Raw genomic sequence first — 210389 nt, 5'->3', positions numbered from 1 at the left:
GGTGCTTTTCCACTAGTACCTACTCAACCCGACTCAACTCGCCTGGGTTTGGTTCTTTTCCACCATACTTGCAGTTGGTGCTTGCGTTTATGTCTGTTCGACTGCACTACCAACCACAACGTCGCTCGTGTACTACGCGAGGAGAGCGCGTTGTACCGGCGGTAACCGATAGGGGGCAGTAAGAGGAGAACCAGTTGGAAAAGTGATTACCGTAGATGACCAAATAGTCGCCCGCGCGCAAATACGCGTCTGTGCTCTAATAGCCGCCGGGGTACGAGCCCATTTGGCATAATAAACGCCGGTTCAATTAAACGCCCGGGCGACTACCGGTAATAACCTGGTAATAACACTGTATTTGCATTGTATTGTGTACAGTATCGTTCATACTGCTCTGATCAGCTCTGATCAGCTCCAGTTCATCAGTTATGGGGATTCTTTATTATTTATAATTTTATTTTTTTATATATTAAAATCCCAAAATATCTGTGCACTGCGAATCATTTTTAGACACAACAAAGAACGCGTACCGCAAAAGTCGTGTCTCGGTGGAGGAACCCGGCGTCCCAGCAAAATGAGAAGAGAAAAAAGAGGTTTTCTGAAGAGCAGACAGCGCACACACTGAAGGCTGATTTATGGTTCTGCGTTACACCAACGCAGAGCCTACGGCGCAGGGTACGCCGTAAGGCTGATTTATGGTTCCGCGTTACACCAACGCAGAGCCTACGGCGTAGGGTACGCGGCGACCCGCACCGTACGTGGAAATGCGCTCTTTTTTTTGCTATTAAAACATGATTTGTAATGTGAATTTGCAACACTTAAACTACAAATAATAGTTTTTGACGTAACATCAGAGATTGCGCATGCTCTCTGTGAAAGGATGAGGCTAATCGGGTCGCAGCTGCTTCAACTGTGATTCCTTCACGAGGAGAGACCAGGATTTCAAACACGCTTGATTTTCTTGCGACCTCACGATTTGTGATCGGGAGCTCGTCGTGAGGTGTTGTGTTGTGTACAGTGTGTACAATTTTAGTTCCAGTGGTACTATGGTGATCTCATATGTTCTTTGTAAGTAATGGTCTGGTGCTGCTCATTGCAAAAATAAATTGTAGCCTGGTGCAAATACCAGCCTGGTTCTTATAAACGCCTGGGGTCCAAGTGGATTTAGCATATTAAACGCCCGGGCTACTAAATGGTCATCTACGGTAAATATTTAGTAGTAGCAGTAGCAGATTAGAACAACAAACAAGTTTACATGACACCATTGGATGAAGAGGAGATTATAACATTGCTTTGGTTGCGATCTCGGCAAAGGAAACGGCACCAACGACCATCACTAGCTGGTATCAGACCGGGAACAGCTGATTGGGGGATGAAAGAGCTGGCAGAGGAGATGAAATTGTCCTCTGCCAGATGCTGCTGGCCTTTAGCCAAATACACCAGTCCTCTCAGTGCCAACCCCTGGGCCAGATTTTGGTCAGAGGCTAACAAATCTGAAGAGACCTGGAGAGCTTGATCAATCTGCCCTTTGCTATGTCAGTTTGAGGTGTTTACGGTTGTATTTCATTCATTCCTGTGCTCCCAATAGTTATTAATGGGGCGCGCTTTTTGGCATCTAGCGTTGCCACGGTAACGCTTTTGGCTGAGAATAGTAATGCACATCGAGGCAAGATGGAGACGCATCTAACGATGTATGCCATGCATGGGTGCATGTTCCGGTTCAGGCTACGTTAACGGATAGGTTTTTTTTTCACCGTGGTAAAAAATCCCATCCGAATGAATGGGGCCATTTGGCATGGATTTTGACATAAAATTTCCTTAAATCCCAGCTTCATGAAATTTGAGTATGTTGAAGTCCACAGCGTGCCGAGTCGGGATACATTTGTACGATGTCTGTACGATAACCTGTTGCCTAGCAACAAGCGTCCAAATTCAAACAGAAATGTAAAAAAAAATGAAAGGTCAATATCGCAAAGACTGTAATAATTAGCATAATGAGGTTGTATGATCCGTTAGTTCCAATCGGGCCGAGTGTTTGAAAGTTTCAACGATGTCTCTACGATAAAGTTCGGCCGAGCAATAAGCGTCCGAATTTTTTTTTTTTTTTTTTTTTTTTTTTTTTTTTATTGATCTTTTTATAAGAAACAACATACACTTAACACATGGAAACGTGTAGTCGAACAGACGCATTATACATTGTCTCCTTTTTTTTTTTTTTTTTTTTTTTTTTTTTTAAACACACAAAACCTAACAAAGGAACAGAGTCTCTGTAGCGTTAAAAATTAAATAAACAGATGAGCAAGAAAAGAAACTGGAAATAAATAAAACATAAAAAAAAACAAATTAAGGAGATGAAAAGAAAATTAAGGGAGGGGGGGGGGTCAGTCGGTGGGTAGAGTCTTCAACGCGGTAAAGTGGTCTATGAACGATTGCCATTTGTGAATGAATTTAGCTGAGTTGCCTTTTACAGAGTATCTCACCTTCTCCAATTTAAGAAAAAACATAACATCACTAAGCCAAATAGAAATAGACGGGGACCTGGGGGATTTCCATAAAAGTAAGATACGACGTCTTGCTAAAAGGGATGTGAAAGCCAATACTTCTGACTGTGTGTGGCTGATATGTGAGGAGTCGACAGTGAGTCCGAATATTGCTAAGAGAGGGGCCATAACAACTTTTTTACCCAGAACTTTAGACATGATCACAGAATAATCACTCCAAAATTTCTGTAACCTAGGACAGGAGAAAAACATATGACTTAAATTGCAGGGAGAACCCTGGCATCTGTCGCATAAGTCTGCAACATTCGGATATATTTCCGATAATCGGGATTTTGATAGGTGGGCTCTATGCAGCACCTTAAATTGAATAAGTTCTAGTCTAGCGCAAGGCGTGCTAGATCGTATGCTACGGATAGCTTTATCCCACAGCTCCCCTGTGAAGTCAAGGCCCAACTCTCGTCCCCAACCCTCCCGAGCTTTATCTACAGAATGATCATCAAATGTCATACACAGTGCATATATCTTAGATATCAGAGACTTTTGACTGAGTTTCATAGTTAGAAGATCATCCCACGGTTGGTTCGCAGGAAGGGAAGGGAAGCATGGAAACAAAGCAGAGGCGTGGTGTCGAAGCTGGAAGTAGCGAAACAAATGGGAGGCAGGCAAATTGAACTTTGACCTCAGATCTGAGAATGTGGAAAAGATACCATCCTTATATAGATCCCTGAAGTGCTTAATGCCCCGGTTGTACCAAATCATAAAAGTGGTGTCTATTAGTGATGGAGGGAACAGATGATTCTTAGTAACAGGTGTATAGATGGATGGAGAAGCAAATTTAAAGTGGCGCCTAAACTGTGACCAAATCTTAAGGGAGGAAAGCACCACAGGGCTATTTGTAAACTTAGAGGGATTCAATGGTAAAGAGGAGGAGAGTAGGGCCGTTACAGAGGATGAAGAGAGTGACTGAGCCTCCAATCTGCACCATAATAACTCAGGAGACTGAAGCCAATAAATTAGTTTGTGAATATGCGCTGACCAATAGTAAAGCATAAAGTTTGGTAGTGCTAGACCCCCATTAAATTTAAATTTTTGGAGAAGCGAATACCTCACTCTGGGTGTCTTACCGGCCCATAAAAAGTTGGAAACAATTTGGTCAAGTGATTTAAAAAAAGATTTTGGTAGAAATAAAGGAGTGCATTGGAACAAAAAAAGAAATTTAGGCAATACAGTCATTTTCACTGTGTTAATTCTTCCTATCAGCGACAGTGGTAGGGAGGTCCACCTCTGTAAGTCCGCCTTCACTTGAGTTACCAGTGAGGAAAAATTAGCGGTGAAAAGAGAGGGCAGAGTGCGGGTCACATTAATCCCTAACTATCTAAAGCCCGACGGGCTGAGTTTAAAGGGGATATCAGATTGTTTGAGTTGTAAAGCAGAGGAGTTTATGGGGAAGCATTCACACTTGTTAAGATTGACCTTATAGCCGGAGAAGGATCCATAATTCTTCAACAGAGATAATATTGGTGCAATGCTGGTTAAAGGGTCAGATACATATAAAAGGAGGTCGTCTGCATAAAGTGACAATTTGAGTTCCACATTGGACCTAGAGACTCCGCGAAATAGAGGAAGAGTTCTTAGAGCAATTGAAAGTGGTTCGACGGATAGAGCGAATAGCAAAGGGGAGAGAGGGCAGCCCTGTCTCGTGCCACGTGATAATGTAAAATAAGTGGAGTAGTTGTCATTGGTGTGAATGCTGGCCTGAGGGGAAGTGTAAAGAAGTCTAATCCACGATATAAGCCTGTGTCCAAATCCGAATTTATGAAGTGTTGCAAAAAGATAGTTAAATTCGACACGATCAAACGCTTTTTCAGCATCAATTGCGATAACAACTTCAGGGAGTGGAGAAGAATCTTTAGAGAGAATCACATTAAGAAGTGTACGAACATTATAAAAGAGCTGGCGTCCCTTGATGAAACCATTCTGCTCCTCAGATATGATGCTAGGAAGGATCTTATCAAGACGAATTGCTAGTGCTTTGGCTAAAATTTTGACATCCACATTCAGTAAAGACAAGGGCCTGTAAGAAGTGCATGATTCAGGGTCCTTGTCCTTCTTCAAAAGGAGGGCAATGGACGCCTGCATTAAAGAGGGAGGCAATGAGCCCTGATCAAGGGACTCATTGTACATTGAAAGTAAAAGGGGGGCTAATTTGTCTTTGAATTTTTTGAAAAACTCAGCTCCGAACCCATCGGGACCAGGGGCCTTGTTGCTTTGCGTAGCTTCAATGGCGGCAGCAATTTCTTGCAAGCTGAAAGGAGCATCGAGGCCATTAGCCACATCCAAATTAATAGTAGGGACAGTGATATTATCAAGAAAGGAGGTCATTTCTGCTGTGTCAAGTGGAGATTCTGACTCATAGAGAGAGGAGTAGTATGACTTAAAAATTGTGTTGATGGCGATTGGATCGGTGGTAAGTGTGCCATTAGAATCTCTAATGCTGGGAATCAGTCTCGACGTTGCTTGCCTTTTTAATTGGTGAGCCAATAACCTGCTTGGTTTATCGCCGTGTTCATAATAGTTGGCATGAGCGCGTAATAGGAGCCGTTCAGAATCGGCTGTCGCTATAAGATCGAATTTTGACTGCAAATCAAGCCGTTGTTTCAGTAAACTCGGACTTGGGTTAACTGAGTTTAGTCTGTCTGTGTCCTGAATTTTAGATGTGAGCTCCTGTAATTTAGCCCTGCGGATTTTACTGGCGTATGCTGAATAAGAGATAATCTGTCCTCGCAAATATGCTTTGAGTGATTCCCATACTAGCGAAAAACTGGTAGAGTCTGTTTTGTTTAATGCAATGAAATCATCTATTGAAGCAGATATAGAAACATTAAATGCATCGTCGGATAAAAGCAATGGATTAAACCTCCAGGGAGAAGAAAAACGGGGGCGCTCAGACCATGTTATATTCAAAGTTAGAGGGGCGTGATCCGAAATAACAATTGGGTGGTATACGACAGAAGTAACTTTGGGGAGAAGAGAGCCATCAACAAAAAAATAGTCAATACGTGAATATGACTGATGTACTTGAGAAAAAAAAGAGAATTCCTTATCTCCAGGATGTGAGAACCTCCACGGATCAACAAGCCCGTTCTTGACTGTAAAATCGGTAATAGATTTTGACATAGAGGATTGAGTCAAAGTACGAGGATTCGAACGGTCCAAAGAAGGATTAATAACACAATTCAGATCACCGCCCAGTATTGTAATATGCGTATTTAAGAAAGGGAGGTTGCCAAACAGCCTATCCGTAAAATTGGGGTCATCAAAATTAGGGGCATATATATTCACCAACAATACAGGGTTACAGTATAGAGTGCCCGCAACAATAAGATATCTACCATTCTTATCAGATATTGTCCTGGAGACGGAGAAATTGACTCTTTTGTTGATCAAAATTGCTACTCCTCTAGACCTAGAATCAAAATTTGAATGAAAAATATCACCCACCCAAGCTCGTTTGAGTCTGAAATGATCTTTATTTCGCAAATGAGTTTCCTGAAGGAAAGCTATGTCAGTGTCTAAGCGTTTCAAATGTGAAAAAATCTTTGATCGCTTAATTGGATTATTCACACCTTTAACATTCCAGCTAGTGAATGTAATGTTTGATCCAGTATCAGGCTTGCGCAGATTACGATCGCTCATAGGCATTCTCTGAGAGAAAATAAGACCGACTCACCCACCACCAGAGGAGATATAAGGAAAAAAGGTAAAAGGGAAAACCAAAACAAACAAAACTCAGGAGTATATACATACCTACAGAGACAAAAAGCCAACATCCCATAACCCCCGCCCACCCACCCAACGCACATTAGATGATCCCATCCCCAAACGATGGAAACAGCCGTGCTGGCTTCAAAGGAAGCCATTCTCGAAAGGAGATGCTTTCGACTGTAAAGCTAGATACAAAAACGAAAACAAAATTAGCTCCTGCAGAGTTAAAACCTTAAAAAAAAAAAAAAAATATGAGGCATATGAAACCAACAATCTGAGCCATTCTGACGATCGCTGTCTTGTCAGGGTAACAACAAACGTTAATTAAAATTAAGGAGAACTTTGGCCTATAGAACAATGATATATACATATATGTACTCGCACACCCACACAGACACGCACACACATGCACACAATTTAAGCAAAGACAGGGGTGCGTGCATATTTTCTAATCAAGGCATCATACCAGAGAAATGATTAGGCCTTCAATTTTAAACGGTGTTGTTCCCATTGATAGTTAGAAGAGAAGAAAAAAAAAAAAATAACTATTGATAAAAAAAAAAAAAAAAAAATATATATTAAAAAAAAAAAAAAAAAAAAAAAAAGAATTACGACATAAAGTCCCATTTTCTGAATTGACTCAGTCACTCACCCCGGGCCAGAGTCCCGCATGGAGGCATACGAAACCAACAATCTGAGCAATTCTGACGATCGCTGTCTTGTCAGGGTAACAACAAACGTTAATTAAAATTAAGGAGATCTTTGGCCTATAGAACAATGATATATACATATATGCACTCGCACAACCACACAGACAAGCACACACATGCACACAATTTAAGCAAAGACAGGGGTGTGTGCATATTTTCTAATCAAGGCATCATACCAGAGAAATGATTAGGCCTTCAATTTTAAACGGTGTTGTTCCCATTGATAGTTAGAAGAGAAGAAAAAAAAAAAATAACTATTGATAAATAAAAAAAAAAAAAAAAAAAAAAAAAAAAATATATATTAAAAAAAAAAAAAAAAAAAAAAAAAGAATTACGACATAAAGTCCCATTTTCTGAATTGACTCAGTCACTCACCCCGGGCCAGAGTCCCGCATGGACAGCAAGCTGGATAAATCGTCCCAGAAAATTAGCTGGTAGTCACTTTTTTTATTTTCCTGATGAATGCCAGGGCTTCATCTGGCGACGTGAAGTCACGCTGCTGGCCATCATGGGTTACACGCAGCCGGGCGGGGTACAGCAATCCATACCGGACTCCTTCAATCTCCCGCAGCTGACGGCGCACGTCATTAAAGGCAGCGCGCGCCCGCGCTGTCTTGGCTGTGTGATCCGGGAACACGGAGATGCTCATACCCCGGACTTTTATCCGCTGCCGCTCTCTCGCCTTTCTCAGGATGTCAGCGCAGTCGGTGTAGTAATGGAGCCTTGCCACTATTGCGCGGGGCCGCTCCCCGGTCTTCGGTCTCGGCATGAGGGTGCGGTGGGCTCTATCCACCACCGGCTCTGCGTCGAGGGAGAAGGCTTCCGCCAGGAGCCTGGAAACACCTGCTGCAGATGAAGAGTCAGGATCCTCCTCCGGGACGCCAATAATCCGCAGGTTCTGCCGACGGGACCTTGACTCCAAATCCTCGCATCTGTCCTCCAGCCTCACATATTCTTTCGACAAGTGATCAACTTTTTTCTGGAGAGCAACGATGTCATCTGAGCAGCTTGAGAGCGAGAGCTCGATCCCAGCGACCGTGGCTGCGAGACCCGCGACGTCCGCCTTCATGGAGGAAATACTGCCAGAAAGATCAGCTTTAAGGGAAAGCAGCTCGGACTTAATGGACGTTAAATTCTCGTTCAGTGCTTGCTGAAGCTCTGACCTAAATACAGCCGCAACATCATTGCGAAGAGCGGATAAGCGTCCGAATTTTTGCCTTTTTTTTTGCTTTTTGGCGTCTAGCGTTGCCACGGTAACACTTTTTACTGAGAAAAGTAATGCCCATCGAGGAACGATGGAGACGCATCCAACGATGTATGCAATGCATGGGTGCATGTTCCGGTTCAGGCTACGTTAACGGATAGGTTTTTTTTTCACCATGGTAAAAAACTCCATCTGAATGAATGGGGCCATTTGGCATGGATTTTGACATAAAATTTCCTTAAATCCCAGCTTCATGAAATTTGAGTATGTTGAAGTCCACAGCGTGCCGAGTCGGGAAACATTTGTACGATGTCTCTACGATAACCTGTTGCCTAGCAACAAGCGTCCAAAGTCAAACGGGAAAAAAAAAAATGAAAGGTCAATATCACAAAAACTGTAATAATTGGAAGAATGAGGTTGTACGTTCCTTTAGTGCCAATCGGGCCGAGTGTTTGAAAGTTTGAACGATGTCTCTACGATAAAGTTCGGCCGAGCAATAAGCGTCCAAATTTTCGCCTTTTTTTTTGCTTTCTGGCAACTAGCGTTGCCATGGTAACCCCTATTACTGAGAAAAGTAATGCCCATCGAGGCACGATGGAGACGCATCCAACGATGTATGGCATGCATGGGTGCACGTTGCAGTTCGGGCCGCATTAACGGACGAAAAAAAAGTGCGGAATAATAATAAGAAAAGGGAAACCTTTTCTGTATACTAATATATCGCCTTCATGTTCATGTTTTTCCTCATTTTTTCGGGCGTGTTTTATTTTTTGGGGATTTTTTTTTTCCACATCCGAGCGGGGTCATGCTGTACACCCGCTGGTGTGACGTGGGACTTTTGTGACTTTAGCTTGTTAGCAAAATGCTAGCAACATTGCCCTTTGGGCCATTCTGGACGATTGCAATATGGTCATGCCATTACTTGGCATGCCCATAATAATAATAACAATTAAAGCTGCCAGCAGCGATGAACGGGCCCTCGCACTCATGGCCACCGTCCCCCATAAGCATATCAGAAATGACACTCACGACTTCCTACGTCAAACCATTCAAAAGTTATAGCAGAAAATAGGGACAACCAATCAGAAGAAGGGGCGGGAATAACAACGAGGGAACGCGGGTGGTGTGGGCCCCTCTCCCGCCTCTGGTGTTGAGTGCATGTGGCTAATGCAATAAAAACAGGGAGGGGGAGGTCAGGGTATCATATTGACAATGACCCCCCTCCCCCTCCAAGACGCTAAGTATTCTTGTTAAGTGTATCTACTAATGTTGAGTGTGCGGTGTCTAAGATGTTATTAAAATCGTGGGGCGGGGAGTACCGGGGCACACGGGACAATGTCCCCCACACCCCGGACCCCCCGCCCCCTCAGACCTATGTGTGTGTGAGTCGTGTAGGGGGGGCAGGAGGGGGAGCGGAGGCCGAAGCCAGGAGGCAGGGCCAGTTGTACTGGCCCTGGTAGGCGCCCACGCTCCCCCGCCAGCCATCCAGGTCGACGGGGGCCAGCCCACCGAGCCGGGCCAGGGCCCCACCGCACATCCATGAGCGCCCCTGGCGCCGCTGGAGCCCCCAGGTGGAGGGGGAAATGGCCCAACACCTGAGACCTGAGAATGACCCCCCCCGCCGCGCCCGCCTGCGCACCCCCTGCGCACCGACCCCGGCCAGGGGGAGGCCCACCCCCTGCATCTGCTGCGGTGATGACAGCATGGAACGATCTCCCCCTGAAGTTCTCACGTTCTCCCTCAGGCCACAAGGTCATGTGATCAAGCCCGCGTGCGTGCGTGCGTGCGTGCGTGCGTGCGTGCGTGCGTGCGTGCGTGCGTGCGTGCGTGCGTGCGTGCGTGCGTGCGTGCGTGCGTGCGTGCGTGCGTGCGTGCGTGCGTGCGTGCGTGCGTGCGTCTGCAGCTTCTACACTACCAGGTCCACATCTGCGTCACCAGTGTTTGATGATTCACACTAGTTTATTTGTTACAAACATCACAGAGACACTTTTATGCTCTTAAGGAGACCTGACGTCTCTTTATTGTTGCTCACAAACAAACATCAACTGGGACCCTTTAGGGATTATTCTTCATGGTATCATCAATCCATTTACGCATTTTTGGATCACAGACGGTGTGTCCAAATTCAAAGCGGGTGCCTGCATTGTTTCCAGATCCTTTTTCAACTATACACAGAGCGTTATTGTAAATATATCCTGCACCAGAATCCCCCTAGAAAGAGAGAAGGAGGGAGGGATGGAGGAAAGAGAGATGGAGGGAGAAAACATTCTGTCAGATCAACAACAGTTATTTAAAATGACTGAACAACAATTGATCTTCACTAAATATCTATTCCCGGTTAAATCACCATCATTTATTAACAGTTATAATCATCATTACCCAGCCGTCTTCTACTTACCCCACAGAACTGACAGCTGCTAGGAGTCCCGTAGAGACACATATCAGGTGACTGACTCGCAGAAACACATCCCTGCACCGCGATGTCTGCACACATGACTGTATCTGGACCCGCTGTGTGGATAAAAACCATTATCATCTCAGAGTTTACATGTTTACCACAAGTCAGACTTTTACACTCACTACTGAAATGTTCAAGATAATTCAAATATAGATAGATATTCAAATACATTTGGACAAAGTAAAACAAAAGTCTCCCACAACCAGAAGTTACTGCACTAAACTTACTTCAAATGAGGATTACCAACATGTTTTCTTTTCTTTTTTACTCAAGACTTTCAACCACGAAATATCTGAAGTCAGAACTGAACTTAAACCAATTTTGAGATTTTTTTTTAACTATAACTGTGTTTCTGCAGGTTTTCATTTCTAGACTTTCGTGTCTCATTCTTATCATTTACTTACAATAAACTTTATATCCAACAGCAACCCAAGACCAAAAACTAAATAAACAGTCCTCACCTTTGGTGTCCCGACCAACAACCAGCATCGTCACAGATTTCTGGGCCAGTAATTGGCTTGTGATGAAGAGGCAGTCGGCATCAGAGACGAAGGGGATGGGAGTCAATTTGGTGTTCACTTTGATCAGCATGACATCAGCAGTCGGGTGCTTATGGATGTTGTTCGTGGTTTCTGTCCCTAAGTTGATGTCCTTAATGATGAACTGTCTGAAGATTCTGCCAATCCTAAAGAACGAACACAAACACTCAGCAGGAACACAATTCAATTTTACCTTCAATTTACCAGACTGGATCTATATTAATTATAACTGGGGGAAGATTTTTCTTTTCATTATGCACTTCGAGAAAAAAATTGAAATGTTGAGATTAATGTTGAAGTACAATCTCGAGAAAAAAGTCGAAATTTCGAGAAAAAAGTCGAAATTTCGAGAAAAAAGTTGAAATGTCGAGATTAAAAAGGAAAAAGGAAAAAAAGAAGAAAAAAAAGAAAAAAGGAAAAAAAGGAGAAAAAAAGAGAAAAAAAGGAAGAAAAAAAAGAGAAAAAATGAAAATAAAGAAAAAAGAAGAGAAAAAGAAGAAAAAAAGGTCAAACATTTTTGAAAAAGCCCCAGGAGCCACTAGGGGGCGCTAAAGAGCCACATGCAGCTCTAGAGCCGCAGGTTTTCTCTGCTTTAACACACCTGATTCTAATTAATCATCGTCATCAGCTTGTCATTGAGGTCTGCACAATTCTCTTAACGACACAGTCACTTGTATCACGGTGCAATGAAGCAGCGAAACATGTAAAACATGCAGGACACCGGCCCTCGAGGACCAGGATTGGTGACCCCTGATCTAACCCTCGCCCCGCCCACCCAACCTGCAGGACATTTACACCCAGCAATGCAGGTCAAGGTGAGGATCCTGAAGCCGCGTAGTCATCCTGGAAACTCTTTCTTCTCCTGCTGCCTAAAGTCTGCCACTAAGAGGATAAGGAAGAGTCTCTTCCCTCAGGTCTGCTAAACTCTGGACTCTGAACTTTAAACCGTTTTTTTTTCTACACTCAGGCATCCTTCTGTCTTGTCTTTCTATCCATCTCGTCCTTTCATGTTCCACATCTAGGATTTTAGTCTCTGTCAGAATCAGGAACTCAAATGTTAATAAAATATGTGAGATCAGACTGCCAAAGAGGATTGGTCAAGGACACGGAGACTCGCACACACCTTAAGAAAGATTAAACTGCTTATATGTCACTGAAAAAGGTTTCACCACATCAAGCTGCTAGCCATTCATATAAATGCAGGCAGTCGTTAGGAAAGAAAACAAAAAAGTTCATAAATGTCCAAAAATGTTCATTTCAAACTACAGTTTGGGAAACTTACCTTCCAAATGCATCGCAGTGTTTTGCAGTGAGAATCCAGTGTCCATTCCCAACGACGGATCCAGAACAGATGAAAGTTCTGCCAGATACTGAGTTTTTTATCTCCAAGAAAACAAAATGTTTGGACTCAGCCTTGGTGCACGCCCTGCCACCAGTGATTCTCTTCTGGATGTCTCCAAGAGACACACCTGTGGATCAACACACACACACAGGTCAGGAACATTGATGTTTCCAGCTGAGAACGTCTCAAAGGACGGCAGCAGGTGATGATGAGACATGAACTCACCAGCCATCAGAAAGAGAGCGAGGACCACACAAGTCTTCATCACGCTGCCGAGCCGGTCTTCCCACAAGTTTTATTCTTGCTAGAATGGATTCAGTCGGAACAAAGCCTTGTAATGAGGAACTCCTCAGAGCAGAGAAGACAGACATCTTTTATACAGGGTTTGGTTTGGTCATCTCATGCTGCTGCTGCCAGATGTTCAGTTACACCTCTGCAAGTCAACATGGAAACAGGAAGTCTGTTGCAAGTGAAACACAAGTCACTCCTGCTTATTGATCCAGATGAGATAAAGAAACAAGAAGATTACAGTTGGGACATTTTTGCACAATGCCACTTCTCCTTTTGAATCCTGCACACAAAGATAAGATTAAGAAGAAGATTAACACCAGCTGAATCGTACCATATTACGAAAACAATCTTCTGCAACACACTTGTCTCATGGCTCCAGACGGTGGATGACACCACGGATGCTGCTGGACTCCACAGTTGTATGGAGTTGAGATAAATGACCGAATGAAGACAGAAGGACTCCGTGTCTCAGACAGTCTCTGACACCAACAGTTTGCATAAAATCAACGTTTAACTTGAGCAGAATAGTCCAGTTCAGTCTCAGGTGTGAGGAGTTGTACAGTCACATCAACCAAAGTTCATACGTAGATTCAGCGTCTATTTTACAGAGTTCAGATTAATTTCTTCCTTATTCTCGTCCCAAACACATCTGGAATTCTGTCCTACGTCTTTCCAGAAGGTCAGGAGCTTGTTCCATCCAGGACTGATGTGAGAGGATCAGGTTCCAGATGTTCCTGTAAATAACAAATCCAACTTTCCATCAGTAACAGACAGAAGAGACTCCCGGAGATGTCCAGAACCAGACTAAAGTAGCTCCAACATAAAGATCATCTTTGCTGCAAGTGACTTTTAGTGTCCAGTCAGAGAAGAACATGTCAGTGTGAGCTGGTGGAAAAGAGAGAGTCTTTTTAGATGTTTGGAGATTTCATCTTTGTTTCCAAACGTTAATGTGAAAAAACAGATCTACTTCACATGCACTTATTGATTTAATAGAAGAAATAACAATAATATATATATAATAAATAAAGGGAGGTTCACCATTGGAGTTTTTATTGATTTGAAAAATGCTTATGACACCATAGATCATGATATTTTGTTAAAAAAGATGGAGAGATATGGCACTAGGGGGACTGGAACTGGCTGAGAAGCTATCTAGGTAAGGAAACAGTCTGTCCAAATCGGCAATCATATTTCCTCTGAAAGCAATATCACTTGTGGTGTGCCTCAAGGGTCAATATTGGGGCCATTACTCTTTATTTTATATATCAATGACATCTGTAAAGTATCAAAAATGATTAAATTTGTACTTTTCGCCGATGATACCAACATGATTTGTTTTGGTGAGGGCTTGCAGCAGCTTTTACAAGAAATCACGCAGGAAATGAATACATTGAAAAACTGGTTTGATTATAACAAATTGTCACTTAATCTGGAAAAAACAAAACTCATTTTATTTGGCAGATGTAAAGTTGATATTCCAGTGCAAATAATAATAGATAATGTAAGTATTGAAAGAGTGGATCATATCACATTTCTTGGCGTGATAATTGATAAAAAAAATCTGCTGGAAAACTCACATTGGCTATGTATGTTCCAAGATTGCAAAGAGTGTGGGTGTTATGAGGCGATCTAGGTTCATACTTAACCAACAGTCTCTACTTATTTTATATTATTCTTTTGTTTTGCCATATTTGAGTTACTGTGTGGAAGTCTGGGGTAATGCGTATAAAACCAACCTGTTGCCTCTATACATATTACAAAAAAGAGCCATACGAACCGTTTTCAATGTCAGGTTCAATGATCACACTAATTTACTTTTTCTTAAGGCCTCTGCGTTAAAATTTTTTGACTTGGCAAAATTGAAAACTGCAGTAATCATGTATAAAGCGAAAAACTATCTTCTTCCAAGTATAATTAAAAAATTATGTCATGACAGGGAAGGTTGTAAAAGGTATGACTTAAGAAGAAAACTTAAATTGCAACAACAAAGTGTAAGATCAACTCTTAAAAGTAAGTGTGTTTCTGTTGGAGGGGTTATTCTGTGGAACAGCTTAGAAGATGGAATTAAACTTAGTCAAAGTGTCAGTCAATTAAAAGTAAGTACAGAAAAGCAGTCTTTGAAATGTATAAAAGGGAAGAGGAGATAAACTGATGTAAAGAAATGAAATGATTGAGGGGAAGAGGGGTCTAAGGGAGTAACTTTGCGTTATGGTTGTCTTTGTTATAAGTGTGTTGGCGGGGGATGGAAATTAATAAGCTGCTTCTGCCATCCCCTTTTCAAACAGTGTTTGTTTGTTTTGTTATAGTGTCTGTTGTTGGTATTGTTGTTTGTTCTGTTCAATGGTGTCCTGTAACTTTATGTTCTTGTTTTGTAGAACGAGAGTTGTGGTTTTGTTGGTTTGAAATAAAATTATTGAATTGAATTGAATTGAATTTCCACTAACAAACATGTTCCTAAAATGTTCTCTAATCGTTAACAGACACGGATCAATGGGATCAATACTGAAGTGTGAGTCATCTCTGGAACATTTGACTCATTTTTAATCCGCAGTTGGTCGACATCACGAAGAGAAGAAACACTCACTAATGTCCAGGAAGGTTTGAACTGATCAGCAGAGTTTGGATATGATCAATGAGAAGATTTCTGTGTCAACAGGTAACTTTACATCTGAGCACACAAGAATCACATGTGGAGTTCCCCAAGGTTCCATCCTGGGACCTCTTCTGTTTAACTTCTACATGCTCCCACTGGCACAGATTATAAAGAACAACATATTAAACTACTACAGCTATGCAAAGATTTGATTTTTGATTTTGAGTTTTTATTTCTGTCCATTTGGATACAACATAATACAACATAAAAAAGGTCCAATATTTTAAGTGGCACCGAAAAGGTATAGTCTGAAGCCAAGGCTTATTATGCCTACCTTTTTATGAACCTCAACTCCGGAGGTTTTATACTAAACAAAACTAGTAATTTGGGTTCAAACATTGAAAAAGAATGGATATCGTAGGAGCCATGTTTATGTTTATGCACTTCCTAGCCACAAGGCGGAAGTATTTCCTTTTTTGATTCCTAATTTAGCTTACCTGACCGTAAGGGGCGTTGTCATGCGGGAATATAGGTGGTTGTAATCACTGTGACAGGTGTTTTCTGATGAGCCGGAGGAGCAACAGTTTTCAACTGAGCGTCCTTCGTTTGTTCGTTTTATTATATGAACAGTGGTACGCAGTACTCGAGTTGTAAAAAATAATCAGGGGGGATGGTGGATTTTATCATATGGGGACAGATAATTTGTGCTGATTACAAATAATATAATATATTACAAATAATAGCAGTGACCAAAACACCTGCAGAAATACTGCAGGAATGACATAGCAGCAGTTAAATGCAGCCTTCTGTAAGCTTTAAATATCCACTGGGCTTACATCAAATACATCAAAACACAACAATAAAAAACACTTTTCTGAACTTATCAATATGACTCTGTCCTTCACAGGAAAAGTAACATGGATCAATGCAAAAACTCACAATCTTAACAAGAATATTTGTCTTATTTCTAGTTAAAATGTGTCATTTTAGTAAAAAAAATCTCATTACACTTAAAACAAGACTCATCACTGGAAAAAACAACAATTTTCACCTGTTTCAAGTAGATTTTCACTTGAAATAAGTAGAAAAATTTGCCAGTGGAACAAGATTTTTTTGCTTGTAATGAGAAGATAAATCTTGTCCCACTGGCAGATTTTTGTACTTATTTCAAGTGAAAATTTACTTGAAACAGGTGAAAATGGTCAAATAAGTTATTTTTCTGGTGTTATTTTTCTGGTGATGACTCTAAATGTTGAAATAGCAGTAAAACCACATTCATTGATGAAATGGCATAAGGGATGGAAAGGGGGGATGGCAGTTTTACAGGGGGGATGATTTGGACCGTTTTTATTTCAGGGGGGATGCCATCCACCCTCATCCCCCCTCAACTCGAGTACTGGTGGTACATGACACTATTAAAATCATTATTATGGTTTAAACCGCAAACAGAAGTTTGCCGTGGATCATTACTCTCCGTGCAAGTTTAAAACAAGGCCATCAGCAACCCGTGGTGACAAATAGGGACTGTCACTACAGATATATTGGACAAGTAACAGGTATCTAGACAAGAAGCAAAGACAAAAAAACAAAGACAAAAACAAAACAAAAAACATACTATAAATTGCAAGGAGTGATAAATTAAGTGGTTTTTGGCTAGAGACTGTACAGCGCGGAGAGCGGAGAGGTTAAGAGTAGTAACATACCAAGTGGCTTACACCTGGTATGATGTGGTGCTACTTCACCAACTCCTCGGCTAAACGGAGAGCGGTCATGCAAACACTTGCTTCAAATTGCTACTATCATGGTATTATTATAATATTATCATATCAACGTTTTATATTTATTTAATATTTTATTTTTGAATTTGGTTACAGTAGTGCATATTTTTAGTTCATTTCCTAATTTATTCCATAGCTGGACCCCGTTTATTGATATACAGTTGCTCTTCGTATTGGTCCGTACACCCACTTTCTTAAAAATACCTGACCCCCTAAGTGGATATTTGGACTCCCTAACTTCCACTGGGCTGCATCCTAGAAGCAAATCTCTCCAGTGAAAAAATGACTGCTAGGGTAGTCAAAAAAAGTCAACCAACGAACCCGATTCTTGTAAAGGATCGCCCCTCTAGTTGGTAGAGACACACTGAAGATTTTGGCAAGGGCACTCATTCAACCTCACTTTGATTATGGAGTTCATGTCTGGTACCGTGACGCCTCTAAGGCTCTGAAAACCAAGCTCCAGACAGCTCAAAACAAACTGATAAGGCTTCTGCTCAATCTTCCATCTCGGGCTCACCTAACAGCAAACCATATGCTCAGCGTGGGATGGCTCCTGGTAGCCCACAGAGTACAGTTTCTTGCATTGATTTTGGTGTACAAGATACATTACACCTCCAAAATACCCTTGTACTTGTCTAAATACTTTCAAAATGTAAAAGATGTTCACCACCATAACACTAGAGGCAGCTCCACAAATCACTTTCAGCCCAGGGTTAACTCCAAGAAAGGTTCAAATTCGTTTGCATCCTATTCTACCAACATGTGGAATTCCTTACCGACAGCCATAAAAGAGAGAAATCCCTAATCTCCTTCAAGTCTGCCCTAAAAAGCCCCTACAGGAGGTAAGGTAAGGCTGCTACTCGTAACTGGGAATAATCAAAGCCTCTACTGCACATCCCGCTGTTCCTTCTGATTATTGTTTCTAGTTTTTGTTTTTTGTCTTGTTTTCTGCTTTTGTTTTGTATTACCTAGCTTATTCTATTTGTCTCATCACCTTTTTAGTCTCTCTCGGTACAAAATAACAGTAATTCCCCCTTTTTCTTTTTTTTTTACAATCTTCCCTACAAAGTACTGCTTCTTACCTGTATGTCATTCAATGTTATATGAGTTAAAAAAAGGTCTCCAATGTAAACAAGTGTAATGCTTTCTTGGAATAATGCCTTTAAGTTGACTTTGTATCAGCGAATCTGTACTGTCATGAAACTGTACCTGATCCTATGCAATTCTTCTAATAAATTCTTCAATCAATCAATCAATCAATCAAACAGCTCCTGCATGCAGGGTGGGAGTATATTATTGTGTGCCTTATACATGATTAAAACTGTATTAATGTCCACTAGGTCCTCCAGTTTTAGGGTGTTTGTTTTAATAAAGAGTATGGTTGGTTGGAGCAAGGTAGTCTAGTAGCAGGGTTTATAGTTCGTATTGCTTTCTTTTGCAGCATGTACAGTGGTTTGATGTTTGTTTTGTAGGTGTTCCCCCATAATTCCACACAATAAGTTAAGGATGGAAGTGTGAGGGAGCAGTACAGTATGTAGAGTGTGTTGCTGTTCAGTATGTGTTTCATTTTGTATCATATAGCAACTGATTTAGAGATTTTTGTTTTTGTGTTATTGATGTGTAGTTTCCAGCTCAGTCTACTGTCTATGGTAATTCCCAGAAATGTATGTTCGTTTAATAATTCAATCTCTACATCATTTATTGATAATTTGGGATGTGTATTCATTTTTCTGTAGGAAAAGATGATGTATTTGGTTTTGGTGAGGTTCAGTGACAGTCTGTTTACATCAAACCACAGTTTGAGAATGTTGACTTCCCTTTCCACTGCATGCAGGAGCTGTTCCAGGTCTTTTCCGGCGCTGTACAGCCCTGTGTCGTCAGCAAACAGGACACATTTAAGAAGAGGCAGTGCGTTACATATATTGATGTGTATAAGATGGTTTCCTAACGCAGAAACTTAAATCTCTCATCCCTTCACAGCTGTCCAATGATGTCTGCTCTAACCTCCCTTCCCTCTCAGACTTTTCCACACTGTCTGTTAATGAGTCTACAGAAACACTCTGGTGCTCACTCACCTCCTCTCTGGATGAACTCTGTCCTCTGGTGTCCAAGCCAGCTGGACAGAAACCTCCCCGTCCACGGCTCAGAGGTTCTGAGGGACCAGGGCTGGAAGGCAAGGCAGCAGAAAGAAAGTGGCACAAATACAAAGAGCCCAATGGCTTTTCTGAGTACCGACAAAAACCTTCATTTTTCACATCCAGATTAACCCTTGTGCTGTCTTCAGGTCAAGGAAGGAGGAAGAGAAGAAGGGAGGAAGGAAGGAAGGAAGGAAGGGAGAAAAGAAGGAAGGAAGTAAGGAAGGAAGGAAGGAAGGAAGGAAGGAAGGAAGGAAGGAAGGAAGGAAGGAAGGAAGGAAGGAAGGAAGGGAGGGAGGAAGGAAAGAAGGAAGGAAGGAAGGAAAGAAGGAAGGAAGGAAGGAAAGGAGAAAAGAAGAAAGGAAGGAAGGAAGGAAGGAAGGAAGGAAGGATGGAAGGAAGGATGGAAGGAAGGGAGAAAACAAGGAAGGAAGGAAGGAAGGAAGGAAGGAAGGAAGGAAGGAAGGAAGGAAGGAAGGAAGGAAGGAAGGAAGGAGAGAGCAGGAGGAAAGAAGGAAGGAAGGGAAAAAAGAAGGAAGGAAAGAAGAAAGGAAGGAAGGGAAGAAGGAAGGAGAGAGCAGGAGGAAGGAAGGAAGGAAGGAGAGAGCAGGAGGAAGGAAGGAAGGAGAGAGCAGGAGGAAGGAAGGAAGGAAGGAAGGAAGGAAGGAAGGAAGGAAGGAAGGAAGGAAGGAAGGAAGGAAGGAAGGAAACAAGGAAGGGAGGTGTTGGAGAAATTCATGTATAATCACTTTAAACAGACTAAATGCTGACCCTTAAAGTCTGAAGTCAAGTGAAAAATTTACCGTGTCTCATGTCTGTTGTGAAATCAGTTTTATATCCTGTTCTTCTGATTTACCCGCGTTTGACCTAAAGCTTGGAAGCTATTTTAGCTAAAAGGAAGTGTATGACCTTTTATGTAAGTTTCTGTCTTGTCTGGAATAACAAGCGAATTAACAAGCTCAGCACTTTTGCCTAACTCCTATGTAAAAATGTACTCATGATGTGTAAAAAGTATACGCCCATGTACTGAATAAATTCAAGCTGAAGGGGGAAGCTGATTCGGAGTTGAGCGGAGACACCTTAGTGCTCTGAGCTCTCTCCCCTTTTGCAAAAGCTGAAAACTTTGAATTGTGTCTGGTTCTCATTTCTTTGTAGGGTAACACGAAATAACCCAACATCTTGGTGCCTTGTGACCCGCTTCCCACATACCCACGGCTGACGGAGAGAGGACGACGCGCCGAAAACCGTGCACGGTCAGGGTCTGAGACCTGACAGAAAGACCCGGGTGGTAACTTCCTCAGCGGGCCGGCGTCATAGGTCTACTCTCTTCGTCAGCCCTGGATTGACGGGATCCGACACATCGAGAACCGGCACAATTGAGAAGTAAGTGGAATTTCCTTTGCCAGGGGCAGGAAACAGGGTTAACCAGAGAATTTCCTTTGCCTGGGGCAGGAAAGAAAATACGTATAAGAAAACTGCCTGGGGCAGGAAAGAAAACTGCCTGGGGCAGGAAGGATCAGGCTAGCCAACAATAGTTATCAGGGATAGACTATTGTGAAGTGTGAATGACGAGTGAATGCCAATAGTAAATGACTGAAGCAGCAGCATTGTTGTCAATGGTCTGTTGAAGTAAGTCATTTCACGTTGGATTTGTAATTTTTTTTTAATACAATAACACAACGCAGACTGCCACATAGGCGACATGGGCACGTGCATGAGTAAGACCCCCGACGGGGGGCGCTTAGAAGGAGATGCAAAGTTTATGTTCCAGAAAAAAATCCAGAGAACGTGAAATGGTTACTTAAATGGAGGAAGAAATATAAGGTTGAAGGCAGGTTACGTGTAGATGCCTGGAGAGAAGTGGTTGTCCGGTTGGAAGGTAGTGTAGCCTCCAAGTCTGGAAGTCCAAAAAGGGAGGGAATTGCAGTGTGCAAGACGATGGTTATGCGAGGCAGAAAATAGGACAGTGCAAGTGCAAAGGTCAAAAGAAAATAGGAAATCAGGTAAAGCAGGGGCTATGTTTGTGCGTCCTTAAGACGATGAGACCCAAGGGGGACAACAGAGCAGGGCAGGACAGGCGGCGACCGGAGGCGGTGCGGCGGCTGCAGCGCCGGCCCCTCCCGCTCCCGCACCAAAGGTGAAAGAGGAACTATATCCCCAGAGTATGCTGAAAGCCGCAGGGGATATGATAGGCGGATATGAGCTTAGAGATCGAAATGAAATACAACCGCCTCCCCGGTATAGCGATTGCAGCCCTTGCAGCCCATCAAACCAACCAAAACGTACCCCGACCAGGAGCCGTAATCCGTTCAAATTAAACCTTTTCCCAGACGCTCCAAACGCCGACACATACGCCCTAGACACCTTTCCACAAATTCAGGTGGCTAATCCAAATCCAGGGGATGATCCGGCCAATGCCAACCCCTTCATGTATGTGTTTCGCCCATGGACCCTAGAGGAAGCGAAAGGTGCGGTAGCAGGAATACCCCCCGCTGCCGAGGACACTGAAGAATGGGTAGAAGGAATGCTAGGGGTCATTCATTCTTATAGGCTGAATGGCCGTGAGGTAGGCGAAGCCTTACAGTGTTCTCTGGGGAGACATTGGAGCCGCGTGAGAGGAGACTTCACTGGCAGAGCCCAAAATGGAGAAGTGTTCAAATATCCCGCTGACGGGCAATTACTCGGACAATTTAAAGCTCAGCTGGATGGTGTCTTAGCACAAGTAAGGCAAGAATTTAGAAAAAGGGCAAATTACAGCCATCTGGCTGGTGTCCGCCAAAAGGCAGACGAGGAAATAGATGACTTCCGCGTACGCTACGAAAAAGAGTTTAGAACTCACAGCGGCATCGAGTATAATAATCAAGATGACGGCGTATACCAGCAACAACTCAAAAACGGTCTGCTTCGAAACATGTCCCGGCAAATTGCTGAGTGGGTGACAAAACATAATGTTGAGCATGACACAGCCAGCGTAGCGCAGATTATGCAATGGGCAAGACACGCAACCGCCGTGTTGAACAAAAAGGGGAACTCGTCAGACGTTTTCTGGGCAGATCACTCACAGCACCGTGGGGGCCGTAGAGGGCATGGCAGAAGCCACGGTCGAGGTCGCGGACGTGGACAGGGACAGGGACAATCCCCTGGCCACAAAACCCAGTCTGATCTTTGCTTTAAATGCAAGAAGCCCGGCCATTGGGCCCGGGATTGCCCAGACAGTGACGCAAAAGGGGGTTTTCAGTGGTGAAGTGAGGTGACGCTCTCCTCTTAAAAAAAAAAAATAAAATAAATATAGACACCCGTTGTGCAATCCCTTTAGAAAAAGAGGAACTCTGAGCGCACACCAGCCTGTTCACACTAAAAAAAAAAAAAAAAAGAAAATGTACATTTGTGATCAGTGCTGCTATCATTTAGTTTGGGAGTTAATTTGAAATGCACCAATTGAGTTTGGTTAGTGTAGTTTGAGGATAAATAATTTACACATATGCACTGACACACAAACCCACATATAGATGATCTGAAGTTTGTGTTTAATGTTTAGTGAGTTTTTGTTTATGTGTAGTTTACGCATCGGAATTTATCCCAAAATTTGTTTCATTTCTTTTAAGACTTTTGTAAATACATTCTGATTAATTTGAATGAGAAAGAGGAGTAAACAGGAATAGGAAAAAGAAGGCTAAGAAAATAAATAAATAAATAAATAGATGAAAGGGTAAAAGCTGCTGATGGTCTTGCAGATCCATTTCGGGATACCAACCAGTTCGCAATTGGCTTGGTAGATTTGGAGTTAAAATTAAATAATCCCATTATTGTGTCTCTGTAGAGGAGCATACACTTGAATTGCAGCATGCAAACAGAAGATTAAGAATCTCCTGAAGACTATATGATTAATCTGGAGACAATTTTCTGACAATTTTCTGGCATCCCTTTTGGACGTGCTACAATAGAGCTCAACAACAAGTTGATGAGGCATTATCTGATGGAATGCTTCCTTCAGTCCGACGTTTTGTGACTGTGAATTATTGTTTATATATATATAAGTTCACTGAAGACTGTTGTTTTACGTTGCAGGAGAGTTGCTGCACGGACAGTTTTTGTCTGTGAGGCACCCGAGCATGAACAGCCAGGACTGTTCATTGGACCGTTATGTTATTAACTCGTGTGTTGTTACTTTAATAAAACCATTACCCACTTGGGTTGAAATAAGGACATTTTGAAATAAGGAAATTCTGTAGTCTTTGACTAAGGTAGAAGACGGAATTTAACAGGTTTTGCCCCTTCTAATCAGGTGATGGGAGGGGGGATCTGAGCGATCTGAGGGACATAGAAAACTGACCCTAGAGGATCATTAAGTCAGACCTGTGACTTGCCAGGATGCAGAGGTCAACAATGAGTGGGAGGACGGACAGCGAGACCCCTACCCCTGTTGACATGCGAGACAATGCTCTGCAAAGAGAGACAGACATTTGGCTAAATGAGGGTGCTACTGTAACTTCAGAAGGCCTCTGTGTGGTGCGAAGCACACCGGTGCTTCCGAGGAATCTGTTCCCCCTGGTGGCTAAGTTGAGCCATAGGGAATTTTCTATGGCTCAAACAGGAGGGAGTAAGGGTATGTACATATGATACATCACGAGGATTAAATACTAAATACTCTTTAAAAATTTTTGTAGGAGCTGTTCTTGGAGTGAACTAATGGCCTGTTAAGTTAAGGCTCAGGAAAGCCATGGCCTGAATGACGGCCATTAGTCGAACTGTACATGAGAATGTTCAAAGTTTTTGTGGGCTGCTGTTTCTCCCTCTCCCAAGTAGGAACTGCTGAAAATGGGTGACCAGATCCTGAGTTCAGTGGTGAAAGGTCATCACTCCGTCAGGACGGGCCCTTTTGCTTTCCAGATCAGGACACCGACAGCACCGGCAGCAGTAAAAGGTTGCTGAATGATCTACTGCGTTCCCCAGTTGCAGCGAAGATAGCCGAGCGACCCAGCTGGATCCACCTCAGCCACTGCAAACTACAGCGAGTGCCTGAGCCAGACGTTTAGGAGGGACCACCCAGCAGGACCACCTTTGAGTAGGTTGGAAGTCGGACGGTATCAAAACCTTTGTCCGCCGAAGAACTCACCTGAAACCTACTCACCAGCCACAAGGTAAGGTCAACTGTGGACCCAGGACGCTGGTCTCTCAACCACAGGGCAGAATAATCCCTGAGACCAGCTCCCGTGAGAGGTAGTCTACCCTCCACGTGGCAACTATGAGAATACTCATCCTGATGGGCCTCCTAGGCCTGTCCCAGCTCGCTACGATGGCACCACTGCCCGCTCGGCGAAAACGAGGAAGTCATGACATCGACCACCATGACCACAAGGACATTTCGTGGTGGTTAGCAGCACTCTGGATATCCACCAGATATGTAAAATCTAGCTGTTATGTTTTGGGGAAACATGTTGTACCTGGATCCCAGACGGAAGCTCTAATATGACAGCTATACAGCAGCACCTTGATGACCTTCTGCGTCGACAACATGCTGAGAACTCAGGGGGGTCCACTTGGGATCCCCTATCATGGTTAACCAGTGGCCCCTGGTGGCACCTTTTGCTGAAAATTAGTGCACCGATACTGTGTGTACTAATACTATTCTGCTTATTCACCACCTGTGTTCTGCCTGTGTGAAATCCATGATAAAAAAAAAAAACTATGGCAAATACTTTTGTCCAGTACCAACTGCTCCAACATGAATATCAAGCGTTGAAACCAACCGAAGATAAATATGAGGATGTTAGAGAGGAATATGATGATGTTGTTTAAGCCATACTTTGATTATGATGTGATCATCGAAACTGTCCTAACATGTGATGATGTACTGATGTGTACAAGGATTTAGTATGTTAAAATGATAAACAGGAGGGAGATGTTGGAGAAATTCATGTATAATCACTTTAAACAGACTAAATGCTGACCCTTAAAGTCTGAAGTCAAGTGAAAAATTTACCGTGTCTCATGTCTGTTGTGAAATCAGTTTTATATCCTGTTCTTCTGATTTACCCGCGTTTGACCTAAAGCTTGGAAGCTATTTTAGCTAAAAGGAAGTGTATGACCTTTTATGTAAGTTTCTGTCTTGTCTGGAATAACAAGCGAATTAACAAGCTCAGCACTTTTGCCTAACTCCTATGTAAAAATGTACTCATGATGTGTAAAAAGTATACGCCCATGTACTGAATAAATTCAAGCTGAAGGGGGAAGCTGATTCGGAGTTGAGCGGAGACACCTTAGTGCTCTGAGCTCTCTCCCCTTTTGCAAAAGCTGAAAACTTTGAATTGTGTCTGGTTCTCATTTCTTTGTAGGGTAACACGAAATAACCCAACAGGAGGGAGAAAAGAGGAAGGGAGAAGGAAGGAGGATTAGGTCATTTTGACCCGAAGACAGTACAAGCGTTAAAGGCTGCCAAGGTTTCTTTTTACCAGAACAAAATCCTAAATGCTCCCAACTCCTGACAACTGTTCTTGGCGTTTAACTGTTCCCTCTCCACCACCTGCTCAACCACCCACTAGGTTGTCTGCAGAAAAGTTTGCTTCATACTTTACTGAAAAGGTTGCAACTATCAGTAACCGATTCTCTGAACCTGACCATCTCAGCCCACTCCACCCTGCTACCGGTGCCTCTCTCTGCTCCTTTTGGTCTCTAATGGCGCTTTTCCAGTAGTACCTACTGGGCTCTACTCATCTCATCTCAGCCCAACTCGGCCTGGTTTCTTTTCTATAACAATTCAAAACCTGGAGCAGGGTTGGAACGAAGCTTATGCCACTGTCCCGACCTCCATATCCCAGCTAGGCTGGATGGATGGATGGATGGATGGACGGACGGACGGACGGATGCTCCCTAGGGAGGAGGGACATGTCTGGAACTCCTCCCTAGGGAGGAGGGACATGCCTGGAACTCCTCCCTAGGGAGGAGGGACATGCCTGGAACTCCTCCCTAGGGAGGAGGGACATGCCTGGAACTCCTCCCTAGGGAGGAGGGACATGCCTGGAACACCTCCCTAGGGAGGAGGGACATGCCTGGAACTCCTCCCTAGGGAGGAGGGACATGCCTGGAACACCTCCCTAGGGAGGAGGGACATGCCTGGAACTCCTCCCTAGGGAGGAGGGACATGCCTGGAACTCCTCCCTAGGGAGGAGGGACATGCCTGGAACTCCTCCCTAGGGAGGAGGGACATGCCTGGAACACCTCCCTAGGGAGGAGGGACATGCCTGGATCTCCTCCCTAGGGAGGAGGGACATGCCTGGAACACCTCCCTAGGGAGGAGGGACATGCCTGGAACTCCTCCCTAGGGAGGAGGGACATGCCTGGAACACCTCGCTAGGGAGGAGGGACATGCCTGGAACTCCTCCCTAGGGAGGAGGGACATGCCTGGAACTCCTCCCTAGGGAGGAGGGACATGCCTAGAACACCTCCCTAGGGAGGAGGGACATGCCTGGAACACCTCGCTAGGGAGGAGGGACATGCCTGGAACTCCTCCCTAGGGAGGAGGGACATGCCTGGAACACCTCCCTAGGGAGGCGTCCAGGAGGATCCGGTACAGATGTCCAAGCTACCTCAGCTGACTCCTCTCAATGTGAAGGAGCAGCGGCTCGACTCCGAGCTCCTCCCGGGTGACCGAACTCCTCACCCTATCTCTAAAGCTGGGCATACACTGTGCGATATTTTAAATCGTTTGAGACTGCCCCATCTCACACTGCACGACTAGATTGCGGAGTTCAAAAGTTCACAGCCCACGATTTATGGTCTCACACTGTACGAGCCGATGCTCGGATGCCACCCGTCTGCTCACACTATACGATCATCCTCCCGTCGGACCTCTCTGTGCTGGAACTCGAGACCGGTTTTGAGGCAGGGGTGCGCTGTGTCCACCCAAATGTGCGTCCTGCCCACCCGATCAAAGGTTATGGGGATCCTTTATTTTTTATATATATATATATATATATATATATATATATATATATATATATATATATATATATATATATATATATATATATATATATATATATATATTAAAAAAATCCCAAAATATCTGTACCGTTTCTGATTGGGCGGGCACTGCGCGTCATTTTTAGACACAACAAAGAACGCATACAGCAAAAGTTGTGTCTCTGCGGAGGGACCCGGCGTCCCAGCAAAATGAGAACAGAAAAAAGAGGTTTTCCGAACAGCAGACAGTGCACACACTGAAGGCTGATTTATGGTTCCGCGTTACACCAACGCAGAGCCTACGGCGTAGGGTACGCGGCGACCCGCACCGTACGTGGAAATGCAGTCTTTTTTTTGCTATTAAAACATGATTTGTAATGTGAATTTGCAACACTTAAACTACAAATAATAGTTTTTTGACGTGACATCAGATATTGCGCATGCTCTCTGTGAATGGATGAGGAAAATAGGGTCGCAGCTGCTTCAACTGTGCGACTCCTTCACGAGGAGAGACCAGGATTTCAAACACGCTTGATTTTCTTCCGACCTCACGATTTGTGATCGGGAGCTCGTCGTGAGGTGTTAATCTCTCGTCATTACTCCACGTATACTGCACGAGGCACGACCAACGGTTGGGTCAAAATCGGGCCCGATCAAAAAAAAGTCGCACGACTGGAAAATCGGCTCAAAACGAGCCGATAATCGCACAGTGTCTGCCCGGTAAGGGAGCGATATCTTAAAAACTAAAGCAGCACAACCGAAATGTCTTTCTGCACAAACGATTGAGAATATTTTCACTGAGTTTTGCGTGGGGTGGCGGGCAGTGTTTGAACGCGTTCAAATGAACGCGTTCAAATGAACGCGTTCATTGAACACGTTCATTTCTGTGAGAACGTTGAACTGAACGCAACATATTTACACATAAAGAACTTGAACGTGAACTTGTTCATTCTGCAGATCATGAACTGGAATTTGATCTGTTCAGATTATGTGAGTTGCAGCTTCACTGTTTAGGTCCAATTATTACGGAATAATCCTTCTTATTTCACCAGCGGGCGGCGCACACATTTAAAATGCTCGACGAGCCCGGTGCAGTCTTTATGAATGTAGGCTGATTTATGGTTCCGCGTTCCACCAACGCGGAACCTACGGCGTAGGATACGCGGCGTGCGGACCGTATGGTTCGCGTCGCTGCATGCCTTACGCCGTAGTCTTCGCCGTCGATTTAACGCGGAACCATAAATCAGCCTTGACGGGTGAAGAGAGACGTTGCAGTTGCAGCGTCAGCGAGCCGTCAGATGATGATCCTTATCATTATCTGTGGGAATTTTACACATCGTCTCCCAAAGAGTCTGACGGTAGGAAACTAACCTTTCTGTGCAAATTATGTCCACCTGCACTGAGAAAACAAGTCCGAGCGTCTGCCTCGTTAACTTCAAATTTGAAACGTCATGTGGAGTTAAAGCATCCGTCCAGTGGGAGGAAATATCTGCAAGTCCTTGACAATCAAAAAAGTTCCCAGAAAGACCAAGAGATCTGATTTCCCAGTAACAGGTAGACAAATTGATAATGCACTACAATGTTGGAGATTTACAGCCTCTAAATAAAGTTGAAACACCACTAGGACAATACATGATTGTATTCAGCAGGGGTCTCCAACCCTGTCCTGCATGTTTTACATGTTTCCTGCATCATCACACGTGATTCTAATTAATGGCCGTCATCAGCTTGTCATCCAGGTCTGCACAAGTCTGTTAATGACAGTCATTTATATCAGGGTTCTGAGGGGAAACATCTAAAACATGCAGGACAGGAGATCCTGGGGACCAGGGCTGAAGACCACTGGTATACGGTGAACACTTTTAGGATGGGGGGGGGGCATTTCATTCGTACTTCTCACCTAGAAATATTGAAATGAACTGAATTTGAACTAGTTCAAAATGAAAATGGTGAACTATGAACGTGAACTGTTCATTTTTAAACTATGTGAACTGAACTTTGAACTAGTTCATGAGAAGTATGAACTTGCACAACACTGGTGGCGGGGCAGCTTCACGCAGGTCTTGCTGGCGACCATAACTTGCTTGTCAGAAAGACGTGGTTGGTGCAGACACTTGTCACTCAAACATGCCTGACCCTGGTCTGACCAATGGGGAAGCTCCGCCCACTGCGGGATGTTTGTGTCAAAATGATTCAATAAAAAAAAAAAAAAACGTGGCCACGAGATAATCAATGCGTGGCCATGCATTATTTTGTTTTTTTCAAATGTCAAATGTTATTACTACACTCGCCATGACAATACTCTTGCTCTTTAATATAGACTATAATTACCGTTATTAATGATGAATAACCATCCCACCAAGGAAGTTGCATCCACGAAGTCCAGACAGTAGGTTATAATGCCATCCACGAGTAAAATAATGCGTGGGCATGAGATACATAATGCGTGGCTACGCATTGATTATCTCGTGGCCACGCATTATTTTATTTTTTTCAAATGTCACCAGAGGGGCTCCGTATCTTTTGCATCCAAACACTTTTTTTCTTTGATTGAAATCATTTTTATTGATTATTGAGTGAATTTTTTTTTTAAATTGAAAATATATTTTGATTGAAGCAATCTTTTTTTTGATTGAATAATTAAGACACAAATCTACCTCCATAGACTCACCCGCTCACAAAAAGCACACAATTTGAGTTTTAGTCCTCTTTTTTTTTTTTTACTGAATTCATTGCCAAAATATATCTGATCGGGAAAAACTATCAGAATTGTATCGGGATCGGCAGATACTCAAACTCAAGTGATCGGGATCGGATTGGGAGTTTAAAAATCCTGAACGGGACAACCCTAGCTGGTACAAGTGTGTTTATTGAAAGCAGCTAAAGGCTGAATTATGGTTCTGCGTTAAATCAACGCAGAGTCTAAAAAAATGTAACTACGCGTCGAGGCTACGCAGACCCAACGCAGACCGAGAGGGCTGTGATTGGTTCGCTTGGTAGCAACGCATTTCCGGTACCGGTTCTGAAGCCATCGTGAACTTTCAGCACTCTTTTCTTCGTGTATGTGTGATTTTTTGTTTGTTTTGTTTCTTTGCACAATAGTTGTCCTTATCTCTTTGATTCACTGTGACCGGAAAAGGCAGAAGCTAAACAAAGTATCAACTAGTGCTCTGGGGGGGGTATTGCACTCCGGAGAAATGGAGTGACGGAGAAGTCCGAAGGTTCATGACGCCGTCACGGCAACGACGTAGGTTCTGCGTTGGTTAAACACAGAACTTTAAATCAGGCTTTATTATCAGCAGGTCTGTTTGGTTGGGACCTGAAGATCCTCCCGTCGTCATTACCCAGTCGGTAATGACTCTATTCATTAGATCACCTGCAGAACCAGAGACCCCCATCTGTGCTGAATTTAACCGTGTGAGGTACAACAATAATAAAACTCATATAAGGTTTCAAATTTTATGTTTATTGAAATTTAAGAAAAAACAAAAAACTAAACAAAAACGCTGCACAAACGATGTGATTAGTGTTGTGTAGACGAGGACCATCATGATGCTGCTGCTATGGTGACGGCCTCCGTCTTGCCGTTGGTCTGATCCACACAGGAAACATGAAGCGACCCGTCCCTGGAACAGAGAAACAGAGATGGAACACAGATGTCTTTCTGTCTACATTCATGGACACATTCTGAGGGGACAAATACCTTTTCATGGTCACCACAGCGTCAATGTTGTGGTTCTCCTCTTTGGGCTCCAGGTCTCTGAGGATAATCTAGACGTTGGACAAACAGACAGTACAGTCATTAGCCCTTTCTTCTTCTCTTGCTTTTTATACCTCAGAACAGAAATGTGCAGCTAAACCAGCCCCACAATTGTGCCAGCTAGAGTTTCCACTTGGTTTAAGTCAGGGGTCGGCAAATCAACATGTTTTAGAGCCATATTGGACCAAAAACACAAAAAACAAATATGTCTGGAGCAGCAAAAAATGAAAAGTCTTGTATCAGCCTTAGAATGAAGGCATATGGCGAAAGGTGAAATGTTGAGAAGAAAGTCGAAATGTCGAGGAAAAAGTCGAAATGTCGAGAAAAAAAGTCGAAATGTCGAGAGAAAAAAGTCGAAATGTCGAGAGAAAAAAGTCGAAATGTCGAGAAAAAAGTTGAAATGTCGAGATTAAAAAGGAAATGAGAAAAAAAGATTAAAAAAAAGGAAAAAAAAGAAAAAAAGAGAAAAGAGAAAGAAAGAGAAAAAAGGAAAAAAAAGGTCAAACATTTTTGAAAAAGCTCCAGGAGCCACTAGGGCGGCGCTAAAGAGCCGCGGGTTGCCGACCCCTTTTTTAAGTGAACCCATGACATTCAGGAGCTACAACAGCTGGGGGTCAAATGTAAATACACTCAGTGCAGTGATTTTCAGATCTTATAAACCTATATTCAGAGTGCGAAATACGGGGGGGTTCGGGACCCCCCGATTAACCCTTGAGCCCCCCTGAAGGACTCAAAAGCCAAATTTAGGGGGGGTCTCAATGTTGTTGTTAAAAAAATAAATAAATTAGGCTATATAATATAATATGATAATTTGATTGTCACTAATGGTCAATTAAATGTTTAAGAGATCGCCATATCAAGTATTCACAATTCAAAACTTTTCCTCCTGCACCTTTATGTATGCAAATTAGCCATGTGCGCCAGCACAGCGCAACGAGGCTTTTCCGCAGTTATTAACACGGACAGCCAGGCGCGCAACGCAAGAGCGAAGAAAGCCTGTCGGCACTCCTGTTTTTGACCTCAACGGACCTCCTCTGGACAAATTCGACCCGGTTCCATTTGTCAGAAGCTGGATCAAAGCAGGACATCGTATGGGGGTATTATTGTTCCAATATTATTTGTGTGTGCGTATCTCAATCTGTGTGTGCGTAAAAAGATTTGTGTGTCCGTATTCACATTTGTGTGTGCGCAAAAAATCAGCCGGGAGCTCTCGATTGGCTGTCTTTGTACACATGGATTTTGACACACTTCTGCCGCGGCAAATCTGTAAATGGATCCGTGTGTAAAACGCTTCGCATGTCCGTAACTTTCCTTTGCCCTGAGCTCGGACTCACAGGCTCACGCCAGGCTACAGTAGCAATGCAGCCTTCACACCACTAGTCGGCACTAGTAGCTCTCAGTCAGTACGTTTACCTGCAGCAGTTCAATCGGGCTTCTGATCATATAAGACATCGTTCGGACTTTTAAACTTCATGCAAACACCTGAACCCCATCTACTTCGGACCTATGTCGGATATTTAGTAATCGGGTTGCATATGGAGTAAGATAACTTCCAAAAAGATGTGTCCATGTTATAACTATTCGTATTCGTAATGATAAACATTTGTATGTAAATAAAAAAGTTGTACCCCAAATTCTGCTGTTACACACATGAGTCTGATCAATTATTAGGGTCCAAACGGAGTAGGAATTAAGTAACCATTTTTCCAGTCCTACCCCTGAATCTACATACATTCAACAGACATAACCAAACACCCCTACTTTAATAACTGTTCTATACAGTGATATAATACTCAATTATATGTATATACAAATATAGTGAAAATCAAAACAAAGCAAACAAAAGAAAACAAAACGCCCAGCATTTAGTTGTGCTACTATGTATGAATGTAATAATAGAAGTAATTATAATGCATAGTATTACATTATCATTACTTTTACTTGTGTATGTATTTATGTCTTAGATGTTATCATTTATGTAATATTTTATGTACTTTATGGACCCCAGAAAGATCAGTGGTTGCCAAGGCGACAGCTAATGGGGATCCATCCAATAAACAATAAAACACATTAGTGTTAGCTGGATTATTGGACCGTGTGACACCTGCATGGACTGAGAGCAGGTCTGCCCATGTGCTGCATCACTAAAGCTCAGACTATTGCGTCTCTCTCCGTGTAAACCTCCAGCACACCAATGCTTGTAAGTGATGGCTGACACCCGCGTGTTGCAGTGAAGTCTTGCTCTTTACCTGCGATATCTTCTCCGGTTGTTCCGTGACTAACTTCTGGTAGATCTCCAGGCGAAGGGAGGACAGTTGTCCTCCGCCACTCAGGACGTGGTGTCTGCGGGCGGGAAGAGGAGCCCCTGCTGGGAGGAGGACGGTGAACGCCTCGGCCCCGGATCCATCCACCTCCTGGAAACCACACAGACCAGCGAGCCAGAGAGAACAGGTCAACTTACGGCTGAAAACATGAAAACCACCTGGGCAACGTTCAGCCCTCCTGCATGTCGCCCCTCGACACAGCCGCACAGCCGCTGTGAAGTCGCATCTGTGACGTCATGCGCATTCCCTTTATACAAGGCTTCAAATTGCAGAGATCAGCCCCGCCCAACCGCGACCCGAGTAATTGGATTTGAGCGGGAGAAAATGGACAAATGATTATGAAAAAAAAAAATACAATTAATACAGTAGGACAGATTGTGACTGGTGTGTATTTCACTGCTCTTCTGATGCTGCTGCATCCTGACTCGCTCTGTAGCGTCTTTTTCTCCTAAAGCCGCGGTGCAGGAGTGTTTTTTCCAGAGAAGAAAATAGTTATGGGTCGTTGTTGTTGCTCTTTTTTCTTCTGGGCAAAAAGATTGTTCTAAACCGACACCATGGGTTATATCTGAGACTGTAATGAACGATTCATCAAAGGTCCCGTTCTTGAGCTGCTGCTGAAGCTCATTGGTCGTTCTCAGCTTGTTGCTAAGCAACCAACGTTATTGACACAGGAAGTGAAGAAGCGGGGAGACTGTTTAGCCAATCAGAATGCAGAACACATATGCACAATGTAAATCCGTGAAGCAGGGAGACGTGAAAGGTGAACCGCGTTACAGCCAGGGATTACTGCATGTTGCTCTGGAGGAGCATCAGCATCAGTCAGTTATTCACTCGTCTAAAGTCCAGGGGCCTCATTTATAAAGCTTGCTTGTAGGGCTGCACGATTAATCGTTAAAAAAAAAATCGCGATCTAGATTCATGCTTGAACGCAATCTCATTTCCAAATGACGACGATTTTATAATTTTTTTTTTTTTTTTTTTTTTTTTAAAGATGGCTGCATAAAAAAAGGACTAGGCCTATGTTCTAGGTTGTTGTAGTCTTGTGATGGTCAACTATCATGTTGTCATGTTCAAATATTGCCCATAAATATTGTTAAAATTGTTATTGTTAAAATTATTAAAAGACAAGAGAGATGTTTATTGTTTTTATGTTCAATGTCAGCTGTTACAGCAAAAAGCAGCCAGAGGAATAATTTGTTGCCTCAGAACTACAGGATCTGTTACAAGTCCCCTTTCTGAAAGGGTGTTCAACTCAGGGAGGAACAAATATTGTTCAAAATTGTTATTATTGTTTAAATTATTCAAAAGGTTTGTGTAAAGAAGACAAGAGATGTTTATTGTTATTATATTTTTGTTCAGCTGTTGCAAAGTTAAAGTAATAAGTGCAATAAATTTTATATTGGAAAGAAATCGTGAGAGAATCGTGATCTCAATTCTAAGCAAAAAAATCGTGATTCTCATTTTGTCCAGAATCGTGCAGCCCTACTTGCTTGTGCACAAAACCGGACTTGAAAGATGCGCAAGCCACCTTCTACGCAAAGGTTGGGATTTAAAAAGAAAAAACTAACCGAAAAATGTGTGTATCTCTACGGCAACCCTGACCCTCCCGTAGGAACAGTCTGCAGATATGGGGAACTGGCGATGCAGGCGGTGAGGTGGTGAAATGAAGCCAGATTCATGTCATACTTTAACGTCATCACATATCAGACTTATAATAAAATAGCGCTGATCGTGTCCCTCTGTGTTTGAAGCTCAGCGTCAGTCAGGACTCTGGTGCTGCTGCCGCGGTGCAGGACACGCCGGGAACCTCCTCGTCACCCACCGTGACAACTGGAGAGTGACTGAGGACAGAACAAATGAGTGCCGGGCCACTCTATGGAGCCCCTAAAGGGACTACGATTTTTTTTATATATAATGAGTTTTTTATAATGGTTCCGCGTTAAAACGACGCAGAGCCTACGCCGTAGGGTACGCGGCGACGTGCACCTGCGCCGTAGGCTCTGCGTTGGTGTAACGCAGAACCATAAAATCAGCCTTAAAGGTTTCACGCGCGCACGTAAAAATCTGTGTCCCTTAGGGGCTCCGTACCTCTTGGCCTCCACCTTCAAATCACACTACTTCTTTTTTTCTGCACCATCTGTCCGTGGCACTCACGGCGTTTAGCGCAACAACGCCGAGCTGCCACTCACTCGCTTTATTTTATACTATTTATATACTTCTTCTACTTTACTGTGACCACCAAATAATGTGGTTTTCCTGTCCTCCACCTCATCCACAACATCTCCATCTCAGTCTCCGTGAAATTTAGTGGCACATTGGCTCGACACGTCTCATTCATCCTGACGTGCAGCAGAAACAGACTGCAGGTGGCACTGCACATGCTCAGCAGGCTCATTCATATGACAATACAGTTGGAATAGTTTGCATTGCCCATTTATGGTATAATGAGGGCGGGGTATGAGGCGAATTCACCTGCACAACCTTCCGGCTGGACTGTGATTTATAAAGCGAACATTGCGTGCAAGTGTGCGTGCACACGGTTTTATAAAAATCAGGATTTTTTTGTGCGCACGCCATTTTGGGCTTACGTGCACTTTTAGTATGAATCCTACACACTCTTTTATAAATGAGGCCCCAGGTCATGCAGGCAGATTTTGAGAGCGTACCTTCAGTAGGATGTCGGCGGCAGAAACGTCCACGGTGACGGACTCCTCGTCGGAGAGAAGGCCGTCTCTGCCCACCAGCAGGCCGGCCTCCATGGCCGCCCCCACGGCGATCACCTCGTCGGGGGGGAACGAGCTGAGCAGCTCCACGTCAGGAAACATCTCCCGGATCAGCTGCTGCAGGCGAGGGATCCTGGCTGAGCCGCCACACAGGGCCACCTGCCGGAGAGGAGACGCCGTCACATCAGACCCAGCCCCCGCCAGCCCCCCCAAGAGCCGCTGTTCTGTCCATTTCTGCTGCTTCGTCGAAGAATGCTACCGCTGCATAAACCAATAGCGTCTGTCGATTTTTGCTACCCTATCAAAGAATGCTACCTAATGGTTTTCTACCTTTATAAAGCTACAGGACTGTCTCAGAAAATTAGAATATTGTGATAAAGTTCTTTATTTTCTGTAATGCAATTAAAAAAACAAAAATGTCATACATTCTGGATTCATTACAAATCAATTGAAATATTACAAACCTTTTATTATTTTAATATTGCTGATTATGGTTTACAGCTTAAGATTAAGATTCCCAGAATATTCTAATTTTTTGAGATAGGATATTTGAGTTTTCTTAAGCTGTAAACCATGATCAGCAATATTAAAATAATAAAAGGCTTGCAATATTTCAGTTGATTTGTAATGAATCCAGAATGTATGACATTTTTGTTTTTGTAATTGCATTACAGAAAATCACAATATTCTAATTTTCTGAGACAGTCCTGTACAATTTTACTGTGTTTTACTCCCTAAACCACTTCCTTTTCCCCCAAGTGGTCCTTGTCTCTTGCCAGGCCGTCATTGTAAATAAGAATGTTATTAATGACCTGCCTGGTTAAATAAAGGAGAATGACTGAATGAATATCAAATAAAGCGATAGAATTGTTTTTTTTTTCTCTTTATCGTATAATGTTCACAAAGTGTAATGCAATTCATGTCATGGGTCGTGTATTTTGAAGGATCAAATACTCAACATCCCATATTATCCATTTTAAATCAATATTTCAGGGGTAGCGTAATTTGATGGTCCAGTAACGTAAGACTACTAATCACGGGAAGCATCTAAAATGATCTCTGCTGGCCTGATACTGCGCTGCAAAATATCTACAATTATCTCTGCTGGCGTGTGTATATGTAAATATATATCTTCTTAGGGATTTTGAGGATGTTACTCACCGTTAACCACAGCATGGACTGAAGGGATGCATAAAATGATGGCCGTGGCAAATCAAACTTTAAAAATGGACTGTGCGCAGAACCACAAAGTAGCAGATCTGGACGGGTAGCATGGATGGACAGAACACCACCACCCCCCCGGTTGAATGGGCCCCTCAGTCGTACCTTGGTGACGTCTCTGGCGGAGAGTCCCGCCTCCTCCAGGAGGGCCCTGATGGGCTGGGTGCTCTTGTTGAAGAGCGAGGAGCAGAGCGACTCAAAGCGGGCTCTGGGGGGGAGAGAAGAATTTGCACGGCCATGTAAACACCAATAACCCCTTTGAATAACCCGAATTTGCTCATATTCCGGTTTTTAAAAACCCCAAAATGACCCCTGGGTTACTCCTTTTAAAACCTGAATATTGGGTCATGTAAACACCAAACAGAATATCCCCATCAAACGGAACAGGAATGTGTTTTCTGCTCATGCTCTGTTCACAAGGAATCCTGGTCTTTTGAGTCCAGGAAGTTCTTATAAACACGGAGAAACCAAGACCAGGAGGAGACTAATCACTTCATAAATGTAATGAAGGATATGAACATTTCTGCATTTGTAGACGGTAGAAAGTACCGGGATAGAAGATTTACAAGAAGGTGAGAGAAAAGTTGCGCGAAGCAGCATTTGTTTTGAATTTGGATACAGGAAGAAGAAGCAGAAATGACGGTAATTGCATCATGATGTTCTCCGTGCGTCGCTGGTTTGATCCAGATATCCTGAATGATTAATCACCATGTAAACGGAATATTCAGAATGTTTCAGTAACCGGAATATTAGCAATAACCTGAATTTTGACTGCATGTAAACGTAGTCAATGATTATCAGATTTTTTTAATCTAGTCACGACAAAGACGATGTGTTTAAGATGAAAACGTACCAACTGTTGAATCAGCTACTCGGCTCACCTGGAAACGTTGCATTCAAAGTCGATGCCGTCGTGCAGGGAGTCGACGAAGCAGTTGGCTGATCCGAGGGAGGACAGGGAGTGTTTGGTCATGTCTGCGCTGTTCATCAGCTTCAGCATGGCCCGGGCGTTGCTGTTCACGTCGTGTTTGAAGGACCTGCAGGACAAACGCCGGCTGGACCGTTAGGTTAGAGGAGAGCAGGCTGCAGGGCCGGCGGGAGCACGGCACACACTTTTAAAAGCACACAAGCAGTGTAACGTAGAGAGAGGCACTTTGCTTCATTGTGTGTTTATGTCAATTTTTTTTAATTTTCATTTTGCAAAAAAGAGCCATAAGAATAATCAGTAGAAAACGATATAAAGATCCAACAAATCCATTATTCCTTCAGTTACAATTGTTGAAATTTCATGAACTAGTAGACTATAGTTTTCTGCAAATTATGTTTAAAGCTCATGAAAAAACTTTACCAATCAACATTCAGAAAAGATTTGAAAAAAAGAGAAAGCAAGTATAACTTAAAAGGAACAGATATTTAAAAAAAAACAAGATTCAGAACTAAATTGATTGAACGTTGTGTTTCTGTGAAAGGAATCAGTTTATGGAACAATCTGTATAAAGAAAACAAAGAATCCAAATCAAACATTACATTCAAAAGAACAATTAAAGCCTGTATGTTAAGTAAATATAATGAAATATGTTAGTTAAGTTTGATTAACATACCCATAGACGGCAGTAATTTTATTTTAGTTTTTTATTTACTTAGTTGTTGTTTTTTTTTTAATTTTTAATTTATGTTATTTGTGAATTTATTTCTTGGAAAAAGGGGCAGATTAGATAAGATTCTTCTTCTTTCTGCTCCCTTTTCATTCACAATTTATGAACATTTGTGTTTGTATTGAATTGTTTGTTTTATTTTTTGAATGAAATAAAGAATAAAATGAAATGTATATAATAGGAGGTAAATATATGAACCGATGTATATATAGCATATCTACTCTTATATAGTTATTCAAGTATATTATTATACCATTGCTGTCTGATGGGCGTTTGTTTTGTTTTCTTTTGTTTGCCTTGATTTGTTTGATTTTAACTATATTTATATATACATATAATTGAGTATTATATCACTGTATAGAACAGTAAAGTAGGTATGGGTGTTTTATAAGTAAGCTAATTGAAACTCGTCTTATCATATGTAAGAATGTATGTATGATTCAGGGGTAGGACTGGATAAGTGGATACTTCAATCCGTTTTCTACACTTTTTGCATGTTCGAAATAAAATCTTAAAAATTATGTATATGGGAATGTAAGAAACTCCAGGAATTTTGGAAAAGATACCCTTTGCCTGATTTCAAGATTAACAGAGTGTACAATTCCTGTTGAACCTAGATTATGTCTATTACATATAAACCCTGAAGACTTTGGTGCAAATGCAAAGAAAAGAAAGCTCATAGAGTCCTAATTCCACTCTGGTTAAAAGAGACGTCTTCACACCTAGTATTAGGAAAAATTAACATACATTCTAAGAGGTAAAGTTGAAGAATTTAATGACATGTGGCCAATGATTCTTATGAACAATTTTCAATGCCCCTTTTCTTGTGACTTTGCTGTTTTATACAGGAAATGGGCTAATTGTAATTGCAATTGACAAATGTATTGTATGTATATATGTATTTACTAGGGCTGTCAGTTTAACGCGTTAATTACTCTGCTAATTAATGCGTTATGAAAATTAACAATTAATTATGAGTGGCAAAATGCGCAAGCATTTTAAATGTGTCCCATTGAGGGAGCCGTAGTTCACTTGGCAGTGACAGGTCACTTCCTCCTGCTGCTGACAGGACTATCAACAAGAACGTGGTGATTTGTACATTTTGTAAAAAATAATTTTCCTATCACTGGAGCTGCTCCAGCCTGAATTATCATTTAAACGCTAAACAAATACAAAAAAAAAATCTAAAATAAAACGCTAAACATGTCCAGACAAGTTCCACTGTAAACGTTACAGCTACTAGTACTTGAATTGCTGTATTGAGTCAGCTTTAGTTTTAATTTTGAATTGAGAGTCTGCTTAAGGGCCTAGTTGAGACTCAGCCTTATTTTATTTCTGAATTTTATTTATTTTACTGTATTTGTATTGTATTTTTGAATAATACACCTGGTACTAATTGGTTTGCTGATGTGCTTGAGCTTTTTCTTTTGAATTTCATTTATGAAACACACTTCACCAATAAAAATGTGGATTTAAAATCTTCTCTTCTTAGTGTATTCAGTTGATTATTCATGCATTGCAATTTTGATATGTCCTAGAATTCTAATTCTTTATTTGGGGACCTTTAGCAGATATGAGAATAAAATGCGATTAATTAATTATAAATCCTGTAATTAATTAGATTAATTTTTTTAATCACCTGACAGCACTAGTATATATACACATGTATTTATACCTGCATCTTTTTTTTTTCCTTTCCCCTTGAGTTAAGTCCTTTTATTCTTTACTTTTGATTATTAATACTATTTTATGTATTCACATATTTTCTGTCAAGTACTTTTGCTGGGGACCTTGTGGGGGGGGGGGGTTTGGGCTTGTTGTTATGAATGTTTTGTATGTTGGTTTTTTGAGAGATCAATAAACAGAATTTGAAAAAAATAAATAAATGAAAGCACACAAGTGAGAAGGAGAGGCGGGCGAGTGCAGCGGGTACCGTCTGAACTCGGAGGCCAGGTGCTGGGCCAGGGCCTGCGTGAAGCTCTCCCCCCCGATGCTGTGGTCCGTGCGGGTGCTGAGGACCCGGTACAGCCCCCCGTTGACCTGCAGCACCGTCACGCTCAGGGACGTCCCCCCCAGCTTGTACACCAGGATGTGACTGACGGGAAAACACACAAACCAGTCACACATTCATGCAGGAGGATGACAATATCATTACACGTGTGGACACACCTCTTTTAAGATCAACACGTTAATAAGAACATCAACTCGTAGTTTCTAGAGTATCCAAATGTAGATTTGGAGGACGACCGCCCTCCAATATTATTTGTAATACCGGTAGTTAGGGCCAGTCCCAATCCCCCCCTAGTCCTACTTTTCAGCCCTACCCCTAAATTTTGCGTGTTCCCGTGAGGGTAGTGGTGTCCCAATTCCTCTTTTCACCTAGGGCTAGTGGACATAACGAGGGCTAGTGAGTATGAATCTAGCCCTTCACAGCGAGAGATTTCAGATTCTGACTCGCTGACGGAGGGCTAAAGAAGATTTCCCAGAATGCTTTACGTCATCATTTGCAGACTGAATCAAACAAAAAAACATGGCGGACATTTCTTATTTTTAGTGAATAAAATCAATATTTTAGAGTTAGTTTCTGCATAAAAATGCATTTTGATTGCATTTCTAGCGAGAAATATATATTTTACTTTCATAATATTCACTCAGTGAATGTACATAATCACTCGCTTACTCGTTGTTGCGTTGTATCTTCAGATCTCGCCAGAATAAAGGCTGATTTATGGTTCCGCGTTACACATCCGATTTAAGGCGGAACCATAAATTGAGCCGGCGGCTCTTCTCATCCCCGAAAACATCGGATCAAATTTCTTAACCAGCGTTATTTGGATAAACTGAGCCCAGGTTGGGGATCTTAACGGTTACTTTTACGCCTGAAAAAATATTAAAACTTATTAAAGTGTCATATTAACAGCTCTACAGCTGAAATTAAAACAGCTTTTAGCTCTGGGCTTCCTGATATGGTGTGACGTTTGTGCAAACGTAACTACACAGTCACTTACGTACCCGAACGTAAACCACGCAGTGACGTAGCAAGTGGTGTCCCAATCCCTAGGGAAGATTACAAAGCCCTACGCCTGTGGATTCATTTTTAGAGCTAGTGGTAGAAAGTAAGGGGGGGATTGGGATTGGCCCTTAGTCTCAAATATAGCTTGGTGGTAGATATGCTGCTATAGACCTATTCTGCAGGGGGGACCGACATGATCCACTGGGCGGTGCCTCTCACCCTTCCTCTCGGTCTATTTCGGTTTTTAATTTTTGAGAATTCGGTTTTTAGCATTTTATGCAAAGACAGTATATAAAGTAATGAAATATAGACAATTTATGCAATTATAACTGAAAACTTTAATGTTTTCATATCTTTAAACATATTTAAAGGCAAAAACATGGCACCAGTTATTCTGGTGTCCAACAAAATATTCCTTTTTTGGGCATGAACAAAAAAATACTAAAAAATGTAATGTAATGATGGAATAAAAAAAAAAAAATAAAAAAATCAATCTTTAGACATACGAATCGATTTTTAGGAATTAATATGAGAATCGATTTAGAATTGGAATATTGATTTTTTTCAACACAGGCCTGGTCCGCACCTCTTCCCGGAGCAGGAGTCCTGTCCCATGTTGTAGGCCAGCAGGGCCGCCGCGGGCTCGTGGATCATCCTCAGCACGTGGAAGCCTGCCGCCTCCGCCGCCTCCCTGCACCAGAGAGGATGTTAGAGCAGGCCGACGCTAGAGCAGGCCGACGCTAGAGCGGGCCGACGCTAGAGCGGGCCGACGCTAGAGCGGGCCGACGCTAGAGCGGGCCGACGCTAGAGCGGGCCGACGCTAGAGCGGGCCGACACCGAGCTGGTCCCGTCAGGTATCAGGAGCCGGGCTTACCTCAGGGCGCGCTTCTGAGCCTGTGCAAACTCAAACGGGACGGTGATGACGGTTTCAGTGACATCAGAACCCAGAGCTGACTGAGCCGTTTCTGAGGAGACAGGACCGTTGGTAACCGTGGGTAACTGCGCCGTTTACTCACCAAGGGGTAAATCCACAAAGAACAGATTGCGCCCGCAAATAGCGCTGTGAATTGCGCTGCATTAGCGCCCGCAATTTGCCCTGCTTTAAGGTCCTATTCACAAAGGACTTTGCTCTAATGATATACCGGAGCAAACACGCCCATAAAGTTTTGGAGCTGAGTGCAATTTGCACTTGTCTGAGTCGAGCGGAGCCGTCTCCAGTGTTCTCCATATTTCTGCACACACATTGGTCCATAATGAAAACTGCAGAAATCAAAAATAAAGCGAGTGAAAATAAAACGCCGTGAGGCGCAAGGGCGCAATTTGCAGCAGCCCACCCGTCCAGCTGCTGCATCTCCAGCAGCAGCTGAGAGTCCTGACTGACTGAGCTTCACAGGGACACGATCAGCGCTATTTTATTATAAGTCTGATATATGTTGTGATATGTGATGGCATTATTAAGCTGTTAAACACACACATTCTAGATTTATATGTTTATATGGTGGAATTGTTTGTAATAAAGCAGCCCCTTTACTGTATGGATGAATCCTGAGCTCCTGTTATTTTTATTTTTAAATCTGAGATAAGTCCACAACCCCACTTGATCTGACTGTGTACAGTCATGTCTGACTGTAGATTTCACCCTTAATATCATTCAGTATCACACAGGCTTGAATGACATTGAGAGAGAGAAACAGAGAGACGGGGAGTGAGGAGTTTGCGCGCAGTTTAATACACGCTTCTGAAACACGGTATTTGCTCCACTATTTTTGTGTGTGGCAAATAGCGCTGGCCTTTGTGAATTAGGCTTATTTGCATAGAAAGGGGGCAATTTTGCGCCGAATGTATGAATATTACCTAATTTGCATGCATGCAAATGGCACAGGCGCAGACTGCCACTATTTGCTTGGCAGCGCAGTTTGTGGAGCAATTCGCCCTTTGCGGGTGCTTTGTGAATTAGACGCTCTCTTGTTGTCTCATTTGCACCGGTTTAGCGGCCGCAAAATCTGCGCAATCCTTTTGTGGATTTGGCCCCAAGTGTTTTATTCAGCCTACCTTTCATTTTGTGGAAGATGAGCTTGGCGGCGTCCTCTGGTGCGATGTACTGCGGATGCTCGCCGGCGGTGATCTCGTAGTACGGCTTCTCGTCCCTGCTGACCACCTGAACACAGCAGACCAAACTCAGACGCCTTCACTGCAGCTGATAACCATAATAATCCAGGTGCCATAAAGTCAAAATCCTGTCCAGCAGTTGTTCCAACCATCACTAAACCAGCTCCTCTGCAGGTAGATGGTTGTTAGTGAAAACACCTGTTCTAAATGTACAGGCTGATCCACAGGTATATGTTTTAATGAGCAAATATCAGCTTAATGTAAAGACAATTATTTGACTAATGGTGCTTTTAGACTGACCCCATTTCAAAATTGGTCTTAATTGCCATAAAGTTAAAAACGCTGCCATGTTTCTGGATCAGCCTGTACATTTAGAACAGGGTGTTTTCCCTAACGACCATCTACCTGCAGAGGAACTGGTTTAGTGATGGTTGGAACAACTGCTGGACAGGATTTTTACTTTATGGCACCTGGATTATAAACCTCTGCTAATAACCCGACGCCCAAATAACGTTGGGTTTACTTCTCAGGGCATGGGGTTGGTGTCACTGGGGGATGTGTGGTGGTTTTACAGGGGGAAATAAAATTGAGAAAAAAGTCGATATGTCGAGAATAATGTTAAAATACAATTTCAAGAATAAGGTCGAAATTTTGTGAATAAAGTCGAAATTTCACCTTTTTTCTCTCAACATTTCAACTTCTTGAAATTGTATTTCAACATTAATCTCGACATTTTTCTCAAAGTGCATAATGAAAAAACGATAATCTTCCTCCTCTAAAATATTTTTTTTATTTTTCTCCTGCCTGGCCCCGATACTCTTCCGTACAGATTGTGTGTCTGCAGAAACGTACGTGTTTTAAAAGTGGCATCAGTGGTGAACTCGTACACTCTGAACAAGGCCGTGGCGTCCGGCAGAATGTTGCTTCAACCATGTCCCGATCAACATGAGACATATCACGATTTAAGAAGAAAGAAGAAAAAGGGATCTAGACGGAGATAAGGAACGACCAGATCTACCAGGAGTTCTGTCTCTTCATAGCTGCTCACGGCTCCAGCTGACTTTTCAGCAGCACAGAGACAAACTAAAAAAATTAAAAAGCGTTGCTGCTTGAAGTTTCTCTCTCTCTCATTTTTTAACTTGATATCAAACACAAGTCACAGACCCAGCAGCACATCTATCATCTCCTCCAGGTTCTACATCTTTAGTGTTGTTGTCTTCTTAGTTTAGATACACAATCAAATACGTCACAGCAGCTTCACTCCAACCTCCTACTTCTGATCTGGGTATTGAAAAGAAACGAGGGCGAGTGGAGTCGGGCTGAGTAGGTACTAGTGGGAAAGCACCATAACGTGTCCCGGGCAGTTTAACACTGGAGAAAAGTATATCATTAGTATCTCTGAGAAGAGCTATATGTTGCTGCCATGCATCTGGCAAAAATGCAACTAAAATGTGTCAAATTTGTTATTTTAAAGTTTAAATTTGCCCGTAGCATCAAACCTGACCAGATTAATTTATAAGACAAAACTAGGAGCCCATATTTATTCGGACTGAAATCCCATGAAGACAGGACAAGAATATGAGCAGAAAAATGACCTTTTTCCATGTCTGCATCATAAAGCTGATCTGTGAACAGACTCACCCGACATTTGGTCTCCGTTTGGTGAGTTGCTGTCACTGGATCATCAAACCTGAAAGTTAAGTTGCTGAGAATGATTACTCCAGTTCCACCAGTGTGTTTGTGAGAGGTGCGGCGGCGAGCCGTGCAGCGTACCTCCTCCCCAGGACCTGCTTCACCTTGACCACCGTGTTGGCAGCGTTGCGGACTCGTCCTTGCTTTGCTGCTATTCCAACGATCTGCAGAACACAAACCAAAAAAAACACAGTTAAAGCGCGACAACATGGGCCAGATCTCTAGATACGGCAACACCGGTGAGCCGTTGGGCTCGGCCAGACGGAGGCTCGCAGGAAAACAGCTGCACCCTGTTCACATATGAAAACAAATGCGTTGCATGTGCACCAACGTGTCTGCAGCAGAATGTGCTTTTTCACTTGCGCACCATGTGCAGCACTCTGAAATTGGAACCATGTCAAACAATAGAGCCAGGAAAACCTCTGCTCTCACACTTTTGTATGAACAATTTTTGCTCTTATGTCATTGTAAGATATTTTGAAGAGATTAAATGAATATTATAAATATTTTTTTTTACATTTTCTTTTCCTAATAATACATGGGCATAGCATAGCATACATTGATATTGGTAGCAGGGTGTAAATAGCCTAAGCCTTTTTTTTATTTATTTGCACATTTTTGAAAGAAGAAAAGAAAAAAAAACAATGGGATGCATTTAGAGAAAATTAAGAGAAATTAAAAAAAAAAAAAAAAAAAAAAAAGTGTGCTGGAGAGGTCAGAAACCTAAGAGGCTTATCGAGTGGCCCCCCCTCTATGATTCACTTCAGACAGTAAAACAAGAAATACTATAGATAATTAAATAGATATAATAGACATAAAAAAAATGGGTTTGTATGTGTATATATATGTATGTGTATGCGTATATATATATATTACATATAGTAACAATGCACATATATATATGCCTTAGGTTCTTACCAGCATGGTATTACCCATTATTATGTGTGCAGACAAGGTTAAAAAAAAAAAAAAAAAAAAATAGACATCCTAAAAAATATGATGGAGCAGACTGTGTGATCCAGTTAGTTGAAATGAGAAGTTATCTCTATGATTCCTCCTCATTTCACTACAAAAACCTCAATAAAGAGGCAGAAAGAGATATTATTTTATTATTATTATATCTTATTATCTTATCAGAAAATTCCAGCTCTCTGTCCATCTCCCTCCAGCAGCTGCCACTTTATTGAGGTTCTTGTAGTGAAATGAGGAGGAATCATAGAGATAACTTCTCATTTCAACTAACTGGATCAGCCGTTCCTCATCATGACTGTTTCCTACAGCGCTTTCAACCGGCTTTCAACGCGAGCGACAGGAAGAAAATAGAAGCAGGACGTCCGACAAATGTTCAGCTCAAAACGGCCAGTTAGGACAGTCCAATAGAAAATAAAGCAATTGGAATTGTTTTTGTCGCTGACGCTTAGGGCTGTTCGATTAATCGATTTTAAATCGTAATCGTGATTATGTAATTAGAACGATGTTAAAACGTGAAACTCGTAATATCGATTTTTCACTTTTTTTTTTACCTTGTCTGCACACATATTAATGATTGATACCATATTAATGATTGATGGAAATACCTCTCAATACCTGCGACAAGTGCCCCATGGGAGAGGCTCTTTAGTGTAGGAGGGGGCGTTGTAACCATGGTGATATACTAACATGCCACCGGGTACACCGGCTCGTGTTCCTTGCAAAAAACTTGCAAATGTGAATAGCAAATGTAATGACTGACATTACACACCTCTACCTCCTTCATGGGTTGCATTATTATTTAGCATGCAAAGACCCAGTTTAGTTTAATTAGAAAATGTCTTGTTTTATTTAATTGGAAATATAACTTACTGTATGTTTGCAAGTGCTGATTTGCTGATTTTTTTTTCAGAGATAAAACTTTATATTTTATTATATTTTTTAAAACTTTTCAACTTATTTTACAGAGTTTTGCACTTTATTCATTCATTTTTGGTTTAATAAGAGCAAAGTTTGCACTTAAAGCCCAATGTGGCAAATATTCAATAAAAAAACAGCATATTTGAAATCATTTCTTTGCCTTTTGTCAATTCACAAAATAATCGTAATCGTAAATCGGATTTTGAGAGAAAAAGAAATCGAGATTTTATTTTTGGGCAAAATCGAACAGCCCTACTGACGCTCACTCGCGTCACATGCAGTTAGGACACGGTGTCAGATGTGCAGCCCCCTGGAGCGGGGGTTCCCCCTGGAGCGGGGGTTCCCCCTGGACTCACCGTCTCCGTGTCTCTGAATCCCACCACCGCTGGGGTGACCCGGTCCCCGGCATCGTTGGCCACCACCTCGGCCCGGCCGTCCTGTTACACAACACACAAGTCATTAAACACTTCAGATCTACCGGCTTACTACCAATACAAAACACTGATAGTCACATTTCTTGGCTGATATTGACAGAGGAAAAAAGTCTTTAAAAAAAAAATGTTTAAAAGCTATTTCTGCTCAAAACTGTGATATGATCTGAACCATGGAATGTGTGATCTGTTCATTCATTCAGCCTTACGGTAAGTGTAAATGGTAGGCCTGTGTTGAGATTCGTATGTCTAAAGATCGTTTTTTTCCATCATTACATTACAACTTTTGGTATTTTTTTTGTTCACGCCCAAAAAAGGAATGTTTTGTTGGACACCAGAATAACTGGTGCCATGTTTTTGCCTTTAAATATGTTTAAAGGTATGAAAACATTAAAGTTTTCAGTTATAATTGCATAAATTGTCTATATTTCATTACTTTATATACTGTCTTTGTATAAAATGCTAAAAACCAAATTCTCAAAAATCTAAATAGACCAAAAATGGAAACATTTTAACGGAATGTGGGAGAAACTAAAAGCGATTTCATGCGTCTCTGTTTCCTCCCTGGATCTGTTTGGTAATTCTGACCCACGATGTTTCTGTTTCAGTTCTATCAGCATTCTGGGAGCTGATTGGTCCTTACAGCATCATTAGCTGCAATACTTGCTGTTGAATACAATTTTTTGTTCTGTTGATAAACGCAGCAACAGCGCCATCGAGGGGCCATGAGAGAAAACTGCAGGACACTTTGAATGTCAAACATCCATCCTTCGTCTCCGATCGTAAGTAGGTACATTAATGTCTATGGAATGGATATTTAGCATATCTGCACAGAAATGAGTGCAGAAAAGTTCAGATTCAATTTAGAGCAACATAAGCTCCCATCCAGATATCTTCCAGGAAAGGCCTTGCACACTTCAGCACAGCGGCGTTAAACTGCATCCATCACAAAAGTATGACTTCAAAACACAATTTGCAGCGAAGAACCGGTTCTCTAAAGTTCTCTTTTTAAAATAAAACTAACATGTCTCTGAAAGTTTGTTTGGTACGAACTGATGTGATTCAGCAATGAATGAATAAAGTTTTTTATTGAATGTTTAGGCAACTTTCAGAGTCTGATATGGACTCGGCTGCAAGTTCTGCAGGATCCAGAAAGTGTTTCTCCAGTGATGGACCGGGATCTAGACCGGTCTCTCCTCCTGCGGATGCAACATTCCGAGTTACAGCATCTTTGCTCTTTATTTCTCACGTTTGCACCTCGATAATCCCGTTAGAACAACTTGTCTTTATTTCTGCAGCGGAGGAATCAGATCGTGATGCTTCATGTTTTAAATATAAATGTGTATTGTTCACATTGTTACTTATGAGAGAGGTGATCGCGGACATCCACAATGTGTAAGACTCAATAAACGTGTACTTGGGCTTAATCCATTAGTATATGATACGCGTGACAGTAAAACAGAATGAGGAGCCGTTTTTCTGGTGTTGGTTCTTAAAATACAAACCAGAAAAGCAGAGTGTAATGATACAGTAACGCTGCCCATAGACATTCACAAACCCTTACAATCATAATAAAACCACAACTCTTCACTGAACACAAGACAAAGCAAAGAACAGCATTACCCATAATGCAATGTGGCTTAAATCAGAAGAAATGCAACCAAATAAATTATTTTTTCCAGACCTCAGTTTCTGACAGGACTATCTCCAGCTCACAGATGTTTTTTTTAATTTGTTTTAATTGTTTTTCTAAGTTCCTTGTTAGGATGAGCGTTTTTTAATGCATAATTATCCTCATTATCATATTCAAATATATGTATTTGAGGGAGGAGACAGGGAGGAATGTTGTGCTCCTGCATGTGCGCTCAAATCCACGTTGACTGTGATGTTCAAAGAAACCTGCGTGGATTTGGGCGTACGCAGTTTTGAACATCTGAATTTTTTTTTTGCGTATGCAAGAATTCCAGGCACGGATTCACGTTGAAATCCACGCACTCTTTGTACATGAGGCCCCTGAACTTCCACCAACTAAAAACATTTGGAGCATCATGGGGGAAAAAAATCAAAAAAAATCAACAATGAAGAGCCAGGACCTCCTGTCGATTATCAGACAAGAACTGGAGCACTCTACAAAACCCTCAACTGGGCCCTCAGTACCAGGTGTTAACGGGTTGTTATAAAAAAGATTCATAATGACACTAGTTATCCACCACTGAAATGTTGCTGCTATCAAATTATCTTTTTTCTGTTTCAAAGGCGCTACGTTTCCTCAGGTAAAGCCCGATATGCAATCTATCAATTGTGAATAAATAAAACGTGTCCTTGAGATTTCCAAATAATGCCATCCTGTTATTTTACAGTAGCGAGTTATATTTTTTCTGCAAATCTGCAATGTTTTTCTTGACAATGTTTTCACAAGATGTGGGACCCTTTGATTGTGTACTTTAAAAATCTCCCTATCATAATAAGCCTATGAAGCCCTGGGATATATTTTTGGTCTTGCCCAAATATTGACATGCACTTGAATGTGTACGCCCCCATTGTCTGCCATTATAATTCTTAATTATTATATTATTATATATGTTTAGTTAATTTTTTTTGTTTAGTTTTTTCCCCTTTACAGCAGTATATGGGTATTGTGGGTGGGGTGGGTTTTGTTCGTTAAAAAGAAAACTAATCCAATTTAAGATATTATATTTGAATGCATGTTTGCGTGCTTTCTTGAATAAAAATATATAGAGAAAAAAAATAAATGCAAATCTGCATATTAGGCGTTCACGTGTCCGGATCTGCATATGAGGCGTTCACGTGTCCGGATCTGCATATGAGGCGTTCACGTGTTCACGCTCCATCCTAAATCAGTGTTTCAACAGCGTTTCGACCCGGTGTAACAATATACCATACTAACTTTAAATTCACTAATACTATCGTCACAAATCCACAGCAGAGTTCAGACATTAGGAGAATAAACACAAACGACATCTTGTTGTGAAGTTCAGCAGCAGCCGAAAGGCCACCGCTCCTTCTCAGTTTCATATTAAATCCATGACTGTATTATAGATTTTAAGGATAATGACAGACTGTGAATAGCGAGTAAAATTAAGAGCTGAACTTACCTTAAATATCGCAACACAAGCACATGTGTGACCAAAATGAACCCCGATCGCAGCCATGCTGTAAACCTGTGGTAGCAAGCCGGCGCCACTTCCGCTTCCGGAATCCACTTCTGGTAGAGTTTTCACAATAAAAGAGGTTCAAAGTTTAGAATTTTTTCATGCATTGTTCGTAACAATCATTTAACTGGATAATCAAAATGCCAAAAAAAAAAGAATCAAGTGTAAAAGCTTACAAAATAAATGACAAAAGTGTTCTCAATCTGTGTATCTTGTTTTTTCTGAGCAATAATTTCACAAAGGAATGAGACAAAACTTCAAAGTTGAAAGAGTAACGAGCCATATTTAATCATATAAAAACATACAATGAGCATATATAGCATATATATATATATATATACATTTATATACAAAATAAAAACCTATTTTTGGGGGGCTTTCATCTCCTTCCACAGACTTGCCACAAACAGCAGTCATGGATGGTTATGCTGAGCAGCAGGTCCTGGTGGAGAGCAGTCTTTTTCCACTGCGCTGCAGAATATGTCTGATGTGCAGCCGTTGAGCCTCAAAAACCTGGTCTCGGCGAGAATCCGCAATCCACAAGACCAGAAATCTCAAGTTTTTCCGTGCCTTTTTTCCATTCCTGCCCCAACAAGGCCTTTCAGTAGAGGAAATTATGGAGCTTTAAATCAGTTTTCCAACAATCGGCAAAATTGTTTAAAATGTTGCATAGCCTTGTGGAGAAGCCCCTGTCATGAACATTTGAGCCTTTGCCTGCTCACTTGTGATGCTCCAGTGTGGTAGTATACCATGTCCTATAGCAATGTTTGCTGTATTGGTGAAACTCTTGGCATGCAGCTATCTGCCTGCAGGCTTACAGCCATCAGCCGCTCCCCATTTGAATAAACCTGTGCAAGTTTCAAAAGGTGAGCTTTGCAACGAGGATTCTTGCTTCGTCATGTCCCACAAACCACCTTTTAAAATACATTTTATCTGCAATGTGATCATAATTCTAAGCAGTCCCATATTGGTCTACAGCACTTTCCCCAGGAACCATGGCCATGTGGAGTCTCTGGCAACCACCAACCGTCTGCAAGTGAAGGTCTAAGCAGCATCCATGCTTAGACTGCACAGCAATGCTACCAACCTCAGGATATAGCTTGTAATGCCAAACCTTCTGGACACGCATTGATGTGGAGGAAGTGTAACCTACACTCCATTTTGCATTGTTAATTTTGGTTAACATCAGTTAACATTTTGTCACCTTTATTATAAATAAGCATTCCCCAAAGCCATGTACAAGTTAAAATCTTTATTGGCCAAAGCTGATCAGAATATTTTATGCAGAGGACATATTTCTGCCAGCCTTGAGACACCTAAGCATTTCCTGCAGAAGTCTAGGAGGCAGCTTGGAAGACCTTTTTCTGCTGCACAGAACCATGGTCGTCAGAAGCATGCTCTGTCAAGTAGTGGACGGCCTGTGAGTAGTCTTTGCCCTTCTCATGGTGCTGGCTGAAGGCAGTCTGGGTGCCAGGAGGGTACAGGCCATACAGGAGTTTGTAGTCAAAGTCTGGATAGGGGGAAGCCGAGAAATCACCCACACCAAACTGGGGAACCACCACACTTGTGAATCCCTGCCGTCCTTGGCCCAGTTGGTCAGCTGGATAGCCAAATTCTTCAGTCTGCCGCTGGAAGTTGCCAAGTTCAGCTTCCCTCATAACACTGGCAGCTTCTCCTGCCTGGAAGCTCGGTTCAGGTGGTGGTAGAGGGGGTGATGGCAGAAAGTCACTGGCATCCATGGTCTGGGCATCATCTGCTGCTGCTTCAGTCAAGCTTCGGGGAGGAACAGCCCACTCAGTTTCTGTGGAGAAAAGAGTCAGGATAAAGTACCCAAACACAAGACTAGTACCATGCATCAGACTTATTTGATAGAGAAGACTGACCAGCTCCAGCCGGTCCTGAACCAACAGCTCCTGCTTGAAAGGGTAGAGAAGAGCCAGACATAACATAGCCAGACTGAAAGGGCACAAGTGACCCAGTACCGACAGCTCCTGCCTGAAGGGCCACAGCAGACCCAGTACCGACAGCTCCTGCCTGAAGGGGCACAGGTGACCCAGTACCGACAGCTCCTGCCTGAAGGGGCACAGCAGACCCAGTACCAACATAGTATCCCCCAGCTGGTCCAGCTGAGTCCAGGCTGCTCCCTACTGGAGTTGTGTAGCCAACAAGCTGAGGGGGGTTAGGGTTTTGGACAAATACTGGTGCAGATACCAGTCTAGGGGCACTGTAGAGTACTGGTGCTGAATGACCTGTGGGTGCTCCCTGGTAGGAGGCAAAGTTGCCACCAGCACCGCTGCTACCACTACTCTGTTGGTGAGATTTTGATCCTGGGGACAGAAAATAGAAGATTTAAGCTGAGTGTGATACAACTACACATGCCATGTCTTCAGCAAATCATAGCCTACCCTTCAAATGCATCCCACATGACTCCACAATCAACAACACACAGAGGGAAACCCTGAAAAACAAGAACACAACAACATCAGAAACTTCTAGAACCAGCTGGAAACAGTTGCTTCCAACCAAGACTGTAACAAACCTCAGGAAGAAGCCTGCAGTCTTCATAATGAAAGTCAGAAGTAAAGGAGTCAGCACAGCTGAGAGGTTTTAAATGTTGCCAGGCACCAGTTCTGACCAACCACAGCTTAACGGGCTAACGACACACAGCTGCTGTGGTCGGACTCCAAGGAATCATTCTTACCTCTGCTGATTTTCTCCCGCTATGGGAGTTTTTACCTGCCATTGTTTATATAATAATTGCTCGGGGGTTTATGTTTATGTTTATGTTTATGTTTATGTTTATGTTTATGTTCATGTTCATGTTCTGGATCTCTGGAAAGCGTCTAGAGATAACATATGTTGTATTAGACGCTATATAAATAAAATTGAATTGAATTGAATTGATGCCAACTGACTACGTTTACATGGACCACAATACTCCCAACATAATCAGACGGAGGAAAGAGTTGCATTAAGAAATGTATATGTAAATAGCAACATTAAACTAATCAAGTTAGTATTTTCAGTAAGTGATAATCACATTAAGGTAGGTGGAGTACCCCGACCATAAATTATTTTTAGATGGACAACAGCAATCAGATTATTGCCTGTAACCAAATAAACGTTGTCCTCATGTTTGTTCTGGGTCTACCATGGCTTTTCAGGAGCTGTCAATAGTGATTCCGGGTCAGATGCCAGTGACCTTCTCCCTTCACCCTCTCTACCACCGACTGGACCAGGGGCCTCATGTACAAAGAGTGCGTGGATTTCAATGTGAATCCGTGCGTGTAATTCTTGCGTTTTTCAAAACTGTGCGTACGCCCAAATCAATGCACGTTTCTTTGAACATCACAATAAACGTGGATTTGAGCGCACATGCAGGAGCACAACATTCCACTCAATCCTCCCTCAAATACATACAATTGAATATGATAATGAGGATAATTATCCATTAAAAACCGCTCATCCTGGTCCGGTCTCCGCTCCCTATTGGTAACAGAACTGTGATATGCCCGCACGAAAAGGGAAACAACAAGGGACACAGTTACAGCAATATACAACTCCGTTCACACGAGGCAGCCTCAACATGGCCGACAGAGCAGCAGCGACCCCACAAGGCAAGACACCTGGCCCCGAGGCCGCTCTCTCCCTGCAGATGCTCAGAGAGGAACTTCAAACTTCCAGAGAAGCGGTGCTGACACAGATAAAGGCTGAAATCATGGCATCGTCTCAAGGAGTTAAAAATGACATCGAGTCTCTCCGCGCGCAGACGACCGCGGACATACAAGCTTTACGAGAAGAACTGACCGGTGAGTTGACACAGCTCCGCTCCTCACAGGCCGAGACGGCTAACACACAGAAGGAGATTGAAACCACGCTCAACGACACCATGAACAGAGTAATCGCCAGAGGTGTGGACTCCAGTTAGACTCGAGTCATGAATTTGATGACTTTAGACTCGACTTGACAAAATGTTAAAAGACTTGCAACTCGACTTGAACTTGAGAAGACTTGCTACTTTCACCAAAACACAAAGATTAAAAAGTATGTTAATAACGAGTGTGTGTGTGTGTGTGTGTGTGTGTGTGTGTGTGTGTGTGTGTGTGTGTGTGTGTGTGTGTGTGTGTGTGTGTGTGTGTGTGTGTGTGTGTGTGTGTGTGTGTGTGTGTGTGCATGTGCGTGTGCGTGTGTGCATGTGTATGCATTTGTGTGTGTGCGAGCTGGCAAAGCATCCAATCAAATTAGATCCACGTTGCGACAGTATCCAATCAAATTGCAGGACAACCAATGACGAAGAAATGGTAACCAAAGCGCCAGTTTGCAAAAATGATACCGAAGATAATTTCGTTTGGTTACAAAAACTATGAGGTGGTGAACAAAAAAAGAAATTGGGGTGTGCAAAACATGCGGGTCGAAGATCACAGACGGAGAGGCAACAACTTCCAACTTCGTTCGACATCTGAAGGTGCACAAAGAATGGTAAGTAGAGCTGGCGAGCTAATGCTCAGCTAACGTTACTTTATCTGCTAAGTAAAGTAACTTTTCTAGCTGTAGTTAATGATGCTGTACTGGTAATGTTACATTGCAAACACGGTAATCTGTTGCGTCCACTGCGTTCACTCCCCGACTCCTACTTTGATAAACAGGTGTTGACAGCACACATTGATGTCTAGTTGAACTGCATCATCGATGACTAGTTTAATGAGGACTAGTTGAATAATGGCTAGTTAAATAAGTAATCGTTAAATTGGGACTAGTTGAGTAAGGACTAATTGAATAAAGACGAGTTGAATGAGGGCTAGTTGAGTATGGACTTGTTGAATCAGTTTTAGATGAGCAACAATGAGTTAAATAAGGGTGAGATGAATGAGGGCTATTTGATAAAGGGTGGTTGAATGATGACGTGTTGAGTAGGCACTAATTGAATTAGCAGTAATTGATTAGGGACTAGATCAATGAGCACTAGACGAGGTGGCTGAGTGGTTAAGGCGATGGATTGCTAATCCATTGTGCTCTGCACGCATGGGTTCAAATCCCATCCTCGTCGTGCTTGCTTCTCCTGTGCTTTGAGGTGTTTGTTGGAGTTACTATGAGACGGTGGTGTCCCAGCATGGCCGGATGCTGTCTATGCTTGAAATAACCTAAGATGCTCAGTAGCATTGCCTGTAAGCTACATTTTGTTTATATAGTAAAGCATGAATACAATACAAGCTAGGTGCTTTCCAGAGACCAATCACATGACCCTCAAACAACTGTCAAATAAACACTGGCAAGGAACAACCCCCCTTTCAGAGAGAAGACCTACCTGCTGAAAAACAGGTAGCTAGAGCAAGAAGAGGAGTGAGATAGAAAAGAAAGGATGAAGAACAGGGAAAGGTGAAATATCGATATGTTGTCAAAGGTAAATCAAGTGCAGATATATTAGTATTAATGAACCACTAACAGGAGAACTAACAGTTCTATGTAAATATGACTGTTACCTGGTTAGTTGTTGGACTACAGAGACCACTATATAAACAGGTGTTGACAGCACACATTGATGTCTAGTTGAACTGCATCATCGATGACTAGTTTAATGAGGACTAGTTGAATAATGGCTAGTTAAATAAGTAATCGTTAAATTGGGACTAGTTGAGTAAGGACTAATTGAATAAAGACGAGTTGAATGAGGGCTAGTTGAGTATAGACTTGTTGAATCAGTTTTAGATGAGCAACGATGAGTTAAATAAGGGTGAGATGAATGAGGGCTATTTGATAAAGGGTGGTTGAATGATGACGTGTTGAGTAGGCACTAATTGAATTAGCAGTAATTGATTAGGGACTAGATCAATGAGCACTAGACGAGGTGGCTGAGTGGTTAAGGCGATGGATTGCTAATCCATTGTGCTCTGCACGCATGGGTTCAAATCCCATCCTCGTCGTGCTTGCTTCTCCTGTGCTTTGAGGTGTTTGTTGGAGTTACTATGAGACGGTGGTGTCCCAGCATGGCCGGATGCTGTCTATGCTTGAAATAACCTAAGATGCTCAGTAGCATTGCCTGTAAGCTACATTTTGTTTATATAGTAAAGCATGAATACAATACAAGCTAGGTGCTTTCCAGAGACCAATCACATGACCCCCAAACAACTGTCAAATAAACACTGGCAAGGAACAACCCCCCTTTCAGAGAGAAGACCTACCTGCTGAAAAACAGGTGGCTAGAGCAAGAAGAGGAGTGAGATAGAAAAGAAAGGATGAAGAACAGGGAAAGGTGAAATATCGATATGTTGTCAAAGGTAAATCAAGTGCAGATATATTAGTATTAATGAACCACTAACAGGAGAACTAACAGTTCTATGTAAATATGACTGTTACCTGGTTAGTTGTTGGACTACAGAGACCACTATATAAACAGGTGTAGACAGCACACATTGATGTCTAGTTGAACTGCATCATCGATGACTAGTTTAATGAGGACTAGTTGAATAATGGCTAGTTGAATAAGTGAAAGTTGAATTGGGACTAGTTGAGAGAGGACTAATTGAATAAAGACGAGTTGAATGAGGGCTAGTTGAGTATGGACTTGTTGAATGAGTTTTAGATCAGCAGGGACGAGTTAAATAAAGGTGAGATGAATGAGGGCTATTTGATAAGGAGTAGTTGAATGATGACGAGTTTAGTATGCACTAATTGAATTAGCAGTAATTGATTAGTGACCAAATTATTGAGCACTAGACGAGGTGGCCGAGTGGTTAAGGCCATGGATTGCTAATCCATTGTGCTCTGCACGCATGGGTTCAAATCCCATCCTCGTCGTGCTTGCTATTCCTGTGCTTTGAGGTGTTCCTTGCAGTTACTATGCGGTGGTGGTTTCCCAACATGGCCGGATGCTATCTTTGCTTCAAATAACCTAAGATGCTCAGTAGCGTTACCTGTAAGCTACATTTTGTTTATATAGTAAAGCATCAATACAATACAAGCTAGGTGCTGTCCAGAGACCAATCGCATGACCCCCAAACAACTGTCAAATAAACACTGGCAAGGAACAACCCCCCTTACAGAGAGAAGACCTTCCTGCTGAAAAACAGGTGGCTAGAGCAAGAAGAGGAGTGAGATAGAAAAGAAAGGATGAAGAAGAGGGAAATGTGAGACACCGATATGTTGTCAAAGGTAAAACAAGTGCAGATATATTAGTATTAATGAACCACTAACAGGAGAACTAACAGTTCTATGTAAATATGACTGTTACCTGGTTAGTTGTTGGACTACAGAGACCACTATATAAACAGGTGTAGACAGCACACATTGATGTCTAGTTGAACTGCATCATCGATGACTAGTTTAATGAGGACTAGTTGAATAATGGCTAGTTAAATAAGTAATCGTTGAATTGGGACTAGTTGAGTAAGGACTAATTGAATAAAGAAGAGTTGAATGAGGGCTAGATGAGTATGGACTTGTTGAATGAGTTTTAGATGAGCAAGGACGAGTTAAATAAGGCTGAAATGAATGAGGGCTATTTGATAAGGAGTAGTTGAATGAGGACGAGTTGAGTAGGCACTAATTGAATTAGCAGTAATTGATTAGGGACTGGATTAATGAGCACTTGACGAGGTGCCCGAGTGGTTAAGGCGATGGATTGCTAATCCATTGTGCTCTGCACGCATGGGTTCAAATCCCATCCTCGTCGTGCTTGCTTCTCCTGTGCTTTGAGGTGTTCCTTGGAGTTACTATGTGGTGGTGATATCCCAACATGGCCGGATGCTGTCTTTGCTTCCAATAACCTAAGATGCTCAGTAGCATTACCTGTAAGCTACATTTTGTTTATATACTATAGCAACTATACAATACAAGCTAGGTGCTTTCCAGGGATCAATCGCATGATGTTTTTAGTTCTGTGGAGCCCTCAACTGGGCGGAGAGACTGTTCCACAGGCTGGTGCTGATGAGCAGAAGGCTCGGTCTCCCATGGTGCGGAGTCTGGTTTTTGGGACTCGGAGGAGAAGCTGCCTGTAGATCTGAGGGAACGGGTGGAGGTTTGTGGAATGATGAGGTCTTGTAGATATGGGGGTGCGTGTCCATTGATGCATTTGTCGGTGAGTAGCAGGATTTTGTAGTTGATCCGGGCGGAGACAGGGAGCCAGTGCAGCGTGTGAAGAATGGGAGTGATGTGTTCATATTTCCGGACTCTCATCAGGACCCTGGCAGCAGCTGTTCTGAACATATTGCAGCCTCTGGATGTTCTTGCCAGGGATCCCGAAAAACAGTCCATTGCAGTTGTCCAGCCTTGAGGAGATAAAGGCATGTACCAGTTTCTCTGCATCTGGTAGGGTTAGATGGGGCCGGAGTTTGGAGATGTTCCGGAGGTGGTAGAATGACGTTTTGCATAGTTGTTGTATGTGGTTGTTGAAAGTGAGGTGGGTGTCAAATCAAACCCCCAGATTTGTGACTGAGTTGGATAGAGGGATGACCAGGCCGTTGAAGGTGAGTTGGGATATGGATGAAGTCTGGATTTGATGTGGTGCTAAGAAAGGGCGCCTCAGTTTTGTTACTGTTCAACTGAAGGAAGTTGTTACTCATCCATGCCTTTATCTCCTAAAGACAGATGGTGAGAGATGACAGGGCTGCAGAGGGAGTGGGGGCAGTTCTTACGTAGAGTTGCGTGTCATCAGCATAACAATGGAAGGATATCCCATGTCTGCTGATGACACGACCAAGTGGGAGCAGGTAGGTAATAAAAAGGATTGGGCCGAGGACCGACCCCTGTGGGACGCCACAGGTGAAAGGGAGCAGCCTGGATTTAAGTCATTCTGGTCGTTTATCGCCTTCCTAAATGTCCTTTGTGTTTTGGCTACTTACTCCAGTTATTCCTTTAGAAATAAAGGTTTTCCCTGAAGTTTTTTCAATGTGACGTTATCTGTTCTAGTCAAATATTTAACAATCATTTAACTGGATAATCAAACTGCCAAAAAAAAAGAATCAAGTGTAATTGTTTACAAAATAAATTAAAACAGTGCTCTCAATCTGTGTATCTTGTTTTTTCTGAGCAATAATTTAACAAGGAATGAGACAAAGCTTCAAAGGTGAAAGAGTAACAAGCCATATTTAATCATATAAAAACATACAATAAGCATATAAAAATATAATACATTTATATAAAAACCTACTTTTGGGGGGGTTTTCATCTCCTCCTTCCACAGACTTGCCACCAACAGCAGCCATGGATGGTTACGCTCAGCAGCAGGTCCTGGTGGAGTTTTCCACTGCGCTGCGGAACATGGTGTCTGATGTGCAGCCGTTGAGCCTCAAAAACCTGGTCTCTCGGCGAGATAATCCACAATCCAGGAGACCAGAAATCAAGTTTTTCCGTGCCTTTTTTTCATTCCTGCCCTGATAAGGCCTTTCAGTCAAGCAAATTATGGTTTTAAATCAGTTTTCCAAAAACCAGCAAAATTGTTTGAAATGTAGCATAGCCTTGTGGAGTAGCCCCCGTCATGAAAATTTGAGCCATTGCCTGCTCACTTGTGATGCTCCAGTGTGGTAATATACCATGTACTGTGGCAATGTTTGCTGTATTGGTGAAACTCTTGGCGTGCAGCTATCTGCCTGCAGGCTTAGAGCCATCAGCCGCTCCCTGTTTGACTAAACCTGTGCAAGTTTCAAAAGGTGAGCTTTGCAACTGGGGGGATTCTTGCTTGGTCATGTCCCACAAACCCACCTTTTAAAAAGCCGCAATGTGGGCATTTCTAAGCAGTCCCATATTGGTATACAGCACTTTCCCCAGGAATCATGGCCATGTGGAGGCCCCGCCAACCTTCTGCAAGTGAAGGTCTAAGCAGCATCCATGCTTAGACTGCACAGCAATGCTACCAACCTCAGGATATGGCTTGTAATGTCAAACTTTCAGGACACGCATTGATGTGGGGAGGAATTGATTGTACAGGTAGGTGTTAATCCTGCTGGGCAAACGTGCCTGACGCGCCTCCTACAGCGCCATAGTTCAGCTGCAGGGTCATCAGCCGGGGACCACCGCTCATCGGAGTTTCACTCGCTTTAACCCCGGAACACCTCCTGGTGGCGGAGCGGTAGCAGGGACGTCTCCCTGCCACCGCCTGCAGCTGACCCACGCTATTGCTTAGACCCCCAAATCTTGTCCCTTCTCCTCAGCCACAGCCAGAAACTTCCTTTCTCCGCTTCCTCAGCGAGGGCCTTGGTTTCCCTTCGGAGCTCAGCTCCCGTTGTTCCTAACTCCCGTAGCAGCCTCGTCGTTGACGTACCGACGAAGCCCCGACAGCCTACCTCCACCGGGTAGATAGCAGTGGACCAGCCTGCCTCCCTGCACTTGGCAGCCAAGTCAGCATATTTGGCTGCTTTCCGCTCGTAGGCAGCTGGGACTCCCTCCTCCCAGGGGATGGTGAGCTCTACGAGCTCAACAGACTTGGTCGCAGCAGACCATAGGACGATGTCTGGCCGGAGCGATGTGATGGAGATCTCGCGGGGGAACTGTAGCTGTTTGCCGATATCAGCCCTCATGCTCCAGTCCCTTGCCTGAGAAAGAACGCTCCAGGGGCCTCGTCGGCAGGTGACTCTGCTTCCTTCTCCTGGCCTAACGAACCTGACGGGCAGCTGTTTGCTTGTGGGATGGTTGTTGGCCTCCCGTCTGCGGTTCTCAAGGACTTCAGCCAGCTTTGACAGGACTTGGTCGTGCCGCCACCTATAGCGCCCCTGCCCCAGCGCAGCCTTGCAGCCCGACAGTAGATGCTGTAGGCTGGCATTGGGTGCACTGCAGAGGGGACAGCTCTCTTCCTTGCCAAACCACTGGTGGAGGTTTCTGGGGCATGGCAAGGTGTCGTAGGTTGCCCTGAGCAGAAAGCTGAGTCTGGCTTGTGGCATCTTCCACAGGTCAGCCCAGCTAAGGGGTCTCTTGATGGTGCCTTCCCACGTGGTCCATCTTCCTTGGCGACCTTGCGACACAGCCTTGATGGTGTACTGCTCCTGATTTGCCCTTGACACTTCCTCCACAACCATGGCTCTCCGTTCCCTCTTCGTGGCCTTGGACCACAAGCGTGGGGACTCTCCCCATCCAAGCCCCGCTCTCCCTGCTTGCGTCCTGCCGACTATCTCCTGGTGTTGGAGTCTGCCAATGGCCCTGTCTACCTCTGGGCCTGCTTGCCACTTCCGACCTGTTCGGGTGGGGACAAGTGCACTCCTCACAGTGGGATCCGAGGATTCTTTTAGTTCAAGGACCAACCTCGCCTTTTCCTGCTCGTAGCCCAGGGTGATTGACTGGATGGGCAGCTGCAGCGAAGTCGCCCCAAATAAGCCTGTGTCGGAGAAGCCACGCGGAAGACCCAGCCACTTCCGGATGTAGGAGTTGGCGAGCCTATCCAACCCGTTGACTGTGGAGGACGGAATGTCACACATCTTCAGTGGCCACAGGACCCTCGGGTACAAAGTGAAGTTGTAGCACCACAATTTGTACTTTCCGGGGAGCTGGCTGTTGATGCTCGCCAGGCCTTCTGAGAGTTGCTTCCGTACAGCCTTGCCTGCGTGCTTGTCCGACAGATCGGCACTGTACTGCCTTCCCAGGCTTCGGATGGACTGGTTGGCCAGTAGAGGGATTTGCTTGCCTCCTGCGACAAAGATGGTACCGTCATTCCTGGTGCCTTTGCGCAAGGAGAGGCTCCGTGATTTGGAGGGTTTTATCCTCATCCTTGCCCATGTCTCCAGCTCGTCTAGCCTTTTCAGGCACCTTCTTGTGCATGGGGCTGTCTGCAACACCAGAGTCACATCGTCCATATAGCTACGAAGCGGTGGTAGCTTCTGCCCTGTCTGGAGCCTTATTCCTCCTCTGGTCTGCCGGGCTCCGTGGAGGATGATTTCAAAGGCTGCGACAAACAAGACTGGGGAGATGGCGCACCCCATTGCAATGCCAACTTCCAGGCGCTGCCATCCTGTTGTGAAGTCTTGGAGGCTGAAACACATCTGGAAGTCCCTGAAGTAGCTGGTTACCAGGTTGTTGATCGAATCAGGTACGTGGAAGAACTCCAATGCAAACTGGATGAGCTTGTGGGGGACAGATCCATAAGCGTTGGCGAGGTCAAGCCACACCACATGGAGGTCCCTCTTCTCCCACTTGGCTCTCTGGATCTGCCCCCAAATCATTGAAGAATGTTCCACGCATCCTGGGAAGCCTGGAACTCCTGCTTTCTGGCAGCTGGTGTCGATGTAGTCATTCTCTGTGAGGTAAGATGTTAGCCTCTTGGCCATGACTCCAAAAAAAGACCTTTCCCTCGACGTTTAGGAGTGCAATGCTCCTGAACTGACTGATGTTGCGGGACTCCTGTTCTTTTGGAAGAGTAACCTACAACTGCATTTTACATTGTTAATTTTGGTTTACATCAGTCAACAGCATTGTATCACCTTCATTATAAATAAGCATTCCACAAAGCCACGTACGAGTTAAAATCTTTATTGGCCAAAGCTGATCAGAATCTTTTATGCAGAGGACATATTTCTGCCAGCCTTGAGACGCCTAAGCATTTCCTGCAGAAGTCTAGGAGGCAGCTTGGAAGACCTTTTTCTGCTGCACAGAACCATGGTCGTCAGAAGCATGCTCTGTCAAGTAGTGGACGGCCTGTGAGTAGTCTTTGCCCTTCTCATGGTGCTGGCTGAAGGTAGTCTGGGTGCCAGGAGGGTACAGGCCATACAGGAGTTTGAAGTCAAAGTCTGGATTGGGGGAAACCGAGAAACCACCCACACCAAACTGGGGAACCACCACACTTATGAATCCCTGCTGTCCTTGGCCCAGTTGGTCAGCTGGATAGCCAAATTCTTCCGTCTGCCGCTGGAAGTTGCCAAGTTCAGCTTCCCTCATAACACTGGCAGCTTCTCCTGCCTGGAAGCTCGGTTCAGGTGGTGGTAGAGGGGGTGGTGCGAGAAAGTCACTGGCACCCATGGTCTGGGCATCATCTGCTGCGTCAGTCAAGCTTCAGGGAGGAACAGCCCACTCGGTTTCTGTGGAGAAACAAGTCAGGATACAGTACCCAACCACAAGACTAGTACCATGCATCAGACTTATTTGGTAGCCAAGACTGACCAGCTCCAGCCGGTCCTGAACCAACAGCTCCTGCTTGAAACGGTACAGAAGAACCAGAGACCACATAGCCAGGCTGAAGGGGCACAAGTGACCCAGTACCGACAGCTCCTGCCTGAAGGGGCACAAGTGACCCAGTACCGACAGCTCCTGCCTGAAGGGGCACAAGTGACCCAGTACCGACAGCGCCTGCCTGAAGGGGCACAAGTGACCCAGTACCGACAGCGCCCGCCTGAAGGGGCACAAGTGACCCAGTACCGACAGCGCCTGCCTGAAGGGGCACAAGTGACCCAGTACCGACAGCTCCTGCCTGAAGGGGCACAAGTGACCCAGTACCAACATAGTATCCCACAGCAGGTGCAGCTGAGTCCAGGCTGCTCTCTACTGGAGTTGTGTAGCCAACAAGCTGAGGGGGGTTAGGGTTCTGGACAAATACTGGTGCAGATACCAGTCTAGGGGCACTGTAGAGTACTGGTGCTGAATGACCTGTGGGTGCTCCCTGGTAGGAGGCAAAGTTGCCACCAGCACTGCTGCCACCACCACTCTGTTGGTGAGATTTTGATCCTGGGGACAGAAAACAGAAGATTTAAGCTGAGTGTGATACAACTACACATGCCATGTCTTCAGCAAACCATACCCTACCCTTCAAATGCATCCCACATGACTCCACAATCAACAACACACAGAGGGAAACCCTGAAAAACAAGAACACAACATCAGAAACTTCTAGAACCGGCTGGAAACAGTTGCTTCACTGTAGCAAACCTCAGGAAGAAGCCTGCAGTCTTCATAATGAAAGTCAGAAGTAAAGGAGTCAGCACAGCTGAGAGTTTTTAAATGTTGCCAGGGAACAGTTCTGACCAACCCCAGCTTAACCGGCTAACGACACACAGCTGCTGTGGTCTGACTCCAAGGAACCATTCTTACCTCAGCTGATGCTCCAACTGACTACGTTTACATGGACCACAATACTCCCAACATAACCAGATCGAGGAAAGAGTTGCATTAAGAAATGTATATGTAAATAGCAACATTAAACTAATCAAGTTAGTATTTTCAGTAAGTGATAATCACATTAAGGTAGGTGGAGTATCCCCACCATAAACTACACAGACAGCTAACACACAGAAGGATATTGAAACCACGCTCAACGACACTATGAACAGAGTAATCGCCAGAGGTGTGGACTTGAGTCATATGACTTGAACTCGAGTTAGACTCGATGAATTTGATGACTTTAGACTCGACTTGACAAAATGTTAAAAGACTTGCAACTCGACTTGGACTTTAACAACAATGACTCGTGACTTCACTTGGACTTGGGCCTTTTTGACTTGAGAAGACTTGCTACTTTCACCAAAACACAAAGATTAAAAAGTATGTTAATAACGAACGCGCTCTCTGTGTGTGTGTGTTTGTGTGTGTGTGTGTGTGTGTGTGTGTGTGTGTGTGTGTGTGTGTGTGTGTGTGTGTGTGTGTGTGTGTGTGTGTGTGTGTGTGTGTGTGTGTGTGTGTGTGTGTGTGTGCGTGTGTATGCATTTGTGTGTGTGCGAGCTGGCAAAGCATCCAATCAAATTAGATCCACGTTGCAACAGCATCCAATCAAATTGCAGGACAACCAATGACTAAGAAATGGTAACCAAAGCGCCGGTTTGCAAAAATGATACCGAAGATAATTTTGTTTGGGTACAAATACTATGAGGTGGTGAACAAAAAACGAATTGCAGTGTGAAAAACATGCGGGTCAAAGATCACAGACGGAGAGGCAACAACTTCCAACTTCGTTCGACATCTGAAGTTGCACAAAGAACGGTAAGTAGAGCTGGCGAGCTAATGCTCAGCTAACGTTACTTTATCCACTAAGTAAAGTAACTTTGCTAGCTGTAGTTAATGATGCTGTACTGGTAACGTTACATTGCAAACACGGTAATCTGTTGCGTCCACTGCGGGTTCACTCCCCGACTCCTACTTTGATGGTCACCCGAAATAAGTTGACAAAATCGGCTTTAACCAGCGCTGCAAATTCTCAGCTTCGAAGGTAACACAACGTTCACGTTACTGCAGGATTTACCGTGTATGCAATCCAGATGGAGTGTTTTCAGCTTCAGCCTGATAGTCAGTGCATCCAGTATTACTACACGGCTGGCTAAGCAGTGGTAGTCATTATCTTTGCTTTATAAAATCAATAAACAGTCATAAATGTCTTAACACTGTACACAATTAAATTAATAGTAAGACAATGTTAAGATTGGTATATTAATAATGTGAGTAATGACGAGTAGTTTCACAAGTAATTCATGTGTGGCTATAAGCGATTTTCTGACATCTATTTAATATGCTATTTAATATATCTATTTACATCTATTTAATATATATACATACATATAATATACACATACACATACACACATACACATATAATATACAAACATACATACATCTATTTAATATATCTTACAGATTTGACGAATACCAGATGAACAAAAGCATCCCAAATGAACAACAACAGCCTTCAATCTCACAATTCCTATACTTCTGTTGGGCATTACAGCATGAGTCATCCACAACAGAAAGCTACCACCAATGCAATACTGTCTGACTTGATTATTGATTGCAACTTGCCCCTGTCTATCGTGGAAAACAAGAGCTTTCGCCACTTTCTGACAGTACTTGATCGTAAGTACAGCCCAGTGTGTCGCAGAACATTGACATCAAAAACAGAGAACCTCGCTGCAGAGAGACGTTCAAAATTAAAAACTCAACTGAGCAACACTCACCATGTTTCAGTCACTGTGGACATTTGGTCTGACCGAAAGATGAGGGGGTTCCTTGGTATCACTGTGCATTGGATAGAGAAAGAATCGGAGACGATACAGCTAAAGTCCAATCTCTTGGCCTGTAACCGCTTCAAAGGCTCACACACAGCTGAAAGAATCTGTGACCAATTGGATGTAATATGCGATGAATCCAACATTAAAGAGAAACTGGACTACATTATTAGTGACAACGCTGCTAACATGCGTAAAGCCTTCACTGTGTGCTTCCCCACCGAACAAGAAGATGATGATGATGACGGGGATGATCTAGATGACCCAGAGCTCTGGCATGACTTAACCCTGGAAGACCAGCTAACAGTAGATGCTGCCATGGCAAAGAAACAGCGCTTGCAGTGTTTTCCGCACACTCTGCAGCTGGTGGTGGGAGACGGCTTGAAAGAAACAAAATTGGCATCTCCTTCCCTTTCAAAGTTATCCAAACTCAGTTCACTGCTGCACACAAGCACGACGTTCAAAGATGTGTTTGATGCTGAATTTCGGGAACAGAAAGGCATTCCTGCCGCTGTCAACACAAGATGGAACTCAACACTAAGGCAAGTGAAGGCAGTTCTCCAGTGTGATCATCCAAAGCTCTTTGCTGTTCTGGAAAAGGCTGGGCACAAGGAGTTGTCATTCACAGCACAGGAGTGGAATCTGTTGAAGGAGTGGGTGGACATCTTGAAGCCGTTTGAAGAAGAAACTGATATGACACAGGGGGAGAAGGTAGTCACAATCAGTGCTGTTGTTCCATCTATCTTGTCCCTCAATTACCACCTTGAGAAGATGAAGCCTCCCCCACTATAGATACACTTCAGGTGGAGCTTTGTTTGGTTTATTACACACACACACACACACACACACACACACACACACACACACACACACATAGCCACTCAGTCACATACATATACACACACACATATAGCCACGCAGTCACATACATATACACAAACATACACAGCCACACAAACATAGAACATAAACATACACACTGACATACACACTGGCTTGTTCACCTGCATGCTTGCTCTGTAGTTTTTGGGGTTAGGTAGCGGTAGCGGTAGCTTAGCTCAGACTGCGATCAGATCTTAAGATTTGGGTCGATTGCTGTTCGTGTTTTGGTGGGCTCCGTGCCGGTTTCGTGTTTTGTTTGTGGTTTTTTGTTGCGGATTTCCAGTGCCTGACGTGTGTTTCCGTGTGTTCCTGCTTCCTGGATTGGCAGTGGATGTCGTCACACACCCCCCCCCCCCCCCCTTGTATATTTATGTATGTGCATGTATGCGTATGCGTATATATATGTATATATATAAAATATAGTAATAATGCACATATATGTACCTTTGGTTTCTACCGTCATGGTATCAATCATTAATATGTGTGCGGACAAGGTAAAAAAAAAAAAAAAAAAGGGAATTTGAAGCCTCAAGTCCGTTTCCTGAGCGGCCTGGTCAGAAGTCTCCAGGCATCCCTGAACAAAATATTTCTTGGAATCTTCATTAATGGGGCCAGGACACAAGATGGGGTCACTGCCCCCTTTTCAGACCCAGTCTACCTCAAAGCAGCTGTCTTGGATCCAGCTTTTGCTCTGTTGTGGGTGGAGCCCCATGTGCTGGTCAGTCGTGATGTCAAGGCAGAGGTGGCACTACGAGTTAAAGGTACATTTTATTGAGTTTGATTTAACTTTTTTTCCCCTCACACTCTAATTGATTGCAACAATAATATTTTTTTCAGTCTAACACACTTCATCACCCACACTAATGGTAATAAGGGCTTGTTTGCCAGAACTGATCCTGCAAGATGCAGCAGGGACAGGGCAACCTGTGCCTCTTATTGACGAAGAACAGGTAGAGCTTGGACAAGGAGAAGGGCTGTTTGCTGCATACCATAATAGACAGAAGAAGGATGTGGGGACCACTCCAGCACTACAGCTAAGTCACTACCTTGACATAGCAGCAGGACAGAATGTTCTTTTGTTCTGGGAAATGAACATGAAGACTATTCCTTCACTGTTCCAAGTGGCCATCAGAGTCTTGGCGGTGCCTGCCTCCAGTGCTGCAGTGGAGCGAGTTTTCAGCCGTGGTGGCATCATTCTACGGCCCCATCGTGCACAAATGACTGACAGACTTTTAGCCAATATGGTCTTTTGCAAGTGCAATGCAGCATAGGACCCTGAAATGACAGAGAATGTGCAACCCTGATGACGAGTTGAGTAGGCACTAATTGAATTAGCAGTAATTGATAAGGGACTAAATTATTGAGCACTAGACGAGGTGGCTGAGTGGTTAAGGCGATGGATTGCTAATCCATTGTGCTCTGCACGCATGGGTTCAAATCCCATCCTAGTCGTGCTTGCTTCTCCTGTGCTTCGAGGTGTTCCTTGGAGTTACTATGCAGTGGTGGTATCCCAACATGGCCGGATGCTGCTTCCAATAACCTAAGATTCTCACTAGCATTACCTGTAAGCTACATTTTGTTTATATAGTAAAGCATCAATACAAGTGTGTGAGGAGTGAGATAGAAAAGAAAGGATGAACAACAGGGAAAGGTGAGACACCGATATGTTGTCAAAGGTAAAACAAGTGCAGATATATTAGTATTAATGAACCATTAACAGGAGAACTAACAGTTCTATGTAAATATGAACGGGCGGGGCCCCCACGGCGCGGAAAGAAGCAGCCAGGGATCCCGCGGCGGCGGACCGCGACCCAGGCAATCCCCGGCCACCCGGTCCGGGCCGGACACGCGGCCAGGAGGCCCTCACCCTTCAGGCCAACGACCCCCACCCGGCAGGGGGCCAGCCTGCCCGGAGAGACAGAGCCGCCCCGGCCGCCGACGCGGGCAGGCGCACCCGTCCCCCACGAAAGTGGCCCTCCAAGACCAGAGGGGCGCCCCGCCGTAGAGGCAGCGGGGGGGACCGGAGACGGGCCCGGAGAGAGGGAACCCCCCAACAAGGCGACACCCGCGCAGGCCCGCAGGCCCCAAAGGTTCTGTCATTGATCGGCTCTTTCTCGCGTATATCGGGCTATAAGATCAATTGGTCTAAATCCGAAGCCATGCCCTTGTCTAAATTATGCCCCCCGAGTATTCGAACTAACTGGCGATTTAAGTGGCTTCCAACCGGGCTGGTTTATCTGGGTATTATGATTACACCTGGATTGGAAAACATAATGAATGTGAATCTGCTGCCCCTTATCCAAAAAATTGAAAGTCACTTATTAAATTGGGCTAAATTGGGTCTGTCACTGATAGGTAGGATAAATATCGTAAAGATGATTATAGTACCACAGATGAATTATGTAACATATATGCTACCTCTGGAGTTTCCGCCCCCACTTCTTGCTAGATTTAACAGAGCCATAAGTAGTTTTCTATGGGCAGGCAAGAAACCCTCTTTTAATAAGAAGAAACTGTATGCATCAGTGGGGGAGGGGGGACTTGGGTGTCCAAGGATAGATTGGTATCATTATGCATTCTCACTAAGTCAGTTGTCTAAATCAAATATGTCAGGTGCCTGCGCTCCTGCATGGGTAGCAATGGAAAAAGAGCTAGTGGAACCCTGCTCAATGCAGGCTTTTCTTACTCAGACAGGAGGGGAGATACCTTATAGAAATCCTGTGCTGGCATTTGCTAGAGATAGTTGGAGAAGAGCTCATCAGATTTGTAACTCGAATCCCCATTATACCAAGGGGTCATCAATATGGTATAATAAGTCATGGAAAATTAATAAGAAGTCTATCATGTGGGAAAATTGGGTGAGAGCAGGAGTAATGCTAATGGAAGACCTGTTCGATGGGAAACACGTACTCTCCTTCGAGCAGCTGGTGGCCAAATATGACATACCTCGGAAGGATTTCTGGAAATTTCTGCAAATTAGGAGTTGCATAACAACAGCAGATAGGAAGAAACATATTGCCCCTGTCACTGATATTCAGGAGTTGTGGCGATCGAGCTGGAAGCTTAAAGGAGGGACATCCAGGTTTATAATAAGTTTAGAGAATATCAACTACCAAATTATGTGGGTGTCAAACTGGCTTGGGAAAAAGATTTGGGAACAACTATTCAAGGGGATAGCTGGAGGAAGACAATACAATCGTGGTATTCCACAGCCCGGGACATGCAAACACGCCTAATTAATTTCAAGATAATAAATAGAAATTACTGGACACCAGTAAAGATGTCGAGGCTGGGACTGAGGGAGGATGACAAGTGTTGGAGGTGTGACAAGGGGAGGGGTACATTGATCCACATGTTGTATGAATGTGAAATGGTACAGGACATTTGGTCAGCGGTTGTTAGGTGTATCAACAATATATTGGGAACAGAACTCACGGAGGATCCAGCACTATGTGTATTAGGCATCATACCAACAGAAGCTAACTTGTCTGCACATAAGTGTTCTTGGGTGAAACTGGCCCTTTTAACAGGGAGCAGGATAGTACTTAGGCATTGGAAGTCAAGAGAAAAGGTCAGTTTTAAGGAATGGAGAGATGACCTGGCTAAAATAGCTTCATTTAGAATAAAGAAGAGTTGAATGAGGGCTAGTTGAGTATGGACTTGTTGAATGAGTTTTAGATGAGCAAGGACGAGTTAAATAAGGGTGAGATGAATGAGGGCTATTTGATAAGGAGTAGTTGAATGATGACGAGTTGAGTAGGCACTAATGGAATTAGCAGTAATTGATTAGGGACCAAATTAATGAGCACTTGACGAGGTGGCCGAGTGGTTAATGCGATGGATTGCTAATCCATTGTGCTCTGCACGCATGGGTTCAAATCCCATCCTCGTCGTGCTTGCTTCTCTTTGGGTAACGCAATGTGTCACTTCCTGGTGTTGCGGTCTGTCACTGCTGCACGGCGTGCAGGCTCAGATCTTTTCCAACTTTTTTGTCTAAAACTCGCTCATTTTCTCTTCCGTAACTTTCACTGTCACCAATCACCGATACATTTTCTGTCCGTTAGCCTCTGTTAGCATCTTAGCATGGCCTCTCCGTCCTCCACCATTTCACTTCTTTGCTGCTCAGTGTGTGAAATGTTACATGTATGCATTTCTGTTAACATAGGGAATCTTAATTCAAACACTGTACTCAGATTAAAGAAAAGCAAGTCTTGTTTATTCAACACCAGGTCAACTGAGGATTTGTCTAATATAAAATGAAAACAAAAGAAATTGAACCTGGGTGGCTGGACGCTCCCTTAGAGATAGGGTGAGGAGTTCGGTCACCCGGGAGGAGCTCGGAGTCGAGCCGCTACTCCTCCACATTGAGAGGAGTCAGCTGAGGTGGCTTGGGCATCTGTACCGGATGCCTCCTGGACGCCTCCCTAGGGAGGTGTTCCAGGCATGTCCCACCGGGAGGAGACCCCGGGGAAGACCCAGGACACGCTGGAGAGACTATGTCTCTCGGCTGGCCTGGGAACGCCTCGGACTCCCCCCGGAAGAGCTGGAGGAGGTGTCTGGGGTGAGGGAAGTCTGGGCATCCCTGCTGAGGCTGCTGTCCCCGCGACCCGGTAACGGATAAAGCGGGAGAAGATGAGTGAGTGAGTGAGAAATTGAACCTCAAATTATGAATAAAAAAATGATGAAGAAAACTACATTTTGTCCACCATCTTCCCAAAAATGTCAATTAACTTAGATAACTGGTCATACCTCTTCTTTTCCCTCTCCTCCTCCTTTTCATCCAGCTCCCTCACCCTCTTTTTTGTCTTTAGTCTTGAAGAAAGTCCAAAACTTCATTTGTCCTTTTTTTGGTTTTCTTCCCTCCATTTGTTGGTCGCTCCCTGTTTGTAAAGGAAATAGTAGGGCCGTTGAAAAATCCTCACGGGACAACAGTTTCTTAATTTAAATCACCAGTGGGCTATGTATTTATATTTACAGGTGAACATCTTTCGTCTCGCAGTCGTACATGAATTCTTTTCCTCCGCCCCCTGTTTTGTTTACATTCTCCCTGGTAACCTCCTTTTATGTCACAACGCAATGAACTGTGGGTAATTCCCTTTCCAAAAGTCTGCAGAGATGCTGACTTACAGTAAGTGAGCAGTAAGGGCTCAAAATGTCTGCTGGGAGCCCTCGCGCACTTAACGACTTTAGTCATTGGAGCGCACCTGTAAGTGTGTGAGTCTGTGAGGGGGAGATTGGAATTCAGGGTTAATCAGATGGAGGAAAGAGTTGCAGCAAGAAATGTATACGTAAATAGCAACTTAAAACTAATCAAGTTTGTATTTTCAGTAAGTGATAATCACATTAAGGTAGGTGGAGTATCCCGACCATAAACTATATTTAGATGGACAACAGCAATCAGATTATTGCCTGTAACCAAATTAAGGTCGTCCTCATGTTTGTTCTGGGTCTACCATGGCATTTCAGCAGCTGTCAATAGTGATTCTGGGTCGGTTGTACCCCTTCAGGGATGCCAGTGACCTTCTCCCTTCACCCTCTCTACCACTGACTGGACCTGTACTCCAGGTAGAAGATATCTCAGGTGTAAGAAGGAAGCTGATCATGGCAACTGACAGCAGCAGACAGAAGAATGTGTCTACCTAGCTACCCGTGACTCCAGATGATATGGGTAATGACAGAACAAGATCGCGGATACCGGCGGCAGAAATTAGTTTCTACCATAGAGTGTCCGGGCACTCCCCTAGGGATAGGATGAGAGGCTTGGTCAGTTGATCAGCTGGTGTGGAAATACCCTGGGATCACCCCAAATGAGCTGGAAGAAGTGGCAGAGGGAAGTCTGGTCTATCCTGCTATTGTGCCGTAATCAGTAATTGATTAGGGACTAGATTAGCGAGCACTAGACGAGGTGGCCGAGTGGTTAAGGCGATGGATTGCTAATCCATTGTGCCCTGCACGCATGGGTTCAAATCCCATCCTCGTCGGGCTTGCTTCTCCTGTGCTTTGAGGTGTTCCTTGGAGTTACTATGTGGTGATGGTTTCCCAGCATGGCCAGCTGTTATCTTTGCTTTGAATAACTTAAGATGCTCAGTAGCATTTCCTGTAAGCTACATTTTGTTTATATAGTAAAGCATAAATACAATACAAGCTAGGTGCTTTCCAGAGACCAATCGCATGACTCCCAAACAACTGTCAAATAAACACTGGCAAGGAACAACCCCTCTTTCAGAGAGAAGACCTACCTGCTGAAAAACAGGTGGCTAGAGCAAGAAGAGGAGTGAGATAGAAAAGAAAGGATGAAGAACAGGGAAAGGTGAGACACCGATATGTTGTCAAAGGTAAAACAAGTGCAGATATATTAGTATTAATGAACCATTAACAGGAGAACTAACAGTTCTATGTAAATATGACTGTTACCTGGTTAGTTGTTGGACTACAGAGACCACTATATAAACAGGTGTAGACAGCACACATTGATGTCTAGTTGAACTGCATCATCGATGACTAGTTTAATGAAGACTAGTTGAACAATAGCTAGTTAAACAAGTAATCGTTGATTTGAGACTAGTTGAGTAAGGACTAATTGAATAAAGAAGAGTTGAATGAGGGCTAGATGAGTATGGACTTGTTGAATGAGTTTTAGATGAGCAAGGACGAGTTAAATAAGGGTTAGATGAATGAGGGCTATTTGATAAAGATTGGTTGAATGATCACGGATTGAGTAGGCACTAATTGAATTAGCAGTAATTGATTAGGGAATAGATTAATGAGCACTAGACGAGGTGGCCGAGTGGTTAAGGCGATGGATAGCTAATCCATTGTGCTCTGCACGCATGGGTTCAAATCCCATCCTCGTCGGGCTTGCTTCTCCTGTGCTTTGAGGTGTTCCTTGGAGTTACTATGCGGTGGTGGTTTCCCAGCATGGCTGGCTGATATCTTTGCTTCGAATAACTTAAGATGCTCAGTAGCATTACCTGTAAGCTACATTTTGTTTATATAGTAAAGCATGAATACAATACAAGCTAGGTGCTTTCCAGAGACCAATCGCATGACTCCCAAACAACTGTCAAATAAACACTGGCAAGGAACAACCCCCCTTTCAGAGAGAAGACCTACCTGCTGAAAAACAGGTGGCTAGAGCAAGAAGAGGAGTGAGATAGAAAAGAGAGGATGAAGAACAGGGAAAGGTGAGACACCGATATGTTGTCAAAGGTAAAACAAGTGCAGATATATTAGTATTAATGAACCATTAACAGGAGAACTAACAGTTCTATGTAAATATGACTGTTAGTTGTTGGACTACAGAGACCAATATATAAACAGGTGTAGACAGCACACATTGATGTCTAGTTGAACTGCATCATCGATGACTAGTTTAATGAGGACTAGTTGAACAATAGCTAGTTAAACAAGTAATCGTTGATTTGGGACTAGTGTATTAAGGACTAATTGAATAAAGAAGAGTTGAATGAGGGCTAGTTGAGTATGGACTTGTTGAATGAGTTTTAGATCAGCAAGGACGAGTTAAATAAGGGTGAGATGAATGAGGGCTATTTGATAAGGAGTAGTTGAATGATGACGAGTTGAGTAGGCACTAATTGAATTAGCAGTAATTGATTAGGTACTAGATTAACGAGCACTACACGAGGTGGCCGAGTGGTTAAGGCGATGGATTGCTAATCCATTGTGCTCTGCACGCATGGGTTCAAATCCCATCCTCGTCGTGCTTGCTTCTTCTGTGCTTTGAGGTGTTCCTTGGATTTACTATGTGGTGGTGGTACCCCAACATGGCTGGATGCTGTCTTTGTTTGAAATAACTAAAGATGCTAACTAGCATTACCTGTAAGCTACATTTTGTTTATATAGTAAAGCATCAATACAATACAAGCTAGGTGCTTTCCAGAGAGCAATCGCATGACCCCCAAACAACTGTCAAATAAACAATGGCAAGGAACAAGCTCCCTTTCAGAGATAAGACCTACCTGCTGAAAAACAGGTGGCTAGAGCAAGAAGAGGAGTGAGATAGAAAATAAGGGATGAAGAACAGGGAAAGGTGAGACACCGATATGTTGTCAAAGGTAAAACAAGTGCAGATATATTAGTATTAATGAACCATTAACAGGAGAACTAACAGTTCTATTTCGTCCCTACTGACCGCCAGGCGGTGCTGTAAGCACTGGATATCTCCCCTCGCGCATGCGCATGTCGAGTACAATACCAACAATGTCACGTCACCCGTGACCCCTGCATGACCCCCGGAAGGGTATATCTTCCGCCGTCAGCATGGGATCTACTCCTTATTCTTCTCGCGTCGCGCTGAAGTACAGGACGGAAATAGAAGGCTGGTTGAAAGTTTCTTCCTTTCCTCCCTAAACCGCCGGCCCCCGTGCAGCTTCGTGCCGTAAGGTAGGAGTAACGATCTCTGTCGTCCTCCAAGAGGCTGTGGCCGCGCGGTATTTATTGGTATTTATTGGTGTTCGTTGCGGCGGCGGCGTCTCCCCGCCCCGCCCCCCTGGCCCAGCTGACAGAAGGTAAGCTGTTGGCTGCGCCCGACACCTGAACATTCTGTGCAGTTATTTTTTCTGCTGAAAAAAAAAAAAAAAAGAAGACAGAAAGGGATTATTTTTTTCTTTGAAAAAAAAAACAAAAAAAAAACACCTTTTTTTGTCCTTCTTACAGCCGTGGTGAAGGCCACGCCCTCTCCCACCGGCACATTTGTGGTGACGGCAGCGTTTTGCTCCCTCTCCCACTTTATTAATGTGACAACATTATTTTTTTCCTTGCAATTATATTTTCTTAAAAAAAAAAAAAAAAAGGAAAAGAAAAAGGAGAGGATTGTTCTCTTCCTTTTGAGTAAAGACGCCTTTTTTTGCCTTTTCTCATAGCCGTGGTGACGGCAGCGTGGCCCTCCCCTCTCCCACCTGCACATCGGTGGTGACGGCAGCGTGCTCGCTGTGGTGACGGCAGCGTTTCCGCTCCCCTCTCCCACTGACACACCCGTATTGACGGCAGCGTGGCCCTCCCCTCTCCCACCTGCATATCGGTGGTGACGGCAGCGTGCTCGCTGTGGTAACGGCAGCGTTTCCGCTCCCCTCTCCCACTGACACCTACGTGGTGACGCAGCTATCCGCTCCTCTCTCCTGCCAGCACATCCGTGGCGACGGCAGCGTGTCCGCTCCCTCTCCCACCGGTCGCTGTGATGGAGCGTTCATGCTCAGGGTGCATGGCCGCCCTGGATCCTGCGGTTGACCAGGACCTCTGCGTGTCATGCCTCGGCCCTGAGCAGCCGGGGCCGTCGGCCAGCCTCCCCTCATCCCAGCCGCAGTCTTCTCTGAAGCGATCGGCAAAGAGAGTGGTGGGGGCCCCCAAACGACGGCGGATGACGAGCCAGCTCTCCTCGAAGGTAGACCGCTTGGCTGCCGACATGGAGCAGATGAAGGCGCTCCTCCTCAATCTGCAACCTGGTACTGGCCAGGTGGAACCTGCCATGCCAGAGTTTGCTCTGGGGTCGCCACCGCCGCTGCCAGAGGACGCCATCTCCATTGCAGCCTCGGCGAGCCACTTCAACGTGCCATCAGGGGACCCGGCCTCACAGCGCTCGCGGTTCTCCTCGCACTCATCTGCCCAGAGCTCTCGGGAGGGGACGGCTTGTTCCTCCGTGGAGAGCGTGATCCGCACTGCCCTGGCACACTTGCAGCTGGATGCACCGCGTGCGGAGGTGGCCTCTAGCGCCTTCCACAGGCGCAATCCTTCTCCGGTGGAATTCACCATTCCGCCGTCGTCGGATTTTTTGAGGGAGCTGCACTCATGCTGGAGAGATGTCACAGCCCTCTCCAGGCTGACAGCTGATGACCGCGCTCTGACGGCGATGGAGGACGCGGCGGTGGCTGGTCTCCACCACATGCCCCCCATCGAGCCCTCCATTGCAGCGCTGATAGTGGCTCCTGATGAGGCTCTGAAGCCAGATCCCAAGTGCCCCTCTACCCAGTGTAGGGTTACTGATGGGCATATTTGTAAGGCTTATGACACAGCGGCGCGCATCGGCCGGCTGGGGAACACCCTCTCTCATCTGCTACTGGCTCTCTCCACCTCCCTGCAGGGTGCACAGGTGGACGGTTCCACACGGGACTTGTGTGACGTGTCCCTACAGGCTTTTGCCTCCCAGACGAGGGAGCTGGGGCGGCTGATGTCCACCCTGGTGCACACGCGCCGTCATGTCTGGCTGGCGCAGTCATCCCTGACAGAGAATGCTCGCAGGGCTCTTCGTCAGGTACCGGCAGAACCGGGGGAGCTGTTTGGGGCAACTGCCCTGGAAGCTCTGGACCGCACCGCCCTGGCCGATGAGACCAGGCAGCGACTGGTGCACCTTCACAGGAGGGCGCCCGCTTCCAGTACACCGAGGGGTCCTTCGTCCGCCCCTGGACGTCGCCCCCAACCACCTGCCCACGGGAGCCAGCGCAGCTCCCAATGGCCCGTTGGACAGCCTGCCGGGGGCTTTCGCCCCCCTGTGCGCGGACCGCCCTGGCAGAGTCTGGGTGTTGACCTCGACCATCGCCCCCCCGGCACGTCCAGAGGCCGGGGGAGACGACGCTAGGGCCACGGGGCCGGTCGTCGGCTGCTTTTCCCGGCAGCAGCTCAGTTACTGGGCTGCCTGCTCATCGGGGCCCCGGTGGTTTCCACCCTAGCCCAGGGGTACGTATTGCAGTTCCGACACCGGCCTCCTACCTCCAGCCGGGTTGAGATGACCATCGTCAGAGACCCGGCAAACGTTCTGGCCCATCATAGCACCATCATGCCGGTGGACCCCCCGCCGCGGCCTAAGGGGTTCTACTTGAGCTACTTTCTCGTCAGCAAGAGAGACGACGGACGTCGTCCCATCTTGGCCCTGAGGGACCTCGACGAATACGTGAAGGTCCTGCCCTTCCGGAGGCTTGACCACAGTGGATGCTCTGCGTTGGTCAGGAGGAAGTGGTTTGCAACTGTGGACCTACAGGGCGCTTGTTTTACGTGCCGGTCGCGGCACGTCACCGGTGGTTCCGGGGGTTCGCCTACCGGGGCCACCGTTGTCGGTTCAGGGTGCTCCTGTGCGGACCCTCCCTGTCACCGAGGATTTTTTCACCAGGTGCGTGGTGGCAACCCTTGCCCCTCTTATACCTTTGGGCCTGCTGTCGCTACGCCCCCTGCAATGTGGCTGCACAGCCCTCGCCTGGATGGCAAGACGCACAGGCGCAGGCTGGTCAGGGTTTCGCAGGTGTGTGTCAATACCCTTGCACCCTGGAAAGACGGGACATTCCGGCTGAGGGGTGTGCCCTTAGGTGCTGTCCCCTCCCTGCCGGGAGGCTGTCATCAGTGGTCCTCCCGGGTCCGCACGCGCCGCATCAACGTGCTGGAGCTCTGGGCTCTGCACTTCACACTAACATTTTTTTGCAACTCCTGTGGGGGAGGCACGTGCCGGGTCAGTCAGACAGTGTGTCCACTGTTCCTTGATCGGCCACCAGAGGGGGCCCCGACTCTGCACAGCTGCTGCAGGTGTCCCGGGGCCTCCTAGCGTGGACAGCTCCTTGCCTGCCCGGCCTTCGGGCGATGTTCCTGCCTGGAGACAGGAACCGGGTGACGGACTTCCTCTCCCGGCGCAAGCCGCCTTTGCAGAGGGTCCTCCAGAGGGCTCACGGGCTCCTCTTGGTGGCCCCCTTCCGACCGGGGAAACATAGTTTCCACTGCTGCGGAGGCTCTGCTGCGACACAACATGACGCCCCCCAGAGGGACCGTCTTTTCCAGCCGGGGATTCAGGTTTTGCACCCCGACCCCGTCGTTTTTGGCTCTGAGTCTGGCCGCTGCGGCGCCCGACCCATTGTTGTCAAGCTGTCCTGAACCCGTCAGGGCTGGCATCTCGAATGCCCATGTGCCTCCCACCCGCCTCTGGTATGAGTGCGAGTGGGGGAGATTCTCTGCCTGGTGTGCAGACGGGGCAGAGGACCCTGTTCTTTGCCCCGTGGCCACGATCCTGGGGTTCCTTTCGGTCCCTCCTGGATGGTGGCCGTGCTCAGTCCACTTTAAGGGTGTATGTGGCGGTCATTTCATCGCAACATGCCCTGGTTGAGAGTGCCACCGGCTGGTTTCTCTTTCTCAGGGGGGCTCTGAGGCTACGCCCCCCCCCCCCCCCCGGAGGAGCCCAAAGGCCCCAGTTTTTGGTTCCATTCGATTTTATTTATATAGCGTCTAATACAACAGATGTTGTCTCTAGACGCTTTCCAGAGAACCAGAACATATACATGAATATAAACCCCCGAGCAGTGTGGGACCTGCCCATGGTGCTAGGTGCCCTCTCTTCTCCACCCTTTTGGGCCCTTGGCCCGGGTGGGCCTGAAGTGGCTCTCTATGGAGATAGCTTTTCTCCTCGCCATGACATCGGCGAGTCGATGAGTTACATGCCCTGTCAGTCAGCTCAGGGGCTATGTTGTGGCCGAACGTGGCGTTCCTGCCCTAGGTCCTGCAGAGAGTGGGCCGAGCCCTTTGTGCCCCGTACGGACCCTTGCTGCTTATGCTACCGCGCCTGTGCGACGGTCGGAGCAGCTTGTTCTCTGCCATGGTGGCCCCAACAGGGGGCGTGCTGTTTCTGGACAGCGCCGTCCCACTGGGTGGTGGACACCGTCGAGCGCGCCCACAGGGCCAGTGGCCGCCCCTTACCAGTGGGGGTGAGGTGCCACTCGGCCAGAAGCGTTGCAGCTTCTTGGCTGCCCTGCAGGGGGTGCCTCTGGAGGACATCTGCACCGCGACTTCATGGACGTCGCCAGACACGTTCTCCAGATTTTACCGGATCAATGTCGCCACTCCCCAACCATTGGGCGTGGTTCTACTCCCGGGTCCTTCTGCCCCTGGTCAGTGAGGTATGTGACCGGGATTCTATGTGACATTGTTGGTATTCGTCATCCAGTGCTTACAGCACCGCCTGGCGGTCAGTAGGGACGAAATAGAACGAAAGTTACGCCTGTAACTACGGTTCTATGAGTCCCGGATGACCGCCAGGCCTGCCGGTCACTCCGAATCCTCGTGCTCTCGCGAGAAGATTCTAGGAGTAGATCCCATGCTGACGGCGGAAGATATACCCTTCCGGGGGTCATGCAGGGGTCACGGGTGACGTGACATTGTTGGTATTGTACTCGACATGCGCATGCGCGAGGGGAGATATCCAGTGCTTACAGCACCGCCTGGCGGTCATCCGGGACTCATAGAACCGTAGTTACAGGCGTAACTTTCGTTCTATGTAAATATGACTGTTACCTGGTTAGTTGTTGGACTACAGAGACCACTATATAAACAGGTGTAGACAGCACACATTGATGTCTAGTTGAACCGCATCATCGATGACTAGTTTGATGAGGACTAGTTGAATAATGGCTAGTTAAATAAGTAATCGTTGAATTGGGACTAGTTGAGTAAGGACTAATTGAATAAAGAAGAGTTGAATGAGGGCTAGTTGAGTATGGACTTGTTGAATGAGTTTTAGATGAGCAAGGACGAGTTAAATAAGGGTTAGATGAATGAGGGCTATTTGATAAAGATTGGTTGAATGATCACGGATTGAGTAGGCACTAATTGAATTAGCAGTAATTGATTAGGGACTAGATTAACGAGCACTAGATGAGGTGGCCGAGTGGTTAAGGCCATGGATTGCTAATCCATTGTGCTCTGCACGCATGGGTTCAAATCCCATCCTTGTCGGGCTTGCTTCTCCTGTGCTTTCAGGTGTTCCTTGGAGTTACTATGCGGTGGTGGTTTCCCAGCATGGCTGGCTGATATCTTTGCTTCGGATAACTTAAGATGCTCAGTAGCATTACCTGTAAGCTACATTTTGTTTATATAGTAAAGCATCAATACAATACAAGCTAGGTGCTTTCCAGAGACCAATCGCATGACTCCCAAACAACTGTCAAATAAACACTGGCAAGGAACAACCCCCCTTTCAGATAAAACTGACCCACCAGTCTGGCCCTCGGCAGGAGGGTCCCCCCTTATGAGCCTGGTGCTGCTCAAGGTTTTTCCTTGCCACTGTTTGGCTTAAGGTTTTTCTCCCACTAGGGGAGTTTTTACCTGTCATTGTTTATGTAATAACTGCTCGGGGGTCATGTTCTGGGTATGGGTCTCTGGAAAGCGTCTAGAGACAACTCTGTTGTATTAGACGCTATATAAATAAAATTGAATTGAATTGAATTGAATTGAATTGAATTAAAAGATCTACCTGCTGAAAAACAGGTGGCTAGAGCAAGAAGAGGAGTGAGATAGAAAAGAAAGGATGAAGAACAGGGAAAGTTGAGACACCGATATGTTGTCAAAGGTAAAACAAGTGCAGATATATTAGTATTAATGAACCATTAACAGGAGAACTAACAGTTCTATGTAAATATGACTGTTAGTTGTTGGACTACAGAGACCAATATATAAACAGGTGTAGACAGCACACATTGATGTCTAGTTGAACTGCATCATCGATGACTAGTTTAATGAGGACTAGTTGAACAATAGCTAGTTAAACAAGTAATCGTTGATTTGGGACTAGTGTATTAAGGACTAATTGAATAAAGAAGAGTTGAATGAGGGCTAGTTGAGTATGGACTTGTTGAATGAGTTTTAGATCAGCAAGGACGAGTTAAATAAGGGTGAGATGAATGAGGGCTATTTGATAAGGAGTAGTTGAATGATGACGAGTTGAGTAGGCACTAATTGAATTAGCAGTAATTGATTAGGTACTAGATTAACGAGCACTAGACGAGGTGGCCGAGTGGTTAAGGCGATGGATTGCTAATCCATTGTGCTCTGCACACATGGGTTCAAATTCCCATCCTCGTCGTGCTTGCTTCTTCTGTGCTTTGAGGTGTTCCTTGGATTTACTATGTGGTGGTGGTACCCCAACATGGCTGGATGCTGTCTTTGTTTGAAATAACTAAAGATGCTAACTAGCATTACCTGTAAGCTACATTTTGTTTATATAGTAAAGCATCAATACAATACAAGCTAGGTGCTTTCCAGAGAGCAATCGCATGACCCCCAATCAACTGTCAAATAAACAATGGCAAGGAACAACCCCCCTTTCAGAGATAAGACCTACCTGCTGAAAAACGGGTGGCTAGAGCAAGAAGAGGAGTGAGATAGAAAAGAAAGGATGAAGAACAGGGAAAGGTGAGACACCGATATGTTGTCAAAGGTAAAACAAGTGCAGATATATTAGTATTAATGAACCATTAACAGGAGAACTAACAGTTCTATGTAAATATGACTGTTACCTGGTTAGTTGTTGGACTACAGAGACCACTATATAAACAGGTGTAGACAGCACACATTGATGTCTAGTTGAACCGCATCATCGATGACTAGTTTGATGAGGACTAGTTGAATAATGGCTAGTTAAATAAGTAATCGTTGAATTGGGACTAGTTGAGTAAGGACTAATTGAATAAAGAAGAGTTGAATGAGGGCTAGTTGAGTATGGACTTGTTTAATGAGTTTTAGATGAGCAAGGACGAGTTAAATAAGGGTTAGATGAATGAGGGCTATTTGATAAAGATTGGTTGAATGATCACGGATTGAGTAGGCACTAATTGAATTAGCAGTAATTGATTAGGGACTAGATTAACGAGCACTAGACGAGGTGGCCGAGTGGTTAAGGCCATGGATTGCTAATCCATTGTGCTCTGCACGCATGGGTTCAAATCCCATCCTCGTCGGGCTTGCTTCTCCTGTGCTTTGAGGTGTTCCTTGGAGTTACTATGCGGTGGTGGTTTCCCAGCATGGCTGGCTGATATCTTTGTTTCGAATAACTTAAGATGCTCAGTAGCATTACCTGTAAGCTACATTTTGTTTATATAGTAAAGCATGAATACAATACAAGCTAGGTGCTTTCCAGAGACCAATCGCATGACTCCCAAACAACTGTCAAATAAACACTGGCAAGGAACAACCCCCCTCTCAGAGAGAAGACCTACCTGCTGAAAAACAGGTGGCTAGAGCAAGAAGAGGAGTGAGATAGAAAAGAAAGGATGAAGAACAGGGAAAGGTGAGACACCGATATGTTGTCAAAGGTAAAACAAGTGTAGATATATTAGTATTAATGAACCATTAACAGGAGAACTAACAGTTCTATGTAAATATGACTGTTAGTTGTTGGACTACAGAGACCAATATATAAACAGGTGTAGACAGCACACATTTATGTCTAGTTGAACTGCATCATCGATGACTAGTTTAATGAGGACTAGTTGAACAATAGCTAGTTAAACAAGTAATCGTTGATTTGGGACTAGTGTATTAAGGACTAATTGAATAAAGAAGAGTTGAATGAGGGCTAGTTGAGTATGGACTTGTTGAATGAGTTTTAGATCAGCAAGGACGAGTTAAATAAGGGTGAGATGAATGAGGGCTATTTGATAAGGAGTAGTTGAATGATGACGAGTTGAGTAGGCACTAATTGAATTAGCAGTAATTGATTAGGTACTAGATTAACGAGCACTAGACGAGGTGGCCGAGTGGTTAAGGCGATGGATTGCTAATCCATTGTGCTCTGCACGCATGGGTTCAAATCCCATCCTCGTCGGGCTTGCTTCTCCTGTGCTTTGAGGTGTTCCTTGGAGTTACTATGCAGTGGGGGTTTCCCAGCATGGCCAGCTGTTATCTTTGCTTTGAATAACTTAAGATGCTCAGTAGCATTTCCTGTAAGCTACATTTTGTTTATATAGTAAAGCATAAATACAATACAAGCTTTCCTGAGACCAATCGCATGACTCCCAAACAACTGTCAAATAAACACTGGCAAGGAACAACCCCTCTTTCAGAGAGAAGACCTGCCTGCTGAAAAACAGGTGGCTAGAGCAAGAAGAGGAGTGAGATAGAAAAGAAAGGATGAAGAACAGGGAAAGGTGAGACACCGATATGTTGTCAAAGGTAAAACAAGTGCAGATATATTAGTATTAATGAACCATTAACAGGAGAACTAACAGTTCTATGTAAATATGACTGTTACCTGGTTAGTTGTTGGACTACAGAGACCACTATATAAACAGGTGTAGACAGCACACATTGATGTCTAGTTGAACTGCATCATCGATGACTAGTTTAATGACTAGTTGAATAATGGCTAGTTGAATAAGTGATCGTTGAATTGGGACTAGTTGAGAGAGGACTAATTGAATAAAGACGAGTTGAATGAGGGCTACAGGCTGGTGCTGGTGAGCAGAAGGCTCGGTCTCCCATGGTGCGGAGTCTGGTTTTTGGGACTCGGAGGAGCAGCTGCCTGTAGATCTGAGGGAACGGGTGGAGGTTTGTGGAGTGATGAGGTCTTCTAGATATGGTGGTGCGTGTCCATTGATGCATTTGTGGGTAATAATCCACAATCCAGGCGACCAGAAATCAAGTTTTTCCATGCCTTTTTTCCCCCATTCCTGCCCCGATAAGGTCTTTCAGTCGAGCAACTTTTGTAGCTTTAAATCCGTTTCCCAAAAACCAGCAAAATTGTTTAAAATGTTGCATAGCCTTGTGGAGAAGCCCCTGTCATGAACATTTGAACCATTGCCTGCTCAGACTTGTGATGCTCCAGTGTGGTAGTATGCCATGTACTGTGGCAAAGTTTGCTGTATTGGTGAAACTCTTGGCGTGCAGGCTTACAGCCATCAGCCACTCCCCGTTTGACTAAACCTGTGCAAGTTTCAAAAGGTGAGCTTTGCAACTAGGAGGATTCTTTTAGTCCCGTCCCAAAACCAACCACCTTTTAAAATACATTTTATCTGCAATGTGGTCATAATTCTAAGCAGTCCCATATTGGTCTACAGCACTTTCCCCAGGAACCATGGCCATGTGGAGGCTCTGGCAACCACCAACCTTCTGCAAGTGAAGGTCTAAGCAGCATCCATGCTTAGACTGCACAGCAATGCTACCAACATCAGGATATGGCTTGTAATGCCAGACCTTCAGGACACAGATTGATGTGGGGAGTAATCTTTATTGGCCAAAGGTGATCAGAATCTTTTATGCAGAGGACATTTCTTACAGCCTTGAGACACCTAAGCATTTCCTGCAGAAGTCTAGGAGGCAGCTTGGAAGACCTTTTTCTGCTGCACAGAACCATGGTCGTCAGAAGCATGCTCTGTCAAGTAGTGGACGGCCTGTGAGTAGTCTTTGCCCTTCTCATGGTGCTGGCTGAAGGTAGTCTGGGTGCCAGGAGGGTACAGGCCATACAGGAGTTTGAAGTCAAAGTCTGGATTGGGGGAAGCCGAGAAACCACCCACACCAAACTGGGGAACCACCACACTTGTGAATCCCTGCTGTCCTTGGCCCAGTTGGTCAGCTGGATATCCAAATTCTTCCGTCTGCCGCTGGAAGTTGCCAAGTTCAGCTTCCCTCATAACACTGGCAGCTTCTCCTGCCTGGAATCTAGGTTCAGGTGGTGGTAGAGGGGGTGATGGGAGAAAGTCACTGGCATCCATGGTCTGGGCATCATCTGCTGCTTCAGTCAAGCTTTGGGGAGGAACAGCCCACTCGGTTTCTGTGGAGAAAAGAGTCAGGATACAGTACCCAACCACAAGACTAGTACCATGCATCAGACTTATTTGGTAGACAAGACTGACCTGCTCCAGTCAGCCCTGAACCAACAGATCCTGATTGAAAGGGTACAGAAGAACCAGAGACAACATAGCCAGGCTGAAGGGGAACAGCAGACCCAGTACCGACAGCTCCTGCCTGAAGGGGCACAAGTGACCCAGTACCGACAGCTCCTGCCTGAAGGGGCACAGCAGACCCAGTACCGACATAGTATCCCACAGCAGGTGCAGCCGAGTCCAGGCTGCTCCCTACTGGAGTTGTGTAGCCAACAAGCTGAGGGGGGTTAGGGTTTTGGACAAATACTGGTGCAGATACCAGTCTAGGGGCACTGTAGAGTACTGGTGCTGAGTGACCTGTGGGTGCTCCCTGGTAGGAGGCAAAGTTGCCACCAGCACCGCTGCCACCACCACTCTGTTGGTGAGATTTTGATCCTGGGGACAGAAAACAGAAGATTTAAGCTGAGTGTGGTACAACTACACATGCCATGTCTTCAGCAAACCATAGCCTACCCTTCAAATGCATCCCACATGACTCCACAATCAACAACACACAGAGGGAAACCCTGAAAAACAAGAACACAACATCAGAAACTTCTAGAACCGGCTGGAAACAGTTGCTTCCAACCAAGACTGTAGCAAACCTCAGGAAGAAGCCTGCAGTCTTCATAATGAAAGTCAGAAGTAAAGGAGTCAGCACAGCTGAGAGTTTTTAAATGTTGCCAGGGACCAGTTCTGACCAACCACAGCTTAACGGGCTAACGACACACAGCTGCTGTGGTCTGACTCCAAGGAACCATTCTTACCTCAGCTGATGCTCCAACTGACTACGTTTACATGGACCACAATACTCCCAACATAACCAGATGGAGAAAAGAGTTGCATTAAGAAATGTATATGTAAATAGCAACATTAAACTAATCAAGTTAGTTTTTTCAGTAAGTGATAATCACATTAAGGTAGGTGGAGTATCCCGACCATAAACTATATTTAGATGGACAACAGCAATCAGATTATTGCCTGTAACCAAATTAACGTTGTCCTCATGTTTGTTCTGGGTCTACCATGGCTTTTCAGGAGCTGTCAATAGTGATTCTGGGTCAGATGCCAGTGACCTTCTCCCTTCACCCTCTCTACCACCAACTGGACCAGGGGCCTCATGTACAAAGAGTGCGTGGATTTCAATGTGCGTGTAATTCTTGCGTTTTTCAAAACTGTGCGTACGCCCAAATCAATGCACGTTTCTTTGAACATCACAATAAACGTGGATTTGAGTGCACATGCGGGAGCACAACATTCCGCTCAATCCTCCCTCAAATACATACAATTGAATATGATAATGAGGATAATTATCCATTAAAAACCGCTCATCCTGGTCCGGTCTCCGCTCCCTATTGGTAACAGAACTTTGATATGCCCGCACGAAAAGGGAAACAACAAGGGACACAGTTACAGCAATATATAACTCCGTTCACACGAGGCAGCCTCAACATGGCCGACAGAGCAGCAGCGACCCCACAAGGCAAGACACCTGTCTCCGAGGCCGCTCTCTCCCTGCAGATGCTCCGAGAGGAACTTCAAACTTCCAGAGAAGCGGTGCTGACACAGATAAAGGCTGAAATCATGGCATCGTCTCAAGGAGTTAAAAATGACATTGAGTCTCTCCACGCGTAGACAACCGCGGACATACAAGCTTTAAGAGAAGAACTGACCGGTGAGTTGACACAGCTCTGCTCCCCACAGGCCGAGACGGCTAACACACAGGAGATTGAAACCACGCTCAACGACACCATGAACAGAGTAATCGCCAGAGGTGTGGACTCGAGCTAGACTCAAGTCATGAATTTGATGACTTTAGACTCGACTTGACAAAATGTTAAAAGACTTGCAACTCGACTTGAACTTGAGGAGACTTGCTACTTTCACCAAAACACAAAGATTAAAAAGTATGTTAATAACGAACACGCTCTGTGTGTGTGTGTGTGTGTGTGTGTGTGTGTGTGTGTGTGTGTGTGTGTGTGTGTGTGTGTGTGTGTGTGCGTGTGCGTGTGTGCGTGTGTATGCATTTGTGTGTGTGCGAGCTGGCAAAGCATCCAATCAAATTAGATCCACGTTGCGACAGCATCCAATCAAATTGCAGGACAACCAATGACGAAGAAATGGTAACCAAAGATAGATCACAGACGGAGAGGAAACAACTTCCAACTTCGTTCGACATCTGAAGTTGCACAAAGAAGGGTAAGTAGAGCTGGCGAGCTAATGCTCAGCTAACGTCACTTTATCTGCTAAGTAAAGTAACTTTTCTAGCTGTAGTTAATGATGCTGTACTGGTAATGTTACATTGCAAACACGGTAATCTGTTGCATCCACTGCGTTCACTCCCCGACTCCTACTTTGATAAACAGGTGTAGACAGCACACATTGATGTATAGTTGAACTGCATCATTGATGTTTAATGAGGACTAGTTGAATAATGGCCAGTTAAATAAGTAATCGTTAAATTGGGACTAGTTGAGTAAGGACTAATTGAATAAAGAAGAGTTGAATGAGGGCTAGTTGAGCAAGGACGAGTTAAATAAGTAAAATGAGGGCTATTTGACTTTATATAGTAAAGCATCAATACAATACAAGCTAGGTGCTTTCCTGAGACCAATCGCATGACCCCCAAACAACTGTCAAATAAACACTGGCAAGGAACAACCCCCCTTTCAGAGAGAAGACCTACCTGCTGAAAAACAGGTGGCTAGAGAAAGAAGAGTGAGATAGAAAAGAGAGGATGAAGAAAGGGGAAAGTTGAAACACCGATATGTTGTCAAAGGTAAAACAAGTGCAGATATATTAGTATTAATGAACCATTAACAGGAGAACTAACAGTTCTATGTAAATATGACTGTTACCTGGTTAGTTGTTGGACTACAGAGACCACTATATAAACAGGTGTAGACAGCACACATTGATGTCTAGTTGAACTGCATCATCGATGACTAGTTTAACGAGGACTAGTTGAATAATGGCTAGTTAAACAAGTAATCGTTGAATTGGGACTAGTTGAGTTAGGACTAATTGAATAAAGAAGAGTTGAATGAGGGCTAGTTGAGTATGGACTTGTTGAATGAGTTTTAGATGAGCAAGGACGAGTTAAATAAGGGTGAGATGAATGAGGGCTATTTGATAAAGATTGGTTGAATAATCACGGGTTGAGTAGGCACTAATTAAATTAGCAGTAATTGATTAGGTAGTAGATTAAAGACCACTAGACGAGGTGGCCGAGTGGTTAAGGCGATGGATTGCTAATCCATTGTGCTCTGCACGCATGGGTTCAAATCCCATCCTCGTCGGGCTTGCTTCTCCTGTGCTTTGAGGTGTTCCTTGGAGTTACTATGCAGTGGTGGTATCCCAGCATGGCCAGCTGTTATCTTTGCTTTGAATAACTTAAGATGCTCAGTAGCATTTCCTGTAAGCTACATTTTGTTTATATAGTAAAGCATAAATACAATACAAGCTAGGTGCTTTCCAGAGACCAATCGCATGACCCCCAAACAACTGTCAAATAAACACTGGCAAGGAACAACCCCTCTTTCAGAGAGAAGACCTACCTGCTGAAAAACAGGTGGCTAGAGCAAGAAGAGGAGTGAGATAGAAAAGAAAGGATGAAGAACAGGGAAAGGTGAGACACCGATATGTTGTCAAAGGTAAAACAAGTGCAGATATATTAGTATTAATGAACCACTAGATATGGTGGTGTGTGTCCATTGATGCATTTGTGGGTGAGTAGCAGGATTTTGTAGTTGATGCGGGAGGAGACAGGGAGCCAGTGCAGCGTGTGAAGAATGGGAGTGATGTGTTCATATTTCCGGACTCTCATCAGGACCCTGGCAGCAGCTGTTCTGAACATATTGCAGCCTCTGGATGTTCTTGCCAGGGATCCCGAAAAAGAGTCTGTTGCAGTTGTCCAGCCTTGAGGAGATAAAGGCATGTACCAGTTTCTCTGCATCTGGTAGGGTTAGATGGGGCCGGAGTTTGGAGATGTTCCGGAGGTGGTAGAATGACGTTTTTCATAGTTGTTGTATGTGGTTGTTGAAAGTGAGGTGGGGGTCAAATCGAACCCGCATATTTGTGACTGAGTTGGATAGAGGGATGACCAGGCCGTTGAAGGTGAGTTGGGATATGGATGAAGTCTGGATTTGATGTGGTGCTAAGAAAGGGCGCCTCAGTTTTGTTACTGTTCAACTGAAGGAAGTTGTTACTCATCCATGCCTTTATCTCCTAAAGACAGATGGTGAGAGATGACAGGGCTGCAGAGGGAGTGGGGGCAGTTCTTATGTAGAGTTGCGTGTCATCAGCATAACTATGGAAGGATATCCCATGTCTGCTGATGACACGACCAAGTGGGAGCAGGTAGGTAATAAAAAGGATTGGGCCGAGGACCGACCCCTGTGGGACGCCACAGGTGACAGGGAGCAGCCTGGACTTAAGTCATTCTGGTCGTTTGGGTTTATCGCCTTCCTAAATGTCCTTTGTGTTTTGGCTACTTCAGTTATTTCTTTAGAAATAAAGGTATTCCCTGAAGTTTTTTCAATGTGACGTTATCTGTTCCAGTCATATATTTAACAATCTAACAATTTAACTGGATAATCAAACTGCCAAAAAAAAAAGAATCAAGTGTAATTGTTTACAAAATAAATTAAAACAGTGCTCTCAATCTGCGTATCTTGTTTTTTCTGAGCAATAATTTAACAAGGAATGAGACAAAGCTTCAAAGGTGAAAGAGTAACAAGCCATATTTAATCATATAAAAACATACAATAAGCATATAAAAATATAATTTATATAACCTACTTTTGGGGGGTTTTCATCTCCTTCCACAGACTTGCCACCAACAGCAGCCATGGATGGTTACGCTCAGCAAGCAGGTCCTGGTGGAGTTTTTTTTCCACTGCGCTGCGGAACATGGTGTCTGATGTGCAGCCGTTGAGCCTCAAAAACCTGGTCTCTCGGCGAGATAATCCACAATCCAGGAGACCAGAAATCAAGTTTTTCCATGCCTTTTCCCCCCATTCCTGCCCCGATAAGGTCTTTCAGTCGAGCAAATTTTGTAGCTTTAAATCCGTTTTCCAAAAACCAGCAAAATTGTTTAAAATGTTGCATAGCCTTGTGGAGAAGCCCCTGTCATGAACATTTGAACCATTGCCTGCTCAGACTTGTGATGCTCCAGTGTGGTAGTATGCCATGTACTGTGGCAATGTTTGCTGTATTGGTGAAACTCTTGGCGTGCAGCTATCTGCCTGCAGGCTTACAGCCATCAGCCACTCCCCGTTTGACTAAACCTGTGCAAGTTTCAAAAGGTGAGCTTTGCAACTAGGAGGATTCTTTTAGTCCCGTCCCAAAACCAACCACCTTTTAAAATACATTTTATCTGCAATGTGGTCATAATTCTAAGCAGTCCCATATCGGTCTACAGCACTTTCCCCAGGAACCATGGCCATGTGGAGGCTCTGGCAACCACCAACCTTCTGCAAGTGAAGGTCTAAGCAGCATCCATGCTTAGACTGCACAGCAATGCTACCAACATCAGGATATGGCTTGTAATGCCAGACCTTTAGGACACACATTGATGTGGGGAGTAATCTTTATTGGCCAAAGGTGATCAGAATCTTTTATGCAGAGGACATATTTCTTACAGCCTTGAGACACCTAAGCATTTCCTGCAGAAGTCTAGGAGGCAGCTTGGAAGACCTTTTTCTGCTGCACAGAACCATGGTCGTCAGAAGCATGCTCTGTCAAGTAATGGACGGCCTGTGAGTAGTCTTTGCCCTTCTCATGGTGCTGGCTGAAGGTAGTCTGGGTGCCAGGAGGGTACAGGCCATACAGGAGTTTGAAGTCAAAGTCTGGATTGGGGGAAGCCGAGAAACCACCCACACCAAACTGGGGAACCACCACACTTGTGAATCCCTGCTGTCCTTGGCCCAGTTGGTCAGCTGGATAGCCAAATTCTTCCGTCTGCCGCTGGAAGTTGCCAAGTTCAGCTTCCCTCATAACACTGGCAGTTTCTCCTGCCTGGAAGCTCGGTTCAGGTGGTGGTAGAGGGGGTGATGGGAGAAAGTCACTGGCATCCATGGTCTGGGCATCATCTGCTGCTTCAGTCAAGCTTTGGGGAGGAACAGCCCACTCGGTTTCTGTGGAAAAAGAGTCAGGATACAGTACCCAACCACAAGACTAGTACCATGCATCAGACTTATTTGGTAGACAAGACTGACCTGCTCCAGTCAGCCCTGAACCAACTGATCCTGATTGAAAGGGTACAGAAGAACCAGAGACAACATAGCCAGCCTGAAAGGGTACAGAAGAACCAGAGACAACATAGCCAGGCTGAAGGGGAACAGCAGACCCAGTACCGACAGCTCCTGCCTGAAGGGGCACAAGTGACCCAGTACCGACAGCTCCTGCCTGAAGGGGCACAAGTGACCCAGTACCGACAGCTCCTGCCTGAAGGGGCACAAGTGACCCAGTACCGACAGCTCCTGCCTGAAGGGGCACAAGTGACCCAGTACCGACAGCTCCTGCCTGAAGGGGCACAAGTGACCCAGTACCGACAGCTCCTGCCTGAAGGGGCACAGCAGACCCAGTACCAACATAGTATCCCACAGCAGGTGCAGCTGATTCCAGGCTGCTCCCTACTGGAGTTGTGTAGCCAACAAACTGACGGGGGTAAGGGTTTTGCACAAGTACCGGTGCCGATACCAGTTTAGGCGCACTGTAGAGTACTGGTGCTGAATGACCTGTGGGTGCTCCCTGGTAGGAGACAAAGTTGCCACCAGCCCCGCTGCCGCCACCACCACTCTGTTGGTGAGATTTTGATCCTGAGGACAGAAAACAGAAGATTTAAGCCAAGTGTGATACAACTACACATGTCATGTCTTCAGCAAACCATAGCCTACCCTTCAAATGCATTCCACATGACTCCACAATCAACAACACACAGAGGGAAACCCTGAAAAACAAGAACACAACATCAGAAACTTCTAGAACCAGCTGGAAACAGTTGCTGCCAACCAAGACTGTACCAAACCTCAGGAAGAAGCCTGCAGTCTTCATAATGAAAGTCAGAAGTAAAGGAGTCAGCACAGCTGAGAGTTTTTAAATGTTGCCAGGGAACAGTTCTGACCAACCACAGCTTAACGGGCTAACGACACACAGCTGCTGTGGTCTGACTCCAAGGAACCATTCTTACCTCAGCTGATGCTCCAACTGACTACGTTTACATGGACCACAATACTCCCAACATAACCAGATGGAGGAAAGAGTTGCATTAAGAAATGTATATGCAAATAGCAACTTTAAACTAATCAAGTTAGTATTTTCAGTAAGCGATAATTATATTAAGATAGGTGGAGTACCCCCACCATAAACTATAATTAGATGGACAGCAGCAATCTGATTATTGCCTGTAACCGAATTAAGGTCGTCCTCATGTTTGTTCTTGGTCTACCATGGCTTTTCAGGAGCTGTCAATAGGGATTCTGGGTCAGTTGTACCCCTTCAGGGATGCCAGTGACCTTCTCCGTTCACCCTCTCTACCACCGACTGGACCTGTACTCCAGGTAGGAGATATCTCAGGTGTAAGAAGGAAGCTGAACATGGCAACTACCAGCAGCAGACAGAAGAATACGTCTACCTAGCTACCCGTGACTCCAGATGATATGGATAATGACAGAAAGAACAAGTGGATATCGCGGATATCGGCGGCAGAAATTAGTTTCTTCCATAGAGTGTCTGGGCACTCCCTTAGAGATAGGATGAGAGGCTTGGCCATCCTACAGACACTAAGAGTAGAGCCACTGCTCCTCTTCAACAAGAGGGGCCAGATGAGGGGGATCGGCCATCTGGTGAGGATGCATCCTGGGCACCTCCCTGATGAGGTTTTCTGGGCATGTCCCACTGGGAGGAGAACCCAAGACACGCTAAAGGGAGTGTCTCTCGGCTGGTGTGGAAATACCCTGGGATCCCCCCAAATGAGCTGGAAGAAGTGGCAGAGGGAAGTCTGGTCCACCCTGCTGTTGTACCACAAAGGGAGTTCTGATTCAGTTATTAGAGAGTTAATTTGCCATGGTGTCTGATGTGCAGCCGTTGAGCCTCAAAAACCTGGTCTCTTGGCGAGATAATCCACAATCCAGGAGACCAGAAATCTCAAGTTTTTCCGTGCCTTTTTTTCATTCCTGCCCTGATAAGGCCTTTCAGTCAAGCAAATTATGGTTTTAAATCAGTTTTCCAAAAACCAGCAAAATTGTTTGAAATGTAGCATAGCCTTGTGGAGAAGCCCCCGTCATGAAAATTTGAGCCATTGCCTGCTCACTTGTGATGCTCCAGTGTGGTAATATACCATGTACTGTGGCAATGTTTGCTGTATTGGTGAAACTCTTGGCGTGCAGCTATCTGCCTGCAGGCTTAGAGCCATCAGCCGCTCCCTGTTTGACTAAACCTGTGCAAGTTTCAAAAGGTGAGCTTTGCAACTGGGGGGATTCTTGCTTAGTCATGTCCCACAATCCCACCTTTTAAAAGCCGCAATGTGGGCATTTCTAAGCAGTCCCATATTGGTCTACAGCACTTTCCCCAGGAACCATGGCCATGTGGAGGCCCCGCTAACCTTCTGCAAGTGAAGGTCTAAGCAGCATCCATGCTTAGACTGCACAGCAATGCTACCAACCTCAGGATATGGCTTGTAATGTCAGACTTTCAGGACACGCATTGATGTGGGGAGGAATTGATTGTACAGGTAGGTGTTAATCCTGCTGGGCAAACGTGCCTGACGCGCCTCCTACAGCGCCCTAGTTCAGCTGCAGGGTCATCAGCCGGGGACCACCGCTCATCGGAGTTTCACTCGCTTTAACCCCGGAACACCTCCTGGTGGCGGAGCGGTAGCAGGGACGTCTCTCTGCCACCCCCTGCAGCTTACCCACGCTATTGCTTAGACCCCCAAATCTTGTCCCTTCTCCTCAGCCACAGCCAGAAACTTCCTTTCTCTGCTTCCTCAGCGAGGGCCTTGGTTTCCCTTCGGAGCTCAGCTCCCGTTGTTCCTAACTCCCGTAGCAGCCTCGTCGTTGACGTACCGACGAAGCCCCGACAGCCTACCTCCACCGGGTAGATAGCAGTGGACCAGCCTGCCTCCCTGCACTCGGCAGCCAAGTCAGCATATTTGGCTGCTTTCCGCTCGTAGGCAGCTGGGACTCCCTCCTCCCAGGGGATGGTGAGCTCTACGAGCTCAACAGACTTGGTCGCAGCAGACCATAGGACGATGTCTGGCCGGAGCGATGTGATGGAGATCTCGCGGGGGAACTGTAGCTGTTTGCCGATATCAGCCCTCATGCTCCAGTCCTTTGCCTGAGAAATAACGCTCCGGGGGCCTCGTTGGCAGGTGACTCTGCTTCCTTCTCCTGGCCTAACGAACCTGACGGGCAGCTGTTTGCTTGTGGGATGGTTGTTGGCCTCCCGTCTGCGGTTCTCAAGGACTTCAGCCAGCTTTGACAGGACTTGGTCGTGCCGCCACCTATAGCGCCCCTGCCCCAGCGCAGCCTTGCAGCCCGACAGTAGATGCTGTAGGCTGGCATTGGATGCACTGCAGAGGGGACAGCTCTCTTCCTTGCCAAACCACTGGTGGAGGTTTCTGGGGCATGGCAAGGTGTCGTAGGTTGCCCTGAGCAGAAAGCTGAGTCTGGCTTGTGGCATCTTCCACAGGTCAGCCCAGCTAAGGGGTCTCTTGATGGTGCCTTCCCACCTGGTCCATCTTCCTTGGCGACCTTGCGACACAGCCTTGATGGTGTACTGCTCCTGATTTGCCCTTGACACTTCCTCCACAACCATGGCTCTCCGTTCCCTCTTCGTGGCCTTGGACCACAAGCGTGGGGACTCTCCCCATCCAAGCCCCGCTCTCCCTGCTTGCGTCCTGCCGACTATCTCCTGGTGTTGGAGTCTGCCAATGGCCCTGTCTACCTCTGGGCCTGCTTGCCACTTCCGACCTGTTCGGGTGGGGACAAGTGCACTCCTCACAGTGGGATCCGAGGATTCTTTTAGTTCAAGGACCAACCTCGCCTTTTCCTGCTTGTAGCCCAGGGTGATTGACTGGATGGGCAGCTGCAGCGAAGTCGCCCCAAATAAGCCTGTGTCGGAGAAGCCACGCGGAAGACCCAGCCACTTCCGGATGTAGGAGTTGGCGAGCCTATCCAACCGGTTGACTGTGGAGGACGGAATGTCACACATCTTCAGTGGCCACAGGACCCTCGGGTACAAAGTGAAGTTGTAGCACCACAATTTGTACTTTCCGGGGAGCTGGCTGTTGTTAATGCTCGCCAGGCCTTCTGAGAGTTGCTTCCGTACAGCCTTGCCTGCGTGCTTGTCCGACAGATCGGCACTGTACTGCCTTCCCAGGCTTCGGATGGACTGGTTGGCCAGTAGAGGGATTTGCTCGCCTCCTGCGACAAAGATGGTACCGTCATTCCTGATGCCTTTGCGCAAGCAGAGGCTCCGTGATTTGGAAGGTTTTATCCTCATCCTTGCCCATGTCACCAGCTCGTCTAGCCTTTTCAGGCACCTTCTTGTGCATGGGGCTGTCTGCAACACCAGAGTCACATTGTCCATATAGCTACGAAGCGGTGGTAGCTTCTGCCCTGTCTGGAGCCTTATTCCTCCTCTGGTCTGCCGGGCTCCGTGGAGGATGATTTCAAAGGCTGCGACAAACAAGACTGGGGAGATGGCGCACCCCATTGCAATGCCAACTTCCAGTCGCTGCCATCCTGTTGTGAAGTCTTGGAGGCTGAAACACATCTGGAAGTCCCTAAAGTAGCTGGTTACCAGGTTGTTGATCGAATCAGGTACGTGGAAGAACTCCAATGCAAACTGGATGAGCTTGTGGGGGACAGATCCATAAGTGTTGGTGAGGTCAAGCCACACCACATGGAGGTCCCTCTTCTCCTGCTTGGCTCTCTGCCCCCAAATCATTGAAGAATGTTCCACGCATCCTGGGAAGCCTGGCACTCCTGCTTTCTGGCAGCTGGTGTCGATGTAGTCATTCAAATCAGAAGTAGAAAAAACACTTAGCTGTGAGCTCAGTAAGATCAGTACCTGGTTGGTTGACAATCGTTTATCCCTCCACCTAGGTAAAACCGAGTCCATCCTATTTGGGTCAAGCATTAGATTAGCGAGGGTTGATGGACTCAAGGTGGTGGTGGGCGATACGGAGGTGACGGATAAGAAGGAGGTTACCTACCTGGGCTGTATCCTGGACAATAAGTTGACAGGAGAGAGTATGGCCAAGAGGGTTATATCAAAAGTAAACCAGAGAGTTAGATTCCTTGCCAGGACATCATCTTTCTTAGATAGGACAGCCCTAGAGATCTTGGCAGGGGCCTTGGTTCAGTGCCTCTTTGATTATGCTTGCACATCGTGGTTTTCTAGCACTTCAAAACATCTGAAGCATAGCCTACAGACAGCACAAAATAAATTAGTCAGGGTAGTCCTCCAACTACACCCCAGAACTCACCTCACTCAGTTTCATTTTGAAAGCCTCAAGTGGCTAAGAGTGGAGGAAAGAGTGCTACAAATTAAACTCTCTATGGTACACAGAATATTACACAAGCCGGTGCCAAAATATCTAATTAACTATTTTACCAGGTTCAATAGTATTCATGGACATGCTACCAGAGGAAGCTCCACCAATGTGGTGCCGGCCAAGTTCAGGACAAACGGGGGTCAAAGTTCATTTTTGTACACCGGGGCCTTGGCCTGGAATAGCCTACCTGAAGATCTGAAATCCACTAGCTCCTCTGCTTCCTTTAAAACTTTTGTGAGGAGCTGGATTATCAGGGGTAGAAGATGGGTGTAGGTTAATTGAAAAATATTCTGGTGCATAGTGTTTTAAAATTGGATTCCTATCTGCTTTGTATTGTAATGTATGTTAAATGTGAATTCCTGCCTTATATCTCTCTCCCTGGCGTGGTAGGCCGACCCACGCAGACCACATTTTCTGACGTACACCACACTTTCATTCAGCAGACCATTGTTTACGCACACACACATATCTTAAAGGACCGCAATGGAAATAAGCTCCTGCTTTGTGTTTTTATCCTTTTGATGGTGTGGCCTATGTATTTATACATTTTCCATTGTCAATAAAGATGTCAAATCAAATCAAAAAATTCTCTGTGAGGTAAGATGTTAACCTCTTGGCCATGACTCCAAAAAAGACCTTTCCCTCGACGTTTAGGAGTGCAATGCTCCTGAACTGACTGATGTTGCGGGACTCCTGTTCTTTCGGAAGAGTAACCTACAACTGCATTTTACATTGTTAATTTTGGTTTACATCAGTCAACAGCATTGTATCACCTTTATTATAAATAAGCATTCCACAAAGCCACGTACGAGTTAAAATCTTTATTGGCCAAAGCTGATCAGAATCTTTTATGCAGAGGACATATTTCTGCCAGCCTTGAGACACCTAAGCATTTCCTGCAGAAGTCTAGGAGGCAGCTTGGAAGAGCTTTTTCTGCTGCACAGAACCATGGTCATCAGAAGCATGCTCTGTCAAGTAGTGGACGGCCTGTGAGTAGTCTTTGCCCTTCTCATGGTGCTGGCTGAAGGTAGTCTGGGTGCCAGGAGGGTACAGGCCATACAGGAGTTTGAAGTCAAAGTCTGGATTGGGGGAAGCCGAGAAACCACCCACACCAAACTGGGGAACCACCACACTTGTGAATCCCTGCTGTCCTTGGCCCAGTTGGTCAGCTGGATAGCCAAATTCTTCCGTCTGCCGCTGGAAGTTGCCAAGTTCAGCTTCCCTTATAACACTGGCAGCTTCTCCTGCCTGGAAGCTCGGTTCAGGTGGTGGTAGAGGGGGTGATGGGAGAAAGTCACTGGCATCCATGGTCTGGGCATCATCTGCTGCGTCAGTCAAGCTTCGGGGAGGAACAGACCACTCGGTTTCTGTGGAGAAACAAGTCAGGATACAGTACCCAACCACAAGACTAGTACCATGCATCAGACTTATTTGGAAGCCAAGACTGACCAGCTCCAGCCGTTCCTGAACCAACAGCTCCTGCTTGAAATGGTACAGAAGAACCAGAGACAACATAGCCAGGCTGAAGGGGCACAAGTGACCCAGTACCGACAGCTCCTGCCTGAAGGGGCACAAGTGACCCAGTACCAACAGCTCCTGCCTGAAGGGGCAAAGCAGACCCAGTACCGACAGCGCCTGCCTGAAGGGGCACAAGTGACCCAGTACCGACAGCGCCTGCCTGAAGGGGCACAAGTGACCCAGTACCGACATAGTATCCCACAGCAGGTGCAGCCGAGTCCAGGCTGCTCCCTACCGGAGTTGTGTAGCCAACAAGCTGAGGGGGGTTAGGTTTTTGGACAAATACTGGTGCAGATACCAGTCTAGGGGCACTGTAGAGTACTGGTGCTGAGTGACCTGTGGGTGCTCCCTGGTAGGAGGCAAAGTTGCCACCAGCACCGCTGCCACCACCACTCTGTTGGTGAGATTTTGATCCTGGGGACAGAAAACAGAAGATTTAAGCTGAGTGTGATACAACTACACATGCCATGTCTTCAGCAAACCATAGCCTACCCTTCAAATGCATCCCACATGACTCCACAATCAACAACACACAGAGGGAAACCCTGAAAAACAAGAACACAACATCAGAAACTTCTAGAACCGGCTGGAAACAGTTGCTTCCAACCAAGACTGTACCAAACCTCAGGAAGAAGCCTGCAGTCTTCATAATGGAAGTCAGAAGTAAAGGAGTCAGCACAGCTGAGAGTTTTTAAATGTTGCCAGGGACCAGTTCTGACCAACCACAGCTTAACGGGCTAACGACACACAGCTGCTGTGGTCTGACTCCAAGGAACCATTCTTACCTCAGCTGATGCTCCAACTGACTACGTTTACATGGACCACAATACTCCCAACATAATCAGATCGAGGAAAGAGTTGCATTAAGAAATGTATATGTAAATAGCAACATTAAACTAATCAAGTTAGTATTTTCAGTAAGTGATAATCACATTAAGGTAGCTGGAGTATCCCCACCATAAACTACACAGACAGCTAACACACAGAAGGATATTGAAACCACGCTCAACGACACTATGAACAGAGTAATCGCCAGAGGTGTGGACTTGAGTCATATGACTTGAACTCGAGTTAGACTCGATGAATTTGATGACTTTAGACTCAACTTGACAAAATGTTAAAAGACTTGCAACTCAACTTGGATTTTAACAACAATGACTCGTGACTTCACTTGGACTTGGGCCCTTTGACTTGAGAAGACTTGCTACTTTCACCAAAACACAAAGATTAAAAAGTATGTTAATAACGAACGCGCTCTCTCTGTGTGTGTGTTTGTGTGTGTGTGTGTGTGTGTGTGTGTGCGTGTGTATGCATTTGTGTGTGTGCGAGCTGGCAAAGCATCCAATCAAATTAGATCCACGTTGCAACAGCATCCAATCAAATTGCAGGACAACCAATGACTAAGAAATGGTAAACAAAGCGCCGGTTTGCAAAATGATACCGAAGATAATTTCGTTTGGGTACAAATACTATGAGGTGGTGAACAAAAAACGAATTGCAGTGTGCAAAACATGCGGGTCAAAAATCACAGACGGAGAGGCAACAACTTACAACTTCGTTCGACATCTGAAGTTGCACAAAGAACGGTAAGTAGAGCTGGCGAGCTAATGCTCAGCTAACGTTACTTTATCCACTAAGTAAAGTAACTTTGCTAGCTGTAGTTAATGATGCTGTACTGGTAACGTTACATTGCAAACACGGTAATCTGTTGCGTCCGACTCCTACTTTGATGGTCACCCGAAATAAGTTGACAAAATCGGCTTTAACCAGCGCTGCAAATTCTCAGCTTCGAAGGTAACACAACGTTCACGTTACTGCATGGATTTACCGTGTATGCAATCCAGATGGAGTGTTTTCAGCTTCAGCCTGATAGTCAGTGCATCCAGTATTACTACACAGCTGGCTAAGCAGTGGTAGTCATTATCTTTGCTTTATAAAATCAATAAACAGTCATTCAATTCAATTTTTTTTTTTCAATTCAATTTTATTTATATAGCGTCTAATACAACAGAGTTGTCTCTAGACGCTTTACAGAGACCCATACCCAGAACATGACCATAAATGTCTTAACACTGTACACAATTAAATTAATAGTAAGACAATGTTAAGATTGGTATATTAATAATGTGAGTAATGACGAGTAGTTTCACAAGTAATTCATGTGTGGCTATAAGCGATTTTCTGACATCTATTTAATATGCTATTTAATATATCTATTTACATCTATTTAATATATATACATACATATAATATACACATACACATACACACATACACATATAATATACAAACATACATACATCTATTTAATATATCTTACAGATTTGACGAATACCAGATGAACAAAAGCAACAGCCTTCAATCTCACAATTCCTATACTTCTGTTGGGCATTACAGCATGAGTCATCCACAACAGAAAGCTACCACCAATGCAATACTGTCTGACTTGATTATTGATTGCAACTTGCCCCTGTATATCGTGGAAAACAAGAGCTTTCGCCACTTTCTGACAGTACTTGATCGTAAGTACAGCCCAGTGTGTCGCAGAACATTGACATCAAAAACAGAGAACCTCGCTGCAGAGAGACGTTCAAAATTAAAAACTCAACTGAGCAACACTCACCATGTTTCAGTCACTGTGGACATTTGGTCTGACCGAAAGATGAGGGGGTTCCTTGGTATTACTGTGCATTGGATAGAGAAAGAATCGGAGACGATACAGCTAAAGTCCAATCTCTTGGCCTGTAACCGCTTCAAAGGCTCACACACAGCTGAAAGAATCTGTGACCAGTTTGATGTAATATGCGATGAATCCAACATTAAAGAGAAACTGGACTACATTATTAGTGACAACGCTGCTAACATGCGTAAAGCCTTCACTGTGTGCTTCCCCACCGAACAAAAAGATGATGATGATGACGGGGATGATCTAGATGACCCAGAGCTCTGGCATGACTTAACCCTGGAAGACCAGCTAACAGTAGATGCTGCCATGGCAAAGAAACAGCGCTTGCAGTGTTTTCCGCACACTCTGCAGCTGGTGGTGGGAGACGGCTTGAAAGAAACAAAATTGGCATCTCCTTCCCTTTCAAAGTTATCCAAACTCAGTTCACTGCTGCACACAAGCACGACGTTCAAAGATGTGTTTGATGCTGAATTTCGGGAACAGAAAGGCATTCCTGCCGCTGTCAACACAAGATGGAACTCAACACTAAGGCAAGTGAAGGCAGTTCTCCAGTGTGATCATCCAAAGCTCTTTGCTGTTCTGGAAAAGGCTGGGCACAAGGAGTTGTCATTCACAGCACAGGAGTGGAATCTGTTGAAGGAGTGGGTGGACATCTTGAAGCCGTTTGAAGAAGAAACTGATATGACACAGGGGGAGAAGGTAGTCACAATCAGTGCTGTTGTTCCATCTATCTTGTCCCTCAATTACCACCTTGAGAAGATGAAGCCTCCCCCACTATAGATACACTTCAGGTGGAGCTTTGTTTGGTTTATTACACACACACACACACACACACACACACACACACACACACACACACACACACACACACACACACACACACACACACACACACACATATAGCCACTCAGTCACATACATATACACACACACATATAGCCACGCAGTCACATACATATACACAAACATACACAGCCACACAAACATAGAACATAAACATACACACTGACTGGCTTGTTCACCTGCATGCTTGCTCTGTAGTTTTTGGGGTTAGGTAGCTGTAGCTTAGCTCAGACTGCGATCAGATCTCAAGATTTGGGTCGATTGCTGTTCGTGTTTTGGTGGGCTCCGTGCCGGTTTCGTGTTTTGTTTGTGGTTTTTTGTTGCGGATTTCCAGTGCCTGACGTGTGTTTCCGTGTGTTCCTGCTTCCTGGATTGGCAGTGGATGTCGTCACACCCCCCCCCCCCCCCCTCCCTTGTATATTTATGTATGTGCATGTATGCGTATGCGTATATATGTGTATATATATAAAATATAGTAATAATGCACATATATATACCTTTGGTTTCTACCGTCATGGTATCAATCATTAATATGTGTGCGGACAAGGTAAAAAAAAAAAAAAAAGGGAATTTGAAGCCTCAAGTCCGTTTCCTGAGCGGCCTGGTCAGAAGTCTCCAGGCATCCCTGAACAAAAGATTTCTTGGAATCTTCATTAATGGGGCCAGGACACAAGATGGGGTCACTGCCCCCTTTTCAGACCCAGTCTACCTCAAAGCAGCTGTCTTGGATCCAGCTTTTGCTCTGTTGTGGGTGGAGCCCCATGTGCTGGTCAGTCGTGATGTCAAGGCAGAGGTGGCACTACGAGTTAAAGGTAAATTTTATTGAGTTTGATTTAACTTTTTTTCCCCTCACAGTCTGATCTAATTGATTGCAACAATAATATTTTTTTCAGTCTAACACACTTCATCACCCACACTAATGGTAATAAGGGCTTGTTTGCCAGAACTGATCCTGCAAGATGCAGCAGGGACAGGGCAACCTGTGCCTCTTATTGACGAAGAACAGGTAGAGCTTGGACAAGGAAAAGGGCTGTTTGCTGCATACCATAATAGACAGAAGAAGGATGTGGGGACCACTCCAGCACTACAGCTAAGTCACTACCTTGACATAGCAGCAGGACAGAATGTTCTTTTGTTCTGGGAAATGAACATGAAGACTCTTCCTTCACTGTTCCAAGTGGCCATCAGAGTCTTGGCGGTGCCTGCCTCCAGTGCTGCAGTGGAGCGAGTTTTCAGCCGTGGTGGCATCATTCTACGGCCCCATCGTGCACAAATGACTGACAGACTTTTAGCCAATATGGTCTTTTGCAAGTGCAATGCAGCATAGGACCCTGAAATGACAGAGAATGTGCAACCCTGATGACGAGTTGAGTAGGCACTAATTGAATTAGCAGTAATTGATAAGGGACTAAATTATTGAGCACTAGACGAGGTGGCTGAGTGGTTAAGGCGATGGATTGCTAATCCATTGTGCTCTGCACGCATGGGTTCAAATCCCATCCTAGTCGTGCTTGCTTCTCCTGTGGTTCGAGGTGTTCTTTGGAGTTACTATGCAGTGGTGGTATCCCAACATGGCTGGATGCTGCTTCCAATAACCTAAGATTCTCACTAGCATTACCTGTAAGCTACATTTTGTTTATATAGTAAAGCATCAATACAAGTGTGTGAGGAGTGAGATAGAAAAGAAAGGATGAAGAACAGGGAAAGGTGAGACACCGATATGTTGTCAAAAGTAAAACAAGTGCAGATATATTAGTATTAATGAACCATTAACAGGAGAACTAACAGTTCTATGTATATATGACTGTTAGTTGTTGGACTACAGAGACCACTATATAAACAGGTGTAGACAGCACACATTGATAACTAGTTGAACTGCATCATCGATGACTAGTTTAATGAGGACTAGTTGAATAATGGCTAGTTAAATAAGTAATCGTTGAATTGGGACTAGTTGAGTAAGGACTAATTGAATAAGGACGAGTTGAAAGAGGGCTAGTTGAGTATGTACTTGTTGAATGAGTTTTAGATGAGCAAGGACGAGTTAAATAAGGGTTAGATGAATGAGGGCTATTGGTTGAATGATCACGGATTGAGTAGGCACTAATTGAATTAGCAGTAATTGATTAGGGAATAGATTAACGAGCACTAGACGAGGTGGCCGAGTGGTTAAGGCGATGGATTGCTAATCCATTGTGCTCTGCACGCATGGGTTCAAATCCCATCCTCGTCGGGCTTGCTTCTCCTGTGCTTTGAGGTGTTCCTTGGAGTTACTATGCGGTGGTGGTTTCCCAGCATGGCTGGCTGATATCTTTGCTTCAAATAACTTAAGATGCTCAGTAGCATTACCTGTAAGCTACATTTTGTTTATATAGTAAAGCATGAATACAATACAAGCTAGGTGCTTTCCAGAGACCAATCGCATGACTCCCAAACAACTGTCAAATAAACACTGGCAAGGAACAACCCCCCTTTCAGAGAGAAGACCTACCTGCTGAAAAACAGGTGGCTAGAGCAAGAAGAGGAGTGAGATAGAAAAGAGAGGATGAAGAACAGGGAAAGGTGAGACACCGATATGTTGTCAAAGGTAAAACAAGTGCAGATATATTAGTATTAATGAACCATTAACAGGAGAACTAACAGTTCTATGTAAATATGACTGTTAGTTGTTGGACTACAGAGACCAATATATAAACAGGTGTAGACAGCACACATTGATGTCTAGTTGAACTGCATCATCGATGACTAGTTTAATGAGGACTAGTTGAACAATAGCTAGTTAAACAAGTAATCGTTGATTTGGGACTAGTGTATTAAGGACTAATTGAATAAAGAAGAGTTGAATGAGGGCTAGTTGAGTATGGACTTGTTGAATGAGTTTTAGATCAGCAAGGACGAGTTAAATAAGGGTGAGATGAATGAGGGCTATTTGATAAGGAGTAGTTGAATGATGACGAGTTGAGTAGGCACTAATTGAATTAGCAGTAATTGATTAGGTACTAGATTAACGAGCACTAGACGAGGTGGCCGAGTGGTTAAGGCGATGGATTGCTAATCCATTGTGCTCTGCACGCATGGGTTCAAATCCCATCCTCGTCGTGCTTGCTTCTTCTGTGCTTTGAGGTGTTCCTTGGATTTACTATGTGGTGGTGGTACCCCAACATGGCTGGATGCTGTCTTTGTTTGAAATAACTAAAGATGCTAACTAGCATTACCTGTAAGCTACATTTTGTTTATATAGTAAAGCATCAATACAATACAAGCTAGGTGCTTTCCAGAGAGCAATCACATGACCCCCAAACAACTGTCAAATAAACAATGGCAAGGAACAACCCCCCTTTCAGAGATAAGACCTACCTGCTGAAAAACAGGTGGCTACAGCAAGAAGAGGAGTGAGATAGAAAAGAAAGGATGAAGAACAGGGAAAGGTGAGACACCGATATGTTGTCAAAGGTAAAACAAGTGCAGATATATTAGTATTAATGAACCATTAACAGGAGAACTAACAGTTCTATGTAAATATGACTGTTACCTGGTTAGTTGTTGGACTACAGAGACCACTATATAAACAGGTGTAGACAGCACACATTGATGTCTAGTTGAACCGCATCATCGATGACTAGTTTGATGAGGACTAGTTGAATAATGGCTAGTTAAATAAGTAATCGTTGAATTGGGCAGTGGTGTAAAGTAACGAACTACAAGTACTTCGTTATTTTACTTAAGTAAGATTTTTGAGAATTTGTACTTTTATTGATACTTTCATTTTTCTGTACTTTTACTTTTACTTCGTTACATTTTCAAGGAAATAATCGTACTTTTAATCCGCTACATTTAAAATTGGACACGTCGTTACTCGCTACAAATTAAAGAACAGCACAGCGGGGGCTGATTTATGGTTCCGCGTTACACCGGCGCAGAGCTACAGCGTAGGGTACGCAGCGACGCACACTCTACGCCGTAGCCTACGTCGTAAGGTGTGCGTCGATTTAACGCGGAACCATGAGGCGGACGTGAAGGAAGGGGGGCGCGTGGATATACCGAGAAGGAGCCGCAGCTCCCGGGAGAGTTGCGCCGCAGAGGCGGGCCGGACGGCCGGAGGAACCGCCGTCGCGTCGAGTACCGAGGAGGACTGAAGCCTGAATTATGGTTCCGCGTTAAATCGACGCAGAGCCTCGCCGTAGGGTACGTTGGTGTAACGCGGTACCATAAATCAGCCTTGAGCGGCAGCCGACGCGTGTCCATGCGCACCATTCTTTGATTCCACCCCTTCTAAGGTGGTTTTGGCATTTAAAAGTTCAAAAGTCTCATCCTTTATCAGCTGGGGTTGCTTAATGTCGTCACTGCATACTACAGGCTGGGGGTGGACCTGTCAGCGGGGCCAGTGGGGTACAGCAGCAGTGATGAGCAAAGGGAGAAATTAAAATGGGGTAATGGAAACAAACACTAAAGGGGTCAGAATAATATCACCATTATTTAGAGTTGTAAGCAAATTCTTGGATTCTTCATTTCTTTGCAATCCTTTTGAAAATAATTTTGTACTTTGAATTTTGTACTTTGTACTTTGTACTTTTTACTTTTGTACTTGAGTACATTTTAACCCATGTACTTTTTGTACTTTATTATATTTAAGTTGAGGTACTTTTATACTTTTACTTAAGTAATTTTCTTAATGGGTACTTTTTACTTTTACTTAAGTAATTTTCAAGCAGAAAATTTGTACTTTTACTTAAGTACAATATTTTTGTACTTTTTCCACCTCTGGAATTGGGACTAGTTGAGTAAGGACTAATTGAATAAAGAAGAGTTGAATGAGGGCTAGTTGAGTATGGACTTGTTGAATGAGTTTTAGATGAGCAAGGACGAGTTAAATAAGGGTTAGATGAATGAGGGCTATTTGATAAAGATTGGTTGAATGATCACGGATTGAGTAGGCACTAATTGAATTAGCAGTAATTGATTAGGGACTAGATTAACGAGCACTAGACGAGGTGGCCGAGTGGTTAAGGCGATGGATTGCTAATCCATTGTGCTCTGCACGCATGGGTTCAAATCCCATCCTCGTCGGGCTTGCTTCTCCTGTGCTTTGAGGTGTTCCTTGGAGTTACTATGCGGTGGTGGTATCCCAGCATGGCTGGCTGATATCTTTGCTTCGAATAACTTAAGATGCTCAGTAGCATTACCTGTAAGCTACATTTTGTTTATATAGTAAAGCATCAATACAATACAAGCTAGGTGCTTTCCAGAGACCAATCGCATGACTCCCAAACAACTGTCAAATAAACACTGGCAAGGAACAACCCCCCTTTCAGAGAGAAGACCTACCTGCTGAAAAACAGGTGGCTAGAGCAAGAAGAGGAGTGAGATAGAAAAGAGAGGATGAAGAACAGGGAAAGGTGAGACACCGATATGTTGTCAAAGGTAAAACAAGTGCAGATATATTAGTATTAATGAACCATTAACAGGAGAACTAACAGTTCTATGTAAATATGACTGTTAGTTGTTGGACTACAGAGACCAATATATAAACAGGTGTAGACAGCACACATTGATGTCTAGTTGAACTGCATCATCGATAACTAGTTTAATGAGGACTAGTTGAACAATAGCTAGTTAAACAAGTAATCGTTGATTTGGGACTAGTGTATTAAGGACTAATTGAATAAAGAAGAGTTGAATGAGGGCTAGTTGAGTATGGACTTGTTGAATGAGTTTTAGATCAGCAAGGACGAGTTAAATAAGGGTGAGATGAATGAGGGCTATTTGATAAGGAGTAGTTGAATGATGACGAGTTGAGTAGGCACTAATTGAATTAGCAGTAATTGATTAGGTACTAGATTAACAAGCACTAGACGAGGTGGCCGAGTGGTTAAGGCGATGGATTGCTAATCCATTGTGCTCTGCACGCATGGGTTCAAATCCCATCCTCGTCGTGCTTGCTTCTTCTGTGCTTTGAGGTGTTCCTTGGATTTACTATGTGGTGGTGGTACCCCAACATGGCTGGATGCTGTCTTTGTTTAAAATAACTAAAGATGCTAACTAGCATTACCTGTAAGCTACATTTTGTTTATATAGTAAAGCATCAATACAATACAAGCTAGGTGCTTTCCAGAGAGCAATCGCATGACCCCCAAACAACTGTCAAATAAACAATGGCAAGGAACAACCCCCCTTTCAGAGATAAGACCTACCTGCTGAAAAACAGGTGGCTAGAGCAAGAAGAGGAGTGAGATAGAAAAGAAAGGATGAATAACAGGGAAAGGTGAGACACCGATATGTTGTCAAAGGTAAAACAAGTGCAGATATATTAGTATTAATGAACCATTAACAGGAGAACTAACAGTTCTATGTAAATATAACTGTTACCTGGTTAGTTGTTGGACTACAGAGACCACTATATAAACAGGTGTAGACAGCACACATTGATGTATAGTTGAACCGCATCATCGATGACTAGTTTGATGAGGACTAGTTGAATAATGGCTAGTTAAATAAGTAATCGTTGAATTGGGACTAGTTGAGTAAGGACTAATTGAATAAAGAAGAGTTGAATGAGGGCTAGTTGAGTATGGACTTGTTGAATGAGTTTTAGATGAGCAAGGACGAGTTAAATAAGGGTTAGATGAATGAGGGCTATTTGATAAAGATTGGTTGAATGATCACGGATTGAGTAGGCACTAATTGAATTAGCAGTAATTGATTAGGGAATAGATTAACGAGCACTAGACGAGGTGGCCGAGTGGTTAAGGCGATGGATTGCTAATCCATTGTGCTCTGCACGCATGGGTTCAAATCCCATCCTCGTCGGGCTTGTTTCTCCTGTGCTTTGAGGTGTTCCTTGGAGTTACTATGCGGTGGTGGTTTCCCAGCATGGCTGGCTGATATCTTTGCTTCGAGTAACTTAAGATGCTCAGTAGCATTACCTGTAAGCTACATTTTGTTTATATAGTAAAGCATGAATACAATACAAGCTAGGTGCTTTCCAGAGACCAATCGCATGACTCCCAAACAACTGTCAAATAAACAATGGCAAGGAACAACCCCCCTTTCAGAGATAAGACCTACCTGCTGAAAAACAGGTGGCTAGAGCAAGAAGAGGAGTGAGATAGAAAAGAAAGGATGAAGAACAGGGAAAGGTGAGACACCGATATGTTGTCAAAGGTAAAACAAGTGCAGATATATTAGTATTAATGAACCATTAACAGGAGAACTAACTGTTCTATGTAAATATAACTGTTACCTGGTTAGTTGTTGGACTACAGAGACCACTATATAAACAGGTGTAGACAGCACACATTGATGTCTAGTTAAACCGCATCATCGATGACTAGTTTGATGAGGACTAGTTGAATAATGGCTAGTTAAATAAGTAATCATTGAATTGGGACTAGTTGAGTAAGGACTAATTGAATAAAGAAGAGTTGAATGAGGGCTAGTTGAGTATGGACTTGTTGAATGAGTTTTAGATGAGCAAGGACGAGTTAAATAAGGGTTAGATGAATGAGGGCTATTTGATAAAGATTGGTTGAATGATCACGGATTGAGTAGGCACTAATTGAATTAGCAGTAATTGATTAGGGACTAGATTAACGAGCACTAGACGAGGTGGCCGAGTGGTTAAGGCGATGGATTGCTAATCCATTGTGCTCTGCACGCATGGGTTCAAATCCCATCCTCGTCAGGCTTGCTTCTCCTGTGCTTTGAGGTGTTCCTTGGAGTTACTATGCGGTGGTGGTATCCCAGCATGGCTGGCTGATATCTTTGCTTCGAATAACTTAAGATGCTCAGTAGCATTACCTGTAAGCTACATTTTGTTTATATAGTAAAGCATGAATACAATACAAGCTAGGTGCTTTCCAGAGACCAATCGCATGACTCCCAAACAACTGTCAAATAAACACTGGCAAGGAACAACCCCCCTTTCAGAGAGAAGACCTACCTGCTGAAAAACAGGTGGCTAGAGCAAGAAGAGGAGTGAGATAGAAAAGAGAGGATGAAGAACAGGGAAAGGTGAGACACCGATATGTTGTCAAAGGTAAAACAAGTGCAGATATATTAGTATTAATGAACCATTAACAGGAGAACTAACAGTTCTATGTAAATATGACTGTTAGTTGTTGGACTACAGAGACCACTATATAAACAGGTGTAGACAGCACACATTGATGTCTAGTTGAACTGCATCATCGATAACTAGTTTAATGAGGACTAGTTGAACAATAGCTAGTTAAACAAGTAATCGTTGATTTGGGACTAGTGTATTAAGGACTAATTGAATAAAGAAGAGTTGAATGAGGGCTAGTTGAGTATGGACTTGTTGAATGAGTTTTAGATGAGCAAGGACGAGTTAAATAAGGGTGAGATGAATGAGGGCTATTTGATAAGGAGTAGTTGAATGATGACGAGTTGAGTAGGCACTAATTGAATTAGCAGTAATTGATTAGGTACTAGATTAACGAGCACTAGACGAGGTGGCCGAGAGGTTAAGGCGATGGATTGCTAATCCATTGTGCTCTGCACGCATGGGTTCAAATCCCATCCTCGTCGTGCTTGCTTCTTCTGTGCTTTGAGGTGTTCCTTGGATTTACTATGTGGTGGTGGTACCCCAACATGGCTGGATGCTGTCTTTGTTTGAAATAACTAAAGATGCTAACTAGCATTACCTGTAAGCTACATTTTGTTTATATAGTAAAGCATCAATACAATACAAGCTAGGTGCTTTCCAGAGAGCAATCGCATGACCCCCAAACAACTGTCAAATAAACAATGGCAAGGAACAACCCCCCTTTCAGAGATAAGACCTACCTGCTGAAAAACAGGTGGCTAGAGCAAGAAGAGGAGTGAGATAGAAAAGAAAGGATGAATAACAGGGAAAGGTGAGACACCGATATGTTGTCAAAGGTAAAACAAGTGCAGATATATTAGTATTAATGAACCATTAACAGGAGAACTAACAGTTCTATGTAAATATAACTGTTACCTGGTTAGTTGTTGGACTACAGAGACCACTATATAAACAGGTGTAGACAGCACACATTGATGTATAGTTGAACCGCATCATCGATGACTAGTTTGATGAGGACTAGTTGAATAATGGCTAGTTAAATAAGTAATCGTTGAATTGGGACTAGTTGAGTAAGGACTAATTGAATAAAGAAGAGTTGAATGAGGGCTAGTTGAGTATGGACTTGTTGAATGAGTTTTAGATGAGCAAGGACGAGTTAAATAAGGGTTAGATGAATGAGGGCTATTTGATAAAGATTGGTTGAATGATCACGGATTGAGTAGGCACTAATTGAATTAGCAGTAATTGATTAGGGAATAGATTAACGAGCACTAGACGAGGTGGCCGAGTGGTTAAGGCGATGGATTGCTAATCCATTGTGCTCTGCACGCATGGGTTCAAATCCCATCCTCGTCGGGCTTGCTTCTCCTGTGCTTTGAGGTGTTCCTTGGAGTTACTATGCGGTGGTGGTTTCCCAGCATGGCTGGCTGATATCTTTGCTTCGAGTAACTTAAGATGCTCAGTAGCATTACCTGTAAGCTACATTTTGTTTATATAGTAAAGCATGAATACAATACAAGCTAGGTGCTTTCCAGAGACCAATCGCATGACTCCCAAACAACTGTCAAATAAACAATGGCAAGGAACAACCCCCCTTTCAGAGATAAGACCTACCTGCTGAAAAACAGGTGGCTAGAGCAAGAAGAGGAGTGAGATAGAAAAGAAAGGATGAAGAACAGGGAAAGGTGAGACACCGATATGTTGTCAAAGGTAAAACAAGTGCAGATATATTAGTATTAATGAACCATTAACAGGAGAACTAACTGTTCTATGTAAATATAACTGTTACCTGGTTAGTTGTTGGACTACAGAGACCACTATATAAACAGGTGTAGACAGCACACATTGATGTCTAGTTAAACCGCATCATCGATGACTAGTTTGATGAGGACTAGTTGAATAATGGCTAGTTAAATAAGTAATCATTGAATTGGGACTAGTTGAGTAAGGACTAATTGAATAAAGAAGAGTTGAATGAGGGCTAGTTGAGTATGGACTTGTTGAATGAGTTTTAGATGAGCAAGGACGAGTTAAATAAGGGTTAGATGAATGAGGGCTATTTGATAAAGATTGGTTGAATGATCACGGATTGAGTAGGCACTAATTGAATTAGCAGTAATTGATTAGGGACTAGATTAGCGAGCACTAGACGAGGTGGCCGAGTGGTTAAGGCGATGGATTGCTAATCCATTGGGCTCTGCACGCATGGGTTCAAATCCCATCCTTGTCGGGCTTGCTTCTCCTGTGCTTTGAGGTGTTCCTTGGAGTTACTATGCGGTGGTGGTTTCCCAGCATGGCTGGCTGATATCTTTGCTTCGGATAACTTAAGATGCTCAGTAGCATTACCTGTAAGCTACATTTTGTTTATATAGTAAAGCATGAATACAATACAAGCTAGGTGCTTTCCAGAGACCAATCGCATGACTCCCAAACAACTGTCAAATAAACACTGGCAAGGAACAACCCCCCTTTCAGAGAGAAGACCTACCTGCTGAAAAACAGGTGGCTAGAGCAAGAAGAGGAGTGAGATAGAAAAGAGAGGATGAAGAACAGGGAAAGGTGAGACACCGATATGTTGTCAAAGGTAAAACAAGTGTAGATATATTAGTATTAATGAACAATTAACAGGAGAACTAACAGTTCTATGTAAATATGACTGTTAGTTGTTGGACTACAGAGACCAATATATAAACAGGTGTAGACAGCACACATTGATGTCTAGTTGAACTGCATCATCGATGACTAGTTTAATGAGGACTAGTTGAACAATAGCTAGTTAAACAAGTAATCGTTGATTTGGGACTAGTGTATTAAGGACTAATTGAATAAAGAAGAGTTGAATGAGGGCTAGTTGAGTATGGACTTGTTGAATGAGTTTTAGATCAGCAAGGACGAGTTAAATAAGGGTGAGATGAATGAGGGCTATTTGATAAGGAGTAGTTGAATGATGACGAGTTGAGTAGGCACTAATTGAATTAGCAGTAATTGATTAGGTACTAGATTAACGAGCACTAGACGAGGTGGCCGAGTGGTTAAGGCGATGGATTGCTAATCCATTGTGCTCTGCACGCATGGGTTCAAATCCCATCCTCGTCGTGCTTGCTTCTTCTGTGCTTTGAGGTGTTCCTTGGATTTACTATGTGGTGGTGGTACCCCAACATGGCCGGATGCTGTCATTGCTTCAAATAACCTAAGATTCTCAGTAGCATTATCTGTAAGCTACTTTTTGTTTATATAGTAAAGCATCAATACAATACAAGCTAGGTGCTTTCCAGAGAGCAATCGCATGACCCCCAAACAACTGTCAAATAAACAATGGCAAGGAACAACCCCCCTTTCAGAGATAAGACCTACCTGCTGAAAAACAGGTGGCTAGAGCAAGAAGAGGAGTGAGATAGAAAAGAAAGGATGAAGAACAGGGAAAGGTGAGACACCGATATGTTGTCAAAGGTAAAACAAGTGCAGATATATTAGTATTAATGAACCATAAACAGCAGAACTAACAGTTCTATGTAAATATGACTGTTAGTTGTTGGACTACAGAGACCACTATATAAACAAGTGTAGACAGCACACATTGATGTCTAGTTGAACTGCATCATCGATGACTAGTTTAACGAGGACTAGTTGAACAATAGCTAGTTAAACAAGTAATCGTTGATTTGGGACTAGTGTATTAAGGACTAATTGAATAAAGAAGAGTTGAATGAGGGCTAGTTGAGTATGGACTTGTTGAATGAGTTTTAGATCAGCAAGGACGAGTTAAATAAGGGTGAGATGAATGAGGGCTATTTGATAAGGAGTAGTTGAATGATGACGAGTTGAGTAGGCACTAATTGAATTAGCAGTAATTGATTAGGTACTAGATTAACGAGCACTAGACGAGGTGGCCGAGTGGTTAAGGCGATGGATTGCTAATCCATTGTGCTCTGCACGCATGGGTTCAAATCCCATCCTCGTCGTGCTTGCTTCTTCTGTGCTTTGAGGTGTTCCTTGGATTTACTATGTGGTGGTGGTACCCCAACATGGCCGGATGCTGTCATTGCTTCAAATAACCTAAGATTCTCAGTAGCATTATCTGTAAGCTACTTTTTGTTTATATAGTAAAGCATCAATACAATACAAGCTAGGTGCTTTCCAGAGAGCAATCGCATGACCCCCAAACAACTGTCAAATAAACAATGGCAAGGAACAACCCCCCTTTCAGAGATAAGACCTACCTGCTGAAAAACAGGTGGCTAGAGCAAGAAGAGGAGTGAGATAGAAAAGAAAGGATGAAGAACAGGGAAAGGTGAGACACCGATATGTTTTCAAAGGTAAAACAAGTGCAGATATATTAGTATTAATGAACCATTAACAGCAGAACTAACAGTTCTATGTAAATATGACTGTTAGTTGTTGGACTACAGAGACCACTATATAAACAAGTGTAGACAGCACACATTGATGTCTAGTTGAACTGCATCATCGATGACTAGTTTAACGAGGACTAGTTGAATAATGGCTAGTTAAACAAGTAATCGTTGAATTGGGACTAGTTGAGTAAGGACTAATTGAATAAAGACGAGTGGAATGAGGGCTAGTTGAGTATGGACTTGTTGAATGAGTTTTAGATGAGCAAGGACGAGTTAAATAAGGGTGAGATGAATGAGGGCTATTTGATAAGGAGTAGTTGAATGATGACGAGTTGAGTAGGTACTAATTGAATTAGCAGTAATTGATTAGGGACCAAATTAATGCGCACTTGACGAGGTGGCCGAGTGGTTAAGGCGATGAATTGCTAATCCATTGTGCTCTGCACGCATGGGTTCAAATCCCATCCTCGTCGTGTTTGCTTGTCCTGTGCTTTGAGGTGTTCCTTGGAGTTACTATGCGGTGATGGTATCCCAACATGGCCGGATGCTGTCTATGCTTGAAATAACCTAAGATGCTCAGTAGCATTGCCTGTAAGCTACATTTTGTTTATATAGTAAAGCATCAATACAATACAAGCTAGGTGCTGTCCAGAGACCAATTGCATGACCCCCAAACAACTGTCAAATAAACACTGGCAAGGAACAACCCCCCTTTCAGAGAGAATACCTACCTGCTGAAAAACAGGTGGCTAGAGCAAGAAGAGGAGTGAGATAGAAAAGAAAGGATGAAGAACAGGGAAAGGTGAAACACCGATATGTTGTCAAAGGTAAAACAAGTGCAGATATATTAGTATTAATGAACCATTAACAGGAGAACTGACAGTTCTATGTAAATATGACTGTTACCTGGTTAGTTGTTGGACTACAGAGACCACTATATAAACAGGTGTAGACAGCACACATTGATGTCTAGTTGAACTGCATCATCGATGACTAGTTTAATGACGGCTAGTTGAATAAGTGATCGTTGAATTGGGACTAGTTGAGAGAGGACTAATTGAATAAAGACGAGTTGAATGAGGGCTACAGGCTGGTGCTGGTGAGCAGAAGGCTCGGTCTCCCATGGTGCGGAGTCTGGTTTTTGGGACTCGGAGGAGCAGCTGCCTGTAGATCTGAGGGAACGGGTGGAGGTTTGTGGAGTGATGAGGTCTTCTAGATATGGTGGTGCGTGTCCATTGATGCATTTGTGGGTAATAATCCACAATCCAGGCGACCAGAAATCAAGTTTTTCCATGCCTTTTTTCCCCCATTCCTGCCCCGATAAGGTCTTTCAGTCGAGCAAATTTTGTAGCTTTAAATCCGTTTCCCAAAAACCAGCAAAATTGTTTAAAATGTTGCATAGCCTTGTGGAGAAGCCCCTGTCATGAACATTTGAACCATTGCCTGCTCAGACTTGTGATGCTCCAGTGTGGTAGTATGCCATGTACTGTGGCAAAGTTTGCTGTATTGGTGAAACTCTTGGCGTGCAGGCTTACAGCCATCAGCCACTCCCCGTTTGACTAAACCTGTGCAAGTTTCAAAAGGTGAGCTTTGCAACTAGGAGGATTCTTTTAGTCCCGTCCCAAAACCAACCACCTTTTAAAATACATTTTATCTGCAATGTGGTCATAATTCTAAGCAGTCCCATATTGGTCTACAGCACTTTCCCCAGGAACCATGGCCATGTGGAGGCTCTGGCAACCACCAACCTTCTGCAAGTGAAGGTCTAAGCAGCATCCATGCTTAGACTGCACAGCAATGCTACCAACATCAGGATATGGCTTGTAATGCCAGACCTTCAGGACACAGATTGATGTGGGGAGTAATCTTTATTGGCCAAAGGTGATCAGAATCTTTTATGCAGAGGACATTTCTTACAGCCTTGAGACACCTAAGCATTTCCTGCAGAAGTCTAGGAGGCAGCTTGGAAGACCTTTTTCTGCTGCACAGAACCATGGTCGTCAGAAGCATGCTCTGTCAAGTAGTGGACGGCCTGTGAGTAGTCTTTGCCCTTCTCATGGTGCTGGCTGAAGGTAGTCTGGGTGCCAGGAGGGTACAGGCCATACAGGAGTTTGAAGTCAAAGTCTGGATTGGGGGAAGCCGAGAAACCACCCACACCAAACTGGGGAACCACCACACTTGTGAATCCCTGCTGTCCTTGGCCCAGTTGGTCAGCTGGATAGCCAAATTCTTCCGTCTGCCGCTGGAAGTTGCCAAGTTCAGCTTCCCTCATAACACTGGCAGCTTCTCCTGCCTGGAATCTAGGTTCAGGTGGTGGTAGAGGGGGTGATGGGAGAAAGTCACTGGCATCCATGGTCTGGGCATCATCTGCTGCTTCAGTCAAGCTTTGGGGAGGAACAGCCCACTCGGTTTCTGTGGAGAAAAGAGTCAGGATACAGTACCCAACCACAAGACTAGTACCATGCATCAGACTTATTTGGTAGACAAGACTGACCTGCTCCAGTCAGCCCTGAACCAACAGATCCTGATTGAAAGGGTACAGAAGAACCAGAGACAACATAGCCAGGCTGAAGGGGAACAGCAGACCCAGTACCGACAGCTCCTGCCTGAAGGGGCACAAGTGACCCAGTACCGACAGCTCCTGCCTGAAGGGGCACAAGTGACCCAGTACCGACAGCTCCTGCCTGAAGGGGCACAGCAGACCCAGTACCGACATAGTATGCCACAGCAGGTGCAGCCGAGTCCAGGCTGCTCCCTACTGGAGTTGTGTAGCCAACAAGCTGAGGGGGGTTAGGGTTTTGGACAAATACTGGTGCAGATACCAGTCTAGGGGCACTGTAGAGTACTGGTGCTGAGTGACCTGTGGGTGCTCCCTGGTAGGAGGCAAAGTTGCCACCAGCACCGCTGCCACCACCACTCTGTTGGTGAGATTTTGATCCTGGGGACAGAAAACAGAAGATTTAAGCTGAGTGTGATACAACTACACATGCCATGTCTTCAGCAAACCATAGCCTACCCTTCAAATGCATCCCACATGACTCCACAATCAACAACACACAGAGGGAAACCCTGAAAAACAAGAACACAACATCAGAAACTTCTAGAACCAGCTGGAAACAGTTGCTGCCAACCAAGACTGTAGCAAACCTCAGGAAGAAGCCTGCAGTCTTCATAATGAAAGTCAGAAGTAAAGGAGTCTCTTCTTCTTCTTCTTCTTCAGGTTTATTGGCGGTTGGCATCCAGTTTTTCCGGTGCATTACCGCCCTCTTCTGGATCATTCTCGTGGTCCAGCCTACTGACACTGATTCATACCCTCATTCTCTGTTTGACTATATTCTTTCAAATAATCTAGTGTCTCTTAAAAACTCAAGTAATGCTTTCACATGTTTCCTAGTCTTCATTCCTAACATACTTTTAATATTAATTTCCTGTTCTCCCAATTCTCTCAATTTATTATTCATAATCTCCCTTTCCATCTCATATCTCCCACAACTCAGTAAAACATGCTCTATTGTCTCATCTTCTTGACACTCTTCACACAAGCCATTCTGATGTTTCCCTATAACCTTCAAGTTTTTGTTTAGGGCACTATGCCCTAATCTTAGCCTTGTAAATACGATTTCTTCTCTTCTTTTCCCAAAGTAAAGGAGTCAGCACAGCTGAGAGTTTTTAAATGTTGCCAGGGACCAGTTCTGACCAACCACAGCTTAACGGGCTAACGACACACAGCTGCTGTGGTCTGACTCCAAGGAACCATTCTTACCTCAGCTGATGCTACAACTGACTACGTTTACATGGACCACAATACTCCCAACATAACCAGATGGAGGAAAGAGTTGCATTAAGAAATGTATATGTAAATAGCAACATTAAACTAATCAAGTTAGTTTTTTCAGTAAGTGATAATCACATTAAGGTAGGTGGAGTATCCCGACCATAAACTATATTTAGATGGACAACAGCAATCAGATTATTGCCTGTAACCAAATAAACGTTGTCCTCATGTTTGTTCTGGGTCTACCATGGCTTTTCAGGAGCTGTCAATAGTGATTCTGGGTCAGATGCCAGTGACCTTCTCCCTTCACCCTCTCTACCACCGACTGGACCAGGGGCCTCATGTACAAAGAGTGCGTGGATTTCAATGCGCGTGTAATTCTTGCGTTTTTCAAAACTGTGCGTACGCCCAAATCAATGCACGTTTCTTTGAACATCACAATAAACGTGGATTTGAGTGCACATGCGGGAGCACAACATTCCGCTCAATCCTCCCTCAAATACATACAATTGAATATGATAATGAGGATAATTATCCATTAAAAAACGCTCATCCTGGTCCGGTCTCCGCTCCCTATTGGTAACAGAACTTTGATATGCCCGCACGAAAAGGGAAACAACAAGGGACACAGTTACAGCAATATATAACTCCGTTCACAAGAGGCAGCCTCAACATGGCCGACAGAGCAGCAGCGACCCCACAAGGCAAGACACCTGGCCCGAGGCCGCTCTCTCCCTGCAGATGCTCCGAGAGGAACTTCAAACTTCCAGAGAAGCGGTGCTGACACAGATAAAGGCTGAAATCATGGCATCGTCTCAAGGAGTTAAAAATGACATTGAGTCTCTCCGCGCGCAGACAACTGCGGACATACAAGCTTTACGAGAAGAACTGAGCGGTGAGCTGACACAGCTCCGCTCCTCACAGGCCGAGACGGCTAACACACAGAAGGAGATTGAAACCACGCTCAACGACACCATGAACAGAGTAATCTCCAGAGGTGTGGACTCGAGCTAGACTCGAGTCATGAATTTGATGACTTTAGACTCGACTTGACAAAATGTTAAGACTTGCAACTTGACTTGAACTTGAGAAGACTTGCTACTTTCACCAAAACACAAAGATTAAAAAGTATGTTAATAACGAACGCGCTCTGTGTGTGTGTGTGTGTGTGTGTGTGTGTGTGTGTGTGTGTGTGTGTGTGTGTGTATGCATTTAAGCTGTAAGCTGTTTACCTGCCCTGTCAAAACTGAGGGACAGCATTGTGAGCCTGAAAGCTGACCTAAAAGAGAAGGACAAAATCCTTATGGATTTCTCCACAGTTGCCACGACTCAGTCAAAATTTATCGCTCACCTGAGAGCATCCGGTACCGGTGATCGGCCATGACGGCCATCTCGCCATGGACAATACCACCCTGCCATGGACCGGATCTCCCACCCCCGGATCTCCAGCACCAGCACTCGCTGGGCTCCGCTGGCTCCAGCAGGGAGCCAAGCCGAAATCCTCGGCACCCTCCACCTTCTGTCTCCGTCCCGCGGAGTGGCAGTGCTCCATCAGGGAGGAAGGAGCGGCGGCTCCAGCGCCGGTGAGCTCGACGCCGCTCAGGCTGGAGAAATCCTGGGCCGTGGTGACCAGAGGCACCAGGCGTCCATCTCCCCCTGCCCCGCAACCGGATCTCCCACTGGACAACAGGTTCGACGTCCTGAGCCTGCAGGATTTCCCGCCGATGGGAGCGCGTCCCGGCTCTCCGCCGGGACCGGTCCATCCAGCAGGTCGTAGCTCTCGCCAGCCCAGGAACCGGGATCTGCGGGCCCAGCCTGGCTCGGCTTCTCCGTCTCGGCCAGGAGCAACCGCGGGCTGGCGTCAACAACCCCGGGTCCCCTCCCGCCAGAGGCGCAGCTCCAGGCAACCCGCGGAGCAGCGCTCCCCACCTGTACTGGTCCCCGGGACCGCGGAGCAGCGCTCCCCACCTGTACTGGTCCCCGGGACCGCGGAGCAGCGAACCCCACCTGTACTGGTCGTCGGGACCTCGATGGTCCGGCATGTGAGGGTGCGGGGCGGCCGGACCTTCTGCCACCCCGGAGCCCGCGTCAAGGATGTGGAGTCCGCCGCCCTGCGCCTGTGTGATCAGCACAGCTCGGCCTCCACGCTGGTCCTGGAGGCCGGGATCAATGACCTGAGAAACCGGCAGTCGGAGGTCCTGAAGCAGGAGTTCAGGGCCATGGTGGACCGCCTGCTGGACACGGGGAAGCGGCTGGTCATTTCCGCGCCCTTCCCCCGCCGCGCTACGGGGACGTCACCACCAGTCGCCTCCACCAGCTGCACCGGTGGCTGAAGGGATACTGCTTGGACCAAGGTATCCCATATGTGGACAATTTTATGGCTTTTTTAAACAGACCCCACCTTTTTAAACATGACGGCCTCCACCCAAACCAGGTGGGGTCACGGCTTTTATCAGTAAACATTGACTTGACAGTCCAGTCCTGCACCACCTCATGACTCACCGCTAACACACAGACACATAGGAGCACATCTCACTCACCCTCACCCACCACATACACCAACACCACACACACCTGTACAGCACCACCACCACCCCTGTCACCAGAATCTCTGGACACCCACACTATAAAAACCATCATTTCACACAGAAAAACAAACCACAGCAATGTTTTTAGATCCAGCTATGTTTTTAATGTTCCATTAAATCGTCATGATGAGCGTGCGTTCGGCACAGACATCAAGATGGCTGTGCTGAACGTGCGCTCTCTTTTAAACAAATTTTTTATTATAAATGATTTGATTTTAGACAGGAAACTGGACTGTATTCTCCTTACAGAGACATGGCCTGGCACAGATCCACCTGTTGTTCTCACTGAGGCCTCCCCACCAGATTTTAACTTTCTATTTTCCACCAGGGGGGGCAAGAGAGGGGGCGGAACTGCATCAATAACAAAAATCACTATGTCATCCAATGCAGTTCCTTTTAACAGCTACACATCATTTGAATATCATGCTTTTGTTTTTAGCAACCCCCCAATTCTTTGCATAACAGTCTACAGGCCCCCCCAGTACTCCACCTGTTTTATCAGCCAATTCTCTGAACTTTTATCAATTATTCACACCTCTTACAACAGGATCTTAATAACTGGTGATTTTAATCTGCACTTAGACGACATCTCAGACTCAGTATCCAGAGAATTTTTAAACCTTTTAAACTGTCTAGATTTTAAGCAACATGTCACACAGCCGACCCACAGCAGAGGGCGCACCCTGGACCTGATCATAACCTACGGCCTGTCCCTGGGTGCGTGCTCTGTTGTGGACCTGGCTGTGTCTGACCATTTCTGCGTGTTTTTTAACATCACCAGTTTTAACCAGCGGGAGGCCCCGGTGAGAACGGTGAGGAAACGTAACCTAACTCCTGAAGTGGCTGCAAATTTTATCCAGATTTTACAGAACACTCCTGCAGAGATTTTACCAGCACCCTGTGATTTTATTGTTGACAATTTTAACAAAATACTCAAAACAACGCTGGACTCAGTGGCTCCGATTTTAACCAAAAGAATTAGCAGAAAACCTACACCCCCATGGAGAACTGAGGAAATAAAGAAACTAAAAAGAAACTGCAGGAGTGCTGAAAGGAGATGGAGGAAATCAAAATTAACCATACACTATGACATTTTATGCCAACTCCTTAAAAACTACAATAATACTATTAAAAAAGCAAGAACTTCACATTTCATAAACTTAATTTTAAATAACAAAAACAATTCAAAATTCCTATTCTCCACAATAGATTTTTTAACAAATGGAAACCCTGACAGATCCCATAAGACAGCAACAGATCATTACTGTGAGGATTTTGCAGACCACTTCAGGGGTAAAATTGATGACATTAGATCCAGTCTTTTATCTCAACAGATTTTAACTCTTAACACACCTTGATCAGTGCTTTTATCTGAGGAAACACTGGAGAGTTTTGCCTTGGTTGATGCGGGGACACTTTGTAGAGTTTTCTCCAAGGTAAAGCCCACAACCTGCCTTTTAGACCCCATTCCCACACCGTTTTTTAAAACACTCTATGAATTCTTTGAGGAACAGCTTTTGTATTTGGTCAACTGTTCTCTTCAGACGGGTGTCTTCCCCACCGCCTTTAAAACGGCGGTGGGGAAGCCCCTTCTGAAGAAGAGTGGGTTGGACCCCAATGTTTTAAATAACTACCGGCCTGTATCCAACTTACCGTTTTTAAGTAACATTTTAGAAAAACTTGTTTTTAATCAAGTGAATGAATTTTTAAACTCAACACACATTTTAGAGGCTCATCAGTCCGGTTTTAGGATGAACCACAGTACAGAGACAGCACTTTTAAAGATTTTAAATGACATTAGGTGCAATTTAGATAACCAAAAACTCACAGTCTTGGTTCTGCTGGATCTAACCGCCGCCTTCGATACAGTAGACCATCACATTTTATTAAACAGACTGAAGCACCTGGTCGGCCTCTCTGGTACTGTTCTCAAATGGTTCACGTCCTACCTCACTGATCGTAGTTTCTTTGTAAGTATGGATACATGTTCCTCAGGAATCTATAAGATAAGGTGTGGGGTTCCCCAAGGGTCAATTTTAGGTCCAACTCTTTTTAATCTGTACATGCTGCCCCTTGGGGACGTCATCAGGAGACACGGCATCAGCTTCCATAGTTACGCTGACGATACGCAACTGTACATCGCCGTGTCTCCTGATGACACTGGACCAATTGATGCCCTTTTTAACTGTATTTTAGACATCAAGTCATGGATGGCAGCAAACTTCCTACAGCTCAACCAGGGCAAAACAGAGATTTTACTCATCGGTCCCGAAGGCCAGAGAGAGAAACTTTTACCAAAGTTACAGGATTTTAAACCCTCAAAATCAGTTAAAAATCTGGGCGTGATTTTTGACTCTGAGCTCACTTTTATTCCACATATTAAAAACATAACAAAGATCGGTTTTTACCATCTTAAGAACATAGCCAGAGTCCGCCCGTTTCTCTCTCAGGCCAGTACGGAGGTGCTAATGCATGCTTTTATCTCATGTCGTTTAGATTACTGTAACGCCCTGCTCTCTGGTCTTCCCAAAAAGAACATTCTACAATCTACAATTATTACAGAACTCAGCCGCACGCGTGCTGACTAGGACCAGAGGGCGGGAGCACATTACACCTGTTTTAAAATCGCTGCATTGGCTCCCCGTGCGTTTCAGGATCGATTTTAAGGTTATTTTACTAGTTTTTAAGTGTCTTAATGGTCTTGGGCCTTTTTATTTGTCTGCACTACTTTTACCCTATCGACCCTCACGGACCCTGAGGTCCTCCGGTGCTGGCCTTTTAACCATACCAAAAGTTAGAACCAGGACACACGGGGAGGCGGCATTCAGTTTTTATGGTCCCCGATTGTGGAACAGCCTCCCGGAGAACCTCAGGGCCGCAGAGACTGTTGATGTTTTTAAAAAGAGGCTCAAGACCCATCTCTTTAATCAGACTTTTAACTGACTCATTTAACTCTTTTAAATTTTTTATGCTCACCCTTATTTCAATTGGATCTTACTGCTCTGTTTTATACTTAGTTTATCCTTTTTTTATCATAATTTATTTTCATTGTTTTATCTTAATGTTTTATCTAAATATTTTAGTCGTTATTTATGGTCTATTTTATACATTTTACTGTCTTATTCCTTTAGTTTTTAATGTCTTGCTTTTTAGACATACTTTTAGGATTTTACGTTATGTTATACTTTTTAAACTCTATTAGTGTATTTTATCCTGCTTTCTTGTAGCTTTTATCTCCAGTGTTTCCTCATGGGGAGCCTCCATGCTGGGAGTGACTCTGGCCTGCAGGGGGTCGTCCTGGGGGTGGTTCTGGCCTGGATGGTTGTGGAGCTCTGCACCACGGCTTCACCGCTGTGGTGTGGACTCCTCTATCCGTCCGGGCCGGGATGGTCTCTGTGGGCCCCCCCCCCCCCTTGTAGCTGCGGGCTATGAGACCTCCTGGCCTGGACGGCTCCCTGTTACCGTTTCCTCACCTGGATCCTCTGTGCCTAGCCATGTCTGCACCGTGTGTCTGCTTGTGTCTGTCTGTGTGTGTGCGGGGAGGGGGAGGGGAGGGGGGGCATTAATACATTTTATGTTTATGTTTATGTTTTATGTTATGTATATGTTTGTGGAAAGCACTTTGTGTTACATTTTTTGTATGAAAGGTGCTTTACAAATAAAGTTTGATTTGATTTGATTTGATTTGTGTGTGTGCGAGCTGGCAAAGCAACCAATCAAATTAGATCAACGTTGCGACAGCATCCAATCAAATTGCAGGACAACCAATGACGAAGAAATGGTAACCAAAGCGCCGGTTTGCAAAAATGATACCGAAGATAATTTCGTTTGGGTACAAAAACTATGAGGTGGTGAACAAAAAAAGAAATTGCGGTGTGCAAAACATGCGGGTCGAAGATCACAGACGGAGAGGCAACAACTTCCAACTTCGTTCGACATCTGAAGTTGCACAAAGAATGGTAAGTAGAGCTGGCGAGCTAATGCTCAGCTAACGTTACTTTATCTGCTAAGTAAAGTAACTTTTCTAGCTGTAGTTAATGATGCTGTACTGGTAATGTTACATTGCAAACACGGTAATCTGTTGCGTCCACTGCGTTCACTCCCCGACTCCTACTTTGATAAACAGGTGTAGACAGCACACATTGATGTCTAGTTGAACTGCATCATTGATGACTAGTTTAATGAGGACTAGTTGAATAATGGCTAGTTAAATAAGTAATCGTTAAATTGGGACTAGTTGAGTGAGGACTAATTGAATAAAGACGAGTTGAATGAGGGCTAGTTGAGTATGGACTTGTTGAATGAGTTTTAGATGAGCAAGGATGAGTTAAATAAGGGTGAGATGAATGAGGGCTATTTGATAAAGCATCGGTCACCAACCCTGGTCCTCGAGGGCCGGTGTCCTGCATGTTTTAGATGTTTCCCTGCCTTAACACACCTGATTCTAATTAATCATAGTCATCAGCTTGTCATCAAAGTCTGGATAGTTCTGTTAATGACACCGTCACTTGTATCATGGTGCAATGAAGCAGGGAAACATCTAAAACCTGCAGGGACACCGGCCCTCGAGGACCAGGATTGGTGACCCCTGTGATAAAGGGTGGTTGAATGATGACGTGTTGAGTAGGCACTAATTGAATTAGCAGTAATTGATTAGGGACTAGATTAAGGAGCACTAGACGAGGTGGCCGAGTGGTTAAGGCGATGGATTGCTAATCCATTGTGCTCTGCACGCATGGGTTCAAATCCCATCCTCGTCGTACTTGCTTCTCCTGCGCTTTGAGGTGTTTGTTGGAGTTACTATGAGCATGGCTGGATGCTGTCTTTGCTTGAAATAACCTAAAATGCTCAGTAGCTTCGCCTGTAAGCTAGATTTTGTTTATATAGTAAAGCATGAATACAATACAAGCTAGGTGCTTTCCAGAGACCAATCACATGACCCCTAAACAACTGTCAAATAAACACTGGCAAGGAACAACCCCCCTTACAGAGAGAAGACCTACCTGCTGAAAAACAGGTGGCTAGAGCAAGAAGAGGAGTGAGATAGAAAAGAAAGGATGAAGAAGAGGGAAATGTGAGACACCGATATGTTGTCAAAGGTAAAACAAGTGCAAATATATTAGTATTAATGAACCATTAACAGGAGAACTAACAGTTCTATGTAAATATGACTGTTACCTGGTTAGTTGTTGGACTACAGAGACCACTATATAAACAGGTGTAGACAGCACACATTGATGTCTAGTTGAACTGCATCATCGATGACTAGTTTAATGAGGACTAGTTGAATAATGGCTAGTTAAATAAGTAATCGTTGAATTGGGACTAGTTGAGTAAGGACTAATTGAATAAAGAAGAGTTGAATGAGGGCTAGATGAGTATGGACTTGTTGAATGAGTTTTAGATGAGCAAGGACGAGTTAAATAAGGCTGAAATGAATGAGGGCTATTTGATAAGGAGTAGTTGAATGATGACGAGTTGAGTAGGCACTAATTGAATTAGCAGTAATTGATTAGGGACTGGATTAATGAGCACTAGACGAGGTGGCCGAGTGGTTAAGGCGATGGATTGCTAATCCATTGTGCTCTGCACGCATGGGTTCAAATCCCATCCTCGTCGTGCTTGCTTCTCCTGTGCTTTGAGGTGTTCCTTGGAGTTACTATGTGGTGGTGATATCCCAACATGGCCGGATGCTGTCTTTGCTTCCAATAACCTAAGATGCTCAGTAGCATTACCTGTAAGCTACATTTTGTTTATATACTATAGCAACTACACAATACAAGCTAGGTGCTTTCCAGGGATCAATCGCATGATGTTTTTAGGCCTGTTTTAAAATTGTCCAAGTTCTGTGGAGCCCTCAACTGGGCGGAGAGACTGTTCCACAGGCTGGTGCTGATGAGCAGAAGGCTCGGTCTCCCATGGTGCAGAGTCTGGTTTTTGGGACTCGGAGGAGCAGCTGCCTGTAGATCTGAGGGAACGGGTGGAGGTTTGTGGAGTGATGAGGTCTTCTAGATATGGTGGTGCGTGTCCATTGATGCATTTGTGGGTGAGTAGCAGGATTTTGTAGTTGATCCGGGAGGAGACAGGGAGCCAGTGTAGCGTGTCAAGAATGGGAGTGATGTATTCATATTTCCGGACTCTCATCAGGACCCTGGCAGCAGCTGTTCTGAACATATTGCAGCCTCTGGATGTTCTTGCCAGGGATCCCGAAAAAGAGTCCGTTGCAGTTGTCCAGCCTTGAGGAGATAAAGGCATGTACCAGTTTCTCTGCATCTGGTAGGGTTAGATGGGGCCGGAGTTTGGAGATGTTCCGGAGGTGGTAGAATGACGTTTTGCATAGTTGTTGTATGTGGTTGTTGAAAGTGAGGTGGGGGTCAAATCGAACCCCCAGATTTGTGACTGAGTTGGATAGAGGAATGACCAGGCCGTTGAAGGTGAGTTGGGATATGGATGAAGTCTGGATTTGATGTGGTGCTAAGAAAGGGCGCCTCAGTTTTGTTACTGTTCAACTGAAGGAAGTTGTTACTCATCCATGCCTTTATCTCCTAAAGACAGATGGTGAGAGATGACAGGGCTGCAGAGGGAGTGGGGGCAGTTCTTATGTAGAGTTGCGTGTCATCAGCATAACAATGGAAGGATATCCCATGTCTGCTGATGACACGACCAAGTGGGAGCAGGTAGGTAATAAAAAGAATTGTGGGACGCCACAGGTGAAAGGGAGCAGCCTGGATTTAAGTCATTCTGGTCGTTTGGGTTTATCGCCTTCCTAAATGTCCTTTGTGTTTTGGCTACTTACTCCAGTTATTTCTTTAGAAATAAAGGTATTCCCTGAAGTTTTTTCAATGTGACGTTATCTGTTCCAGTCATATATTTAACAATCATTTAACTGGATAATCAAACTGCCAAAAAAAAAGAATCAAGTGTAATTGTTTACAAAATAAATTAAAACAGTGCTCTCAATCTGTGTATCTTGTTTTTTCTGAGCAATAATTTAACAAGGAATGAGACAAAGCTTCAAAGGTGAAAGAGTAACGAGCCATATTTAATCATATAAAAACATACAATAAGCATATAAAAAATACATTTATATAAAAACCTACTTTTGGGGGGTTTTCATCTCCTTCCACAGACTTGCCACCAACAGCAGCCATGGATGGTTACGCTCAGCAGTAGGTCCTGGTGGAGTTTTTTTCCACTGCGCTGCGGAACATGGTGTCTGATGTGCAGCCGTTGAGCCTCAAAAACCTGGTCTCTCGGTGAGATAATCCACAATCCAGGTGACCAGAAATCAAGTTTTTCCATGCCTTTTTTCCATTCCTGCCCCGATAAGGTCTTTCAGTCGAGCAAATTTTGTAGCTTTAAATCTGTTTTCCAAAACCCAGCAAAATTGTTTAAAATGTTGCATAGCCTTGTGGAGAAGCCCCTGTCATGAACATTTCAACCATTGCCTGCTCAGACTTGTGATGCTCCAGTGTGGTAGTATGCCATGTACTGTGGCAATGTTTGCTGTATTGGTGAAACTCTTGGCGTGCAGCTATCTGCCTGCAGGCTTACAGCCATCAGCCACTCCCCGTTTGACTAAACCTGTGCAAGTTTCAAAAGGTGAGCTTTGCAACTAGGAGGATTCTTTTAGTCCCGTCCCAAAACCAACCACCTTTTAAAATACATTTTATCTGCAATGTGGTCATAATTCTAAGCAGTCCCATATTGGTCTACAGCACTTTCCCCAGGAACCATGGCCATGTGGAGGCTCTGGCAACCACCAACCTTCTGCAAGTGAAGGTCTAAGCAGCATCCATGCTTAGACTGCACAGCAATGCTACCAACATCAGGATATGGCTTGTAATGCCAGACCTTCAGGACACAGATTGATGTGGGGAGTAATCTTTATTGGCCAAAGGTGATCAGAATCTTTTATGCAGAGGACATATTTCTGCCAGCCTTGAGACACTTAAGCATTTCCTGCAGAAGTCTAGGAGGCAGCTTGGAAGAGCTTTTTCTGCTGCACAGAACCATGGTCGTCAGAAGCATGCTCTGTCAAGTAGTGGACGGCCTGTGAGTAGTCTTTGCCCTTCTCATGGTGCTGGCTGAAGGTAGTCTGGGTGCCAGGAGGGTACAGGCCATACAGGAGTTTGAAGTCAAAGTCTGGATTGGGGGAAACCGAGAAACCACCCACACCAAACTGGGGAACCACCACACTTGTGAATCCCTGCTGCCCTTGGCCCAGTTGGTCAGCTGGATAGCCAAATTCTTCCGTCTGCCGCTGGAGGTTGCCAAGTTCAGCTTCCCTCATAACACTGGCAGCTTCTCCTGCCTGGAAGCTCGGTTCAGGTGGTGGTAGAGGGGGTGATGGGAGAAAGTCACTGGCATCCATGGTCTGGGCATCATCTGCTGCATCAGTCAAGCTTCGGGGAGGAACAGCCCACTCGGTTTCTGTGGAGAAACAAGTCAGGATACAGTACCCAACCACAAGACTAGTACCATGCATCAGACTTATTTGGTAGCCAAGACTGACCAGCTCCAGCCGGTCCTGAACCAACAGCTCCTGCTTGAAACGGTACAGAAGAACCAGAGACCACATAGCCAGGCTGAAGGGGCACAAGTGACCCAGTACCGACAGCTCCTGCCTGAAGGGGCACAAGTGACCTAGTATCGACAGCTCCTGCCTGAAGGGGCACAAGTGACCTAGTATCGACAGCTCCTGCCTGAAGGGGCACAAGTGACCCAGTACCGACAGCGCCTGCCTGAAGGGGCACAAGTGACCCAGTACCGACAGCGCCTGCCTGAAGGGGGACAGCAGACCCAGTACCAACAGCGCCTGCCTGAAGGGGGACAGCAGACCCAGTACCAACATAGTATCCCACAGCAGGTGCAGCCGAGTCTAGGCTGCTCCCTACTGGAGTTGTGTAGCCAACAAGCTGAGGGGGGTTAGGGTTTTGGACAAATACTGGTGCAGATACCAGTCTAGGGGCACTGTAGAGTACTGGTGCTGAGTGACCTGTGGGTGCTCCCTGGTAGGAGGCAAAGTTGCCACCAGCACCGCTGCCACCACCACTCTGTTGGTGAGATTTTGATCCTGAGGACAGAAAACAGAAGATTTAAGCTGAGTGTGATACAACTACACATGCCATGTCTTCAGCAAACCATAGCCTACCCTTCAAATGCATTCCACATGACTCCACAATCAACAACACACAGAGGGAAACCCTGAAAAACAAGAACACAACATCAGAAACTTCTAGAACCAGCTGGAAACAGTTGCTGCCAACCAAGATTGTAGCAAACCTCAGGAAGAAGCCTGCAGTCTTCATAATGAAAATCAGAAGTAAAGGAGTCAGCACAGCTGAGAGTTTTTAAATGTTGACTCCAAGGAACCATTCTTACCTCAGCTGCAATCAGATTATTGCCTGTAACCAAATTAACGTTGTCCTCATGTTTGTTCTGGGTCTACCATGGCTTTTCAGGAGCTGTCAATAGTGATTCTGGGTCAGATGCCAGTGACCTTCTCCCTTCACCCTCTCTACCACCGACTGGACCAGGGGCCTCATGTACAAAGAGTGCGTGGATTTCAATGTGAATCCGTGTGTGTAATTCTTGCTTTTTTCAAAACTGTGCGTACGCCCAAATCAATGCACATTTCTTTGAACATCACAATAAACGTGGATTTGAGCGCACATGCGGGAGCACAACATTCCGCTCAATCCTGCCTCAAATACATACAATTGAATATGATAATGAGGATAATTATCCATTAAAAACCGCTCATCCTGGTCCGGTCTCCGCTCCCTATTGGTAACAGAACTTTGATATGCCCGCACGAAAAGGGAAACAACAAGGGACACAGTTACAGCAATATATAACTCCGTTCACACGAGGCAGCCTCAACATGGCCGACAGAGCAGCAGCGACCCCACAAGGCAAGACACCTTGCCCCAAGGCCGCTCTCTCCCTGCAGATGCTCCGAGAGGAACTTCAAACTTCCAGAGAAGCGGTGCTGACACAGATAAAGGCTGAAATCATGGCATCGTCTCAAAGAGTTAAAAATGACATTGAGTCTCTCTGCGCGCAGACAACCGCGGACATACAAGCTTTACGAGAAGAACTGACCGGTGAGTTGACACAGCTCCGCTCCTCACAGGCCGAGACGGCTAACACACAGGAGATTGAAACCACGCTCAACGACACCATGAAAAGAGTAATCTCCAGAGGTGTGGACTCGAGCTAGACTCGAGTCATGAATTTGATGACTTTAGACTCGACTTGACAAAATGTTAAGACTTGCAACTTGACTTGAACTTGAGAAGACTTGCTACTTTCACCAAAACACAAAGATTAAAAAGTATGTTAATAACGAACACGCTCTGGGTGTGTGTGTGTGTGTGTGTGTGTGTGTGTGTGTGTGTGTGTGTGTGTGTGTGCGTGTGCGTGTGCGTGTGCGTGTGTGTGTGTGTGTGTATGCATTTGTGTGTGTGCGAGCTGGCAAAGCATCCAATCAAATTAGATCCACGTTGCGACAGCATCCAATCAAATTGCAGGACAACCAATGACGAAGAAATGGTAACCAAAGTGCCGGTTTGCAAAAATGATACCGAAGATAATTTCGTTTGGGTACAAAAACTATGAGGTGGTGAACAAAAAAAGAAATTGCGGTGTGCAAAACATGCAGGTCGAAGATCACAGACGGAGAGGAAACAACTTCCAACTTCGTTCGACATCTGAAGTTGCACGAAGAATGGTAAGTAGAGCTGGCGAGCTAATGCTCAGCTAACATTACTTTATCTGCTAAGTAAAGTAACTTTTCTAGCTGTAGTTAATGATGCTGTACTGGTAATGTTACATTGCAAACACGGTAGTCTGTTGCATCCACTGCGTTCACTCCCCGACTCCTACTTTGATAAACAGGTGTAGACAGCACACATTGATGTCTAGTTGAACTGCATCATTGATGTTTAATGAGGACTAGTTGAATAATGGCCAGTTAAATAAGTAATCGTTAAATTGGGACTACTTGAGTAAGGACTAATTGAATAAAGATGAGTTGAATGAGGGCTAGTTGAGCAAGGACAAGTTAAATAAGTTAAATGAGGGCTATTTGATAAGGAGTAATTGAATGATGATGAGTTGAGTAGGCACTAATTGAATTAGCAGTAATTGATTAGGGACTAGGTTAACGACGACTAGACGAGGTGGCCGAGTGGTTAAGGCGATGGATTGCTAATCCATTGTGCTCTGCACGCATGGGTTCAAATCCCATCCTCGTCGTGCTTGCTTCTCCTGTTCTTTGAGGTGTTCCTTGGAGTTACTATTCGGTGGTGATATCCCAGCATGGTCGAATGCTGTCTTTGCTTCAAATAACCTAAGATGCTCAGTAACATTACCTTTAAGCTTCATTTTGTTTATATAGTAAAGCATCAATACAATACAAGCTAGGTGCTTTCCAGAGACCAATCGCATGACCCCCAAACAACTGTCAAATAAACACTGGCATGGAACAACCCCCCTTTCAGAGAGAAGACCCACCTGCTGAAAAACAGGTGGCTAGAGCAAGTAGAGGAGTGAGATAGAAAAGAAAGGATGAAGAACAGGGAAAGTTGAAACACTGATATGTTGTCAAAGGTAAAACAAGTGCAGATATATTAGTATTAATGAACCATTAACAGGAGAACTAACAGTTCTATGTAAATATGACTGTTAGTTGTTGGACTACAGAAACCACTATATAAACAGGTGTAGACAGCACACATTGATGTCTAGTTGAACTGCATCATTGATGACTAGTTTAATGAGGACTAGTTGAATAATGGCTAGTTAAATAAGTAATCGTTGAATTGGGACTAGTTGAGTAAGGACTAATTGAATAAAGAAGAGTTGAATGAGGGCTAGTTGAGTATGGACTTGTTGAATGAGTTTTAAATGAGCAAGGACGAGTTAAATAAGGGTGAGATGAATGAGGGCTATTTGATAAGGAGTAGTTGAATGATGACAAGTTGAGTAGGCACTATTTGAATTAGCAGTAATTGGAGACTGGATTAATGCGCAGTAGACGAGGTGGCTGAGTGGTTAAGGCGATGTATTGCTAATCCATTGTGCTCTGCACGCATGGGTTCAAATCCCATCCTCGTCGGGCTTGCTTCTCCTGTGTTTTGAGGTGTTCCTTGGAGTTACTATGCAGTGGTGGTATCCCAACATGGCCGGATGCTGTCTTTGCTTCAAATAACCTAAGATTCTCACTAGCATTACCTGTAAGCTACATTTTGTTTATATAGTAAACCATGAATACAATACAAGCTAGGTGCTTTCCAGAGACCAATCGCATGACCCCCAAACAACTGTCAAATAAACACTGGCAAGGAACAACCCCCCTTTCAGAGAGAAGACCTACCTGCTGAAAAACAGGTGGCTAGAGCAAGAAGAGGAGTGAGAAAGAAAAGAAAGGATGAAGAACAGGGAAAGGTGAGACACAGATATGTTGTCAAAGGTAAAACAAGTGCAGATATATTAGTATTAATGAACCATTAACAAGAGAACTAACAGTTCTATGTAAATATGACTGTTACCTGGTTAGTTGTTGGACTACAGAGACCACTATATAAACAGGTGTAGACAGCACACATTGATGTCTAGTTGAACTACATCATTGATGACTAGTTTAATGAGGACTAGTTGAATAATTGCTAGTTAAATAAGTAATCGTTGAATTGGGACTAGTTGAGTAAGGACTAATTGAATAAAGAAGAGTTGAATGAGGGCTAGTTGAGTATGGACTTGTTGAATGAGTTTTAGATGAGCAAGGACGAGTTAAATAAGGGTGAGATGAATGAGGGCTATTTGATAAGGAGTAGTTGAATGATGACGAGTTGAGTAGGCACTAATTGAATTAGTAGTAATTGATTAAGGACCAAATTAATGTGCACTTGACGAGGTGGCTGAGTGGTTAAGGCTATGGATTGCTAATCCATTGTGCTCTGCACGCATGGTTTCAAGTCCCATCCTTGTCGTGCTTGCTTCTCCTGTGCTTTGAGGTGTTCCTTGGAGTTACTATGAGGTGGTGGTATCCCAACATGGCCGGATACTGTCTTTGCTTCAAATAACCTAAGATTCTCACTAGCATTACCTGTAAGCTACATTTTGTTTATATAGTAAAGCATCAATACAATACAAGCTAGGTGCTTTCCATAGATCAATCGCATGACCCCCAAACAACTGTCAAATAAACACTGGCAAGGAACAACCCCCCTTTCAGATAAAACTGACCCACCAGTCTGGCCCTCGGCAGGAGGGTCCCCCCTTATGAGCCTGGTCCTGCTCAAGGTTTTTCCTTGCCACTGTTTGGCTTAAGGTTTTTCTCCCACTAGGGGAGTTTTTACCTGTCATTGTTTATGTAATAACTGCTCGGGGGTCATGTTCTGGGTATGGGTCTCTGGAAAGCGTCTAGAGACAACTCTGTTGTATTAGACGATATATAAATAAAATTGAATTGAATTGAATTGAATTGAATTGAATTAAAAGATCTACCTGCTGAAAAACAGGTGGCTTGAGCAAGAAGAGGAGTGAGATAGAAAAGAAAGGATGAAGAACAGGGAAGGGTTGAGACACCGATATGTTGTCAAAGGTAAAACAAGTGCAGATATATTAGTATTAATGAACCATTAACAAGAGAACTAACAGTTCTATGTAAGTATGACTGTTAGTTGTTGGACTAGAGAGACCACTATATAAACAGGTGTAGACAGCACACATTGATGTCTAGTTGAACTGCATCATCGATGACTAGTTTAATGAGGACTAGTTGAATAATGGCTAGTTAAATAAGTAATCGTTGATTTGGGACTAGTTGAGTAAGGACTAATTGAATAAAGACGAGTTGAATGAGGGCTAGTTGAGTATGGACTTGTTGAATGAGTTTTAGATGAGCAAGGACGAGTTAAATAAGGGTGAGATGAATGAGGGCTATTTGATAAGGAGTAGTTGAATGATGACGAGTTGAGTAGGCACTATTTGAATTAACAGTAATTGATTAGGGACCAAATTAATGAGCACTTGAAGAGGTGGCCGAGTGGTTAAGGCGATGGATTGCTAATCCATTGTGCTCAAATCCCATCCTCGTCGTGCTTGCTTTTCTTTGGGTAACGCAATGTGTCACTTCCTGGTGTTGCGGTCTGTCGCTGCTGCACGGCGTGCAGGCTCAGATCTTTTCCAACTTTTTTGTCTAAAACTTAGATTGTTTTCTGCTAAAATAGCATTATATCTGGTACATTACTGTCTTTATTTCAACACTCGCTCATTTTCTCTTCCGTAACTTTCACTGTCACCAATCACCGATACATTTTCTGTCCGTTAGCCTCTGTTAGCATCTTAGCATGGCCTCTCCGTCCTCCACCATTTCACTTCTTTGCTGCTCAGTGTGTGAAATGTTACATGTATGCATTTCTGTTAACATAGGGAATCTTAATTCAAACACTGTACTCAGATTAAAGAAAAGCAAGTCTTGTTTATTCAACACCAGCTCAACTGAGGATTTGTCTAATATAAAATGAAAACAAAAGAAATTGAACCTCAAATTATGAATAGAAAAATGATGAAGAAAACTACATTTTGTCCACCATCTTCCCAAAAATGTCAATTAACTTAGATAACTGGTCATACCTCTTCTTTTCCCTCTCCTCCTCCTTTTCATCCAGCTCCCTCAGCCTCTTTTCTTGTCTTTAGTCTTGAAGAAAGTCCAAAACTTCATTTGTCCTTTTTTTGGTTTTCTTCCCTCCATTTGTTGGTCGCTCCCTGTTTGTAAAGGAAATAGTAGGGCCGTTGAAAAATCCTCACGGGACAACAGTTTCTGAATTTAAATCACCAGTGGGCTATGTATTTATATTTACAGGTGAACATCTTTCGTCTCGCAGTCGTACATGAATTCTTTTCCTCCGCCCCCTGTTTTGTTTACATTCTCCCTGGTAACCTCCTTTTATGTCACAACGCAATGAACTGTGGGTAATTCCCTTTCCAAAAGTCTGCAGAGATGCTGACTTACAGTAAGTGAGCAGTAAGGGCTCAAAATGTCTGCTGGGAGCCCTCGCGCACTTAACGACTTTAGTCATTGGAGCGCACCTGTAAGTGTGTGAGTCTGTGAGGGGGAGATTGGAATTCAGGGTTAATCAGATGGAGGAAAGAGTTGCAGCAAGAAATGTATACGTAAATAGCAACTTAAAACTAATCAAGTTTGTATTTTCAGTAAGTGATAATCACATTAAGGTAGGTGGAGTATCCCGACCATAAACTATATTTAGATGGACAACAGCAATCAGATTATTGCCTGTAACCAAATTAAGGTCGTCCTCATGTTTGTTCTGGGTCTACCATGGCATTTCAGCAGCTGTCAATAGTGATTCTGGGTCGGTTGTACCCCTTCAGGGATGCCAGTGACCTTCTCCCTTCACCCTCTCTACCACCGACTGAACCTGTACTCCAGGTAGAAGATATCTCAGGTGTAAGAAGGAAGCTGATCATGGCAACTGACAGCAGCAGACAGAAGAATGTGTCTACCTAGCTACCCGTGACTCCAGATGATATGGGTAATGACAGAACAAGATCGCGGATACCGGCGGCAGAAATTAGTTTCTACCATAGAGTGTCCGGGCACTCCCCTAGGGATAGGATGAGAGGCTTGGTCAGTTGATCAGCTGGTGTGGAAATACCCTGGGATCCCCCCAAATGAGCTGGAAGAAGTGGCAGAGGGAAGTCTGGTCTATCCTGCTATTGTGCCACAAAGGGAGTGCTGGTTCAGTTATTAAAGTGTTAATTTGCCATGGTGTCTGATGTTGAGCCTCAAAAACTTGGTCTCTTGGCGAGATAATCCACAATCCAGGAGATCAGAAATCTCAAGTTTTTCCGTGCCTTTTCCATTCCTGCCCCGATAAGGCTATTCAGTTGAGCAAATTATGAAGTTTTAAAATCGGTTTCCAAAGACAAGCAAAAATGTTTAAAATGATGTAGCATAGCCTTGTGGAGAAGCCCCTGTCATGAATATTTGAGCCATTGCCTGCTCACTTGTGATGCTCCAGTGTGGTAGTATACCATGTACTGTGGCAATGTTTGCTGTATTGGTGAAACTCTTGGTGTGCAGCTATCTGCCTGCAGGCGTGCAGCAATCAGTCGCTCCCCATTTGACTAAATCTGTGCAAGTTTCAAAAGGTGAGCTTCGCAACTGGGGCGATTCTTGCTTAGTCATGTCCCACAAACCACTTCTTAAAATACATTTTGTCTGCAATGTGGTCATAATTCTATGCAGTCCCATATTGGTTTACCGCACTTTCCCCAGGAACCATGGCCATGTGGAGTCTCTGCCAACCACCAACCTTCTGCAAGTGAAGGTCTAAGCAGCATCCATGCTTAGACTGCACAGCAATGCTACCAACCTCAGGACATTGCTTGTAATGTGAGACCTTCAGAACATGCATTGATGTGGGGAGGAAGTGTAACCTACATTCCATTTTGCTTTGATAATTTTGGTTTACCTCAAGTCAACAGCATTTTGTCACCTTTATTATAAATAAGCATTCACCAAATCCATGTACAAGTTAAAATCTTTATTGGCCAAAGCTGCTCAGAATTTTATGCAGAGGACACATTTCTGCCAGCCTTGAGACACCTAAGCATTTCATGCAGAAGTCTAGGAGGCAGCTTGAAAGACCTTTTTCTGCTGCACAGAACCATGGTCGTCAGAAGCATGCTCTGCCAAGTAGTGGACGGCCTGTGAGTAGTCTTTGCCCTTCTCATGGTGCTGGCTGAAGGTAGTCTGGGTGCCAGGAGGGTACAGGCCATACAGGAGTTTGTAGTCAAAGTCTGGATAGGGGGAAGCCGAGAAACCACCCACACCAAACTGGGGAACCACCACACTTGTGAATCCCTGCTGTCCTTGGCCCAGTTGGTCAGCTGGATAGCCAAATTCTTCCGTCTGCCGCTGGAAGTTGCCAAGTTCAGCTTCCCTCATAACACTGGCAGCTTCTCCTGCCTGGAAGCTCGGTTCAGGTGGTGGTAGAGGGGGTGATGGGAGAAAGTCACTGGCATCCATGGTCTGGGCATCATCTGCTGCGGCTTCAGTCAAGCTTCGGGGAGGAAAAGCCCACTCGGTTTCTGGGGAGAAACAAGTCAGGATACAGTACCCAACCACAAGACTAGTACCATGCATCTACAGACTTATTTGATAGACAAGACTGACCAGCTCCAGTCGGCCCTGAACCAACAGCTCCTGCTTGAAACGGTACAGAAGAACCAGAGACAACATAGCCAGGCTGAAGGGCCACAGCAGACCCAGTACCGACAGCGCCTGCCTGAAGGGGCACAAGTGACCCAGTACTGACAGCTCCTGCCTGAAGGGGCACAAGTGACCCAGTACCGACAGCTCCTGCCTGAAGGGGCACAAGTGACCCAGTACCGACAGCTCCTGCCTGAAGGGGCACAAGTGACCCAGTACCGACAGCTCCTGCCTGAAGGGGCACAGCAGACCCAGTACCGACAGCTCCTGCCTGAAGGGGCACAAGTGACCCAGTACCAACATAGTATCCCACAGCAGGTGCAGCTGAGTCCAGGCTGCTCTCTACTGGAGTTGTGTAGCCAACAAGCTGAGGGGGGTTAGGGTTCTGGACAAATACTGGTGCAGATACCAGCCTAGGGGCACTGTAGAGTACTGGTGCTGAATGACCTGTGGGTGCTCCCTGGTAGGAGACAAAATTACCACCAACACTGCTGCCACCACCACTCTGTTGGTGAGATTTTGATCCTGAGGACAGAAAACAGAAGATTTAAGCTGAGTGTGATACAACTACACATGCCATGTCTTCAGCAAACCATAGCCTACCCTTCAAATGCATTCCACATGACTCCACAATCAACAACACACAGAGGGAAACCCTGAAAAACAAGAACACAACATCAGAAACTTCTAGAACCGGCTGGAAACAGTTGCTTCCAACCAAGACTGTACCAAACCTCAGGAAGAAGCCAGCAGTCTTCATAATGGAAGTCAGAAGTAAAGGAGTCAGCACAGCTGAGAGTTTTTAAATGTTGCCAGGGACCAGTTCTGACCAACCACAGCTTAACGGGCTAACAACACACAGCTGCTGTGGTCTGACTCCAAGGAACCATTCTTACCTCAGCTGATGCTCCAACTGACTACGTTTACATGGACCACAATACTCCCAACATAATCAGATCGAGGAAAGAGTTGCATTAAGAAATGTATATGTAAATAGCAACATTAAACTAATCAAGTTAGTATTTTCAGTAAGTGATAATCACATTAAGGTAGCTGGAGTATCCCCACCATAAACTACACAGACAGCTAACACACAGAAGGATATTGAAACCACGCTCAACGACACTATGAACAGAGTAATCGCCAGAGGTGTGGACTTGAGTCATATGACTTGAACTCGAGTTAGACTCGATGAATTTGATGACTTTAGACTCAACTTGACAAAATGTTAAAAGACTTGCAACTCAACCTGGACTTTAACAACAATGACTCGTGACTTCACTTGGACTTGGGCCCTTTGACTTGAGAAGACTTGCTACTTTCACCAAAACACAAAGATTAAAAAGTATGTTAATAACGAACGCGCTCTCTCTGTGTGTGTGTTTGTGTGTGTGTGTGTGTGTGTGTGCGTGTGTATGCATTTGTGTGTGTGCGAGCTGGCAAAGCATCCAATCAAATTAGATCCACGTTGCAACAGCATCCAATCAAATTGCAGGACAACCAATGACTAAGAAATGGTAAACAAAACGCCGGTTTGCAAAAATGATACCGAAGATAATTTCCTTTTGGGTACAAATACTATGAGGTGGTGAACAAAAAACGAATTGCAGTGTGCAAAACATGCGGGTCAAAGATCACAGACGGAGAGGCAACAACTTACAACTTCGTTCGACATCTGAAGTTGCACAAAGAACGGTAAGTAGAGCTGGCGAGCTAATGCTCAGCTAACGTTACTTTATCCACTAAGTAAAGTAACTTTGCTAGCTGTAGTTAATGATGCTGTACTGGTAACGTTACATTGCAAACACGGTAATCTGTTGCGTCCGACTCCTACTTTGATGGTCACCCGAAATAAGTTGACAAAATCGGCTTTAACCAGCGCTGCAAATTCTCAGCTTCGAAAGTAACACAACGTTCACGTTACTGCATGGATTTACCGTGTATGCAATCCAGATGGAGTGTTTTCAGCTTCAGCCTGATAGTCAGTGCATCCAGTATTACTACACGGCTGGCTAAGCAGTGGTAGTCATTATCTTTGCTTTATAAAATCAATAAACAGTCATTCAATTCAATTTTTTTTTTTCAATTCAATTTTATTTATATAGCGTCTAATACAACAGAGTTGTCTCTAGACGCTTTACAGAGACCCATACCCAGAACATGACCATAAATGTCTTAACACTGTACACAATTAAATTAATAGTAAGACAATGTTAAGATTGGTATATTAATAATGTGAGTAATGACGAGTAGTTTCACAAGTAATTCATATGTGGCTATAAGCGATTTTCTGACATCTATTTAATATGCTATTTAATATATCTATTTACATCTATTTAATATATATACATACATATAATATACACATACACATACACACATACACATATAATATACAAACATACATACATCTATTTAATATATCTTACAGATTTGACGAATACCAGATGAACAAAAGCATCCCAAATGAACCACAACAGCCTTCAATCTCACAATTCCTATACTTCTGTTGGGCATTACAGCATGAGTCATCCACAACAGAAAGCTACCACCAATGCAATACTGTCTGACTTGATTATTGATTGCAACTTGCCCCTGTATATCGTGGAAAACAAGAGCTTTCGCCACTTTCTGACAGTACTTGATCGTAAGTACAGCCCAGTGTGTCGCAGAACATCAAAAACAGAGAACCTCGCTGCAGAGAGACGTTCAAAATTAAAAACTCAACTGAGCAACACTCACCATGTTTCAGTCACTGTGGACATTTGGTCTGACCGAAAGATGAGGGGGTTCCTTGGTATTACTGTGCATTGGATAGAGAAAGAATCGGAGACGATACAGCTAAAGTCCAATCTCTTGGCCTGTAACCGCTTCAAAGGCTCACACACAGCTGAAAGAATCTGTGACCAGTTTGATGTAATATGCGATGAATCCAACATTAAAGAGAAACTGGACTACATTATTAGTGACAACGCTGCTAACATGCGTAAAGCCTTCACTGTGTGCTTCCCCACCGAACAAAAAGATGATGATGATGACGGGGATGATCTAGATGACCCAGAGCTCTGGCATGACTTAACCCTGGAAGACCAGCTAACAGTAGATGCTGCCATGGCAAAGAAACAGCGCTTGCAGTGTTTTCCGCACACTCTGCAGCTGGTGGTGGGAGACGGCTTGAAAGAAACAAAATTGGCATCTCCTTCCCTTTCAAAGTTATCCAAACTCAGTTCACTGCTGCACACAAGCACGACGTTCAAAGATGTGTTTGATGCTGAATTTCGGGAACAGAAAGGCATTCCTGCCGCTGTCAACACAAGATGGAACTCAACACTAAGGCAAGTGAAGGCAGTTCTCCAGTGTGATCATCCAAAGCTCTTTGCTGTTCTGGAAAAGGCGGGGCACAAGGAGTTGTCATTCACAGCACAGGAGTGGAATCTGTTGAAGGAGTGGGTGGACATCTTGAAGCCGTTTGAAGAAGAAACTGATATGACACAGGGGGAGAAGGTAGTCACAATCAGTGCTGTTGTTCCATCTATCTTGTCCCTCAATTACCACCTTGAGAAGATGAAGCCTCCCCCACTTTGTTTGGTTTATTACACACACACACACACACACACACACACACACACACACACACACACACACACACACACACACACACACACACACACACACACTCACACACACATATAGCCACTCAGTCACATACACATACACACACACATATAGCCACGCAGTCACATACATATACACAAACATACACAGCCACACAAACATAGAACATAAACATACACACTGACTGGCTTGTTCACCTGCATGCTTGCTCTGTAGTTTTTGGGGTTAGGTAGCGGTAGCTTAGCTCAGACTGCGATCAGATCTCAAGATTTGGGTCGATTGCTGTTCGTGTTTTGGTGGGCTCCGTGCCGGTTTCGTGTTTTGTTTGTGGTTTTTTGTTGCGGATTTCCAGTGCCTGACGTGTGTTTCCGTGTGTTCCTGCTTCCTGGATTGGCAGTGGATGTCGTCACACCCCCCCCCCCCCCCCCCCTCCCTTGTATATTTATGTATGTGCATGTATGCGTATGTATACCGTCATGGTATCAATCATTAATATGTGTGCGGACAAGGTAAAAAAAAAAAAAAAAGGGAATTTGAAGCCTCAAGTCCGTTTCCTGAGCGGCCTGGTCAGAAGTCTCCAGGCATCCCTGAACAAAAGATTTCTTGGAATCTTCATTAATGGGGCCAGGACACAAGATGGGGTCACTGCCCCCTTTTCAGACCCAGTCTACCTCAAAGCAGCTGTCTTGGATCCAGCTTTTGCTCTGTTGTGGGTGGAGCCCCATGTGCTGGTCAGTCGTGATGTCAAGGCAGAGGTGGCACTACGAGTTAAAGGTAAATTTTATTGAGTTTGATTTAACTTTTTTTCCCCTCACAGTCTGATCTAATTGATTGCAACAATAATATTTTTTTCAGTCTAACACACTTCATCACCCACACTAATGGTAATAAGGGCTTGTTTGCCAGAACTGATCCTGCAAGATGCAGCAGGGACAGGGCAACCTGTGCCTCTTATTGACGAAGAACAGGTAGAGCTTGGACAAGGAGAAGGGCTGTTTGCTGCATACCATAATAGACAGAAGAAGGATGTGGGGACCACTCCAGCACTACAGCTAAGTCACTACCTTGACATAGCAGCAGGACATAATGTTCTTTTGTTCTGGGAAATGAACATGAAGACTCTTCCTTCACTGTTCCAAGTGGCCATCAGAGTCTTGGCGGTGCCTGCCTCCAGTGCTGCAGTGGAGCGAGTTTTCAGCCGTGGTGGCATCATTCTACGGCCCCATCGTGCACAAATGACTGACAGACTTTTAGCCAATATGGTCTTTTGCAAGTGCAATGCAGCATAGGACCCTGAAATGACAGAGAATGTGCAACCCTGATGACGAGTTGAGTAGGCACTAATTGAATTAGCAGTAATTGATAAGGGACTGAATTATTCAGCACTAGACGAGGTGGCTGAGTGGTTAAGGCGATGGATTGCTAATCCATTGTGCTCTGCACGCATGGGTTCAAATCCCATCCTAGTCGTGCTTGCTTCTCCTGTGGTTTGAGGTGTTCCTTGGAGTTACTATGCAGTGGTGGTATCCCATCATGGCTGGATGCTGCTTCCAATAACCTATGATTCTCACTAGCATTACCTGTAAGCTACATTTTGTTTATATAGTAAAGCATCAATACAAGTGTGTGAGGAGTGAGATAGAAAAGAAAGGATGAAGAACAGGGAAAGGTGAGATACCGATATGTTGTCAAAGGTAAAACAAGTGCAGATATATTAGTATTAATGAACCATTAACAGGAGAACTAACAGTTCTATGTATATATGACTGTTAGTTGTTGGACTACAGAGACCACTATATAAACAGGTGTAGACAGCACACATTGATAACTAGTTGAACTGCATCATCGATGACTAGTTTAATGAGGACTAGTTGAATAATGGCTAGTTAAATAAGTAATCGTTGAATTGGGACTAGTTGAGTAAGGACTAATTGAATAAGGACGAGTTGAAAGAGGGCTAGTTGAGTATGGACTTGTTGAATGAGTTTTAGATGAGCAAGGACGAGTTAAATAAGGGTTAGATGAATGAGGGCTATTTGATAAAGATTGGTTGAATGATCACGGATTGAGTAGGCACTAATTGAATTAGCAGTAATTGATTAGGGAATAGATTAACGAGCACTAGACGAGGTGGCCGAGTGGTTAAGGCGATGGATTGCTAATCGATGGTGCTCTGCACGCATGGGTTCAAATCCCATCCTCGTCGGGCTTGCTTCTCCTGTGCTTTGAGGTGTTCCTTGGAGTTACTATGCGGTGGTGGTTTCCCAGCATGGCTGGCTGATATCTTTGCTTCGAATAACTTAAGATGCTCAGTAGCATTACCTGTAAGCTACATTTTGTTTATATAGTAAAGCATGAATACAATACAAGCTAGGTGCTTTCCAGAGACCAATCGCATGACTCCCAAACAACTGTCAAATAAACACTGGCAAGGAACAACCCCCCTTTCAGAGAGAAGACCTACCTGCTGAAAAACAGGTGGCTAGAGCAAGAAGAGGAGTGAGATAGAAAAGAGAGGATGAAGAACAGGGAAAGGTGAGACACCGATATGTTGTCAAAGGTAAAACAAGTGCAGATATATTAGTATTAATGAACCATTAACAGGAGAACTAACAGTTCTATGTAAATATGACTGTTAGTTGTTGGACTACAGAGACCAATATATAAACAGATGTAGACAGCACACATTGATGTCTAGTTGAACTGCATCATCGATGACTAGTTTAATGAGGACTAGTTGAACAATAGCTAGTTAAACAAGTAATCGTTGATTTGGGACTAGTGTATTAAGGACTAATTGAATAAAGAAGAGTTGAATGAGGGCTAGTTGAGTATGGACTTGTTGAATGAGTTTTAGATGAGCAAGGACGAGTTAAATAAGGGTTATATGAATGAGGGCTATTTGATAAAGATTGGTTGAATGATCACGGATTGAGTAGGCACTAATTGAATTAGCAGTAATTGATTAGGGACTAGATTAACGAGCACTAGACGAGGTGGCCGAGTGGTTAAGGCGATGGATTGCTAATCCATTGTGCTCTGCACGCATGGGTTCAAATCCCATCCTTGTCGGGCTTGCTTCTCCTGTGCATTGAGGTGTTCCTTGGAGTTACTATGTGGTGGTGGTACCCCAACATGGCTGGATGCTGTCTTTGTTTGAAATAACTAAAGATGCTAACTAGCATTACCTGTAAGCTACATTTTGTTTATATAGTAAAGCATCAATACAATACAAGCTAGGTGCTTTCCAGAGAGCAATCGCATGACCCCCAAACAACTGTCAAATAAACAATGGCAAGGAACAACCCCCCTTTCAGAGATAAGACCTACCCGCTGAAAAACAGGTGGCTAGAGCAAGAAGAGGAGTGAGATAGAAAAGAAAGGATGAAGAACAGGGAAAGGTGAGACACCGATATGTTGTCAAAGGTAAAACAAGTGCAGATATATTAGTATTAATGAACCATTAACAGGAGAACTAACAGTTCTATGTAAATATGACTGTTACCTGGTTAGTTGTTGGACTACAGAGACCACTATATAAACAGGTGTAGACAGCACACATTGATGTCTAGTTGAACCGCATCATCGATGACTAGTTTGATGAGGACTAGTTGAATAATGGCTAGTTAAATAAGTAATCGTTGAATTGGGACTAGTTGAGTAAGGACTAATTGAATAAAGAAGAGTTGAATGAGGGCTAGTTGAGTATGGACTTGTTGAATGAGTTTTAGATGAGCAAGGACGAGTTAAATAAGGGTTAGATGAATGAGGGCTATTTGATAAAGATTGGTTGAATGATCACGGATTGAGTAGGCACTAATTGAATTAGCAGTAATTGATTAGGGAATAGATTAACGAGCACTAGACGAGGTGGCGGAGTGGTTAAGGCGATGGATTGCTAATCCATTGTGCTCTGCACGCATGGGTTCAAATCCCATCCTCGTCGGGCTTGCTTCTCCTGTGCTTTGAGGTGTTCCTTGGAGTTACTATGCGGTGGTGGTTTCCCAGCATGGCTGGCTGATATCTTTGCTTCGAATAACTTAAGATGCTCAGTAGCATTACCTGTAAGCTACATTTTGTTTATATAGTAAAGCATGAATACAATACAAGCTAGGTGCTTTCCAGAGACCAATCGCATGACTCCCAAACAACTGTCAAATAAACACTGGCAAGGAACAACCCCCCTTTCAGAGAGAAGACCTACCTGCTGAAAAACAGGTGGCTAGAGCAAGAAGAGGATTGAGATAGAAAAGAGAGGATGAAGAACAGGGAAAGGTGAGACACTGATATGTTGTCAAAGGTAAAACAAGTGCAGATATATTAGTATAAATGAACCATTAACAGGAGAACTAACAGTTCTATGTAAATATGACTGTTAGTTGTTGGACTACAGAGACCAATATATAAACAGGTGTAGACAGCACACATTGATGTCTAGTTGAACTGCATCATCGATGACTAGTTTAATGAGGACTAGTTGAATAATGGCTAGTTAAACAAGTAATCGTTGATTTGGGACTAGTTGAGTTAGGACTAATTGAATAAAGAAGAGTTGAATGAGGGCTAGTTGAGTATGGACTTGTTGAATGAGTTTTAGATGAGCAAGGACGAGTTAAATAAGGGTGAGATGATTGAGGGCTATTTGATAAAGATTGGTTGAATGATCACGGGTTGAGTAGGCACTAATTGAATTAGCAGTAATTGATTAGGGACTAGATTAGCGAGCACTAGACGAGGTGGCCGTACCTTGCAGTTTCTGGACTGCCTCCGAGGTCCTAACACATCCTAACAGGTCCGAACAAGATCAAAGAGTTTCCACTGAGGTCCGAACAGATCCGAACAGATCCGAACGAGCTCCGAACCAATCCGAACGACGTGCCTGGTCACGTGATGTAGGAGGGGGCGTGGCTATCGCTTTAGAATGTCGTCCATGTTTTTCTCCGCATCACCAGACAACACCAAAAACGGAAAAAGGTTTGAAAACTTGATTAACGCTCATAAATGCACCGGCAGGTAGAAGCCGAATTTCAAAGCGTGTGATAAAACGATGAACAAACTATTTTTCTGTACCGCAAGCCCGTTATTTAACTTGTATTTTCAACTTTCTCGTTAAATAGCCGATTTGCTAATGGAGGTTCTGCCTGTGTGTGACGGTGGGTTATGATGCCGATGTGACTGAATCAGAACAACAATAGTAACGTATTCCTTTATTTACTGAATAAACTATGCCGATTTCTCGGGAAAAGCCTTAAGGTGTAAAAAAATATTGCCAAATTTCATTGCCCATCAGTGGAATATTAATTTATCTGCTATCTGTGGCGTTTTCTCTCCTCTGGTAATGGAGCCTGGTTATACAGTTAGAGCAGAGCAGACAGATGTGTACTGATGTGTAGATCTGTCCAGATGTATTAAGCATGCTTAATTGGGCCAAGTTTAATTTTTCGTCAGTGGAATAGTATTTTTACATCTGTCTGTGTGATAATATATATAGCACCTTTCAAACCATACAGTTACAAAGTGCTTCACAACAATAATAAAACAGTAATGCAAAACATAACATAACATAACATAACATAACACATCCATACATAGTTGCATCGGCACTGTCTGTACAGGCTATAGCTTGATATTATCCTGTTTTATATATATATATACATACATATATATATATATATATATATATATATATATATATATATATATATATATATATACTGTTTAGGTACACCCAGAAGGCAAAGAAAAAGGGCCGTGTGTCAGGAGGACCATGGAGAGCACCCAGGAAGCCCAGTGGTTCTGCTGGACAGCAGGAAGTCCAGTGGTTCTGCTGCTGGACAGCAGGAAGCAGAGAGGTCTCTCCCTGCAGTGAACGCTTCCGGCTGCTTCTGTGCAGCGTTCACACCAATTGATGTTCCTGTCTTTGTGTCTCTGTTTGTCTGTGTGTCTCTGTGTCGTTTAATAAATAGTTTAACAAAGTTTAATATAAAGTTTAATAAATATTTTGAGCGAAGAACAGCCTTCATGTTTTTATTTAATTTCCTCTTGAAAAACAGGATTCATCTATTGAATGTCAAAACTACTGCCAGAATTACTTGCATAATCATCTTAAGTTTTATTCACAAAACCCAGCACTCTTTTTCACAGGTTTTGGTGCTGTTATCTGTTCAAAGCTGTGGTAGTTGGGATGTTGCCACAAGACACATGGAAATTAAAGTGATGATAAAACCTTGCAATAGGGGCAGAAGTGTGTGTAAACAATGTTGAGAAGATAAGAATAGAGAAAAATATAATGTTCATTTTCCTCCTTTTTTTCCCTCCTTTTCTTTTCCCTCTTTCCCCCCTCCTCCCTCTTTTTTCTTTTCTTTCCCCCCCTCGGGCAGTCCCTTTAGCCCCATTTTTGGCCGAGTGGTTAAGGCGATGGATTGCTAATCCATTGTGCTCTGCACGCATGGGTTCAAATCCCATCCTCGTCGGGCTTTCTTCTCCTGTGCTTTGAGGTGTTCCTTGGAGTTACTATGCGGTGGTGGTTTCCCAGCATGGCCAGCTGTTATCTTTGCTTTGAATAACTTAAGATGCTCAGTAGCATTTCCTGTAAGCTACATATTGTTTATATAGTAAAGCATAAATACAATACAAGCTTTCCTGAGACCAATCGCATGACTCCCAAACAACTGTCAAATAAACACTGGCAAGGAACAACCCCTCTTTCAGAGAGAAGACCTGCCTGCTGAAAAACAGGTGGCTAGAGCAAGAAGAGGAGTGAGATAGAAAAGAAAGGATGAAGAACAGGGAAAGGTGAGACACCGATATGTTGTCAAAGGTAAAACAAGTGCAGATATATTAGTATTAATGAACCATTAACAGGAGAACTAACAGTTCTATGTAAATATGACTGTTACCTGGTTAGTTGTTGGACTACAGAGACCACTATATAAACAGGTGTAGACAGCACATATTGATGTCTAGTTGAACTGCATCACCGATGACTAGTTTAATGAGGACTAGTTGAACAATAGCTAGTTAAATAAGTAATCGTTGAATTGGGACTAGTTGAGTAAGGACTAATTGAATAAAGAAGAGTTGAATGAGGGCTAGTTGAGTATGGACTTGCTGAATGAGTTTTAGATCAGCAAGGATGAGTTAAATAAGGGTGAGATGAATGAGGGCTATTTGATAAGGAGTAGTTGAATAATGACGAGTTGAGTAGGCACTAATTGAATTAGCAGTAATTGATTAGGTACTAGGCTAACGATCACTAGACGAGGTGGCCGAGTGGTTAAGGCGTTGGATTGCTAATCCATTGTGCTCTGCACGCATGGGTTCAAATCCCATCCTCGTCGTGCTTGCTTCTTCTGTGCTTTGAGGTGTTCCTTGGAGTTACTATGAGGTGGTGGTATCCCAGCATGGCTGGATGCTGTCATTGCTTCAAACAACCTAAGATTCTCAGTAGCATTATCTGTAAGCTTCTTTTTGTTTATATAGTAAAGCATCAATACAATACAAGCTAGGTGCTTTCCAGAGACCAATCGCATGACCCCCAAACAACTGTCAAATAAACACTGGCAAGGAACAACCCCCCTTTCAGAGAGAAGACCTACCTGCTGAAAAACAGGTGGCTAGAGAAAGAAGAGTGAGATAGAAAAGAGAGGATGAATAAAGGGGAAAGTTGAAACACCGATATGTTGTCAAAGGTAAAACAAGTGCAGATATATTAGTATTAATGAACCATTAACAGCAGAACTAACAGTTCTATGTAAATATGACTGTTACCTGGTTAGTTGTTGGACTACAGAGACCACTATATAAACAGGTGTAGACAGCACACATTGATGTCTAGTTGAACTGCATCATCGATGACTAATTTAACGAGGACTAGTTGAATAATGGCTAGTTAAACAAGTAATCGTTGAATTGGGACTAGTTGAGTAAGGACTAATTGAATAAAGACGAGTGGAATGAGGGCTAGTTGAGTATGGACTTGTTGAATGAGTTTTAGATGAGCAAGGACGAGTTAAATAAGGGTGAGATGAATGAGGGCTATTTGATAAGGAGTAGTTGAATGATGACGAGTTGAGTAGGTACTAATTGAATTAGCAGTAATTGATTAGGGACCAAATTAATGCGCACTTGACGAGGTGGCCGAGTGGTTAAGGCGATGAATTGCTAATCCATTGTGCTCTGCACGCATGGGTTCAAATCCCATCCTCGTCGTGTTTGCTTGTCCTGTGCTTTGAGGTGTTCCTTGGAGTTACTATGCGGTGATGGTATCCCAACATGGCCGGATGCTGTCTATGCTTGAAATAACCTAAGATGCTCAGTAGCATTGCCTGTAAGCTAGATTTTGTTTATATAGTAAAGCATCAATACAATACAAGCTAGGTGCTGTCCAGAGACCAATTGCATGACCCCCAAACAACTGTCAAATAAACACTGGCAAGGAACAACCCCCCTTTCAGAGAGAATACCTACCTGCTGAAAAACAGGTGGCTAGAGCAAGATGAGTGAGATAGAAAAGAAAGGATGAACAGGGAAAGGTGAAACACCGATATGTTGTCAAAGGTAAAACAAGTGCAGATATATTAGTATTAATGAACCATTAACAGAACTAACAGTTCTATGTAAATATGACTGTTACCTGGTTAGTTGTTGGACTACAGAGACCACTATATAAACAGGTGTAGACAGCACACATTGATGTCTAGTTGAACTGCATCATCGATGACTAGTTTAATGAGGACTAGTTGAATAATGGCTAGTTGAATAAGTGATCGTTGAATTGGGACTAGTTGAGAGAGGACTAATTGAATAAAGACGAGTTGAATGAGGGCTACAAGCTGGTGCTGGTGAGCAGAAGGCTCGGTCTCCCATGGTGCGGAGTCTGGTTTTTGGGACTCGGAGGAGCAGCTGCCTGTAGATCTGAGGGAACGGGTGGAGGTTTGTGGAGTGATGAGGTCTTCTAGATATGGTGGTGCGTGTCCATTGATGCATTTGTGGGTAATAATCCACAATCCAGGCGACCAGAAATCAAGTTTTTCCATGCCCTTTTTCCCCATTCCTGCCCCGATAAGGTCTTTCAGTCGAGCAAATTTTGTAGCTTTAAATCCGTTTCCCAAAAACCAGCAAAATTGTTTAAAATGTTGCATAGCCTTGTGGAGAAGCCCCTGTCATGAACATTTGAACCATTGCCTGCTCAGACTTGTGATGCTCCAGTGTGGTAGTATGCCATGTACTGTGGCAAAGTTTGCTGTATTGGTGAAACTCTTGGCGTGCAGGCTTACAGCCATCAGCCACTCCCCGTTTGACTAAACCTGTGCAAGTTTCAAAAGGTGAGCTTTGCAACTAGGAGGATTCTTTTAGTCCAGTCCCAAAACCAACCACCTTTTAAAATACATTTTATCTGCAATGTGGTCATAATTCTAAGCAGTCCCATATTGGTCTACAGCACTTTCCCCAGGAACCATGGCCATGTGGAGGCTCTGGCAACCACCAACCTTCTGCAAGTGAAGGTCTAAGCAGCATCCATGCTTAGACTGCACAGCAATGCTACCAACATCAGGATATGGCTTGTAATGCCAGACCTTCAGGACACACATTGATGTGGGGAGTAATCTTTATTGGCCAAAGGTGATCAGAATCTTTTATGCAGAGGACATATTTCTGCCAGCCTTGAGACACCTAAGCATTTCCTGCAGAAGTCTAGGAGGCAGCTTGGAAGACCTTTTTCTGCTGCACAGAACCATGGTCGTCAGAAGCATGCTCTGTCAAGTAGTGGACGGCCTGTGAGTAGTCTTTGCCCTTCTCATGGTGCTGGCTGAAGGTAGTCTGGGTGCCAGGAGGGTACAGGCCATACAGGAGTTTGAAGTCAAAGTCTGGATTGGGGGAAGCCGAGAAACCACCCACACCAAACTGGGGAACCACCACACTTGTGAATCCCTGCTGTCCTTGGCCCAGTTGGTCAGCTGGATAGCCAAATTCTTCCGTCTGCCGCTGGAAGTTGCCAAGTTCAGCTTCCCTCATAACACTGGCAGCTTCTCCTGCCTGGAATCTAGGTTCAGGTGGTGGTAGAGGGGGTGATGGGAGAAAGTCACTGGCATCCATGGTCTGGGCATCATCTGCTGCTTCAGTCAAGCTTTGGGGAGGAACAGCCCACTCGGTTTCTGTGGAGAAAAGAGTCAGGATACAGTACCCAACCACAAGACTAGTACCATGCATCAGACTTATTTGGTAGACAAGACTGACCTGCTCCAGTCAGCCCTGAACCAACAGATCCTGATTGAAAGGGTACAGAAGAACCAGAGACAACATAGCCAGGCTGAAGGGGAACAGCAGACCCAGTACCGACAGCTCCTGCCTGAAGGGGCACAAGTGACCCAGTACCGACAGCTCCTGCCTGAAGGGGCACAGCAGACCCAGTACCGACATAGTATCCCACAGCAGGTGCAGCCGAGTCCAGGCTGCTCCCTACTGGAGTTGTGTAGCCAACAAGCTGAGGGGGGTTAGGGTTTTGGACAAATACTGGTGCAGATACCAGTCTAGGGGCACTGTAGAGTACTGGTGCTGAGTGACCTGTGGGTGCTCCCTGGTAGGAGGCAAAGTTGCCACCAGCACCGCTGCCACCACCACTCTGTTGGTGAGATTTTGATCCTGGGGACATAAAACAGAAGATTTAAGCTGAGTGTGGTACAACTACACATGCCAAGTCTTCAGCAAACCATAGCCTACCCTTCAAATGCATCCCACATGACTCCACAATCAACAACACACAGAGGGAAACCCTGAAAAACAAGAACACAACATCAGAAACTTCTAGAACCAGCTGGAAACAGTTGCTGCCAACCAAGACTGTAGCAAACCTCAGGAAGAAGCCTGCAGTCTTCATAATGAAAGTCAGAAGTAAAGGAGTCAGCACAGCTGAGAGTTTTTAAATGTTGCCAGGGACCAGTTCTGACCAACCACAGCTTAACGGGCTAACGACACACAGCTGCTGTGTTCTGACTCCAAGGAACCATTCTTACCTCAGCTGATGCTACAACTGACTACGTTTACATGGACCACAATACTCCCAACATAACCAGATGGAGGAAAGAGTTGCATTAAGAAATGTATATGTAAATAGCAACATTAAACTAATCAAGTTAGTATTTTCAGTAAGTGATAATCACATTAAGGTAGGTGGAGTATCCCGACCATAAACTATATTTAGATGGACAACAGCAATCAGATTATTGCCTGTAACCAAATTAACGTTGTCCTCATGTTTGTTCTGGGTCTACCATGGCTTTTCAGGAGCTGTCAATAGTGATTCTGGGTCAGATGCCAGTGACCTTCTCCCTTCACCCTCTCTACCACCAACTGGACCAGGGGCCTCATGTACAAAGAGTGCGTGGATTTCAATGTGCGTGTAATTCTTGCGTTTTTCAAAACTGTGCGTACGCCCAAATCAATGCACGTTTCTTTGAACATCACAATAAACGTGGATTTGAGTGCACATGCGGGAGCACAACATTCCGCTCAATCCTCCCTCAAATACATACAATTGAATATGATAATGAGGATAATTATCCATTAAAAACCGCTCATCCTGGTCCGGTCTCCGCTCCCTATTGGTAACAGAACTTTGATATGCCCGCACGAAAAGGGAAACAACAAGGGACACAGTTACAGCAATATATATATCCGTTCACACGAGGCAGCCTCAACATGGCCGACAGAGCAGCAGCGACCCCACAAGGCAAGACACCTGGCCCCGAGGCCGCTCTCTCCCTGCAGATGCTCCGAGAGGAACTTCAAACTTCCAGAGAAGCGGTGCTGACACAGATAAAGTCTGAAATCATGGCATCGTCTCAAGGAGTTAAAAATGACATTGAGTCTCTCCGCGCGCAGACAACCGCGGACATACAAGCTTTACGAGAAGAACTGACCGGTGAGTTGACACAGCTCCGCTCCTCACAGGCCGAGACGGCTAACACACAGGAGATTGAAACCACGCTCAACGACACCATGAACAGAGTAATCTCCAGAGGTGTGGACTCGAGCTAGACTCGAGTCATGAATTTGATGACTTTAGACTCGACTTGACAAAGTGTTAAGACTTGCAACTCGACTTGAACTTGAGAAGACTTGCTACTTTCACCAAAACACAAAGATTAAAAAGTATGTTAATAACGAACACGCTCTGTGTGTGTGTGTGTGTGTGTGTGTGTGTGTGTGTGTGTGTGTGTGTGTGTGTGTGTGTGTGTGTGTGTGTGTGTGTGTGTGCGTGTGTGTGTGCGTGTGTATGCATTTGTGTGTGTGCGAGCTGGCAAAGCATCCAATCAAATTAGATCCACGTTGCGACAGCATCCAATCAAATTGCAGGACAACCAATGACGAAGAAATGGTAACCAAAGCGCCGGTTTGCAAAAATGATACCGAAGATAATTTCGTTTGGGTACAAAAACTATGAGGTGGTGAACAAAAAAAGAAATTGCGGTGTGCAAAACATGCAGGTCGAAGATCACAGACGGAGAGGAAACAACTTCCAACTTCGTTCGACATCTGAAGTTGCACAAAGAATGGTAAGTAGAGCTGGCGAGCTAATGCTCAGCTAACATTACTTTATCTGCTAAGTAAAGTAACTTTTCTAGCTGTAGTTTATGATGCTGTACTGGTAATGTTACATTGCAAACACGGTAATCTGTTGCGTCCACTGCGGGTTCACTCCCCGACTCCTACTTTGATAAACAGGTGTAGACAGCACACATTGATGTCTAGTTGAACTGCATCATTGATGTTTAATGAGGACTAGTTGAATAATGGCCAGTTAAATAAGTAATCGTTAAATTGGGACTAGTTGAGTAAGGACTAATTGAATAAAGATGAGTTGAATGAGGGCTAGTTGAGCAAGGACGAGTTAAATAAGTTAAATGAGGGCTATTTGATAAGGAGTAGTTGAATGATGATGAGTTGAGTAGGCACTAATTGAATTAGCAGTAATTGATTAGGGACTAGGTTAACGACGACTAGACGAGGTGGCCGAGTGGTTAAGGCGATGGATTGCTAATCCATTGTGTTCTGCACGCATGGGTTCAAATCCCATCCTCGTCGTGCTTGCTTCTCCTGTGCTTTGAGGTGTTCCTTGGAGTTACTATGCGGTGGTGGTATCCCAGCATGGTCGAATGCTGTCTTTGCTTCAAATAACCTAAGATGCTCAGTAGCATTACCTTTAAGCTTCATTTTGTTTATATAGTAAAGCATCAATACAATACAAGCTAGGTGCTTTCCAGAGACCAATCGCATGACCCCCAAACAACTGTCAAATAAACACTGGCATGGAACAACCCCCCTTTCAGAGAGAAGACCTACCTGCTGAAAAACAGGTGGCTAGAGCAAGAAGAGGAGTGAGATAGAAAAGAAAGGATGAAGAACAGGGAAAGTTGAAACACCGATATGTTGTCAAAGGTAAAACAAGTGCAGATATATTAGTATTAATGAACCATTAACAGGAGAACTAACAGTTCTATCTAAATATGACTGTTACCTGGTTAGTTTTTGGACTACAGAGACCACTATATAAACAGGTGTAGACAGCACACATTGATGTCTAGTTGAACTGCATCATTGGCCCGGTTTCACAGACAAGGCTTATATCAAGCCAGGAGTAGGCCTAAGTCAGACTAGTAAAGCTAGGTCATTTAAGTGGCTTGCATGAGCGTGGCTTACATTTGTCTTAGTTAGTCCCAGACTGTGGAGTCCTGGAGTAAGCTTAAATGAGAACACCTCATTAGCTTAAGTGGGAGCACAGTCTGTTAGCCTAATGGTGCTCACAAAAACCTGGAATGGAATTGAGGACAGTTTTGCTGGAGGGAATTTTGACCCCAAACATGGCTGAAACTAAAAGAACACGCTAAAAGAACTATACTGAGTATGAAAAAACTCTACTTAAACAAATTGTGGGAAATCATGCTGCTATTGAACATAAGAAGAGGAGTGCTTGGGCTGCCATTTGCAGTGAATTCAACTCAAATGAAAATGTAACCACAAGAGCGGTACAGCAACTGCAGGTGAGACATGTCTATTATGATCTGTATATCACAGATGTGATATAGTTTTGTGACATTGTTTATATTGAATGATATCTGCCTTCATAGACTCTGTGGAAGAACATCAAATTAGATTTGAAAAAAAGGAATGCAGAGGCCAGAAGAGAGAGATTTACTACTGGTGGTGGACCCCCACCAAGTAAAGACAAGGCCGATGAATTGGCTGACTTGTTGACTGGAATAATAGAAGACCAGCAACCTCTAGATGGTATACCAGATGATGACCATTTGGAGAGTGGGCATGAAGAACTAAGCACAAATGGTAAATATACCATAGAAAGTAAATTATTTACCTCCTTCTGTACATGATTATTCCACTGTCTGTGTCTATCTTTATTTTTATTTAATTCCAAGGACCATGTGAGTTTTTGGATCTAACAGTGTTCTTTTCCCAGAGGAAATTATTCTAACCCTGGTGGAAGAGCCAGTGTAAGGTGACTGTGCACCCTCCACATCTGGCATGGCATTCCAGAGAAAAGATGCTGTCACCACCTTCCAGCAGAGACCAAAAAGGATGTCCATGCATGAAAAGTTAGCCTTAGAATTTCATGAGCAGAAAATGAAAGAAGAGCATGACATGAAAATGAGAATTCTACAGGTCGAATTGGATATGAAATTAGAAGAGAGAGCTGTTCAAATAAAGATGCAAGAGATAGCTATGTAATGTAATGAAATATGTTATGAAAATAAATGTTTTCTCACTTGACAAGAGTGTGAGTATTGTAGTCACCACAACCTACATTTTAGAACAGCCTTGGTTGAGTTTCTCATTTAATTTTTCAGCACACTATTTATATATGTTGTACACAACAAACACTATTAAGGCAAAAACAAGCCATAATCAATACATTCCATGGTTAAATGTATCTCTTTTCTAACTGAAGTGCTGCAATGTGAAAGCAGCTCTGAGTGCAAGTTCTCGTTGGTTATTTACTGCCACCGGCATGAGCACATCTGGATCATTCTGGTCTTCCATTGCAGGGTCAGGACAATTATGCTGCTTCAGGTAGTTGTGCAGCACAGCTGTAGCAATGATCACCTTGCAGCATCTTCTTGGCTCAAAACGAAGTATTGCGTAAACACTGGAATCGATTTTTCCACACTCCAAACATACGCTCGACCATCCCTCTAGTGCGAATATGAGCTCTGTTGTATCTTTGCTGCTCAGTTGTTGTGGGATGTGGCCAAGGCGTGAATAAATAGGAGCATATCCACTGTCACCAAGTAGTATTCCACTATGTTGCCCTCTCTCAAACTGAGCACACAATGAAGAGTTGTGAAGAATCCTTGAATCATGTGTTGCTCCCTTCAAACGGGCAACAATGTTTGAAAACTCTAAATTTGGAGTGCATACAGCCTGAACATTGATGGAAAACCAGTTCTTACGGTTCCTGTACTCCTCAGCATCAGGAGTTGATGGACACTTGATTTCAACATGACATCCATCAATACAGCCAATCACTCCTGGGAAGTTCCATAGTCCATATTCCATATTCGTAGAATCGCACTTTATAGTTGGCTTGCTCAGCAACATCAGGGAACTTAATGTACAGATTTCTCAGTTCACAAATGGCACTGCAGACATTGTGAACTATTCTACACACTGTTGCTTCACTGACACCAAACAAATCAACAGTTTCACGATGAAAGGTTCCAGATGCCAAGAATCTCAAAGTGATCAGAACTTGGAGAGAACTTCCTCTTTGAGACACGGAGGAAAGTCTAGGCTCAAGCAAAGTAATTATCTCCGGTACATCTTCTTTGTACATACGAAAGCGGTCTCGGAAAGTTATTTCATCAAACTGATTCAATGGATTACTCCTATCCATAAGTATTTGTCTGGCTGGCTTCTGTAGTGAATATTGGTCTTCATTTAGATATTCCAAATACTCCATGCTCCCAAACCATCTGTGCTCCCTTTCACAAACAGTACTAAGCCGAAGTTAAACCTGCCTCTTTGCAGGACTAATATAAACTTAAATTTAGTCCTAGAGTAGCTCTAATCCACCCTCTTGCAATTGGCTTTGTTTAATCCAGAACAGACTAAATCTATGACTATTTTAAGATATGTCTGTGCAAGTGACCTAAAGTTAAGCCAGCTCAAACAGCTTTTTAGTCTGAGACTAGGCTTAAGCCTTGTCTGTGAAACCGGGCCATTGATGACTAGTTTAATGAGGACTAGTTGAATAATGGCTAGTTAAATAAGTAATCGTTGAATTGGGACTAGTTGAGTAAGGACTAATTGAATAAAGAAGAGTGGAATGAGGGCTAGTTGAGTATGGATTTGTTGAATGAGTTTTAGATGAGCAAGGACGAGTTAAATAAGGGTGAGATGAATGAGGGCTATTTGATAAGGAGTAGTTGAATGATGACGAGTTGAGTAGGCACTAATTGAATTAGCAGTAATTGATTAGGGACCAAATTAATGAGCACTTGACGAGGTGGCCGAGTGGTTAAGGCGATGGATTGCTAATCCATTGTGCTCTACACGCATGGGTTCAAATCCCTTCCTCGTCGTGCTTGCTTCTCTTTGGGTAACACAATGTGTCACTTCCTGGTGTTGCGGTCTGTCGCTGCTGCACGGCGTGCAGGCTCAGATCTTTTCCAACTTTTTTGTCTAAAACTTAGATTGTTTTCTGCTAAAATAGCATTATATCTGGTACATTACTGTCTTTATTTCAACACTCGCTCATTTTCTCTTCCGTAACTTTCACTGTCACCAATCACCGATACATTTTCTGTCCGTTAGCCTCTGTTAGCATCTTAGCATGGCCTCTCCGTCCACCATTTCACCTCTTTGCTGCTCAGTGTGTGAAATGTTACATGTATGCATTTCTGTTAACATAGGGAATCTTAATTCAAACACTGTACTCAGATTAAAGAAAAGCAAGTCTTGTTTATTCAACACCAGCTCAACTGAGGATTTGTCTAATATAAAATGAAAACAAAAGAAATTGAACCTCAGATTATGAATACAAAAATTATGAAGAAAACTACATTTTGTCCACCATCTTCCCAAAAATGTCAATTAACTTAGATAACTGGTCATCCCTCTTCTTTTCCCTCTCCTCCTCCTTTTCATCCAGCTCCCTCAGCCTCTTTTCTTGTCTTTAGTCTTGAAGAAAGTCCAAAACTTCATTTGTCCTTTTTTTGGTTTTCTTCCCTCCATTTGTTGGTCGCTCCCTGTTTGTAAAGGAAATAGTAGGGCCGTTGAAAAATCCTCACGGGACAACAGTTTCTGAATTTAAATCACCAGTGGGCTATGTATTTATATTTACAGGTGAACATCTTTCGTCTCGCAGTCGTACATGAATTATTTTCCTCCGCCCCCTGTTTTGTTTACATTCTCCCTGGTAACCTCCTTTTATGTCACAACGCAATGAACTGTGGGTAATTCCCTTTCCAAAAGTCTGCAGAGATGCTGACTTACAGTAAGTGAGCAGTAAGGGCTCAAAATGTCTGCTGGGAGCCCTCGCGCACTTAACGACTTTAGGAATGAGACAGCCCTGAACCCTTACGCAAGTCATTGGAGCGCACCTGTAAGTGTGTGAGTCTGTGAGGGGGAGATTCAGGGTTAATCAGATGGAGGAAAGAGTTGCAGCAAGAAATGTATACGTAAATAGCAACTTAAAACTAATCAAGTTTGTATTTTCAGTAAGTGATAATCACATTAAGGTAGGTGGAGTATCCCGACCATAAACTATATTTAGATGGACAACAGCAATCAGATTATTGCCTGTAACCAAATTAAGGTCGTCCTCATGTTTGTTCTGGGTCTACCATGGCATTTCAGCAGCTGTCAATAGTGATTCTGGGTCGGTTGTACCCCTTCAGGGATGCCAGTGACCTTCTCCCTTCACCCTCTCTACCACCGACTGGACCTGTACTCCAGGTAGAAGATATCTCAGGTGTAAGAAGGAAGCTGATCATGGCAACTGACAGCAGCAGACAGAAGAATGTGTCTACCTAGCTACCCGTGACTCCAGATGATATGGGTAATGACAGAACAAGATCGCGGATACCGGCGGCAGAAATTAGTTTCTACCATAGAGTGTCCGGGCACTCCCCTAGGGATAGGATGAGAGGCTTGGTCAGTTGATCAGCTGGTGTGGAAATACCCAGAGGTGGACAGAGTACTCGACCTCAGTACTTGAGTAAGAGTACAAATACTACTGGTCAAAATTTACTCCGTTACAAGTAAAAGTAGCTCAGTCAAAATATTACTCGAGTAAGAGTAGAAAAGTACTTGCTTTTAAAGGTACTTAAGTTTCTTGGAGACATTAATCTGCCGAAGTTACATCAGGAACAGGTTACGAATTTAGACTCACCGCTCTCAATAGGAGAACTCCATGAAGCTCTTCAACATATGCCCAATAATAAAGCTCCGGGCCCAGATGGTTTCCCAGCTGAATTTTACAAGGAATTCTGGAGTATATTAGCACCAACATTTTATAAAATGATTCTAAATGCTAGGGAGAATAAAAGCTTACCCTTAAATATGAACTCTGCTAATATTAGTCTTTTATTAAAACCGGACAAGGATCCCTTGCTCCCATCGAGCTACCGCCCAATTTCATTGATAAATGTAGACCTTAAAATAATTAGCAAGGCCATTACTGAACGTCTGAAAAGAGTCACCCCTTCTATTATACATCCGGATCAAACAGGCTTCATTAAAGGTAGACATTCGTCTACTAATATTCGCAGATTATTAAATATTATAGACTATTCGAGTATCAATAAACAGGAGACTACTATTATATCCTTAGACGCGGAAAAAGCATTTGATAAGGTAAATTGGAAGTTTCTATTGGCAACTTTGCATAAATTTGGATTTGGCGAATCTTTCATTAACTGGATAAAAATATTATACAGCTCTCCCAAGGCACGTGTAAGGACAAATGATCAAATCTCTACAAGTTTTACCTTGCAAAGAGGCACTAGACAGGGTTGCCCTCTCTCTCCCTCATTATTTGCAATATTTATTGAACCTTTAGCAGCAGCTATTAGACAAAATCAAAATATTAAAGGTATACAATGTAAAATATTAGAGCACAAAATAAGTCTTTATGTGGATGACGTACTCCTCTTCCTCCAGAACTCACGATCTTCACTATCACAGACAATTGCACTTATAGAGGGATTTTCATCTCTGTCTGATTATTCTATTAATTGGTCTAAATCCACTGTTTTGTGTGTTAACTGCAATTTTAGGAATATAACCAATACTCAATTACAATCAGGGAACATTAGATATTTAGGCATAAACATCTCCCCTAGGCTGTCAGAGTTAATAAAATTAAATCATGTTCAGCTTATAAAGAAAATAGAAGATGATCTTTCCAGATGGAGCTCTCTCCCCATTTCGCTCATGGGTAGAATAGCCACCATTAAAATGATGGTTTTACCAAAAGTAAATAATTTTTTCTCAATGATACCATGCAAACCCCCTCTTTCCTGGTTTAAATCGTTGGACTCATATGTATCAAAATTTCTGTGGAAAAATAAAACTCCACGTATTAGTTTAAAGACATTGCAAAAATCCAAAGAATATGGAGGTTTAGAATTACCTAATTTTCAGTATTACTTCATAGCCAGTAAGTTACAGTATATTGTAAAATGGTCAAAAGATCATCCTTTAGATAGTCAATGGCTGGACTCAGAGCAAGTGTTTTGTAATGAACTAGAAATCTCAGAGTTACCATTTATTAGTCAAAGTATCAAACGTCATCAATGTTTCAAAAGCATTAATATTAGCACAACTTTATCAGCTTGGTGGGAATTTCTTAAAATAGCTAAAATTTCACTTTTTCCATGTGACCGTACACCCATATGGAACAACCCAGACATCGTGAAAAAGGATAAAAAGATGGTTAACTTCGTTCAATGGAGAGATCAAGGAATACGGTACTTACAGCACGTAATTGTAGGAGGACAGTTTGTACCTTTCAATACACTTATTGTTCAATACGGAGTTAGCAGGAATACATTTTTAGAGTATCAACAACTTAAGGCAATAATAAATAAAACATACAAAATTAGCCAATTAGATTTACAACTTCCCGCTAAGATAATAGATTTATTGAATCTAAGCACTTTAAAGTTGTTATCAAAACTCTACAGGTTAGTGTCTAAACTGGACGATTCAGTCTCTCTCCCGATCTTTAAGTGGGAGGCGGATCTCTCTCTTAATACCGACCAGTTTTCTTGGTCACAAATATGCTTAAATACGTTTACTATGACTAAAAACCCAAACCTACAACTTATACAGTACAAAGTTCTTCATAGAATACATTATACTGGACAAAGGATGTTCCAGATGGGCTTTGTCACCTCTATCTGTTCACAGTGCACAGAGAACACCCCAGATAATTATATGCATGCTTTATGGTTCTGTACACCGGTACAGAGGTTCTGGAAGGAGATTTGTGAGGATTTATCCACATGGATCAACCACAGAATCCCAGTGTGCCCCACGGTATGTATATTAGGTCACCTGGGAGACACTCAAATAGATCCTAATTGGACACACCGGGTTCTCACTGCCTTATGCATCGCAAAGAAAACCATTCTAGTAAATTGGAAACAAAAATCCAGTTTATGTATCAACCATTTTAGGAATCTTTTATCAGATCATATTAGTAGTGAGATAATGTCTGCCTCCACTGAACAACATTCGGCTGAATTGCACTCTCTGTGGTCCCCGTTTATTGGCTTCGTTACCTAGTGGGGGCGGGGGGGTGGTGATCTCGTAGCCCTTGGGGTTGGGGGTCGGCTTGGGGGGTCTGGGGCGCGGGCCTCGGGTGGCCCCTGGGGGGCGGTGGGGGGGGGCCGCGGGGCCCTGTCCCTAGCCGGTGGGGGCCTTGGGGGCCTGTGGGGGGGGTTACCTCATGGCGGTGGGGGGGGGTGGCTGGGGAGGGCTCGGGCGGGGGGCTGTGGCTGGGGCTTGGCCCTCCCTCCTCCCTGTTTTTATGGCATTAATCACATGCACTCAACACAAGGGGCGGGAGGGGGTCCCACATCACCCGCGTTCCCTCACCGGCCTGGGCCTGGGACGGGTGGGTCGGGTTACCCGGGCCTGGCGGGGCCCGCCGTGCAGCCTGGGGTGCCTTCTGGCGGTGCTGGATCCCCCCGGGGAGGGGGAAACGGTGCGTGATTGTATGTCTGTGTCGGTGAGAATGGATTTGAGCCTCCATTGGCAGGACATCAAAAACTTAATAATTTATCAATATTATATTATACAAAGATGGTTATTATTATTATTATTATTATTAGTATTATTATTATTATTATGTATAGTATATTATATTATTATTAGTATAGGTATCGGATAGGTGAATGGATGAATGAATGGGATGCCTGGGTCTGGGGCCCTCCGTTGTCGGGCCTGCGCGGGTGTCGCCTTGTTGGGGGGTTCCCTCTCTCCGGGCCCGTCTCCGGTCCCCCCCGCTGCCTCTACGGCGGGGCGCCCCTCTGGTCTTGGAGGGCCACTTTCGTGGGGGACGGGTGCGCCTGCCCGCGTCGGCGGCCGGGGCGGCTCTGTCTCTCCGGGCAGGCTGGCCCCCTGCCGGGTGGGGGTCGTTGGCCTGAAGGGTGAGGGCCTCCTGGCCGCGTGTCCGGCCCGGACCGGGTGGCCGGGGATTGCCTGGGTCGCAGTCCGCCGCCGCGGGGTCCCTGGCTGCTTCTTTCCGCGCCGTGGGGGCCCCGCCCGCGGGCCCCCTCGGCCGCCGCCGGGTGGGGGGGGGGGCCTCGCAGGCGGTGGGTTGCCTCCCTCTTACTTCTCCCCTCTGTGGGGTTGCCGGTGGCCTGGGTTCCGGGCTCTTCCTTGTCGGCCTCTGGTCTCGCGGGTGGCGGGGTTGCTCCCCCCCCTCCCCCACTATAGATACACTTCAGGTGGAGCTTTGTTTGGTTTATTACACACACACACACACACACACACACACACACACACACACACACACACACACACACACACACACACACACACACACACACACACACACACACACACACACATATAGTCATTTAGTCACATGCATACACACACACACACACACACACACACACACACACACACACACACACACACACATGCATGATCATATACATACACACACACACACATTGACATACACACTGGCTTGTTCACCTGCATGCTGGCTCTCTAGTTTTTGGGTTTAGGTAGCGGTAGCGATAGCTTAGCTCAGACTGCGATCAGATCTCAAGATTTAGGTCGATTGCTGTTCGTGTTTTGGATGGCTCCGTGCCGGTTTCGTGCTTTGTTTGTGGTTTTTTTTTGTTGCAGATTTCCAGTGTTTGACGTGTGTCTCCGTGTGTTCCTGCTTCCTGGATTGGCAGTGGATGTCGTCACCCCCCCCCCCCCCCCCCCCCCTCCCCCCCACCCCCCCCCCCCCCCCCCCACCCAAAAAAAAAACAAAAAAAACACTGGGTTTGTATGTGTATATTTATGTATGTGTACGCATATGTGTGCGTATGCGTACTGCATGTGCGTATATATATGTGCGTATGTATATATGTGCGTAATGCACATATATACACTTTTGGTTTCTACCGTCATGGTATCAATCAATAATATGTGTGCAGACAAGGTAAAAAAAAAAAAAAAAAAAAGGTACTTAAGTATCCAAAAGTAAATGCTTTTAAATTTACCTTAAGTAAAAGTAAGAGTAAGAGTAAGAGTAGATTTCTTATTTTCCACATCAGTAAATTACTATATTTTTTCTAAATTAATTGTTGCGGCTCTGTCTTGACTTGTTGCAGCTCTGTCTTGACTTGTTGCAGCTCTGTCTTGACTTGTTGCAGCTCTGTCTTGACTAACGCAGGCTACTTTGGCGGTATTGTTTTGAGGAGGCTTGACATATTTCCGCTTTACGTACATCCCAGTGGAGAGCGTGCACTGTGATAGGTCTCCTCCTTTGACAAAAACAGCTTCTGTCCAATAGGATTTTAGGGAAGAAGAAAAAAGAGCAGACCTGAAAGTAACGAGTACTTTTCAGCCTTCCTAGAAATTTACTCGAGTAAAAGTAAAAATATTTGTGTTGGAAATGTATTCAAGTAAAAGTAATAAGTACCAAAGAAATCTAATACTCAAGTAAAGTACACATCCTCTGGATATGTACTTAAGTACAGTACTCAAGTAAATTTACTGTCCACCACTGGAAATACCCTGGGATCCCCCCAAATGAGCTGGAAGAAGTGGCAGAGGGAAGTCTGGTCTATCCGGCTAATGTGCCACAAAGGGAGTGCTGGTTCAGTTATTAAAGTGTTAATAATTTGCCATGGTGTCTGATGTGCAGCTGTTGAGCCTCAAAAACTTGGTCTCTTGGCGAGATAATCCACAATCCAGGAGATCAGAAATCTCAAGTTTTTCCGTGGCTTTTCCATTCCTGCCCCGATAAGGCTATTCAGTTGAGCAAATTATGAAGTTTTAAAATCGGTTTCCAAAGACAAGCAAAAATGTTTAAAATGATGTAGCATAGCCTTGTGGAGAAGCCCCTGTCATGAATATTTGAGCCATTGCCTGCTAACACTTGTGATGCTCCAGTGTGGTAGTATACCATGTACTGTGGCAATGTTTGCTGTATTGGTGAAACTCTTGGTGTGCAGCTATCTGCCTGCAGGCGTGCAGCAATCAGTCGCTCCCCATTTGACTAAATCTGTGCAAGTTTCAAAAGGTGAGCTTCGCAACTGGGGGGATTCTTGCTTAGTCATGTCCCACAAACCACTTCTTAAAATACATTTTATCTGCAATGTGGTCATAATTCTATGCAGTCCCATATTGGGTTACCGCACTTTCCCAAGGAACCATGGCCATGTGGAGTCTCTGCCAACCACCAACCTTCTGCAAGTGAAGGTCTAAGCAGCATCCATGCTTAGACTGCACAGCAATGCTACCAACATCAGGATATGGCTTGTAATGTGAGACCTTCAGGACATGCATTGATGTGGGGAGGAAGTGTAACCTACATTCCATTTTGCTTTGATAATTTTGGTTTACATCAGTCAACAGCATTGTATCACCTTTATTATAAATAAGCATTCACCAAATCCATGTACAAGTTAAAATCTTTATTGGCCAAAGCTGCTCAGAATTTTATGCAGAGGACACATTTCTGCCAGCCTTGAGACACCTAAGCATTTCCTGCAGAAGTCTAGGAGGCAGCTTGGAAGACCTTTTTCTGCTGCACAGAACCATGGTCGTCAGAAGCATGCTCTGTCAAGTAGTGGACGGCCTGTGAGTAGTCTTTGCCCTTCTCATGGTGCTGGCTGAAGGTAGTCTGGGTGCCAGGAGGGTACAGGCCATACAGGAGTTTGAAGTCAAAATCTGGATTGGGGGAAGCCAAGAAACCACCCACACCAAACTGGGGAACCACCACACTTGTGAATCCCTGCTGTCCTTGGCCCAGTTGGTCAGCTGGATAGCCAAATTCTTCCGTCTGCCGCTGGAAGTTGCCAAGTTCAGCTTCCCTCATAACACTGGCAGCTTCTCCTGCCTGGAAGCTCGGTTCAGGTGGTGGTAGAGGGGGTGATGGGAGAAAGTCACTGGCATCCATGGTCTGGGCATCATCTGCTGCGGCTTCAGTCAAGCTTCGGGGAGGAAAAGCCCACTCGGTTTCTGGGGAGAAACAAGTCAGGATACAGTACCCAACCACAAGACTAGTACCATGCATCTACAGACTTATTTGGTAGACAAGACTGACCAGCTCCAGTCGGCCCTGAACCAACAGCTCCTGCTTGAAACGGTACAGAAGAACCAGAGACAACATAGCCAGGCTGAAGGGCCACAGCAGACCCAGTACCGACAGCGCCTGCCTGAAGGGGCACAAGTGACCCAGTACTGACAGCTCCTGCCTGAAGGGGCACAAGTGACCCAGTACCAACAGCTCCTGCCTGAAGGGGCACAAGTGACCCAGTACCGACAGCTCCTGCCTGAAGGGGCACAAGTGACCCAGTACCGACAGCACCTGCCTGAAGGGGCACAAGTGACCCAGTACCGACAGCACCTGCCTGAAGGGGCACAGCAGACCCAGTACCGACAGCTCCTGCCTGAAGGGGCACAAGTGACCCAGTACCAACATAGTATCCCACAGCAGGTGCAGCTGAGTCCAGGCTGCTCTCTACTGGAGTTGTGTAGCCAACAAGCTGAGGGGGGTTAGGGTTCTGGACAAATACTGGTGCAGATACCAGCCTAGGGGCACTGTAGAGTACTGGTGCTGAATGACCTGTGGGTGCTCCCTGGTAGGAGACAAAATTACCACCAGCACTGCTGCCACCACCACTCTGTTGGTGAGATTTTGATCCTGAGGACAGAAAACAGAAGATTTAAGCTGAGTGTGATACAACTACACATGCCATGTCTTCAGCAAACCATAGCCTACCCTTCAAATGCATTCCACATGACTCCACAATCAACAACACACAGAGGGAAACCCTGAAAAACAAGAACACAACATCAGAAACTTCTAAAACCGGCTGGAAACAGTTGCTTCCAACCAAGACTGTAGCAAACCTCAGGAAGAAGCCTGCAGTCTTCATAATGAAAGTCAGAAGTAAAGGAGTCAGCACAGCTGAGAGTTTTTAAATGTTGCCAGGGACCAGTTCTGACCAACCACAGCTTAACGGGCTAACGACACACAGCTGCTGTGGTCTGACTCCAAGGAACCATTCTTTCCTCAGCTGATGCTCCAACTGACTACGTTTACATGGACCACAATACTCCCAACATAATCAGATGGAGGAAAGAGTTGCATTAAGAAATGTATATGTAAATAGCAACATTAAACTAATCAAGTTAGTATTTTCAGTAAGTGATAATCACATTAAGGTAGCTGGAGTATCCCCACCATAAACTACACAGACAGCTAACACACAGAAGGATATTGAAACCACGCTCAACGACACTATGAACAGAGTAATCGCCAGAGGTGTGGACTTGAGTCATATGACTTGAACTCGAGTTAGACTCGATGAATTTGATGACTTTAGACTCAACTTGACAAAATGTTAAAAGACTTGCAACTCGACTTGGACTTTAACAACAATGACTCGTGACTTCACTTGGACTTGGGCCCTTTGACTTGAGAAGACTTGCTACTTTCACCAAAACACAAAGATTAAAAAGTATGTTAATAACGAACGCGCTCTCTCTGTGTGTGTGTTTGTGTGTGTGTGTGTGTGTGTGCGTGTGTATGCATTTGTGTGTGTGCGAGCTGGCAAAGCATCCAATCAAATTAGATCCCCGTTGCAACAGCATCCAATCAAATTGCAGGACAACCAATGACTAAGAAATGGTAAACAAAGCGCCGGTTTGCAAAAATGATACCGAAGATAATTTCGTTTGGGTACAAATACTATGAGGTGGTGAACAAAAAACGAATTGCAGTGTGCAAAACATGCGGGTCAAAGATCACAGACGGAGAGGCAACAACTTACAACTTCGTTCGACATCTGAAGTTGCACAAAGAACGGTAAGTAGAGCTGGCGAGCTAATGCTCAGCTAACGTTACTTTATCCACTAAGTAAAGTAACTTTGCTAGCTGTAGTTAATGATGCTGTACTGGTAACGTTACATTGCAAACACGGTAATCTGTTGCGTCCGACTCCTACTTTGATGGTCACCCGAAATAAGTTGACAAAATCGGCTTTAACCAGCGCTGCAAATTCTCAGCTTCGAAGGTAACACAACGTTCACGTTACTGCATGGATTTACCGTGTATGCAATCCAGATGGAGTGTTTTCAGCTTCAGCCTGATAGTCAGTGCATCCAGTATTACTACACGGCTGGCTAAGCAGTGGTAGTCATTATCTTTGCTTTATAAAATCAATAAACAGTCATAAATGTCTTAACACTGTACACAATTAAATTAATAGTAAGACAATGTTAAGATTGGTATATTAATAATGTGAGTAATGACGAGTAGTTTCACAAGTAATTCATGTGTGGCTATAAGCGATTTTCTGACATCTATTTAATATGCTATTTAATATATCTATTTACATCTATTTAATATATATACATACATATAATATACACATACACATACACATATAATATACAAACATACATACATCTATTTAATATATCTTACAGATTTGACGAATACCAGATGAACAAAAGCATCCCAAATGAACCACAACAGCCTTCAATCTCACAATTCCTATACTTCTGTTGGGCATTACAGCATGAGTCATCCACAACAGAAAGCTACCACCAATGCAATACTGTCTGACTTGATTATTGATTGCAACTTGCCCCTGTATATCGTGGAAAACAAGAGCTTTCGCCACTTTCTGACAGTACTTGATCGTAAGTACAGCCCAGTGTGTCGCAGAACATTGACATCAAAAACAGAGAACCTCGCTGCAGAGAGACGTTCAAAATTAAAAACTCAACTGAGCAACACTCACCATGTTTCAGTCACTGTGGATATTTGGTCTGACCGAAAGATGAGGGGGTTCCTTGGTATCACTGTGCATTGGATAGAGAAAGAATCGGAGACGATACAGCTAAAGTCCAATCTCTTTGCCTGTAACCGCTTCAAAGGCTCACACACAGCTGAAAGAATCTGTGACCAATTTGATGTAATATGCGATGAATCCAACATTAAAGAGAAACTGGACTACATTATTAGTGACAACGCTGCTAACATGCGTAAAGCCTTCACTGTGTGCTTCCCCACCGAACAAGAAGATGATGATGATGACGGGGATGATCTAGATGACCCAGAGCTCTGGCATGACTTAACCCTGGAAGACCAGCTAACAGTAGATGCTGCCATGGCAAAGAAACAGCGCTTGCAGTGTTTTCCGCACACTCTGCAGCTGGTGGTGGGAGACGGCTTGAAAGAAACAAAATTGGCATTTCCTTCCCTTTCAAAGTTATCCAAACTCAGTTCACTGCTGCACACAAGCACGACGTTCAAAGATGTGTTTGATGCTGAATTTCGGGAACAGAAAGGCATTCCTGCCGCTGTCAACACGAGATGGAACTCAACACTAAGGCAAGTGAAGGCAGTTCTCCAGTGTGATCATCCAAAGCTCTTTGCTGTTCTGGAAAAGGAGTTGTCATTCACAGCACAGGAGTGGAATCTGTTGAAGGAGTGGGTGGACATCTTGAAGCCGTTTGAAGAAGAAACTGATATGACACAGGGGGAGAAGATAGTCACAATCAGTGCTGTTGTTCCATCTATCTTGTCCCTCAATTACCACCTTGAGAAGATGAAGCCTCCCCCACTATAGATACACTTCAGGTGGAGCTTTGTTTGGTTTATTACACACACACACACACACACACACACACACACACACACACACACACACACACACACACACACACACACACACACACATATAGCCACGCAGTCACATACATATACACAAACATACACAGCCACACAAACATAGAACATAAACATACACACTGACATACACACTGGCTTGTTCACCTGCATGCTTGCTCTGTAGTTTTTGGGGTTGGGTAGCGGTAGCGGTAGCTTAGCTCAGACTGCGATCAGATCTCAAGATTTGGGTCGATTGCTGTTCGTGTTTTGGTGGGCTCCGTGCCAGTTTCGTGCTTTGTTTGTGGTTTTTTGTTGCGGATTTCCAGTGCCTGACGTGTGTTTCCGTGTGTTCCTGCTTCCTGGATTGGCAGTGGATGTCGTCACACCCCCCCCCCCCCTTGTATATTTATGTATGTGCATGTATGCGTATGCGTATATATATGTATATATATAAAATATAGTAATAATGCACATATATGTACCTTTGGTTTCTACCGTTGGGGTATCAATCATTAATATGTGTGCGGACAAGGTAAAAAAAAAAAAAAAGGGAATTTGAAGCCTCAAGTCCGTTTCCTGAGCGGCCTGGTCAGAAGTCTCCAGGCATCCCTGAACAAAAGATTTCTTGGAATCTTCATTAATGGGGCCAGGACACAAGATGGGGTCACTGCCCCCTTTTCAGACCCAGTCTACCTCAAAGCAGCTGTCTTGGATCCAGCTTTTGCTCTGTTGTGGGTGGAGCCCCATGTGCTGGTCAGTCGTGATGTCAAGGCAGAGGTGGCACTACGAGTTAAAGGTACATTTTATTGAGTTTGATTTAAATTTTTTTCCCCTCACAGTCTGATCTAATTGATTGCAACAATAATATTTTTTTCAGTCTAACACACTTCATCACCCACACTAATGGTAATAAGGGCTTGTTTGCCAGAACTGATCCTGCAAGATGCAGCAGGGACAGGGCAACCTGTGCCTCTTATTGACGAAGAACAGGTAGAGCTTGGACAAGGAGAAGGGCTGTTTGCTGCATACCATAATAGACAGAAGAAGGATGTGGGGACCACTCCAGCACTACAGCTAAGTCACTACCTTGACATAGCAGCAGGACAGAATGTTCTTTTGTTCTGGGAAATGAACATGAAGACTCTTCCTTCACTGTTCCAAGTGGCCATCAGAGTCTTGGCGGTGCCTGCCTCCAGTGCTGCAGTGGAGCGAGTTTTCAGCCGTGGTGGCATCATTCTACGGCCCCATCGTGCACAAATGACTGACAGACTTTTAGCCAATATGGTCTTTTGCAAGTGCAATGCAGCATAGGACCCTGAAATGACAGAGAATGTGCAACCCTGATGACGAGTTGAGTAGGCACTAATTGAATTAGCAGTAATTGATAAGGGACTAAACTGTTGAGCACTAGACGAGGTGGCTGAGTGGTTAAGGCGATGGATTGCTAATCCATTGTGCTCTGCACGCAAGGGTTCAAATCCCATCCTAGTCGTGCTTGCTTCTCCTGTGCTTCGAGGTGTTCCTTGGAGTTACTATGCGGTGATGGTATCCCAACATGGCCGGATGCTGTCTATGCTTGAAATAACCTAAGATGCTCAGTAGCATTGCCTGTAAGATACATTTTGTTTATATAGTAAAGCATCAATACAATACAAGCTAGGTGCTGTCCAGAGACCAATTGCATGACCCCCAAACAACTGTCAAATAAACACTGGCAAGGAACAACCCCCCTTTCAGAGAGAATACCTACCTGCTGAAAAACAGGTGGCTAGAGCAAGAAGAGGAGTGAGATAGAAAAGAAAGGATGAAGAACAGGGAAAGGTGAGACACCGATATGTTGTCAAAGGTGAAACAAGTGCAGATATATTAGTATTAATGAACCATTAACAGGAGAACTAACAGTTCTATGTAAATATGACTGTTAGTTGTTGGACTACAGAGACCACTATATAAACAGGTGTAGACAGCACACATTGATAACTAGTTGAACTGCATCATCGATGACTAGTTTAATGAGGACTAGTTGAATAATGGCTAGTTAAATAAGTAATCGTTGAATTGGCAATAGTTGAGTAAGGACTAATTGAATAAAGACGAGTTGAAAGAGGGCTAGTTGAGTATGGACTTGTTGAATGAGTTTTAGATCAGCAAGGACGAGTTAAAAAGGGTGAGATGAATGAGGGCTATTTGATAAGGAGTAGTTGAATGATCACGAGTTGAGAGGGCACTAATTGAATTAGCAGTAATTGATTAGGGACTAGGTTAACGAGCACTAGACGAGGTGGCCGAGTGGTTAAGGTGATGGATTGCTAAGCCATTGTGCTCTGCAAGCATGGGTTCAAATCCCATCCTCGTCGTGCTTGCTTCTTCTGTGCTTTGAGGTGTTCCTTGGATTTACTATGTGGTGGTGGTATCCCAGCATGGCCGGATGCTGTCTTTGCTTCAAATATCCTAAGATGCTAACTAGCATTACCTGTAAGCTACATTTTGTTTATATAGTAAAGCATCAATACAATACAAGCTAGGTGCTTTCCAGAGAGCAATCGCATGACCCCAAAACAACTGTCAAATAAACAATGGCAAGGAACAACCCCCCTTTCAGAGAGAATCAGAAAAAGCTTTATTGCCAGTTCAGACATAAATCAGATGGGAGAACTTGACTCCGGTTTACACCGATGGCACCATTAATACGGACGCCATTTTTAGAGGAAGGATGACACTGGGATGGGGGGGAGGAAGGAAAAAAAGGCATCTTCACACTGTGTATCAATACCTAGTGTCAAGGTGCAAAAAAGCACCTCAGCACAGAAAAGCAACATACATACAACAATACAACATCATAAGCTTATGGGTATACGACATGGGCAGGTCGGGAGGGGGGGGGGGGCCCGGCACGGGTCCTCCAAGTGAGGGCTGCGGCCATTGCCAGCTGGCGCTCCAACCCGGAGACTGTGTCAGGAGGGGCTGCTGATAAGAGGGGGGTGCCAGGAAAGCGTTGGATATGGGGAGAGGGGGGTGTGTCAGTGTGTGTGTGAGAGTCTGTGACGCGATAAGTCCGAGAACCTTCGCCCAGAGTGCAGCCAAAAGTCCTTGATGTTATTGGGCAGCGGTACAGTTCTGGGAAGGAGATCCGCAGGTGTTTGTGGGAGAGGGGGAGGGTTGAGTTGGGTGCAGAGCGTCATGTTTACATTCCTCCAGGGAGATTTGTGACGAAGAGGCCTGCCAAGCCGCTCCGTCAAGGCCAAATCAAATCAACAATTTGCAGGCAGCTCAGTAATTTTCCGTCTGCCTTTCAGTCTTCTGGTTCCTCAATAAACTCCGATCAGACGAATTTGTGATCAATCCCCGCCAAGCCGGGTACCCAGCTTCTCCAAGGTGTTTTCCATCTTGTTAAAGAGCTCAAAGACCCCTGCTAGCCTACGATTCTGTTCAAGAATCGCATCCAGCTTGCGGCCCTGCTCACCCAACATTACAGTCTGAGTGCGGAGCCCCGTGCTCAATCCTTCAGCAGCTTCGGGCTGCTCAGAAAGGGCCACAACGGCTCCCGCAGACTTACGCGATTGTCGATAGGCCAGGAAGATCCCCACTCCAAGAAGAAGAAATCCTGCTATCATAAATCCAATTATGAAGGCGTCCTCAATATCCTCGACAGATAAAATTTTGAGACACATCGGCCGCCAGTTCTTGTACGCGTCCATCGTGTAACCAGCAAAAAATGTCCCGTCGTGGCAGGAGGGCTCCCTAACCCCCTGGCTTCTCGTTGCAAAAATTTGGTCAATGGTGCTGAGAGACCAGTTAATCAATTCCATGATTGTAGAGTTTCGGAGGAGTGAAAAGGAGAGACTCTGAAGACGAGACAGGACAAAAGCAGTAGCAGGGCAGATAAGAAGGGAGAGGAGCAGAAAAGCGTCTGCCTTCACCGAGAGCCGGAAGAAGAGACCTACCTGCTGAAAAACAGGTGGCTAGAGCAAGAAGAGGAGTGAGATAGAAAAGAAAGGATGAAGAACAGGGAAAGGTGAGACACCAATATGTTGTCAAAGGTAAAACAAGTGCAGATATATTAGTATTAATGAACCATTAACAGGAGAACTAACAGTTCTATGTAAATATGACTGTTACCTGGTTAGTTGTTGGACTACAGAGACCACTATATAAACAGGTGTAGACAGCACAAATTGATGTCTAGTTGAACCGCATCATCGATGACTAGTTTGATGAGGACTAGTTGAATAATGGCTAGTTAAATAAGTAATCGTTGAATTGGGACTAGTTGAGTAAGGACTAATTGAATAAAGAAGAGTTGAATGAGGGCTAGTTGAGTATGGACTTGTTGAATGAGTTTTAGATGAGCAAGGACGATTTAAATAAGGGTTAGATGAATGAGGGCTATTTGATAAGGAGTAGTTGAATGATGACGAGTTGAGTAGGCACTAATTGAATTAGCAGTAATTGATTAGGTACTAGATTAACGAGCACTAGACGAGGTGGCCGAGTGGTTAAGGCGATGGATTGCTAATCCATTGTGCTCTGCACGCATGGGTTCAAATCCCATCCTCGTCGTGCTTGCTTCTCCTGTGCTTTGAGGTGTTCCTTGGATTTACTATGTGGTGGTGGTACCCCAACATGGCTGGATGCTGTCTTTGTTTGAAATAACTAAAGATGCTAACTAGCATTACCTGTAAGCTACATTTTGTTTATATAGTAAAGCATCAATACAATACAAGCTAGGTGCTTTCCAGAGAGCAATCGCATGACCCCCAAACAACTGTCAAATAAACAATGGCAAGGAACAACCCCCCTTTCAGAGATAAGACCTACCTGCTGAAAAACAGGTGGCTAGAGCAAGAAGAGGAGTGAGATAGAAAAGAAAGGATGAAGAACAGGGAAAGGTGAGACACCGATATGTTGTCAAAGGTAAAACAAGTGCAGATATATTAGTATTAATGAACCATTAACAGGAGAACTAACAGTTCTATGTAAATATGACTGTTAGTTGTTGGACTAGAGAGACCACTATATAAACAGGTGTAGACAGCACAAATTGATGTCTAGTTGAACTGCATCATCGATGACTAGTTTGATGAGGACTAGTTGAATAATGGCTAGTTAAATAAGTAATCGTTGAATTGGGACTAGTTGAGTTAGGACTAATTGAATAAAGAAGAGTTGAATGAGGGCTAGTTGAGTATGGACTTGTTGAATGAGTTTTAGATGAGCAAGGACGAGTTAAATAAGGGTGAGATGATTGAGGGCTATTTGATAAAGATTGGTTGAATGATCACGGGTTGAGTAGGCACTAATTGAATTAGCAGTAATTGATTAGGGACTAGATTAGCGAGCACTAGACGAGGTGGGCGAGTGGTTAAGGCGATGGATTGCTAATCCATTGTGCTCTGCACGCATGGGTTCAAATCCCATCCTCGTCGGGCTTGCTTCTCCTGTGCTTTGAGGTGTTCCTTGGAGTTACTATGCGGTGGTGGTTTCCCAGCATGGCCAGCTGTTATCTTTGCTTTGAATAACTTAAGATGCTCAGTAGCATTTCCTGTAAGCTACATTTTGTTTATATAGTAAAGCATAAATACAATACAAGCTAGGTGCTTTCCAGAGACCAATCGCATGACTCCCAAACAACTGTCAAATAAACACTGGCAAGGAACAACCCCTCTTTCAGAGAGAAGACCTACCTGCTGAAAAACAGGTGGCTAGAGCAAGAAGAGGAGTGAGTTAGAAAAGAAAGGATGAAGAACAGGGAAAGGTGAGACACCGATATGTTGTCAAAGGTAAAACAAGTATAGATATATTAGTATTAATGAACCATTAACAGGAGAACTAACAGTTCTATGTAAATATGACTGTTAGTTGTTGGACTACAGAGACCAATATATAAACAGGTGTAGACAGCACACATTGATGTCTAGTTGAACTGCATCATCGATGACTAGTTTAATGAGGACTAGTTTAACAATAGCTAGTTAAACAAGTAATCGTTGATTTGGGACTAGTGTATTAAGGACTAATTGAATAAAGAAGAGTTGAATGAGGGCTAGTTGAGTATGGACTTGTTGAATGAGTTTTAGATGAGCAAGGACGAGTTAAATAAGGGTGAGATGAATGAGGGCTATTTGATAAGGAGTAGTTGAATGATGACGAGTTGAGTAGGCACTAATTGAATTAGCAGTAATTGATTAGGTACTAGATTAACGAGCACTAGACGAGGTGGCCGAGTGGTTAAGGCGATGGATTGCTAATCCATTGTGCTCTGCACGCATGGGTTCAAATCCCATCCTCGTCGTGCTTGCTTCTTCTGTGCTTTGAGGTGTTCCTTGGATTTACTATGTGGTGGTGGTACCCCAACATGGCTGGATGCTGTCTTTGTTTGAAATAACTAAAGATGCTAACTAGCATTACCTGTAAGCTACATTTTGTTTATATAGTAAAGCATCAATACAATACAAGCTAGGTGCTTTCCAGAGAGCAATCGCATGACCCCCAAACAACTGTCAAATAAACAATGGCAAGGAACAACCCCCCTTTCAGAGATAAGACCTACCTGCTGAAAAACAGGTGGCTAGAGCAAGAAGAGGAGTGAGATAGAAAAGAAAGGATGAAGAACAGGGAAAGGTGAGACACCGATATGTTGTCAAAGGTAAAACAAGTGCAGATATATTAGTATTAATGAACCATTAACAGGAGAACTAACAGTTCTATGTAAATATGACTGTTAGTTGTTGGACTAGAGAGACCACTATATAAACAGGTGTAGACAGCACAAATTGATGTCTAGTTGAACTGCATCATCGATGACTAGTTTGATGAGGACTAGTTGAATAATGGCTAGTTAAATAAGTAATCGTTGAATTGGGACTAGTTGAGTTAGGACTAATTGAATAAAGACGAGTTGAATGAGGGCTAGTTGAGTATGGACTTGTTGAATGAGTTTTAGATCAGCAGGGACGAGTTAAATAAAGGTGAGATGAATGAGGGTTATTTGATAAGGAGTAGTTGAATGATCACGGGTTGAGTAGGCACTAATTGAATTAGCAGTAATTGATTAGGGACTAGATTAGCGAGCACTAGACAAGGTGGCCGAGTGGTTAAGGCGATGGATTGCTAATCCATTGTGCTCTGCACGCATGGGTTCAAATCCCATCCTTGTCGGGCTTGCTTCTCCTGTGCTTTGAGGTGTTCCTTGGAGATACTATGCGGTGGTGGTTTCCCAGCATGGCCAGCTGTTATCTTTGCTTTGAATAAGTTAAGATGCTCAGTAGCATTTCCTGTAAGCTACATTTTGTTTATATAGTAAAGCATAAATACAATACAAGCTTTCCAGAGACCAATCGCATGACCCCCAAACAACTGTCAAATAAACACTGGCAAGGAACAACCCCCCTTTCAGAGAGAAGACCTACCTGCTGAAAAACAGGCGGCTAGAGAAAGAAGAGTGAGATAGAAAAGAGAGGATGAAGAAAGGGGAAAGTTGAAACACCGATATGTTGTCAAAGGTAAAACAAGTGCAGATATATTAGTATTAATGAACCATTAACAGCAGAACTAACAGTTCTATGTAAATATGACTGTTAGTTGTTGGACTATAGAGACCACTATATAAACAGGTGTAGACAGCACACATTGATGTCTAGTTGAACTGCATCATCGATGACTAGTTTAACGAGGACTAGTTGAATAATGGCTAGTTAAACAAGTAATCGTTGAATTGGGACTAGTTGAGTAAGGACTAATTGAATAAAGACGAGTGGAATGAGGGCTAGTTGAGTATGGACTTGTTGAATGAGTTTTAGATGAGCAAGGACGAGTTAAATAAGGGTGAGATGAATGAGGGCTATTTGATAAGGAGTAGTTGAATGATGACGAGTTGAGTAGGCACTAATTGAATTAGCAGTAATTGATTAGGGACCAAATTAATGCGCACTTGACGAGGTGGCCGAGTGGTTAAGGCGATGAATTGCTAATCCATTGTGCTCTGCACGCATGGGTTCAAATCCCATCCTCGTCGTGTTTGCTTGTCCTGTGCTTTGAGGTGTTCCTTGGAGTTACTATGCGGGGATGGTATCCCAACATGGCCGGATGCTGTCTATGCTTGAAATAACCTAAGATGCTCAGTAGCATTGCCTGTAAGCTAGATTTTGTTTATATAGTAAAGCATCAATACAATACAAGCTAGGTGCTGTCCAGAGACCAATTGCATGACCCCCAAACAACTGTCAAATAAACACTGGCAAGGAACAACCCCCCTTTCAGAGAGAATACCTACCTGCTGAAAAACAGGTGGCTAGAGCAAGAATAGGAGTGAGATAGAAAAGAAAGGATGAAGAACAGGGAAAGGTGAAACACCGATATGTTGTCAAAGGTAAAACAAGTGCAGATATATTAGTATTAATGAACCATTAACAGGAGAACTAACAGTTCTATATAAATATGACTGTTACCTGGTTAGTTGTTGGACTACAGAGACCACTATATAAACAGGTGTAGACAGCACACATTGATGTCTAGTTGAACTGCATCATCGATGACTAGTTTAATGAGGACTAGTTGAATAATGGCTAGTTGAATAAGTGATCGTTGAATTGGGACTAGTTGAGAGAGGACTAATTGAATAAAGACGAGTTGAATGAGGGCTAGTTGAGTATGGACTTGTTGAATGAGTTTTAGATCAGCAGGGACGAGTTAAATAAAGGTGAGATGAATGAGGGTTATTTGATAAGGAGTAGTTGAATGATGAAGAGTTTAGTAGGCACTAATTGAATTAGCAGTAATTGATTAGTGACCAAATTATTGAGCACTAGACGAGGTGGCCGAGTGGTTAAGGCGATGGATTGCTAATCCATTGTGCTCTGCACGCATGGGTTCAAATCCCATCCTCGTCGTGCTTGCTATTCCTGTGCTTTGAGGTGTTCCTTGGAGTTACTATGCGGTGGTGGTATCCCAGCATGGCCGGATGCTGTCTTTGCTTCAAATAACCTAAGATGCTCAGTAGCATTACCTGTAAGCTACATTTTGTTTATATAGTAAAGCATCAATACAATACAAGCTAGGTGCTGTCCAGAGACCAATTGCATGACCCCCAAACAACTGTCAAATAAACACTGGCAAGGAACAACCCCCCTTACAGAGAGAAGACCTTCCTGCTGAAAAACAGGTGGCTAGAGCAAGAAGAGGAGTGAGATAGAAAAGAAAGGATGAAGAAGAGGGAAATGTGAGACACCGATATGTTGTCAAAGGTAAAACAAGTGCAGATATATTAGTATTAATGAACCATTAACAGGAGAACTAACAGTTCTATGTGAATATGACTGTTACCTGGTTAGTTGTTGGACTACAGAGACCAATATATAAACAGGTGTAGACAGCACACATTGATGTCTAGTTGAACTGCATCATCGATGACTAGTTTAATGAGGACTAGTTGAATAATGGCTAGTTAAATAAGTAATCGTTGAATTGGGACTAGTTGAGTAAGGACTAATTGAATAAAGAAGAGTTGAATGAGGGCTAGATGAGTATGGACTTGTTGAATGAGTTTTGGATGAGCAAGGATGAGTTAAATAAAGCTGAAATTAATGAGGGCTATTTGATAAGGAGTAGTTGAATGATGACGAGTTGAGTAGTGTTGAGGAATTTATCAAAAACCAGTTCAGAAGTCCGCTCGTGGTATAGAGTTTTTAATCAGTAAGCCGGCGGTGAACATGACCAGCACAGATCGAATCTGTATTTGGTGTGTCGACACCAATTAGATTGTTCAAAGGGTTTTTATACAAAAGTTACAGGAATAAACCAGCCCAGTGAGAGGTGGGACCCTTTAGCTTTGGGACCACCCCTGAGGGATCAGGAAGTCCGTATATGGTCTTTGTCTCTGTGGGGGCTGGAAGTCTCGGCAGGGATGCAAAACGCCGGACATTGCGTGACAATGTCCTGGCAGGGGTCTTCAGGAACTGGAACCTGCATGTCTATGTCTTAAGGGGTATATGAGGCTTGAGCAATCTGCAAGGCGTCGTTGTGTCCCTGCAGGGGGGCCAAACTGTAACAATGCTTCATCAATTCACAATTTTTTATTTTTATTTTTTTACAGTGGAGTACATCATTTTAGTAATAGTTTGAGTGATACATATGTTTGCAAGTAAACCTTAGACATGTGGTCGGAAACCAAATATCAACAAGCCAACAAAGCAAATTCAAATATCAAGTAACCTACGTGTCCTAACTGTTCTTTAAACCAGTCAAACAAACTACTTATGACAGGTGTATGTAACATTTTGGCAATATCTTTCAAGTGATGCGTTATTTCTTGGACTGTGGCATTGCGGGTATAAATGTACAACATTCAGTTTTAATGATAGCACAAGTTCCCCCTTGAGAAGCTAATAAGTAGTCCAATGCAGCACGATTCCGCAAGGCCATCATCCCTACAGCAGCCATCTCCCGTGAGAGCATCGGCATGCCCCCTGTTGCGGTCCTTGCCGAATCCTCAACTGCATGGGATAAATCCCCCATCAACGATTCTCATGGCTGGTACCACATGGCCCAGACCACATATTCCAGACCAACCGTTTGGAAGATATTTGTAAGCCTTCATGCCACAAATCCAGTAAACACCTTTTGGTAGAGGTATGGAACAGCGATTAACCATTGTAGCAAGGTAGTTATAATCCTCAATGGAATCGGGCAGTGGTTTTTGGCTTGTTTTAGGCTTAACAAGCGGTTCTTCAGAAGGAGAGTATGTGGAGTCACATCTCGATGCTACACCATAATTGTCTCGCTTGTGGGGGTCTGCGGGGCCTGCGCTGCTCCTCGGCTCCTCCGCTCCTCCACCAGTCGTGGAGGTCCTGGGTGTTGGAGCTGGGCTTTCCCTGCCCGCGTTGCTCCCCTCAATGGCTCCGACGAGGCGCCACAGAAAGAAGAAGGAATCGGCTGGTCTCCGGTGCATGGTCGAGGAGCTGTGCTCCCGCAGTGGGACGCGTGGAACCAGGCCAGCGCCCCCCACCCTTGAGTGTCGGTGGTGCAGGACGTGCTGAGCCCTGGACCACCGAGGCCCTCTCCGACACAAACCCAGTCTCCGGGTTGTGGCATGGTTTGCCACTAGGAAGAGACTGGACAGCTTTTACTTTTCTGTGGATTGACTGAACAGCAGAAGTTTAGAGTAGAACAGAATGATATCATGGATTCATCCATGGCATGGAAGTCCATCTTCTTCATATATACAGAACTGAATTGCTTGGTATGTTCATAGGTCTACCCATAATTCTTTCATGAGGCGTGAGTTTTGTGCTTCCTAATGGGTGTTAACAGGTGTCAACATTGTCCATTTAAGTCCAGTTTAAAATTCTCTGCACATATAAAAACATTTTCATACAAGGACATTTTCATACAAGAACAATTTCATATCCCTCACATAATGTCTATTTGCAGAGCTTCAAAAAGTCACGGTGGGGGGAAGTGTTGATAATGTTTGCAATATTTTTATAGGATGCAAATCTTGGAGCTTATCAGTCTTTCAACACTATCTGACACATTCCCCCTTTGCTCATCTGTGATTGCTAACTGTGATCAGCTATGCGACATGCATGCTATTCACGGGTACAAGGATGTGGGTTTCACAACGCGGCCGTCGTTGCTGACCCACAAATTATTTACATTTTTACAACCATGGGAATGCTACAATCCGGTTTTTTTTCACCTCAGTAGTCTCTTGTAGGAGGGCTACATCATTAGGAGAAACCAGGTCGTTAGCGGGTATAGAAGGGCAAAGTTTTACATAGACAGGTAAGCCAAATTTGGCAGTTTCTTTTGCTGCATGGTCAGCTGAAGCATTGCCTAGTGAAACAGGGTCCTTGGTGTGGGCTTCACATTTAACAAAGCAATAGATGAAGGTAGTTGACAGGCTTGTAACAGTTCAACAATCAATTAACCACATTTAACGGGTGTCTCCGAGGATGAGATAAATCCTCGGTTCGCCCACAATATATAAATCGTGTACACAACCAAAAGCATATCTGGAATCTGTATAGATTGTAACAGTTTTACCTTTTGATCAGTATATATAGTTTCATCTACTTGGGTGGAGCTGGAGGAGGAGGGCAAGGTGGCACTTTCAACAATTAAGAATTATCACAAATTGTATAACCTGCGTATGGTATTCCATTTTTATAAGTAGAGCCGTCAGTGAAGAAAACAGGAAAGGTCAGGACGAGTGTTAAAGACAGAGGTGTCAAAAGTATTCACATTCATTACTCAGGTAGAAGTATAGATATTAGCAGGGCTGTCCCTGACCAAAATGGGGCCCTAAGCGGAAAGATTTCTTCGGGCCCCCCCCCCCCCAGGTACAAAACGACAGTATAATGAAATGCCATTGAACTTGACAACCTTTATTAGTAAGAACAAAGAACAAAATTATAAACCTAAATTCACACTGAATTAAATAAATAAATAAAATAAATAAAGCGGACTCACAAAGAGTGAGTAAAATGTAAAAGTAACTTCAAAGTAAATGAACAGGCAGGAAAAATAACTTAACACTGAATAAAATAAATAAATCTGAGTCACAAAGAACAATTAAATATTAACAGTAACTTCAACTTGTGTCTACAAAAAACTAACAGTCAGACCATTGAGTCTTTCAGGCACTGAAAGAGTGCAAAACAAGCATGTGTGCCTTTTACAGATGCACACGTCTGCATTTTCTGGATGCAAAGTCATCAATGAGGTCGTCATATGACAGCTGCTGCGCCAATTCTGAATTGATGCTTATGATAGCCAGGCCACTTAAACGTTCTTGTGCCATTGATGAGCGGAGGTATGTTTTAATGAGCTTCAGTTTTGAAAAGCTTCGCTCAGCAGAGGCAACTGTGACAGGGAGAGTTAATGCAATGCGGAGGGCAATCCAGAGATTTGGATACAGTTCCTGCAAATGATTTTCATGGAGAAATGACAGCATCTCCAGAGCAGTTGTTTGTGTTGGCAGTTCTGGAAGGGTCATGATTTCCTGGGCCATCTCTGCACCATCAATGTCAGACTCTCCTGCTGCAGTCAATGTTTTCTCCACCTTGGTGCAGTGTTCCTGCAAGGTGTCTTTGGGCATCCCTTTAAGCTGGCTGAAATCAAGCAGGCCACCAAATTTTTCCTTCACCTGAGTGAATGTCTCAAATCTGTCTTCCAGTGATGTGACAGCAGAGTCCACAACAGTGTTGAAAAATTCCACCTCAAGCTTCTTCAAAGCATCATCCATGGGCTCATCTGCAGCTTCATAGGCAAAATGCCTTTTGGTACTCCTCAGTCTCTTCTTCTTGAGTTCCTGCTCTATGTTAAGGCCCTCGCAGAGTTCCTTGGCGGTTGACTGAGCATCAGCAAACCCAGTCTTTCTGTACTCAGAGAGAGAGGTTTTTGCTTGTTCAATGAGTTTTACAGCAATGTCAAGTTGCATTGAACTTGACTGAAGCAGCTTGTTCACCTGGTTGGTGGTGGTCAGAATGTCAAACCACACAATGGAGCAGATCAAAAACCTGTAGGAAGCCACTTCCTCTGCCAGAGCCTGGGCCTCTACTTTTGCAACTGGATCATTAACAGTTTGCCTTGCCTCAAGGAGAGCATCCCGGATTTCTTTGGTTTGGTGTCTGACAGCTGCAATGCTCTGAAGTCTGCTTTCCCATCTAACATCACTCCAGGACTTCAGTGTCACGTTTACATGCTTTGTCAAGATGCTCCATCTTTGTGTGGCTCCTGAGAAAAAAGTAAAGAGCTTCTGTAAATAGCCAAAATAACCCACAGCATCCTTGGAGGACTTTGCTGAATCTGCAATAACAAGATTCATGGTATGTGCACCACAAGGCACAAAGAGGGCTCTTGGGTTTTTGTTGAGCAATCTTGCTTGTACACCCTGCTTCTTTCCTTTCATGTTTGCCCCATTGTCATAGGCCTGTCCCCTGCAATTTTCAAAGGGAATATGCAGCTCTTCCAGTTTGTCCAGTATTACATTTGATAGGTTCAGGCCAGTAGTTTCCTCAACTACCAAATAGCCCAAGAAGTATTCCTTCACTTCTGGCTTGGGGTTCAATGTCACACTGCGCAGTACAACTGACATTTGTTCTTTGTGACTTACATCAGGGGTGCAGTCAAGGATAATGGAATAATATTTTGCTGCTTGCACACAGGAGACAATGTTTTGCTGGACTTTGTCACCAACTGTCTGTATTAGTTCATTTTGTATTGTCGGTCCGATATAGTGAGTGCGGGTGTTGTCATCTCTTATTCTCATAAGGTGATTTTCCATCACAGGATCGAACTTGGCAAGCAGCTCAACTTCCTTCAGGAAGTTGCCATTTTCTGGCTCATAAAGGTGTTGTGAAGTGCCCCTGAAAGCCAGATTTCTTGATGCAAGTGACAGGGTGATACCAATGAGACGTGCGAGGACTTTTCTCCATATTTTCCTCTCTTCCTCTAGTAGAGTCAGTTCCTGCTGGTCAATCGTCTGGCCGTTCCTCAGACGAAGCTCAAGTTCCCTCCATTTGAGCATTGACTTTGTGTGTTCTTGGTTATTATCATGACTCTTGAGAGCAGCATTAATATTAGACCAATCATTATGTCCCCGGGTAGTCAACTTTATATCTTGGGCACTAAAAAGTTTGCAAGCAAAACAAAACACAGAGTTGTTGTGCTTTGAATACACAAGCCAACTTCTTGTTAGCTTGTCTCCATTTGCAAGTGACCGGTAGGACAGTGCACTGTGAAAACCTCTTCCATCTGTCTTAGGGAAAGTGAAATCTGACACAACCCTAAAAGGCCCTCTGCGCACAAATTCAACCCGTTCGGCATCTGGTAAGTGTGCTGGCCAAAGAGCAGGATCAACTGGTTGTGCACTTGGAGTAGTGATGGTAGTATCTGTGGCTGAAGAGAAGCTGCTTGATGGTCCTGGTGATGCACTTGGTGCTGCTGCATCAGTATCTGTAGTTGTGCTGCTTGATGGCCCTGGTGATGCACTTGGTGCTGCTGCATCAGTACCTGTCGTGCAGCTTGATGGCCCTGCATCACTGGGTGCTTCCTCTGTGTCTGCTGCTGATGCTGTCCCTGAGTCTCCTTTGGTCACAAATTTCAGCATTGACCCTGTTATGACAAGAAATTCAGACAAGAAATCCATCATACAAGCAGATCATGAAGATATTTTCTGTTCTTAATGGTAAACTACAGAATGAAATTCAAGTAAATACTAGTCTGAAAAAGATTAAAACGCAATTAATGCAAATGCTACAACAACAAATAATAATCACTGATTTAAAACTGTTACAAATATAATACTAATATATGTATACTATATTAGTAGTATTTTTTTTTAATTTATCCTTTATTTATACAGATAAAACACTTGAGTCCGAAGACTCATTTTCAAGTGTGACCTGTTCACATCCACACAGTTGCATAAAACATAAAAATGAGACATGACAAGATATGACAGGACATAACACTTGAAACTGATGCAGAGTGGAAATGACAATACACTATAACCGTTAAATAGCTGGAAAATAGAGATATCAGGTTAGTACACTAGCCCCAGACAAAAATAAAACTTGTAGAACACAGACTAGCTTATGTGCTTTAAATGCTTAGCTGCGGCAGAGGTCATCTAGTGCAAGTACAAGATAAAGATGCACTCTCCATGTCTCTAAGCAAAAGCTTAAAACTAGCAAGGGGAATCAGGTTCGTCAACTTCAGACTCTGTTGCAAGGAGTTCCAAGCGGACGGGGCTGCAAAAGAGAACGCCCTTTTGCCTTTCTCTGTGCGGACCAAGGGGATGGAGTAAGTAATGATATCCTGCGTACGGAGAGCGTATCTGGATTGCTTGCGTGAAAAGTAGACAGAGAGGTAGGGTGGGAGCAGACCAAGAATGGATTTGTAAATGAGAGTGTACCAGTGGAGGGTTCGGCGGATGGAAAGAGATGGCCAGTTAACCAGACAGTAAAGCACACAATGGTGTGTAAGTGGTTTACATGAAGCGCAGCGCTCCATGGTACGCAGCATCCAGAAGTTGGAGACAGCTTGCAGATGCATTCATGTAGAGGACATCACCATAGTCCAAAAGAGGCAAGAAGGTGACAGTAACCAGCCGTTTCCTAGCAAGAGCTGAAAAGCAGGACTTGTTTCTGAAGAAAAAGCTCAGTTTCAACTTCAGTTTCTTCAAGAGCATATTGATGTGAAGTTGGAAGGTGAGAGTGTCGTCAAGAACAACGCCAAGATATTTGTAGTTTGACACAATCTCAATAGGTGTACCCTGACGAGACACAATGCCAGGAAGTGCCGCTGACGCCTGCTTGCTGTTGGAGAAGAGCATGACCTAGTATCTACTATAATCGGTTATAATGCAAACTACAACCACTAATACTGGCAGTACTACTACTTCTATACTCATACTAATATTAATTAAAAAAAACTATTGCTATTGCTATTTATTAGGGCCCGAGCACTTGCAGTGCGAAGGCCCTATTGTATCTGTAGGAATTATTCTTCTTCTTCTTATTGTTCTGACAAAAGGAAGGCCTTTTTGCCACCCTAAACGTGCCAAAAAAGTCACCATATTTTGCACCCAAGCCAGGCCTGGCGAAAAATTTGATATTTAATGCTTTGCATTATTGGGCGTGGCAAAATGGCTCAACAGCGCCCCCTTGAAAACTTTGTGCCTCAAGCCCCACGATACGGTTTGACTTACATGCACGAAAATCGGTACATCCCTGTATCATGTCACAACTTAAAGAAAAGTCTCTTGGAGTCATGCCCGAAACCGAACAGGATGTCGGCCATTTCGAATTAATCGTGTCTTTTTGGCGAAATTCATGCCATTCCTTCGGCAGTTAATACGGCCCGAACCGTAACGTGCACCAAGGTGTGTTATACATCAAAATGTGTGTCTCCATCCTCCGACACCACGCATTACTTTTCTCTTTCAAAAGTGTTACCGTGGCGATGCTAGACGCCAAAAAGCGCGCCGACCCTTCATCTGATTGGTTCAGACAGAAAAAACTTTGTGCCTCAAGCCCCATAATACGGTTTGACGTACATGAACGAAAATCGGTACACACCTGTATCATGTCGCAACTTAAAGAAAAGTCTCTTGGCGCCATGGCCGAAACCGAACAGGAAGTCGGCCAATTTGAACATTCTGAATTAATCACGTAATTTTGGAGCAATATATGCCATTCCTTCGAGAATTAATACGGCCCAAACCGTAACGTGCACCCAGGTGTGTTATACATCAAAATGTGCGTCTCCATCCTGCGACTACGCGCATTACTTTTCTCTTTCAAAAGTGTTACCGTGGCGACGCTAGACACCAAAAAGCGCCCCCCCCCTTCATCTGATTGGTCCATATTTGATAGTTCCCCAAAAGGCACCAAATTTGGCATGCAAGCCAGGCCTGGTGGTAAATTTGATATTTCATGGTTTATATTAATGGCCGTGGCAAAATGGCTCAACAGCGCCCCCCGGAAAACTTTGTGCCTCAAGCCCCACAATACGGTTTGACGTACATGCACGAAAATCGCTACACACCTGTATCATGTCACAACTTAAATAAAAGTCTCTTGGAGTCATGGCCGAAACCGAACAGGAAGTCGGCCATTTTGAAATCTGATTGGTCCATATTTGATAGTTCTCCAAAAGTCACCAAATTTTGCATGCAAGCCACACTTGGCAATACATTTGATATTTCATGGTTTGCATTAATGGGCGTGGCCTAACGGCTCAAAAGCGCCCCCTAGAATACTTTTCTCTGCCATAACTTTTGAATGGTTTGACATAGGAAGTTGTGGGTGGTGTCATCAGATTCTTTATGGAGTCCTTGACCTTCATTGGCCTGAATTAGCCCCGCCCCTTCTTCTGATTGGTTGTCCCTTTTTTCTGCTATAACCTTTTAATGGTTTGACCTAGGAAGTCGTGGGTGGTGTCATGGGACTCTGTAATGAGTCCTTGACCTTCATTGGCCTGAATTAGCCCCGCCCCTTCTTCTGATTGGTTGTCCCTTTTTTCTGCGATAACTTTTGAATGGTTTGACGTAGGAAGTCGTGGGTGGTGTCATTTCTTATATGCTTATGGGGGGCGGTGGCCGTGAATGCGAGGGCCCGTTCATCGCTGCTTGCAGCTTTAATTATTACTATTATTGTCATTATTATCATCAAATATTATTAGCAGTGTTATTATTATATAGGCTACAACTACAATCCTAATAAATATATAATAATATAATATATAATAAAACATACTAATTCAGTACCAAACTGACTGACATTTCAAAATGTAGCTTCATTCAAATTTAGTTCCTTCTGTCAACTGAAGTATCAAATACACTCATTTCTATCTATATTTATCTCTAATATCTCCTCCAAAACTGCCTGTCATAGATTAAATTCACCAACAGATGGTGACATTTTACACCCATTTAAAATAATTAGCCAAATCCTTGTGTGGTGATAAAATAGATTATAAAGTTTAGCCGAAAATACGACCAACAACTGATAAATTTACCACTGCCTTTCAACAGAGGTGAATGCATATGCAGACAAAGGTGTTAACAAGACATTTAATAAATGGTAAGGGGCCGCTGGAAAATTACTTTCATCTCCAGACCACAGTCCACATCTACTGGAGGCTAGCAGCATCTCTCCTCCTACCTGCAGCAGCAGCAGTGCTGAGCATGGAGGATTAGTGCTTGCTTATGCCACAAAGTTTTACATTTTTACTAGTGCTGGAGCACTAACTTCAACAAATACCCACCTTCGAGAGAAGCACGAGTTTCCTCGTGTTTTGCTTTTTTTTTCCTCTTGCTCGCGCCTGACTCGTAGGTTCTTTTCGAAGCCATCACGTCTTCACCTGCAGCTGCTTGACAAGTGCCTGCAGCGCATCTGACCAGTGATTGGTCAGATCGATTGCTGTCAATCATTGCAGTGACGGCGCGTGCGGTGTCAGATTACAAAAAAAAAAAAAGGTCTCTTCTTCTCCCTCTTCTCCTGCCTCGCGCTGACAGCTGATCTAGTAGCGCGCACCACGGCTGTGCATATTCGCATCCATTGCGCAAAAAAAAAAAAAAATTAAAATAAAAAAAATAAATAAATAAAATAAATCCTTTGCGCAAAATCGGATCGCGGGGCCCTACGCACTGTGCGTGATCTGCGTGTAGGCAGGGGCGGCCCTGGATATTAGAGTTCAAAAATACTCCTGTAGAAGTTGAAGTATCAACTCAAAAAAAATTTCTCAAGTAAAAGTATAAAGTACTGGTTTCAAAAGTACTTAAAGTATAAAAGTAAAAGTAATATAAGCGGGGAAAACCCATTAAGGCTAAAAGCCATTGAAAATGAATGCATATTAGTATAATGCAAATATATTAAAGAACCATATATGTGCATTATTGAGCATTAACATGTGTTTCAGAGAGCAGACACGTACAAACCAATTATGTTTATACTTCTCATCCAACCACAACCAAATTCACTCTATCCGGATGGCACAATTTAACTGGATAGTTTTTTAAAGGCCGAAATGAAATAGAGTAAGGCTGTTTTTAAAATGTAAGGAGTAAAAGTCACAGATAACTGCGTGAAAATGTAAGGAGCAAAAATAAAACCATCTGAAAAATAATTACTCCAGTGAAGCATACACAACCAAAATTTCTACTTAAGTAAGGTAATGAGGTATTTGTACTTCGTTACTTGACACCTCTAGTTAGAGATTAGTTTTACATGCATTCAGAGACGTTATAGTTGGCTCACAGACAGATTTCCATGCAATTAAATTATTAAGTTACCATAGGCAGGATAAGATTATGTAAATTGGGATGCTCTGATTTGGCTCACCACAATGGGAGCCGTTCCCATTTTCTTCCTTTTTCATTGCGTTATCCAGCCCTACCCTTTGTTGAGGGCAATTAGCAAATATTAGCAAATATATATATATATATATATATATATATATATATATATATATATATATGTGTGTACCCTGGAGGAAATCCATCAATCTGATCTCGTGACAGACCACAATTCTCTTTTGCTGTCAACATTATTTTTAGCATAAAGTTCCCTGGGATTGTCATCTACTTCCCTTTGAACTGTTAAGGCAATGAATATTATAAAAGGTCTGAGCTTGCTCGGTGTGATTTTGGCAACAGCTGTGGGATTAAAGGGAATTCTACAAGCATCAAGTACTTTGCGCATCATGTACTTTACTTTTCAAATCATGTGGCAAAGTTAGTTTAACAGCTGTTTCCTCTAGCCATTTTTGTTTATTCATTTAAAATCTCTTACTATTATTTGGCTCCAAATTTTGTAGGCAACAGATCTTGGATTTTTGTAAAATCCATTCGTCATCAGAAGTGTCATCGTCATTTGGTTCTTTAATCAGTTTCACCGGATAAAGGTTTTGATTTTATCATTTAACTGGTTCTCTAATTTCATTTTTGTCTGCGTTGTGTTTTTAAATCCTTCTAGTAGAGCCATCAGCTTTTTTATTTTGATCAGTAAGCGAAGCTATTTGGGATTCTGCATTAAGGCGTCTACTTTCATCCCTCCAAAAATCTGAGGGAGTTTGAAGTGCTTTTTAGTTATTTTAACAATATTTAATACTAACTAAGTAACAAACAAAACTAACAAATAAAACTATCGGTACCGTGATTACCATACATGTATTTAAAGAACTGAAAAACTTCCCAAAAACTTTCCAACTATCAGTCTACTTGAGCATAAAAATCATTCCTGTTGATGCAAAGAAGAGCGAGTCGATTCTTGCAGAAATGAAATATACCTCATTTGGGAGAGCGTGTCATCCCCACTTATAAAATAAAAAAAAGGTTCCTCTACATACAGTATGTCTATTTCTCACAAATATATCAGTGTTCCAACACTTACGGACCCCACGTCCTGCATATGCATAAGAATAGTCCCCCTGGACTATCTTTTTATTGGTACTCAGACCAACCATGGCGCTCTGGCCATTTCTCTCTTTAATGTTATCCGAGATATTAAACCTTTTTAGAAGAGCGAGTCAAATTCTTAAGGCAGGATAAGCAAAGCTTGCTTCTCCTGTGCTTTGAGGTGTTCCTTGGAGTTACTATGTGGTGGTGATATCCCAACATGGCCGGATGCTGTCTTTGCTTCCAATAACCTAAGATGCTCAGTAGCATTACCTGTAAGCTACATTTTGTTTATATACTATAGCAACTATACAATACAAGCTAGGTGCTTTCCAGGGATCAATCGCATGATGTTTTTAGGCCTGTTTTAAAATTGTCCAAGTTCTGTGGAGCCCTCAACTGGGCGGAGAGACTGTTCCACAGGCTGGTGCTGATGAGCAGAAGGCTCGGTCTCCCATGGTGCGGAGTCTGGTTTTTGGGACTCGGAGGAGCAGCTGCCTGTAGATCTGAGGGAACGGGTGGAGGTTTGTGGAGTGATGAGGTCTTCTAGATATGGTGGTGCGTGTCCATTGATGCATTTGTGGGTGAGTAGCATGATTTTGTAGTTGATCCGGGAGGAGACAGGGAGCCAGTGCAGCGTGTGAAGAATGGGAGTGATGTGTTCATATTTCCGGACTCTCATCAGGACCCTGGCAGCAGCTGTTCTGAACATATTGCAGCCTCTGGATGTTCTTGCCAGGGATCCCGAAAAAGAGTCTGTTGCAGTTGTCCAGCCTTGAGGAGATAAAGGCATGTACCAGTTTCTCTGCATCTGGTAGGGTTAGATGGGGGAGTTTGGAGATGTTCCGGAGGTGGTAGAATGACGTTTTGCATAGTTGTTGTATGTGGTTGTTGAAAGTGAGGTGGGGGTCAAATCGAACCCGCATATTTGTGACTGAGTTGGATAGACGGATGACCAGGCCGTTGAAGGTGAGTTGGGATATGGATGAAGTCTGGATTTGATGTGGTGCTAAGAAAGGGCGCCTCAGTTTTGTTACTGTTCAACTGAAGGAAGTTGTTACTCATCCATGCCTTTATCTCCTAAAGACAGATGGTGAGAGATGACAGGGCTGCAGAGGGAGTGGGGGCAGTTCTTATGTAGAGTTGCGTGTCATCAGCATCAATGGAAGGATATCCCATGTCTGCTGATGACACGACCAAGTGGGAGCAGGTAGGTAATAAAAAGGATTGGGCCGAGGACCGACCCCTGTGGGACGCCACAGGTGAAAGGGAGCAGCCTGGATTTAAGTCATTCTGGTCGTTTGGGTTTATCGCCTTCCTAAATGTCCTTTGTGTTTTGGCTACTTCAGTTATTTCTTTAGAAATAAAGGTATTCCCTGAAGTTTTTTCAATGTGACGTTATCTGTTCCAGTCATATATTTAACAATCTAACAATTTAACTGGATAATCAAACTGCCAAAAAAAAAAGAATCAAGTGTAATTGTTTACAAAATAAATTAAAACAGTGCTCTCAATCTGTGTATCTTGTTTTTTCTGAGCAATAATTTAACAAGGAATGAGACAAAGCTTCAAAGGTGAAAGAGTAACGAGCCATATTTAATCATACAATAAGCATATAAAAATATAATAAATTCATATAAAAACCTACTTTTGGGGGGGTTTTCATCTCCTTCCACAGACTTGCCACCAACAGCAGCCATGGATGGTTACGCTCAGCAGCAGGTCCTGGTGGAGTTTTTTTTCCACTGCGCTGCGGAACATGGTGTCTGATGTGCAGCCGTTGAGCCTCAAAAACCTGGTCTCTCGGCGAGATAATCCACAATCCAGGAGACCAGAAATCAATTTTTTTACATGCCTTTTTTCCCATTCCTGCCCCGATAAGGGCTTTCAGTCGAGCAAATTTTGTAGCTTTAAATCAGTTTCCCAAAAACCAGCAAAATTGTTTAAAATGTTGCATAGCCTTGTGGAGAAGCCCCTGTCATGAACATTTGAACCATTGCCTGCTCAGACTTGTGATGCTCCAGTGTGGTAGTATGCCATGTACTGTGGCAATGTTTGCTGTATTGGTGAAACTCTTGGCATGCAGCTATCTGCCTGCAGGCTTACAGCCATCAGCCACTCCCCGTTTGACTAAACCTGTGCAAGTTTCAAAAGGTGAGCTTTGCAACTAGGATTCTTTTAGTCCCGTCCCAAAACCAACCACCTTTTAAAATACATTTTATCTGCAATGTGGTCATAATTCTAAGCAGTCCCATATTGGTCTACAGCACTTTCCCCAGGAACCATGGCCATGTGGAGGCTCTGGCAACCACCAACCTTCTGCAAGTGAAGGTCTAAGCAGCATCCATGCTTAGACTGCACAGCAATGCTACCAACATCAGGATATGGCTTGTAATGCCAGACCTTCAGGACACAGATTGATGTGGGGAGTAATCTTTATTGGCCAAAGGTGATCAGAATCTTTTATGCAGAGGACATATTTCTTACAGCCTTGAGACACCTAAGCATTTCCTGCAGAAGTCTAGGAGGCAGCTTGGAAGACCTTTTTCTGCTGCACAGAACCATGGTCGTCAGAAGCATGCTCTGTCAAGTAGTGGACGGCCTGTGAGTAGTCTTTGCCCTTCTCATGGTGCTGGCTGAAGGTAGTCTGGGTGCCAGGAGGGTACAGGCCATACAGGAGTTTGAAGTCAAAGTCTGGATTGGGGGAAGCCGAGAAACCACCCACACCAAACTGGGGAACCACCACACTTGTGAATCCCTGCTGTCCTTGGCCCAGTTGGTCAGCTGGATAGCCAAATTCTTCCGTCTGCCGCTGGAAGTTGCCAAGTTCAGCTTCCCTCATAACACTGGCAGCTTCTCCTGCCTGGAATCTAGGTTCAGGTGGTGGTGATGGGAGAAAGTCACTGGCATCCATGGTCTGGGCATCATCTGCTGCTTCAGTCAAGCTTTGGGGAGGAACAGCCCACTCGGTTTCTGTGGAGAAAAGAGTCAGGATACAGTACCCAACCACAAGACTAGTACCATGCATCAGACAAGACTGACCTGCTCCAGTCAGCCCTGAACCAACAGATCCTGATTGAAAGGGTACAGAAGAACCAGAGACAACATAGCCAGGCTGAAGGGGAACAGCAGACCCAGTACCGACAGCTCCTGCCTGAAGGGGCACAAGTGACCCAGTACCAACAGCTCCTGCCTGAAGGGGCACAGCAGACCCAGTACCGACATAGTATCCCACAGCAGGTGCAGCCGAGTCCAGGCTGCTCCCTACTGGAGTTGTGTAGCCAACAAGCTGAGGGGGGTTAGGGTTTTGGACAAATACTGGTGCAGATACCAGTCTAGGGGCACTGTAGAGTACTGGTGCTGAGTGACCTGTGGGTGCTCCCTGGTAGGAGGCAAAGTTGCCACCAGCACCGCTGCCACCACCACTCTGTTGGTGAGATTTTGATCCTGGGGACAGAAAACAGAAGATTTAAGCTGAGTGTGATACAACTACACATGCCATGTCTTCAGCAAACCATAGCCTACCCTTCAAATACATCCCACATGACTCCACAATCAACAACACACAGAGGGAAACCCTGAAAAACAAGAACACAACATCAGAAACTTCTAGAACCAGCTGGAAACAGTTGCTGCCAACCAAGACTGTAGCAAACCTCAGGAAGAAGCCTGCAGTCTTCATAATGAAAATCAGAAGTAAAGGAGTCAGCACAGCTGAGAGTTTTTAAATGTTGCCAGGGACCAGTTCTGACCAACCACAGCTTAACGGGCTAACGACACACAGCTGCTGTGTTCTGACTCCAAGGAACCATTCTTACCTCAGCTGATGCTACAACTGACTACGTTTACATGGACCACAATACTCCCAACATAACCAGATGGAGGAAAGAGTTGCATTAAGAAATGTATATGTAAATAGCAACATTAAACTAATCAAGTTAGTATTTTCAGTAAGTGATAATCACATTAAGGTAGGTGGAGTATCCCGACCATAAACTATATTTAGATGGACAACAGTAATCCCTATTGGTAACAGAACTTTGATATGCCCGCACGAAAAGGGAAACAACAAGGGACACAGTTACAGCAATATACAACTCCGTTCACACGAGGCAGCCTCAACATGGCCGACAGAGCAGCAGCGACCCCACAAGGCAAGACACCTGGCCCCGAGGCCGCTCTCTCCCTGCAGATGCTCCGAGAGGAACTTCAAACTTCCAGAGAAGCGGTGCTGACACAGATAAAGGCTGAAATCATGGCATCGTCTCAAGGAGTTAAAAATGACATTCAATTAAATTCAATTCAATTTTATTTATATAGCGTCTAATACAACAGAGTTGTCTCTAGACGCTTTACAGAGACCCATACCCAGAACATGACCCCCGAGCAGTTATTACATAAACAATGGCAGGTAAAAACTCCCCTAGTGGGAGAAAAACCTTAAGCCAAACAGTGGCAAGGAAAAACTCCCCTTTAGGAGGGAAGAAACCTTGAGCAGGACCAGGCTCATAAGGGGGGACCCTCCTGCCGAGGGCCAGACTGGTGGGTCAGGGACGGCAACAGCACAGCAGGCAGGTGGAAGCAGCAACGGGATGACCAGGGGTGGGGACCGCAGGCCAGCACGCAGCTCCCGAAGCTCCGGCCCAATCAGCAAGTCCCAGGTTGGGGTGCAGGGTCAGGGAAAGACTTGTGCTCCGTAATGCAAGCTACAAGCCACCCACGACCACCTGCAGGACAAAAGAGAGAAAAGGGAGGAGAAGGGGGGGCCAGCAACGGGATGACCAGGGGTGGGGACCGCAGGCCAGCATGCAGCTCCCGAAGCTCCGGCCCAATCAGCAAGTCCCAGTTTGGGGTGCAGGGTCAGGGAAAGACTTGTGCTCCGTAATGCAAGCTACAAGCCACCCACGACCACCTGCAGGTTCCGGTGTCCGGCAAAGGATGCTGCAACATGGACAAAAGAGAGAAAAGGGAGGAGAAGGGGGGGCCAGCACAAGAAACTACAGGAGCGACTCTGACACACTAAAGTTTACACTACCTAGAGATTTACCAACACCAGCTAGAGGTTTACTAAACACTAACTATAGGCTTTACTAAACAGAAATGTTTTAAGTTTAGTTTTAAAGGTGGAGGTGGTGTCAGCCCCCTTAACCCAGATTGGAAGTTGGTTCCATAGTAGTGGTGCCTGATAGCAGAACGCCCGCCCTCCAAATCTACATTTAGATACTCTAGGAACTACGAGTAAACCTGCACTCTGAGAACGGAGAGCTCTGACAGGAACATAAGGCACTATCAGGTCTTGCAAATAATGCGGAGCTAAGCCGTTTTGGGCTTTATACGCAAGTTATAAAATTTTAAATTGGATTCTGAATTTTACGGGTAACCAATGGAGCGACGCTAACACTGGAGAGACGTGGTCTCTCCTGCTAATTCCTGTCAGTACTCGTGCTGCTGCATTTTGGATCAGCTGGAGCCTATTCAGCAAATTACTTGGACATCCTGCTAACAACACATTACAGTAATCTAGTCTAGAAGATACAAACGCATGAACTAGTTTTTCTGCATCACTCTGCGAGAGGATTTTCCTAATCTTTGCAATATTACGGAGATGGAAAAAGGCTATTTTACAAACCTGATTGACATATGGTTTAAACGACAAACCCTGATCGAAAATAACACCAAGGTTTCTCACAGTTGCACTGGAAGCCATCGCAACACCATCTAGTCCCTTCCTAAGATGCTCTGGACCAAGAATGATAACCTCTGTTTTATCTGAATTTAGAAGCAGGAAATTTCTGGACATCCAGTCCTTGATGTCCCTAAGACATGCCTGAAGTTTAACTAACGGTTCTGTTTCATCTGGCTTCATAGACAAGTAGAGCTGCGTATCATCAGCATAACAATGAAAGTGTATGCCGTGATTCTGGATTATACTTCCCAACGGCTGCATGTATAAACTGAACAAGATTGGCCCTAGCACTGAACCCTGCGGAACACCATAACAGACCCTTGACTGTTCTGAAGAAACCTCATGTACATGAACAAACTGGAACCTGTCAGATAGGTATGATTTAAACCAACATAGAGCTGTCCCTTTAATCCCAACAACATGCTCTAACCTGTGCAGTAAAATGCCATGATCTATAGTGTCAAAAGCAGCACTGAGGTCCAGTAGAACCAGTATGGACACTAATCCCTTATCTGAGGCCATAAGGAGGTCATTCGTGACTCGAACCAGTGCTGTCTCTGTGCTATTATGCATTCTGAACCCTGACTGAAAGACTTCAAACAGATCATTTCTATACAAATAGTCACATAACTGGCTTGAAACTGCCTTTTCCAGAATTTTAGACACAAATGGAAGGTTGGAAATTGGTCTATAATTAGCTAAGGTGTCTGGGTCAAGAGAAGGTTTTTTAAGTAAAGGTTTAATTACTGCGACTTTGAAAACCTGTGGTACATATCCTAAACTTAGGGATAGGTTAATTTGGTCCAGTATTGTCGTACCAATAAGAGAAAAAATATGCTTGAATAGTCGAGTCGGGATGGGGTCTAACATACATGTGGTTGACTTAGCTCTATTGACGAGTGAGGTCAGCTCAGGGAGGTCTATAGGATCAAAACAGTCTAGAGACAAGTCAGAGCGTAGGGAAGTCGCTAAAGCTGAAGAAACGCCCACAACCGGCTGGTTGATTTCTTCTCTAATTCTCGCGATTTTACTGTTGAAGAAGCTCATAAAGTCCTCACTACTGAGAGCTGCAGGAATGCACGGCTCAACAGAGTTGTGACTCTTTGTCAGCCTGGCTACAGTGCTGAACAGAAAACGTGGGTTACTTTTGTTATCCTCTATCAACGTTGAATAATAAGCTGTTCTGGCTTTGCGAATGGCTTTTTTATATACTATTAGAATATCTTTCCATTCACGATAAGAGTCTACAGACCTACAAGAGTACCACTTCCTTTCCATTTTACGCACGTTTTGTTTCAACATGCGGATATCTGAATTATACCAGGGAGTTAAGCTCCTGTGGCTAGAAACCCTCCTTTTCAAAGGAGCAACTTCATCTAAAGCTGAATGCAACAAATCAGCAGTGTTACTAGCAAGGAAATCAACATCTGCAGAGGTAGAACCCAGGTCACTGGCCTCGATTACATCACTATTTCGCACTGTCGTAAGATAAGCAATGGCCTCCCTAAATTTAACAATAACTTCATCAGACAAACATCTGCTAAAATAATACCTCCTATTTTGCACTTCAACATCAACAAAATTAAATTCAAACGTTATTAAAGGTATTGTGACATCATTTTTAACATGCTTTTAACACTATTAAAAGTCTTGGGCAACATCCCTCAAATGTGTCTAAAAGAGTGTAACAAGAAAAACTTCACTCTAGAACTCTTTTCCTGGCTTTTTATTACAGTGTTTTTTTGCGCCGTGAAAAATGCTTCCTTTCCCCCCTTTCCTGTCAATCATTGCTCCGCTCCTCCTCCCAACCTCCTCCTCCTCCAGCCATACGCTCACAGCGGCGTCGGAGCGACAGGCGAAGCATGCACGGAAAAGCAGGAGGGCGAACCACAGCAAACAATCATAAAAATAAAGGCATGCAAGCAGCAGTGTCTCCTTATCTTAAGTCCAGTCAGTGGCCGCGGGTCTTTTGAGCAGTTGTCCTCCGGTGATTAGAACAAAAGAGGCTCTAAACAGCTCCTTGTTAAGCCTCATTTATGGTTCCGCGTTAAATCGACGCAGAGCCTACGCCGTAGGGTTCAGCGTACGGTGCGCGTCGCCGCGTAACCTTACGCCGTAGGTTCTGCGTCGGTGTAACGCGGAACCATAAATCGGCCTTTATGGTGCGCTGGAGAAGAGAGGAGGCAGGGAGCTGGGTGGAGGGGGCGGTGATTTAGCGGATCGTTACGTAACGATCCGCCACCAAACCAGATGAGCCGTTTTTGCACAGTTATGCGGAAAATCCCAGAAAGCACACAATACACTGAATGTTAAAAGTTCGTTGTTTTTTGGGTGTAATTGATGTCAAGACACCCAACAAAACACAAAAAATCAAGAAAAATGTGTTTTTCATGTCACAATCCCTTTAAGTAATGGTCGGATAAAAGGGAGTTTACAGGTGACACCAACAGACCATCAGTTTCAACACCGTAGGTGAGAACGAGATCGAGAGTATGATTAAAACAGTGCGTCGGTTTATCCACTTTTTGTGAGATACCCATTGATTCTAGAAGAGAATCGAAGGCTAATTTAAGATTATCGCTTTCAACATCCATATGAATGTTAAAATCACCCACTATGATGAATTTATCTGTGCTGATCAATAATCCAGAAAGGAAATCTGAAAATTCAGACAAAAACTCTAGATACGCACCAGCAGGGGGCCGGTACACTACCACTAACACAACTGGCTTCTCTGATTTCCAGCTCGGAAATTTCAGACTAAGCGTGAGGCTTTCAAATGTATTATAGTTGCACTTAGGTTCAATTTTTGTTTGGAGACCGGAGTTATAAATTGCTGCGACTCCTCCGCCTCGGCCCGTGCTTCTAGGAATGTGATGATTAAAGTAGCCGGGCGGAGTTGATTCATTCAAACTAACATACTCTTCCTCCTGTAACCATGTTTCTGTTAAGCAGAAAATATCACTCCTGCTCTCTGTAATTATATCATTTACTAACAGAGACTTGGAGCTTAATGATCGTATATTTAGTAGTCCGCATCTAATTTTTCGGTCTGTAATTGGTACCAAATGTACATTGGTTTTTATTTTTACAAGGTTATCTTGGTTAACGCCTCTATAACGCTGCACCTGGTGAACTTTTGGAGGGCGGGGAACTGCAACCACTTCTATTTTGCTAGGCACCTGGCCAGAGTCGCCAATATCATGTAATCCTACAGTTTTAGAGTCGCTAATTACATAATGCAATCCTATAGTTTTGTTGGCAGGCGTTGGTCCTCGAGAAGCAGCAGAGAAGTGTGTTAAACTACAGCTCTGCATCCTGGCCTGGACCCTGCATTGTCAGGGGGAGTGTCTAATAACATTGGCCAGATTTCTAGACATAAGAGCTGCACCATCCCGGGTGGGATGAATGCCGTCCCTTCTAATCAGACCGGGCTTTCCCCAGAATGTCTCCCAGTTGTCAATAAAGTCCACGTCGTTTTCTGAACACCACTGAGACAACCAGCGGCGGAGCGAGAGCATGCGACTAAACATGTCATCGCTGGTCAGATTGGGGAGGGGGCCAGAAAAACCTACAGAGTCCGACATGGTCTTGGCGTAGTTACACACCGAGACAATATTCATTCTGGTTACTTCCGACTGGCGAAGACGGGAGTCGTTAGCTCCGACATCGATGATAACTTTACCATATTTACGATTACCCTTTGCCAGTAGCTTCAAATTTGCTTCTATGTCGCCCGCTCTGGCCCCCGGGATGCACCTAACTAAGGTCTCTGGAGTCGGCCTCACATGTCTCACAATAGAGTCTCCAATCACCAGGGTCGGTTTCTCAACAGATGTGTCGCTGAGTGGGGAAAAACGGTTAGACACATGAAGCGGGTGGTGGTGTTCCGTGAGCCCTTTAAGACTAGTCTTCCTCCGAACCGTCACCCAGCTGCCCTGCCTGGCCGGCTGCTCGGGAGCTGCAGGGGAGCGGCTACGCTCAGCTGCTACGGGCCGGTCCGCCGCTAGCTTAGCCTGGTTAGCTGAGGAGGCTCTCGGACTATGGTTTAGTTGGCCGAACCGGACCTCTAACTGACTGAGCCTCGCCTCCAGCCCTGCAAATAAACTACACTTTAAGCACTTACCGTCTTCACTAAAGGAGGCAGAGGAATAACTAAACATTTCACACACTGAGCAGGAAAGCGGTGAAGCGGTGGGAGTCGGAGAGGCCATGCTAAGATGCTAACGGAGGCTAACGGACAGAAAATGTATCGGTGATTGGTGACAGTGAAAGTTACGGAAGAGAAAATGAGCGAGTGTTGAAATAAAGACAGTAATGTACCAGATATAGTGCTATTTTACCAGAAAACTGTCTAAGTTTTAGATAAAAAGTCGGGAGAGATCTGAGCCTGGCTGCACGCCGTGCAGCAGCAACAGACCGCAAACACCAGGAAGTGACGCGATGCGTGACGCAATACGTTACCCAATCAGCTGTGACATTGAGTCTCTCCGCGCGCAGACAACCGCGGACATACAAGCTTTACGAGAAGAACTGACCGGTGAGTTGACACAGCTCCGCTCCTCACAGGCCGAGACGGCTAACACACAGAAGGAGATTGAAACCACGCTCAACGACACCATGAACAGAGTAATCTCCAGAGGTGTGGACTCGAGCTAGACTCGAGTCATGAATTTGATGACTTTAGACTCGACTTGACAAAATGTTAAAAGACTTGCTACTCGACTTGAACTTGAGAAGACTTGCTACTTTCACCAAAACACAAAGATTAAAAAGTATGTTAATAACGAACACGCTCTGTGTGTGTGTGTGTGTGTGTGTGTGTGTGTGTGTGTGTGTGTGTGTGTGTGTGTGTGTGTGTGTGTGTGTGTGTGTGTGTGTGTGTGTGTGTGTGTGCGTGTGTATGCATTTGTGTGTGTGCGAGCTGGCAAAGCATCCAATCAAATTAGATCCACGTTGCGACAGCATCCAATCAAATTGCAGGACAACCAATGACGAAGAAATGGTAACCAAAGTGCAAAAAAGTTTGCAAAAATGATACAGAAGATAATTTCGTTTGGGTACAAATATTATGAGGTGGTGAACAAAAAAAGAAATTGCGGTGTGCAAAACATGCGGGTCAAAGATCACAGACGGAGAGGCAACAACTTCCAACTTCGTTCGACATCTGAAGTTGCACAAAGAATGGTAAGTAGAGCTGGCGAGCTAATGCTCAGCTAACGTTACTTTATCTGCTAAGTAAAGTAACTTTTCTTTTGTTTTGATATTTTTATTAGGGGGTAAGGCACAGTTGAACAGGAATAAACAAAAAAGATATACAGTCTACCTCCTTTTTTTTTTTTTTTTGGGGATTAAGAACAGAACAAAAAATCCACACAAAACAATGATAAATACACGAAAATTATTATATTCAGAATCAGAATCAGAATCAGAATCAGCTTTATTGGCCAGGTTCGAACATTGTCCAACAAGGAATTTGATTCGGTTATTTCGCTCTTTGGTAGTAAAAAAAAAAAAAACAATAAACAAATGTGGTATTACTATATACATATAAACATTTTAACATTTTAAGGTGCAGCAGTTTGAGGTAGTGATAAAAGAAGGATAGTTCTGAATAAAAATAAGAATAAGTATAAGAATAAAGTATAAGTATAACCTATATACAATTTTAACAGACAAATTATACAGAAAATACAAAAAATTATACAAAAGGAAGTACAAAAGTGAGAGGTGCAGCAGAGTGAGGCAGACATGATTATAAAAGAGGGTGCTGGATGATTTTTATTGCACGTGTTTGGTTACTCTGAGACTTATTATTTGTGGGAGTTCATCAGAGCAACCGCTTGCGGGAAGAAACTGTCTTTGTGTCTGGAGGTTTTGGCGTACAGTGCTCTGTAGCGCCGTCCAGAGGGGAGGAGTTGGAACAGGCGGTGTCCCGGGTGTGAGGGGTCTGCAGAGATTCGACCTGCCCGTTTCCTGGTCCTGGACCGGTACAGGTCGTCGATAGATGGGAGGTTAGTCCCAACTATCCTCTCTGCAGTCCTGATGGTCCGTTGCAGTCTGTGCCTGTCCAGTTTGGTGGCTGATCCAAACCAGACAGTGATGGAGGAGCAGAGAACAGACTGGATTATTGCAGTGTAAAATGTGATCAGCAGCTGCTGTGGCAGGTTGAACTTCCTGAGCTGCCGCAGGAAGTACAACCTCTGCTGCGCCTTCTTCCTGATGGAGTTGATGTGGGTGGACCACTTCAGGTCCCGGGAGATGGTGGACCCCAGGAACTTGAAGGAGTCTGTGGTGGAGACGGTGCTGTTGAGGATGGTGAGGGGGAGGAGTGGCAGTGGGTTTTTCCTGAAGTCCACTGTCAACTCCACAGTCTTGAGCGGGTTCAGTTCCAGGTGGTTCCGACCGCACCAGTGGACCAGCTGATCCACCTCCCGTCTGTACGCGGACTCGTCACCTTCCCGGATCAGGCCGATGACGGTGGTGTCGTCCGCGTACTTCAGGAGCTTCACAGAAGAGTCCCCTGAGGTGCAGTCGTTAGTGTATAGGGAGAAGAGCAGTGGTGAGAGGACGCACCCCTGGGGGGCGCCAGTGCTGATGGTACGGGTGCTGGATGTGATGCTCCCCAGCCTCACCTGCTGCCTCCTGTCACTCAGGAAGCTGGTAATCCACTGACAGGTGGGGGCAGGCACGGTGAGCTGGGTGAGCTTCTGGTGGAGGATTGCGGGAGCGATCGTGTTGAACGCAGAGCTGAAGTCCACGAACAGGATCCTCGCATAAGTCCCTGAGGTGTCGAGATGACGCAGGATGTAATGCAGTCCTATGTTGACTGCGTCATCCACCGACCTGTTTGCCCGGTAGGCAAACTGCAGGGGGTCGAGCAGGGAGCCTGTGGTGTCCTTCAGGTGGCTCAACACCAGCCGCTCAAAGGTCTTCATGACCACAGACGTCAGGGCGACGGGTCTGTAGTCATTTAGACCTGTGATGGTGGGTTTCTTGGGGACTGGGATGATGGTGGAGCGTTTGAAGCATGAGGGCACCTCACACAGCTCCAGGGACCGGTTAAAGATCCGTGTGAAGGTGGGAGCCAGCTGCTCGGCGCAGACTCTCAGGCAGGAGGGCGACACGCCGTCCGGGCCAGGAGCCTTCCTGATCTTCTGCCTTTTGAACAGCCGGCACACGTCTTCCACAGAGATCTTGAGTGCAGGCAGGGTCTTGGGTGGGGGGAGGGGGGTAGACAGAGGTGGGGGGGGTTGGCTGAGGTGAGGTGTGAAAAGGTGGGCAGTGGGGGGGGATGGGGGGGATGGTGGAGGTGTAGCCGCAGGGGGGGAGGAGGGGGATGGTGATGGTGGAGCCGCAGGGGGGGAGGGTGAGGGGGGGGGAGGTGGTGATGATGAAGGTGATGATGATGAAGGTGATGATGATGATGATGATGATGATGAAGGTGATGATGATGAAGGTGATGATGGTGATGATGATGAAGATGATGAAGGTGATGATGATGGTGATGATGATGATGGTGATGATGATGAGTCGAACCGGCAGTAGAAGTTGTTCAGCTGGTTGGCGAGTTTGCGGTTGCCTGCAGGGCGTGGAGCTGGTCTTTTGAACCCAGTGATGTTCTGCAGGCCTCTCCACACAGACGAGGGGTCAGGGTTGGCAGAGAGGCGATTCTGCAGCCGTTCGCCGTAGGATCGCTTCGCCTTCCTGATTTCTCTTGTCAGTGTGTTTTTGGCCTGCCTGAACAGGGCTCGGTCGCCGCTCCTGTAGGCAACCTCCTTGTCTTTGCGTAGTTTTCTGAGGGTCGGAGTGAACCAGGATTTGTTGTTATTGTATGTGCAGAACGTCTTGGTCTGCACACACATGTCCTCGCAGAAACTGATATAGGATGTAACAGTATCAGTCAGTTCATGGAGATCTGAGGCCGCAGCTTCAAAGACACTCCAGTCGGTGATCTGAAAACAGTCCTGAAGCTCCAGCTTTGACTCCTCAGTCCACTTTTTAACAGTATTAACTACAGGCTTCGAGGTCTTTAATTTCTGCCTGTAGGTAGGGATGAGGTGGAGCAGACAATGGTCAGAGTGACCAAGAGCTGCGCGGGGAACAGAGCGGTATGCATTTTTTATGACGGTGTAACAATGGTCCAGAGTCCGCGTGTCCCTGGTGGGACACGTGACGTGTTGTTTGAATTTCGGGAGTTCGTGAGTGAGGTTTGCTTTGTTAAAGTCCCCCAAAACAATAAAAAATGAGTTCGGGAGTTTTTTCTCCAGGTCTGTTATCTGATCGGCGAGACACTGAGTGGCTTCAGCCACACACGCGTCGGGTGGAATGTAAACGCCGACCAGAACAAAGGATGAAAACTCCCGCGGTGAATAAAATGGTTTGCAGTTCACAAAAAGTGTCTCTAAGTGAGGACTGCAAGAAACTTTTAGCACTGTGGCATCTGTGCACCAACCTTCGTTTATATAGAGGCAGACCCCGCCGCCTTTTCGTTTCCCTGATGATTCCTTGCAGCGATCCGCTCGGATGAGCTGGAATCCCGGCAGCCGTACTGCGCTGTCCGGGACGAGATCACTGAGCCAGGTTTCCGTGAAGCAAAAGGCGGCAGATCTGCTAAAATCCCGGGTCCTTGTGATGAGCATAAGAAGCTCATCTATTTTGTTGGTAAGGGATCGGACGTTTCCCAGGTGAATGGAGGGGAGCGCGGTTCGGAATCCTCTCTCTCTCAGACGCACGAGGGCTCCGGCGCGCTTCCCCCGCTTGCGTCTCCTGTAGAACCGGTAAACAGCGGCTGCTGCTCCGATCAGAATCTCCTTTAAGCTGTCCGGATCGGAGAAAATTGGGCAAGATGTGCCGGGAGAAGACTTCCTAATATTAAATAGCTCTTCTCTGCTGAAGGTGACCCGTGAGGGGCAGCAGAAAACAGGAAAAATAAACAAAAAGCAGAAGAAAAACAGAGAGCGAAAAACCGTGGCGGCCATAGGCCATATTACTTATATATAAGTAATATTTAAGTATTTAAGCTAAACAGTATGAATTAAAAAAATAGATGAGTAAAAAGGGGGAAAAAAAAACAAAAAAAAAACAAAAAAACCCAAAAACAAAAGAAAAGTAAATAAAAAGATAAATAAAAAGGAGGAAGAAAGAGAGGAATGAGAGAAGAGAGGGAGGGGGGGTGATCCGTCAATCAGGAGGCAGGGACTGGAGAGAGTGGAAGAATGTAAGAAAGGGAAGCCACTTATTATAAAATTTGTTGCAACTACCCTTCAGTGAATATTTAATCTTTTCCAGCTTCAGAAAAAACATGGTGTCGTTCAGCCACTGGGTACTAGAAGGAGCCTTAGTCGACTTCCAGTGGAGAAGAAGGTGGCGTCTTGCCAGTAAGGAAGTAAAAGCCAAAATGTCTATTTGGTTTGAAGTAAACCGGCCATGGTCCTCTGGGAGCCCGAATATGGCAACATGGGGGGAGACTTTTATATTCACCGAGAGTATTTTTGACATGGTGTCAAAATAATTCGACCAAAAGCGAGAAAGTAGTGGGCAAGAGTAAAACATATGGGTTAAATTGCAGGACGAGGCATGACATTTGTCGCATTCGTCAGTGACACTGGGATAGATCTGTGAGAGTCGAGCTTTAGAAAAGTGGACTCTAAACAGTACTTTAAACTGTATAAGTGTAAGACGAGCGCAGGATGAACTTGTGTAAATTTTTTTAAGAGCAGCGTCCCACCAGTCATCCTCCAAATTTAGATCCAGTTCATCTTCCCAGACAGCCCTAACTTTAATAACTGGAGAGAGATCGAAAGACAGAAGGTCATCGTAAACCTTAGAGATCAGTGATTTTTGAAGTGGATCATGGCTTAAAAGCACCTCCCACTGTAGAGTCGGCGGAGAGGATGGAAAAACTGGAAACAAAGCTTTAGCGCAGTGTCTAATCTGAAAGTATCGAAAGAGATGAGAAGGCGGGAGATTAAATTCACCTGAGAGATCTGCAAAGCTGCGAAAGATACCATCCTTGTAAAGATCTCCAAAACTTTTCAGGCCCTTATTATGCCATATGAGAAAGGTTGAATCTGTAAGCGGAGGTCGAAATAAATGATTGTTCAGTAATGGAGCTAAAGTAGATGCTGACTTAAATTTGAAGTGTTTCCTAAATTGATACCAAATTTTAAGTGTGGAGTGAACCACTTGATTATTTGTAAAGACAGAGAGGTTGGATGGAATAGATGAGGTAAGTAGAGCAGGTAAAGAAGATGAAATGCATGACTGTGCCTCCAATTTACACCATGGCATATTCACCGATTTGAACCAAAATGAAATTTTTTGAATATGTGCTGCCCAATAATACAGTTGAAAATTGGGAAGTGCCAGTCCGCCATTGAATTTACATCTCTGAAGTGTGGATTTGCGGATTCTAGGAGCCTTCCCACACCATAAGAAGTCAGAAATAGTTTGATCAATTATTTTAAAAAAGTGTTTTGGTAAGAAAAGTGGAAGACAATGGAACAGAAATAGAAATTTGGGCAAAATATTCATTTTAACTGCGTTAATTCTTCCAATTAATGAAAGAGGTAAGCTTTTCCATCTATGGAGGTCAGATTTAATTGTAGACATTAAAGGTGAGAGATTAGCAGAAAAAAGAGAGTTTAACGTTCTGGTTACGTTGATCCCAAGATACCTAAAGCCGGAAGGACTAATCTTAAAAGGGATATCTGACTGTACGAGCTGTGTTGCTGAGTCATTAATGGGATAGCATTCACTTTTAGATACGTTCACTTTATAGCCTGAGAAAGACCCGAATCTCTGGAAAGCAGATAAAATTGAAGGAATGGAGAGGACAGGATCCGAGACATATAACAGTAAGTCATCAGCGTAAAGTGACAGCTTATATTCTGTTCCCAATCGGGAGATCCCAGTAAAAATGGGGGAGGACCTCAGAAAGATTGACAGGGGCTCTATAGCTAGTGCGAATAATAGGGGAGAGAGGGGACACCCCTGTCTGGTGCCACGGGCTAGAGTAAAAAAATTGGACTGAATGCCATTAGTGGAAACGCTTGCTTGTGGAGACGTGTAAAGGAGACGAATCAAAGAAATGAACCCATTCCCCAGCCCAAACTTCTTCAGTACAGTAAATAAATAGTCCCATTCAATCCTATCAAATGCCTTTTCAGCATCGACTGAGATTACGACTTCAGGTGTTGTGGTGACAGTTTTAGAGTGAATAATATTTAAAAGTGTCCGCACATTAAAGAATAACTGTCGCCCCTTAACAAACCCTGTCTGTTCATTTGAGACAATAGTTGGCACAATGTTCTCCAAGCGATAAGCCAAGGCTTTAGCAAGGATCTTAGCATCTACATTTATTAACGAAAGAGGTCTGTATGAGCCGCAGAGAGTTGGATCCTTATCTTTTTTTAAGAGGAGACTTATGGAGGCTTGCCTTAAAGTGGGAGGGAGAGTGCCATGTTCCAGTGATTCCTTATAAACAGCATGCAATAAAGGGGACAATTTATCCTGAAATTTCTTAAAAAATTCCACTGGAAATCCATCAGGGCCAGGAGCTTTGTTATTTTGCATACTTCTCACAGCGAGATTAATTTCTTCTACCGTTAATGGCGAGTCAAGATTTTTAGCAGCATCGGAGCCTATAACAGGAAAGTTGAGGCTATCTAAGAATGAATTCAATTCAGTGGAGCCAGATGGAGATTCAGACGTATATAAAGAGGAATAAAATGAGTGAAAGACAGAATTAATGGCGGTGGGATCCTGATGCAATGAGCCTGATGAATCTTTTATCTGAAGGATCATACGTGAGGCTGCCTGGCGACGTAACTGATGAGCCATGAGCCGACTTGCCTTGTCTCCATGTTCATAATATACGGAGCGTGATCGTAAGAGAAGTCGCTCTGCGTCATTAGTGGTAAGGAGATCAAATTCAGTCTGTAAATCGACACGTTGCTTAAGAAAACTGGGAGAGGGGCAAGTAGCAAGTTGTTGGTCCAATTTTGTGATCTTAATAGAGAGTTCTTGTAATTTGGCTTTCCGGGACTTATTCAAGTGAGCAGAGAAGGAGATAATTTGTCCCCGCAAATATGCTTTTAATGATTCCCACAGCAGTGAAGATGAAATTGGTTCCATATCATTTTGATTTATAGAGATGTAATCATCAATTTTAGTTGTAATAAAATTGGTGAACTTATCATCTGAGAGAAGTAATGTATTGAACCTCCAAGATGTTGAGTAGCGTGGCTGTGAAGAGAACTGAATATCCAAAGAAAGAGGAGCGTGGTCGGAGATCACAATAGGATGATAATCAACAGACAGTACTTTGGGAATTAGTTTAGCATCAATAAAATAATAATCAATCCGAGAGAAAGATTGATGCATCTGAGAAAAGAAGGAATATTTTTTGGTACAAGGGTTATAAAATCTCCAAGGATCGGTGCAACCGTTCTTGGACACAAAATCTGAAAGAGACCTCGACATTGAAGAAG

At 44.2% G+C, this 210389-nt stretch overlaps 2 protein-coding genes and 49 non-coding genes across 51 annotated transcripts; 49 read left to right on the top strand and 2 right to left on the bottom strand.

Annotated features, from left to right (window-relative positions):
* Positions 1–10175: 10175 nt before the first annotated feature.
* Positions 10176–12876, bottom strand: LOC133424276 (glandular kallikrein-like). Its single transcript, XM_061714777.1, has 5 exons — positions 12742–12876; positions 12457–12643; positions 11097–11320; positions 10576–10688; positions 10176–10388 (listed from the first exon to the last, which is right to left on the bottom strand). The coding sequence occupies exons 1-5, from the start codon at positions 12779–12781 to the stop codon at positions 10233–10235; spliced, it is 720 nt and encodes a 239-aa protein (XP_061570761.1). The 5' UTR covers positions 12782–12876; the 3' UTR covers positions 10176–10232.
* A 17844-nt stretch (positions 12877–30720) lies between these two features.
* hspa14 (heat shock protein 14) lies at positions 30721–51305 on the bottom strand. The gene is made up of 14 exons (XM_061714242.1): positions 51210–51305; positions 48019–48099; positions 45854–45936; positions 45722–45770; positions 44024–44129; positions 42846–42936; positions 42558–42662; positions 40892–41053; positions 38185–38340; positions 37409–37511; positions 36026–36241; positions 33285–33449; positions 30979–31046; positions 30721–30901 (listed from the first exon to the last, which is right to left on the bottom strand). The coding sequence occupies exons 1-14, from the start codon at positions 51264–51266 to the stop codon at positions 30823–30825; spliced, it is 1521 nt and encodes a 506-aa protein (XP_061570226.1). The 5' UTR covers positions 51267–51305; the 3' UTR covers positions 30721–30822.
* A 4926-nt stretch (positions 51306–56231) lies between these two features.
* On the top strand, positions 56232–56313 carry trnas-gcu (transfer RNA serine (anticodon GCU)). Its single transcript has one exon. It is a non-coding gene; the product is annotated as a tRNA-Ser (tRNA).
* Positions 56314–57105: 792 nt separating this feature from the next.
* trnas-gcu (transfer RNA serine (anticodon GCU)) lies at positions 57106–57187 on the top strand. The gene has a single exon. It is a non-coding gene; the product is annotated as a tRNA-Ser (tRNA).
* A 792-nt stretch (positions 57188–57979) lies between these two features.
* trnas-gcu (transfer RNA serine (anticodon GCU)) lies at positions 57980–58061 on the top strand. The gene has a single exon. It is a non-coding gene; the product is annotated as a tRNA-Ser (tRNA).
* A 792-nt stretch (positions 58062–58853) lies between these two features.
* Positions 58854–58935, top strand: trnas-gcu (transfer RNA serine (anticodon GCU)). Its single transcript has one exon. It is a non-coding gene; the product is annotated as a tRNA-Ser (tRNA).
* Positions 58936–69420: 10485 nt separating this feature from the next.
* On the top strand, positions 69421–69502 carry trnas-gcu (transfer RNA serine (anticodon GCU)). The gene has a single exon. It is a non-coding gene; the product is annotated as a tRNA-Ser (tRNA).
* A 2359-nt stretch (positions 69503–71861) lies between these two features.
* trnas-gcu (transfer RNA serine (anticodon GCU)) lies at positions 71862–71943 on the top strand. Its single transcript has one exon. It is a non-coding gene; the product is annotated as a tRNA-Ser (tRNA).
* A 2006-nt stretch (positions 71944–73949) lies between these two features.
* On the top strand, positions 73950–74031 carry trnas-gcu (transfer RNA serine (anticodon GCU)). The gene has a single exon. It is a non-coding gene; the product is annotated as a tRNA-Ser (tRNA).
* Positions 74032–74823: 792 nt separating this feature from the next.
* Positions 74824–74905, top strand: trnas-gcu (transfer RNA serine (anticodon GCU)). The gene has a single exon. It is a non-coding gene; the product is annotated as a tRNA-Ser (tRNA).
* A 784-nt stretch (positions 74906–75689) lies between these two features.
* Positions 75690–75771, top strand: trnas-gcu (transfer RNA serine (anticodon GCU)). The gene has a single exon. It is a non-coding gene; the product is annotated as a tRNA-Ser (tRNA).
* A 5916-nt stretch (positions 75772–81687) lies between these two features.
* trnas-gcu (transfer RNA serine (anticodon GCU)) lies at positions 81688–81769 on the top strand. The gene has a single exon. It is a non-coding gene; the product is annotated as a tRNA-Ser (tRNA).
* A 1043-nt stretch (positions 81770–82812) lies between these two features.
* On the top strand, positions 82813–82895 carry trnas-gcu (transfer RNA serine (anticodon GCU)). The gene has a single exon. It is a non-coding gene; the product is annotated as a tRNA-Ser (tRNA).
* A 792-nt stretch (positions 82896–83687) lies between these two features.
* Positions 83688–83769, top strand: trnas-gcu (transfer RNA serine (anticodon GCU)). Its single transcript has one exon. It is a non-coding gene; the product is annotated as a tRNA-Ser (tRNA).
* Positions 83770–84553: 784 nt separating this feature from the next.
* On the top strand, positions 84554–84635 carry trnas-gcu (transfer RNA serine (anticodon GCU)). The gene has a single exon. It is a non-coding gene; the product is annotated as a tRNA-Ser (tRNA).
* A 5252-nt stretch (positions 84636–89887) lies between these two features.
* On the top strand, positions 89888–89969 carry trnas-gcu (transfer RNA serine (anticodon GCU)). Its single transcript has one exon. It is a non-coding gene; the product is annotated as a tRNA-Ser (tRNA).
* A 14737-nt stretch (positions 89970–104706) lies between these two features.
* On the top strand, positions 104707–104788 carry trnas-gcu (transfer RNA serine (anticodon GCU)). The gene has a single exon. It is a non-coding gene; the product is annotated as a tRNA-Ser (tRNA).
* Positions 104789–105431: 643 nt separating this feature from the next.
* trnas-gcu (transfer RNA serine (anticodon GCU)) lies at positions 105432–105513 on the top strand. Its single transcript has one exon. It is a non-coding gene; the product is annotated as a tRNA-Ser (tRNA).
* Positions 105514–106297: 784 nt separating this feature from the next.
* Positions 106298–106379, top strand: trnas-gcu (transfer RNA serine (anticodon GCU)). Its single transcript has one exon. It is a non-coding gene; the product is annotated as a tRNA-Ser (tRNA).
* A 1886-nt stretch (positions 106380–108265) lies between these two features.
* Positions 108266–108347, top strand: trnas-gcu (transfer RNA serine (anticodon GCU)). Its single transcript has one exon. It is a non-coding gene; the product is annotated as a tRNA-Ser (tRNA).
* Positions 108348–109131: 784 nt separating this feature from the next.
* Positions 109132–109213, top strand: trnas-gcu (transfer RNA serine (anticodon GCU)). The gene has a single exon. It is a non-coding gene; the product is annotated as a tRNA-Ser (tRNA).
* Positions 109214–110005: 792 nt separating this feature from the next.
* Positions 110006–110087, top strand: trnas-gcu (transfer RNA serine (anticodon GCU)). The gene has a single exon. It is a non-coding gene; the product is annotated as a tRNA-Ser (tRNA).
* A 792-nt stretch (positions 110088–110879) lies between these two features.
* Positions 110880–110961, top strand: trnas-gcu (transfer RNA serine (anticodon GCU)). The gene has a single exon. It is a non-coding gene; the product is annotated as a tRNA-Ser (tRNA).
* A 784-nt stretch (positions 110962–111745) lies between these two features.
* trnas-gcu (transfer RNA serine (anticodon GCU)) lies at positions 111746–111827 on the top strand. Its single transcript has one exon. It is a non-coding gene; the product is annotated as a tRNA-Ser (tRNA).
* Positions 111828–112619: 792 nt separating this feature from the next.
* Positions 112620–112701, top strand: trnas-gcu (transfer RNA serine (anticodon GCU)). Its single transcript has one exon. It is a non-coding gene; the product is annotated as a tRNA-Ser (tRNA).
* Positions 112702–113493: 792 nt separating this feature from the next.
* Positions 113494–113575, top strand: trnas-gcu (transfer RNA serine (anticodon GCU)). The gene has a single exon. It is a non-coding gene; the product is annotated as a tRNA-Ser (tRNA).
* A 784-nt stretch (positions 113576–114359) lies between these two features.
* On the top strand, positions 114360–114441 carry trnas-gcu (transfer RNA serine (anticodon GCU)). The gene has a single exon. It is a non-coding gene; the product is annotated as a tRNA-Ser (tRNA).
* Positions 114442–115225: 784 nt separating this feature from the next.
* On the top strand, positions 115226–115307 carry trnas-gcu (transfer RNA serine (anticodon GCU)). Its single transcript has one exon. It is a non-coding gene; the product is annotated as a tRNA-Ser (tRNA).
* A 784-nt stretch (positions 115308–116091) lies between these two features.
* On the top strand, positions 116092–116173 carry trnas-gcu (transfer RNA serine (anticodon GCU)). The gene has a single exon. It is a non-coding gene; the product is annotated as a tRNA-Ser (tRNA).
* Positions 116174–126741: 10568 nt separating this feature from the next.
* Positions 126742–126823, top strand: trnas-gcu (transfer RNA serine (anticodon GCU)). The gene has a single exon. It is a non-coding gene; the product is annotated as a tRNA-Ser (tRNA).
* Positions 126824–127600: 777 nt separating this feature from the next.
* On the top strand, positions 127601–127682 carry trnas-gcu (transfer RNA serine (anticodon GCU)). Its single transcript has one exon. It is a non-coding gene; the product is annotated as a tRNA-Ser (tRNA).
* A 5561-nt stretch (positions 127683–133243) lies between these two features.
* On the top strand, positions 133244–133325 carry trnas-gcu (transfer RNA serine (anticodon GCU)). The gene has a single exon. It is a non-coding gene; the product is annotated as a tRNA-Ser (tRNA).
* Positions 133326–134105: 780 nt separating this feature from the next.
* trnas-gcu (transfer RNA serine (anticodon GCU)) lies at positions 134106–134187 on the top strand. Its single transcript has one exon. It is a non-coding gene; the product is annotated as a tRNA-Ser (tRNA).
* A 792-nt stretch (positions 134188–134979) lies between these two features.
* On the top strand, positions 134980–135061 carry trnas-gcu (transfer RNA serine (anticodon GCU)). The gene has a single exon. It is a non-coding gene; the product is annotated as a tRNA-Ser (tRNA).
* Positions 135062–144314: 9253 nt separating this feature from the next.
* trnas-gcu (transfer RNA serine (anticodon GCU)) lies at positions 144315–144396 on the top strand. The gene has a single exon. It is a non-coding gene; the product is annotated as a tRNA-Ser (tRNA).
* Positions 144397–145050: 654 nt separating this feature from the next.
* On the top strand, positions 145051–145132 carry trnas-gcu (transfer RNA serine (anticodon GCU)). Its single transcript has one exon. It is a non-coding gene; the product is annotated as a tRNA-Ser (tRNA).
* Positions 145133–145916: 784 nt separating this feature from the next.
* On the top strand, positions 145917–145998 carry trnas-gcu (transfer RNA serine (anticodon GCU)). The gene has a single exon. It is a non-coding gene; the product is annotated as a tRNA-Ser (tRNA).
* Positions 145999–146790: 792 nt separating this feature from the next.
* Positions 146791–146872, top strand: trnas-gcu (transfer RNA serine (anticodon GCU)). Its single transcript has one exon. It is a non-coding gene; the product is annotated as a tRNA-Ser (tRNA).
* Positions 146873–149314: 2442 nt separating this feature from the next.
* trnas-gcu (transfer RNA serine (anticodon GCU)) lies at positions 149315–149403 on the top strand. Its single transcript has one exon. It is a non-coding gene; the product is annotated as a tRNA-Ser (tRNA).
* A 781-nt stretch (positions 149404–150184) lies between these two features.
* trnas-gcu (transfer RNA serine (anticodon GCU)) lies at positions 150185–150266 on the top strand. The gene has a single exon. It is a non-coding gene; the product is annotated as a tRNA-Ser (tRNA).
* Positions 150267–151055: 789 nt separating this feature from the next.
* On the top strand, positions 151056–151137 carry trnas-gcu (transfer RNA serine (anticodon GCU)). The gene has a single exon. It is a non-coding gene; the product is annotated as a tRNA-Ser (tRNA).
* Positions 151138–155930: 4793 nt separating this feature from the next.
* On the top strand, positions 155931–156012 carry trnas-gcu (transfer RNA serine (anticodon GCU)). The gene has a single exon. It is a non-coding gene; the product is annotated as a tRNA-Ser (tRNA).
* Positions 156013–159442: 3430 nt separating this feature from the next.
* trnas-gcu (transfer RNA serine (anticodon GCU)) lies at positions 159443–159524 on the top strand. Its single transcript has one exon. It is a non-coding gene; the product is annotated as a tRNA-Ser (tRNA).
* Positions 159525–172717: 13193 nt separating this feature from the next.
* trnas-gcu (transfer RNA serine (anticodon GCU)) lies at positions 172718–172799 on the top strand. Its single transcript has one exon. It is a non-coding gene; the product is annotated as a tRNA-Ser (tRNA).
* Positions 172800–173582: 783 nt separating this feature from the next.
* Positions 173583–173664, top strand: trnas-gcu (transfer RNA serine (anticodon GCU)). The gene has a single exon. It is a non-coding gene; the product is annotated as a tRNA-Ser (tRNA).
* Positions 173665–175785: 2121 nt separating this feature from the next.
* Positions 175786–175867, top strand: trnas-gcu (transfer RNA serine (anticodon GCU)). The gene has a single exon. It is a non-coding gene; the product is annotated as a tRNA-Ser (tRNA).
* A 784-nt stretch (positions 175868–176651) lies between these two features.
* trnas-gcu (transfer RNA serine (anticodon GCU)) lies at positions 176652–176733 on the top strand. Its single transcript has one exon. It is a non-coding gene; the product is annotated as a tRNA-Ser (tRNA).
* Positions 176734–177517: 784 nt separating this feature from the next.
* Positions 177518–177599, top strand: trnas-gcu (transfer RNA serine (anticodon GCU)). The gene has a single exon. It is a non-coding gene; the product is annotated as a tRNA-Ser (tRNA).
* Positions 177600–178383: 784 nt separating this feature from the next.
* trnas-gcu (transfer RNA serine (anticodon GCU)) lies at positions 178384–178465 on the top strand. Its single transcript has one exon. It is a non-coding gene; the product is annotated as a tRNA-Ser (tRNA).
* A 774-nt stretch (positions 178466–179239) lies between these two features.
* trnas-gcu (transfer RNA serine (anticodon GCU)) lies at positions 179240–179321 on the top strand. Its single transcript has one exon. It is a non-coding gene; the product is annotated as a tRNA-Ser (tRNA).
* A 792-nt stretch (positions 179322–180113) lies between these two features.
* Positions 180114–180195, top strand: trnas-gcu (transfer RNA serine (anticodon GCU)). The gene has a single exon. It is a non-coding gene; the product is annotated as a tRNA-Ser (tRNA).
* Positions 180196–210389: the final 30194 nt, after the last annotated feature.

Source organism: Cololabis saira, chromosome 23 (genome assembly GCF_033807715.1).
Source record: "Cololabis saira isolate AMF1-May2022 chromosome 23, fColSai1.1, whole genome shotgun sequence".
Classification (NCBI taxonomy): Eukaryota; Metazoa; Chordata; class Actinopteri; order Beloniformes; family Belonidae; genus Cololabis; species Cololabis saira.
The sequence above is the reverse complement of the archived record's forward strand: the minus strand, read 5'-3'. Positions and strand labels throughout refer to the sequence as shown.

Coding starts and splice junctions, on each gene's coding strand:
- LOC133424276 (XM_061714777.1), bottom strand. CDS start 12,781: ATGAAGACTTGTGTGGTCCTCGCTCTCTTTCTGATGGCTG. Junction 12,644..12,741: donor CGCTCTCTTTCTGATGGCTG/GTGAGTTCATGT, acceptor GTTGATCCACAG/GTGTGTCTCTTGGAGACATC. Junction 10,389..10,575: donor GCAGCTGTCAGTTCTGTGGG/GTAAGTAGAAGA, acceptor CTCTCTTTCTAG/GGGGATTCTGGTGCAGGATA.
- hspa14 (XM_061714242.1), bottom strand. CDS start 51,266: ATGGCTGCGATCGGGGTTCATTTTGGTCACACATGTGCTTGTGTTGCG. Junction 45,937..48,018: donor GATTCAGAGACACGGAGACG/GTGAGTCCAGGG, acceptor TGTGTTCTGCAG/ATCGTTGGAATAGCAGCAAA. Junction 31,047..33,284: donor AACCGGAGAAGATATCGCAG/GTAAAGAGCAAG, acceptor TCCAACGTCTAG/ATTATCCTCAGAGACCTGGA.